This window comes from Topomyia yanbarensis, chromosome 2 (genome assembly GCF_030247195.1).
Source record: "Topomyia yanbarensis strain Yona2022 chromosome 2, ASM3024719v1, whole genome shotgun sequence".
Taxonomy (NCBI): Eukaryota; Metazoa; Arthropoda; class Insecta; order Diptera; family Culicidae; genus Topomyia; species Topomyia yanbarensis.
Window position 1 is genome coordinate 391,171,071 of NC_080671.1, and position 225,322 is coordinate 391,396,392.

At 39.5% G+C, this 225,322-nt stretch overlaps 5 protein-coding genes across 16 annotated transcripts; 2 read left to right on the plus strand and 3 right to left on the minus strand.

Annotated features, from left to right (window-relative positions):
* Positions 1–5,874: 5,874 nt before the first annotated feature.
* LOC131684796 (nucleoprotein TPR-like) lies at positions 5,875–37,378 on the plus strand. Of its 3 annotated transcripts, none has more exons than XM_058967938.1 (9): positions 5,875–6,473; positions 6,810–7,879; positions 7,941–12,494; positions 12,578–12,775; positions 13,031–13,869; positions 35,862–36,301; positions 36,364–36,575; positions 36,640–36,787; positions 36,856–37,378. In XM_058967938.1, the coding sequence occupies exons 1-9, from the start codon at positions 6,197–6,199 to the stop codon at positions 37,059–37,061; spliced, it is 7,944 nt and encodes a 2,647-aa protein (XP_058823921.1). In that variant the 5' UTR covers positions 5,875–6,196; the 3' UTR covers positions 37,062–37,378. The 3 variants fall into 3 exon arrangements, with proteins under 3 accessions (XP_058823921.1, XP_058823922.1, XP_058823923.1); XM_058967939.1 differs by having other exon boundaries at positions 13,064–13,869; XM_058967940.1 differs by lacking the exons at positions 35,862–36,301; positions 36,364–36,575; positions 36,640–36,787; positions 36,856–37,378 and adding an exon at positions 30,275–31,078.
* LOC131684797 (DNA repair protein complementing XP-C cells homolog) lies at positions 37,363–50,395 on the minus strand. The gene is made up of 5 exons (XM_058967942.1): positions 50,048–50,395; positions 48,583–49,987; positions 47,394–48,527; positions 37,802–37,970; positions 37,363–37,720 (listed from the first exon to the last, which is right to left on the minus strand). The coding sequence occupies exons 1-5, from the start codon at positions 50,260–50,262 to the stop codon at positions 37,428–37,430; spliced, it is 3,216 nt and encodes a 1,071-aa protein (XP_058823925.1). The 5' UTR covers positions 50,263–50,395; the 3' UTR covers positions 37,363–37,427.
* A 12,882-nt stretch (positions 50,396–63,277) lies between these two features.
* On the minus strand, positions 63,278–65,154 carry LOC131684798 (15-hydroxyprostaglandin dehydrogenase [NAD(+)]-like). Its single transcript, XM_058967943.1, has 4 exons — positions 64,556–65,154; positions 64,376–64,499; positions 63,883–64,312; positions 63,278–63,825 (listed from the first exon to the last, which is right to left on the minus strand). The coding sequence occupies exons 1-4, from the start codon at positions 64,646–64,648 to the stop codon at positions 63,711–63,713; spliced, it is 762 nt and encodes a 253-aa protein (XP_058823926.1). The 5' UTR covers positions 64,649–65,154; the 3' UTR covers positions 63,278–63,710.
* Positions 65,155–71,152: 5,998 nt separating this feature from the next.
* On the plus strand, positions 71,153–211,641 carry LOC131684799 (SNF-related serine/threonine-protein kinase). 10 transcript variants are annotated; one of them, XM_058967948.1, is made up of 13 exons: positions 71,153–71,643; positions 71,936–72,235; positions 95,575–95,727; positions 147,230–147,270; positions 174,952–175,307; positions 175,377–175,595; positions 175,655–175,830; positions 175,893–176,034; positions 176,095–176,304; positions 176,391–176,528; positions 185,751–185,865; positions 185,923–187,638; positions 198,886–211,641. In XM_058967948.1, exons 5-13 carry the CDS (start codon positions 175,090–175,092, stop codon positions 199,306–199,308), a joined length of 3,357 nt encoding a protein of 1,118 aa, XP_058823931.1. In that variant the 5' UTR covers positions 71,153–71,643; positions 71,936–72,235; positions 95,575–95,727; positions 147,230–147,270; positions 174,952–175,089; the 3' UTR covers positions 199,309–211,641. The 10 variants fall into 10 exon arrangements, with proteins under 10 accessions (XP_058823931.1, XP_058823928.1, XP_058823927.1 ...); XM_058967945.1 differs by having other exon boundaries at positions 71,153–71,458; positions 71,560–72,235; XM_058967944.1 differs by having other exon boundaries at positions 71,153–71,360; positions 71,493–72,235.
* A 46-nt stretch (positions 211,642–211,687) lies between these two features.
* Positions 211,688–214,438, minus strand: LOC131684801 (choline transporter-like protein 1). Its single transcript, XM_058967954.1, has 8 exons — positions 214,339–214,438; positions 213,842–213,961; positions 213,681–213,784; positions 213,162–213,615; positions 212,735–213,100; positions 212,530–212,680; positions 212,306–212,451; positions 211,688–212,002 (listed from the first exon to the last, which is right to left on the minus strand). The coding sequence occupies exons 3-8, from the start codon at positions 213,773–213,775 to the stop codon at positions 211,838–211,840; spliced, it is 1,377 nt and encodes a 458-aa protein (XP_058823937.1). The 5' UTR covers positions 213,776–213,784; positions 213,842–213,961; positions 214,339–214,438; the 3' UTR covers positions 211,688–211,837.
* Between the last annotated feature and the right edge of the window lie 10,884 nt (positions 214,439–225,322).

The following is a 225,322-nucleotide window of genomic DNA, read 5'->3' on the forward strand; positions in this document are numbered from 1 at the left end:
TTATAATTATTATGGCGCGCATTAAATATTGCACCGACTCTTGATCATTAATCTTCAAGCTTTGTTACACACAGAAAAAATATTGGTAAAAGTGTTCCGCTCTTAGCAAAAAACAACCAACACCTACTACTATTAGGTTGAAAGTAAAACTTTTAAATTAATCAAGAATAATAATCAAAATAAAAGTTTTCCTTTTAAGCTAATGAAGAATAGTAATCAAAATAAAAGTTTTATTTTCAAACTAAGAGTATGCGTTGATTATTTTTTGCTAAGGGGAAAAATCTCTTTTTTTACCAACATTTTTTTTCTGGGTGTATGAACAAGACATTTGTTGGACGATTCAGCGGTAGATTTTGTCAACACATCGCAACTGTGTCGGTGTCCTAGACGTCAAATAACTCAATACTTAATTTTGACAGTATGATAGAAACAAATTTACATGCGAAACAGCAAGAAAGGTCGAAACATTTATCAGTGCTTGCGTGCAGTTGCCTTTTTTTTAACCCTACATAAAGTTACGAGTATAAAAACTCGTTGCATCAAGCTTCGTTTGAGTTAATTGGTGATATGAATATTTTAGCTTCAGGGAATCAGACTGTAGGGGGGAGTTTGGAACTTTGAAAAAAATGCTAGGAAGGGAGAGGGAGGGTTTCAAAATCGCTCAAAAAATGTTACGTCATTTATGGATGAACCAACGACACGACTAGACACTGGCATTGCAAAACTGTATCGCAAATCTGACTACCCCTCAGTGACTCAGGTAACTGGTAATGTTAAATATGACTTTTGGTTAGAAATAGCATGAAACTAGAAACACTGATTAGTCCGTTGTTATTTTTTTCCAAATAAGCTGTTGTATTCCTTGGTTACGCAGAGAAAAACAAATTGACTTGCAAACAAATTGTTTGCTTTTCAAAATAGGTGATGGATAATGGAAAAATCTCTGAATTTGCTCACGATCGCGAAAATTTTCTCGGAAATCGTTTGCGATTAGTGTGATAATGTTTCTTCTGTTTTCAGCGATCTGGATACAACTTATTATGGACAATCCAGAGCAGCAGACTGCCGTCTCCAACATCATGAACCAGTAAACACGCTATCCGCTTCCAAACCCATAAAATAACAGTTGTACCGATCGTAAAAAAATGTGTCATGGGATTTAAGCCTGTGTTTCTCAAAAGGAGTCTGGGATTTAAATCTTCCGTGACTGAGTGCACGCTACTCTGGACATTTAGTGAAATTGATATAGGGTACCAGCGGCTGCTTGTTCAATGAGTCACTGCCGGAATTTGATCATGGAAAATGTTTCAAGTCTCTCCAAACTGTCAAAACAAAAGTTCCGCTGCTTTTGAAAAATACCAACAGTAACAAAATTGCACCGATTTTTAAACCTAAAAACACAATTTTCCCCGTTGGGAACAGTTAATATTGTTAATTGTTTTATAAACCCGTGACGTTTTCCGCGGTTGTGTTTATACTTCAGAAAAACTCATTTTTGTGTAGACTCATTTCCCGTCACGGGATTTGAGATCCCGCGCTGCATTTAAAATACAAAATAAGTAACATGTTTCCCAATCTGTAAAGTAGTGGATGAACCCTTTACACTAAATACGAAATTTGTTGTAACGGTATACAGAGCGGGCTGCAGTCGAAATAATCATGTTTGTTAATAGAGCTGTCAAAATACTAACAAAATATAGCCAACGATATAACGTTGATATAGCTTTCGTTTCGAAAATCGTAAATTTCCTTTTGAAAGCAGCATTTGTGAACCAAAATCAAACGCCAAAGGGGAACGTAACTTCAGAATGATTGTTTTATTCCGTTCAGTTATACACGAATTCGTACTTTTTCCGGTAATTTTAGAAAATTTTGACAATTTTCTAACAAATCGAGCATTGTTAAGAAAAATCGAAGAATTTACAAAAAATCTATCCAATATCAAGCAAATTTTGCTCGAATTTCGACGATTTTGATGGAACTGGCTACTCTGTATACTCAATGTTTGAATCTTTCAATAATTCTGGCAACAACATTTATGTTTTTGTTTTGATTTGGTCATGCAGTTATGCTGCTGGAAATGTTTTGTTTTGGTTTCATCGAGCACTGAAGCTGTCAAAATGTGAATTTCGAGCATTTCATTTTGTTTTTCATGACACATTTCAAACCATCTTCGGTCATTTGAAACTATTTTTTGGTAATATTGAAAATCGAACTAGCTAATGTAAATCTTTATCAATCCGTTCAGAAATATAAATTTTATGTTCATTTCATCAACAAATCAAGGAGTGTCGTTCCCCTCGGTTAGAAAAGTGTTTTTGCACCAAATGAATTTTTTTAATTACAATTTAATGGAATATTTAATAAAATTGATCCATTTAAAAAAATAAGACTGGAATTTAAAGTAAACCAACTTTCATCCCCGTGCCTTCGGTTTTCATTAAGAAATATTACGTTTTTACTGCGTATTTATTAATTTTGTTCGCGAGTTGTGTCCAGCTTTTTACGTCCCATAATGGCGGTCTAAACTGTTTAGTTCGTAATACGTTTGATTACCCTTAAGAGCAGAGTTAAACATATCCAAATTCATTAAATGAAAATTGATCATATTCAGCCGCATTCATTTTCAATATTCAGTGACGCAGCTGAAAATGTCAAACGAACAAACCGCCCATTCATCCATGCAGATTTTCATTCGGCTCCGATTATTACACGAAGCGACTGTGTAGCAACGAATCAAACGCATCAAAGTAGGCCCTGGCACAATGTAAGCGATGATAATTGTTATTTCATATGCTTTATCGACATTTGAAAACATTTTTCTAGATAATTAGTGTAATGAATATATTGTACGATATTCAACTGAATGAATAAGATGGATAGTTGAATGAATATTTTTTCTATTCACCGCGAGTCGCAACAGGTTCATTATCAGCCGTCAACAAAGAGCTTCGATTATTTTTAACTCTGCTTAAGAGTAAGTAAGAGGAAATCATCCTACGTGAAACCAATGCGTTGAATGTTTATTCAATGAACACCCGACATCCTCAACTGGGCGTTGCTGTCAAGCAGGCGTAAACAATTCCATATTAAATTTGCAAAAGGGCGAATAAGATTTGTAAACAAACTTTTATTTTGATGGTTTCTCTTGATTTACTATAATTTATAAGCAGAAAACCATTGAAATTACTTCTACGAAGGGTAAAAATTTACATTAACGAATATTTTTCATGAAATTCCACTCTGCATCAGACTAATGAGCGAAACAAGTTTGTTTACAAAAAACACTTTCGCCCTTTTGACGAATTAATATTGGTTTATTGTCAAAAAAGGGAAATGAAACGTATTATGAACTAAACAATAGGGATCTTTAAGGGTGTGCGGGTTAAGGCATATTCTGATGCAGATTAGTACCGTGAGTTAATATCTCAGTCCTTTTTCAATTTTTTGGCCCGAAACTATTGAAAAAAACATTTTTTAGTTTGTTTCCTTTTAGGACAATAACACATCCAAACCCATGCGACTTGCACGACCCTATAGGTTGCCTTATCAGATCTACCATAGTTTGCAGATGAAACTTGGGATGGCAGGTTGCTAGCGGATGGACAAAGTACCAGATCATGCTGTGTGGGGTGCTGTCCCGGTTAACAATGAGGCGAACGAGATATTTGCAGATACGTCATTTAGTAGGACAACTGTCAGTTTGCTGGTTGAGTTTAATTTGGTTTTTATAAATTTAAAAATAATAAAAGAATAATTAAGGTTTAAGAATGATATGAGTGTACTCGTAAGGACACCCGCTACCAAAACATATGAAAAACTGGCACAATTTTTCCAAATTAAAGATCCCTATTTAGATCGCCATTATGGCACGCAAAAAGCTGGATAGTGCTTGTCAAAATCAATCCAGCCTTTTATGTGCCACAATGGCGGTCTAAATTGTTTGGTTCGTAATACGTTTAATTGCTTTTTTGACAATAATCGTTTACGTCATCCGACCAGTAAGAAGTCATCCTACGTTAGTTCAATTTGTTGGATGTTTACTCAATGAACGCCCGACATCCTCAACTGAGCGTCACTGTCAAGCTGGCGTAAACGATTATTGTCAAAAAGGGTAATTAAACGTATTACGAACTAAACAATTTAGACCACCATTATGGCACGTAAAAATCTGGATATCATTTTCTTGTTTCATGCTATGAAAGAAAGGCGGCGCACGGCTATTTAAAGTTTTGCGTTCGACAGCCAACTCAGATAGAAAAATTATGCATTTACTTTAACCCATATAGTGCAACGATTCCACATATTGTTTGGATGATACCCTGAACAGGTCGTTAGGCTCTTAAATTATGCGATGTTTATTAGGGTATGCAAGAATATTGTACGTTTCCCCAGTTAAGCTCAGCCGGAAATGAACCGGAATTCCGGCTGGATCCAGTTCGTATTCCGGCTCCAGTGACACAACCGATTCTAGTTAGAATCGGTTGTGTCACTGGAGCCGGAATGCGAACTGGAACCAGCCGGAATTCCAGTTCATTTCCGGCTGAGCTTTACTGGGTCATTGTAAACGAGCCATTCTATTATTTTGAGGCGACGAATTCAATTCGGGCATTTGAAAATAAATGCTGAAAAACATCGAAAAATATGTATTATCCATGTTTAATGTGTGCTAATTATTTATTTTACTTTTACATTTTAATTAGAGCCATAGTATTCAAGTGAGAGCAAGGATGTGAAGTAAACAGTTCGGAAAACTAGAAGTGACAGGGTCATTAGAACAGGCTTAATATCGTACGGGCTTAATTTTTGTCTTCTGCTAATGAGGGTCGAGCTTAGGCAGCATAACTACGAATCACCCGAGTTCATTAGCATGTGTCCTGGTATAGATAGACGTGTCCATCTTTACCGTGGCAACCGACGGTCCTTGCTCTCATTTGAGTACTATGGCTCTAATTTTCATAACCTTCTCTACCCAGTAATCTTTAGCTAATTGAATGTCGTTGAAATGTAAAAAAATATATTTTAACTTAATTTGTCAATAAATCTGACTGAAAGCTTCGCTTCTAATGTTTCAGGTTTTCGTATGTTTTATTTACAATAAGGTTTCTACAGAAAATTGCACTACCTTTTATTAAAGTGTCATTCATTCCATAAGAAATACACGCAGAATTTTATTTGTGCATCGATATCAGATTTTTCTATATACCTCTCGTTCCTTCTGCTGTTAATTTTATGCATTGGACATATTCGGTCTATCCACTCATTGAATGCTTACTAGAAGTATATGCATGAAAATGCATAAAAATAACAGCAGAAGAAAAGAGACGGGAATAGAAAGTATGCTAACTATGCATATTTTTGTTTCTCAGTGTACGAATCTTGCTGCGACGAAAAATAATCGTCGCGTTTCCTTTTGAAAAGCACGGACAATATTGCACAGTTCCCACCAAAGTATGAAAGTGTGATGAATCAAAAGTGTGATCAAAAGTGCAACTCCTTTGACCTGACAAATTATTGACATAGAAAAGTGTCAAAATAATAAATTTCTTCTTACTTTTAGTAGGTGGAAGGTTAGCATGGCTGCCAGTATCCCGGTTTTTACAATAAATTTGATGGAAAAAGTTAATTTTTTGTCGATTTCATATCATTTCATTTGGCAACCGTGAAAAAAGTGTGATAGCGAAGTGCATCAAAAATCCAACTTTCAAAGCAATAAGCAATACTTTAAAGTAAAATATTATAGCAGCATTTTTAATGCTTTTCACGTGAGACCCCCCGTTTCTCGCGACAACCCCGTCGAAATGATTAAAACTGGTATAAAGTTCATTTTGACATGCCTGCAAAAAAGCCGCGGCAGCCATCATTCGCTAAAAGCCGACATAGCTGTAAGGTTCTTGTGCGTGCTCCGCTTTTGTTTCGTGAAATTCAATCATTTATCACGATTTCAATACCTTAAAGTGCGTGAAATATAAAGAAAAGAGTTGTGTTTCGCCATTCATCAACTTTACAAATGCGTTCCACCGAGGAATATTGATTTGTTCGGTATTTTTACTAGTGTCTCGGGAGCTTTCCCGTCATTGGCTGTGAGACGACTTACACACACACGACTTGAAAAAGCAACGAGGAACGCCACATTTTTCTGTCTGCAAAAAAATCGCAAATTCGTGTTTTGCGAGTGACCGCTGCACTGGGTGGAATGGAAGTGGACGAAAGCCCGGAGGTTCCTGCCGTGGTCAACAATGCAATCGTGGAAGAAACCGTTCCCGTCAAACTTGTCAACAATGCAACCGAGGAGGAAACCGTTCCGGTAAAACCGATAGAATCGGGTGGAGTGTTGCGGTCGATTCTTTCCACCGAAGAGCTAAACTCGATTCCTTCCGAGACGGCGAAAAGGATCGAAAGCCACTACGAACATAAGCTGGAGGAGTTCCTGACCGCAAAAGCTCTCTGTGAAACGGCAAAAACTAATGTTGGTAAGCATTTGAGTTTGGATTTTTTGGGGTTATTTAATGCTGCTGGCTCATCAGCGTCTAGGTGAAAATTCTGCCATTATTGAAAGCGAAGAAAAATGGATTGTATTTTTCTTTGAAGTTCATTACCTTGTCACTAATGAATTTAGACCAGCTACTTGGTTTGAAAGATGGTCACTAGATGGCAGAAAAATTCTTTGTTTTTGTTCATTCACTTGCCGCCCCGGTTCTATTTTGTTTTGATTCGTTCGCTCTGTTGAGTACAGTTAGGTGGTTTTGTTTGACAACAAAATACAATGATTGTAGCTAATAATGTTTTTTTCTGGTTTTGAATTGCAGAACAACTTAAAGCTGATTACGAAAAGCAAATTGAAGATCTTACGTTGAAATATCAAGATGAATCTTCAAAGTATCATTTCTCCCAACAGAGTTTTAAGGAGCTTCGATTGGAGCTCGAAGACGCTAAACAGGAATTGACGCAAGCAAAAGAAAAGGTCAAACAAAATGATATAAATACGGCTCGGTTTAGGCGCGAACGCAATGAAGCCGTTAACGAACGAGACACGCTGCTGAACGCAGTCGAACGTAAAACGTTGGAAGTTGAACGGCTCCAAGCGGATGTGATTGGTTTAGAGCAGAAGTTGAAGTCGGCAAATATAACCAAGTGCGAAGCGCTGGCTAAGCTAGAGGAGATCCAGAGTAAGGAGTTTTCACTGGATTTTAAGGAGAAACGTATGGACAAAGAAATGTCCATGCGGGATAATCAAATTCAAAAACTGACTGAGGACTTGAACCGCGCTTTGCAGGACCTTCAAAATGTTCGACGAGATCAAAACTTCAATGCGTTGACGACAGAGGCTAAACTTGCGGAGAAAACCGAAGAATTGAAAATTGCTACCGCACAGATTGCCCACTTGAGTCAGCAAAATCAGGAGTTGAGTGAGAAGGCCGAAGATCTGGCGACTAAGTTACTTCAGCAGAACGAGGAAACTCGAAAAATGATGGATCATTACCGGAAGGAACTACAGTCGCAGACTAAGTTGTGCGAACTTTACCAGGAGGACTGTGAGGATAACAAAAAACAGACGGAGGAACTCGGAACGGCCGTATCTGAACTGAAGAAACTGCTGAACGATGCTACTGACTCCTATGGTAAGTTGGAAACGCAACAGAAGTCGCAGGTGATGAAACATGAGAAGGAACTGGAGTTGAAAGATCAGATCATTCAGCAGTTGAAGGATGAGTTAAAGCATGCAAACGAATTGCTAAAGATGGCCAGAGAGGAAAGTTTGGAGCATGCCGTTGAGAAGTTGGCTCCGTCAGCAGCGGCTACTAGTCGGCTGATTAAGTCCGGAATGACACTAACTGAGCTGTACACGATGTACGTTAAGGCCGCTGAAGATTTGCAGGTTAGTAATTGATTGCGTGATTGTTCAAATGAAAGGATTTATTTGAGTTTTTTTGTTTCAGATTGAGAAAAAGGAGAACAGTAAGCTTCAGCTGCAAATTAAGAACATTGTTCAGGAGTTAGAGGAACGGGCTCCTGAGTTGACCCGTCAACAGAATGAGTACCAGAACTTGAAGGATGCGAATGAAGAAATGACTTTGCAGTTGAACAAACTCATCGAAGAGAATGCTGAGGCTCGCTCCGAGTTGGGTTCGATGCAGGATAAGGTTCGTTATTTGGACAGTGAAAATAAAAAGTTCAAGCTGGAGCGAAGCGATTTGAGTCGCCAGATTTGTCATCTACTCCGAGAAATTGAACAAATGCGAGGCGGATATGCTTCGGAGGCAGATCAATCGATTTCCTCGGATATGAGTGCTAATGAGGTGATATCGAAGAAACTGGTGACTTTCAGTGACATTCAGGAACTGCAGGAAAATAATGTCAAATTGTTGCTTGTGGTAAGAGACTTCAGTGCCAAGCTGGAGGAATTGGAAATTGCACAGAATGCAATGAGTCAGGCGACGTTTGAAGCAAAGATAGCGTCGTACAATAAGCGGCTACAGGAGATGCAGGAAACGCAAGAATATCAAACGCAAATGATGCAGCAGTGCATTCAACAGCGAGATCGATATAAGAAAATGTACCACGATGCTATGCGAAGCTACAATGCAGTCGGTGGAAAGGGTAATTTGGGTGCTAGCTTGAATGGATCACTATCCGGTGATAATGTGGATACTGCCATGGACGAGGAGCTTCCGAGCGCATCGACGGTGAGTGCCGTTTCTAGTGAAGCTGTAGCGGAAAAAGACAAGAAAATTTCCGAGTTGGAAGGTAAGGGGAAACAAATTCAACAGATGCTCACAAATCTTAAAGAAGAGTACGATAATTATCGGAAGGAAAAACTGACCAACGACAAAATGATGAACGAACAGTTTGATTCCATGCGAACGGAACTTCGAGAATTGTCATCAAAGAATATTAAGCTCGCAGCCACGGTAGAGTACAATAACGAACAGATCAAGATTCAGCAGAAAAATGTTGCCACCTATAAGAAGCAGATATCGACCCTGGAGGAACGAAACAAAAATTATGAAACCACTATCTCCAAACAGGAGGCGACGATAATGTTCCTGAAGGACGAAACGATGAGTGCTCAGTCGAAACTGGCTAGAGCTGAGGTGCAGGTGGAGAATTTGAAACATGAATGTCGCATTTTGAAAGACGCCGAATCAAGACTGCAGACGGAGCGAGAGATTCTCAACCGGGAACGCCAAAATCAGAATCTATTGTTGAACAATCTCGAAATGATTAAGGTAACCATGGAAAGATCAGAGGCAGAAGGAAGAATCCGGCTGGAAACTCGCCTGGATGAGACATCCCGTGAATGTTCAGCATTGCGACGTCGGCTGCAGGAAGAGCAGGATCGTTTCCGTGAGCTAACTACACACTTGGAACGCCAGATGCAAACGGCAAAACAACGTATGGAAGAAGAAATGGCCATTGCAGAAACCGTGCAGGCCGAGCTCAAAAATACCCGCGATGAGCTGGAGATCAAGTCCAGGAAAATTGACGACTTGAACAAAAAGCTACAGGAAACCCTTTCTCCCAACGATGAAGACAATCCGATGACCCAAGCTAATAGGAAGATTCGCGAATTGGAGCAAAAGGTTAGTGAAGCTGATATTGAGATCGAATCCCTCCGAAAGGAACTGACAACGGCTAAGGAGCACGTCAAGCAATACTGCAACATGTCTGAATCTTCCGAGAAAGAACTAAAAGATCTTAACGAACTCTACACCACATACAAAACGCAGACTGAAACAGAACTGAGCGCGTTGAAGAAGAGTGAAACCGATCTTAAAGCTCAAGTCGAAGAGCTGAAGACGGAGAATTCTCTCAAAAAGACAGGCGAACAGCTGACTTCATCAACCGACAGTGAATCGGAACTGCACAAATCTCAAGTTGAGCTGAAAGAGGCATTGGAAAAACTCAGCGAAAACAACAAGGATCTGCGAGAACTACGTGAAAAGAATAACTCCCTTCTGGAACAATTGCAACAAGCGGAACAGAAGTACGCCAATGAAATGGTACAACATTCGTCCGACATCCAGCAGCTGGCCAATCTGAAAGAGGAAGTTCAGAAAACCAAGCTTCAATTCGACGAACTGAAACAGGCACGGGATCAGGCGGTAGAACGTGTCAAAACGAGTGAAGAATGTTGGAAGAACCGGGAGGAGATAATGAGAAAGGAAATCGATCAACTGGAGGAACGGTTGGAAGACTTGAACTCACAAAATGCGGCTTTGCATGACCAAATTCAGAGCCTGAGCACAAAACTGTCGATAACGGCAGCCCAATCATTGGAGCAAAAACCAGTTGAAAAGGCGGATGAATCGATGAATGATAGTACGATCGAAGACAGCTCCATGCTGAACAAGTCTATTTCCGACGAGGAAAAACGATCGGTAGATCAACTGCTGCAGATTATCAAGTATCTCCGCAAAGAGAAAGATATCGCTGTGGCACAGTTTGATATATTGCGCTCGGAAAATGTTCGGGTTCGGTCGGAATTGATGATGTTCCAGAAGAAGTTCGACGAAGCACAAGCTGAGCTGAATACTGAAAGGGAAAAATCCGAAACCGGAGTTGTGACTACTGCCAAGCACGAAGAGATTTTAAGAAAGTTGGAAACGCTAAATGCAATCACTGACAGCAACCGAGGATTGAGAGAAGAACGGGATGCTTTGAACAAGAAGATTAAAGATTTATCTGATCGTCTGTTAAAAGCGGAAGACGAACTGTTCCCGCTTCAGGAGAAAGTTCGAGAACTTAGTGTTAAAATCGAATCGGCCACCAGTGAGAATTCTACTCTTCGCGTGGAGGCGACCCGGTGGAGACAGCGTGCTAATCTTCTGGTAGAGCGTTCAAACAAAACCAGTCCGGAAGATTGGAAACGACTGCAGACTGAACGCGAAAATCTGGCCAAGATGTTGACAAATGAGAAAGAACTGCTGAAGAAGTCTAACGAAGAACTGAACTCGATTAGGATTGAGAAGGGCAAATTGGAAGCAGAGATATCCAATATGACCAAACAGTTGGCGAGCTCGTCGGATCAGAACAAAAAGTACGCGGAAGAATTGGATGTACTGCGCCAGGCTGGCGCAAAGATGACCGTCGAGATCGGGGAGGTTAAATCAACACTAGCCAAGAGAGATGAAGAATTGAAGAAACTTACCGATGAGTTGGCGGGTAAGGAGGAACAATTGACCGATGCTAAGAGCAAGGAACAACAGATCCGGAAGATTGCCAAACGATACAAAGATTCTTATATCGAGTTGAAGAAAACCGTGGATGAGAAAGAAGGTGAAAATGGCAAGGCTGCTGGCGAGGCAGGTTCCACAGAGGCATCTGGCGAAAGTAGCAATAACGAGCAGCAAGAAAAGATCACCGAAAATAATGTATCAGAACTAAAATCGCAGATCACTTCTTCGCAGGAAGAGATTGAAAATCTCAAAACAGAAAATGAGACCCTTAAGAGTAAACTGGAGAAAGCTGAACGCAATCAGGACATTCTGAAGGACGTGAAACATAGAATTCTTAGTCTGACAGAGATGAAAAATAATGTTACTCGTGAACTGAATAACGCTAAAGCGCAAATCCAATCATTGGAGCACGTTAGAGACGAAAACGAGCTGCTCAAGTCACAGTTCGAAGGTCGTATTTCAAGGCTCACAAAAGAAAACGCTGATCAGGATAAGGAAAAGACGGACGCAATCACACGACTGACTCGTGAGAACGAACAGCTTAACATTCGTATGAATCAACTCACTCGGCAGTTGGGTTTACAGCAGGTGTCCAAACCATCAACCAGCGCTTCTGGATCATCGGAGAAAGGCTCAACGGAAAGCCCCCGCACTGCTAACGTAAAACCGATTCCAGGCCCAAGTGCTCAACAGTCGGCAACCGTAACACCACGCCGAGGAAGTGAAACACCACTGGCTAGCATTCGACCAATGTCAGTGCAAGCCAGCAGCCGAACCGCCGCCGTTTTACCAACCAGTCAAACCTCGAACAATGTTGCAATTGTCCAAGGATCTTCTTCGTCTTCGTCGTCATCCAATACTGGTACGAGTAGCAGCAGCGTAACGGCTCTTGTTCCACCACAGCAACAGGTGCACACCACAGGCGGCAGCAACAATTCCAACGAATCCATGTCCTCGTCACCGACCAGTTCTCATACGGACTACATGCCAGCAACTAGTTCTGCCAACGTAGCAGTGGCAGCTGTCCCTCCAATGGGTACGGCTTCCACTTCTTCCTCCACTGCTGAAAGCAGTTCACAGCAGGAGAACGAAAGCATTCCAGCTCAACAAGCAAACGAACCAGGCCCATCTCAGATGCACGTTTCCGCAGGTCAACCTTCACAGGCGGTTGCTCTTGTTTCGCCACACATTGAAGGCACACCACAAACTGGCAATGTCGTGGCTCAAGTAGCCCAATCATCACCGCAAATACAGCAGCCGGTTCAGGAGCAACAGAATCCAGCCCCAAGCACCAGTGGTTCATCGTCGTCCAATGTAAGTACGGTTGGAATCTACAGAACTGATGATGAATTGGGATCACTTTTATTAAAAATGTAATATGATTTCCCTCTGATCAGGCACAACAGCTCGCTCTTAGCAGCCACCATCAAGCATCAACTTCGAGCAACACTGTAACTACTTCGCAAGCTGCTGCCGGCCACAAACGACCCCGCGATATAGAAGGCGACAGCTCTACGGATACCGTTGAACAGATGACCGAGAAATCGGCTCCAGTAAACAAACGAACACGAATGCAGGGTGGAGAAACCTTCCAGGTATAATCACGAGTGTGCTAGTAGGTCAATTTGAATGATTCACATTGTTAGTGAAAATAATTGTATTTCTTTGTATTTGTTTTGTTTGCTGTGAGACACAGTTTGTAAAATATAGTTAGAAAACATCTAGAATAAATTTCGCTTTACATCAGAATTCAAAAAAGTACCATCCATAAAAACGATACAATTTCGTTGCTCCAAAATTTTGTTTACTGTGTCCACTAAATGGTAGTTTATTTCTGTTTCAACATATAGCGCCGAAATTCTGAAAAGATTCCGCCTTTGCAGGGCGTCAGCGAGTCCGGTCTCGAGGTAGAATACCAGGTGCCGACGTCATCCCAACGAGACCAGGAAGATGACATCATCGTGGTCGATTCGGAAGAAGACGAAGAAGGAATGGCAGATGATGGAACTGCCGATGAGGGTACCGCCGAAGCCGACGACGGTCCGTTTGAGGGTTACGACGGAGAAGAAGCATACGAACAGGACGAGCCAGAAATTGCTGGTAATTACGACGAAGGCGAAGGGCCCGATATCGATGAAGATAATGTGCAGTCGGCAAATAACGAGGTCGACGTAGACGATGACAATGAAGTTCCTAACCAGTCTGGTACATCGTCGACTACTTCGAGTGCTCAGGTTGCTTCGGATGTAGAAACATCCAGTACTATTGTTGGTCAAAGTAGCAACGCAGGTCCATCCACATCATCGGATGGACAGCCAACTGAGAGTAGCAGCCAGCCAACTTCAAACGAAGTTCAGCAAATCCAGAGCATCAGCAGCGGTAGTGGTGAACCATCTGGTCCATCCACTTCATCAGCCACGTCGACGGCAGCCAGTGCTGCTTCGACATCAGCTTCCACAACATCCTCTTCCACATCATCGGCGTCCTCGTCGGCAACTGCTGCCCCGGCTTCGTCTGTCACCTCTCAAGCCGTAGCGGCATCACCATCCCAAAGTCGGCGACAGGTTAATCCCTTGGCTCGACAGCAGCAGCAACAACTGGTGTTGATGCAGCAGAACTATGAGGAAAGCACAGACGATCGTATTGTTCCCAGTACACCGACTCTCTATGTGCCGCGACGGACCGATGGGTAAGGTTTTTTTTGTAAATTATTTTGTTGATGTTTGGGGATTGGTTTTTAGGGTTTGCCATTTTTATTAGTCATAGCACAAACCCTTGCAGAAATCGTAGATGGAGTTGCAGCGATGAGCCTATTCACTTCCATATCTAATTTCGCAACGGTCTGTCGACATGGCCACGTGCTCACAAATGTTTTAATTTTGTAATAGTTCTGTTAGCTACTTAACCGTGGTGTTTAACACAAAATACACCTTTAACGGGCCGACAGGGTAGCCGTGTACCCGCAAATTGCATTGAACAATATTGGAGGCTTTGAATTCTGAAAATTATCTAACATTGACCCTGTTAAAAGAAACTATTTGAGTTTATCTGGTTCCTGAAAATCCGGATTTCAAATCAACAAGCTGGCAAACATCACAGACCGTAAACGGATTGCATGTTTCAATTAACAAAGTTTCTTTTCGTCAAGTGGAGAGTGTATGGGAACTCGTGCGAAATTTTCTCAAATTCCTTCATGCTCCTGATGCGATGCTGCAGGTAACAAAATGCTTTCGCCTCGACGGTAGAATATCAAAATGGACGGATCGAACGCTCACTCCTGCCTTCATAATGGTCTTTGACTCCGTCAAAATGGCAGTGCTTCGGCGATACTTTGAAAATCATACACTGACTCTTTGTACATTGAAATTCATTTTTTCATTAGAGTATCGATACACAGTGAACGAAGTCCTGTCCATTCAAGGTTCCGGACTCTCGCGCTTCGACTGAAAATCAAACACCTAATATCATCTATGTATGTCAAGAATGATCGCGTATCAATCAATCAATCAAACTTCTACGACATATACGCTACACCCCCGTGAAAGATCTACACACTCTTCGCGCTTTGGCTGGACCCGAACCCGCTGGAAACAAGTTTTCAGTATTTTTTGACGCCAAATCTTCAGGTTTCGCCTCCTCTCAATAATCAATCCTGCTACTATGCCGCTGACGCGACTATCCAAATGTGACAAGAAACTATCTAAACAAACTCCCCATTGGACACTTAAATATTAGAGGACTAGAACCTCTTATCACTTCTTCGGACTATCAGAAAAAAAATGAAATGATCATCTCCCATAGGACCCATTCGCATTCTCAGATATAACTTTGTCCGACACTCGCTTCCATCTAAACGCGGACGCGGTACAAAAACCTGCGGAGGCGTTGGACTGTATATTTGGAAAGGAATTAAAGCTACGACCATCCTGACATCTGCATTTGCTCCCAACCTTCCTATCGCCAATCGTGTTGAGTATTTGGCAGTAAGAGCGGAACTCAACATCTGCATAGTTGCGCTTTACAACCGAACAGCCGGCAATCAACAATTCGCTCAATGCTACGAACACCCTCTGCTTGACCTGCAAGACTTCATAACTATGCATCCTTGTTCATTGCTGAAATGAGTAGATGTTTATCGTTGGCGACTTCAACATCAATGTTGCAGCAGCACAGCAGGATCCAAACTTGGTGGCTTTAAATTCAATTCATCAGGCTTTTGACTTAGCCGTGCTCCCCACATCAGCAATTCGAATTACTGAACGCAGCGGAAAGACCATAGATCTAATCCCTGATACAATCGCGACCTGTCGAACTCTCCGACCATGAAGCGATCTATCTGATTTTGAACACGAGAGTCCCTAAACCTGAACCATAAAAAGTCTACGCCGCATCGATCCTTTACGGCTTCAAGCTGATTCAATCAGCAGGGACAGAACGGACTTTTATTGCTGTAGTAACGTAGATGCTAAGGCTGATATGTTATCCACAGAGCTGCGAACATTCCTCGACAATCATGCACTGGAAAACACTATCACTGCTCGAGACAATCGTGCACCGTAGATTACAAACGAAATTAAGCAGGCCATCAAAACTAGATATCTAACCTACGCGGTGTATGTTCGAAATCCTAACAGGCTAAAGGGCGACAGTGGAGCACAGCAGAGCAGCAACCCTAATTTCTTCGTCTAAAATAAGATATGGAGCAGCAGTTGGGGAACAACCTTCGTAGGGAGGATATCCACAATAACAGCAAAACTAACATCAACGACGATCTGAAGGTCGGCGAACTAAATAAGTTTTTTGCCGAAGGACATCGCCAACTTGGAAACAATAGCGCTCCACCGGCGCAAACCCTACAGCACATCATCCATCCAAATTTAACCGCCGAACCTATCAACGTACAATCCCACTTTAGTGACGTGGATGCAAGTGAAGTTAATCGGTGTATACATTAAATAAAATCCAATGCGGTAGGCAGCGATGGAGTTCCCACATCATTCCTGAAAATGCTCTCTCCTTTCTTTTTGCCAGCGCTACTCAAGTTTTCCCCAAAAACTGGAAGAAGGCTATTGTACATCCGTTCCTCAAGAACTCACATCCAATGGAATCCCATTAGTCGACGTCTAAAATTTTGGAAAAAGTTCTTGCTCAAATTACCGATCGCCTCAATTTATTTTGTTGGCTGCAAATCAGAGTGGTTATCGCAAGCGACAGTACAATCACCGCCCTCGCCAAAGTGTTACAAGATATCCTCGATGGTGATATGTGTACGGTTATGGTCTTGGTGGTTTTCTCACTAGCTTTCAATTCAGTGATACATCCTGTACTCCATAACAAGCTGTACTGTTTACGCCGGGATCTGGCCGATACTCAAGCCCGGGAAACAGTGAAACACAAAACACAAAGCGGACGAACAGCACCCGAAACAAAATAAACTTGGCTGGCCCCGCACAGGCCAGCAAAAGGGCGTTCGTTTCCGCCTGCTTTGGACAACTTTCAGTCCGCACAACACTAAAAGTTCTTACTTACAAAATAACGTTTATTTGCACAATTTACAAGAAGTTATATTTAAATTTCACTGTTTCAAACTATTTCTAAGTCCCGGTCTGTGGGGAAGCGGTGTGCAACGTATGCACGGCGAGCGCGACGCACAGTCAGTTGCGCTGGACTGTGTTGATCGGCGATAAACTTTGTACTGCCGTACTGCCCTGCTGCTCCCACAGGACATGAGACGGCTGAAGGGGAAGATGACCCAGCCGTGTGCGATCATCTGCTCTCGGTGCTGCTACGGCGACGAATTTGCGTAGAAATCGCCGTACAGTGAAAACTTATTGTTGTCTTCTCCAGTGGCTAACATCAGCAGTCAGCTGGGCAACGATGATCGTAGCGCAGGATTTGCCTTAGGTGATTGAGGCTGGAGAATAATTTCATCTGTGCGTCGGGGGAGAAAATATTTGATTTCGCACACTATCTGCAAGTGTCGATTTTGGCGGTCAAAATCATTTTTCTGGTGCGATGTTCACTTCGGCGTGAACATTCTCCCCGCCTTGAATTATTAAAGAAATTCAACAAGTTGTTGCTTAGGCCTGTGAGATGGGTCGAACTACGATAGAGTTGGTAGCGTTGACGATTCCGCTAGTTGGTATGGACTAGCGGTGTAGCTGTGATGACGTTGTATTGTCTGTTTCTTGCGATGACGTAGTACGGGCCGGAAACTGTCCGGAGATAGTGTTGCTAGGCGATGGTGACTCGTCGACGGCGATCACAGAAAACTACTGTGCGGTCCAGTCTGCTACTGGAGTGGTGATCCCGTGACGTCACAAACGTTCGTGGTGATGAGAATAGATTTCCTACCGATATTCTGTCGGGATGATACTCGTAGAAGGTGGAGTCCGATATTCTGTCGGAATGGTGATCGCAGAGCTTCGTTGATGTAGCGATGAGTGCACCTACGATCATGATAAAACGGTCCGAAATTCTGTCCGGATGGATGTGCGTACAGACCATAGTGCGGTTAACGATCACGATGAAAACTGAAAGAATAGAAAATCTGTACGCAAACATCGTTGCTGCTGAGCGAAAAAAGGGTACTTAACTATTGTCAAGTCACAGCCGGGGGGTTCCGAGAACCCGCCCGGCGAGGCTTGTGCTCTTTACAGATGCTTCAGGAACTGCTCGATTCCCCCGAGCTTGGGCCAGGATCTCGTCTGGCGACTCTATACCCTGAGTGAGGGCCGGGATCTCGTCCGGCGGGTGTGTTTGCTGCTGTGGCTTCGTTGATGGTGGTGACAAAACCGCTTCGTCGTATCTTACTGCGTGTAGTGATGCGATGTGATCAACTTTGTGGTGCAATCCGTACATCCGTGGACGGATTACACGCAAAAAGATGGATTCCTCCGGTCCAACCACAAGGAGTGCGTTGAGGAACAGAATCCCACGGAAAGTTGATCCAGTATCGGGTGAGCTGACGAATGACGTGATAAATTTGGCGAATGTCACTTTCCGGTTGCATGATTTCTGGCGAATACGCGATCATAAATCCACCAAATCGCCCTTTGGTGGGACCAGAAAACACCAACGGTGAAATATGAAGCACTTGGTTGCTTCCCAGGTCGGAAAGTGACTCGACATCCGTGTGTAGTTGTGTGTGTGTATGAGAATCGTCCTTCGGTCGTCTTTGACGGGAAAAGTGAAGCCAATTGCTTCCAGGAAGAACGAATCGTGCGTATATGTGGGTTGACGTTGTGCGCATTTTGGCCACCAGAGATCCTTAATGTGCCTAGTGTGTGTGTACGGGGTACGATACAGCTCTAATGCCGGTAGAGCAAATCTAGTGCAGGCTTATGTAGGGAAATACGATCACGCGCCGTTTCGATTGTCTGTTGGCGACACATACGAAGAACGGCGTTCTGTGCTGCACTAGATGAAGCGGCCGTCGGTTTGCCGCGAATTGATGACGTGGGATTTGGCATCTGATGCCACAATATGGCTGGTTTCGAGTGTGAATCGGGCTGGTAGTCTTCGTCGTGAGGTGCTCACTAATATGTGATGACGTAAATGGCTCACAACGGTGCTCGTCCCGAAGAATCGCAGCGAAAGCGGGACGTGTTGTGGCCACGAATCGGTCCTGCTTGGACCTACTGTTACAGCGCGGTCGGTGTGTAACTTTCGCGAATTGTGTTTCCTCGTCAACGGCAAGAAAAAAAACTACCAGACGCACCGATTTATTCACACACTTGAATGGAACTGCACTCACCCATTTCCGTCGATGATGCGATGGAAAACGCGTCCTACAGCTGGCAGATTTGTTGCATAGCTCTCCAGGTGGCCGCCGATTATCCAAATCAGCAGCGAAAGTAATCTCGATCCGCGTCTTCGCAGTATTGGAAAATGGGTGCAGTCTCCATTGCATTTTCTCCCACAGACCGGGTAGATCGCGATGGCGCTCGCGAAAACAAAAGCACGATCGTTGCGCGCGTTTTGCAGCGGACCGCTTGGCTTGCGGTAAATGGAGCGCCATCCTGCGGACTTGAGAGTCTATCCGGCTCGAAGGACCATGTTTACGCCGGGATCTGGCCGATACTCAAGCCCGGGAAACAGTGAAACACAAAACACAAAGCGGACGAACAGCACCCGAAACAAAATAAACTTGGCTGGCCCCGCACAGGCCAGCAAAAGGGCGTTCGTTTCCGCCTGCTTTGGACAACTTTCAGTCCGCACAACACTAAAAGTTCTTACTTACAAAATAACGTTTATTTGCACAATTTACAAGAAGTTATATTTAAATTTCACTGTTTCAAACTATTTCTAAGTCCCGGTCTGTGGGGAAGCGGTGTGCAACGTATGCACGGCGAGCGCGACGCACAGTCAGTTGCGCTGGACTGTGTTGATCGGCGATAAACTTTGTACTGCCGTACTGCCCTGCTGCTCCCACAGGACATGAGACGGCTGAAGGGGAAGATGACCCAGCCGTGTGCGATCATCTGCTCTCGGTGCTGCTACGGCGACGAATTTGCGTAGAAATCGCCGTACAGTGAAAACTTATTGTTGTCTTCTCCAGTGGCTAACATCAGCAGTCAGCTGGGCAACGATGATCGTAGCGCAGGATTTGCCTTAGGTGATTGAGGCTGGAGAATAATTTCATCTGTGCGTCGGGGGAGAAAATATTTGATTTCGCACACTATCTGCAAGTGTCGATTTTGGCGGTCAAAATCATTTTTCTGGTGCGATGTTCACTTCGGCGTGAACAGTACAATGAATTTAAGTTGTCGGTAGGCGCATGCAACCTTGTGAAATCGTTCTTTAGTGATCGGAGTCAGATGGTGAAAATGGGTGACAGCCTCTCCAGCGAATAAACTCTTCTTGACGGAGCCCCATGAGGTTCGTGCCTCAGCTCCTGACTCTTCAGACTATACGTGAACAGTCTCTCTTCTATCCTTCGATGCCAACACCAGTTTTACGCAAATGATCTGCAAATCTACACTACAGGTCGTATTGATGATTCTCATCTACTCATTCCAGCAATGAACAAGGATCTTCTAGCGATTGAGCAGCGGGCTGAACATAATGGACTATTTCCCAAAACCAAAAAAAAACGCGTACCATAATTTTCAATAGAGAGGAACTTTCTCCCAGCTCGTATATAGTGTTGTGTGGCGAAGTGATTCAACTCTCAGAAGCGGTAATAACCCGAGCAGAGTTTGACAAAAAAATTAAAACTAAACTTGATGTTGTGATGTTCGGCAAATGATTGCTCATGTTGCTGTCGTTTTGGTCGTTTTAACGGTTAAAAGATCAAAATGGAGAGCAGCAAAATTTTCCTATGACATCAAATAGAAAACTAATTCTGCTATAAGAGAGAGTAAATTGAAAGCTCGTTGAGATGTTGAAATTTTTTTTGATAACAAAATATGTATTCACTTTGATGTTTCAACAAGGAAATATAAACAGAAACAAGGATAGCAAAATGAGATCAAAATTTGATGTCATGTTTAAAAAATCTAAAACTGATAGCAAAATATGATTTCAATTTGATGCTATTATCAAAATATGATTTCTACTTGTTGTAATTTTGATGCTCGACTTTGCTCGGAAAACCTATGCCTGCCATTGGACACCAAACTTAACTGGACGAAACAAGTAAACGACATTACTACAAAAGTTTTCAACACTGTGCGGGTTTCCTGGCGCTTCTCGCCATTTCTGGCTGTGGTAGCGAGAAGGAAATTGATCCAAGCAGTAGTGATACCAATCCTTACCTACGGTTATATTATTTTTTACCCTGGAATATCGACGGCGCAAAAAAACAGCTGCATTGCTTTTAAAGCGAGCATCCGTTTCGTTCACGGCCTACGACGCAGAGACTCCATGCAAAACTTCAGAAACACGATTATGGGATGTGACCTTCATCAATACTTCCACCTTCAGGTCTGACAGAAGGTGCCTCTCTGTGGAATCGTCTGTCGCTTGCAGTTAAATCGATGTTTTCAGTGAAGAGCTTCAAAAAAGCGGTTAAGAGAATAATCAACTAAATCTATACCTTTTCAACTTTTACATTTGTTGTACACCTTGTTTTCCACTGTCTGACTCCTCTATTGTTAGGATTCCATTGATGTTCAGAAATAGTATGCCAGTACTGGAACATAGCTCCAAAAATTTGGATTCCCGGAAACCATTTTATCCAACTCATTTTTATCGAATCTAATAGTGGATGATTTCTTGATTTCAAAATATTCAAAAGTGTCAAAATTGGCTAAAAATATCAGATCGAAAATCCCGGAATCGCTCGAACCAGAGAATTGTAACCCTTAAATACGTGAAACTCATTTTTCATTGGTACTCATTTTTCGGTATGGATACTGTTCTGCCATCACTGGCAGTTGCAACGTTCCATCCGTGTCGAATTCACAAATGCAACAAATGAGCTGTCATGCTGACAGATGAAGAAGTGCATCGCGAAGGTAGAAAGAGAGCGTTAGAAAAGGACTGAAGCATAGGTAAACAAACAACATAAGAGTGAAAGCAGAATAAAATAAATTTTGAAAGTGTAGATACCTAGTAAAATACGTAGGAGTAGGAAAATAGAATTTGTGAGCAAGGAGCTTAATTTTGGATGATGGATAGATTACAATGTGAGCTGTACAGAAGAAAACAAGATCCAGGAGACATACGCGGAGACACACACTGGACAAGTACGAACGGTACAGTTTGAGATTGGCAATTCCGGAATAAAAACGCAATCAATTACTATAAACAGTGATAGAGGAAGTAAAAGAGGAAGCTGTAAAGCAAAGAGAACAAACAATTGTAAGACAAAGATTATTTACGGTAAATTAAAATAAAGTATTTAGTTTGATCTGCAGTAAAGCAAGTCGGATTTTCAAAAATATTGTTTTCGTCTGCCGACCGAACAAAATCAAAAAAATTTTCTCGGATAGTGTGCAGGATAACTTCTTCTCCTTCGAAGCACGAAAAGTGTTTGTACTGCAAGCTAGCGGAATCCGGTGACATTGATTGGGTCCAATGCGAAGAATGTCAGTTTTGGGCCTATTTCTCGCACGCAGGTGTCAACCAAGAGGTAGCGAACGTTACTTGGCGTTGTCCGCGATGCTCTCCGCAAAGCGCTCGGTGTCTTAAAGTTCCAGAGACTACGGCTAAGAAGCACGGGAAGAAGTCCGCCCCGAATAGCGATACAAGGTCTGATCGTTGAGCTGGTCCATCTTAGACCTGAGCAGCAATTGGAAAGGGGAAAGCTGGTAATGGGATTCTGTCACGTTCGCCCGAATGACATTCGCCCGAAAGCCATTTACCCGAAGGACATTTGCCCGAATGTCACATAAACCCGAATGTCATTCACCCGAATGCCACGAACACCCGAAAGACATTCGCCCGAATGCAACATAAACCCAAATGCCATTCGCCCGAATTCCATATACCCGAAAAACATCGAAATGTCAATCGAAAAAATTTAATTTATTAAGATGAAATACAAATTTTATTACATTTGATGCTATGAAGAAATTAACACTAAAGCTATACCAGTCCAATAGTTAATCCAATCACCTGGTTTGTATGATTTAACTAGGGTTTCCAGTTTTAAGTCCTGTCGTGAGTTCTTTTTAGACTTTTTTGCTGTTGGCACCGCTTGTAGTGTACGTAAAACATACGTACTAGGGTTTTTCTCTTCAAGATGCAACTGCTTCAACACACCATAGAATTTACACGGCTTAACAAACCGTTCCATTTATTGTGCTAGTCTTCCACATTATTGGTGGTTCTAGGAATCTTTGTCGATACATTTTCGAAAACTGACCACGAAGCGAGGGGCAAAGAAGGGTTATCGAGAAACTTTTTGATTAGTTTCCTTCCTACCAAAAATACAATTTTTACTAATGTAATCCAAAAAATCGTCAAGAGCCTTTGGATAACTTTTCCTCAATTCTTCGAGTGCCATTGGAATACCTTGATGGGGCAAGAAAGCCAACAACTTGTTTGTAAATTAGTTGTATTCGGTGATCTTCCGAATATTTTGTCTGACGACCAAGTTGTTTTATTTTTCAGAAAAAACTTTGGTTTAGATGGAAGAATCATCCGTGAATTAGGTGGAAGAATCATCCTGTCTCGAAATCCAATATTACGTAGAGAGCTATTTGGTATATAGATTCAAGGAATTGCTCTTGTTTTGAAAGAAGGAATCAACCCTTATGTTTGAGTATACCGGGCAGACGAGTGGATCAACAGTTTCTTTGCAAACTTATTTGGCATGCAGATCCAAGGATTTGTCATGTTTGAAAGAAGCAATCAACCCCTAATTGTGGGAAAAGAGCTGCTCATGTTTAAAAGAAGGAATCAATCCCTAAGTGTGAGTAAATCGGGCAAACGAGTGGATCACTGGTTTGATTGCGAGGACTATTTGGTATACAAACTCAAAGTACTGCTCATATTTAAAGAAGGAATCAACCCCTATATTTCAGTAAACCAAGCAAACCAATGGATCACAGGTTTGCCGAGTAGGGACTTCCGCTTCGGTTCCTCGACCTCGGTAATTGTGCAAAGCCGCATCACACTAGCTTCGTAATATAACATTTATGAGCTACTATTTACTAACGGTGTTGTGCCAAATGGACCTCCACCATGCAAGATATAATTACTAATTTAATTGATTCAATTCGTTAACGGAACATCTTAATATATATTTACCTCGATCGATGGTGTTTCCGAAAGATTTCTTATTATTTTGTCCGGTTTATCCCAAGATTTCACCGCTTGAGCTGACAACTGCGTCCTATATCCATCAGTTTGCACCTGAAGAGCATTTGTGGCGTTGGCAACAGAACCTCATTGACGTCGGATAGTACACCTAAAAGCGATGTCGCATAGCCACATTGGTCAGTGTACGGTTGACTAATGTGGCTACGACACATCGCTTTCTGGTGCACTGTCCGACTTCGCTGCCGCTCAGTTTAAACTAGCTATAGCCCCTATGTTTGAATAAACCGGGCAAACAAGAGGATGACAGGTTTGCTTATAACTCCGGCGACGGGTTAATCAACGCCTCGTCCAACAGAACCTCAGCGGCTTTGCGCCGCTTCGGATCCTTGGCCTCGGATATGCGGCCAAGCCGCATCACACTAGCTCCGCTGTATCAGCTCACTTGTTATTGTTCAGTTTATCAAACTTTGGTTAAAAATTTCACATTTCCCGCTCGGATTTGGTTTATTTAGGTTAAAATACATCCTTTTGGTAAAAAAACCGCATTAAAGTTTGGACTTCTATCACTAAAGTCACTAAACTAGACAATTACCGATTTTATATTATGCTTGAGTGAATGTGGTATTCGGGTTAGTGACATTCGGGCGAGTGGTCCATTCGGGTTGATGGCATTCGGGTAAATGGTCCATTCGGGTTAATGACATTCGGGTAAATGGTCCATTCTGGTAAATAGTTTTCGGGCGAACGTCATTCGGGTAAATGACTTTCGGGCGAATGTCATTCGGGCGAATGTGATAGAACCGGTAATGGAGATGGCCTTTGCAAAGCAGATGGAGTTGCGAAAGTATAGCGTCTTGCTAAGCAGCAGGCTTGGAAGGAGAGGCGCAGCGCAACTATAGCATGAGCAAAAAACGCTTGACTGCCAATTGGCCGCAGAGTGTGAACTCTCGAAGAAGCGGGATGCTATTCGGAAACAATTCGACGACAGAATTAATAAGGTCATTGCGATGAAGGGCCAATATGGAGCAGTTGACGATGCTTCTACCTCCAAAGCGGAACAGAAGGTGCAAGACGACACTGGATTATCGCCGAGCCTATCAAAAGCAAGGATATCGGCAGACGGCAGATAAACTCGCGTGTCCGCAGAAAGTCGACACTCAGAGGCCGTTAGCTAAGTCGTTCGCTGTCGAAGCCGCCAATTCGAGCGCAGTGACGTAGATGTAGATGTAAGTTTCGGAGGTCCCGCCGAGTAGCTGCAGTCACAACAGTCTTCAAAGGAGCAGAGAAGGAAACGGACCGGGATGTTTAATTGCTCGTATCATAAGAGATCAGCTAGCTGCTGGCCGTTGTTTATCAGCAGCTTTGAGTACACGACTACAGTCTGCGGGTTCTCAAACCTCCAGTTTGAAACATTTACAGCACTATCTACAGGTTGACGCTCTTGAGGCAGTCAGGAGTCGGCTACTGTTGCCGGACTCTGTTCTGGATGTGATCAGGGATCTTTGGAATCTGTTCGGAAAACCGAAGAACGATACTGTTGAAGGGGAGGAATACGCTGTCACCGAGAGCTGATCGATAAGAGACGTTCATCAGCTTCGGGATAACTGTAAAGCAGTCATGCGACATCCTTGAAGTGTCGAGACTCTGCGACCAGCTAAACAATCCGATGCTGGTGCAGAAGTTAGTTGACAAGTTGCCACCGAGCTACAAATTGGATTAGCTCCGGTATAAGCGCGGGAAGGTGGACAGTCCGTTGCGGATGTTTACAAATTAGAACATTCCCGAAAAAAGGAATTCGTCCGTCTTAATGACGCGGAACAGATGAAATTCTAGAGACAGTAACTAAGCCGTGCTGGATCTGTAAACGAACGGATCATCTCATTAGGTGTTGTGAGGAGTTTAAGCAGATGATCATTGCCGCCAGGTTGAGAGAGGTGGAGCGACAAAACCTGTGTGGTCTTTGTTTGAACAAGCACGGAAACAGAAGTTGCACCTCGAAGATTCGATGCTTGATGCAAAACTGCCGTGGAGGCCATCATCCCCTTTTGCAAGGAGTGGGGGAATCGGTGCGGCTGCAGAAGGTAGAGTGCAATGCAACTGAAAAGGTCGACGGCTACGTTGGTAGATGACCTGGTGGCCAGGCGGCTGTAAGCAGAAGCTCCAGATGTTTAGTTCGATTACGTCTCTAGAATATTTTCTGGAAACGGGTGTCCTTAGGATGCATGCGAATCTGTGGGTATATTTTTGAGAAAATGTACCAATGCACTCGGAATCTCAATGCGGTGTCAAACAGCTCACTCTACACAACTGGTACCACAACCAGTACAGCGTTGAGGGCTAAATTCTTCTCAGATCATTTCCCGTTGGCAACGTAATACGTTTTCTGGTTGGGTCGTCTTCCTCGTTTTTTTTCCTTGCAGTAACCGAATATTTCGTATTCCTGCATGAAATTGATTTTCCGCTCGTAGTCTCGATTCAGTCGTTATTCCAGCATGTAAAATGGTTTGAGTGCTAAAGAACTACAGCTGTCCAGTTCGTCCATGTTTTCTTTGAGCAGAAATCGAACTACAAATATTCCAGTCGAATCTCGTTAATACGTAGATGCAAAATGTTCCTTACGCCGTTGTTTTTCGAATGTAGGTGAATGGGTGTTTGGAATTTCTTCAAGCTCCCAGAATGTATGCATCGAATCTTCGATAGATTGAATCGATGCCCCTCGTGAATATTGCACCGGTTAAGCCTACTGATCAAGTTAGATATGTAGTTCCTCCAACTAACCATCGAAGGTGTGATTCACGCAGCTCTGGGAGACCTGCGATTAGAGTGAGGTAGCCTGACTTCATTAGCTTTAAGAAAAGTTCTGCTCCGATCAACATATCTATGCTATGGACTCCGAAGAAGGCTGGATCGCCAAGCTGAGCCTTGAGGAATTTTTCAACCCGTGACGTTCATGTTCTTCAATGGAATCTTACCAGAGATTTTCGAGATTACTCGAAAATCGCTGCAACCAAGACGAGTAGCAGGTAGTTCATTGAGGAGTCGGGTTCCGGTGTGACCTCATCTTCGTACAATTGAGTTGTTCAAACTATGACCTTTCCTGAGGGAAGCAAACTCCAGCTGCTCTCACCCATTCCTTTCGCTGATGGCAATAGTACTTAACTTGTTGCACTGCTGGATCAGGTGGGGGCACCGCAAAAATCGTATTTTTCATTCGTCTGTTGGTTCGACATAGGAGTAGGTATATGCCCGTTTGCTAGCGAACTTCTGTTGCTAAGAAGATTTTTTTACGTTGTGTCGATGGTGCTTTTAGGTGAAAATCGTTTTTGATTTCACACCGGGACTGGCAGCTCCACATCTCTCCAAAACATGGCAATGCGACTTCAGAAACTTACTTGTTTCTTGGAATTTTGGAAGCGCTCCATGTTTCCAATGTTTTCTGGTTGATGCATTCAATGCTGCTATCAAAAAGTAAATCACAATCAGCTCAGACATACCAGGCATCTCCTGGCTCTGGTACTCCAAACTTTCCATGCATTCTGTGCACTCTTCTAGAAGATATCACAACTCGTTGTGAGATTCGGACGTCATTTTCAAACCCAATAGACCGGGAAAATGGGTTTCAATAATCACTCGTTTTCTCTTGTATTTTTCTTGTAATATCATCCAAAATTGTGCGTGGTTTTCCTGGTTTATTGTATTCGTTGATGTACCCACCAAGGCCTTGTCCAGGTGGTACAATTTGATTATGTCGGAATCTCGTGAAAGTGCCATAACATCTTAGAATCTTGCCATGCTGTGTAGTCCCCGTCGATCGTCGGAATAGGTGCCTTCGGTGGTTATTGGTGAACTAGTACTTATGTCGGGCTGGCTTAATACTGCATAATACGAGATACCACACCAGTTTATGTCGTGTTGTACAGCTGCTTAAATTGTACGTACACATTAGGGGTATTGCATCGACAGGGATAATAGCCATAATTTGATGGTTAAACTGTAGAGCTCCGAGTAAGCTACACGACGGTTGCTCAAGAACACTTCCAAATGTTGGATTCCCGATTGTCCAAGGCTTGTTGGATTCAAAGTACCTTGTTCAGTGACTGGTGTCGTTGGCGATTGATTCAACTCGTGCGGTAACTCCAGAGTCGGCTGCAATGGTACAATGATTATTACCAATTCCATTCTGTTTTTCGTTGTCGAAGCTAGAGAACTCATCTTCGGATAGTGGCGGCATATGTTCGGTCGACATTACGATTTCACCAACATCTTTTGCGGAATAATTTTGCTACCATTCACGACTTGGCTACTTTTATTGAACCATTTCTCTACCTTACACTATCAGGATGATACTAGGGAATCGTGAAATACGGTTCCAAGGACCTCTGGTGATATGGGGAAACTCACTCCCTTTCATACCAGAACCGTACACTCCGAGACGCGTGCGAACATTCAAAATTCCACACGAATATGCAACATGCTACACGGTAATATAAACGAATTTATACACACACACACACCCTCGCGATCAAACCCGTTTATATAAAATCGCTCTAGCTCTGCGCGATAATGCAATCCTGGTCACAAGGGCGAATATGTAATTGCGATTATCCACGTAAGCATACGCCCTCTATTTCACAAACGTAAAAATACATGACATACAAACACCCACGCGGTGAGGCACGGTAACATACAAATGCTTGAACCCTTCGCGATCATCTACGCACTATTCCCGCGAGCTCACAAACATGAAAATGCCCCAGTGATTAAGTGATCGTTTTAGCATTTATAAACTCGGTCTCAAACGAGAACCTACAAGCGCTCGTTCCCGCGCCATCATGCAGTGTTCATACCCCCATACCTAAACATTTATAATTTACCATTACTTCGTACAATTTTTAAGCTTGTGCATTATATCGAAGCATGCTCTGCCCCAGCGACTTCTATTTTTGGTCGCTCGAATTATAAAAACTAATGACTCACGGCGTGGAGTCAAGCTAATGCATTGAACCGTGTACTGATTTTACACGGTTCTATGCATTAGCTTGACTCCGAGCCGTGAGTCATTAAAGTTTTTATAATTTGAGCGAAAGTATAAAGAAAATATTCATATCGATCTTTAAAATGGTGTTTGAGAAATCGTGTGTTCATTCTCACCAAAAAAATCAATTTGAAACAAAATTTAATTCAAAGTTCGCTTACGGAGACTTGCCTTTAAAAGGTCTCGTCGCTAAATAGCCCTAACGTTGGTTAAAATATTATTGAATGTGTGTGATTTCAAAGTATTCATCTCTAACCGAGAAGGTGTATTAAGGGGTTATATACAAAGTTGGAACTCTAAAAATCGAAAAAAAATATTGAATATTCTGAAAGTACATACTTTTGAAACTATCTGTGCGAAATTTCATCAAGATCGGAGCACCAGATTTCAGCCGTTCGCAGCGCGCAGGTTCTTCCGCGAATGAATTTAACACAAAACTTTAAACGCAATTATCTCGGAAATAAGTTTTTTGAAAAGTATCGTTGCGGTGAACGTGATATCTCAAAAACTATTCATCCGATCTTCATAATTTTTTTTGAATTATTTGTAATTATATTCTCATGTACTTTAACGGTTCCCTTTTCGTCCAAAATTTTTCGATTCTTCGCAAAGAATTTTTGTTTAAAATTTTGAACACCAAAAAACTAAATTTTTTGGTCGAAATGTTTTTTTGTAGGAAAATTTTTTTTATTGGGAAACCGATCCCTTCAAGTACACCACGATACATTTTTCTTTAATAATCTTTTTACTTTTCTATTCCTGTTGAGCTGTTCGGCTTGGAGAGCATTCACCGTAAACCTCTGCCAACACACTTGGGGAGATAGGCCATAACTCCACCAACCAATATTTTTTTAATTCAATATGTTTTTTCGAACTTCGATAGTACTACTAACGAACTGGCTTCCGCTATTTTAAATAAAATTTGCAAAAAACGCTTTGAAAAATCACGAACTTAGCTCACTTCTCGACAAACATATGATTACGGCCTAAAAGCCAACTGTTAAAATCCACTTTGAGCGGAAATTCCGGACAAACCGTCACTAGTCGAACACAGTTCACAACAGTTTATGAAAGAGAAAACTTTTCTCTTTCGTTTACTACCAACATTTGTGATTGGCGTGTAACGGTTTGTCCGGAATTTCCATTCAAAGTGGATTTTGACAGTTGGCTTTTAGGCCGTAATCATATGTTTGTCGAGACTTTTTCTTTGTATATAACCTCTTAAAAAAGGTTTGCTTTGCCTTGTGTTTCTATCGTGTATTAATTTTGTTTATATTCGATTCTTCTTGTACTTGCATTTTCACTGTAATAAATATTTGTTTCTGTCTGCTTTCTCAACAACGCACAGGTCATAAACCATCCACCCACCAGTGCACCCCGTGCCGCCTCCTCATTCGCGACCACAAAAGCAAGTGTCGAAATGGTAGCTTATAGTTTTTCACTACTACTTACATCAATCGGTCAAGTTACAGAGCTACTGACAGTAGCAGTAGCAGCGAAGGCAAGACAACGCGATCCAGCAACGACTGAATGTGCGCGTTTATATTTTGAAATACGACATATATTTGCGCATGTGTCTGCAATGCGAAAGGATACACAACCTATTTCTTCAACCTCAAGTGACGATGATAGTACAGGCAAACGATATATATGTATTTTAACCATAATGTGCTAAGCTAACTGAATGTAGAAACCAGGTACTCCTTGCTGTGCTAGTCGAAAAATGTTTCGTCTAAAAAAAATGATTGGAATTTTGTAGAGCTATTCATTTGTACGATTCAAAGGAAACTTTTTGTGATTGATTTAAAAAATAGGCTACCATAAATATTTCGCGTTCTCGACTTCGTTTTGTCATTGTTTTGCCAGCAAGGATAGTATGAAATGTTTTGATTAGTTAGGTAAGCCGTAACTATATTTTTTTTTCTCGCAAAACAAAAAATGATATGCAAGTAACGAGATAGAGCAAAATGAAACCGTAAGACTTACAGATATCTCTAGACAGATAAAAAGTACTAAAATTAATGCTGAATGAAAGAATGAAATGTGCAAACTGTGTAACGGTTGCAGCGTATGTAGTAGATCAGCAACATTATACTCAATTAATCTTGAGAAAGAACCCTATTCAAATAAACTGTCATTACTGTCAACGGAATTTCTACAATTGTTTGATTTTATTGTTTATTTTTGCACGGTTAATGTTATGTTAGCGGTTATGTTTACATACACACATATATAGTTTGCCTGTCAGATTATCGTCATGGTTAAGAATTCAGTTTTATGGCACCTCACCTTACAATTAGATTTCAAGCACATAGATGTAGTTATTGCGATTTGGTGGCTGGCCGGATGGTACATTTATATGTGTGTATGTAATCGCCCTTCCGAAATTGATCCTTGTGTTCTGGTTGGTATGATTCAATACCTTTAACACTAACCCTCGATATCGACAGCTTCAATTCCCGTTGATCCATGGAGCTTCCTCAATTACTCAGTGAAAGGTTAAGGTCATCGTAGCTTGGCCGTGGGACTGGATACAGAGCTACATAGGTCAGATGACATTTTTCATTCATAGGACCTGGATGAAGTCGTATTTTGAATCCCGAATACAGGAACTCATCGACAATTGATATTATCGGTGGTATGTGTTGTATTTGTAAGAGCCTCTTGCTGTATGTGTTTTGCCTTTGGCGCGAATCCATCCGTTTTGCTTCAGTCGGATGTACGGCTTTACCATCGTATCGAAGTTATGTTTCACAATATCATTGTCATCGGCGAAGCCAAAATGTTTAGCATATTTCCCAAAACATCAGCTGACCGTAACCTTCTCTGATATTCAAAGGGGAAGACTTAGTATATCACTGCACAGCTCACATGGCAGTTGGTCCGTACTAGTGGCTTTATTGTTTCTCAACCTCATCTTTTGGACATTTTTAGTTTGTTTGTAACGACCATTATTCAGGTTATCTTTTGTGGCTGCGAAACACACATTTCAAATTGTCTGAATCCATTAGTTGGCAGCGAGTGGTTTTTTTTGTCCACATGTGTTGTCCCAACCGAGGTACTACATTGTTAATGTAGCTGAGGATCCGCTTGGGACAGGCATGCCATGCCTCGCAAAGCACGATGACATGCCTTCGGGAGTATCGCTTCCTTCCATTTTAGGTGGTAGTTGGCAGTAAAACCCCAAAACAGTTTATTGAAATTTGAAAAATTGTTCTGTTTGACAAAAGTGTGCCTAATATTTATTGGAAATGTTTCTTTTGCAAAAGTTATCTTCTGAGAATATTTCGTTGTAGTGAAAATTGGCGACAGGCCCAACCAATTGGCTCGGTGAGGAGGCTAGGATTACAGAGAGTAGATCACGACTAAGCGGAAAGTTGAATGGCTGACTTGCATCGTTTCAAAACTGGGAGCTAATTGGTTCATGAACCGGACATCGGTACCACCGATAAAATAATCCCGTCGCCGCGGAACTCTCAGCCGGAATAAGGTGAGTTTTCCTGCCGGGCACTATCCGAGTCGATCGCGACTACACTGGGAATTGAATGGCCCACGGAAACCGGAACTAATGGCTCGTGGTATCAGGAGCTAAATGAATCACTGAGTCGAAAGCTATATAACTCACAAAAGCGGGAAATAAACGGCTCACAGAACTAAATATCTTGCGGTAATTTACCGTTGGATAATATCCGAGTGGAGTTCGGGGCTAAATGGCTCAAGTACGCTGAGGATCTATATAGCGTAATAGATAAAGAGTATGACGGAAAGCAGAAGGAATGTCGGGAACTAAATAGATGAAAGGTAGAGCCATTTCATGGATCAAGCGAGGCTCCGTATTAGCTTCCGAATATTCGTTAGCAAAAGGCTTCTTGCTAGCCAAAATCAACGGCGTTTCCATGTGCAGCTGTTACGCACCTACACGGTCGATATTGGAGCAATTCAGACTAATGTTAGAACAGTTGATCGGCCAAAAGTCGGTAGTCATTGGTGGTGACCAGTGAAGTGGGGCAGTAGCGAATGTATCCTGCAGGAAGCACTAGTGAAGTTAGACGTATGATTGGCGATCAAGGAACGCTGTTGCAGCACGGAGAAGGATGATTGGCGAACGAACGTGGAAGATCCCTTCGACCCGACAGCAAGGACGAGAGCGTTCATGCGGCTGATCTAACATGAAAGATTGCGACGGCTTGTGGCGCCACAATGTCGCGAAAACTGGAGCCACGCAGTAGACGGCGTCCAGCTCCGGTCCGGATTGAATACTAAACGTGGCGCTGAAAGCTGTGATCCTGGTATATCTGAACATGTTCAGGACGGTGCCGGAGTGTTCAGATGATGGCAACTTCTCCGAAATGTGAATGGCACAGAAGTTGGTGATGCTGTTAAAGTCAGGGAAGTTACCGAGCAATCCCGTCTCGCATAGGCCTATATGTCTGCTGGATGTATTCAGGAAACTCGGAAAACTAATCAACAAGCGGTTGGGCTTCAACAACCATGTCGACTACGCCTGCAACAGGTCGGCGAAAGCAACGAACGGGATGGCGAGGATCATGCCAAATGCCGGTGGTCCGAGAAGCTGCACGAGATGACTGATACCTAATGTTTCGTCATCGAAGCTATGGGGTTCCGGTCTTTGGTGCTGTGCTGAAAGCCAAGCGGAACCGCGAAAATCTGTACAAGACGTTCCGGCTGATGGTCGTACGAGTCGCGAGCGTGTACAGAATAATATCATCGGAGGTAGTATGCATTATCGCCAGGATGATCCCCATCTGCCTCACCCTGGCGGAGGATATCGAGTATTACAATCAGAGAAACACCAGAAACGTGAGAATAGATTTGATGGCGAGATGGGTGCAGGAATAGGACTTAACGGAAAATGAAAGGTGGACCTACCGGCTCATTCTTAGTTTGTTTACGAGGTTCATTAGAAATCACGTAGAGATGAATTTCCACCTGGCATAGCTCCCGTCGGACCACGGCTGTATCTTCAGCAACGTGAGCAACAGTTTCGGGAGAGCAATCACCGCCGAGAAACTCGCAGAGTGCGCACTAGATATATCGCTGGGGATTAGTCGAGTAGACCGCGCCGGAGCACTGGATATGGGTCGTTGGGCACCAACGAACCGGGATCCACGCTCCACCCGCAAGAGAGAATGCAATCAAGGCCCTTAGCTCAGTCAAATCCCGGTCCAAGCTAGTGATCGCGTGCCGAACCCAAATCTAAGAACTAAGCATTGTCAACACTATCTACCTTGTCTGGGTGCCCGGACATTGCGGTATTACTGGAAATGAATGGGCTGACGAATTGGCCAGGGCAGGTTCAGCGATTGACTTCGTTGGTCCTGAGCCCACGCTGCCAATTTCGACAAGTTGGATAAGGGAAAAAATACGGTCCTGGGCTTCGTTCGAGCACCGCAATTATTGGAGAAATCTACAGGCGTTTCTAGAACAACCATGCCCAGTGGTTTCGAAAAATCTCTTACATTTTTCGAAGCTCCACTGCGGCATGCTGACCAGGGCTTTAACCGGCCACTGCGAACTCAATTATCACAAGGCAACTATTCAGCGCGCTGAGTTTTTTTCATGTGATCTTTGTGAATCCGACTACGGAACCTCATATCATCTGATATGCAACTGTCCAGCGGTAGCGCAATTGCGATTTCGAGTCTTCAGCCGTCCTTATATAGACGAAACCATGTTTGGACGACTGAAACTCAGAGACATACTAAAGTTTCTTATCCAATGTGGTAAAGAGCTTTAGGCTTATTCGCAGGCAAGTTGAACTACTTGTGAGTTTAACTTACCTGTTGTTTATTTTTGTTTTGTGCTGTTATTTTTCCCACCCTTCCAATTCTACTTCCCCACACCTCCTTGTCCTTTCCTTCCGCTCAGGAAATGATGAAAACACACGGCAAAGCACAAATCCCCGACTATGTACGACGGGAAACGTGCCATTTGAGCCAATATATTCTGATTCCTGATTCCAACCCGTCCAGCCGTTGAATGCGCTATATAAGCAAAGATTCGCTGGAGATTCAAAAATCCAGTGGAGATGGACACCCGGAGTTGTTCAACGTGCGGGTGGAAGATAAGCACATGATTCGTTCACACATCAAACAACGACGAACTCGTGCCATCTGTGACAAGCAGTCCGAGAAGCCAATCAAGAGTGATGTTAAGTTACTGTTGGACATTTTGCTGAAGACATAGAATCTGTCTAGGTCAGTGCAAGCGATGGCACCGTTGATACCTGCGTTTGCATCGGTAACAACCGCTGAATTACTGTCAACAGTTCTTGAAGTAACATCTAAGCTGTCTACACCGTTACAACTTGCAGCGCCATCCGAACCACTGAGTCTACATCATCCCCAATTTCAAGCTCTGTACCGACGCCGTCGTCATCAGAGTTATTATCCGCCAATGAAAGCCTCACAGTTCTATGGGTACCTCGCCGCTCTTCTCGTTATGGAAGTTCGCCGGTTCGGTTTGATCCCTACCAGCTGTGTTGAGGATGGTGATGGTGACGAGAACTGAACATCTATACACTACCGCTGAGACAGTGCGGCTGTCATCCGGCGTTGCTAGAATAGCCGGATACACATAAGATCTCAGTTAAGTTCAGTTCAGTTAATACACCGCGTGCAATGAGATCAGTTTAGAATGTTTTTCATTAAATCATAGCTCGTGATTTTTATATTTACTTCGAGTGTTTTATTTGTCTACAAATGTATTCTGGCTACCAACATCCGTGACTGTAACAATAACTAGCACTATTAATTCGCTACTATCACAAAAGGCGATAGCACTCAGTCTAATAACGCGGTGGCTTTAACATTTGTCCATTACTCTTCACCATGGCATCTACCATTTAATCTATTTTTAAAAATTCTATCACTCGTAAAATGCCGTGCCAAGTTAACCGACAGCATTCCACCAAGTTTCAGCGATGCCGTCAGTTCGCCACACCCACAGGTGCCGAACGCTCGCTTCACATTCATCGAAACATCCCGGGCCTCAAGCGCTGCAGCCGACGCACAGCTTCTTCCCGAGGGCATCGACGACACCCGGATGGATCTTTCCCAACTGGATGAAAGTAGTGGCGGTAGACCCACTGGGCGAAGTGTACCTACCACTCCACACCAAACTTCTCCGAACGAGCACGAGCGGGCTGTCATACACGGTGATTCGTCTTCTGTTCCAATCGACAGCAACGAGGCCGAACAGGCTGGTGAGCAACTGGCCCCATGTGGAAGCTCGGTAGAAGTAGTTCAACGTGAGTCTGAAGAACCGGTTGCCGGCCCATCTGGCATAGCTGCGAGTGTAACAAGTGGCGAATGTGAAGGACAAGTTCCGGAAATAACCGTATCAGCAGCTGAAGGTGAGTGAGACCACTTATATTACAGTTAATGGTGACTTTCAAAATCTGTTCCAAAACAACAGATGATGACGACTACAGCATCACGGATTCAACTACAGCTGATCAAACGACCAATACATCGGAAGCTACAGCCGCAGAAAGTGGAAGAAGTGATGATCGAACGGATGATGATGATTTGGATATTGACATGGATGTGGATCGTAACAGAGATGCAGAATCTGGCGATGGAGTGACATCGGAAGGCGAGAAGCATCCCGCGCCGAATACGACTCCGGTAGTCTCTGAGTTTGATTGAGATTAAGAAATTGCACATAAGACTTCGTATATTTCTATTATAGATGGATGAGGGAAGCGAAGCTGACGGGTTAGAAACCCCTAGTAGCAATACACGGTCTCGTTCAGTTCCACGTACCACCACAAGGCGCGGTAGGCGCTTTGGGCAACGTGGTAGCACAAGCAGAAATATGCCTTGGAGCGAAGGTCGACGTAAGTATTTCATTCCGCTCTGTACCAGGATTAGCTTGTTTATCATTTGAAAATTTCGCAATATCTAGAACTTAATCGATCTGGCCCATCGGCGATACAAATGCAGCAGCAGCAGCAACAACAACAGCAGCAACGTTCTCCTGTTGGTAGTCCCAATCGAGCATTCCATCATGGATCACCACACCATCATCACATGCACCAACAACTCAGCCCACCGACGCGTCGGAACACTCGTTCAACGCGCACTCGACGATCCAATATGCACTACCGCTAGGCGTGTTTCCTCGCGTCATGGGCGTGTATTATTCCACAAACATTTGCTTTCCTTACAGGTAGGATATTTATTGTAACATGTCGAAAACGGTGTCAAGCACATTAAAGACACATTTTCATGAGGTGTACAAAATTAAGTTTGTAATATGTTTCCTGGGCGTTTGATCTTCCGATCAATTCAAAGATTTATTTTAAGTTTAGTGATATTTGAACTGTTTTAGAACAGACGATTTTCAACTTACTTCTCAGTCAAGCGAAATGTATTCAATAACTTCAAAACAACTGAAAAATATACACACTGGATTCGATTCAATTGAACACGCCAGGAAGCTTTATTCAGCGATGACAACATATCGACACGAATGTTTCAACCAGACAAATTATCAAAGTTATACTTATTCTGCAGTTTCCTTCTGATCAGCAACCCTTTAATCAACTTCTTCCAGTTTCCATAAACGCGCTTTTCAAACTTCTCACGCTCCCGTTTTTCTTCCTGTTCCTGTTCCTGGTACCAGGCATCAATCACAAGATCCTTGTACTCCTCGCAGACCACAAACCCGTCGTACACTGGATGAGTGCTACCACTGTGGAAGTCAAATCCGGTAACAGCTTGAGCGCAATCGATTCCCAACTTTTTGCATATTCTGTTCAAAGCTGGCACTGTGCAGGAAGAAGAAATAATTAATTACTCTTTTTATATGGCCACTTGTTAAATATCGGTCGATTCAGCGGTATACTTACACTGCAGGTGAACGGTTTTCTTAGGTAACATGCAAGCCTTGAATAATTCCACGTTGCCGTAGGCATTGCGCGGCACTATACCGTCCTCCGCTGTCGGTGGTTCATAGTCTTGTGTTTGCCAGTAACCAAACAGTTCCAACGGTTGAGCTGGTAGCATCTGGCCTGACGCCTGCAAGGAGTGGATGTTGATTTTTGATACAATAATTGTAATACGTGGAATAGTTTGTGAACGGTGAACTTGAAAATAATGTTTCTACATAAATCTTCAAAATTGCTATAGAGAATGTAAGCTTTCGATTAAAGCACAAGGCGATAAACCACTATGGTAAAAGGCAAAAAATAGGCATATTTCGAGGATATTTCTGGGAGCATTTTTGTATTTTTTTAGCGGATTGGCTAAGGATCTCGGTTCGTCCCACGAGACAAATTTGCAAAATCGGGTGAAGCGGTGGTTGTCTGCCAAGTAATCACTGGTACTCGGAGTACAAAATTTTGCGCATGTTTGCCTCAAAGAGTGTGAAGCAACGTTCTCCTGTAGCCTGAATAACATTGAAAGGATTCATGAAATATTCCGATTTGAGAACTAATTCACAACCACGAAACCCAGATTCGAGTATGGTTTTACGGATAAGCTAACACGATTAGTCAAAGCGACGATGTCGGATGATGTGCGTTGTTCGAGTATCAGGGACACTCGAGAAGGTGTAATAAGGAGAGCGGGGATAGACACGAGTGGCACGATCTTCAGGAAGTCCGTCCAGCTTCTTGGCTTCGCCGACGACATTGACATAATGGCACGGAACTTTGAGGTGATGTCGGAAACGTACATCAGACTGAAAGCTGAAGCCAGCAGGGTTGGACTTGCCATCAACGTTTCGAAGACAAAATACATGAGAGGAAGAGGTTATAGAAACAACAATGTGAACCTCCCATCCCGAGTTCGGATTGACGGTGACGAAATTGAAATGGTCGAAGAATTCGTGTATTTGGGCTCACTGGTAACCGCCGACAATGATACCAGCACAGAAATTCAGAGACGGATCTTGGCGGGAAATCGTGCCTACTTTGGACTCCGGAGGAAGCTCCGGTGGAACAAAATTCGCCGCCGCACGAAATTGATTAGCTACAAGACGTTGATTAGGCCGGTGATCCTCTACGACCACGAGACCTGGACTATGCTCGTGGAGGACCAACGCGCCCTTGGAGTTTTATAACGAAAGGTGTTGCGTACCATCTATGGTGGCGTGCAAATGGAAGACGGAAAGTGGCGCAGGCGAATGTACCATGAGTTGCATCAGCTACTGGAAGAACCATCCATTGCGCATACCGCAAAAATAGGACGTTTGCGGTGGGCTGGAGACGTCGTAAGAATGTCGGACGACGACCTGGTGAAGAAGGTTCTTGAGGGCGACCCTACAGGAACAAGTAGACGGGGCGCCCAGCGAGCACGGTGGATCGACAAGATAGAGGTCGACCTGCGGACCCTTCGAAGACTGCGAGGCTAGCGACACGCAGCACGGGACCGAGTGGAGTGTAGACGGCTTCTGGATTCAGCAAGAGTCAACAAGGCTCTAGCCTTAACAGTAAGGTAAGTGCGAAACCCATATCGTAATCAAGATGTAATAAATCATCAATCAAATGTTCCTAAATCTGTGAATAAAATTACGAGTCAATCTTTGGTTTATGAATAATGTAGGGAACAAACGAACATCCCGAGCGATCAACCGATCGCTACCAACGACAAGTTCACTGGTAGCAATCAAGCTGTCACCAGTCAATAGAAATACAAACGCAGACACAGCAGGTGTTTTCGCGGCAACAGGAGCAAAGGTTCCGGACAACGATGTCGGCGATCAATATTCAAGGTTCGACAAATCCGGAGCAGATTATACTCGATTCGCTCGCAAGTAACACCCATGAATTCCGGTACGAGCCGGATCAAAATATTACGTGCTCTGGATGGTACGTATGCTATAAGGACTCGATGATGAAACAAAAGTGAGATTGTTACTGAGGAAATTGGGAGCGTGAGAGCACGAGGGATCTACCAGTTACATTCTGCCGAAAGTCCAATGAAGTAGAGTTTGACGACACGGTGAGTAAACATAAAAGTTTGTTTGGCAATCCAGAATGAGTAATCAGCAAACAGTACTGGTGCTTCCAAGTCGCAAAGCAAGCCCGCGGGTGAACAAACTATGTGTCGAATTCTCCCTTGGAAAGTTATCAGAAGACCAGTTCAAGTGTCTCGTCTTCGTCTGTGGGCTGAAAGCGGAAAGCAATGGAGAATAAAGAACGAGGTTACTCAGCAGGATTGAAGAGCGGAATGATATAACTCTTGAGCAGATTTCGGATGGTTGTCAACGTTTGCTTTACTTCAGTTACGACACGACAATGTTTGAGGCGGCATCGTCATCAGCACCACCAGTGTGTGCAATTAAAAAGAAGCAGTTTGGCGGGAAGCATTACAGTTCAGGAAGAAAATCGCCAATAGCAAGATCTACACATCAGAAAACTGCCGGTCTAGCAACACCTTGTTGGAATTGTGGTGCCATGCACTATTTGAAGGATCCCCCTTCTGCCAAAAATCGATGCAAGGATTGTGGTCAAGCAGGTCACAAAGACGAACGCTAAAAAAGCAAAGCAAGCGATACTCGTCGAAGCCGATGGTAACTAAAAGTTTACAGGTAAAGAACACCCGCCAGTGCGGAATATTCGTAAAAGCGAAAATCAACCGCAAGCACATTAACCTTCAACTCGACACAGCGTCAGATATCAGTGTAATTACCGAGCGTATATGAGAGGCAAATCGGAAGGCATTGAACAAAGCTTTGAAACTAGAATTTTAGTGCTCCTATGATATATAACAACGAAAGGGGAGAAACGTGAAGGTTCTACGTTGTAAAGTAGCAGCTTAATCTATTTGGATTAGATTTCATCGAATTGTTCAATCTCGGGTCGAAGCCGATGCGTCCAACAGAAATCAGCTACCTCATAGCAGGATTTCCGAAGGTTTTCAGCGCCGAACCAGAGATATGTTCCAAAGCGAAAGTAGAATCATATCTTTCTCAAAGGTCCTGGAGTTCAAGACAGTTGGAAAGAATGTGTTCAACTGTCTCTCGGGTTTGGCAGGTGGTGCATATGGAAGGCTAGGTGTTGGAAATAGTGTGAGCGTGGGAGATCTTGTTGTGTCCGGTCCAAAGTCTGGATATAACCCTTTGTTCTCTCCAGTCTTCGCGGTCGTCCTATTTTTCGAAGAGTGCTTTAATCTTCTGAAGGTGTCCCTTAGGGTGTCCCAAAATGACATCATGTTAAAAAAGTCATCGGGCTCACTTCTTAAATGAAAGGTTAGGGTATTAGGACCACTTTCTTCTTCGGAGTGATTTTGCTAAAACGCTTCCTACTGGTGGCGACTTTTGATTTTTTGAAAAATGGGCCGATTTTGGATAAAATTTTAAATTTATGCCTGTTGAAGGGGTCCTGAACTGTCTTAGATTTTTTCAGCATTTTTTTATTTTTCTGGAGATCCAAACGGAGAAGTTCGGTTAGTTAGTTTGTACAAATTTGGAATTATAAGAGCGGCATGGCCATTAAAACTTAGTAAAAAGCGAAATTTTTGGTGTTTTTCAGTATTTTTTCTTCAAAACTGGGTATTTACAAAATTTTAAAAGTACAGAAAACACTTTATATAGTTGAGCCGAATTCAGGGGCGTAATTTTGCTGAAGAAAGTGTATAGCTACGGCCAATGGGGTATAAGTTATTTACGTTTTTGTTAAATAACCTTTTGACATTTTATGATATTCATAAAAAATAACACTGTTCTACAAAATAAAACAACTTAAGTAGGCTTAGTCCGCATATTATTTTTCGGAAAATAGAAGGAAAATGATGAAAAATGGCTTTTTTCGCTTGTCTCTAGTACATCAGAATCGGTTTTTATGAGCATTTGACGATTTTTTTAAAAATATTTTCTATATTAATAGCCACCTAGCGGGTTTTAAAATCACTAAAATTAAACAAATATGTCGAGTTAATGGCAAGTTTTGGCGTATATTTGAAGGCTGAATTGACTAACGTACTTACATTTTGTATATAAAGTCTTATTTTCATGTTAGGAACTTTGAAGTGGAGAAAAATGCAGAAGAGTGAGGTGAGTGCTGAAAAACTGATATTTACTGTTTAGATCACATAATTCCGAAATAGTCAAATTTGGGGCAAATATCCTCGAAAAAGTTTTACAACAGAATACAGCGCATCTTCTGACACAATCCTTTTGTTGAAGATGCCTCCTAGAAGTAATTATGGAGAATTAACTCTTCAAAAAATAATTAGAGACTTGGCGTCATTAGCAAAGTTATTATTTTTATAATTTAAGTTACAATAAAGTCATCAGTTGCTCATTAAACCTCGTCCTGACATACTAAAGACGTACAGAAAACGTCATTATTCATAATTTTCCTTCTATTTTTCGAAAAACAATGTGTGGTCAAAGCACATTTGAACTGATTTACTTTTTGGAACAGAATTATTTTTGATAAATTGCTAAAAATGTCAAAGGTTATCTACCAAAAACTTAAATAACTCATACCCCATTAGCCATAGCTATACACTTTCTTCAGCAAAATTACGCCCCTGAATTCGGCTCAACTATATAAAGTGTTTTCTGTACTTTTAAAATTTTGTAGATACCCAGTTTTAAAGAAAAAATACTGAAAAACACCAAAACTTTCACTTTTTATTAAGTTTTAATGGCCCTGCCGCTCTTATAATTCCAAATTTGTACAAACTAACTAACCAAACTTCTCCGTTTGGATCTCCAAAAAAATAAAAAAATGCTGAAAAAAATCTAAGACAGTTCAGGACCACTTCAATAGGCATAAATTTAAAATTTTATCCAAAATCGGCCCATTTTTCAAAAAATCAAAAGTCGCCACTAGTAGGAAGCGTTTTAGCAAACTCACTCCGAAGAAGAAAGTGGTCCTAATACCCTAACCTTTCATTTAAGAAGTGAGCCCGATGACATTTTTAACATGATGTCATTTTGGGACACCCTAGTGTCCCTGCTGTGAGGTCTTCTAGCGGTTGATGAAGTTGTTGATGAGAGCTTGGGTAGAGTGTCGGATGATGTCGGTGGTTTGCACTTCTTTTGCTATGATCCTCCTGATTCTGCGGCCTACCAGGTGGTCGGCTTCTACATTTCCCCGTATGAATTAGAATATGTGATGTCTATTCAACAGATGTTAACGATGCTCTGCAACCTCATCAGTATCAACTTTCATTGCCGCAAAATATTTTCGCTAAACTGCAGTCTTCAGTCACATCGACCTGTCAGATGCATTCTTGCAAATGCACAGTGTCCAGATCGCTAATTTAGGAGGAATTTTTACTTTCTGACAAACCTGTATAATTTAGCCGTATCATGTCTTAGGATGAATTTGTGTACTTTAGAAGATGCTTCTTTTTATTGGAATAGTTATTAGGGTGGTTCTAATTTATCTAAAATACGAAAATAAACTTTTTACTGATGAAAGATAGAGCTCCACAGTCTTCCACAAAGTTGTAAAGTAACTTATTTTGAATAAATTTGTTGAACATATTAAAGCTCTATCTCTTTTAGTTTTTGTTATACAAGAAATTTAAAAAAAAAGATTAGGGTGTTCCTGAAAAAAACGTTTTTTTAGTATAACTTTCGTATCTTTTACTTTTTGTTAACACAACCTTTGGACAGCTTATTGAAAACTTCAAGCCGAGTATTTTTCTCCAAGACACCGAAGGTCTAACTTTTTTCTTTAAAAAGTTATGGACACTTTTCGTTAAAAAAATAGCCTATTTCAAGGCTCAATATCGCTGATGCGGGCACCTAAAATTGAATTCTGTTTCCACCACATGAAAGACCATACTTATTAGTATATTTGAGCAAAAATTGGCGAATACGATATTTTTTTAAAATTTGCAATTTAGATTTAAAGTTTGTAGTTTTGCAGGTTCAACGCATTAAAGCATTTACACACATATCGTTGTATTATGAAAAAAGCCACTTTCAAATATCATTCTCTCATCGCAGCAAGCTTTGCATAAGTGAAACGACTGTCAAAAAAGGTTTCTGATTTTATTCGTTTTAAATAAAACTAGTAAATATGGATATTAGTCGAAAAGAGTTGGCGAATTTGCTTATTGCTGGTAAAAAGACAGATGAACTGCTTAAGTTCATTACAAGTAGTAATCCAAATGTAAAATTGAGACTTGTTAATGTTCGAAAGAAATTTTATATTTTGTTAAAACAACCTTTGAACAGCTTTTAGAAAACTTCAATCCACGTTTTTTCATAACTCTGAAAGTCTAACTTTATACTTTCAAAAGTTATGGAAACTTTTCGCTCATAAATAGCCCTTTTTCAAATGTCATTATCTCTGATTGGGGCAAATAAAAGTAAGTTCGTATTGAACCTTAGAAAAGAACATACTTTTAAGTATATTTGAGCAAAAATTGGAAAATATTATTTTTTTTAAGCATGTAATTTTAAATTTACTAACCAAAGTTTTAAATTTTATCGCATAGCGACATAAAAGAAATTGCCTAAAGCCTTTGTATTTCCTTTTCTGTTTTGCTTACATATCAACAATACAGAATGTGTTCATTAAAAATAATTTGGCTATGACAACAATTTATGATTTATATAAGGAGAATTTATTCAATGCCAATTAATTCAAAAGTAGATGCATTGCATTTTCAGGTATATCCAGCGGTGCTCGTTGAATTCGACGTTTACATTTAAGAGAAATTATAGGATCTGATGAAACAAGAAGTCTCTTGAAAACGTCATCAAGATTGACGAGTCGATCGAATTTGCGTGCGTGGAATTCTCGGAATCTGCGAATACTTTTATTCCTGGTTTCTTGAACTTCTTCACTGCACATACCTACTGGCAGCATGTTATGTTGAATAATGCTTCCTCCATGGACCAGGAGTTTATGCACGGTTGGTGAGAGAGCGTACCAACCATACAGGCGTACATAAAGCAATCGTGTATCTTCGGCGTAACTCCGGTAAGCATCCGCGTTAATTCCCAATTTGCTGTTGATGATTGTTAATAGCACATACATACGTTCTAGCAACAGCTCAAACCGAATTTGCGTGCGCTTACTCCGAATCCACAACCTTCTAAATTCCAACATGAAGATTTTTATTTTCTTCCGAGCACTAACAAGTCTCAATTTTACATTTGGATTACTACTTGTAATGAACTTAAGCAGTTCATCTGTCTTTTTACCAGAAATAAGCAAATTCGCCAACTCTCTTCGACTAATATCCATATTTACTAGTTTTATTTAAAACGAATAAAATCAGAAACCTTTTTTGACAGTCGTTTCACTTATGCAAAGCTTGCTGCGATGAGAGAATGATATTTGAAAGTGGCTTTTTTCATAATACAACGATATGTGTGTAAATGCTTTAATGCGTTGAACCTGCAAAACTACAAACTTTAAATCTAAATTGCAAATTTTAAAAAAATATCGTATTCGCCAATTTTTGCTCAAATATACTAATAAGTATGGTCTTTCATGTGGTGGAAACAGAATTCAATTTTAGGTGCCCGCATCAGCGATATTGAGCCTTGAAATAGGCTATTTTTTAACGAAAAGTGTCCATAACTTTTTAAAGAAAAAAGTTAGACCTTCGGTGTCTTGGAGAAAAATACTCGGCTTGAAGTTTTCAATAAGCTGTTCAAAGGTTGTGTTAACAAAAAGTAAAAGATACGAAAGTTATACTAAAAAAACGTTTTTTCAGGAACACCCTAATCTTTTTTTTTTAATTTCTTGTATAACAAAAACTAAAAGAGATAGAGCTTTAATATATTCAACAAATTTATTCAAAATAAGTTACTTTACAACTTTGTGGAAGACTGTGGAGCTCTATCTTTCATCAGTAAAAAGTTTATTATCGTATTTTAGATAAATTAGAACCACCCTAATAACTATTCCAATAAAAAGAAGCATCTTCTAAAGTACACAAATTCATCCTAAGACATGATACGGCTAAATTATACAGGTTTGTCAGAAAGTAAAAATTCCTCCTAAATTAGCGATCTGGACCACTGTGAAATGGAAGTAGACGAAGGCTATCGGGACCTGCTTACGATTAACACACACCAGGGATTTTGCCGGTACAAACGGTTTCTACCAGGAGTTAAAGCAGCCTCAGGAGTTTTTCCGCTTGTAGACACGATGCTTGCTAAGCTAGGTTGTACTTCCGGTTACATTTACGATATCTTGGTTGGAAGAATCGACGAAGCTGACCATTCACGAAACCTTCAAGATGTTCTTCGTCGGATCAGCGAATTCGATTCCACCAATAATGCACATTTGACCAACATCAGATGAAGTGCTTAGGACAGCTAATTGACGAACAAGGTCAGCGTCCTAATCCACCAAAAGTCGACACAATTGCAAAATACCAGCGCCAACAGATGCATCTGGAGTTTGCTAGTTTCTAGGAGCACCCAATTATTACGGGTAGTTTATCCCGAGTATAAGAACTCTACGGTAACTGCTAGATGAGCTTCTGAAACACGACAGGCAATTTGTTTGATCAGAAGAGCGTGAGAAAGCTTCTAGCGCACTACAATCCACAGCTTGGACCACGAACTTTAAATTTCCAGATGCATGGATGAAGGTAGCTCAGCACGCTTCTAGAACTTTATTGTCCAGCGAGCAAGCCTACAGTCAACCTATTCGTGAGGGAATGGCAATCATCACCGCTGAATAGACCTACGCATCTACTGGCTTGCCCTTTGGGTAGGCTAGGTCCACCGCCAGGGACTAGATTGAGTAGATCGGGACGAAGCGGGAAGCTAAACGGTTTATGGATATGAATATTGGTATCGGTAGAAATCTACCGCCGGAGAATTCACAGTAGGGTAGATTCACTGGTGTGGACTATCCGATTATATCGTGACAAAAATGGGAGCTAGTTGGCTCATGAAACAGACAAAAAAAAATTCCACCGCCGGAGATCTTTCCGTTGGAGTAAGGTGAGTTCACCGCCGGGGCGTATCCGACTAGATCGAAATAAGGCTAGGAGCTAAATTACTCAAGAAAACAGGAGCTAAATGGCTCATGGAATTAGCAGCTAAATGTCTCACTGAAACGAGAGCTAAATGAAAAAAAAAAAAAACGAACGAGTAAGCAATGTTTTTAGTGGTTAGACATGAAAATGATTCGTGGATTCCACACTTTGCCAACACTACAGGCCAGGTGCCGATTTTGCACTCCTTCCCTGAACCAGCCAACATACCCAAGGTTTAAAGTGTCGACAACTAACAGGACCCACATCTCCACCCAAGCGAAGTGATCAAGTCACTTGTAAGTAAGAACACCAGCACCCGTCCCCAATAATTTTGTGAGCTAAGGTAACTCGTGACAAAAGCGTTATTAGAATCCAACATTTCATCTAGTCATAACCAGACGTTTTAAAATAGTTATCCCGTAGCAAACAGCTCACGGTGCTTCGATATACATTTGTATAGTTGTACAATCTACCCTTAAACAATAGATGTGATAATAAAGACGGATAAACATGCTAACCGATACTCACCCGATCATATTTAGGCCGCGCAGTCACAACTTTGTACGGTGTTTCGAACAGCTTTACCGTACGGGCCTGCTTCAACCAGAGATCCCGTGAGTGCAGTGTGTGAACACACTCCCGCGCATAAACCGGCTCGTCTCGAATGAACCCCAGTGTGGGGGCTTCCGGTGGATAAATTGCTTCGAATTTAAGCAGATGTCGTTTCAGCGCGTAAAGTGGGTGATTTTTAAACTCGCTGATAGTCGTTGGAAGAGGCTGTTCCAGCTGTGCCTGGTTCAAACAGCGATCCTCTTCAATATCTCGTGCAGTCCTTTTGCCTTTGAATTTTCCCAATGCTTTGTTCAACCAATCTTGTTCCACGCGAAGCTTCTTGGTGCTAGTGGCATAGTTCGGGCAGTATCGTGTTGTGACATCTTTTATAGTGCCATCGTTATTCCAAGCCAGGACGTAAACCAACGGTGCAGAAGCAAGTTTTACTATATGATCCAGGCAGTGAACTTTACCACTGGTAACGTCAACAGGGATCCACTGTTCTTCTTCTTCGGCGTATACTTCGATCCACAAATTTACACCGGATTTAGATTTTGGTTTTACGCCTTGGGCGTTCGTGCATTCGTCATCAGTTGATAGTACTCGACGATCCAGTCGCCGTTTCAGATGTTTGTCGACGTATTCTATTTTGACAATCCTCGGTGATTCGGATTCGAACGAAACTGAAGGTTTGGACGATTTTGGAGATTTCTTCACGGTACGAGTTGGCATTTCAGTGACTGATGTTTTTGGGTGTATTGCTTTTGGTTTAGAATCTGGAGAAATTTTATTGCTTCCAGACTGGTTTTTACTACATCCTTGAACCGCTCCATCATCTGATATATTAGCATGTTTGCCACTGTTCTTCGATAACTTTGGTTCTCTATTTGTAGATTGAACGTCAGCCTTTCGATCACCTTTATTATCCTTCAACTTGCTATGTAACTTCACATTGGAATCAGTTTTGGGCACAATACTCGACGAGGATGTTGTTGCGGAATAGGTATTAGCTTTCGATGTTTTAGATTCCGAAACTAGTTCATTTTGACGTTGCTTTCGCGTTTTTCTTGGAGAAAATAAAGATATTTCTTGTAGTTGTGATGTGGAACTCTGCAACGAATATCGAAATTACTATCATATAGCTTTTGTATTGCAAAGGCGTTACCTTTGAAGTGCTGTCGGCAGGTGATTCTTTTGTGCTTAGTGCATTTTGTGAGACATCTAGTTTGTCTTTAGCAGCAGTTAATTTGCTTCTTTTGATTGGAATATCATCATTCCCATCCATTTGTGGTATTTTTGGGTGTTCCATTCGTTTTCTTTTACTTTTAGTCTTTGCTCTATCCCTAGAAGCATTCTTTTGATCATTAGTCTTTTTGGTTTCTTTATCACCAGTTGAATCAACAGGTTTTGACGCGATGTTTTTCTGCTCCTTGACAGGTGGTTCCTTCTTTGCTACATCAGATTGGTGAAGTTCACTTTGGGGTAATTTCTTCGGAACAACAATCAATGACATGACCAAACGGCACTGAACGCCCACCGCACGAAGTAATATAATGAAAATCAGCACAAAATCACGCTTGCATATAGCCGCCTTGGTGAGCATCTGTAACCGAAGCGATGTCTCCAGTGATGGTAGTTTTTTAAAACGACTGTAAACTCGCTTATCCTTAAGATCCACGATTTGGCGATAGAATCTCACGATTTGTTCGAAATATTCCAGATCAGTGCGATCTTTAGGATAGCATTTTTGTGACGGAATCATGGTTAGGGCAAGGGACAAAAGTTTTGTGCTGTTTAAAACACTGTTCACGTAATTTCCATGCGCAATGCCCATCAAGATGTTCACCTTGTGTAGAATATACTGGTTCTCACGTTTTTCACGGTTGATGATCCTTTTAATACATGCTTCCATATATATTTCGTTGCTACGCTTCTTCTTTTGAGCTTCTCTGCTATCCAACTTGAAAGTAATTTGAAGATCTTGTTGATGACAAGCTTCATTTTTATCTTCAACTTCCTCCCAATCAGAGTCTGAGTCATTTTTGTTCCTTTTAGCTTTCTGAGATGATTTACTGCTAGACTGATCCGGTTGTTCTCCCATTGCCAGCAAAACACCAATGTCTGTAGAATTATCGGTACCAGCCTCCTTTGCATTGAAAGACGACGCGTTTGATTTAGCTTGTTCCATTTTATTGTTGAACTCATTCAGAGCGGCAAATTGAACATAACTCTGAGAGGTCTGGTTGATTCTCGCGATAAGTTTTTTGTTTGTTTCTCGCTTTGTTTTCTCATCTGTTTTGGAAAGGTCATCTTCAGAAGAATCGGTAAGCATTCCGGCATTGCAGTCAAAATTTGGAACATTTGACGGCCCTTGGCTTGCAGTTGATGCGAAAAAATCTGAATTCAAATCAAGTTTATCTGGTTCCACTAGATGCTCATCTCCACTACTTTCAGAATCATCGCATTTTGCAATCAGACTTTTATGGTCAGATTTTCTAATGGCACGGTACTTTTCATAAAGCGTCTTCCGTTCCATCATGGTGAGCTTTGTTTTCACAGGTCGTGGTTTCCTGTAACATACATATCACTGGTATAATGAAATAAATGAAAATTACAACTAATTTACATACCTTGATTCTGGTGTGGTCTTACGAAATTTATCCACTTGGCGACGTTCGTTGATATCAGATTCTTCACCACCATCGGTGAAATTTTCCTCAGATTCTGATTCAGACAAGTCAGGATCTTTGTGCGAAGGATTACTTTTTTCCGGTAACCATTCATCCTCACTTGCGGTAAAGTCCGCCTCTTCATCGTCACTATCGCTCATGAAATTAACGCTCATTGTTACGCACCAATCATACAATTTGTGAAAGTTGAAGAAAAGCGCATTTTTGTAATAATAACAAGTTTCGCAGAACGACACAAGATACAAACAAAACCTTCAAAATTTCGATGACATTTTGTGCAAAAGGAGACATGAGTTCATTCGCTACTGATGAGCCAAAGCAAAATGAACTCATGTTTGTGTACACTGAAGGAAAAAGAATTCAGAATTTCCATAATTTAGAATTTTTTATAATTTAGGCGTATTGTTCAATATTGTGATTTTTCAAGGTTATATACAAAGTTGTGGCGAAAAAGTGAGCTAAGTTTGTGATTTTTTAAAGCGTTTATTCAAATTTTATTTGAAAAAGTGAAAGACAGTTCGTTAATAGCACTATCGAAGATTGAAAAAACAAGCCGAATTAAAAAAAGATGGGTGGGTAATGTCTGCGACATAACCGGAGAGATGTAGAATACATAAGGAACACGCTCTTCAAATATGTTGATACTCATTGGAATTTTCGGACAAAAGGTGATTTGGGCGAGGAATATTTCAAATTATTCTTTACAAAAATGATGGTGGTCCTGAAAAGGACCGGTTTTGTTGGCGTTGTTGGCCTTGGTGAGGGAGATGGCTAACGATGAAATTAATTGTTAGCATGAGGAAGTCGCGTAGTACTGGCCAATGGAAGAACAGATAATAATTGATTCCTGAAAATCAATTTTTCTTTATTCATGTAAATTATACATACTTACAAATCTAACAGAAGATTCCTGATCATATTTCTGAATCATTAGTGCGAACATTGTGTAATTTGGTTAAGTACAATGAAAGTTACAAACTTTCCAAACTCGACCTTCTGTTCATTCAGAAATATTGAAATGGGGTGTCGTGGTCACAATAAAAAAAGATGGGTGGGTAATGTCTGTCACATAACCGGAGCGTCGTTATTTCAATTCGAGACGTTAATTTAAATCTAATAATATTCAACAGAATCACGTTTGAATGGGAAATTTTCAAATAATTCTCTATGGTAATAATGGTGGTTCTGAAAAGAACCTTTGGTATCGGCGTTGGTGTTGATGGTGATGCGCTGGATCGTTGGATATTTTTGGCACGATAGTTACGTGCCTGGCGAACTGTTTTGTAGCCTCGAACAAAACGACAAGACTGGCTTCTTCGGGTACCATTACGGCTGAACTTTATAAGCTTAGCTCGACTTTGAAATCCTGCACAATCTCACGAATCAGACACTGGTAGGGCCATTTTGTTTGCTACTAGCACGGAGCTGCACAAAAAATCATTTAATGCAGTTAGTTCACGGGGGCTGCCAAAAAGCTTGAATAGAAGCATGCGACTTCAACGTTTCTCTTAAACACATGCAACAACACATTCGTTTTGGTAATACTGATAATAACAGTAGAAAGTAATGGAAAAGCAGTGCACGAAACGAGCGAGAGGATAATTTAAATTTTTGTTCCGTGTGCAAGCTACTTCTTTCCACCCAACGTATTATGTTGCTTGTTGAAAATTTGCTACACACCTTAAAATAAAAGTTTCAGTTTAACTCTCACTAGAACACAATTGATTGGTCCTGAAAAGAACCGTTGCTTTTATTGTAATTTACGCCCACTCCCACAAACCGACCAAGTAGGCATCAGTGGCTTCATTACGGCTGAGTTTTGTAAGCGTAGCTCGACTTTGAAGTAATACACAACCTTACGAACCAGACGCTGGAATGTTAGCCAGCGGATTAGTTGCTCCGTTGCCCTTTAGTTGGGGCGAAATACTAGCATGGCGACAGTTCCTGATCGGTAGTTGGTTGCGATGGGCCACCAGTAGCTGGGGCACTTTTGCGGACCGTCATCATCGCCAACTGCTTTCCTCCGGTGGACTGGCTGCTTGCTAGTGCTTGAACGAATACGAATGATGAGAAAAACCGACCGACCAATATTCATATATGAAAACACAAGAAAGCACTACTATCGCTCTCCCGCTCGTTTTCGTGCCATTCCTGTGCCTTTCCTTTCCGTTCGGCTACCAATACTAGCATAACCAAAACGAATATTCTGTCTTTCCATCGCCTTCAATCTAGTGGCCAGTGCTAGCAAACTTGCATGTTCAGTTTTTCAATAACAACATTCCAACAATATTTTCAAAGAATGTTGCAGATTTGAAAAGAAGGAAAGAGAAGATTTTCACAAATTTAAATTCTTTTGTTTTATTTGTTAGCGCTGATAAAGGCTATTTAGTTTGCTACTAGCAAGGAGCTGCACAAACAAATCGATTTATGCAGTTAATCAACGGAGGCTGCCAAAAAGTTCGAATAAAAGCATGCGACTAGTGTACTTTGCATGTTCTATATTTTATCAATACTAGAGAGGATCAATAAAATAATTCAAATTGTTATAGCGACATGGAATTGTGGCAACACTGGCCATGAGATGGTGGGGGAACACGCACATTTGTTTTAGTTATGATGGTAGTAGCAGCAGAAAGGAATGGAAAAGCAGTGCACGAAAACGAGCGAGAGAAGATAATTTAAATTCTCTTTCTTTCTTTCCACACATCGTATTTCTTATATTACTTTCTGAAAATTATTTGTTATACACCATAAAATGTAAATTTCAGTTTAACTCTTATTAGAACACAATTAATTGGTCCTGTAAAGAACCGTTTATTGTTTTATTGCGGGAGCATAATTCAGACGCACTCCCCGCGGACACGGTGAGCTAGAAAGCACTATTTTGCATTCTCGAACAAATCGACCAAGTAGGCATCGTTGGCTTCTCGGGCCATCATTACGACTGAGCTTTGTAAGCGTAGCTCGACTTTGCAGTCCTGCACAATCTCACGACCCAGACGCTGGAACGATAGCCTACTCTGTTGCCCTTTAGTTGGGGCGAAATTCTTGCAGGGCGACAGTTCCGATGAGTCACCAGTAGCTGGGGCACTTTTTCCGTCCGTCGCTATTGCCAACTGCTTTCCTTCGGTGGACTGGCTGCTTGCTAGTGCTTGAACGAATACGAATGATGAGAAAAACCGAACGACCAATATTCATATACGAGAAAGCACTACTATCGCTCTCTCGCTCGTTTTCGTGCCATTCCTGCGCCTTTCCTTTCCGTTCGGCTACCAATACTAGCATAACCAAAACGAATATTCTGTCTTTCCATCGCCTTCAATCTAGTGGCCAATGCTAGCAAACTTGCATGTTCAGTTTTTCAATAACAACATTCAAACAATATTTTCAAAGAATGTTGCAGATTTGAAAAGAAGGAAGGAAAAGATTTTCACAAATTTAAATTCTTTCGTGTTATTTGTTAGCGCTGATAAAGGCTATTTAGTTTGCTACTAGCAAGGAGCTGCACAAACAAATCGATTTATGCAGTTAATCAACGGAGGCTGCCAAAAAGTTCGAATAAAAGCATGCGACTAGTGTAGGGGAATTATGGTTAAAACCGACACCTTAAGCTTAACAATTTTTCTAAGTTGCCACCAAACCAATAAAATTATAGTTTTTATGCAGAATTCTTCTTAAGAAAATTCTTAACAAGACTTAATTTTTTCAGCACTTCAAAAAATTAATTTCATTAAAAATTATTGGTTGTAAAACTTGGAAAACAAAGTGACTTTTTGTAGGCACTGCGGGTAAAACCGACACCCTATAGGGGTAAGATCGACACCCCCTTTAATTTATTTTCTCTCCACTTTTTAAAATCTTTATCTTTATTAAACATGAGATATATGCGTGAATAATAAAGTGTGAGTATGTATGATGCAAATATGTGCTTTTTATTGCTTCATCATGTAGTGAGGGGAAGAAAGTTGGAAAGCGTAGTACTATAAATAAGAGTATTTTATGCTATAGGATTATATATTGATGAGTATTTCCAAATAATCCTTGCGCACATCGTTGCAACCTCCAGTTTCATATTATTTCGTACGAGAAGATTTGCAAGCGTTCTACGTTCTGCTAATTGGATTCATTCACTTATAAGTGACACACACACACTTCTTAGTAAAACTATCTTTTTCAGATTTGATTTTTCGGACTCTGATCATCAACGATCTATTGGGGTATACATAAGATCACTGTCTCATTGTGATAAAGTTCGTCTATGACAAACGAAGAGAACACTAGAAATTCGGTTTGATGAGCTTTTTGCAGAAATAGCTACAGCTTCGATAGAATCAGATAAGCAAAAATTCCAATTTTTGATTTTTAAAGAGACTTACAAGAAATAAACACAATAAAAGTATTTCTGTGCATTTCTGTTGATACTATAGTGTTCTAACAGGCTAATTGAAGTGTCACAAAGATCCCCAGTATTTTGAAATGAATCGCAAATATACACAACCATCTTGACAGCGTGTCGGTTTTACCCTAACCATAGGGTGTCGGTTTTACCCCAACAGCGCACATTTTTTTATAAAAGCGATTAAAAATATTGAATTTCTCAAACTCGTCTTCAATGCACCTAGTTGATCATAGGACAGGCCGATAATAATAGGTACTGAAAAATGTGGTGATTTGAAAAGCTTTTGTTCGGTTAAAACCTTAAAATCTACCAACGAAATTTAACATCCAGACGAGTATGAACGCTGCTGTCGTATGTTTTGTTTATTTTTATTACATTCGGCGTACTAACGTAAATCCAATTTTTCTTCAAATGCTCTAAATAAACGTACTAATAATAATGTATCATTATGAAATGAATAAAAATTTGATTTCTAGGAAATGTTGTGGGGTGTCGGTTTTACCCACAGTGTCGGTTTTTCCCACAATTCCCCTACTTTGCACGTTCTATATTTTATCAATACTAGAGAGGATCAATAAAATAATTCAAATTGTAATAGCGACATGCAATTGTGGCAACACTGGTCATGAGATGGTGGGGGAACACGCACATTCGTTTTAGTTATGATGGTAGTAGCAGCAGAAAGGAATGGAAAAGCAGTGCACGAAAACGAGCGAGAGAAGATAATTTAAATTCTCTTTCTTTCTTTCCACACATCGTATTTCTTATATTGCTTTCTGAAAATTATTTGTTATACACCATAAAATGTAAATTTCAGTTTAACTCTTATTAGAACACAATTAATTGGTCCTGTAAAGAACCGTTTATTGTTTTATTGCGGGAGCATAATTCAGACGCACTCCCCGCGGACACGGTGAGCTAGAAAGCACTATTTTGCATTCTCGAACAAACCGACCAAGTAGGCATCGTTGGCTTCTCGGGGCATCATTACGACTGAGCTTTGTAAGCGTAGCTCGACTTTGCAGTCCTGCACAATCTCACGACCCAGACGCTGGAACGATAGCCTACTCTGTTGCCCTTTAGTTGGGGCGAAATTCTTGCAGGGCGACAATTCCTGATCGGGTTGCGATGAGTCACCAGTAGCTGGGGCACTTTTTCCGCCGTCGTCATCGCCGACTGCTTTTCTTCGGTGGACTGGCTGCTTGCTAGTGCTTGAACGAATACGAATGATGAGAAAAACCGACCGACAGATATTTATATAATCGCGCTAATATGCACTACTATCGCTTTCTCGCTCGTTCTCGTGCCGTGCATGAGCCTTTCCTTTCCGTCCGGCTTCTAATGGCCTAACCAAAGGAATATGCCGTCTTTCCCCCACCAAGTGCTCTCGTCAAGCAACCCAATGCGAATAACCATACGAACAAACATGTAATGGACCTATATATAAACTTTTCATTATTTTATTGTTCGGTTGGTCTACCATAACGACGGCTCTGTGCGGGATGGGCTGAAAATTTTCACTTTTCCGAGTCGTTTTCGAAAGATTTTTCAAAACACATTTTTTTTTTGTTATTAGTACATGTTATACATACTTCAAATTTTAATACAGCATAGAGGAACATATTTGCAACAAATTGGTCTAAAAATCAAATCATTCTGTTAAGTATGATAAAAGTTATTAACGTTCAAAATCTGACGCGGCGCCGCAGCCGATATTTTGAAACGGGACCCCTATATTGAAACCTTAAATGTATTCTACATTAAAAAATCAAAATTTCGGAGTTATGGCCAGGGATGCCAACGGTACCGATAAACTACATTTTTTTCGGTATATTTACATTTGCACAAGCCGTACAGCCCGCTACAGCGACGCATCACTACAGCTCTTGCCAGAACGGTAACCAAACCGAGTACATTTTCCCGTACAGCAGTAGAATACATTTTTGTTTTGCTGCTGTACTCCAACTGTTCGGTGAGAGTGTGGCGTAGTAAAGTTTGTTCTCTCGCTTTGTACATTTTTCTCTGCATAGTCAAAGGGAGAGGCCCGCACACGAAAGCGTTAATGCCAGCCGTGGCGTAAGTGAGCCGCATTCATTGTCGTCATTTTTGAATAAAAATATTAAAAAGATTGAAAATATTAAAAAATGTAAAATAAGGAAAGAGAAGCTGTACCGCTCGCGTCTGGTGGCTGTACTGGGGACAGTAGTTTCTTGTCATGTTACTGCTTTGCACACAGGCAGCCGTACAGCGCTGGACGTCCTGCACTAGCGGACGACAGCAGCATAAAGAGAGAAATGAGAATGTAGGCAGAAAAATTACAGCCGCAGAAAAGGTAGGCATTTTGCATCCTTGGTTATGGCTCATCCCTCGAAGCGTGTTTTTTGCAGAGGTAGGCGGTAAACGATCTTTAAGCCGAACCGCTAAACTTAAACCCAAAAACTAAAAAGATAATTGAAGAAAAAGGTATTCTGGTGTACTTGAACGAATCGATTTCCCAATAATCTTTTTTCTTACAATTGAAAAAATTGAGTTTTGCTATGTTCAAAATTTTTAACAAAAATTTATTATAAAGAATAGAAATGTTTTCGATGAAAGTGGAACCGTTCAAATACACAAGAATGTAAATACAAACAATTAAAATAATTATTGAAATCGGATGAACAGCTTTTTAAGATATCACGTTCACTGCAACGGCACTTTTCAAAAAACTTCATTCTGAGATAATTGCGTTTGAAGTTTTGTGTTAAAAATTTCGCGCTGATATTTTCCAAAGTATGTGCTTTCAGAATATTCAATTTTTTTCCCGATTTATTGAGTTCCAACCTAGGTTCCAACGTTGTATATAACCCCTTAAGCTCAGCCTACCAATTATACTGCTGCGAAACTTTGATTCGCCGAAATTTTGCAATGGGTTTAGGCTGTCAGTCAAAAATTCATGCCAAATATTAAGCATTCTGTACTTTAAAATGATACTAATTTACATACTGTTATTATTGAAACGTCTGCAGATTTCGATGTGATTTTCGTTTGATATGACCATTAACAAGGCCAAAGAACAAGCTTTGAAAATTTGCAATATCCATGTTTTAATCCATGAAAAATCCATGTTTCTCCAATGGATAGTTATACATTATAGTTATTATAGTCTAGAGTTGAAACACCGAAGAATATATTTCTTTAAGCCCCAGATAGTGAAAGTAAAAATATTATTATTCTAAATGTTTAAATTAAGTTTGGTTATTTTGACCGTTCGTAGTTTTCTTCTTATTTAAGGGGGTATTTTGGTCAAAATAATACTGAATCTCAAGCTTACACTTTTTTTATTTTAAAGTCTTTATTAAAAACCTATTTTAATCCACCTAGCGGTGCAATTGTGCCTTTCTCAATCATGAATCACGAGAATGTGTGCGTTGTTTATATTCATTAAAAGAGTTCGAGTTCTAAAATTTTGAAAAAGAAAAAACAGCCCCGGTAATATTGAACTGAAAAAAGGTGCAAAATCGGCAAAGTCCCAGAAATTTTTTTCGAGATAACATAAAATCTCGACGTTTCATGCATTTTAAAGATGTTTGGCATCAAAAATACGAATTCGATTTCTGAAATTTCATGAGGTCCCCTCTTTGAAAAAAAAATTTGAGTTCCTGCTTATATGGGAATTTCATATGTGACCGGACGGTTTAGTCTATATTTCCGGAACCATATAAGCGATCCGTACGAAATTTTATAGACATCTATGGGAATATAGCTATCATTTGGGACTAAGTTTGTGAAAATCGGCCCAACCATTTTCGGGAAACTGATGTGAGTTCGTAAATTTTGAAAGATGGCCGCTTTTCCCGGGCACTTCCGGAACCGTCTATGGTGGTCAATGTAGTCAACGAAAGTTTGGTTGGCCGTCGGTGACCTAGAACAGCAAAATTAAGTTGTTTGAGAGACATTTTAGCGAAATTTTTACCTTTTTTGCTTTCATCGGAGTATCGGTTTGAATCACAATTTGCTATGTGATCGCACGCCACAACCTGTAACTCCGGAACCGGAAGTCGGATCGGGATGAAATTAAATAGCCATTTACGGGGACGCAATACCTTTCATTTGAGGCCAAGTTTAGTCTAATCGGTCTAGCCATCTCCGAGAAACCGAAGTGACTGTTATTCTGAATTTAGATACTTCCGCCGGGGCTTCCGGAACCGATGATGGTGGCCAATGTGGCCAAATAGACTTTGAATGGATGTTAGTGACCTAATACTACAAATCGAAGCAGTTGTGGTCATATTTCGGAAAAAATTTCACCTTTATACATTCATTGCAGAATTTATTAAAATCGACATTTTCTGCGTGTTCGTACTCATCACCCTGTAATTCCGGAACCGGAAGTCGGATCCATTAGAAGCTCAATAGCAGCCTATGGGAACGTTGCACCTATCATTTAAGACTAAGTTTGTCAAAATCGGTCCAGCCATCTCTGAGAAAAATGAGTGACATTTTTGGTCACATACACACATACACACATACATACATACACACATACATACACACACAGATATTTGCCGAACTCGACGAACTGAATCGAATGGTATATGTCACTCGGCCCTCCGGGCCTCCGTTAAAAAGTCGGTTTTCAGAGCAATTGCAATACCTTTCTATTGAGAAAGGCAAAACATGCTATTATTTCTCTTAGTTAAAACATATTCGTTTATTTTGGAGATATTGCCGCGCACATTTGACATTATTTTTTCAGATGGCAACCAGAATTGCAAGAGAACAGGAACTGTGTCAAGTGGAAGTTCATCTCTCCGTGCTTTTTGTTGACCCACGTCGACTGGTTTGGGATGAGTCCAAGGATGAGTCGGTAGGTCCACCATCCTTTCTCCGTATTATCCCATTCATGCTGCCAGCTCGCCATCTTTCTCACGTTTTTGGTGTTTCTCCGATTAATGTACTCGATATCCTCCACCAGGGTGATGCAGATGGGGATCATCCCGGCGAAAGCACATACTGCGTTCAATGGTTTTGTTCTGTACGCACTCGCGACTCGTACGGCCATCAGCCGGAACGTCCTGCTCAGCTTTTCGCGGTTCTGCTTGGTCGTCAGCGCCGCACTCCAGGCAGGAACCTTATATCGCAGTATCGAAGATGGAACACTAGATAGTAGACGTCTCGTTGTGCTTCACGGACTTGCTGACCCACAACACCTCCGCCTTGTGGTGAGCTATTTAAATCTTGACCCTGTTCATCCAGCTCCGATTGCATCTATTGTCTCCGCCGCCAACATCTTCACTTCTTCAAGTGTCCCATCATCGCGAAACCCACGACTTCCACTTTCCCGGATAACCTGCTCTAGAGTTTTTGCAGTAACCCAGCTTATGTACCTTCCCATTTCGCCACTTGCCACTTCCGCAGCACCATTCTGAACATGTCCGGATATGCAAGCTTTTAGCACCAAGTTTGGTATTCCATCAGAACCGTTAGTCACTTGCCGATCGTTCGTGTTTGCTTTTTCTTCTTCGTTATACGATGTCGGTGAGCAGGTAGATTATCTTCAGCTTACCCGAGCACAGTTCGGCTGGCATCAACAGGCCCTTCATTTTCGCCATCACAACTCGGTACGCGTCGCCCCAAGGATTGGTGTCTATTTCTCGGAACAGCTCCTTATGGCAATCTAGCTTGCTAAGCTTGATCTTCCGTTTTAAAGCGGCCCTAGCTTTCCGAAACGCCGCATTGCGCTCCACTTTTTCTTTCTGATCCTGCTCTCTGAGCCCGCCTCCTGGCTTTGAGACAAGCAGCATGTAACGTACTGAGCGTCTCGTTTCTCCAGTACTGGATGCCGTCTACTGCGTGGCTCCAGTTTTTGTCGCATTGTTGCGTCACAAGCCGTAACAATCCTTCTTGTTAGATCAGCCGCATCAACGTTCTCGGCCTTGCAGCCAGTCCGAAGCACTTTCGTTTTCCACTTTCGCTCGCTGGTCGTTGTTCTCAGTGCTACAGCACTGTTCCGTTGGCCGATGTGGTAGCGAATCACCTCGTGGTCGCTATGGATATACTTCTCGCATACTCCCCAGTCCATGTTCGCCGTCAGTGGAGGGCTACAGAGTGTAACTTCGATGATAGTCTCCCTCCAGTCTCTCCGAAATGTGTTAACGGAACCTTAATTGCTCAATTGTACGTCTAACTTCGCAAGACCTTCCAGCAGGACAAACCCTCTTGTGTTGATTACTATACTGCCCCACTCCACAGCCCAGGTATTGGAGTCATCACCAATAGCTACCGGCTTTTGGCCGATCCACTGCTCGCTTAACTACGCCAGCATTAGGCTGAACTGCTCCACTGTTCACCTTAGAGGAACGTAACTGCTGCACACCAAGACGCCGTTGATTTTGGCGGTCACGAAACCTTCGAATTAGCATTCTACCTCTTCTTAAATCGGGAATCTGCCCAGAACTTGTATCGTAGCCGTTCCCGATCTATCTGTTTAACATTTTTATACAAATCCTTCAGCTCCGGATCCTCTTTGACCTTCTTGAGGAGCGCTGTATACGTTTTCGCGTCATTGGCTTTTAAAGTTTTTCTTTCCTATTCTGCTCCCCTTTACGCTCTTTCTTCCGCTTTTGCTTTTTCTCGTGTTTCTCCTTCCGCCTTCCAGCGGTATTCCAGCTTTTTCCCGGATGAGTGGCGTTCTTCTCTTCGGCAGTAAGAGCATCCTCGCGCATCTGCTTCTTGGGCCTGCCTGAACTTCCGGCTCCTGGTGTGGTTGTTGCTCTTTTGAGTTACGGAAACTGGCGTGTGCTCCACTCCAACCTGCTTCTCGTTCCCCTGCTTCAGGGGGGGATGAAAAAATAGTAGCCTTAGCCGACGCCAATGCTCGCTCAGCTACATCAACCCTCAGCGTTGCCGTGTCATCCTTCACGGCAGACAGCAACGGCTTGCGGATTCTGAGAATCATCTTCTTGATGTCCTTATGAACATTGTTTCTTGCGTCCACAAAGTCGTAAAATTACCCTACTCAAAATCTACCGGACCAATCGTTTTGAAATTTGCCCAGTTCTTATTCAGATCATTCTCCAGGAATTATTATAACTTTTTTCAAAATAATATTTTTATAATAACAGTAGTGGATAGCTTTTACCGAAAATCAGATTTTTTGTTTCAAAATCCTGAAAAATTCAAAAATTTCAAAAAAAATAAATCGTTCTTTCAGTTACCTGCAAAATTGTGTGAACGAGTACAAATTTCCAAAATGATCCAGCAGATGTGGGGAACTGTGGGTAAGATGGGCATGTTAAGGATATACTCAAATATAACATAGAAAAACATGTTTTTGTCAACATGTAATATTCTATTATGTTGTTCCATATGTTGGTTTTTGAGTACCCAGAGGGATTATGTTACAAAAATCAATAAATATATTTTTGTAAAGAAACAGAAAATCAAGAAATATCTGCATTTTTTCATACTGCGGGTGAAACGGACATATGGTGGGGGTAAGACGGACATATGGGAGATATGATGATCACAACACAAAGTAGCAGAATTTACTATTTATAACGGATGTTTTTGAAAAATATGAGCAATTCGAGACGAAAAATTACGTTTCGGTGTTCAATTGAAGCAAATGATGTATTTTCTAATATCATTTTTACCGTTGTCATAGAGTGAGCTATACAATCGCTTCCAATGATCACTTATTATACAAAACTGGTAAGTTATATATTAAAAGTGCCATTGGTTGCATCAGTTCCTCGATTGCCAGTGTGTGAGGCCCGCAGGAAGTTGTCTACCTATTCCAGGTTGTAGGGATTCCGTATATCCTCTGTCACATTCACGTACATCCTGCAGTCTACTGAATGTCAGACTTAAACTAGCTGAATGGTTCTCCACGTTTAAAGGTTAGATTTTCGTTTCTATACGCGAGGCATTTTCCTATAAGGATGAATCAATCGAATTCATCAAGACTGTCCGTCTTGCCCCACAAGTACACATATTTTTTAAACGATTGTTCACGATTTACATCACCGAAATAAAAGAAAAAATCTGCGAAAAAATGATTTGTGCAATAAACCTTAAAACCAGAGACTTGAATATTACATCCGCAAGAAGACGCACTACTGATGTTTGCTTAAATTGTACACGTTTACTAGTAGTCAAAGCGTACTGAGTGTTACATACTTAAAAGTTGACAACATTGTTAGTTTGCGATAAAAATTTAGCAAATTTTGCTCAAACGTTGCATTATTATATGGAATTTGAATGAATATACACTCTCTGTATCGCCCAACAATTTTTTGAAACGTTTCATTTTTTCCGATTTAACCTTACCCCCTTTATCGCAAAGTTGGTTAATTTTAAGTCAATGGTGCCATCGTGGAATTTTTAGAACGTTATAATCCCTTTCTTTTGATACTGATTCATCCATTAATTACTGCCACTAAAAGTGGGATCAATCAATCAATGGAAAATTTAAAAAAAATGGTGATCAAAATATTAGAACATTTCAAATCTAGTCTCACAAGAAAGAGAAGCGTCCATGTTTTCGCTTCGTGGGCGTTTTAGCGACAACTTTTCGTGACAATATTGTTCTAAGAGATTGTATTCAGTTCTAAAAAATAATTAAAGCACAAAAAGTGCCACAGGTAGGCTGAATCAATTTTACGATTAGAATTATAGTTTAAAAACTGTATCGTGGTATTCTATCAAAAAAAAATGTATCGTCTTCCAGTTCACAAAAACTTAATTAAAGTAATATTTCGTCTTATATATAATAAAAACAATATTCCTTTTTAGTTTTTCACATTTTATTTCAGCAATGATACTTATCAAAAGCGATAATGATGTTTTCACTCTTACGAGTCTAGGTGATAAATATAAATACTTCTTTTTCTGGTATGTTATAGTAATGGGTACTGCCGCAAGCGGTGTGTTTGATTTTATAAATCAATAATGTTATACAAAATTGTTTTTTTCTTCTTCTTATATTAGTGATGTTCAGTGTGGTACAAAAAGCGAGTCATTACAGAATGAATAGGAGACACAATTATTTCTGATAGTTTCTGCGATTAGGTTATCTGCTTAATGATTAATGGTAAATAAGTTTTGCTTTAATCTTTTCCGGTGAAGATGATTTCATATAGCTAATAAAGATTTATTTTATGTGTGAGAATTATTTGCTTCTTAACAAATATGGCTTCGGAGTTCGATACTGTTGCAAACTTAGATGCTGCTGTAGGCTATCTCTTTGGGCGGTTTTCCATTGCTCACTAGCCATATGGATCCAGTGGGAGCACTTTTAAGCAGCGGAATTAGTTCTCGTGCTACGTATTCCAACCTAAAAATTTGATTTAGTTTGTTAATACATATTCAAATAATAATATATTAATATTACTTCTGGAATTGAAAAGTGGACATATCCAGTTTCCATGCCTTTTCATGAGCAGGAGAACTGAATCGTTTGTTGTGAGAAAATGAATTCTCTATTGGTCCGGGACAGTACGCAAATGTTCTTATACCCGTTATGTTGTAATGGTAAGGATCCCCACAGGACTTTGTCAATCCAAGAATAGCATGCTTTGTAGCAGTGTAGATGGGTGTTGACAATTGTGGTTTTACACTGACAGCTGAGCCAATATTTACTAGCACTCCTCCTTTGCCTCCTTTATCTTTGCTCATGAACTGCTGTGCGAGTAATGTACCGCGAATAGCTCCATTGAGATTAACGTCCACCTCCAGCTCCCAGAATTTATCGTTCATAATTTCCGCATTATTAATTACAATGTCAATATCGTTGAAGATGGATTTTGTATACTGGAATGCCTCTGAGAGAGTAGAGCTGATATTAATACAACTTATGAAACACATGCGACATATTCAACCAATACCTTCGAATTGAACATAGTCGGTCACATCGCAGTGGCAAAATAAAACTCGATTGGCTCCAAATTCGTGCTCTAATTCCTTAGCCGTCAACTCACCAGCGTCGGAGTCCAGGTCACATATGGACACCTACAAATCAGTCCGTGAACGTTTCATAGAACATTTGAAGACAAGTTTTGAATTACCTTCGCCCCATACTTCAAAAGTTCTTCACAGAAGGCTCTACCAAGCCCTGTTGCTGCCCCCGTGACTAATGCTACTTTTTGCTTCAAATCCATCGTTGGCCTCACTAGTATTGCTATTTAAATAGGAATAGGTTTCACAGACGGATTTTCGTGTACTTTTACACAGCGATCGAGAGTGAATGAACTATATTGGCAAGTGCGATTTTCATTCACCTCTGCGTTGGTGTGCAATCAATAAAATTAATCCTTTATGAATCACATCCACTTTGTTTTCAATTGCGGATTTAAATGATACACAAGGTAGGAAAACTGCACTTAATGCTAAAGTAACTATAGAGAATAAATATATTTAACTTTTAGAATGCCAAAACGTTGTGTTTTTGTTAGAAACTACACTATCCAAACTTTTTTTCCTTACGCTACAATTATACGCCCATGACACCTAATCTGTCCTTGTGTATATACACTGTCTGACTGTTCTACCAGTGCCCCCCAAACACATGTACCACCCGCTGGCGCTCCAACCGAAAGCTTTCCATGCTTGCAGACATCATCAAAGGCGGAAGCAACATATTTCCACTCTCGCGTTATGGTTTTATACACGCACACACACATTGATGCTATACTGAACGGCTGGAGAAAAACTTCACCCACTCATCGTAAGGATCTGGAAGCAGCTAAAGCAAAATAAAAGGGCTATATGCTTTCGCTCCGGGAGTGTATTTTCTCTAAGAGATATTTGCATATACGAACTCAAATATGTGAGCAAGATAGGGATTTTCCGTTTGTCAGAAATGAGCTATAAGAAAAAGTACTGTAACTGAGCTAGAGTTGATTCCCCCTTATTCTGCAGGAGGTATCAGTTGTACAAAGAAGGCAGAGGCTTATTGAATGTTGCTGTTATCTTATAAAAAGTGTAAAATGATTAAAAAAAATAAGCGCCAAACATATTAACCTATCATAATCCACAGTACGAAGTTTCTTTTATGAATACAGCAGCCTCTCTTTGTTTACTTTTTCTTTCAGTGATCACCGTGCCACCATAAAACTTTCCAATTAAAAAATAAAATATTCTATTGAGAATTAGCGGTATATGAACTAAAAGCTTCTGGGCAGCTATATGTTTAAAATGTAACTTTTACCACATATCTGTGCTTTTACTTTTTAATGATTAGCAATCTTCAAAAAAGCTGGAGAAATACTTATTTGAAGAAGTGGGTTTTATAGAAATTAAAAAAAAACATTTTTCATTACTTAACGAAAAATCCGTTTATTCATAACAGTTTCAATTTTTTTTCTTCAAAAATATTTCTGATAAACAATCAATCCATTTTTTTATTTTGACCTAAGTACCAATACCTTAACATTTTTTGGTGGTATCCAACGGGGCAAACAGATCGAAATGGTGAGTGATTTTTTACATATTTGCTTCCTGCTTGACGCAGTGCGCTTAAATGTTTCATTTTGTACCACTGCGATGACATTTTGAGTCGAACATAACACTCACGGAGATTCTGTTCGACAAACAATTCAGCCACTATATGAAAGTATCTTATGATGTTGCTCCTTTTTGCTCCTTAACGGGTTATTCAAGGGGGATATTTTAAATATCTTTTTAAATCCTGCAGAGAGGAAATTACTTTTTTTCACAAAAATATGTATTTCTATTCCGCAAACAACTTTGGGAAAGATTCTAAGAACGTAGGAGAATAAATAAAAAAGTTATCATGAAAAACCAATTTTAAGGGGTCTTCTATATAAAATGTTCTACAATTTGAAATCTGTTAAAGTTAGATATAATATGGCTATATATGTTAGATATAATATGTAACATTTGCTACAACTTTTCCGACGACACAAGGTCTCTTTCTTAATTAGTATATAACTTACATATGAATTAATCACTGAACGATATATTCCTGTAGATGTGCAATCAGGTCAGAACTCCTCCGAACAACACAAGCCATCTGCCATCCAGCTCGAAAATACGGCCTGTTGTGTTTCCGTTGGTGCGGATATGGATGTATTCACCATTTCAGAATAAACGGTTCTCTCTGCAATACGGAAAACGAAACCGTCTTATGCTCCAAGACAAAGTACTGTTCTTGAAAAATGTTCCGATATTTCAGCGATCCCACTGACGCACCTTTTCAATGTGTCAATTTAGCAGCAAAAATTTTCTGATAATTGGAAGCGTTCAGTAATGTTTCCGGTACAGAATCAGGGCGACAAAAGTGACATCGAGAACTACCGGGGAATCACTTCGCTGACAGTCGAGTCAAAAATCTTCGAATCGCTTATCAACGAGGTGCTGTTTTCTGCTAGTAAACATAACATAAGCAGCACAAGTCACCACGGATTCTTACCCGATCGGTCGGTTGAGACGAATCTAGTTAGCTTCACATCGTTTTGCATAGAAAAAATATCCAAGAAACTCCAGGTTGACACGGTCTACACCGATCTAAAGGCCGCTTTCTGCACAGTTAGCCATGAGATTACTGCTAGCAAAGCTTGATAAACTAGGATGTAGCACGAGATTCTGTCACAGGCGTCGATCCTATTTTGTACACCGCGAGGTCGTCGTGCAAATTGGCGATAACGTGTCTGAATCTTTTCTAATAATTTCGGAGTTACTCAAGGTAGTACACTGGGTCCATTACTATTTTCATTGTTCGTTCCTGCGGTCTTCGTTCTAATGCGTGGAGTGAAATTGTTTTTCGCCGATGACTTGAAAATGTTTTGTCATAAGGAATGAAGCCGATTCATGGCAAAGAAACAATTTTTTTTTTATTTTGATTATAGAGGTTTTAACCTTAGGGTCATTCGCCTCTCTAACCCTATGTGCGGGGTTTGGAATCGAACCCAGGTGAGCTGCGTACAAGACAATCGATTTACCAACTACGCTATGCCCGTCCCCTAAAAAGAAACATGTTGACCCTTACTGTTGCGAAATGTATTGTCGTTAGTTTTCATCGTACAAGGGACATGCTTAATTTTAACTGCAACATTGCTTGAACTCAGCCGCAGCGTGTTGAACCAGTAAAACACCAAAAAATAACGACATTCAAACGACATGTACATCAATTCGAATGTAAACATACAAAGCTTGAATCAAAAATTTGAATGAAAATTAAGTTGAATTCGATGCATTCCATGAGAGAATCAAAAAGCATATGATTTTACACTTTCGTTCGTGTGATATTACATGTCATTTATTTTACAGCAAAATATGTTTAAAAATACATTAAAGTGTATTGGTATCCCGTTGAATGAAGCTGTTTCAATCAACGTGTAAAATTATGATAAAATTCGTTGAAGAAAGCACTAAAAGTTGTGTTTATTTGTGGTGGAACTTTATTTTACATTTATATTCATGCTTCAAATATGTGCATGAAAATAAATTTAAAATAACAAAATAATCTTTTTCTGTGTACGCTAAGAAATCTGTTTGGTTAAGGTTTGAAATTATTATTATTTATAGGGCTTTCCAATGCAGACATCCCGAATAAAAATAAATCTTACAGTTAACAGTTCAGATTCTACACTTTCCATTCCAACAATAATTATCATAAATCATAAAATTCGTTTAACACACAACAATTAAAAAAATAGAAGTATTTTACATAAAAGTGTGCAGATTATACGAATTAAAGTAAAGATTATAGCTGAATCATACTAGAAATGGTGATTGGATAATCATTTTTTACAATGTATGTAAGCTTGAAAAGGAGGGATATGTAGAACTTTATAAATGACATCCGCCTTTGTATGATAATTACTCATAGAAGAATGTTTTCAATTCTATCGATTTACGGAATCCGTTTAATTTGATTGAACATCGTCAAGCTATAATTACGAAGCTTGATCAATATAATTTGAGTGTGCCTAAAAACCCGATTTTTTTACACAAAATTTGATTATGTCGATAAAACAGTTTTATGTACACACTTAATGATATTGATCAAGCTCCATACTTATTCCGAAAACCATAGCTGAGTAATACCAGAAACGGTTATCGGTCAATCAATTTTTTGCAATGTATTCTTTAATACAAGGAATGATTCCGATTATCATAAGGCAATTAAATGATTTAAATCAGGCATAGCGATCTGTAAACAGCTTCATTTATCAGTTTAACTTGCATTTGATTATGGACTCATTCAATGTGCAAAAAATATGACGATAAACTATAAACGATTCCTTGAATCATTGCTCGAAAATTATGTTCGAGAAAAAATAAGTTTTGAATGGTAATGATACTTAACGACCTTTTCAGCTTATCGGTTGAGCTCCGAATATGGAACAAACTATCAATCATACGATTGGCGGTATCATTGGTTTATGATAGATTTTACGATACCGAAAATAATCAACTTCATCGTAACTCAAAGGCGGATCACAAAGCTTGAATCGAATATACTAGAAAGTTGCATAGTTCTATCTAAACATAAATTTCTGTAATGCAAAATAAATAAATTATAATGTGTAATCAAATTTTCACCGATTTAAAAAAAATCTCAGAAGAACTGAAGATTTATTCTCTAAATTTTAAAACTTTTATAAAATTGCTAAAATCACTCACTATATACTATACTTTTACGTGCAGAATTACAGGAGCATGTCAATTATATAAACCCGTTATGATAGAGCTGATTTTTTTTGTTCAACCATATTTTTACTAAAGTTTGCAGAAATAGATACTATGGGTTCACATGATAAACACCACTAAACATAGCAAAATTCTCACCAAAACAAAAATAATTCGTCGAAACTGAACGCTTTATCGTACAGAAACTTAACCACAATTGTTTTCTACAGTATAAGTAGCAACCATGAATCCCACATTTCACATTTGACGTTCCTCAACCGTAACAACAGACAGCTTTCAAATAATTGATCGGATTTTTGAGGTACTATTCGTATAAAAAGTCAGGTGAGAGATGCGTAATATTTATTAACAAAAATAACAATATCCAGTACACACAGAAAAAATATTGGTAAAAGTAAGAGTGTTCCGCTCTTAGCAAAAAACAACCAACGCCAACTATTTGGTTGAAAGTAAAACTTTTAAATTAATCAAGAATAATAATCAAAGTAGAAGTTTTTTTTCTTTTAAGCAAATGAAGAGTAGTACTCAAAACAAAAGTTTTATTTTTAAACTAAGAGTATGCGTTGGTTGTTTATTTCTAAGAGTGAAAACTCTTATTTTTACCAACATTTTTTTTCTGTGTGTATGAAATATTTATTGGAGAAACTCATTAAAGAACTAAAAAAATAAATTATTAAAACAAAATTATCGCAGCTGTCGATTACGCATCATGTATTTTCATTTCTGTGGCGTGGCAATCATGTATTCTTACCACACTTAAGAGAATTCGGTTATGTCTCTGATATTACCCAACCATCTTTTTTAGTTCAGTTTACTACCAAAAGAAAAAAAACAGAAGAATACATGAACTCCCTGTTTACTCTGGAGTACTTTGGGTTTCTTCCGGTGCTTGAACAACGCTAATGTATATGTATATTAATTTTATATGTAGACTTCAATAATTAAATCTGTATTTTTGTCTCATTATCTCACAAATAAAACTACCGTATTAAATTTCATTCTGCCGTTGAACATTGCTTCTACAATAATACATGAATTTTAGATTAATTTTTCATGGGTTCATATATTTTTTGATTTTAATTTTTAGTAAAGCAGGAAAATAGGCAGCGAAACGGGCAGGAGGCTGCCCAAGCACCAAAATTAGTGAGCATCACGTGAAAAAACGGTTAAATCGAATCCACAGCTCTGGCGTTTCGCGTTACTTACAGAACGAAAGAGAAATAACCAAGAAACGCGAACGAACGTGCAACATATTTCGTGTAGTTTTATTATGTTGCATGACACGTAAAAAGAAGCATCAATTTTCAAAATAGACATGTAACGGTTTCTCATCCATGACACTGGATAGAAGGTAGTGGAAAACTATGCTAATCAGCCTTATTGTTTTGATTCATTAGGAAGAATGGATGTTGCAAGCGAATGTGATTCGAGCAAACGAAACGCGTTGTCAACGCTCTAATTGATAAGGCAATTATATACAAACAAATATAGCTTGAATATAATAATCAGTTAGGACCAATATAATATTATATGCTACGTATTATTAACATTTATTAGTTGTTACTAACAAAATTTTACGCATCATCGCTACCCTTTTCTCCACTCATCTTAGAGCGATACATTCGTACATGAATGGAATGGTTGAATGAGTGGTATGCGTGAGATCAACAACACAATATAGAGCGGTCGCAGTACAGTGATTATCGAAATAGACGAATAAAGCAGTCAACATGCTGCAGATATTTTTAGAATGATTCCTCATCACTCATACTGTAGTGTACTGTTATTTATTAGTTTGGAGCAATTTCACATTGATACTTTTTCTTTGATGATGTTTCAAAATCATTCAACCATCAGAGTCCAAATGCAAACATAACAGCAACGGAATCCATGCATCACTGTAGCTCGAGAGAAACGGAGAGCGTATACGGTGAGTGCGCTTCACATACACACTATACAGTTCTGCCCGTGACACAATCGTTGTTCAATCGTCTGGTGAGAAAGATGTCGGCGGTGACGGACTCGTAGAAAAAACGCGACCTCTTCATCATCGAACGGCATTTTCAGTCGCTGCGCATCAAAAAAAAGAGGAAAAGTTCGATTACTGGTGCTTAGTTTTGTGTTGTATACCCGCGGCTATCACGATCTAAGGCGAGGCTTTCGGTTTTATGCAGCCGCCGTGTGATATTATTTTCGGTAACTCATTTCCTGGTGATTGTGTTTTGAAAAACTGTAGCTCCTGTCGACGCTATTTCTTGCGGAAGCAAAGTGAAAATGATTCTCTCTTTTTTTATGTAAGCAAAGTGTTCTGTTATGTTGCTTTCATAGGAAATGGAAGAATTTTGTTTGGCGAAATGATGAAAAGAACAATATTGTCCTTTCGATTAACGCCCAGGCGGTCAAGTTAAAATTATATAACTAATATAAAACAGCATCCAGGAGTGATAAATAATTTACAGTGGATACCGATGCAATTTCTGTAAGTGAATTTTGCTGACAATTATTGTTGTCTTCCCATTCAAAGTCTGACGAAAAATGGTTACATTTCAGTGTTATGTGTTATTTATTGAGGGTTCATAGAATGGCGCTGGTGTAAAATCCGCCAGGGCCCGTCCCGTGTAAGTGGGCTGACAACGTGCCGAATAAGGCCAAAACAAGAAATCAATTTCTACTGCTGTCACTAGTATAGGCACCAAGTTTTACTAGTGATATAAATACAAATAAATATAATATAAATATAAATATTTCTTTGGGTGGTCGATGTGAAAAAGTGAATATTTATCGGCGACTGAGGTCTGTTATTGAGCAGATGAAATAGCTAAAGCATGATACCAATCTGGATTTGGCCTTTCTAAAGCCAAAATAAGATCTGCATTCGTTTAATGAAAGTGCAAAACGCGAGTAAAGGTGTAAAATAAGTGGATTGCAGAAATAGGGTTATCTTTCGTCGTGTTCGTGTGTTCTTGTGAGAATTATACCAGCTGGAGTCGTCTCGAGGTCACAGTTGCTGGTTTTGTGTCGAGGGTGGCGTTCCAGAGCATCTTTGAGGATACTACGAAAATCTGATAAAAGTAAGTAAATAGAGCACTAAGAGTTAGTGACAAGATAGCTACCCGAGCAATGTCTGAAATAATTCATTAATTTTTTATACAGTGAAGACCCGTTTTTATCAGCCGCTTGGCGAATTTTAAGCTGATAAAAGGATGATGATGGACATTGATAAAATCGGGACATATATTTTTCTGTCTTTCTAATAAACCGAAGCTCTTAAAATATCCTTCTTGGTCCTTAGATATAGCCTCGCAACCTTTTCTGATTATTTACTTTAAGTTTCCCTTAAGGGGGTCTGACAGCGCAAAATTTAAAAAAAAATATTTCTAAATTTGCATTTTTCGGTTCTCTAAGATAAATATATGCCCAAGAAAGGAGTTACTCGAATTCAACTTGGTTCGTCTGCTAGAGCCCATCAAACTACCAACTATGAATTTTCATATGAGCCTAAAACGAAAGTTTCTGGGGTCAATATCAATATTAAAAATACATTCTACATTTGGCAGTCCCAAAAAATTGATGTTCGATAATGAACCCATATGCATATTTAACATTACGTTTTAGAAACATATGTTGGATTACGCTTAGGTCTGGGACGGATTAGAAATACCTAAGCCTTCTTCATTTCTTCCACCACCATTAAAGCTCCTGCACCTTAGGGTCCACCAGGCTGAAACGTTGAACAGCGAAAACAGACAAAGCGAAACTCGATCATGACTGAGATTAAAGTGGTCCGGTTGCTATCAGATCTCATTGCGATGTAGTCACGCGTATACATTCATTATCGTGATGTGGAGATCGATGGTGTGGTCAGCGATGCGGGTTTGACTATCAATGTTCTGTTCAGAGATAGGGTTTAATTGCTTTAGGAACCTTAACCTCCAATCAGTTGAAGTGTTAGCAGCTTTATTCGTACGAAGCCAAGGCTTTATACTTTATTCGAACGATGTCAAGGCTCTTGAAAGATACGTTAAAATGAAAAGGTCCGGAAGTCAGTCTGTTCCGGAAAGTTCTGCTATTGTGGAACGCCTAAGATACCTAATCACGCAATGGGAGGTTATGTAAGCCCCTAATGTAGCTCCTTCGTTGCACGAGCAAGCAGCATATGCGGTTTGCACGTTCACGCCTTGCAGTAAGACGAATATATAGATTTTTATTGCCTATATATAATTCTCGCATGTATTTTGGTCCTGATTCAGCGCTATTTTGTCTGTCGATATTTCGCTCAACATTGACACTACAGGAACGCGTCGGTTATTGGACAAATCATCAAGCTAGCTATTTCACGAAAGCCTGAATAGTATTCATTAATCCCCTCAACTATCGTGAACTAATTTATGATTCCTAATGTAATAGTCACGATTCAATATCCGCGCTCGTGAAATAGTTCACAAAATGTTATTCATGTATACGTAAACTGATTCCTGATTTCTAGCGAATTAGTCGCAACTCGCCATTGATAATCGTAAATTAGTTAACAAAAATCATTAACTGTCGTTCATATGTTCGTGAACTGGTTCATGATTCCAAGTATAATTTTCACGCCTGACCATTCGTGCTCGTTAAATAGTTCACAAAATCTTAACATCTTATTCATAATATATATGCGAACGGAGGTCTTAGTGGTATGCATGTAATGTTTCAAAGGCCTTCTTCCATTTTTCTTCTTATTCGTGGATTCGTGAACTGGTTCATGACTCGTAGTACATGATTCATGATCTATCTTAAGTGCTTGTGATATTTAGAAGACATCCATAATCATTTTCAATTTCATGCAACTCTGCCCATGGTCTTAAAATTTTCACGTGAACTGTTTCACAAAACTCGGGTTTTGTTAAGAAATATCATATAGTTATGTCCAGCCTACGGCGACTAGTAATAGATGATAGCGGCAGATATAAGAAAACTACTAGGACCTCGAACATCATTATTCATTTGGTAAGGTTCTATGTGATGTCTGAACAGAAAACGAAAACTGCGCTGAGAACCAAAAATGTTTTATGGAGCCATAAATCGTGTTCGTGATGTAGTTCGCAAAACAAGATACCGCGAATCAGTTACGCTCTTCTGAACCAAATCATATTATCACGTTACTCCGAGTAAAAAATCCGATAGTAATTAAACATGAACATGACTCGCATTGGTCCACGTGTCAAATTCGAACGTATGCTTAAGAATACTAACGCTAACGTGAATAAAAATTACAAAAAACTTACGCTATTTGTGACTATCACGAAAATATCACGACAACGTTAATAGAAATTACGGAAATCGGGACTGAGATCCTGAAATCATGAACATAAGTCAAAACTACTCTGCCAGAAAAATTCAACACCAAACTAGTCAATAAAATATCACGATAACGTGAATATAAATTACGAATATCGTGTTTAAAACCTTGAAATAATTGAACATAGATTATGCTTCTCTGTCAGAAAACTCCGATATTAAACTCATGAATAAAATATCACAGTAACTTGATGAGAAATTACGAAAATCGCGACTAAGGAACAAACACAGTAACCCAACCGAAAACTGCAATGTAACGCCATGTACATTTTCGCGCTAACTAGTTTTTTTTTGAAAATATGTATACATAGTTTCATGAATACGTGGTTTATGATCCATAGTTTCAGGAACTTGGTCGCGATTTTCGTAAATCGTTCAGTTCACGAAATCGCATGTATAAATACGTAAGTTGACTTCACACCGGGGCGTTTTTATTATTTAGGAATGATCGCATTTTCAACCAGGTTTGCTATTGCGAAAAAGTCCAGCGTTTTTATGTTTTTACGAACGTTCTTTTTATCGCATAGTCGTTAGTATTTCTTGTGTACTAGCGCGTTTCACGAGTAATAGGAATTATGGGCAGCTACGGTCGAGAGTGGGGGCTAATGGGTTACATAAGGAAGGAAGGACAAGACTAAGATGTCTTAAACACGGACCGCACAGAGTTTCTTTATCCGTTTGTAGTCAAGTGTGCAATTGGGTTTTCATATTCTCGATTGAGACTACATATACGTAAAAGTTAACACGTTAACTTTATCGGGGTGTTTTTGTGTTTACAAGATAATGGGTGTAGATTTGTGTAGATGAGCTTCTTTACATGTTCGCGTTCACATTTGCAACTTAGTTTGAATTATCGTGAAGGGCTCGAGCCTCTGTATGTTGTGCGCCTATAATAAAGGGTGTTTTTAATTGGCTCTCTTGAAGCAGATGTCTTCTGTTTAATTTCACGTCCCTCTTAAGAGGGTTAATTGTGACATTCCACTAAGTCACTCAAAAAGTGTTGGTTTTTGAAAATGGTTGGGTACTTTTTAATATTTTTTTTTGAGTTTATTGATGACTGAAATGACACATCAATCCATTTTTTTTAATTACAATTTTACCGCGCCGAAAATATACGCCTTAACAACATCTTCAATTTTTGGAATTCAATCAAAAATGACCGTTCGGTTGGGCAGACTTTTCGCAGTTGGGTACCGAAAAATCATCTTTTCAAACGAAGCTCATGTTTGGTGAATGGGGTATTAAATAAACAAAAGTGCATATTCTGAGTGATGACTAGCCAGAGGAGATCTAAAAGAAGACCCCATTTCATTCCAATGAAGTGACTGTGTGGTGCGGTTATGGGACCAAAATTGATATTGGAGACACGGCTGAGCGTTGATTTCTTTCAAATAATATTGCGAAAGATTTAAGACCTTTTGTTCAAATAAGATAGAGCAACAAGTCATACGGCCGTTGCAAACATCGATTTACTGAACACGATGTTCTATACAAGAATCCTATCGAAAAACGATAATTACCTCGTTCTTGCGTTTTAACATCCTTGGATTTTTTATGCATGATGTTACGGTGAGACTGATCTACACCGATAACCCGCAAGCAACTGATGAGCTAGAGGCCAACATTGAATGCTTAAATCACGAAATTTCGGCAGCACCGTTTTTTTCTTAAGAGTGGTCCAACTGGAGTTCGGAAGGTCTCTCTGACTGTAATATCGCGAAACGCTCGAGCGTTTGTATGTCGCATATGTATGTTTATTATTTTGCGTGTACTAATACGTTCTTATAACCGTGCGATCGTTTACATATTCCCGTGTGCTCTAGAGTGTCGTCGAGAAAGAAACAGCAGAAGAAGAAACAACAGATTAATTAGACATGATTTCAGTAAAGGCGTGATGCACGATTAATTCATGTACTATATTAGGGTAAAATATTAGATATTGTGACAATCATGCGCAGCGCGGCAATAATATGCAAGGTGAGAAAGACAAAACAAACAGCACTTGACAAATATTCATTAGTGCTCCGAACACCACTAGTAACTGGCTGAAATTTGGTTTGGGCAGGTGAGGGTTTGAAAAGCATGCAACATGAAAGAGGCCCAATAAGCCGTATTGCGATCAATAGCGTAAAGCAAGTTTCTGGTAGAGATCAATATGAATAGTACCCACCAAAAGTTTAGTATCGCTCCAATAAGTATTGCAAAACCTCGAAAAAATTTAACACCACCTTAAAAGGGTAAACTCAGGAGGTTATATCTGGAGATACAGCCTATCTGCAAAACTACTCTGCTCAGCAAAGTTGTTTTAATGGCCAAGGGGGTTAGCCAGGTTAACGGTTAGGATCAGAATTCTGTCACTACGTGGCGCTAGTGCTTATAAAACTTTGTGCCCGAGCACTTTCTGCACCAGTAAGTTGTATTTTCCAGTGTTCAATCTCAGAAAATATTTTCCCAAGTATATGGAAAGAAGCTGCTATAGTTCCTATTCATAAGGTTGGAAACATGTACAATGTTGAAAACTACAGAGGAATCTCGCTGCTGAACTGCCTGGCTAAAGTTCTGGAAAAGTTAGCGTACAATGCGATGTACGCTGCTTCTTCCAACATAATTGACGAACATCAACACGGATTCGTAAAGAAACGTTCCGCTACTTCGAAATTGATGACGTAGACTAAGCTTTCCAGTTCCAATTGTAGAGAAGCGTCGACAAGTGGACGCTTCATATTTTAATTTCGCGAAAGCATTCGCAAGGTGCCCCACAATATTGCTGTTTTAAAACAAGAACAACTAGGTTTTCATGGATGGGTAACCAAATATGTGCATTCTTACGTGCCTTCGTTAGAATTGGTACCACACGTTCAAGCGCATTCGAAGCGCCAACCTCAAGGAATTCACCTGGGACCTCTTAACTTTCTCTTATTCATCAAAGACCTCTGCACCCGCATCAATACTGATAAACTACTCTATGTTCATGATCTGGAAATATTTCGTTCAATTACCTCAGTACTCGAATATGCTGTGCTTCAAGACGATATAGCCAATATTGAGGAATGGCGCTAGCTAAACGGCTTGCAGATCCACATCGATAAATATAAGGTGATAAGCTTCGGACGCTTGGCAACACTAAGGCGTTGTAAATTTGCCCTTGCAGCCTGAGTCATCCAGAGGGAGGATCATATCCGTGACTTTGGAGTGTTATTCGACAGAAAACTTCGTTTCCCCTACCACATCACTGCAATAAAGGCGAAGGCTTTTGTAACATTGGGTTTTCTAAAACGGAACACAGTCGATTTTGCGAATTTCGACGCACTAGAATCTTTATACTGCGCACTGGTCTGGAGCACCTTGGGGTATGCTGTACCAGTGTTCCATACAACGCCGTTCAAAGTAATCGGCTGGAGCGCGTTCAAAAAAACTTGGACTGCTTTGGAACGACCCTATCCGTCTTCCGCCGTATTATATGTTGTCGAACAATATTGACTGTTCCATCATTCTCTCAAGGATTAATTTGTTCGTTCTTTCTCATGGTACACGAAATCGTCCGCCTCTTTGTATTCCTAGGCACCGTACAGCGCATGGCCAGAATAATCCGGTAGACAAATGTTGTAACAAAGTTAACCAAACTGCTTTATTTTATGACTTCCATACCACTAAATCTAGTTATAAGTTAGCAATTCGACATTTTAACATTGACACTAACAATAGCATTAAGTGTAATCTGTACGGTATATACCGAAGACGTCACAATAAATAAAAAACAAATCCCTAAAAGGCAATAAGCTGCATATGAAGTGCAGTGCCTAATTTAGAAGGGTGTGTATCTCAATAACGACAATCACTCATCAATAGTGATACGCGTTAGTAGCGTCTAAGTGTTACTTAGATTAAGGAAGGGGCATACTAGAATAGATCTAAATGCTGGTCGCAGTGGTTCGTCCCCCACAAAAAACTTAATCGGGACGTTCTTATATTTACGCGATTGTGGGTGTAATTTTGTGTGAATGAGTTCGTGAGCAGGCGTTCGCTTTTGTAACTTGCTTTACATTATCGCGAAATGCTCGAGTGTCTGTATGTTCACTAGGGTGGGACGAGGATGTATGATTCCCGTTATTTTGAAGCTCAATTGATGTTCACCACATCCCTGTAGAGCTGGAACTGGAACTGCTTTAGAGTGCCCCGTGAACTGAAGCTAGGTTAATTGAGTAAGCCGGGCAATATCTGTTACTATACACCAGCAAGAGTGTCTCCGGCCATAAAGCATGATTTGATTTTAACCAAAACTTTTGAACGAATCATCCAAAGATTAAGATTGGAGTAGCATCGTGAATATAACGTTAGAACATAACTTTTTTTCGAGAGTTGCCCAACTGGAGCAGTAGAGCTAGGTTCTCGGAAGGGCTCCCCGTCAGAATCACATACTACAATTTGCAGACGAGACAGGCAATGTCGCCCACTAAAACACTGCTTTAGGCCAATTGTAGCGAGCCGTGATTCTGAATGTGATATTCATTGTACGATTCAGGTGTGCGGGCGCAGGGACTCGCGATCGCGTGTATCATCGCGAAGGACTCGAGCATTTGTATGTTAACGTGTTCGATCACGTGTGCCTTTGTATGTCGCGTGTGCTAACGTGTATGTAACTTTGCGTGTATAAATTCTATTTTATAACCGTGTGCCTTTCGCATATTCGCGTGTGTTCTTGGATAATCGCGCGCGGGCCGTGAATTTAATACTTTATTTTTGGTGTACGGTTCAGATGTTGTAAGAAAGTGAGATCTTCCATATCACTAGAGTTCCTGGACATGTCGCCATGGATCGTGTTGTCTAGTGAGTACGAGCGTCATTTTTGGTTCAACGAGAGGCTGCAAGGACCGCGGTTTGACTTCCGGACGTGACCGTTTCAAGATCGCACGAGTGGTGGGTTAATGTTTGAGACCGCGATTATAAGTTTATAGGTGCTACGTTTACTTAACTACCGGAGTGTTTTAATATTGGCAAAATCGCGAACGTGTGTGTAGAGGATTGCAATTGCATGGTCGCGTTTGTGACCAGGTTCGTGTTATCGCGAAGACCACGAGCGTTTGTGCGGTTGTGCCTATATTAGTATAGATAGAGTATATTATAGAGTATACTAATAAATGGAATCATAACATGCCGAATAAAGAAAAAACGATGCAGAGATGCATTAGAAGTGCATAAATTTACCGATAGTATTTTGGTATACATTAGTAATGGAAAAGCAAACCAATAAATGTACAAAAGAACAGACTAATGAAGTAGAACAGAAAAACACATGTAACATAAAAGCAAACTACTTTAACTCATGCAAATGTTGTTTATTTATCATCAACGACAATTGCATTCTATTAGACTTTCATCATGCTATGCTGACCGAGAATGGATGATTCACGTGCGTCGGTAAATTAATTGTTCCTTGATTTATCCAATCCAACCTTCCCGAATGAATAGAATCAAGTGCACAAATAGAACACCGGAAGGATTACCCACTATTCTATCTTATACGCCAGTTCTGCATCCATTCCCTGACCCAACTATCACAAATATTCAGACGAACATATACACAGATAGGCATACGACTAGCACATAACAATTGTAAACTAGTACCAAAAACTACAACTACTACAAAACGATAACTAATAGATTTCTACTGATGTATTTATCAAATTAATTTAATTATTAAATTAATTTAATCAGTCTGTGCACGATGACGAAGTCGACCGATAAAGGACCCCCACTGCGAGCCACTCCACCAATACTGCCATTAAGCTGTGGAATAATGCCATCAAACACAGTAAAAGTCAATCCACGTCGACCCGCCAGCCGGCCATGTCAGCGCGCAGAGGCTAGTGGTTGAGCGTTAGTATGGCGCAGAGTATGAAAAGACATATAACATAAAAAAGACCCATTAGCCCTCTCGGTCTCCTCGATGCGCCACTATCGAGGCTTAATGCAATAACCATCTTAAAGCAATTGTCTGTAAGAGGTTCTGTAGCACTTATGCATGCAATATGCTTGATGGTGTTTGCAATACCGTCAAACCCCTCAACCTAGGGGAGGGTATAACGTTAGAACATAACTTTGCTAAAAGATACAATAAACGATGTTCACAACGCAGCATTTCGTCGCAAGTTAAATAACACGTCAGAAATAAAGGTTATGATCTCCCTTATTACTTTATTTGAAACTAATAATTCTACATAATAACGTTTCCGCATTACAGGCAGCAAAAAAATTAAAATTAGGAACCGAATTCATGTCTTTCAGATTGTCTATTTATGACGCTCGCATCTGAACTATAAAACCGGCTATGTTGATAGCTGCCTAATTCCGTTTATGACTAGCATATCACGGTTAGCTTGATTGAAGTATCAGCCAGAGTACCCAGTTACTGACGAGGAGATTGCGAAACACTAAAACAAAAACTATACTTTATGTAAGGTATTGTGTCCTTATGCACAAAAAAAAAATTGGAATAGTCCTAAAATTTTCCCATTTGGGAATTTGCATAATTCCAGGCGTTTGGGTCTTCAAACTATAAGACAGTTTCGGTTCATATTCCTCGTCGGCAAACAGAACTTATGTGCTTACTATCGAGACATTACTCGGTATAAACCAGTTGTTTAGTGTTCACGCAAGACGTGTGACTTTTTGGATTTTACTGTCTAACTAGTGCTAATTTGGGTGCTAGTTTAGATACATCGTCTAACTAGACACCCAGTTGGTGCTAGTTACTGACGAGAAGAATCCGAAACACTAACACAAAAACCATACAGAGTTTCCAGATAAATTCAATTTTCACCAACGATGTAGACACTTAAGCATTGTATAAAGAATAACTTTCGAACCAGAAGTCGTAGCCTATTACACTCTTCGGGGAAGCTGTACACGGTACACGTATCTACCGAAATTAGCTTAGCATATATTTTAGAATACATAAGAACCTGTCTACGAAATGTTAAATAATATGGATCGTTTGTCCATGTTGAATCACATACAAACTTTAAACCATTTGTGCCAAAATATAGTACAACCTATCAAATCAACATTTTGCATGGTTGAATGAGGTCGTATAGCGACTAGTTTTAGATCGGTTCCACTGAATTCTAAAATTTATGCCACCCTAATGTTCACGCGTGCGTTTGTATTAGTAAAACCTCATTAAAATGAAAATTACTAACGGGTGAAAATCTTCATATTGAAATAATTCAATTATTGGATCTAGTGTGGTTTGATGATGTTTACAATACCGTCATTCCCATCAACCTGCGATCGATTTCCTTCTACAGGGTATCCCATTTTCTAGAAAATATGTATTTTTGAGATACGATCTTGTCTTCACGTAAACAATACTGAAAAGCTTTTGAAGAGAATAAACCTTAATTTATTCCAATTCATCAATTTCTTTACCATCTTTTCCATCAATTCGAAAGGGAACCGAGACCCGACATTCTTCTGCTGCACTACATTTTAAATACAATTTATTCGGAGGTTTAACAAAGCAGCTCAACTCAAATTGTGCTAAAAAAACATAGTAAACGCAACACAACCTCTACTGTATACTTGTAGCTGCAGGGCACAAAACAAAACAATGTTACCCGTTTCAGAATGCCTAGGGACGAGGGAAAACAGGTCACGATAGCGTGATTAAAGCTGTCCAATAAAAAGGTGGACTGGCACTAGCTCAAGTCTATACGGTGTTGAAAGCAAATCGATATATTCTTCTTCTTTGAAATGCTTTTTCGTGCTGCTCGCAGTACCGTATTGTTCTAGGCTAATGAACTCCGGGAAAATGTGTGGCTTCACCAGCTAATCTGATGGTACACGAACCTAAGCGGGGTAAGTTGCGCCAAATCCAGTCACATGCGTCCTCAAATGTCTTCTTAACTGAATCACCTATGATTGTTTTACTCAAAAGTTTGCAGAAGTGTTCCGAATTTGGAGCTCTGCCACCAAAGCCAAGTTTACTATAGAATCCTGCTCAATCCTCGGGTTATTGATAGATTGGAAAGAGAGGGTTTGGACTATTAAAGTTATCGGGAGATTGTTTTGCGTGCATGACTGTGCTATATGATATAGGATAATCCACGGCTACCCGAGTATCGGATAGGAAATTCAGGCGCTAGCCAAATGTAAAGGTCATCAGCAGAGTAATTGGATTGATATTTGAGAAGGTCACACGAACCTTGTCGCAGTTTTTTCCCTCTTTCCTCTCATACGTTTTGCGTAGGAATTGGTCATCATTTCGACGGTATCGTAGATTCGAACCGCGTTGAATTAACAGTCAAATACAATACCATTGATGACATCAGCGAAATACACTTGAACGGGAAACTCGTTTACGAAAATATGATGCGATCACGGTCGTAAAGAAGCAACGTTGAACTTTTTGAACTCGTAAGAACAATTATTCAAAATGCTTTGCAAAAAGATTAATAGTTTTACGCTACCCATAATAAGACCCATGAATATATTGTTGTCATACCGATCAAATGCAACTTTGAAAGTTCATCCGGGTGGTCTGTTATTCCTACCGATAGATATTCTATTGATTCGCTGAAATCTATCATACAATAAGAAAGTCAAAACAACAAAAAGAATCACCAATTTGATTTCACTGCATTTCACACATCACACTTAGTCTTCTGTGAGCGACATTTACATTTTCTCGTTGCTGCCTCGTTCGTGGAACAAAGTCTCGTGTCATCGTCTGGAAGTAACATCGTATTAATACTGTTTCTAGATTCCTCCCCATGATTAATTCAGTCTGGCATGAATAACACACGTTCCTTGGGTACTTTCCTCTCCTGTTGGCCAGTTTTCCTGCAGTCTGTATAAAGCAAGCATAAGTGCTTCGATGAATCTAATAATAGCATCACTCAACGACGGGAGACTGTACTGTACTATGAAACGTTCTGGCCCAGCGAATTAATCTTATGTTCAGCAATTTTCGACCAGTTAGAAGTGAGCACAATTGGAGTGAAATCGTCTCGTTTTTTTTAAATTTTTCTATCTTGACCCGTTTTTTTATAAAAAATGAAACCTGTCAAAAGAAATACATGGTGTTTTTATATTATCCATTTATTTGCCTTAATATTATTTTTTTTTGTGCCGCAGAAATATTATCTGATATGATTTTAAATCACACAAAAAGACGCTAATGTGAGAACACTTCCAAGGAGAGACCACACACTGCCACTATTATTTCAATAATGAACGAGCAAATTTTCGTCATTGGTGTGAAACAACCAGCTGCTGATCTAGTTTATCTTATCTTTTTCGATACCGATGATGATTACCTTCGCGCCGTTGCGGTAAAAACTCGGTGACGACCTTACTGGGCTAGAAAGTGGCTCAGCGGAATACCAACAAATTTCACACGTAATGGAACCATTTGTCTGATACCAAATAGAGATAGCAGTGACTACCTGGCCGAGATTTAAAACGAATTATTTTTACTCCTACACTGCATGCCATCGTTTTAGCGTGGTACGTGTGTAAATGAGCATTGTTCCGCTGTACGTCAGCGGGTTTGATAAGATCGCTGCTGTTTGCGCTGCTGGAAGTATGAACTGCTGGAAATTGTTCTTTTGATGGTAGTGAAAATTTAAATTTAAACCAGTTCCTATAAAATAACTGTTTGAATTAATCTAACTAAAGTACACACCGAATTTTTCCCAACCTACGAGATTATTATCTTGATGAAAGATTTTCCTAATTGCTCCCTCTACAGGTTGATGGGTTTGACGTTATTCCAAACACCATCAACCATATTTCACACATCACTTCCAAAGGACCTTTAGCAGACAACTGTTTGAAGAGGGGTGGGGAGAAGGGCTGGGAGGTAAGCTTATTTCGGTAAAATAGACTCTATTGAATAGAAAACTCGTGCCGATACAGAGAGTGTTAGTATATTCTTCCAATTTCCATATAATAATGCCACAATTGTACAATATTTTCTCAAAATTTCATTGTAAAATACTGACAATTAAACGAGTGACAGTGAATCTCCGGAGGCGGCTCTTCGAAAACTTGTTTTGCGGTGTACGTCATAAGCATACTCAAAATCGACTAGACCAGTCATTCTCAACTTTGGGGTCCGTGGACCCCTAGGTCCTGTGAAGTCGTTGCTGGGGGTCTTGTTTCCTAAACTGAAAATAACATATCTACAAAATCGTTGTTTCTAAGGGGCCCTTGGTACGAAAAAGGTTGAGAACTGCTGTACTAGACTAATCGTTTTGTAATTTTGCACAGAACTTCACAATATTCTTCAGGTAATGAGGAGAGTGTTTTTTCTCGATTTTTTTATTTTTCGTGGCACTTTGAAACCAGAAAGCAGATTTTCCACAAAAAAGATAGTTAACCCGTTATTGTTAGAATAATAGTAATATTAATTTTGTAAAAAGCACCGTTAATTACCTGGGCAATGATGTGAAGAAGAACAGTGCAAAATTTCAGAACGATTGGTCCTGTAGATTTTGTGTAATGGTGTACACGGCAATTTTCCGAGGTGCCTCCTGAAGATTCACTGTCACCAATTTTCAAGATTTTGCAATCAAAATTGAGGAAAATGTTGTTCAAATGTTGGGGGGCATTCAGAATTCTACTAAGACGCTCAAAGAAAAACCATGAAGATTTTGCCATGAGGTGTGGCGGGAGGTTGCTTTTCCTTTTCGAGGATGACCGCTTTTCAGAAACGTTTTTTCGATATTTTTGTTTCTGAAAAAATACGGACCTTAACATGAAAGGTACGCTGGGTGGGCACGAAAGGTCAGCCGTTTGGGGGTACTATAGGTGACCACTATAATGTAAATTTGAATTATTTTGATAGTAAAGTTGTGCGTAATCTCGTGCGAAAAGCTCTAAACCAAGGTAAGAGGTCATAATGAACGCAATTGCATCTGTTCAAGATGGCGCCAGTATTCGATTCTGAACAATTCAAGGTTCCTTTCGAAACATTACGTGCTCGTGCGAAAGAAAAGTGCTTGTCATTAATGAAAGCGCGTCAGATATTTCTCGCGTAATTAACAATATAATTTAAGGTGTGTTGAAACAGGTAATCGAAAAAAAAGGTCGAAAAAGAGAAGGCAAAGAAATCCAAAAAATGCTCCGAAGCGCAAACTTGAGCAACCACGTGAGCCGGAATGCACAACTTCAATTCCACACTCTGGTGACGACGAGGACAGCGAAGAAGTCATTTGCAAGTACACAGCCAGACAGCTGCTGAAAACACACTTTTTTACCTTTTCTTCCGCGGTTTTAAATTTTTTTACATCATTTGCCACTTCCTCATTTTCTTATCTGATTGAAGTCAATGCATTGCATTTATTATTTGGCTTATTAATTTTTAAATAATCTGCCATACTCATAATCTTCAAACAATAGTTGAACCACTGATTTTCTAGGCGTGTACATTGTATTATTTAACTGACCTATTTAACCCAATTCCACTCTAAGTATCAGATTAACACATGGTTATAAAATCGAAATAATAACGCAGTATCAAGCGTGCAGTTACAAACGCCAGCGTTCGCGCAATGATCCGTCACGTCCGGAATCCCTATCCTCAATCATAGCAGCCTAGGTCCATGACTTCAGTTAGACCCATGAAAAAACGATGCTCATATCCACTCGACAACATTCCATGGCGACATGACCGGAAAACCGGATATGTGGGATCACTACCCGATCAGAATGAAATAACAAGATTATAACAGAATGCAATTTTCGTAACATATCTTGTTATAAATTTGGTCTCGTTAGTAGTTAAAATAACAGAAAATTATAACAAGTAACAACGGGAGATATAGTTTTGAAATATTCTTGTTATGCGTTTCTGATCGGATATTGTAACATCTGAACCACACACGATCATAAAATCTAATTAATGCACGCGAATTTACGTACACGATATCAAACGCGAAATACAAACGCCCAACCGATCGAATACGTTAACATACAAACGCTCGAGTCCTCGCGAGCAACCACGTACACCTACGTCCGCAAGCATTGTATGTGAAGCTACCGCAACACCTAGTGCTAGTGTTTGAAAATTGAAAGAGTTTGCAAAGAAATCCTCCCCGCAGTGCAAATAAATGGCGAAAGATTTCAAAATATTCGGACGAAGTATCTGACGAATATTGAAAAACCAGCTCAATACCATGCCTTACAGGATTTAAAAAGTATAGGACCTAACAGCAAAGCAAAAAACTGGAGAGTAAAAAGAGGAATGCTGGAAAATGTTCTATTTACGGATGAAAAAATCTTTACTGTCCAACAGTTACGAACAAAATAAAACCACTAAACAATTCGGCTGATTTAATGGCGACTCGTCGACCAAAAACCTGCTTTAGTCATGTTTTGGGCAGGATATACCCACGTTAGTCGAACTCCATTTGTTGTATGTTGTAAGCCAGGGTCTGTCCCAAAAAAATATGACAGCGTAGAAGCTCTCCAAAACATCTTGCAGCTGAATGGAATCAAATTTCAGAAGAACACCTGTGGGCAGTGTACAATGCGTTCTTGCATCGTCTGAAGCAGGCTGTTGCATTCAAAAGTTGAAAATTTGAATTTGGTAGATGAAATATGAAAATTGGACTGTTTTATATAAAATGAATTGAATTTAAAATGAAAAAAAAAACATTTGTTTTATTTTTACGTTATTTTCATGAGTGACTTAAATTGCCGGATGCCGTTCATGCTAGCACAGGCAACATACAAACGCCCACACTATCGAACACGTTAACATACAAACGCTCAAACCTTCTCAATGAAGCACGCAATCGTGGAGTTCATACGCCAGCACAGTTGAACCTTATACTCAATATCACATTACGATCGAGTCCTTCGCGATTATCTACTGTATCTACTATCTGTGCACCTACGTCCGCGATCTCGCAGACAGGATAACACCCCGGTGACTAAGTGAACGTTTGAGCACTTATAAATTCACAAACGTGTTCGTGTGATTATGAACCGGTTACGTCCGGAAGTCCCTATCCTCGGCGCTAGTAGCATAGGTCCAATGCCTTCAGGTGGACCATACAAAAGTGACGCTCATATCAACTAAGCAACACGTTCCATGACTTCCTGATCGGGAATTCTAGTGGTATGGGAGAAATCACTCTTTTCTAACATCCGAACCGTACACTAAAAATCAAGTATCAGATTAACGGCCGCGCAATCATCTAAAAGCACATCAATATGCGAATGGACACACATATAAATCGAACTAATACACGCGACAAACACGTTAATATAAAAATGCTTGAGCCTTCCGCGATCATCCACGCCACCTTCACCCGCGATCCCGTAAACATAACATCCCAGTGATAAGGTGAACGTTTCAGCACTTATAAATTTTCAAATGCGGTCTCAAGCTTGAACCTACAAACTCCCGCGCTCGCGCGATAATGAATCGGTTAGTTCCCGAAGACTATCCTCGGTATCAGCAGTCTAGGTCTAGCTCATATCCACTGGCCAACACGTTCCATGGCGACATGACCGGGAACTCTAGTGATTTGGGGTAACTCATTCCCTGTCAGAATGTGAACCGTGCATCGAAAACTAAATATCAGAATGACGTTAACATACGAACGCTTAAGCCCTTTGCGATCATCCACGTACACATTCGCCGGTGATCGCGTAAACTTGATAACACTCCGATGAAATGGTGAACGTTTTAGCAACTTTGGTCCATACATCCAATTGGACCAATCAAAAAATAATGCTCATATCCACTAGATAACACAACATGACAGTGATATGGTAGAACTCTTTTTCTTCCAAAAATTATGTATCAGATTCACGGTCCGCGCGCGATGATCTAAGAACACAAGCGAACATGCGAAAGGCACACGGTTATAAATAGAATTTATACGTGCGAACTCACATACATGTTAGCACACGAGACATACAAACGTACACGCGATCGAACACGCTAACGTACAAACGCTCCAGCCCTTCGCGATGATATACGCGATTGCGAAGCCCCTACATCCGCATATAGCTGAACCGTACAATGAATATCACATTCAGAATCACGGCTCGCTGCAATTGGTCTTAAGCAGTGTTTAGTGGGTCCCGTGGTTCCCGTCTCGTCTACAATTGTAGTGAGTGATTCTGACAGGGAGCTCTTCCGAGAACCTAGCTCTAGAGCTCTAGTAAGACAACTCTCGAAAAAAAGCAAATAAATAATAAAGAATTTTAATGTTTTACAAACCTGCGCCCGGAATTTCCCCTTAACCTTCCGGAAGTCGCGCTAGTGCGCATAGTGCTCAGAAAATCTAGCGAAATCGTCTTAAGGCACCAGGTTTCATTTATTACTGCATCGGAATGTTCCACAATTATGAAGTTTTTCTGCTGAAGAATTTTGAGTCTTATTTATTTCTTTGTGTTAAGTTAGAGTAGAGGCAATCTATTTTCTATGCCATATTAATGCTTGATGTCGCTTTCGTCCGTACTATCGGTCGCTACCTGCTTGTTACAGAAGCTCTGAATTTACTTTCGTTTTCATTCGTCTATATATTGTAACTTTGGGTATTGTATTTGTTTATTTATGGGTTTTAACCGTTAGGTCATTCGCCCGTAAGCTTTAGGTGTTGAAGTTTTGATGTTTGTTTTGATTGTAGTTTTCTTTGTCGTGAGGATTTCCGCACACACGGTTTTCCACAGTGTGCAGATTGTTCACAGAACTGACACGTCTTCGAGCATGACACGAAGTGATGTGCATAGGGGCTACCAGCAGCCAGGGTCACGAAGAAAGATATCGAGCGGTTTAGCTGCATTACTTGAACACCATTTGAGGGGATAAATAAAAGAGTCATCTTTAACGGAACGCATTATCCTCCATATACACTAGAATCTTAAACTTAACTTTAAGGTTCTATAATCTGTTTCATGTTGTTCTTGTCGATATATTCATTATATCAATTACGTACATGTAGGAGCTGAATAAGGGTAGCTCCATTTCTCGTACGGGCAGACGAATTATGGAGGTTTTGAAGTCAATAACCACTGTGAAACAACATATCAATCTGTATTCAGACTGAGATATATTGATCCACAAAATGCTCACTACAATAATAACGGTACGTTGTATAGGATCTCTACAGCGCAGCGCTCAAGAACGAAAAGCGTCGGGAACTGTTCATTATTTGCTTTGGTTGCCGCTTGTTTTCAACGCTTGTTGTCATCAGCGTCGATGATGCTTGGAAGCAGACTGTAATGTAAAAATTCTGTTTCTGATTACAAATAGTATTGAGCGACACCTATTACCTATTACTCGAACAATACAGAATCGATCTCTACCTATTAACGAAGTTCCAATAAAATTAGTGATAGTTTAATATCGCATGAACCGCAATTGCGGTCTTCATATTGATTGTAGTGAAAGCTCATTTAAACACCAAGTACGTTGATCCGATTGCTGGACTTAACTGGCTGGCACTAGAAATCAACCAACATTTTAAAATTGCCCATTTATATAGGGCATCCATCGAAGATTGATCCAGTAATATGTGTTGAAGTAATAAAACCAAATTCATTGATCATTCTTGCTAGGCTAAATTATTCTCGACCATCTCAACAACGTCCATCCGTTCCAAACTGCTTAGCGTTACCCGTCGAGAAACCCCATCATAATGTTCCCACATTCATATATTGGGGCCTGCTGAGAAAATCGATGAACCGAATCTAATAATAAGTTCCGCTTGCCATCGTTTGCACGGATCGGGGTGAACCTTTTTTTTATTATTATTATTAAGCCATGTCCTCCCCATGGGTGTACGCTACCTGTATCTACTCTATTTCCGAATCATCTTTTTCTGTTGCGCGTAATCAAAGGAGCGCAAATGATGACGGAATCCCGGATTTGAATTCCAACTCGATGAATGTGGCGTGCAAATCCGGGAACCAATTGGCATACTGTGTCAGGACTAGCGTGATTGGCTGGTTCGTTTCTACATCTAAACAGCCAGTCGTTCCCGTGAGTTTACAGGAAACGACTTCCCATTTAGGTGGTGTGTACTACTGATGCCAGAGCGAGTTATGTATATGCAGCGCAGAATGGTGCTACCATTTGAGAACATCGTGACCCTTGCTATTAATAGATACTAGAATAGCTCTAATTAGCTGGGCTCTTTGCACATCTGAAATTCAATTATTTCCAACAGTGGTTGAACCCTTTGTGGTCTCATCTTCGGGGACTATTTCGAGAGTTGTTTCCTGTGGAAGGATTTGATGGGACATTTTACCATTCTCAGTACAGTATTTTTTTCTCTGTTGGTCAATAATTAAAAGGCGTGCTCGCGAAAAATAGCCCGCCCCAATTGGTTTGTATTTTTTCAACTGCGCGAGTATATTGGTCATTCCACGTTCGATTTACAACCAAAATTTGAATCCCTTCCGAATTTTTTCTTGCATTCTTTAGCTAAAAATAATTGACTCGTATTTTTTGTGTTTAATTTTTTTTCGAGTTATGAGTTTTTGAACTTTTGAAGTTAATAAAATACAACATTTCTCAATCACTGATAACTCGAAAACTATTCGATGCATGGAAAAAAATTAAATAAAAAAAGTTGCATTTTCGCATGACCTTACCGAAAGTATTGTTTATTATATAACTAATGTATTCTGTAATTTTTAAAAATAAATTGAATTTTTTTTTTAAATTGGACCAATTCTTTTGCGTTTACTTTTTTTTTAATATTAAAAATCATGGAGTTGATATCAAAATCCTTCGCTAGATATTAAAATTATAACATTAAAATTGACGCAATTTTATGCTAAACGCCCAGCATTAGACCTATTATAATTGAAATACCTCGTGAAGTACTTCAAAATTCATTCTGAAATTTTTACACCATCTTCTCAATATAATTATAATAATTCCATTTTTTGAAGGGGTCATGTAAAAACGCAACTTTGATTATTTCATTTCTTTTCCATGCATCTAATACTTTTCGTGTTATAAGTAATTTAAAAATGTTCAATTTTATGATACTTAAAAGTTAAAAATCAATTAAAATTTTGGTTGTAAATCCGTTGTAGAAGGACACCCGTATTTTGCAAATGTTAGGAACAAATTAAATATATTTTCAGTTGGTCTAAAATTGTTCTTTTATATTTTTTGGAAATATGTATAATGATATTGAGAAGATCGTGTAAAAATTTTAGAATGAATTTCGAAGCACTTGACGAGATATTTCAATTATAATAGGCCAAGTATTGGGTGTTTATTGTAAAATTGCGTTTTTTTTAAATGTTATAATTGTAGATATAGATGCAATTTGTTTTGATATTCACTCCAAAATTTTTACACAATCTTTTTAGCATGATTGTTAATAGAAATATTTGTTTTTTTTGTGAATTTCAGTCAACGTTTCCGCCATGTCATTGGCAAATCGATTTTCTGTACGTGAACTTTTTCACAACTTCGTGAACATTATTGATAAAACCAAAGGTTGACTCATGATGTTATTCATATATTTAGAAACATTAGATCACAAAAATCAAAACATACTGGATATTTTCTCGTCAACTATTTCACGAAACTCAGAACGGAATTTTATTCACGAATCTATTCAGTCCTCGCGAACTAATTCATGATTCCTAATCTGTTAGTATCGATCCAATATCCGTGCTCGTAAAATAGTTCACGAATAGTTCATGAAATATTCATGTATTCGTGAACTGGTTTATGATACCTAGTATAATAGTCACGACTGACCAATCGTGCTCGTGAAATAAATCGTAAAATATTAAAATATTCATGTATTCGTGAGTCCTAGTATAATAGTCACGTCTTACCATTCGTGCTCGTCAAGTAGTTCACAAAATCATGAAATATTATTAATGGATTCGTGAACTGGTTCATAATTCTATGATTTATGATCTATTTTGGGTATTTGTAATATTTAGAACATATCCCTAATCATTTTCAGTAATCAGTAATGAAATTTTCACGTGAACTTTTTGACAAAATTTGGAGTATTGATCGTGGAATCATTTTTGTTCCATGCACTTTTTCATGAAATGTCCAGCTGCTAGCGACCAAGCCGTGTAGTGTCTGGCAGGCTAAAAATTTGTTGCTCTATTTCAGCCAAGAATAGAACCACTGGAAACCTGCTCCCATGTCGTAAGAGGTGACTAAGAACATGCTAGGAGTTCCTAGGTCAAGCTATTGATCCGTACCGAAGACTTAACATGGACGGACCTTAAGTTTTTGCATCATAGCCTTTATTCATTCTATATTGAGTAAATTACTAACATATAGTCACCTTTTTTGATTCACTACTCCCGATTATGTACCAACGTCTAAGGTATCTTCTGGCGGTTGTACAATAGCCGTAAAGGATGAAGTCTAATTCTACATTAAGTAAGAGCATGTATTAATATAGCGGCTCTTTTGCACCGAGGTATAACATTCAAATCGTATTTAAAAAAAGCAAACTTTCAAGTAGGATTTTTTTGAATTGGTCTAAGATGAAGCTCAAAGTACCCAAAAAATGTTTTTTTGTGTGGCAAGCGATCTGTAGATGCGTCAAAATAAGCCAGCTTTTTGTAAAATCTGGTACCGTCTTCTGACAAATCTACATTGACGAATACCTCCGAAGTGACTTCTTGAGGTCTCATGGAAGGTCTAACACTAGCTTTGTACTACTTTTGCTTTTCTAAACAGTGTTAAACATTTGAACACTTCACAACTTCCTTCTGTCAGAAAATGTAGAGTAATCGGAAGCTAAAACATCGTAAAATCGCACTCCTGGTTCTGTCTTCAAAATCATCCAGTGTAGTACTCTGCGTCACTCTTTCTAGTTTGAACCGCTCATATGGTAGTTGGTCTTTGTCAGTATTGCTCTTCTGCAATACATTCGTCGATGGATCAAAAGCCCTTGCCGTTGTGTTTATTATATTGATTACGCATATCGTTTGCAATTTGGCATCTAACCCAATTATGGGAACATGTCTGATAGGGAGAGTGGAGATGTCAACTTGTCATTGACATTTCGTAATGAAATTTCACATTCATTTTGGATATCTTTTTTGTTGTTTGTACACTTGCTTTGTACTGCAAACTTTGGAAATAATCATAGAAGTGATAATAAGAAGCCATACTCCCAATGGCCGTCTATTCGGATTTCAAATTGCTCGTTTCGAATTATCGGAAATTGATCGCGAGCGACTTTCGTACATATTGCTAAGATCATATTGATGATGAATGATATGATAGATACCTCTAACATATTCTACGCGGCTTTATCCTGTTATGTAACGCCCCGCGGAATAATAATTCTTAAAGTGCCTACTCGGCATTCATATTTCTACTGGAAATCGCACTCCTGAAAACTCTGATCTAAAATGAAAACACAAAGCGCGTGAGTGCTTAGCGAAATCAAAATATCTACCAAGATATATCCTGTTTAATTTCCCTACCTACTAACACCAATGCTTGCCTGCGACACTTGTGGATGATGCAGAGAATTCCTCGGTCATAATAATCATAAGTGTTGAACTATGAAACAGAAATTACAAAAATCGTGACTAAGATGAAATCATGAACATAAATCATATAACTCGATATAAAAGTATCAAAAATCGTGACTGAGATCCTCAGATCATGAATATAAATAAACATAAATCTATGTTAACGACTAAAATATCGCGATAACATAAACCGAAATTGTAATTAAAATATCAAAAACCGTGACTAAGATTCTGATCATGAACATAAATCACTACTCATGACTAAAATAATACAATAACGTCAATAAAAATTACGAAAATTGGGATTAAGATCCTGAAATCATGAACATAAATCCCGCTAGTCTTACAGAAAAATCCGATGGGAAACTCATGAATAAAATAGCACGGTAACGTGATGCCGACGGTGTTTTCCCAAATTATGAACAAGAATCATAACAAAAACTAAACATGGCCAGGAAACCACAACAGTAACCCAACCAAACATTCGAATACAACGCCATGTATATATTCGGGGCAAACTAGTTTTTTGAAAACAAAAAATAGTGTCATGAATACGAGGTTCACTATTCATAATTTCAGAAACTTGGTAACGGTTTTCGTAAATCGTTCAGTGATCTTTGTTTCATGAATGTATGAACGGATTTTTTTCCGTGCACGTTGTTGCTTACCAAATATTTTTGCATCATTATGGATGGTGGAATATACGTCTAGATCGACTTTCGTCACCGCTATGGTTACCAAATATACCGTTTCAGAGCATATTAGAAAGAAGACAATTCTGAAATTCGTATTTCTGATCGGGTGCGGGTGTGGTTAGATAACCAATGGAACAATTAACTTGCCTCTGCACTCGAAAGGTGTTGTATTGGTAAGAAGCCAGCAACGGGATGGATGGAACCCATCAAATTCACCACCGTCTCTCCCGTTTAATTGTGTTAGTTATTTTAAAAACAGCCTTTCGTAAGCATACTTACCATATTGAAAGTGAATTTCAGTTGAAGAAAGTTTCGATGAATACGATAAAAACTGGAATATTGAATGTACTCAACATTAATGGATGGAAAGAAGAGAAAGGGGGTATTAGGACAAAAGGGGAAAATTAGGGATTAAATTATGCAAACCATAACTCAATTCTAATTCTTCATATGCTTTTTTTATTTCGATTATAGGTTTTAACATTAATGTTATTCACCTCTTTTCGGGTTAGAGAAATCTCTTTTGGAAAAATCTCTAACGCTATGTGCGGTGTTGGGACTCGAACCAAGTGAGCTGCGTACAACATACAACGTACAATCATACTTTTATCCTTCTTATCCTTAATGCGTTAAGCGAATTCGATAAAAGGTGAAATTTCGGCGCATATACAATCGTCTGTCTGCTATTATTTTTAGAATATAGTCTTTATACGCCAGATTTATTCATTCGGCCATTCATTACAACCGTAATTTTTGGCTCAACTTTCCCAATCTTTGAAAAACTGATTTATTTTTATATCTTCTATTACCACAAACGTCATAAAACCAAAATTACTCACCTTTTTTCCATTTCTCCATTTGCTCTTTTTCAGGGTAGGTTGTAGTAAGCCGCACACGGGAAATGCCACAGTGTTATTGCAGCTTTCCATCTCGCAAAAAAGGTCTTCACTCTGCAGTCAGTCGTCGTGGAGAGCACCGGAATCGCACTAGAGAAAACACTCGCATTTAGCAGTACATATGCTACAGTAGGTATCTAATCTACCCATGGCATGCAAACATGTGCATGGGACAGGGTGAAGGCAATCGGCAGTTTTCGCCGGTAACCTCGCTCCACTCGCCTATTCCTCCGGTCCGTAGTAGCAGTTCTCTTGTTTACACGGATGTGAAAATGTTGAAGGGAAAATAAAGCATAAAGGCACGGGGCGCATGGAGATGTTTTCCAATACAATATATAGTTTCTGCAAGTTGTTGCAGCCATAAACATACTTTGTTTGTTTTATTTCTTAGGAATTTGTCTAAAAAAGTTGTATTTGATAATTAACTGAAACTGAAGTGCAGTTGTAAGTTTTCTTCATTTTTTTCTATTGGGAATAAAACCGGCTGCAGTGAACTGTTCTCCAAGTACGAGTTTGTATCTGCTTGCTAAAAGATTACATTACGTAAATGAGCTCATTTGAATACTCAACTATTACTACCAAAGCACCCTAATGTATCATTACAGAAAAGTATAGACTTGTTTTAAGCGAACATCAAACTTTAGGAATGTGTTTGAACCATGCACATTGCATATCTCGAGTGTTTGGCTTAGAATGAGAAATGTACAAGGATATTTCCACCAGCGTATATCTATCTATGCATGATAGTTTATACGAGAAACCAATTGACATTGGGCATATCAGATAAGTAAATACACACACAGACACGAATTATAACCTGATAACGGGATATCTCTAATGTTTTGCTAAGTACTTTATGGTTATGCCATGTGAGGGTAAAATTAATGAATGAGCCACCGCCGGTTGCCGTCGCTCGGGTCCAGCGGAGACGTGCATGTAAGCTGCGGGGATCGTACGACGGAACGAACGAATGAACGTAGTCAATGAGGCAGCGAAGGCTTCAAGCATGAATGAATGGATCGATAAATTTCTCCCTCGGTTAGGTAATGAGGCGGCCACTTGTTTCATTCAACTGGAGGGGTTATGCGCATCAAATTAGGCGTTGTTTCTGCTCGCCCGAAGGCATCCTTTACCAACAACGTTTGCGACTAGTATTACCACCTTCGCCACTGACCTTATTATTTTAGCGTAAAGCCATAAGAAGAAAAATACCACTTAAAGGGAAACCCTTCCCGACATGCACGACTTACGAGAAAGACTGGAACTTTTGCATTAACTATGGTATATCGGATCCAGATGCACGTGGGAATGATATAAGATATTATAACTCCTTAGATCAAGTTCGCGAAGAAGAATATGGATATTCAAACTTTAAACTTTCTTCCAGTCCAGATTATAAATAATATTTTGATAGCCTACAAAATCGACATTATTTCGTTGATTTTGAAGGGGTCCGTGATTCAAGAAAGATTCAAAACCACTGGTCTAGAGTAACATCTTACTCTATGCTATTGCAGGCCCCTTGCCAGGATTTTGCTTCGGGATGGGCTTAATTTTTTTGCATAAATGTATTAATTCTGATGATTTTAGAGAGTCACCGGAAACTGAACGTAATTTTGAAAAGTTCTATGTGAAAAAAGTTCCAAAACTAAGACAATAGGCACTAAAAATCCTAAAAATAGTTGATCTGTTACAAGACGAATCGACGAATTATTGATTTTGAATTAAATTTTTATTAGTGATGTACAAGTTACAATTTTGTCCAGTTACAAAGACCAGTATTCAAGAGATTAAACTATATAAGGGTGCTATGAAATGCAAGGTATTCTACAGTTATCCCTGATGGTACAAGGTACACTAAAGTTTTGGTATTCCAAATGACCTCAGACATCGATATTTGGTGTCTACTCGCCAAACCTGAACCGGAAGTCACCATCTTGGTTTTCGAAATGGCCGCAGATATTAATATCTGGCGTCTATTCGTCAAGCCCGTTCCAAAAATACCCATATTGAATGGGTTTTAGACAATTCCACTGAACCGGAAGTCGTCATCTTGGTTTCCAAAATGGGCTCAAACATCAATATCTAACGTGTACACATCAATTTCGTTCCAAAAATACGTATATTTATTGGGTTTTAGAGAATTATAAAAACAATAAAACGAGTTTTAATGGTCGTCCGGTAGAACTCACGCAAGTGCTTAGCCATTGCACGTGGATATCTGTTAACGAGGCTGGGTACTATTTCTTCCTCTTCAACTGCGTATTGAGGTTCATTCATTTCTATTTCGGTATTGTACACTTATGTGTCCTCATCGTGGATGCTGCCCTTATGTGCGCGAACATCTGATTTCTTCCTTGCTTCTTGCCCTTACGAGTGTGAACTTCCTCAATGATGGTCATGGCTGTAGATTTTGAGGTACTTCAGGCAGATTTGGCCAATATTACCTGACCGGCGCACAGAGGAGTAACTGGGGTCGAATCCTGGCCAAAACTATTTATTGCGGCTATTGCTGTTATTATGCCTTAATATCTATCCACCTACCAGTGCAGAGGTCAATTTTCTAGATCCTTCCGAATACTAGTATTTTCGAGGTGATCTTTGTGAATACATTTGTTTTTCCCGCTGCATGAACAGTTGGTCAGTGGAAAAGGAAGAAGAAAAGGGATGCCTGTGCACATATTCATAAAGATTCACTTTGCCAAACATAGTATTTGACCCTACAGCATTTTGGCGTACCTCAAATTAGTAAAAATATCAATATTTTCAAATCACTTGGAATTTGTGGATCGGAAAAGATCGGAAGAGATTGAATGTTTTTTTGGATAGCCGGAATATTGTTTTGTAATGTTGTTTCAGCAACATTGCCGGATCTTGCCGTATAATGTAACTTTTTTATCATTCAAATTTGGAATAAATTTTTTTAAAAAGGTGTTTTTAAAGCTGGTCCAATTCACAGCAACACTACTATTTTCGGTTATTTTTAAGCGGAGGTTATATAAATAGTTGTGTTCAATTACGTTTGTTATAATATTGTCTTATTTAATATAGTCATCATCATTTGAAAGCGATTTTGCGGGATATATAATAAACATGATTAAAAACCCTTAAAATATCACTCTTTTCCATCCATGCAAAAATTATTTAGCAATTTTTCACATACTCGTTATTTTGCCACAACATGCAGTATGCTTTTAGGTATCTAAAAAATATAAACTAAATAAAAAATCAAAAAAAAATTTTTTTTTGGTTATTGGCCAAGAATTTGTTCTAGTTCCTCCTCTGTGCAGCGGTTTCTGAGCAGGGTAGACCGTAATATGCCATTTTTTCCACAGAACTGGCACGTATTAGTTTGTCCTTTATATGTGCAAAGAATTCTTTCTGTAACGGCCATATCGCATTATGTTTTATACTTCAAGGCTACGTAGGAGAGAATGGATCAGTCCGCCGACCGACATTCTCATTATAAGAACAATGTTGGAAACACTGCGAAGTCCCTCTCGCAGGTTGATGGGATTGACGGTATTGTAAACATCATCAAGCCACAATATATTCAATAGAGTTATCTAAATATAAGGACCTTCGCTCTTTTTAGTTTTTATTTGCACCAAGTTCTACTACTAGAGGTTAATTAGTTCTCATGTTAATATTCCACCAAACATTATGACTACTGAGGATTTGATTTATATAAGAAGCCCGCTTCAAGATGTTGATTACAATACGTCTCGATAGTGGTGTGTCGGGGAGGCCGGGAGGGCTGATATGAGCCTTTTGTCTGTTCTATACCTTTCCTCTATTCACCAGCTCATAACCAACAATCAACCAGTAACAAATAGATAATTGAGAAAGGATGTGCTATGTGTGGTGATTAGCTATTCAAGTATTAGTAGTGTTTGAAGTACTAATGTATGTCTCATGTGATGATCATAACTTCAGCTGTATCTTGTACCTATCTAATCTATTACGTCTCTCATATATTGTCTTTTATTTCTTCTTTTCGAGTCCTATACTGCCATTCTACACCCGCCTTCAGCTGGGTCAACAAAGATGGTGATAGTGAACGTCTTAACACTCACACATTCTCAAACGCGGTCTCAGCGGGAACCTACAAAAATGCCATCGTGCACGCGATTACGAATCGGTCATGTCCGAAAGTCTATCCTTGATCCTAGAAGCCTAGGTCCATGCCTTCAGCTGGACCATTTAAGAAAATACGCCCATACCTATTAGACAACACGTCTCATGGCGACATGACCGGGAACCCTATCGATATAAACGATCCCACTCTCTGCCAGAATTCAAACCGCGCACTGAAAATTTAATATCAGACTCACGGTTCGCGCAACCATTCAAGAACATACGTTACAAAATCACGTCAGCGCACAAACGTTAGAGCCCCTCGCGATTTTCCAAGCAACATACGAACTCGCAAACATGATTACACCCCGGTGATAAGGTGAAAATCTCAGCACTCATAAACTTACCAACACGATCTCAAGTGTCAACCTACAAACTCCCGCGCTCGCGCCATCATGAATCGGGATCGTCCGGAAGTATCTATCCTCGGTACAAACAATCTAGGTCCTTGTTAATTATTAAAAAAATAATAAAATTGAAAAATAACTACCATATCCACTAGACAAAACGTTCCATGGCGACATGACCGGAAACTCTAGTGATATGGGGTAACTCTCCCTGTCAGAATGTGATCCGTACACCGAAAACTAAAGATCAGAATGACGGTCCGCGAATATATGAATCGCCGCAGGGTTTCAAAATCGAATTTATACATGCGAAGTCACATACACGCGACAAACACGTCAACATACGAACGCTTAAGCCCTTCGCGATCATCTACGCACACCTATGCCCGCGATCGCGTAAACTTGATAACACTGCGGCAATTGTGTGAACGTTTTAGTACTTACGAAGTTACAAACGCGATCTCAAACGCCAACCCGCAAATGCGCGATCATGAATCGGTCACGTCCGGAAATCTTTAACCTTCATTCTAGAAATTTAGGTCTATACATTCAGTTGGACCAATAAAAAAAAAATAAAGCTCATATCCACTAGACCACGCGTTCTACGACGACATGATTGGGAACTCTAATGATATGGAAGAACCCACTTCCTTCTGGAATCTGAACCGAACACAAAAAATTAAGTATCAGATTCACGGTCCGCGCGCGATTATTCTAGAACACACGCGAATATGCGAAAGGCACACGGTTATGAAATAGAATTTATGCACGCGAAGTTACACGTTAGCACACGCGACATACAAACGCACACGCGATCGAGCACATTAACGTACAAATGTTCGAGCCCTTCGCGATGATACACGCGACTCCCTACGCCCGCACATGCCTGAACCGTACAATGAATATCACATTCAGAATCACGGCCCGCTACAATTGGCCTATTGCAGTGTTTTATTGGGCGACATTGCCTGTCTCGTCTGCAAATTGTAGTATGTGATTCTGACGGGGAGCCCTTCCGAGAACCTAGCTCTACAGCTCCAGTAGGACAACTCTCGAAAAAAAAAAAATGTTGGAAACACTGCGAAGTCGTTTCTACATGTGTCCTTCGGAATGTATTCCATTTCTCTCAAATGCGACAGGACGCCGAACATTGATTTACTCTTCGATTATATACAGTGAGGACCCGTTTTTATAAGCCCCTTGGTGAATTTTAAACTGATAAAATGGGGACAAAATCGGGACATATATTTTTCTTTCTTTTTAAAAAACCGAAGCTCTTAAAATATTCTTCTTTAGTCCCTAGATATAGCCTCATAACCTTTCCTGATTATTTAGCTTAAATTTAATGGACAGTGCAAAATCTATTTTTTTTGCATATTTCGGATCTCTAAAATAAGAAAAATACGCTCAAGAAAGAATTTACTCGAATTCAACTTGGTTCGTCTGTTAGAACCCATCAAACTATCACCCATCATTTTTCATAAGATAAAATCGGGTCAAAAGCTGATAAAATCTGGGGTAGATAAAATCGGGGGCTGATAAAATCGGGTGCTGATAAAATCGAGTCTTCACTCTATAAAGGTATCTTAATTATAGCATTGTCACACACACAGCCATGTGTTTTAAGTTATTTAAAATTAATGGTTCTGCCTGGGTGAATTTGTTGAACGCTATGAACACTAAATGCCTGACATGTTGGAACTCGATAAAGATGATGTCCATAAGTCTAACCACAATTTTTACCTTCAGAAAATGTTCCTCATCATGAATGCTCGTTTTTTGCGAGCCATCAATAATCACCGTATCTGGCCGGAGCCCCACTTCTTGCAAATATATGGCAAAAATTATAGTAACAGCTTCTTTTGTTATTCAGAAATAGGAATCAGGAATCAGAAAATACGGATGTTCCCCGTATGTTGCCGGTGATTTGTGCCTTGCCGTTTGTTTTCATCATTTCCTTGAGCGGAAGGAAAGGAGAAGGAGGTGTGGGAAAATGGAATTGAAAGAGTGGGAAACATAACAGCACAAAAACAAACAGAAGGTCGGTTAAACTCGCAAGTAGTTCAACTCGCCTGCGAATAAGTCTAAAGCTGTTTACCACATTTGATAGGAAAGTTTAGTATGTCTCTGAGTTTCAGTCGTCCAAACATGGTGTCGTCTACAAATGGACGGCCGAAAACTCGAAATCGCAATTGCGCTACTGCTGGACAGTTGCATATCAGATGATATGAGGTTCCGTAGTCAGATTCACAAAGATCACATAAAAAAGACTCAGCGTGCTGAATAGTTGCCATGTGTTAATTGAATTTGCAGTGGCCGGTTAAAGCCCTGGTCAGCATGCCGCAGTGGAGCTTTGGAAAATGTAGGAGATTTTTCGAAATCACTGGGCACGGTTCTAGAAACGCCTTTGTTTGTCGACACGTTTGTAGATTTCTCTGATAAATGCGGTGCTTGGACAAAGCCCAGGACCGTATTTTTTCCCTTATCCAACTTGTCGAAATTGGCAGGACGGGCTTAGGACCAACGAAGTTAATCGCTGAACCAGCCCTGGCCAATTCGACAGCCCATTCATTTCCAGTAATACCGGAAGGTCCAGGCACCCAAACAAGGTAGATAGTGTTGACAATGCTTAGTTCTTCGATTTGGGTTTGGCACGCGATCACTAGCTTGGACCGTGATTTGTCTGAGCTAAGGGCCTTGATTGCAGCCTCATTATCGGAGCAGAATTTTATAACTTTGCCGGACATGCTCTGTTGAAGGGACGATTGTATCCCTCACATAATCGCGAAGATTTCTGCTTGGAATACGGTACAGTATCTACCTAGAGAGTGAGATTGTTCCAATCTCATTTCACGACAGTAGACACCAACACGTCCCTCCATCAACGAACCGTCAGTGTAAAAGACCACTTGCGTTTGTTGTTGTCTTTCCGTATAGCCAGACAACCACTCCTCTCGAGAGGGAATCTTCACATGGAATGTTCTGTAAGGAAAACTACATGTGAGTGTAATATCTCTGGGCGCAAGAATATCTTCACCCCATGTAACCATTTGTGACCACAATTGTGTATGACTGGTAGCAAGAACAACATGGTTATGGCTGCAGTCTGTATGCAAATGATAGTGCATCTTGTTTAAGGTGTATGTGTAATGGTTTGATGTTTAGAAGTGCCTCAAGAGCAGCAGTCGGAGTTGTGGTGAATGTACCAGTCAACGCCATGAGCGTCATTCTTTGCATATGGTTTACCTTTCACTGGACTGTCATCACCTCTCCCCTCTCTGCCACCACACAAGGCATCTGTATGACAGTATTGGACGTATAATTGTCGTCTAAATCCAATAGATATATTTGGGTTTGAGACCCCAGGTCTTCCCAAAAGTTCGTCTGCACTGCCCGAAGGCCATTGACTCTGAACTCAATGTGAGCAGACTAATTCTGTTTGGAAACCAATATAACTCCAACGTATATACTCAACTTCCGTATCTCAACCTGTCGCAGTGACGAGCAAAGAATGCGGTTACTAAGCAGTGCGTTTATCCAACCCGAGTCACATGCAGATATCCCATGACCGCGCGTCACTTCTAGATTGGACTGGAAGGACACATTATCAAAACCTCCCTCAATATCTAGGAATATACCTAAGCTAGATTGTTTGAGCGAGAAGGCGAGGTGTTGGCGCCCTCTGTGCGGCCACAGGTGGAACTAAAATTTTCTAAACAAAACATAACTCGTATTATGTACTACAATTCTTTTGAACATACTGCTGAGCTAAATCTAACCATTATTTCACAAAAATGTTTAGTTCATGCGAATCGAGTACTGATACACAACCATGCACTGCTAGGCCCCATGCAAAATTGACATCACTTCGCTAAAACTTTAATAACTTCTTTAAGCAAAGCCGGATTGACTAGCAGTCTTCAAAAAAGTTGTAGACAATTGAGTTATCTTTCTTATTTTCACTTACAGCGATAATACAAAATATACAGTGCCACCTAGCGTAAATTGTCGAAAAATCCCATACAAACTTCAGGCACGTTGGTCCGGTAGCTAGACTTGTCCGATTTGCTTCAAATTTGGTGCACTTACTCCTGGTGGGACTATGAATCGACTCAGGGGTGGGCCGATTGAGTTTTCAAAAATTCATTAGTGTTCATAGTTCACATGGGAAACTTTGTTTGTTTGGAAATCCAAAATTCAAGATAGTTTTCTTTTTTATATTGTAACGACATATAATTAGCAAGGGACTGGAAGGTGAAGTATTTTTCAAATATTAAGAGCCACAGTACTCAAGGGAGAGCAAGGATTTGAAGTAAGAAAGTTTAGAAAAGCGTGGAGTAGGGTCAATGAACAAGCTTAGAGTTTCCCGGTTACTTAGCTTTTTGTCTTCTGCAGCGCAGTAGTCAGGATCTTTTGGCATTAAATGCGAATCACCTGAGTCTGCGGCATGTCCGGACAAGCGTAAAGTCAATTTAATGACCTATGCTGTCGGAGCCGACAAAAAGTTAAGTCACGGAAAACTTCCACCCTAAGCATTGTGCGACGATGAAACTCATTGAATGAGTTAGTTTTTGCCCTCACTAATTGCCATGCCGGGGTGTTTTATTTCATCGACTCTTGTGTCTGCCTCAACAAGTTGTGCATATAGTCACTGTGTGTTGATTGAACACGGCGTCGGCAGCTTTCACCCAAAGCTGCTGGATGGATCCCCATCGCGGTACATTTTTTCCTTTTTTATTAACGACTTATAGTGAGTCAATCTTTTTCCTTTTTTATATTGTAACGACATATAATTAGCAAGGGAAAAAAAAGAAAAAAAAACAAGATGGTTTTCTAAATCTTGAAAACTTTCTTGAATTTTGGATACGGTACGGATACGCTTTTCATGGAACATCTTTTAGCTTCAGGGAATTCCTATTAGTTTTAATGAAATCCTGCTAATTTCACGGAAATTTTGGGAAATTCAGAGATATCCTATGAGATTCAGGGAAATCTTAAGAAAAGCAAAATGCAATGCAAAAATTCTAATGGCTTTCGGAAAATTACGACACGAAATTTTTACAAATTCAAGAAGCCCAATTTTAAAGACTTTCCATATATTTTTTTGGAATATGCATGGAAATATGTACACTGTGAAACAAAACAAATGAAAAAAAACAAAACAGACCTACAAACACTGCACACAGTGGATATAAAGAAAGAACTACAAACACTGTATACAGTGGGTATAAAGTAAGATTTGCTTATTTTGTAGTATCAGCAGGAATCCGCGCATAAAGATTGAATTTTTACGACCGTAAAATATAACAACGGTTTTAAGCAGTAGACACGCTTATTTTGCCAGAAATACCGCTCTTTTTGTGCCAGAATACCGGAACAGAATTAAATCTCTTGTCACAAATGCCAAAATAAACATCTGCTACTGGTATTTTCGGTACCATGCATTTTTTTTATGAAAAACCTCTAATCCTTCAAAATATCTGCTTCAAAATATCAGCCAGGAAGTGCTGTCTACGCTCATAGTATTGTTCACTTCCACGTCTTCATCGGTACTGCTTTCTTCTGTTCACACTCTAATCGGATGTTCGTGTTGGTTTCTCATTATTATGAGTCGCAATTGTGTACCCGCCTTCATCGGTGCTGGTTGTTGATTTGGAGACACTGGGCGCATTCGTTGTTGAGTGAATATCTCTTACTGCCTAATCTACTGATGTCTGTTTTACAGCAGATTGTGGTTTACCTTAAGATGACTGTATGTTGGTTTTGGTTGTATTAGTCGGATTACTTAACAATTTCTGCACAAGGTTTTCCGAGGAGCAGCGTCTTTCCGCGAAAGTGGCACGTGGGGGTTTGCCCTGGGTGCGTGACCAGCGTCGTATGATCTTATGGGACATCTTCGGTTGCGATGCTGCCATGGTTATGTCGGACGAATTCTCACCACATGAACACCATTAGAAACACCCGGGAAGAATCTTCTCAAAGTATTATTTGTAACAGCGTCCATTTCTTCGTATCTTTACATGCATCTTTTAATCACGTAATAAAAAAAATGTCTGGCTTCTTCTAGAAGGGTTCTAGTTAGATACTTCCATGCGCTTTGCCTCGCTAGCTGGACGAAATAGAACTTTAAAAAGTCCTGTCCTGCGGAGTCACTTTTGAATTGTGTGGATCGCATTGGCCATATAACCTACAACTACAGCTCATCCAGAGATTTTTTTCACATAATTGATTTCGCTTAACTCATCATTTCGATGTGTTCCCCGGATGGATACCTCCAAATAATCTTAAACTTAAATATCTGGGGACATGCCTCCATGCTGTGATCAGATCAAACTTTTGTTCAATAACCCAAATCGCATGAAAACATCACCCACTGTAGGAATAACAAGTTTCACATTTTTTGTTATATTTCGAATTGATGATTGGCCATGTAACCTACAACTACAGCTCATCCAAGCACAAGAGCTTTTGCAGTATGGCAGTTTATTTTTACTTTTTCCAGAATGCGCATCTGACGAATCGACATCAATTGAAGTGCAATTTTTCGGTCGCATGACGATTGGAACCATGCTCAATAGGGTCGCCGCAAGATGTCAATTAATTCGCTGCATCCATCACTGACATTGTCAAATTGGTAACACTGAACAAAACAAAGGATTACTTTTCCGCTGTGCACCTGTGTGGCATGTGTTTATGTTCCGCCGAGGCACAATCAAGTGATCTAGTCTGCTTGTTTTGTAAGCGAAAGTAGAGTCTTTTTTACGGCCAATAGACGCACGTGCTCTAACAACAACAAAATCGACTTGCACTTATTGCATGCACGACCGACCGTTGCAGATGCCTCAAGCGGGAATAAACTGCGTTCGTTGTGCGGCAGGTACATATTCACCGGAGTTGATATGCTAGTGCAGCGGCAACTGTACGGAACGTTTCCATGGGTACTGGTACGGCGTATGTGCGATATTATCATGTCAGCATTTGTCTACATGACGTGATTGATGAGCGTTTCAGTTTTTTTGCCGCTTTCGGTCATCTTCAGCGAACGATGTGCCTCCGTATCTCATCATTGGATGGTTTAGAAAGTTTTGGAAGGTGTGCACCACGCTTCCTCCGTTCGATTGCGTTGTAATACCATACCGTTGCTGCGCCATTCATTACACTGATGGATGTCACGGGTCATGGAAACTGCCCTTGAAGGCCAAAGGAAAATTTAAGATTTGTCTATGTGTGGTTAGTGAGTGAAATAGGACGCGATATTTTTTTTAATTATGTACAGAGACAAAAATTGAAATATATATGGCACAAAAATTCAAACAAGCGAATTACAATTAGTGACATAACACCTAATGGCATCTTTGCGAGTTAAGATTTGTTGTAAAGCAATCACTTAGATGAATTTTAATAAAAATCCAAAATGACATTGCAACCTAATCAATCATATTCCGTTTTAGCTGCCATTGAAATTATATGACTGCAAACATGCTCCTAATTCGACAAAAACACATTCGATGCAATCGCAGCCGTCTCACCCGGCAGCACACGTAGTCGGTTTTTGTTAATTTTTCTCGTTTTCCTTTTCGAGTGAAGAAATTTTAAAAATAAATCTAGCAGAATAATTAAATTATAACGAGACTGGTTAAGAGGAGAAATTGAAAAATTAATGCTCGCAAGTCCAAGTTGCGGTGGTACGCCTATGCCTTGGTTGTTGATGTATATACATATGTATACCCAAGCAAAACAGCAACACGCAACCGTACGGATACGCACTTGCACACATAGCAAACTTACAGCCGGGCTGACAGTGGATGCCGCACTATCCTTAAGTGTCCATCTGCTGAGAGCTTAGGAAAGACAAACTTAAGCCACGCACACTTAGGGTTGAGAGCCAACTAAAAACAATCGACGCGGAAATACCAAATGAACGATGGATAGGTACACACGTGTAGAGTAAAGTGGGGTAATGTAGTTCAGGGGAAAAGGCAGCGTACTGGCTATACGGGTCTCATATGTCTGTGATGTGATTATTGGCTTTCGGGTATTATAGTAAATTCGGTTAAAGGGAAATGTTTGCTTCGTACTACATAGCTATGAATATATGTTGAGATCGGTAAAAAAAAACAAATTATTGATTCTTTTATTTTAAAATATGAATTTTTAAGAATGTTATCCCAAATTTTTATCGAGATCGAAACAGTAGACGCAAAGTTACAGTGATTTTGATCTTACTCCTCTGCGGGCGTGGTTTAAGCATGGAGCTTGAAGCGAATATCTCGAAGTTACGTTTTCCAAAAACGTCTTTATGGTGACTACGATTGCCGAAAAAGTTTTCAACAGATTTCAATTTTTTATATTATTTGTAATTTAACTCCCATGTTCTTGAACGATTCCATGTTTTTCGTCATTTTAATATCAATGTTATGAATTCTGGGTGAAAATAGTGCTATGCTATATTTCACCCTAATGAGGAAAATTGGGTAAACACCAAAATTTATCACCAGTGCAAAAAAATTTTTCGTAAAACCAGCCTACACTTGAAGGGCAGAAATCCTTGCTTATTACATGGGTGCGTTTCGGCTTCGCCTCATCAGAAACCGACACTAACTTTTTGTCGGAATAGACTAGTCGGAAAATAGTGGCTTGTTTGGAAGAATCGTCCCCTTTTGCAACAAAAAAATGTTTTCAGCGAATCGTTTAAAGATACCACAAGTCCCTATACCAATGAAATTCAGTCTGACTTACGCAGCTTTGAATCCGTTGTTTGCTGGTGAAGGAAAGTTTGGTTTTGAGTCCGCAGCCAGAAAGTCTTTGCCAAATCATCATCCAGATAAATTTCCTTTTTTTTTGGTTTTTGACGTAAGTACCAACACCTTATTAACTGCGGTTATGTGTGATCTCGTTTTAGAGGCAAGGTACGATGTTCTGTCTGGGACGTCATCATATGAATAGTATAAGGGTTTTTTTCATTAGGCCGGAGTCCCAAGGATTGCAGGTTCGAATCCTGCCTCTGGGGAGATTTTTTTCACATAATTGATTTCGCTTAACTCATCATTTCGATGTGTTCCCCGGATGGATACCTCCAAATAATCTTAAACTTAAATATCTGGGGACATGCCTCCATGCTGTGATCAGATCAAACTTTTGTTCAAGAACCCAAATCGCATGAAAACATCACCCACTGTAGGAATAACAAGTTTCACATTTTTTGTTATATTTCGAATTGATAACGTCGTGTCTTTCGATATGAATACACAGAATCAATTTCTTTTCTCGTCTTTCAGCTAATAAAACTTTTTTAGTACTGTTGGTAACGAGACGAAATGTTTTCCACTGAAACCAGCGCAAAGTGAAGAACAGCTCGCACCAGCGCAAAGTGAACGACAAAAACAGTTACTTTTATCTTGTGTGCATTGTCCGAAGAACAAAGGTAACCGTTACTTTTGTTCTTGCCGTGGTGATTATCGAGATGAGTGAGTCTCAGCCACAAATTGTGGTGTTTCAGCCGAACATGATGGGCATGACTTCCAGTCATCCCGCATAAGATTGAGTATTCGTGATGGTGAATATTTGCTGAAAGTCAAAATGGAGCTTAGATTTAGTCATCTTTATCCAATTCAATCATGTCAGATATATTGCAGATAATAGTCAACAAATTGGTCCAGGTGAAAAGATTTTTTATTATAGAAGTTTTATCCTTAGGATCATTCCTTAGGAAAAATCTCTTTTGATAAAACTAACCCTATGTGCGAGTTTGGGAATCGTACTGTGTACAAGACAATCGATTTACCAACTACGCTATTTCGGCCTCTAATGCGAAAAGATTCTTTTAGCATTACAACTTAAAGCAACTGTATGTGTTTGACAATGCTAAAATCAAGTTCCTTATATATGTGGATGATGGGAATACCAAGATCAAGCTACATGATCTGGTACAACTTGCTTTCAATGTCCATTACAGGATTCATACCGTTTCGGAGAAGTGGAATTCATTACGAAGTACACATAGAGGAACTACTTACCAGGTATTTCAGATGGTGTTTTGAGGTGAGGATTCGAGTAAACCGATACATTCCCTCCAATCTGACCCAGCGGTACAATTCACAATACTGTAGTACCAATACACAGAGAACTTTGCGCATACCAAGGACAAATTAATACGTGCCAGTCTGTGAGCAGTCGACACCTCACGGACAATCCTGCTCAGAACGCGCCAAGGAAAGCTCATCTACGGAAAAAAAATCCAACACAACTAGTTGCCGAATTTGTGGCTGCTGTTCAATTGCAAAAACTGCGTAACTGAAACATAACATCAGTGAGGGAGCTAGTATCAAGGACGGAGAGTTCTCAAATGTGACCTACGAACATGAAGGCAGTAATAACGGTGATACGGATATGTACGACAATGAGAGAGACATGAATGAAGGACCAAGATGCAGCTGGCGAAGTAACACATATTTCCAAGACATAAAATGGTCTTCGTACGTCTTTATCATTCGCAGTCCACGCGCGATCATTCAAGAATATACGTCAAATGATTATAAAATCGAAATAATACACGCGAAATCACATACACGTAACAAACACGTTAACATACAAATGCTTGAGTCCTTCGCGACCATCCTCGGGACCTATACACGCGATCTCGGAAACATGATAACATCCCGGTGATGATGTGAATGTCTCAGCATTTATAAATTTTCAAACGCAGTCTCAAGCGAGAACCTATAAGCTCCCACGCTCCCACGATCATGTATCGATCACTTCCGCATGTTTCTATCCGGTACAATTGGACCAATTAAAAAAAGCTCTCATATCCACTGTACAACACGTTCCATGGCGACATGACCGGGAACTCTAGTGATATGGGGTAACTCATTCCTCAACTCAATTCAGAATCTGAATTGTGCACCGAAAACTAAATATCAGAATGACGGTCCATGTGACCATCTATGAACGCACACGAATCCAAAATCGAGTTTTGAACATGCGAAGTTACATGCACACGAGTACACGCGACAAATCCGTTAACATACGCACGCTTAAGCTCTTCACGATCTACAATGCACAACTACGACGATCGCGCAAACTTGATAACACCCCGGTAAAAAGGTGAATGTTTTAGCACTTACGAAGTTTCAAACGCAGTCTCAAACGCGAACCCACAAACGTCCGTGTTCGCGCGATCATGAATCGGTCACGTCCGGAAATCATTATCCTCCGTCCTAGCAACTTAGGTCTATACATTCAGTTGGACCGATCAAAAAATAAAGCTCATATCTACTAGACAACACCTTCCATGGCGACATGACCGGGAACTGTAGTGATATGGAAGACTTATTTTTAGCATCTGAACCGTACACCGAAAATTAAGTATGAGATTCACGGTCCACGTCCGATCATCCGAGAACACGCAAATATGCAAACGGCACACAGTTATAAAATAGAATTTATACACGCGAAGTTACGTACACGTTAGCACACGCGGCACACGCGATCGAACACATTGTCGTACAAACGCTCGAGCCCTTCGCGATGATACACGCGCTCCGAAATCTCCACGCTCGCACATATCTGAACCGTACAGTGAATATTCCATTTAGAATCATGGCCCGCTGCAATTGGCCTTAAGCAGTGTTTTAGTGGGCGACATTGCCTGTCTCGTCTGCTATTGTAGTGTGTGATTTTGACGGGAAGCCCTTCCGAGAACCTAGCTCTACAGCTCCAGTTGTACAAATGACGACGAATTCATTTTCCTGGGAACACTGGTGACATCTGATAACGATGTTAGCCACGAGGTAAAAAGGCGTGTTGCGGTTGCAAATAGAACTTTCTTTGGTTTTCGTGGTCAGCTTAAGTCCCGTAGTCTACACACACTAAACACGGCAGACTACAGTGAACTAGACATAAAGCACGAATACCGAAAGGGAGAGGAGTCAAGCTAGAGTTATGTACCGCTGAGAACCTGGAAGAGGTCGTCTACCGCGGAGCAGACCCGCACTCGCTAACTGTATGCAATCGGGGAATATTCACGTGCGGCGGGCGCCGAAGGAGCCTGACGAATGGCGGCGTAAGATCGAGTACGACTGAAATAGATTCGGTCATGATTCGGAGCACCCGCATTTCGGATTTTGTTGTCATATATTTTTTCTCAGTGTATTTTATTGATAGGACCATTTAATATCTAACAACACGTTGACATTTAGGTCAAAAGAAAATAGGTTTCAATCATAATTTTTAAAGTTAGTTTTTTATTGACTGCCGTTTTAAAAACTAGACATTGCATGAAATAATATTTTAGTAAAAAGGCATCAGGGTAGCAACTAAAGCAATTTTCAAAGCCATGTTTATTCGCTATTTGCCTTAAAATTGCTGTAAATTATTTTCTCAAGGCATACTTAATCATCCTAATCGGTTTGGAAAATACGACCGAACGAGCACCCCCCGCTACTCTATAGTCAAAGATGGAAGCGGTGGTAGTGAAAATGGTTGTTTATATAAATAATACACACCATACTCTCCGATCCGGCATAATACAGAGGACGGATAGCAAACAGGTGAAGAAACGAATTAGCGGAGAAAAAAGTTGTTTCAGAAATGACTTAATATGTCTACATCGTTTGTACACCGTTCACGGGGCGCCATGCATGCCAATTTAGTGAGACAGAACCAACGAGATTTCGAGAAATAATATCTCTAAAGTTTTTGTTCCGTCCAAAGTCTGACGCGATTTGGGTATATCATCGATATGATAAAACAGTTTTGCACTTTTCAATCATACGCCGAAACCAAGTGTTTGCGTTAATGTTAAACCGAACGACACTCGTTGAATCTGACCTGTTAGTCTCGATGTAAAAATAAATCAGCGCCTCTGAAATGTTTATCAGATGATTTAGATGCTTCAATTTATTGCAATTCCCTTGTCCCGGTACGTCTTTCAATTGACCGCACACGATTATGTATTGTAATCGTTGACGCAGCCGTAGGTACGTATTCCGAATTGATGGGAGTCTTGTGAAAACTATTTTGTTTAACTTATTCAACACGCTGCTTAGGTACCCATCGCACACAACAAACGCTAGAAATACAACCCACGTTGCAACTTCTGTATAGATAGAGAGAGACGTATGAGACGTTGTAAATGCGGTGCACTAGAGCTGAGAATGCATGTTGATGGGGCGTCCTCGCGGTCACGGCTTGCGATCACGTTTTACAGAGCGCTCCGCGCGGACGAGATCACATGTTTCTGTCCGATCATTTAGAATCGTTTGCATTGTAGGGGTAGTCCGTATCGTATGGTGGGGAACGAACACCGAGAAGGTCCTCACGGATCTCTTATTTTATGGACATGTACTTGGGAAAATCGATTCTTTTTTAGAGCATGGATGAGTTTTATAATTTAGCTTCGAAGCAGGAAAATATGAACGTAATTTGTAGTGGATACTCAGAGGTATTTAACGTCATTAATGTGTACTAAAATTAGTACTGTAATAACAATGTACATCTTTCGATTGTGTTAATGCTCACAGATGTATAGTTAGTGGCAGCTCTCGTAAAAACCGTGATAACATCAATTCGCTTTCAACTAGCTCGTGCATATCGTGAGCGCAAGTGCAAATTACTGGGGCGTTAGACTTATCTGAAAAAAATCCCTGCTACATTGAGTAATAGCCTTTGGGGTAGTGGCCGTATTCAAAAGATGCCTAGCCTGATACTTCGATCTTCCATCGATCAATTATTCTTATCCGTAATTTGCTTTCAAGTAATGATACATGAATAATAATACAACACTCCAGCTCAGACGAATAAAGGACAACTTCAATGGATTCAAATGCATTAATTTTTGTCAAGCAGATTTAGACTAGAAAAATGATTTTACAATGTTGACTTATATGTTATTAATTATTTGTGCGGCTCAAAAATAATTTTCATTAGTTTTTGCACATAGTAAGGTCAATTCTCAATTTTCCTTTTATTGATCTATCCTTCGATTGATCGGGCCGTTTTATGCTTATTTTGTGTTATTAAGTGTTTCTAAAAATGATTTACGAGTTCCTACATGACGGCTCGTTGCAATAAATTTTATTTGCGAAAGTAATGATGAAGTGGTACACGGTGGGAAATAATGTCGTTAAAAAGATCATTCATTGCAAATTAGTGGCTTTCTTTAAGTGTTCTAATGTTAATGATCATGCAGCGTGCCCCATATGATGGAAGAGGTAATGCGATCCAATTGAGCTTAAAATGGAGTGTAAGAGATATTATTTTTGGACTGATTCAATGCGTTCTTCGAGCAGGAAAATGTATGGATACTACGCTGCAATATTCCAGAACTGGTCTGTATAATCGTAGAGATAGGCGAATGAATCGCGAATCGATAAAAAATGGACTCTTCAAAAAGAGCTAATGAATCGCGATTCTTTTTAAAGAACTGCGATTCACTGAAGGAGTGACAATTTATTATAAACTCAACGAGAACCGAATGAGTTTGCCATGATTATGAATCAATACAATAAACAAACACATGAGCTCTGTTTGTCTACACGGAATAAAATATTAACTCATAACATTTACATTTAATAATAATTGTAATTTCGAGTGAGAAACCAATCTTGAAAATGGCGGAATTTTTCGTGAAAAATGGCAATTTTTATTTCAAATGAGAAAAAAACTCCCTTAATTAAAAAATTATCTCGAAAACTCAACGTAGGTGTTAGGTAGCTCATACATAAAATGTGTATGCAAAGCTCGAAAGATGTCGGTTAAGTAGTTTTTGAATGATATTTAACACCACAAATCGTGTTTTTCCAGAAACATTCTACAATAGCTTCGTCACAGAGTCGCTTGTCGATATTTTTGCATATACAAATTACATAATGTTATTGAAATGATACATTATAATGTACAAAATGATATGATACATTATAATGTACAAAAGTTTTGATCAATTCGCTTCTCCCAAATTGCTACAAAAAATCGCAAAAAAAGTGTTCTTTTCACGCTGAAACCCTTAACCACACGGACACGATTCCCTCTCCAAACTGAATCGTTTTGCCCATCTCTCTGTGTATCATCGCGAAACGCGTTTGTGCGTTAACGTGTTCGATCACGTGGGTGTTTGAATGTCGCGTTTATCAGCATGAATGTAGCATCGCGTGCATAATGTCGATTTTATAACCGCTTGTCCATTCGCATATTTGCGTGTATTCTTGGATGATTCACGCGCGGACCCTGAATTCGATACCAAATTTTCGGTGTACAGTTCATATGCAAGAAGAGAGTGAGTTCTTCCACATCACTAGAGTTTCCGGGCATGTCGCCATGGAACGTGTTATCTAGTGGATATGAGCGTCATTCTTATCTATTGGTTCATCTGAAGGCATGGACCTGGGCTGCTAGGGCCGAGAGTAGGCTCTTTCGTTTTACTTAGTCATCAGGATCCTATTTGCGAGATCGCGGGCGTAGTTGTGCGTGGTTGATCGCGATGGGCTCGAGCTTGTGTACATTAACGTGTTTGTCGCTGGCGCTAGTGTGCATGTAACTTTGCGTACATAAATTCGATTTTATAACCGTATGGCCATTCGCATATTCGCGTGTATTGAATAATCGCGCGGACCGTGAATATCAAGCTTAATTTTTAATGTATCGTTCAGAAACTAGAAGAAAGTTCCCCTACATCACTAGAGTTCCGGTCATGTCGTCATGGAACGTGTTTTCAAGTGAATATGAGTGTCATTTTTGATTGGTCCACCTGAAGGCATGAGTCTAGGCTTCTAGGACCGAAGGTAGAGATGTTCGGACATGACCGATTCATGATCGCGCGAGCGGTGGGTTAATGCGTGAGATAGCGTTTGTAAATTTATAGGTCTTAAAACGTTCACTTTATTACCGGGATGTTTTAATGTTGGTTAGATAGCGGGCGTAAGTATGTGGGGATGATTGCAATTACATGTTCGCATTTGTGACCATGTTTGTGTTGTCACGGTCACGAAGGCCACGAGCGTTTGTACGTTTGGAATGGAAGCGATTGTGAGTGTTTATGAGAGAATATGCAGTTGACTGTGCTAGCGAGTGTTAGTGTGGATCTAACTCAAGATATAGTAGTGGAAGGAAACATAATGCCGAATAAAAAAAGATGCAAAGAGATGAATTAGTAGTGTATAAATAGACCGGTATTATTTTTGGTATACATGAGTAATGGGAAATCAAACTAATAGAAGTACAACAAAAACAGACTAATGGAATAGAAGAAAAGAACACATGTAACATGCAATCAAGCTACTTGAACTCATCTAATGCAAATGATATTTATTTACCATTAACGCCAATTTCATTCTGTTAGAATATTATCACCCTTGTGAATGAGAATTTTATCAATTTTATGACCGGGATTGGGTGATTCACGTGCGTCGGTAACTTAACCGTATCTTAATTGATCCAATCCGGTCTACCCAAATGAATCGAATCAAATGCATGAATTGAACACCAGCAAAAAGTGACCAACGATTCCTACATTCGACACACAATTACCCCCACTACGAGCCGTGTCCACCAATACCGCCATTAAACGGTGGAACAATGTTTGCTAACACGGACCACAGCAAAAACCAGTCCATGTCGTGCACAAGCTAGTGGTTAATCGTTAGTTTGGGCTGGTGCAGAGTATGATAAAACACAAAACATAAAAAAGGCCCATGAACACTTTCGGTCTCCTCAATGCACCATTATCGGGGCGTAATGCAATAACCATCAAAAAGCATTTTTTAAAAACTGATGGACGAAATATGCTTGAGGGTGTTTGCAATACCGTCAAACCCATCATCCTCTAGGGGAGGGATATTATATTCTTTATAATTAAATAAAAATTATATACTTCGTCGTTCACATTTCTTTCTATACTTATTATATTTAGCCAACTTATTGAGTCTAGTTTTCGTTTGACTGACGACTATTTTGCACCACCTATCTAAATCAAAGCGGTAAAAAATGAAATTTGAAAACACTGTCAAATAGCCCCGGTTTCCCGTATGTTGGGAAAAATATAGACAACCGTTAATGTGGCACTAAGGTAGGGGATCTGTGCCTAAGACGGACACCATAAGAGCTTAAGTACAGCGGTTCATCGATTGATGCACTGCTCGTAAACTGTACGTAAACCGTGATTTGAGATTATATTCTATCAATATAGGAACTTAAGCTAATAAAATTTCAAACAGAAAAATGTTTGAAATTGTTGTGCAAAAAGGCACAAAATCTTCATTTCAAAACTGGGATGGGAAAGACGGACACCTAGAATGGCATGATGAGATGGACAGGCGGCATTGTAAACACAGGACAAGGGTAGACAGAGACGCTTCTCGACCAATATTTTTTTTTTCATTCGGTACATCACAATGATGCGATAATTAAAAAACAGCCCAAGGGCATGCATTTCAACGGCTTTCTGCATTGTATTCGCGTAAGCAATATGTCCATCTTTCCATACCCTGCTGTGTCCGTCATACTAAACATGATGCTAAATTTGAAAAATGACCCTAAATTATGAACGACTCATTAAAATCTTTGCTTTTTCACCAGTCAAGTGCTAAATATCCAGGACATCATGCCGAGCTAAAAACATTTCCCATGATCAACGGTTTTCAGGTTTATATTGTTATTTTCTGGTGTCAAAAAAATATATCTATCTTAAAATGATACAGTATTAGTACATTTTAACTAAATTTTTCCAGTTTTGTGAGAAACGCAAGGTCCCATCTTACCCACAGTCTACGTTTTAGGCTACCTTCCCATACACATCACAATGATTGTCAGATCGACTCACAGGCTCTTTTGTATTATCGAGTAACATACTAATATCAACATAGTACTACCTGTCAAACTTCAGACACTCATACCTGTCAAAATTTCGACACACTCACACAACAAATCCAAGCAATTGAGTACCCAAGACTAGCATAAAAGCCATCCGTTCCCCGTCCCATCCGATTAGGATTCACAATGATGCTTATGTAAAAGGTCTGACTTGAGGTCGAGCCGGACTCGTCATTTGATCACAATTGCAACGAGTTCGTGTGTTCCTTCGAGAAATGATATCAAACTGCTCTGAGTGATCCTAATCAACATCCATATTACGATATTTCCTACTGACCGTCTTTGCTAGAAACATTTGACCACCACTTACGCGCACACAGTATAATAGAAGAAAGCCTACGATAACTGGATCAACGATCAGTCACAATTAAGATCAATCATCATGATCGATGCATTGTTACACTGAGTAGAGTACATATAATTAAGTTGACTTGTGTAAGAAACAACAAAGATCAATGCCACCATCCCATCAACGCAACATCCACCGTAATTAATCAATCAACCCACCATGCATTGTAGACCCTGCCGGTGCAGTGTGGTTGTTACTTGATCAATTGAGTCATTATTATTGGAGCGGATGGCGAATTTTTGTTTCGCTTTTCTCCGGTGCGCCGGGCCGTTTCTTTCTGCGACACCCTCAACTATATGTGGAGCACAACTCTTGCTCTTGGCAAACGAGCGAAACTGATTGTATCGCCAAAGCAGTAATGAGGTGCTGCTCATATATGTATTCAATGACCCACTAATAAAGCGTAGAAATAGAAACAGAGAGTAGAAAAAACAAGTAACTCACAAGAAACAAAATAACTTAGTGCTCGAAGTGTGACTGCAATAGAATGACGTGACAACGGTTGTCACGTGAAGTCAATAAACGGAATGGTCAATTTTTTCCCCATAACAATCCGTAATAGGGTGGTTTTAAATTTAATATTATTACGGTTATTCGTTTAAAAATGTCATTCTAATATGATATTTATTTCTATGTTTATGGTACGAGGTTGTCGAAGAGTTCATATATATTTTAGAGCTTTAGTGATATGTGATGACAATATTAGTCGTCAGGTAGTATCTGCGAATTGGTCTCTGTACGGTTTGCATGGTCAGTCGAAATCCTTACGCTACCGACGAGAATTTATTCTTTACAATTCACTGATACTCTTAATTACTCTGTACGACAATAGATCGTAGACATTCGCAGACTATTGAGAGCTCGGTTTGAAGGAAGAATTCTGCGCTTAATACTTGGTTGCACTATAGAAAATAGAGAAAGGTGCAGACGTATGAACCACGAGCTGTACCGAGTATACAAACATATTGACATCGAAAGGTTGATAAAGTGCTACATATTACTTTAGGCTGGCCATATAGCGCGAATGCTAGAAGACAGAGACAAGCTAAAGTATTGTTTAGTAGAGAATCTGGAAGAAAGACCTCGCACTCGGCAGCTATGAGCAAGCAAGAAAGACGCACATGCAACGGTTGTACAAAAACACTTGGGAGTCACGATCCAAGATCGAGCAATGTGAAAATCTGCAAAAACTTTTAGTAATGATTAGAAACACCCGGATTTGTCGGTCATTATTAACACATCGACAATGATCTGCGACAGAATCTGCGTGAGCTTCGACCTTACCAATTAGATACTTTCCAACAAAGCGACCCTCAATATACTTCGTCCTTTAGTCAGGGTTTTCATTTCCATATCTAACAAACAACAGCGATTATTCTAAGGTGGCAGACGTCTGTGCAAGGACGCCAAATAATAGAATTGGCTACCATCACCGGAACACACAAGTCGAATATACGAGCCCCGCATGCAGTAGAGATCAATAAATTCCTTGGCCATTGTTACAATGAAACCAGTCACATAAGGGACCATTATTTGCACCTCATAGTAGAGACAAAATAGCATCTACTTTGTTATGATGTGGAAATGGCAAACAGTAATCTCTAAATCCAACTGAATACAAAAGGATTCGGATCGCTGCTGATTCTTTCGAACGGCACCCTATTGATAATGTAATTTCATTTGACTGGGATTCCTTTGCCTGTGAACGAAATCAAAGAGCATTTGGAGACATTGGCAGTCAGTAAGCTACGAGAACACTGATTATATAAGGTATCTAGCTGTTTCTGTAGCTCAATACAAACCGTTGTAAATCGTATAATGAGAATCAATTTGATGCCATTGGTGTAAATGAATATATAACTAGCGCACAATGAGATGAATTCGCTCGAAAGTTGGTAAACTTGAATGTTTAAGTATTAATGAAAATGTGTGTCAGTGGTAAACATAGCCTGTTGAAACCATTTTTAGTAAATTCAAAATCTACCAGTTTATTGCATTAGGGCGACCAAAAAATTATGTAAACGATTTGCTATAAAAATTCAATCAATGGCCTCCTGAAATAGATGTGCCATTAAATTAATTTTAAAAACAAAAACTTTTCAATAGAATGACTCAAACATATGATTACCGTGATTTCTTACTGTGGTGCAATGGGTATCTGTGGTCATTTTTGCCGGCTTATTTGATATGTGAATTATACGGTCCAACCAGTGGAATTATTCTCAACTTTGCTAAAGATACCATTAGCTATATATTTATACGAGCCATATCCCTCCCATAGGCTAAATGGATTGACACATTGCAAACATTTTCAAGCAATGTTACATGTATCAGTTTGAATATCTTTAGTTTACGCCATCCCTCGGTGATATGCATTAGAATGTCAAATAAGAAGGAATGCTTGGGACCGGCATATAGTATTAGTACATTTTAACTGGAAAATGATAAATCGACTACTTTGTACGAAACTCCCTGGGCGCGATTCTCAGGAGATTTTTCTAGCACGAAAAAAGGCGAATGATCCTATGCTTAAAACCTCTATAATCATAATTTTAAAAAAATTGGTAGGTTTAGTCACCATTGTGAGAATGCGAACGCCATTGGGAATACCGGTGAAAAAATTTCTCCAAGTATCATTCGTCATAGATTCCACTTCTCTGTATTGCGACATATTACGTTTGATGTAATCTGTTATAGTGCGCGGTACTAGGTCGCGTATCCGAACATCTACCATATCATTGTCGGGGGTACTGGTTCTGATGTTTATAATATTCGAACAATTCTCCGCAATGAAGTTTTCATCCGGGGCTTAACTTTTATAGCTTATCAAAGCACAATTTTAACGTGGTGCAGCTGAACGTAGATCACATCCATGAGATGAAGCTTCATTTGAACTTTTATTAGTTCTTCGAATTCCAGAACTGTGGATCGAATGCGAATTTCTAAAATTCATTTGAAATTGTGTTATCCCGTAGTACATGTACTTTTGTTTCCTGACTCATTCCACTGCGTAGTCAGGGGCGTACATTACTCTTACTGCACTGGGAATCAAATAAAACGCTTGTTTACTTCACTGATATCTATAGCACAGCGATTTTTTTGATACTGTTTTGTGAGAGATGGGCAGATAGACTGATGAAATCGCATTAGTACGCGCGAAATGAAAAGCGTGCCAGCGTCGCCCAACATATAAACACCCAGGCGATCACAAGTACGCACATAATAACGTATAAACACTCGTATACTTCGCGGTAATACAAACCCGGTCATAAACTCGATCATTCACGTATAACTATGTCCACGATCTCGCGAGCATAAAGATGTCCCGGCGATTAAGTCAAGGTGTTAGCACCTTTAAACGCGGTCTTAAGTGCCACAAATACCTGCTCTCGTGCGATCATCAATCGTACTCGTCCGGGAGCTCCCACTGTAAATTAGGAGACTTATATTCACTAAACAACAAGTCTCAGAGCGCCATAGTTGGAAGCTCTAATGGAAAGATATCTTTCGGAACCATACACTCAAAATCAAACTTAAGAATGACGTCCAGTGCAAAAATTAAAAAGCCCACATGAATGGTAAACGGCTACACGATTATGTAAACGAATCCAAACACGCTACTTTATCCACACGCTACCATAAGCGACATAAAACGACCACGCGATAAAAACATTAACATAGAAACGCTCGTACCTTCGCGATAATACAAATCTGATCACGTACGTAAATATAATTTGGCTATCATCCGCTCAACTTACGCTGGCAATCGCGCATACATTAAAACTCAACTCAAATGATCAATCAACTCAATATGTTAGTACTAACGAATTCATAAACGCGGTATCAATTGCGATTATGCCAACATCCATTCCTCGTGCGATCATGAATCGGTCACGTCCAGAAGCCCCTCCTTTGGTCCTAGTGGTCAAGGTAAGACTCATATACACTAGAAGTTTCGGGGCGTCATGGCCGCACACTCTAGTGATATGCGGGAACTCACTCATTTCTAGATCTGAACCGTACAACTCTAAACCGCGATCTCACAGACATACGCCCCTACGTTCCTACGTGATCGTCAGTCCGTCACATCCGGATGCCCTTACGCTCGGTCCTAGCAGCCTAGGTACATGCCTTCAGTTAGACCATACTCAAAAACGGACGCTCATGTACACTAGACAAAATGTTTCAGGACGACATTGTCGGGAACTAAAGTGATATAAGGGAACTTACTCTCTTCTGGCATCAGAACCGTTCACTCGAAATTAAACATCAGACTCGTGGCCCGCGCAGACGTTCTCACTTCGGTTAATTTTTAGAGGGATAGTATGTCACTTAAGAAGAGGAATATTTACTTACAACAACCAATTCTTCGTGTATCGATGCCTTATTCTGTTGAAATTTTAATCTTGCAGAGTGGAAACGTTGAATGTAGGTCTTGAGATGTTTTTCGAGCACTGCCCGATAATCGTCACTGTTTATTTTGTGAGATTTGAAGGATAAGCCTGCATTACTGCAACCGCTGTATACTATCTAAACCCTTTTGAGCTCGTTGAGACGTTTTTCGAGCACTGCCTGATAGTCGTCCCTGTTTATTTTGTGAGATTTGAAGGATAAGCCTATATTACCGCAACCGCTGTATGCTACCCAAACCATTTCGAGCTCATTATAGGCACATAATGAATCGCCGGCTCATGTGTAATGCTGTCGGAGCAGAGAGTTACATCTAACATCTGTTCTCTTACAACAATAGATCTAAATGCTGATCGCAGTGGTCCGTCTCTAGCAAAAAAAACATCTGTTCCCTTTCACATCGTGGTAATGTTAAAAAAAATTTCTGTTCTAAGTGTATATAGATTCGTGTGACTGGAATATTTCATCAATTCACAGCATCTCAAATACATATTTTAGTTGCCAAAAATGACGTTATGGGTATTAACAAAACTGTCGATCGTGAGTGGAATTTCTGTCACTGCATAATACAACCCTTTTGAAATCATCAGAAAGTTATGATCCGGAAATATGCTTAACAACACACGTATTTATCAACACTCCTACAAAAATATTCTTTATGTACCATGTGGTCTTTCTATATTTGTTTTTACCGCGAAATACAGTGTCTACACCACTTTAGAATTTAAAACAAAATCGAAGTTTAAAATGTGCTTTAGGATGTTAAAAATGATATCCCAATATATAAATGTACAAATTTTCAATTCTGCCGCAACGCCTCTTATACGTACTCCGAGTGTACTGAAAACTTTAAACGCTTTTCTCGGTAGCATTTTTTAAGCTGGCCGGAAATGTAACTCGAAGGAATGATTTTGGATCATTTCGAAATTTTCGCAGTATATTCGAAATTGATTGTTTCGTATGATTTTTTTTATTGCTTAACATTTACAGCGTTTTTTCAATATATTGTGTAATTCATTACATATTTTATGAATCCCGTTTACAAGATCTCGATTCATCTCTTTATAGCGTCGTGCTCTACAGTGGTATAACCCCTTAAATGCTATCCAATGTTAAACGAGAATAACTAGTCTTAACGCATTATCCCTCCCCTAGGCTGACGGGTTTGACGGTATTGCAAACATCATCAAGCATATTGCGTGCATCTGTGCTAAAGAACTTGTGACAGACAATTGCTTTAAGATGGTTATTGAATTACGCCTCGATAGGGGTGCATCGAGGAGACCAAGAGGGCTTAATGGCTTTTTGTGTTTTTTCTTACACTGCACCAGCCTTAACCAAAGCTCAACCATTAGCCTGTGTTCGCTGGCGTGGCAGCCAGGCGGGTTGTGGGCTGTGTTTGCAAATATTGTTCCAAAGTATAATGGCATTGTTGGTGGACAGGGCTCACAGTGGGGTTGATTGTATGTCCATTTTTCGGTCGACTTCGTCATCGTACACAGGTTAATTAAATTACTTTAATAAATGTATAAGTAGAAACCTGTTAGTGGTCGTTTTGTAATGATTGTAGATTTTAGTACTACTGCACAATCGTTATGTGCTAGTCGTATGTCTATGTATGTGTTCGTCTGAGTATTTGTGACAGCTGGGTCAGAGAATGCAGAACTGACGTATATGATAGAATAGTGGGTAATCCCTCCGGTGTTCAATTTGTACAAACGATTCTACTTATTCCGGAAGATAGGATTGGATAAATTAAGATAATTTATGTACCGACCCACATGAATCATCCATTCCCGGTCAGCATAGCATATTGAAATTCTAACTTAATTGTAAATAAATATCATTTGCTGGCATTTAGACGAGTTAAAGTAGTTTGATTGGATGTTGTATTCTTTTCGTCTACATTAGTCTGTTTTGTTGTACTTCTATTAGTTTGCTTTTCCACTACTCATGTATACCAACAATAATATCGATCAATTTATACGCTTCTAATTAATCTCTTTCCATCTTTTTTTCTTTATTCGGCAGCACCTTGATTCCTTTTATTACTATATCCTAAATTAGATTGATACTAACACTCACTAACACAATCCATTGCATATTCTCCCCATATACACTCACAATCTCTCCCATTTCAAACGTACAAACGCTCGTATCTCTAGCGATGACAAACCTAATCACAAACGCGAATATGCAATTGCAATCATGTACACATATCTACGCCCGCGATCTCGAAAACATAACAGCACCCCGGTAGTTAAGTGAACCTTGTAGTTGTAGCACCTATAAAATTACAAGCGCGGTCTCAAGCATAAACCCACGGCTCGCGCTATCATGAATCGGTCACGGCCGGAAGTCTCCACCCTCGGTCCTAGCAGCCCAGACTCATGGCTTCAGTTGGACCAATAAAAAATGATGCTCATAATCACTAGACAACAGGTTCCATGGCGACATGACTGGGAACTCTCTTCTAGTACCTGAGCCGTATACCGAATATTAAGCATTAGACTCACGGGCCGCGTGATCATCTAAGAACACATGCGAATGTGCGAATGGCCTCAGGGTTATAAAATCCTTTTTTCCACGCGCAGTTACATACACGCCAGCAGACACGACTAACACGTTAACATACAAACGCTTGAGCTTCGTCCACGCACAACTACGCCCGCGATCTCACAAACATAACAATACCTCGGTGATTGAGTGAACGTTTTAACACTTATAACCTTTAAATCTTATAAACGCGGTCTCAAGCGCGGACCTACAAACACATGTGTTTGCGCGATCATAATTCGGTCATGTCCACTTACCCTCGGCCCTAGTACCATAGGTCTGTTGCTTTAGTTGGACCAATCGAAAAAATGGCACTTATATCCACTATACAGCACATTTCATGGCGACATGACCGGGGCCTTTGATGATATGAGGAATTCCACTCTTTTAGCATTCAGCACGTCAACATACAAACGCTCAAGACCTTCGCGATCATCCACGCACACCAAAGCCCACGGTCTCACAAACATGCTATCACACCGGTGATTAAGTGAATGTTTTAGCACTAATAAACTTATAAAGGCAATCTATTCCTTCGGTCTTAGAATCTTGCCTTCATTTGGACCAAAAAAAATGACGATCATACCCACCAAACAACACGGTCCATGGCGACAAGACTGGGAACTTTAGTATTATACTCTTCTCTATCATCCAAGAATACATGCAAATATGCAAATGGACACACGGTTGTAAAATCGAATTAATACTTGCGAAGATACACTGTAGCACATGCGACATACAAACGACCACGCGATCGAACACGTTAACACTCAAACGCTCGAGCCTTTCGCTATGATACACCCAATCGGGAATCAGAATCACGACCCACTGCAAATGGCCTTAAGCAGTGTTTTAGTGGGTGACATTTCCCGCCTCGTTTGCAATTGTAGCAGTGATAGATTCATACGGGGAGCCCTTCCGAGACCTTAGCTCTACAGCTCCAGCAGGACAACTGACGAAAAAAAAATTGAGTAACCAACGCAATAAAACTGAAAATGGTTAACAAGATTATCGAAAATAGTAACGTGCTAGGATTATTTATAAAAATTGTATTACGAAATTAAGATAGAAGGTTAAAATGATTTGCGCATACACATGCATTCGGACACTTTATGTTAAAAGAATGGCCAAGGACAAACTTAAGTATAATTCACGTTTTAATAATTTATTAATTTATTGAAGTGCTTGGTTATTTTATAAGATAGGCATTAGTAATCAATTGATAATCTGGCTTTTTTAAACACTTTTTATTTAGTTTATCATTGATTTTCCGGATTTTTGAGATTTCTTGCATGATTATTGTCCCGTGCCACTTTTCCGCAACTGTTTTATACAGCACAAACCATTACAATATTTCGAGCTTGTTAGACACACGCTAAATCGCCAACTCATGTCTATAACTGTCGGAGCACAGAGTTATTTCTAATATCTCGCTCAGATTGTGGAAATGTTTAGCAATATCCTGCATTGTATATATGTAAATTCGTGTTCCTTAAACACTTCACCAATTCATAGGCCTTTCAAATTGCTATGTGAGTTGCCAAAAAATGACGAGAAAGACATTTGCATGAGTGAGACCCATTTTTGCCACTGTATAATACAGTCATTTTGAAATCATCAGAAGGTCATGATCATAACTTGCACAATACGCCTAACAACAGACATATTTATTAACAGTCAAACATACATTAACAATAACCTTTTTTGTGTACCATCACATGGTCTATCTATATTCGTTTTTATTGCGAAATTTGTTTAAATGCAATCCAAGATTAAATACAAATTTTAAAGAACTGGACTCAACACGTTAAATCAGAGAATGTTGAGTCGTAGTTTTATTTATTGATATTTGATAGACGCCCAGAGACTTCTTTCACTAGCTGGGATCTTTTTCCTCCGTACTGACACTACTCTATTACTAGTAGCAGCTAGTGTTGAACTAACATTCCTTTCCATCCCAAGTTGACGTCCATTGGCGTTATTGATCACATTATATTTGAAACCAGTTTAAGTTAAAAGTTGAGCGTCATCCAACTGAACATTTTGCAAGTTTCAGGCACTTGCTTTTATGTATAATTTTAACTGGTTTTGATCGATCAAGACAGTCTCGTGGCCGGTCAACTAAGCTAAGCATAGATTAAGCTAGCGTCGTTGTAATTCATTGTGTTACACAGGAATTTATAGAACTAGCATCAATATTGTTACAAACTTCGTTCCCTAAATCAGTAGAAATAAACGAAGGCCCGTTGTTGTACGTTTGATCAGGTGTATAGCTGGCTGCCCTCGATTTTACTTTTTCACTTGTCCGTTATACCGCAACTTTTTCTACCGAATTCCACACACTGATGGTGGAAGAAATTGAAGGTCATAACTATCTTTCATTACCTAGCTTCACTGAGTTAACTGTTTCAAAACACAAACCCATTGAAGTTTTTGTTTCTGACCGAATATCTGCGCCCGCTGCTTTCAACCTCCAGTGACCGCACTGTGGTAAGTTTATAAACGCCGAACCGCCGAAGGAGGTAGGAGAGAATCAGTAGGAAAATAGCACCCAGCGCGTGAATCACGTAATTTCTTCTTCCACGCGAAAGCGCCAAAATTCGAGGTAGGTGAAGCGGAATTTGAAACTGTCCCGAGCAGAAATGTATATCTTAAATGTATCAAAAAAGTGTTGGATACAACAAGGTCGTATTCAATTTAATTGGATATACTTTCTTTTCTCACTTGGATACATTTTATTTACATTATTAGCTTCAAGTATGCAGCACCTAATATGCGTGGAGTTGTTTTACTGTCAATTGTTTCATGCTTGTAACGCGCCATGAAGCAATTTTAGGAGTTTATAATAACTTGAATTTTGCATGGCGTCTGTTCTGACGCTATGTTAATAAAATTTTAAATCTTTTGAAATAAGCGCAATAAGCGGAGATATCTTTGGTTGATTATAAACGAACCGATCGTTCCTGTTCGCCAAGGATCCAATACATCGTATATGTTGTAAATGAGCAATTCCCGCGCAAAGGGCCATCTTCAGTACAAAATTTAGCCACTTATCTGAAAATTTTCAACGGATTTATTTATAATATCCTAAAAATAGGTTAGATAGAGCCAAATTAATACTTAGCAGTACACTGTGGGGTACAATTGGTCAAATTTTCTAGGTAAACATTAGAAGCATCTCACCTGCAACGAGTAGCATCCAGCTTTCCAGCTTTAACCTCATGATTTTTTTGTTCTACATGTTCTTGATGCTAAATGGTTACGAAGTTTATAATTTTTACCAGTGCAATCTAATATCCATGAAATTTGGAAACAAATATCAATAGAGAGCGTGCGTGCAGCGTGTAATGGTTTCGAGAAACGTTTGAGGTTAGTAAAGGAAATCAAAGAAGTTATTCCAAAATATGCTCACTTTTGTAATGGATTTTCCTGAGAATGAATTATTTATTTTAAGCCAGTTTTTACAGTGGTTTGTCCTAAATCGACTTGAACATTCCAATAACATTTAAACGAGAAATAGTGCACAACTATTTTCGCACAGAAACTTTTTGTATTCGAATGGTACTACATAAACAAAATTATATGCTTAAAGCAAAAAACGATTTTTTTTTCTTTATCTCGATCTGGTTTTCTGATCGGGATAGTAAATTATGCGCCTGTGGTAGTGAAATATATCAACCACGCGGTTGTGTTTCGCTTTAAATCACTTCATTTTTTCTCGCAATGATACAATATAATCGAATGGACTAAGCGAGATCCAGGCATAGAATTGAGGCCGAAACTGTTATTAAGCTGCTAAAATTATTGGCTGCCATCCTGATTGCTAGCATATTGTTCGAGAATTTTTATTTGCCGATTATGTAGTTTGGTGCTAATTTATAGAATAATCAGTATATACTTGGCTTCAATCAAAGCAATGGGTGGGTTAATATATCTTCCAATTTTTCTAAACGACTTTTAAAAGGACAAAGTGAACACAAAACAAAAGATACTAAGATGCTTTGCCGCGATTTTTTTTGCACTTATATATTAACCTACGAAAAGCAGCGTTCCTAAATCAATTTCAATTCCGTTAAATACAGGAAAATTAAATCGTGTTCTTTTTCGCGCTTCACTCTTCTATCTATATTCGGCAAGGCTAAGCGCGTTTTTATATCAAACATCATCGGGGAAATGGAGATTCAAATTGTAATACATCGCGTGGTTTGCGTTCGAAAGTGGCCACACGCTGGGTCGAACAATTTTCGGAAACGTTATACTGGTGGTGGCCCAGTTCGGGCGGCCACAGTGCATAGCGAAGGCGCTCTTCTGATAATATAGATCAAACCATCGAGAGGAAATGATACATTTTTTTGGCGCATCAGTGATTTACAGAGGAAATTGGGCTGGAGATGAAAAAAAACATGAAAAAGAAGAAAAAACATGAACTACTTAATATTTGAAGATAGAGTTGTGGAATCATGAATTAACATTTGAATAGTTTTTAAGAGTGGAAGAAAAATTTGGTCAGTTTTCTTGGTAAGTTGGGAACTCATGCAGCGTGAATTGTCTATGCAAATTTGCTACAAAAATCAGGGAGACACGTAACATTGGTAAATTAGATTTTTTGTTGCTTTGAATTTATCTTCAGTAGCTAGCACAAACTTGGGGTCAGCTAGACGATGAATACAAACTAGTACCAAATTTGCATCGGACACTAAACTTGTGTGACGCCTATAACAACCGGCTGGTTCCGAGTGTTATCTCGGGAAGATTGCATCAGCTCAATCAGACATGATAAAGGGTTCGCCAAAAAAAATGCAAAAAAAAACTGCTGAGAAAAAACACAGGACTCTTCGAATATTCAAAAATCGAATTCGTGATGCTAAAAGTTCTAGAATGTCATGAAACGTCAAGGTCTAGTGACACGACTAAAAAATTTTATATATTGTTTTTATGGGATTTGGAAACTTTTAGAAATGACTTGGGGCTTGGACTTGGAAAGTCAGCTTTTAACTTCTTTTCGAGGCCAAATGTTTTAGAAATGTATGATACGTCAGATCTTGCATCTGGTTGTTTTTTTGCTTTTGAAAAAAAAATTGCCTATCTGACCCTAGTAAAAATTGTGGCTTTATGGTACTTTTGAAGATCTTCTTAAAACTTAGAATGTACTTGTAGTGTGCTATGAAACTAGAATTGCTACTTGGGGATACTTTTAATTTTGAAATCAATGTTATTTTTTTTCGAATTTACGCTAATTTTCGACATTTTATGATTTCTAATACATTAAAAAAACTGAAAGCTGCATTTCGATGTGCTATATTGCCCTTTAAAGCATAAGAGTCCCACATTGAAAACCAGCAAGCCGAGAAATAAGCTGTTCAAGATTTATATTTTCATTCACCCTTATGGATAGGACAACCAGTTTTGGTTATTTTTCTTAATATTGTTTAAACAAACTTGGAAGTCTTTTTGGTGCATTGTGAACTACAGGTGATTCAGAATACAATCCAACAGATAACACATTTTTAATGATTAATTACCGTTAAGGAAGATACTCGGAGGAACTTCTTCCCGAATCTTCGCAACGACGTGCGTGTGGTGAGAATGCGTCCAACAAAACCTATCCCCTCCTACCTGACCTTCCAATGCAAATCATTCCAAGTTGTCACATATAGCCAGCCACGTATCCAGGGCGGATTTCTACGTGCCAATTCTGTGATCAGTCGCTACACTACCGAAAACCTTGCGCAGAGGCTGCTAAGGAAATTCCATCTGATACAGCAAGACCGATACACAGTTGTCGTATGCTAAATTAACGACTGCGGATCGGGCACTTGCAAACAATAAATCAATAATGATCGTACTCAGTACCAGTAAACCAACTGCTTTAACCAAAAACGAAGAACAACGATTGCATCAAACACCTCCAAACCAACAACCAACACCACCAAGTGACAAACAAACTCCGATAAAGACGGATTATCAACAGCGACCCGTGAGAACAAGAAACAAACTAGAACAATGAACAGTATGAAAGCAGTATTGATGACGGCATGGACGTGAACGAAAACGCGAGAGACACGGCGGACGGACTGACCCACAAATTGCAGAGGATAACACAACTAATGCATCACCGTCAAGAAAAATGATCTCAACACGAAGCAACAAGCTGCGTAAACAAGACCCGACTGAGAGGCAATAAATTAGTTTTTTTTTTATTTTTACGTGTTGTAATAATATGGAAGATCCACAGATTAGTTGTGCTAACACATTGAGGCATATCAAATAAATTAGAAAAAAAAAATCGCGAGTTTAAAAAAATCGATCTTGCGCATGTCGAATGAAAATAAATACTTACACTACCATGGTTTTACGTGAGTCTTGCCTAGTTCTTCTCAATTTTAGTGTCAAAGGAAAGCTACTGCATGACTGCTATTAAATTCCATTGAAATCGAAATTCTGGTTCCTCCGTTACGAGTTGAAGTAAGCGGTTACTTGCGAAATTCCCATACAAACCGTTATAATCATTATATCTAAATAATGCAAAAAATAATTGAAATGAGTTTTAAATTGATTGAAACTGTTGGTCCAGATCACTAATTGCGAATCAATGTTTTTTTGACCACATTGAGAACGGTTGAGGACTCCAGAAGATCCGAGGAAATTTCCTGGTCCCGAAAAGAAAAAAGAGATTCACACCTTTTTCTCATATATTGCTGACTCGATTTTCACGATCTTAAGTCTTAAATGAAGAATTAGTATTCACATTTATTACTACAGAATTTAATTTGAACGAAGTAATGGTTCCGGAGTTATGAATAAAAGAATCCGATCACACGTAATTTTCCCATATAAACCATTTTGTCAATCTCCTATAGAAAGGTTGTGCAATCACACACGACTTTTTAACAGAGGTTCGGATGGCTGAAATTTTTATACCATTCGACTCACTTCGTTGAGTTCGGCAAATATGTGTGCATGTATATGACCACCAATCGCAAATCGTTTATTGGGAGATTACTGATCCAATTTTTCCAAACTCCCTAAGTCTCAAATGAAAGACACAAGTTGCTATTGAATTTAATTTTTAACCAACATCCGGGTTTGGAATTATTGGATAGGAAGTGCTGTGATACAGTAAGACACATAAGACGGTCTTGAAGCCCCGGAGAACATGCTAATTTCAAAGTTCACCAGGCATACCACAATAAGTTAGCAAGAAGGCGCAATTGGATTAAAGGTGATTAAGCTAATCAAGTATGATATATTTTTGTTTCAAGTGTTTCATCGTCGACACGTAGCTCATCAAGTTCGTGGATGGTGAGCCATTGTATACATTCAGGTTTTTACGCGGTTTTTCCAATTAACGCGGCTTTCGCAAAAATATTCTACGTTCTTTTGAATACAAAAGACTTACACTTTTCTTTCTGAAAAAATATCGTCCTAAAATAAAATTTTTTTTTTTGAAAAATATTCTTTTAAATGCAAAGAACCTAAAAGGATGTTGGTGGTTTTGCACGGATTTCGAATGGTCACGGTCCTTTTTAATGCACATGATTTAAAAAACTTTCGGAAAGATGGAAGAGACGGAAGACTCCTTATGGCCCGCGCCTCAACAATATGGGTATTTTCGGAATGGTGCCAGAAATTGATGTTTGACATCATTTTGAAATCCAAGATGGTGACTTCCGTTTTAGCAAACTTCTCTATAACCCAAGCAATATGAGTATTTCCGGAATGGTCTTGACCAGGGCTGGAAGAAGTCATTTCAATTGGCATTTTTATGCGAAAGTTCGGTAAAAATCAACACGACAGCTCCGGTGCAAGTTTGACTACGGCTGTTGTGCATGTGCACGAGCGAGAGAAGAGCAAAAACGTTCGTGCGTGCCTGTTAAATGTTCGTGAAAGTTCGTTTGTTCGGCTTGGTGCCGTAGTTTGGTTGGATTCGCTAACAGTTGCAAATGTATATTCTTTTTTCATAATCCACCATTATATTTTGGAATACTTCCAAAAAATAGTGGAAATGGAAGTGGCAGCACTGGCGAATCGCGCGGACGTGTTGTCGTTAACGTCCAATATTTTTCAAAGTTTTCCTGTTATATAAAGTATATTCATCAGGAAAATGAAGTCAATCCTTTAGTAGGTCGTTTTTCCTGTTGAGTTATGTGTTAGTAGTTTGAAATGTCGCGAGAAAAGTGTGATTTTGCATAGCGATTTATCGTCACAACTTTGCCTTTGAAGTATGTGAAGTAAGCCGCCAATAAAATACGCCCGTTCGTTCCTCTTAGCGCCTACAGCGCCATCTGGACATGGGTAGGTGATGCAACAATTTCACGGATGGAGGAGAATTCTTCACAGAAATCTCATGAATTTATTTATTTAGAGCTGGTGAGATCGTTTGATGTCATTTTTCAATGCTTGTCTACCTTCATAAATATTTTCCGTTTTTGTAAAAACGTGCCAGAGGCAAAAATATTTTCCATTCTAAAAGTGCGAATATATTGCAAATATCCAATTGATACGTGGACGTGGAAACTGAATTTTGTTTCAATGCTAGCTCTGAGAGGGATTATTGAGCAAAAGTGCATCAGATATAGATTACGATCAGTTATGCTGGAAAATGTAGAAGATGCCAGCTTCCACTTTCAAATTTTCCACAAAATGACAAATGAATGCTTTGGTTGGTGAAGGAATTTATATTTCCTCTGCACTCAAGTATTCGATTCTGCATGAAATTTCAGTCAGTAGAAAAGTTAATAAATGAAGGAGGCGGTGAATCTGAATGTTGGTTTCGGTAAATACAAGCAGAAATATGTAACTGATTTCGCAGCACTGCTTGATACTATTCAATCAAGCGATTAGGTTTTACAGCAACTAACTTACTCCGCTAAATGTGTCGGATGAACTTCGTTTGACAATTCTCGCTGGTTTGTTTACATGGGAGTTACGTGAGATCAAATGTAACAGATGAGCACCCGTTGCTCTCGCACTCACGCAAATGACAAAGTAAACAAACTACCGAGAATAGTCAAACATGAACTTTATTCATCACGAGTTCATTCGTGTCGTCATCTTGTAGAACTCAATTGGCGCTTGTCACAATCGTGTTTCGTTATACAGTGAATTTTCAATTTCATCAGCATCTAAATTTGTCTGTCCCCGATTTTGTCCACCCACGATTTTGTCAGCTTTTTGATCCGATTTTGACAACTTCATTTAAAAATCGTTCGAAAATGTTGCACTGTAAAGAGCAGCACACAAATGACGTAGCTTTTTTCAGCAATTTTCTACTCCTCCCTTCCCCCTCGTAGCATTTTGCCACAAAATTCTAACCACCCCATGTAAATAACGTAACATTTTCCAAGTTTGTATAATTCACAGTACATGATATTACGGTATTTTTGACAGCTTCTATCAACATTTTCATTATATCAGTAAATCGCGATTTTTTATTACACGGATTTTCGAATTACCGCAATTTTCTTAATTATATTAAACTTAACCAGCCATAGAATCATAGTTTAGAGAAATGTGAAAAGCACTATTGCACTACTAGGTGTATTAAAACAGGTTTTAACATTAATTTTTGATGTATTTTTTCACCAAGAAGGATTAATTCACTGCAACTCATTTTGTTTTGCTGTAAAAATGACGGTACTCAAATATGTTTTAAAAGTAGTGTATGTAAAAACTCGCATACCCTTTTAAAAAATTGGTCTCGAGTCTAAATGGTCTGATTGGCAATGTAATATATGAAGATTTATAGATCGAACACACCCATAACTGCATAGCTGCGTTCAAATCGGGGAAGGTTCATGGTCAGCTGGTTTCTCATGCTTCATTATGAACGAGTATGGGAGAGGCGTACTAGTTGACTCCCAAGTAGTTGGCGAATATCCAAACTTTTTTTTGCTAGTTGAATAGACTTATCCAGCTGCATTGGTATATTCCCATTTCGTTTTTTTAAGAAGAGAAATCGTTTACATAGGATTAATTAGGAGGCGAACAAAAAGCTTCTGGGCTCAAGGGAAAAGTGATACAGTTAAAATGCGTGTTCCTAGTGTGCGAATTTCAATTTAATCAATCTCTGAAAAGCGTCACAAATGTTTTTTACTATTTTCGTGATTTGTCAGGAATGTTTTATCAAATTGCATTACGCTTCTTTTGAAATAGGCCAATTTTTAAGAAACCTTGGATTATTCTCATTGCATACCTTCAAAGAAATACGAATCCTCGACTTGTCAAAACATTTTACTGCCGAACGTGAGTGAAAGAAACACCTTTATGATTGTCTTTTTCCGAATTGGGACCCCTGTTTGTCGGTACTATTTGCAATTTAGTGACTACATAGCAAATTGAGGCCCAGCAATCACTAAGCTCTTGTTTTCTACGAAAGTTTTTTGTTTCTTCTGTGGAAGTTTCGTTCTTGAATCAGAAGGAATCTTGTTTCGTAATATGCTGTATGGTTAAATCAAGCAAACTCAACGATTTTGAAGCATTTCTGTGAACCTTTTCATCTAGTATTACTTTATGAAAGCTTCCGCAGTAATGCTTCAAAATCATGCTAGTTCCGCTTCGGGCTCAAAAAGTGTTTCGTGGTGTTACCAAGAAACACAAAAGATTCGTGCATGTGCCAATGATGATTCAACTGCGCCCATGCGTCATTCTTACAACTACTCCCAGTCTGCACGTCAGTAGCGAGTATGCCACTTTAAAGGATAACATTTCATGATTGATTTCTCGTTGGTTCATTACCGAACCGCAGCACACCAGCTATTCTAACCCTGTTACAGACACTCACGGACGTCATTTGTACTATATAAACGGGAACGTCGGAACAAAACTCGCCAAAAGAACGTCCACGGTTTTATCTTTCTCATATATAGTGAAGTGTTACAAAATCGAACGAAAGTTGTCCTTACGCATAATATAGGATATTTAGTAATAGAACTGCCATCACAAAAATATAAAGTCGCATCGTTTCTTATGAGAATAATTATTAAATGCATTTATTTAAAGTCCGTCATAAGTCCACGATATGCCACTGAATGCTCATCAGTTTCTAATAATTTTTCGAAAACCATGGTATTCGCAAGAATGACTAGAAATAACGAATATTTTATACTCTCTGATTTGCACGTTAGTAACATTGTGCTACGATGGGTACTATTCTGACCTCTCTCCGTTCGATGGGAGAAAGCTTCCCCCTCACTGCTTAGTGTATGGTGGGACAGTTTTTGTGAATGAACGAAGATTTTTGTTCGATTTTCCCTCATTTTTCCACGAAAGCGCGAAGCGTCGGCTGCTCTATAGGCGTAAATAGCGGCTGTTTTTGTTTTCACATTTTAAAATTAGCCCCGACCCTTCACCGTGTACACGGGGACTTGACCGAGGTGGGCGAACCGAGGTGCCTAAAAATAACCCTGACAGTGGCACACTACTTCCCTCACGGCCATGCTTGGGTGGGATGTTAGACAGAAGGTGAGATCGACTCATCACAACACTCTAGATGTTTGTGGCTGTGTACTTACTCGGCATGGTAACAGAAGCGGGAAAAGAAACAGTAATTTAGGGGACGCTCGGAAACTTACCCTTCGTATTTAAAACCCGTTTTTGTGTAGCCTATCTGACATTGACGATTGAAAATTATGTAAACTATCTGTGAGGAAGTGCCAGGTACAGATTGCACTTTTCACTCGAATGCATCTGTAAGAATGTAGGGTAACTGTCTGTACCTTCGGGCTGAGTATTTCTTTGCCGAACTAACCGAGGTTATTGTAAAGCCTCGAACGAAAGGTGGAAGAAAGGAGTACATTCCGTGTTTGAGTTCCAACAAATGTTGGATCAAAAATAACCACATGCCCTGCCACAGAACAAAAAGTCAAACACCCCCGCGGGAATGATACCACCCGCATCGTTTTCTTTGTGTTCTTATAATAAATTACAAAACCCATACATTTTGCAACGCCTATTGACACACAACTGAACCAACGCTGCCGATGGTTGTTTTGCATATCCGGTGTGGTTCTTTGTAGAGCTGTTGAATGAATCGTTACGTACAACTTTACTACGGCACGTCGGCGGCGGTTTACGTAGGTTTGTTCGACGCAACCTGGTTCACGTTGGTGGGACAATGTATCCGCCTATTACCTTATGTTCGGACATCTGGAATGCGTTTGGAACATGTTTCTAGAATAAGGAATACTGCTACTTCGGTCTACCTTTATAATAGAGAACATGTCATCTTGCAGCCTTAGCCCAAGATAACTACGATCATGCGTACATTGTGTCATGTTCGCAGTTTCTCTTTTAACATTACCCATCAAATTACCAACGTGTTGCACTCATTGTGTAAACAACAAAATTTACATGTGGATCCTTAAAATTGAAAATCGCAAGGGTACACTCTGCTTCGTAGTACTATTGTAATTCTATTGGAGTGTAATAGTTGGCTGAGAACATCGGACGAAGGACTTACAGCATAAGAGTAGAACCGGCAGAATAGAAACAGAATGGCGACTGAAGAAATAGTCGCGTTCTGTTGGGTGATACAACTATATACGAGTGGTTTTTTATACTACCGGTTTTACTAGACCAACTTTTTCGTGTCGATTTTGGGCCGAAAGATCTATCCTCAATGTGCATATTTCGGGAATTCACAACTTCGAAATGCCAATAAAAATGCCGGCCACATCCCTACACTCATTGGAGAAGGAAAGAAATGTTATTGTGACAAACATTGTTATGGAGACCGTATATACCTCTACATATTCACGTTTGGTACGAGAAGTACTTGTTTTTCAGAGGGATGGGGTAAATTGTATATAAATCTGAAATCATCTTGATTAGCGATACGATGTATGAAACTCTCAGAAGCGTTACTTGGTGTTCATTGCTCTAGGCAGCTGGCTGCCAAAAAATTATGATAGATTTATCGTTTGTTGAAATTCTTTGTTTATCCAAAATCAACTTCAACTCCTGACCAGTGGTGCAAATTTTCATTTTCAAATGCCAACTTTCAGCTCAATCAAACCCAACCATGATTCAAATTCAAAGCCTCCCTTAATCATTCATTTTCAAGTTGGCGGGATTTTCATAACTAAACCGTACGTCTTCATTTCAAATTGATGCTTTTTCATTCACCAACCAAAATTGTCATTTGCTCTGTAGAGCCCAGTTTATGTTAAATGTTGACATATTTTGCGTTTTCAAGTTTATATGAACAGTAAGAAATATTTCAGAGTAGTTTTACTTGAAAAACGCTTTTAATCCACCTAACAGTGTGATGAGACATTTCTTATAACTCTTATCACTCTCTTCGGATATTATATCGTTTGAGAACATTTAGAACTTGATGCTTCGCGATGTTTTTGATAACACATACTACATGGGATAGTGACAGGACTCAGAGAATCGTTCAAATCAGCATATGACAGCATCAGTGCTAGAAATCTCAAACCAAATCAATGGGAAAGCGAAAAAGTGGCCCATAAAATAGACATACAAACGAATTATTGCTAATGCTCTGTTAATAAAATATCTAAATTCCTCAATCAATGCATTGTGGTGGGAAAACTGAATTTTCCTAAAGGGGTTATGTATATTGTACTGAGCCAAAAAATCGAATTTTTTTTTTTAATCGGAATGAAGTTTATACTTTACTCAAATTTTCAACGCGACTGAGACCTAAATATCAACGCTTTTTCTGGAAAAAAAGCGATACTAGCAGTGACACCATTCAAAGAAAATCAACAGTGAATATTTCCAGACTTGGTTTTATTTCCTATTTAAGAAATATTGTGTTTTTTACATCCTAGATTGCATGATTCAGTGATCGAAACCCAAAACTTCATGAAGTATTTGAAATTATTAAATTAAAATTTGTGTTTGCTATTGAAATTGACAAAATGATAGTATCGCCCCTTTGACGATTGTTTACTTTTTCGGTCCCACCTATCAGCATTGAAGTATCACCCTTACATTTTGTTTACAATACCAATTTTACAATTGGTGGGGGTTTGGTGAAAATCGATCTTACTGTCCAAACGGCATAATTCCGAAACCGTAATTTTTGAAGTTTTAAAATTATGCAGAATTAATTTTTCAAAAAATAGTAACAGAGTTCGTGTTTTTAGCGAATTTGTTGAGACTTTATTGTAGTCATGAATATTAACCTGAGAAAATTCACCATAAATACTTCTTGGACGATATACCGTCAAAATTATTTTATCAAATGATGCGCTGTTTAACGTTTGTAAAACTCATCGAAGATACTAACCCTCCGAAATTGGCGGTTTCAAAATGATGTTATCTTGACCTTAAATTACTGTTTTTGAACATTTGACCTATACATATAATTGGTCATACAACAAAAATCAAATTCTCATCAAAATCGATCAGAACTTGCTAGAGTCGAATGGAAATCGTAATTTTTCATAAATTTCTCTCTACATTCGGAAAGTGTTATCCTCGATATTAATCATATTACGTTTTCGTCTCAACTCGACGCATTCCCAAAATGAAAACCTGTTTTAATCCACCTAGTGGTGCAATTGTGCTTTTCTCATTTGTCCAGACTACGATTCCATGGCTGGTTATGTTCAATACAATTATTGGAATTAAATATTACATATTCAGTTCGATTTGCACATACGTACAATGGATCGACAGCCACGATCTTGAGATACTGACCGCCGCTGGTTTCAAGCGATGTTTCAGTATCACATAGTAAGATCCGGGAGGTTCGGGTCCTGCCGAAAATTTTCAACTTTTTAAGAAATTTTAAACTAGTTTTAATTTTAAAGTAGCAACCACTTACTGCATACTCCCTCCGGGCCGGTATGATTGACGATTTTTAGAGTGATTGGATAACCTTTCTATATGAGAAAGGCAAAAATGTCCCAAAAAAATCAATTTTTGTCAAACATTATTTTTTTCGAGTTTACATAAAATCTCGATGTTTCATGCATTATAAAGTCAATTGGCATCAAAAATACAAATTTGATTTTGAAAATTTTTCATTTCAGTTTATATGGGAATTTGCTGTGTGATTGCACTCTTCAACTCGTAACTCCGGAACCGGAAGTCCAATCAATAAAAAAATCAATTGCAGCCGATGGGAAGGTTGTACCTTTCATTTGAGACAAACTTTGTACAAATCGATCCAGCCATCTCTGATTAACAGAGGTCACATTTTTTTCCACATACACACAGACATTTTCCGATCTCGACGAACTGAGTCGATTGGCATATGACACTCGGCCCTCCCGGTCGGGATTAGATTGACGAATTTTAGAGTGAATGAGAAAGGCAAAAACGTTTTAGCAAATGTTGAAAGTTATGCATTTTTTTTGTGAGCTGTTCTATGTTTCATAGACATTAAATCAATTTTAACTTCGCTTCCTATTAAATAAAGACCCTTATTACAGTACATCTCTACAAAAACGAGCTCAATTTGAAAAGAAATCTGAGGATTATGATTGATTACAGAACTCTGGAATTTTCTATTGGAATGTTTTCAGGCAGGATTTTGATATTGATGCAATTAGACAACTGTGAAATCAAGACCAATAGATCAGTTACATATCAGGACCCCATTCCGACAATTTATCAAAAGTCCTCATGATGTTTACAACAACAGGATATCAATGTACGGATCAGATAATTGTTATTGTAATATTGAATTGAATCAGTCTGCATCAATAAATTTTCAACTTCAATCCATTTTTTTTGGGTGTGGTGGGGGGGGGGCGTTGTATGGTGTTAAACCCCAAAACCTTCTCTTGGCAACGCCATTGCTTGGAGTTATTTATTTCGCTTTTCATTTTCCGATATGTTTCAGATCGATCCGATGGTCATGAGTTAGAAAAATTGCAGTCAGAAGGTTCGCACAAATGAACATTTTTGCACTGATAAGTTATCAAGTTCCTTCCAGACAACTTGGAAGTGTTCGGTGATTATTTCTAGCGGTTGTAGATAGAAAAATGAAATACAAAATTCGTTTTATCGAAATAATGTTTGGCTTATTTCAATGGATTATTACTATATTGAACAATAAATAGGCGACAAAGAGTAATCCACAAACAACAAGCCATAACTTTTAAAGTATTCAAAATAGATATTTGAAGTCTTCAGTAAAGTTATTCGCAAAAGTAAGAGCTACAAATTTGCTGAAGGCATCATTTCGATATAATCACTTCCAAGAAAATTTGTGAAAATATCTCACTCATAGGAGGATTAATCAGCAAAAGCACAATACTAAAAGAAAGGGCATATTGCCTCCATTAAATTCGACGAAGATACTATTGACCTAAAATAAGCCGTTTTGGCGTTAAAAATAGATTACATGTTTTTGGTCATATTTCTGGCAATGGGAAATGATAAAAATCTTTCGTCCGCATTTAATGTTAAATATCTCTTTTGATAATAGTCCGATTTCAACAATCTATAGCTTGTTCGAAAGGTATTTGTTAAAGCTATCTAAAAAAATATAAATTGTTAATCTATATTGTCAACTTCGGCAAATAATTCCAAGAAACTGCAAAAAACGCCATTTTTACACATTCAAACATTCATATCTTGGAAACTAAACATCAGAATCAAAAACAAATTAATAGCGTTCATACTGTTTTTTAGTTCTTTCATTTAAAATTGGTTTGGATAAGATCGGTTCAGCCATTGCTGAGAAACACGAATGAGAATTTGTCCGTTACATACACACACACACACAGACACACACACACACACACAGACATTGTCCCAAATCGTCGAGCTGAGTCGATTGGTATATAAGACTCGGCCCTCCGGGCCTCGGAAAAAATCTTGAAAGTTTGAGCGAATTCTATACATTTCTTTTATAAGAAATGTAAAACCTAGTCAATATCACAGTACAGATATATTCACAGGGTCAATGAAATCGAAAATGAATGGAAAATGATTGAGCAGCTCGACTGTTTGAATGAATGATGCCAACGAAACACAACGAATTGAACATAGTAGGGCATGATTTGAGATTTGTTCTTCTTTCAAGTTCAAAACAACCTTGTGAAAATTTGCAGCTCTGCTCCTGACAGCCGATTATCCGGAGCATAACTTATGTCTAATTGAGTCAAATATTTTTTGAACAATATGCGAACAAATTTATTATCCTCTGTGATTTTTATTATGTGTTATTACGCTAACTAGGGTGAATTTTGAATGGCAGAAAAAAAAGAATTGCTTAAGTACCTGAAACGACGAAAAGTGCGCGTAATTTTTTGCTAATTTCTAGAACTAAAAGCAAACAAGGTATACAAGAAGAACGAAATGAAACTAGTTTGCTAATTTTTGCTACTGCTAGAAAAAGCAAGAAATGAAGAAGAGACTCATGCTATAATAAGCACATGTTGAACTGCTCAAAATGATACGTTACTTAGTATACAATAAAAACAATAAATATAATGAACATGATTTAATGGACTAAAAGAGCAAATTTATATGGCAATAAAACATTGGCTCTTCGCGCTGATATTACTGCTGCAAATTCCTAATTGATTGCCGATGCTTCTCGCGAATTGTCAAGTCGCACAACCTTCATTCCACTCAGACAAATCCATGCGTATTCACCAAGCACAAGTGCCCTATGGATTGGATTCCTTGTTGACTAAATAATCTATAGACAATTAAAGAAATTAATTTGCTGAGTTGAGAAATATGTTAGCTGGATCGGCTACAACCGGCAGATTTTTCAGTTCCTGCTTATATGGAATATTTTTTTTAATTTTTTTTTTGATTATAGGGGTTTTAACCTGAGGGTCATTCGCCTCTTTGTCGAGTTAGAGAAATCTCTTTAGAAAAATCTTTGACCCTATGTACGGGGTTGGGAATTGAACCCAGGTGAGCTGCGTACAAGGCAATCGATTTACCAACTACGCTATCTCCACCCACTATATGGAATCAAGAATGTCAAATGTGCTCAAAGCGACTTTGATTAGTCATTATTGATCTAGACTGGCAAATTCAAGTAGTTTTGCACCCATTTTAATAAGTTTTGTATCATTTTTATTTCATGGTGGTCCAGTTTATATGTAAATTTGCTGTGAGTGATCGTACTCTTGAACCCGTGACTCCGGAACCGGAACTCCGATCAAGAATTAAGTCAATAGCGACCAATGGGAAGGCTGTACCTCACATTTGAGACTAAGTTTGTGCAAATCGGTCCAGCCATCTCTAAGAAAAATGTGTGAGATTGCTTGACATATACACGCATACATACATACATACACACACACATACAGACATTTTCCGATCTCGGCGAACTGAGTCGAATGGTATAAGACTTGACCTTGCGGGCCTCGGTAAAAAATTGAAATTCCGACCGATTGCATAACCTTTCTATATGAGAAAGACAAAAAATTAGTCATGCATGCTATGAAGTCAACAATGGAAAGTGATTGCTGGCTCTTGATTTGGAGGTGCCGGGAGCATTTTTGCGGTTATGCAGTAGACAATATTGTCTGAACAGCAACCAAAAATTTAACATCCGCATGTGGTGACAGTATTGAACACCGGAGATGAGTTGGTTTTAGCGACCTCCCGATTTTGCCATTTTCCATATGCATAAGAATTTTGATTGAAATGACGTCATGCTCAACGGCGTCATATAAGTTGTATGAAATACTTTTATTTGTATGAGCCAATCTGTTGAACGTTATCAGTACTAATGTGGTGGAAGTGGATAAAGGTGACTTCCGTAAACCGAAGCTTTGTTTTCACATTCGGCAATTGTTCCACCTATCCAGTGCTCAGTACACCTAAAATGAATCATTCGGAGCGAGATGCTCCCAAATGATTCGTTAGTTACTAACCAGCCCCATACTTGTGAAATACAATATCGATCCCTATAGCTACACCTTGTTGGCTACACAGTATGAAGATAATTTGAGTAACACGTACCAACGTCTCCAGGCTGTCTTACCTGTGATCGCCGCTGCAATAGCGAGAAGTTCATATAGTTCATTCGAAGTAATGATAATCATCTATCGTTATGGGCTAGGGTGTAAAAGTTGTTTTTACGAGTAGATGTATATCGGTTCTAGTCCTAATGCTATCCGTCAATATTTTTTTTCTAGTCAGGCTTAGTTTCCAATAAATATATACAAACAGAGATGCAGAGGGGTCGTGAAGTAGTTACCAAGGGCCCGTGAAGATGATTTTTTATCCCGGAAGGAGGTTTTTTGTAACAGACTGTAAATAATATTTAGATAGTACACAAAATGGATGTAAGGCCATGGGGGACGATTACGAAGGGATCCGTGGGACAAGAAAGTTAGAGAACAGCTGGTAAATTGATTGAAAACCACATACTAACAAAGCCTTTTTGTATGTGAGGCAATTTTCTTTTCCAGAGCGTTGCGCTCACCTCAAACTGTGCGCGAATGGTGTTGTAAAAATGATTGCGTTTGGACATAAGATTGTGAGCTCAAAAACAGAAAATGTGAGCGCGGGGTGATTTAGGATGTACAATGTACAATACGATAATACCTAAAATCAATAGCCACGTTATTTGACCGGAGCTTCAATTTTTCCTTTTGAGATTCACACGCTTCGATATAAACTATCATCACGGCAAGAATAAAAGTTACAGTTTCCTCAACGTACACTAGCTAATAAAAAGTGGCGTATTTTGTCATTCGCTTCGTGCTGTCTCGGGCAGATGTAGCAAAGACAGGGCGCGGGCAAGGCGTATTGTTAAATCGGTAAACGCAGCTCAACTGGTTTCGATAGCATCGTCGTTGAAATCCACTTAAATAAACAATGTTACATGTATTATTTTATTCTGCTTCATTAGTCTGTTTTTATTGTTCTTCTTTTAGTTTGCTTTTCTACTACTCATGTATACTAAAAATAATATTGGTCAATTTATACATTTCTAATTAATCTCTTTGCATTTCTTTTTATTCGGCATGTTATATTTCCTTCTATTACTACGTATTACATTAGATTCATACTAACACTCACTAACACAATCAATTGCATATTCTCTCTTATATACTCACAATCTCCCATTCCAAACGTAGAGACGTTCGTGGCATTCACGATAATACAAACCTGGTCACAAAAATGAACATGCAATTGCAATTATCTACACATCCTTACGCCCGCGATCTCGCCAACATTAAAACGCCTAGGTTATTAACAGAACATTTTAGCACCTACAAATTTACAAATGCGGTCTCAAACATTAATCCACCGCTCGCGCGATCATGAGTCGGTCACGTCCGGAAGTCTCTACCCTCGATCCTAGCGTCCTAGACTCATGCTTTCAGTTGGTTCTACAATAAAATGATGCTCATATTCACTAGACAACACGTTCCATGGCGACATGACCAAAAACTCTAGTGATATGGAGTACTTTCTTTTTTAGTATCTGAATCATACACTGAAAATTAAGCATTAGATTCACGGTCCACGAAATCATTCAAGAACATAAGCTAATATGTGAATGGTTACACGGTTATAAAATTGAATTTATGCACGCGAAGTTATATACTACTATATACGCTAGCAGATGTGACAAACACGTTAACATACAAATGCTTGAGCTTCGTCCATGCACTACGCCCATGATCTCGCCAATATAAAAACACCCCGATGATTGACTAAACGTTCTAGCAAGCGAAAAAATGACGCTCATATGCACTAAACAACATGACTGGGAACTATAGTTATATGGCAAATTTCACTCTCTTCTAGCAACACGTTAACATACAAACGCTTAAGACCTTTGCGATCATCCACGCACACTAAAGCCCGTAGTCTCGTGTAAATAAGTGAACGGTTTAGCACTCTCGGTAAATAAGTGAACGGTTTAGCACTTTTAAATTTGCAAACGCAGCCCCAAGAGTAAACTTTCTTCTCTTCTAGTATCTGTGCCATACACCGAAAATAAAGTATCAGGTACACGGTCCGCGGTCCGATCATTCAAAATTACACGCGGATATGAATGAACACACGGTTATAAAATCGAATTTATACATGCGAAGTTACATACACGCTAGCACACGCGACACGGTCCACTGCAATTGGTCTTAAGCAGTGTTTTATTGGTTGACATTTCCCATCTCATCTGCAATTGCCGCGACCCTAGCTCTATAGCTGTAGTAGGACAGCTCTCGAAAATAAATACCTTACTTTGGTTCGAATTCAATGTTGTTGGGATAAAAAACAGGAACAAGTGTAGGTTATAAATTTCGGTATGGGCACGTAAATTTTATCTTCAATATTAAATAATTATTTTTATATTTAGGTAACCTATAGCCAGTGATGCAAATTTTCATTTTCAAATGCAAACTTTCAGTTCAATTCACCCCAACCATGATTCAAATTCAAAGCCTCCCTTAATCATTCACTTTCAAGTTGGCGGGATTTTCATCACTAAACCGTACGCCTTCATTTCAAATTGATACTTTTTCATTCACCAACCAAAAATGTCATCTGCTCTGTAGATACTAGTTTCCCGATCAGAAACACATAACAAAAATATTTCAAAACTATATCTCCCGTTGTTTCTTGTTATAATTTTCTGTTATTTTAACTACTAACGAGACCAAATTCATAGCACAATACGTTACGAAAATTGAGTTCTGTTATAATCTTGTTATTTCATTCTGATCGGGTTAGCTTAAATGTTGACATGTCTTGCGTTTTTAAGCTTTCATGAACAGTAAGAAGTATGTACAGAGTAGTTTTGCTTGAAAAACCTAATCAATACCTTAGTAGCAGGATATTCACAGGGTCAATGAAATTGAAAATGAATGAAAAATGATTGAACAGATCGGCTGTTTGAATGAATGATACAAAAGAAAAACTACGAATTGAACATAGTAGGACATGATTTGAGATTTGTTCCACCTTCAAGTTCAAAACAATCTGTTGAAAATTTGCAGCTCTGCCTATAGCACCTTATGAAAATTAATGCATCTTATTTTTTTCTCTCTAACCATAGGTAATGTCCCGAGGCCAACCCATCACATCTAATTAATTATAGTGAGTATTATAATCATTCGTTACGATTATTTTTCAACGTATCATAATGCTGAAATGTTTACTAGCTAGGTCACTTGAACGGGTTCCGCGGTAGTTATTTATCCTGTCATCAAACTATCAACTATTGTTATCATCGCTAAACAGGAAACGCATCACTATGGCTTGTAGTCATTGAGCTCGTCTGTTCATTCATATTTATTAATGGTGTGATAAAAGAAGCAGGGCCACCGTAGAAAGAACACCCTCTTCTGTCACTGGTAGGAGATGCTGGGGAATTATAAATAACGTCAATATTATTCTACTGTGAAAGATCATTTCTCGACAAACATATGATTGCGGCTTAAAAGCCAACTGTCAAAATTCTCTTTAAAGGAAAATCCCGGACAAACCGTTACTGTTCAAACACAGTTCGCAGTACTAAATGCTAGAGAAAACTTTTCTCTTTTGTTTACTACCAACATCTGTGACTCCTGTGTGACCGTTTGTCCGGAATTTTCGTTCAAAGTGAATTTTGACAGTTGGTTTTTAAGCCATAATCATATGTTTGTCGATATTTTATGATATTTTAATAGTTGTAAAATTTGGCGCACACCGTATTTATGATCTTTATGAACATATATATATATGAATTTGATCGGGAAGGCAGTGATCAAAAAAATATCGTGATAAACTCAGTAGCTCTCAGGCGGATTTATTTATCCGGTGATATTGCGCATTTTATTTGTACGGAATGATAACGTTTCATGTGAAAATCGTGAAGCCGCGATGTAAAAGTATACCACAAATACCAATTCAAACATTGACAATTTACCGATATTTATGCTACCTATTCACGTATGAAAAATCACACCAAGTTCTCAACTCCACACTCTCCTTTACTATGAGGAATCATTGTGCACCAGCAACTGCGCCAGACGTTTATGTACTAGCTAGCGTCGACCTTTTCTGCTTGATACCGTATCGGGAAGAGAGGTAAATTTGTTCATACCTTCTCAAGGTGATGATGATGTTGATCTTGCTACGTATCACCTCCCCCGTGATGTGTTTGTGACGTCATGTGTAGTTATCGACCAAACTTTCGCGGGCATACGCGAACGACCGTGACTAGTGCAAGTAGCAGCACGTGCTAATGATATAGAGAAACAAGTTATAAATTACGATGCCGGTATGAAAATTGAACAATATCCCCTTCAAAATTTATTTCTTGACGAAAACGATGTTCCATTTAATAGAGTGCATTCGTTTTCTTTTGGCTGCCGGTAATATAATTACGATTTTGCCTGATGATCTGTTGAAAGGTAGAACCGGTGGAGTTTATAGCAAAACATCATCACCATATTCATTGAACTGTACTGACCATGGTCAACGAACGCACCGTCTTTATGTGTTGTCGTTTGAAGATGACTCTCGCTTGGTGCTGATCATTTTTCCTGGGGCAATAACTTATTTTTGTCTATATGCTAGAAAGGCTAAACGAATGAAATGAATACACCCTTCCGTATGCATATTTTTCTTAACTTTGTATGATCCTCATTTCGTCGAAAGTTATAATGTTTATGATAAGAAAAATTGGAGGTCCAGTAAAGCTGGGCTAAATCTGATCTGACAGATGCGCATAATTCATATTCATTGTCTCGCCCATTCGCCCAAGAAGACAGACTTTCTTGCTTCGAACGACTGTTAAGCACTAGATGCTAGGCTTTCCGGTGGTAGAAACCGTATGCCACCCGGTAATTCGTAATACTAGCCGACAGAGCAGGGTCACAGATGATGATGATTGACGAGACTTAGTTACTTCCCCCTTGGCCAATACGACGATGCGTTACGTTTCCTTTCCATCTGCGGTTCAATGAACCGCACTTTCGTCATGCCGTAGCCGAAACAACGCTTTTGCTCAAATCTTAAAAATAAACCCGAACGGGGCACTGCTGACTGGTTCCACTCGAGGTGTCACCCGTATCTGGGTTCGAGGCGTTTAGTGTGGAGTGCAAACAAGTTTGGGTTACGCTAGCCAGCCGGTCGGGTCTAATTGTGTTCATATATAGATACATGTTTGCGCGTCATGCATGCGTACCTAATTGCATAATGTGGGATAATTGATATAGTATAAACTGGGCACGCTAAGTTAGAACATGGTTGGGATGAATATGGAATTCATTTGTAATTTTCATTTTACTTTTCCCTAATAGGCGATCAGTAAAAGATGTATATTTTATGACCCAGATCCTTCAGATGAAGAAATTTACACTCGCATACTGGTATACTGGCATATTTTGGCACTGTCTTAATCTGAAGTGACATCACACCAGTAAGGGGGTTTATTCCATTCTGACGACGTTACTTTCATCTAATAACATTGCGTTGTGACATCCACATACTTTTTTGATATGAAGCAGTTGTGAGGCGCTCTTGTTATTGTTGACACCAGTCACAAAACTGAGAAAAACACGGTCGCTCATATGAATGCACCAGGTTTTTAGTTCTTATTCGACAATCTAGAAAGCTGAAAAAGATGTTCTGTGTGTAAACTTGTTGGCAAAAGGAAAACAATTTGCCCTCTAAATGAGAAATTTAGATAAAACCAATTTATGCATTAGGACACAATGCCTAATTTAGATAAACGTGAATTTTGGTGTTTCGAATTCATCTCATCAGTAACTAGCACCAACTTGGGGATATCAATCAAAGACTTTGATTTGACGAGAAAGCGGGCTTGGGAAACAAACCCCTGGTAATGTGTAAAATTTAGTCCCTAAATGGAAAATAATTGAATTAGGATAAATTGGCTCAAATGCCACGTTCCTCATGTGTAGTCGGAAATGTCCGCATTGTGTCTTTTATTTGATTGGAAGGAGGCAAGTAACCATAAGCATTAAGCACAATATTGGCTATATATTAGCACTAATGTTGTATTGAAACTCCATTGTTGCATTAACAATGCAATCAAGCTCTATATTAGCGTCATAAATGCATACATACATAGCCGAAATATAGCATTATCGCTTGCTCTGTATACATATATAAAGCTGATATAACGCGTACAATTATTACTTACTATAATTCTTCTGAACATACTACTGACCTAAACCTAACGATTATTTCACAAAAATGCTTAGTTCGTGTGAATGGAGTACTGATACACAACCATGCTCTGATAGGCCCCATGCATAACTGACGCAGACATCACTTCGTTAAAAGTTTAATAACTTCTTTTAACAAAGCCGGATTTACTAGCAGTCTTCGACAAAGTTGTAGACAATTAAATTATCTTTCTTATTTTCACTTACAGTGATAATACGATGCATACAGTGCCACCTAGCGGCAAAAATGCGAGTTAGTGAGTTTTTTTCGTGTAAATTGTCGTAAAATCCCATGCAAACTTCATGCACATTGGTCCGGTAGCTAGACTGGTCCGATTTGCTTCAAATTTGTAGCAAGTACTCCTGTTGGGACTAGGAATCGACTCAGGGGTGGGCCGATAGAGGTCATTTTTTCCTGTCACTCTAGCGTACATGCTTCAAGGATCTTTACAACATGTATGCTTAACATGTGCCCTTAGTGCCATTATAGAGCAAATATAAAGCCGATATGATGCTATCGTAATGCTGTGGGTTTATTCGTTATGCAACTCCTCTTGAAAATTATATTCGTCATATTTCAATTCCTTCGAACATATGCAATATAGCTCATGCAGAAAAAGCAGCGTACTTACTGTGAAGGATAAGACTAGGTTACTAGAGATAAATTTCATAAAACATTCATATCGTGTCAGAGCGAAATTCTGTTAACCTTCCGGCAGTCGCGCTAGTGCACTGAGTGCATACTGCTCTGAAAATCTAACGAAATCGTCTTAGGGAAGTTGCGGCTGCTCGTTCAGTAAGCCATTTGCGTGACTTCCGGAGGGTTAAGGATATACATTACTATCCATTAAAAGTCAATAACGGTTTTAAACAGTATTTTAATATGACAGCCAATTGAAGCTTTCTAATTGCATGAGTAGTGCCAATATTAGGCATCCAAATTTGGCATTGAAATGCTAGTGCTATACAATAGCATTAGTAACGCAAAAAGGATTGTCAATCTCTGTACAGTAATAGCATAATATTGCGCCTTTTCTGGTATAATACCAGCATTATATCAGAATATATGACTTAACGGCTCTTTAAGGCAGCCCTATTAGGCTACGTTATAATGCTTATTAGTTACGTGGGGAGGAGGCAAGGTAATAGAAGTGGAATGGTAGGAAAATGACGGAATAAAAACAAACAGCAGGTAATTCAATCTCACGAACCGCATACGAGAAAGTTTAAAGCTCTATGGCACACTGGATTAGAAAATTAAAACAGCAAAACATTTTTTTTGTGCAGGAGATTTTAGCGTTTCGGGCTCTCCTCATCAGTAATTAGTAACATCTTGGTACCAGCTGGATGATAAATCTAAACTAGCACCAAAATGGGCACTAATTAAAATTTCCAGTTAGATAATCGATCCAAATTAGCAACAGATTTATTATCTAACTGGTATCAAGATGGTGCTAGTTGCATATGAGGAGAATCAGGAGCGCTCAACACTAATTGTAAAGTAGATATTGTGTCCTGCAGCACAATTGTGTTTGCATAGTGCCAGGCGTTTTTGATTGCAAACCAAAAAACTACTTCGGATTCCTCTTTCTCATCAGCAAATCAGATGAATGAAATTTTCCAAAAAAAAAATCACCCTATTAATGATAATCTTTCCTATCACTAGGTACTTAATTTTAGAAAGTTGTGGTTTCCATCAACCAGAATGGTTGAAAATGGCATGTGAAACATTTCCTCGATCTTGTATAATTCCTTGGTATATTTAGTATTTTTCGGAGGTTCTAAGAATATCTCCGAAATTTGGAAAAAAAGGTTTAAAAAGCAATAAGACTTCTTCGATATTGTATCTCTGTGATTTTCAATTTTCGAACATTGCCATGAGCATTAGGATTTTTGTGCGATTTTCTTGAATTTCGCAGGATTTCTTTGAAGTTCTATACTGACGTTATAAGCTTGTCCCATGTTCTATGGGATTTCATATATACATGGGACAATTATGTTTAGAACGGCAGTATAATTATCATAATTTTCTTAAATTCGTGGAATTTGCTTAAAATACACTAAGGTTTTTTTACACGGTTTTTACACTGCTTTTTACACGGTTAAGTCGATTTCTCAACAATTTTTTGCACAGATTTCGCAGAATGTTCTAAGTCCTTTTGAAGGCAAAAGACAGACGATTTCTCACAAAGTTTTTTTTCACAGATTTCCCAATTAACACGGTTTTAGCAAAAATATTCTCTTGAAGGCAAAAGATTTTTGATCAAGTTTTCCATGTCCATGTCTGAAGCTATTTGGAAAATCAAGATGGCGACTTCCGGTTCAGTGGAATTCTTTTAAACCCCATCAATATGGGTATTTTTGGAACGGGATTGATGAGTGGACGTCAGATATCGATGTTTAGGGCTATTTTCAAAACCAAAACGGCGACTTCCGGTTCAGTGGAATTCTCTAAAACCCGATCAATATGGCCATTTTTTGCAACAGGCTTGACGAATAGACGCCAAATATCAATGTCTGAGGCCATTTAAAATACCAAGATGGCGACTTGCGGTCTAACGGAATTCTCTATAACCCAATAAGTTTGCATATTTTCAGAGCAGGCCTAATGAGCGCTTGATAGAGATCAATGTCGGAGGCCATTTTGAAAACCAAAATGGCGACTTCCGGTTCAGTGGAATTCGTTAATGCGACATCAATATGGGTATTTTTGGAACGGGATTCACGAGTAGATGTCAAATACCGATGTCGGAGGTCATTTCGAAAACCAAGATAGGCAGTTCGGTTTAGTATAACTTTCAATTACCAAAAAGATGTGAGAATTTTTGGAATAGCGTTGATGAATAAATACCGGATGTCAATTCCGTAAGTCATGTTTTAATCTAAGATGGTGACTTCTAGTTTAGGGGACTTCTCATTCATCTTAATAATACAACGAAGACCTGATTTTATTATTCCCCCTGATTTTGCCAGTTTTTTTATTCGATTATGAGCTTCGAAAATACGCTCGATGAGCTCTAGCATACGATTCAGCTCATATTCGAGTAAATCCATTCATGAGCACATTTTTCACGGTACGTATCCCCCGTGTAAAAAAAACCATAGTGTATCAAAATTTCCTCAAGTTTTTTTGCAATTTTGGATATTTTTGATTTGTCTTGCAGAAAGGGTGTTTTTAGTATATTGTATTCGTGTGAAAATAACAGTACAATTTATCAAACTATTGAAAGAAACATGTAAACCAAAACTTGGTGGCTTGAAAAATGTGCTGGATCTACCCAGCCAATGAATATGTTCCGATCCCATTTTACACGCCCTAAATACATCAGAGCTGTCACGCCAATGTCGGTTCCAAGTTCTTCTCACTTCCTTCTTCAGTCGTTCAAGCGCAGCCCTCCACTAAGGGGTTTGTCGTATCCACGGCATCATCCAAGTAGTCTAGTCGATCAAGAAAATTTAGTCACCAAATCTTTCATAAAGTTTTAAGATTTTTTGGGATAACGATATGCCACGACATGTACGGTAACATCAAGATGATCGAAATAAATACAATTCATTTATGATCATACTAGCTAATACCCATCGCGCGTTGCTGCGACTTTAAACAAAATTGGAGGAAAACACAATTTGTTCCGAACATAACAAATTCCTACTATGTATAATTTTTTACGGCAATCGGTTAAGCCGTTTGGGAGTCCATAATACATATACATACAGACTTATATTTCTTTATATATATATATATATATATATATATATATATATATATATATATATATATATATATATATATATATATATATATATATATATATATATATATATATATATATATATATATATATATATATATATATATATATATATATATATATATATATATATATATATATATATATATATATATATATATATATATATATATATATATATATATATATATATATATATATATATATATATATATATATATATATATATATATATATATATATATATATATATATATATATATATATATATATATATATATATATATATATATAACTTTTCTCATCGTGAATAAGTGCTGTGTATCAGATCACTTCAATCACCTAATTCGATTAAGTGTAGGTACACTAAAGCTTACTTGAATCGTAGTATCTGCATAAATTAATTCAGCCGAATCGATTAATATATGGTCGGTGTTAGGTCAGACCGGACTAAGTGACAGTGCATTGATTTCGAGAAAAACGCGTTTAAAGTTTGAATCGCAGCATCCATTACATTATAATTAGAAAATAATTTTAACCATAATTCTTGTTTATTGTTTCATATTTCAAATCTGGTAAAAGTGGAACGTAGATGAAGAAATTCTTTATCCAGTGCTATCATTAACTCATTTTTTGATGTTTTGCGACTTGGTCCGGTCTGACTTAACACCGACCATATGGAACCTGATCCCATTTAAGATCTATTATTATTTAGTGATACGTAATGGGAAAAAGTAGACCAAAGTAACATAGGCTTTTGGAATACCCCCTCCCTTTCATACCAAACGTGCTCTTTTACTAGAACCTCCCCCTACCCACGCCCATCACCATGCGCATGGGGATTTCAAAGATTTATTTTTGATAGCGTAACCCTTAAAGGCGCAAAGCAATTTTTTTCAAATTTTCTGAAAATTGTCTAACAGTTTTAATACGTTGCTATAATAATTTTGAGATGGTTTTCGCAATGTTGTTTTAAAACAACATTGCTCATTTAAGGGTTAAAAATAAATCCATTAGTAATGCATATGTTAACGCTACATAGCCAAACAAATGACGTCAAAAATTTAAAAACTTCCTACACTCGTTGAGTGTTGAGGTGTATAACATACTCATCCTACTGACATTCGATACTGATTTCCTGTAATAAAACATATTAATCCGGCTCTCCTTGCAGATGCCACTCCACTTGGCACTCTGCCAAGAGATAGTTACTATGGTTAACACTGGTGCTGATAATTATGTGCAATAAGCATGGATTGCAAATTATCGACAAGCTGATACTGATAGGATTTGGTACGAACCGGTGCTGGGCACGTTTTTTGTACTACTCAAAGTCATCGGAGTGTCTGCCCGTCACCCAGAACAGACAATTTGCTGATAAGTGGACGTTTCGACACGATCGCTGACGCTATGTCTGCGATAGCCGTTTCAGGTATACAATGTATTTTGATGACCATATTCTTTCTTAATGCATTATAATCCAATATTGAATGTACAGTACAAATTTGGTATAAATCTTATCATCGTCAAATAGATAAAGTAAAGGTATTTCTAAAGCTTCGGATCAAATCCGAATAGGTTTACAAACAAACGCAGATATTGGGATAAGAAAGTGCATTAGAAATTAAAGTGAATGCATGATATAAATTTATGTCTAATGAAAGAAAATCGCGGTCTGGTGGACAAGATGTACAAGCAACATTGGTTTTAGCATTAATAGGATCGTTGCAATAGTTGCAAATATCATGTACGTAGAAAATCGGGTGCGATGTCTGCCGAAATTCCACAATGGAATTATAGGAATTGTGATAGTCTCACAAAGAAGATTGGATGCTATCAGTTACTCAACAATAATATTGAAAAATGCGTGTTGCTATTACATTTTTTTTCTTTGAGAACCCCTGGGGAAGACACATGTAGACCCAGGTAAACTATGATGTCGATAAATCGCCATGCAAGACTGCATATGCTTTTCAGACAAGTTTAGCAAAAAATTGTTTAGAATCCGTGAAGAGCACGCTGGCGCAGATTTTTTGAGAGATCATTAATAGACACTGTATCAAATATCCCAGAACACTGATGCTATCTGCTCTTTGTTAGCATGTTGAATTCCGTTCGTCTCTTTACCTTTGCGAAAGCCAAATTATGTGTCTGACTGCAAGCCATTTTTTTCTACCCGTTTGTTGAGATGGATTTGGATAATTTTCTCGAACAACTTAAATTGGCCTATACGAGTTGTGAGCGGAAGCTTGCTTCACTTGACTCCAATCATAAGGGACAATGTTATCCTCAATGAACTTGTTGAATAAACTCAAAAGGCACCTTTTCGCGGAGTCTGACCGATTTTTCAACAAGTCGAATTTGATTCTGTCTAACCGTAGGGTATTATTGTTGCAATATAAGAGAGCATTCGAGAACTCCAACATCGAAAATAGTGATTCGTTCGCGATATCGTGGGGAGACACGAAGCGATATCCGATCAAACGATAATCTCATAATATTCTCATGTTCATGGTCCAAATTCACTCCAACTGCATGGTGTTTTGATAGTGTTTGAAATGGGTTCAGTGTATAGTTTTTGCGCCCATGTAAATTGGCTGCTGGAACAAAATCTGGCAGACACTTGACGAAATCGAATATACAGCTGTTAGAATATTCCACACCTTCACTCCGCTAGCGAATGACGGATCTCAATAGTGGCATGTCTGTAATAATATACGTACATGGAACTATTGAGAACCAGAGCTACAGGTCCAAAGCCCTGGTAAAGGAGGATGGTTGTGATGATCTGGGCCGAGGTCACCACGTAAAGCAAGGTAGGTCATAACCCCAATTCCAAGGCGTGAAGCGACCCGTGCCGAGGGATGAGTGATCGAGGGGGTGAAAAAGATGCTCGATCGTTAACGGAGCCTGTGGGGTACCTGGGCAAACCCCACAGTAAGTGTCCCTTACCACGTTAATGCGGAGCTCTGGCGTGGCGGACATTTATTTTCGCGCTACTCGTGGGATCAAACATGGAGTCAACAAAAAACAAAAATAAACAGTCGGAGGTGCCAAACCCCTTTGCTAGAGGTGGTTTGGCGAGGTCTCCCCCCCGCACCATGGGCCACAAATCGATTTTTTTGGTCGAAAATCCAGAACTTATAAACCGTTAGTACTAGACTTTCAGTGTCTTTGGAACAAATTCTCTACAATAAGTGCTCTTTATTTTAGGGAAAACAAAATTAGGGTGGCCCTCTCGATTTTTGAAATAAAAAAATTATCTCCTGAATGAAAAAAGATAGGAGAATATGACCTTCCAAAGAAATGTAGAGAACTCAATTTTGAGTAACTTTGCTGAAGACGTCGAAACTCTATCTTCATCAATTTTTATTTTACAGCGATTTCCCTTGTTCCGTTTAGGGTGGCTCTTAAAAATTCAGTTTTTTAATATATCTTCTTTGATGTTGATTTCTCGTAAATGTCGACTTCAGACAAAAGTTAGCTCTCACAAATGCGCATATTTCTTCTTCAGAGGCCAACTCATTAACTTTTATATAAACAGAGTTATTGACGATTTTATGCTCAAAATTCGACATTTTCTAAGCTAAATAACTTCGAAGGTGGCAAAAAGTGGCAATCAATATTATTATCATCTGATAGTACTTTAAAAACACTATAAAATAAGGGGTACATGGTTTGTCTCCTAGCGACTATTCATGTGAAATGTTTGCTTATAAACTACCTCTGTTATAGAGAATGTATGCGGAATTCATCTAAATTCGTACTTAAAATATATATTAATCATATTCGCCGTTCTTATATACACATATCCGGATCTCCGATGCAAATCAAATTTAATGGTACTCTCGAAAAATGTTATTCTAAACTTGTTTCGTGGAGTGAAATTGTACATAAAACATGTGGTTTTCGGACAACGGTTTATAAAATGAATGTTTGGAGTATTTGCATGTCATACGTTTTATTCGCATGGCAAAAAAGAAATTATTATCAAAGTATTACAATATATTGAAAGCTCAGCTCAGATTTACCGTAAAGGAAGAACCCTTTGTTTAGCATTAATGATTTATTTGTCTTTTATTAATTATATTACCTCCTCTGTTTCAGCTCACTGTAATTTGCTCTAATAGTTTCCCAAAATACAATTTTTGTCTTTGGATAGTAACAAAAAAAATTCCACGTGAATGTACGTTGGGGGACAAGCTGTTCAGCTCTCATTATTAGTATTTTTTACTATTATCAAACGGATAGATTGACAGCCTCCTACTTCGGAGTTATTTTCCATACGCGGCAAAAAAACTTTATCAATGATGTCAATATAAATTCCGTATTTTCGGAAGTGATTCGAGCTGTCAATTGTGGGTACTTTTCTGCTTCTAACAATGAGTACTTCTAATCCATTTCATAATAACTCGATGAGGTTATATCGATGGATTTATTGATGCTAATAATGGGTGCTTTGTGAATTACTTCAAGCGAGATAACCTACATATTAAAAACGGAAGTTTAGACTACTAAGGATGGTGCAAATATGCGATAATTCAACAATTTCGACTGCTCTGGAAGATTCAGGGATTCTGTCAAGTGACAGTTTTTATGTTGATTTTAGGCTTTTAGGATAGAGATTCTATCAGGAATCTTAAACTTTTCACCGAGGGAAATAATGTAAAACTGGTGTTGTATAATATAAATTTTCAGTATTTTTCATTCTGGGACGATTTTCAATGGGTATTTTTTACGTATTTCGTTGTAAGTTTTCCACAAGAAACAATAGGTAAAACGTAACCAGGTTGACGTACAAGCTCTTTACCCATTAAGTGGGTTATTCCACTTTTATTCAAAATGGGCAGTTTTCTATGCATTAAAAGGTATTTTAATTTATCAGAGTAGAAATTGTTGAAACGCGCAGAAAAAAATTTAACGCTAAGAAAATCAGTATAGGGACGATCCATAAATGACGTAGAATTTTTTAGTGATTTCTAACACCCCCCTCCCCCATCGTAGCATTTCGTCACAAACCTCTAAATACCCCCTGGTAATTACGTAGCTTGGCGGTAATTCTCCCCCCCCCCTTGTCCACGAAAAATATAAAAATGAAAAACGATGTTAGTTAGTCCCCTTTGAAAAAACATACGCAGCACGACGTGACCCCCTACCCCTCTGTAGTCACACATCATCGCAAAATACAATACTCCCCCTCCCCCATATAATGGTGAGTCATTTATGGATGATCCCATATTAGTTTTTTAAACTAATAAGTTGGTCTCCAAAGAAAAAATAGGCACTTATCAGAACGAAATTTCAAAATTTTTGGAAAATTGACTTCAAAAGTATTTTACTGAAACACTATTTTTTTAAAGGTCAAGCTAAACCAAATAATGGAAAATGCCATAAAATAAATGCCTCTGACGATATTACTTAAACATGATTATTTTTTAATTTTCAGTAGGTCTTATACTTCTATTGTTATTATTCAGGAGAAATTATTTTCATTCCAAAAAGCAAGAAAACCACATGTTTTTACACCGAAATAAAGCGCACTTATTGTGAAGAAATTCTTTTGAAGACACTGAATGTCTAGCACTTACGGGATATAAGAACTGGATTTTCAACAAAAAAACGATTTTTGGCTCATGGAACAGAGGTAGTTTATAAGCAAACATTTCACATGAATAGTCACTAGGAGACAAACCATGTACCCCTTATTTTGTAGTGTTTTTAAAGTACTATCAGATGGTAACAACATTGATTGCCACTTTTTGCCACCTTCGAAGTTATTTAGCTTAGAAAATGTCGAATTTTGAGCATAAAATCGTCAATAACTCTGTTTATATAAAAGTTAATGAGTTGGCCTCTGAAGAAGAAATATGCGCATTTGTGAGAGCTAACTTTTGTCTGAAGTCGACATTTACGAGAAATCAACATCAAAGAAGATATATTAAAAAAACTGAATTTTTAAGAGCCACCCTAAGCGGAACAAGGGAAATCGCTGTAAAATAAAAAATCGATGAAGATAGAGTTTCGACGTCTTCAGCAAAGTTACTCAAAATTGAGTTCTCTACATTTCTTTGGAAGGTCATATTCTCCTATCTTTTTTCATTCAGGAGATAATTTTTTTATTTCAAAAATCGAGAGGGCCACCCTAATTTTGTTTTCCCTAAAATACAGAGCACTTATTGTACAGAAATTGTTCCAAAGACACTGAAAGTCTAGTACTAACGGTTTATAAGTTCTGGATTTTCGACCAAAAAAATCGATTTGTGGCCCATGGTGCCCCGTGGGGAGAGTAGTGGAGCGATGAGTGCTGCATCTGAAAGCACCAGTGACCCCCCAGCAGCGGTAGGAAATAGCCCTACCAACGCACCGGACATCTGCGATGCGCAAAGTGGTGAGCAGCTCGATTCAATAATCGAGTACACTAGCGCAAAGCAAAACATAAGCAAGGAGTTAAAACAGAGTCTCCTGAAACTCCGAAAAACTGTTCGTGTCGCAAGACAGAAACAGCAGGCTTATGCCAAGAGGGTGGAATGTCGGGAGAAGTCTGACAGAGAAACCCAGACAGTGGCCTCCAAGAGGGAGGGAAAAGAGAAGGTCGATACGGGCACTCAGACAGTGGCCTTCACCTTCTATGGAGCAGCCACGTCGCTCGAAGCGGCGGCCGAGTTCCCCTCGAAGGGAAATGGCAAGGGCAATCGCAAGACGTCGTCGAACGCGAAGCGCCCTAGGAAGTCGCCAGGCGAGGGTGCAAAAACCGACACCACACGGCGTGCAACCGTTAAGGCCAAACGCCGTCTGGCTGAGGTAAGCGAGGGCGAGAGTGACCTCGCTGAGCAGAGCGTTGGTACCAGCAACCCGGCGCGACCGGGGCAGGGGGGCCCAAACCCCTGGACGCTGGTCACCAAGAAGAAGCCGGCACCGACACCGGAGGTACCGCGGCCCGCGAAGAAGACCAAGGACAGAGGCGAGGCCTTGTGGTTAAAAACCGACAAGGACAAATACGCCGATGTCCTAAAGTCGATGAAGGCGGCCGAAAGCTTTTCGGCCCTTGGGCAAGATGTGCGTAGCGTGAGACGCACCAACACGGGTGAAATGCTTCTGGTGCTGAAGCGAGGCTGAAGAGGTCCTTGGTGAAGGCGCCCAAGTCAGGTCGCTAGGGGCGGAAATGACTCTCCAGTGCAAGCATCTGGACGAGTTCACGACCGCAGAAGATGTCGTCGCAGCCGTTAAGGAACAATGCGACGTCACAATCGAGCGGGCCTCTGTGCGATTTAGAGATGGACCCTCTGACACCCAGGTAGCCTACCTCAGGCTACTGAAGGCGGATGCCAAAAAGGTAACCGAGAAAGGGAAGCTGAAGATCGGCTGGTCGGTATGCCCTATTAGCATACCCCAGCCGCCTTCAGTAGATAGGTGCTATCGGTGCCTTGAGTCCGGCCACAAAGCCTACGAGTGCAAGGGCATAGATAGGAGCAAACTATGTCGTCGCTGCGGCGAGGAGGGACATAAAGAGCGGGGTTGCACTAAGGCACACAAGTGCCTTATCTGCACCGCTAAGAAGCAAGCCCATAAACATGCTATGGGCGGGCCTTCGTGTCCCTTCGGTGAGTTAAATAAGAAGAAGCCGTGAACGTCACACAGCTAAATCTTAATCATTGTGCAGCAGCCCAACAGCTGCTGTGGCAGTCGATCTCGGAGTCGAGGACAGATGTCGCCCTCTTACCAGACCCGTACCGCATCCCTGCCGGCAACGGCAATTGGGTGTCGGACGGGTTTGGAATGGTGGCAATCTGTACAACGGGACGGTTCCCGGTTCAAGAGGTAATACACTCCTCCGCCGAGGGTGTGGCGATTGCCAAGATCAATGGTGTATTCTATTGCAGCCGCTACGCCCCACCAAGGTGGCCAATAGAACAGTTCAACCAGATGATCGACAGGCTCTCGTCGGACCTAGTGGGCCGGAGACCGGTAGTCATAGCGGGAGACTTTAACGCTTGGGCAGTGGAGTGGGGCAGCCGCTGTACAAATAGCAGGGGTCAAGCGCTAATGGAGGCGCTTGCGAAACTCGATACTGTGCTAGCTAATAATGGCTCCGCTAGTACATTCCGTAGAAACGAAGTGGAGGCGTGGCGTTGACGTAACATTTGCCAGCCCGAGTCTGGCTCCAGGCATGGAATGGAGGGTAGACGAAGGCTACACCCATAGCGATCATTTAGCAATCCGCTTTAGGATCAACTATGGTGTGCAGCATCCGAGGGAGGGAGATCCCTGTCAGGTACGCGGGTGGAAGTCCAATCACTTCATATAGAAGTTGTTGCAAAGCTCATGGTGTGGTACATCGGTTGTCTCGAAGACAACCCCATGCCGTATCGTGGGAGTTGAAATCATCTAAAACTAGCCTCGGCGCGGGTTAGAATGAGTGATGCCACGAACAAACTGCCGCATGATCGAGATTCCGGAAAATCGTCTGGACCAAGACGAATGTTACGTTCTGTTTTGGCCTGAATTGTAATCCTGCCATTACCCAAAAAAGATCAATGTCGTCGGGAAACGTATTTTATGATTTTGAAGAATGGTGAATGTAAACTAATATACCATGAACAATGAAACAGTTCACGAGGTGTGAACGAATCCATGAAAAATATTTCGAGTTTCGGGAATTAGTTCACGCGCAATAAATAGCATAATATGTGATATTCCGCATGTCGCATACACATAATATTAAGGGGGTCCTCTTATATAATTGTGCTAAAAGTACCTAATGATTGATTTTTTTTTTGAAAAGGTAAAATGACTTAGACATGTGCCGTATCCTGCAAAATGTTTATTAATGTTTTATCTATAAAATAAAAAAAATATGAAGTTACCCATCTTGGGCTTAGTAGTCACCCGTCTAAGGCTTAGTTGAATGTTTTACCCGTCACTGGGCTTAATATGAATAAATGTATGGATCGTCGAAATAAGTGTTTTGCTTCCCTGGAGTGGTTCCCGAAATTTATTGCCAATGAAACTAGTCGGTCTCTATGCCCGATTAAAACCGTACCTGGAGAACACAACGTAGTGCAGGTACCTGACGAAACACTACTAATTAACTATAACTGTAAAATCAAGAAATTTGATACCCATTTTTCATATATTTAGTTATGTATTATTTTCCAAACACTTCCTCTAGCACATCTGCATGCATCAAAATGGTTGACATGGCCAGTGATACTATTTATGACTACAAGTGATACGGGTTCACGAAAACAAATAATCTGGTATCCATATCGGTAGTGCAAAACACGTATTTTTTCAACGCGGTCCTGTGTTCGTAACGTAAAAACCTGATTGTTCTTGAATTCATGGCAAATTTTTCACGAGTTTGGGAACTTTTTTTTAATGAGTATAGAATCTTATAACAGAAGTCTGTGGCGTAAAATCTCAAATTCAGTAGGCTACATACATTTATCAACATCAGCATCTCAACGCCTCCCTGATTCATTTCACTTAAAAGCTGAGTGAAGTTTCACATGGAGTCGAATGCCTTCAATTGCAGGAAATATAAATTTTTTACCAACATATTTGTCAAATGCGGACAAATTGAAGGAAATTCCACTCTGAGACATGGAAACAAACTTCACTATGCAACTGAGGTTGAATTTGAACCAAAAATAACTAAATGAATGCGCTGCACCGAATGAATGAAGGACAAGTCAAACAACAAGTCAAACAACTAGCGCATTTCTTTCAGCGCGCAGGCATGAATTGGATTACGTTTCTCTTTCATACTCACCCGGGATGTCAATATTTCAAAACGCAGAATTTAAATGGAAGGCCCGATAATTCGAGTACAATCAATTTATTGAATTTAAATATAATAATGTTATTTTTGTTACCGCTGGAGAACTTTCCAATCCTGTTCTCTAGTCTTTGGTCGGAGAATATTCGAATGGCATAGCCGAGAGTGTTTCGCTATCAGAGCCGACTCAAATCGCACAACCATACAGATCTTCGCGTCGGTAGCTGGTAAATTCTCCGTCGAGTAGGTTTTGTCAAAAGACGAAGCTAACCGAGTAAGTGTTATGGTATGAGTGCTCGAGTTGTAGAACCAAGTGTTGGACTCCTTTACGACATGTGCCATCCGAACAGTTGGACTTTCCAAGAAGTAATGGTTGTGTCATAGCTATTGATGAAGATGTAATATAATACAGCAGATGCTTCCCGAAATAATACAGTTTGCAATTCCAAGCTAGGAGAACATGAGGTGTTCTAGCATCTTAGTGTCCCGCACATTATGAGTTGTGCTGACTTGGCGATTTCACTTCCTACCAAAAAATGCAGATTTACACACAAACACACTTCCTGGCCTGAGATAGACACTCATGTATTGGAGTGATTGCGTAGTCTTTTTTCATATCTATTGCACTAATTCAACATTCAAGATATGTACGACACAACTGAGGAATGCAGACAAGTTTTTCTTTCCCTGTGCACATTTGAGTCGGCCATATCGGAGGACAGTCGTCAATTATCCTTCGGCCGTGATCACTAAAATTAACGATTACTACCACCAGAAGCATCTGTTGCCAGCCGGGCACCGTATGTCAAGCTGTAGTAAGTCAAGCACAACAATTAAATTAGAAATAATTGATCTTGACGTCAAATATAAACAGCCATCAGATCGATGTCTGATGACGGGCATTAGCTTTATATTTATTCGAGGCAATCGTACAGTTGGCAGTACGAACAGTACATACAATGAAATTTCAAATACGCTAAATTAACAAAAATGTTCAAACGTCACTGATTTGGAGTGATAGAATAACACAATTTCCATCGGATAGTATAAATCATTTCCTGTAAATTAGGTATTTAAGGAAGCATAAGCTCAACGACTGTGCGGTAAGTGATTTACGAAAATGGCATCTCCAACCTAAAAGCGTTAAATTTTTGGTGCTATTTCTGTGCCGCCGCACTATGAAGCCGAACCGGATAATTCTTCCTAAATTTTGGATTTTTCATAACTATTGTTTATTGGTTTTTATGCAAGGTGAATAGAGTTTTCTCTGAATATTAGATAATACTCATACTCAAAGTTGAATTACATGAGAAATTCTCATTGTTGTGCAAATGTTTAAAGTAATTATTAGGGTCAAATTGCTTTCATTATGAAGATTATTCATTGGAATTAGTAATGTTGTACAATATATTCAGTACGAGCCTTTCTAAAAGTTCTAATGTTCGAAAAAAATACTTAATTATTGATTTTTCAAGACTAATTTCTTTTCCGCACTTTTTATCTCGAGTTGTTATAAATTATCAGGTTTCGTAATGCAATTTACGGGTGTATTTTCAAATTATCAACAACTAAAAAACATCAAATTAAAAACACTTGCGGTTTTGTCCACCTGCTACATTGAGGATGATCACTGTTCGCCGGTTTTCTATTTTACACCCGCGAACGGCAGAACGGATTTATAAAACGAATTAACCGAACTGATGTCGCTTGTTTGACGTCAATACTGGTGCTAGGTTGAATGAGGACAGTCCACCACCATTCAGAGTTTTGTTCCAAACATCATCTGCGCGTGGTGTCGATTTATGTCTAAACATATTAAATTTGGATATATTATGGCTGCAGCCCGAGATTTCGGGGCCCTCCCCTGATTAATTACTGGTGTGAAATTTCTAATTTACTTAGCTTCTTGTTTCATGTGACAATACTGAGTTGTTGTTGTTGTTGTTTATTTATTACGGCTTTAACCTCGAGGGTCATTCGCCTTTTTGAAAATAATGTACATTTCAAAAATTACAAATTCAAAATTTCATTCAAAATAGATATCAAAATATATATAAACCATCGAACATTATTTTTGTCGACTATCCTGGGTGCACTGCTTTCCGTTTCTTGTGTTGACTTTCTTTCTCGGTGGTGAGCGATGGTCGGGTGTACCTTCTGCTGCTTGCTGATCAGTCTGTCTGCCTTCCCCCTCGCTTGTGTTTGTGTCCATATCGTCATCACTAGAATGGTTGTCGCTGTTAGATTTTTGGTGCTTTTTGTGTTTTCGAGTGACTTTGATATAGCCGTCTTCTTTCTTGTTTATTTCATCCCTGCGTACGGTGAGTATTGGCTTTGGGATGCCGTGGAATATTGTTGGTCCGGCATTCATTTGTTGGCCGGCTGTTTGTTGTGTATCAGCAAATGTTGAAGGCTGTTTGGTAGTGGTGGTTGAAGATGAGTTTTCTTTAGTTGTTTTGGCGCATGGCTTACCGTAGTGTGCAGTCTGATTACAGAACTGACACGTGGGCACCTGCCCAGGGTATGTGCATAGGGTTCTTTGTATGTAGTTAACACCTTGAGATGATCTGCCCTCGAAAGTCAAGTAAGATGGTATAGGTTGGTACAGCCGCATTCGCACAACCCGAACACCGTTGAGAATGCCAGGGAAAAAGTTTCTCCAAGTGTCGTTAGAGACGGATTCCACTTCTCCATACTTCGACATGAATCTTTTAATATAATCCGTGCTAGAACGAGGTGCCAGATCATGGAGGCGAATTTCCGTTAGATCAAGGTCCATATACACGGGGATCTTGGTTTTGACGTTTTCATATTCGACGTCATGTTGCATGTTGTTCTTTGCTACGAACCTTTCTGCCTCGGCTAAGGAGTTGAACGTTATTAGTACTACATTCCTGGTGTGGTGAAGCTGGACGTGTGATATCTCTGTAAGATCAAGTTCCATTTTCACCTTGACCAATTGTTCCACCTCGCGCACTGAAGGTCTAAGACGGGTTTGCGAAAAATCAATCGCGATTGTGTTCTCCCGTAATGGGCGAAATTTATTTTGTTGTTCACTCATTTCACTCGCAGTTAGCTGCAACGGAACTTTCCTGTGTCTATATGCTACACGTACACGTTAGAGCGGCGCGGCGCGGGTAGTATTTTTTGTTTGTGTGCTGTTCGCAAGCAGGTCGCTTTTTGGCTTCTGATCTGTACGAGATGAGGAAGCAGACTGAATACTGAGTTGTTGAATGATGCAGAATACGGAAATGGTCTTTGCGTATGTATTAAATTCACATAAATATTTAAAGCCTATTATTAGTTAGTTGCTTGATCCGCTAGTGGAAATTATTTAAATAATATCAACTACATCAAGCTGTGTCTGTGAGTGTCCTAAGCGCATATTTTGACGAACGATTGCAAAAACTAGTGTTAAAATATATTTTATATCAATAGTAATTTCAATCAAGTCCGTGACTTTGTTTGTAACATTAATATTTAGAATACAAAATAAACATCAGTTTAATAATTTCACAATACTTTGTCACTCCCATATCCCATAATCACGGACAAAGAATAAATGAATCTCAATAATATTCATTTAATTTCGACGTATGTTTGCACCTACAGCAGTATTACAAGCCTGATGCAGTGAGAAATGTCTAGAAACTTGTAGTACACAACTGTACCCACACTTGACACAAGAAACCCATTCATTTTTTTTGCTGACAAACAATTGATTGCCTCGCGCATCGTAGCTCGACACACGTAACGCGGTTAGTGCTTCCTTCGGGTACTTGACAAGAAACAATTTTGCTGTCGCTAGCATTTTAGACGTTCAGTAGGTATGCGGTGTAGGAGATGGAAGGGCATGATCAGCACTCCAAAAACATGTTTGAGAAATGGTTCAAAGTGTTATAAATTTAAAATAAATTTTAAACACTTGCTTTTGACTAGCAGGAGCTGATAACGGATTCGTGTCTTGTTGAATCGTTTCATCCTTTTTCTCAAAATATTAGTCTTTTGATGTTTAAACTTTTTCTAGTGGCATGTAGGGTTCCAGCAACATTTGCCCTTCAGAATGTTGGGTTCTAGAATCACGAAACATCTTGACCTAGCTCTCACTTGAGTACTAATAGTTGTACAAAATTTAGTACTAGTAGTACTAAATTTTGTACAACTATTTATTAGTTTCGAACAAATGTGTAGGCACAAATCCCCGACTACATACGGGGAACGTGCCATTTGAGCCAATATATTCTGATTCCCGATTGTGCTTTTTTTACTATATGGGTACATTTTTAGTGTTTAAAATGAGCTATCCACAATTCCTAGAATGAATAGACGCGTCGCATTTTGTGGTGATTCGAATAGATCGGGGAAAACTGGCAACATTTCTAGCTCGTACCAATAAATTACTCTACAATGAAGTTCTTTTTACGCGGTTTGCGCGCGGATTTTTGAATAAACGCGGTGTTTTACACGAACCTATCCCCCTTAAAACCTGGGTGTATTTGGTTTTGAAATTGAAAGTTAACAATGCACTGTTCGGTGACTCTTTCGCCCTTTAGCTTACTATTCCCGCTTACTATACCTTACCGGTAGGTACAAGATCCACCGCTGACACAACACCGACCACCCATTCATTGCCATAATTGACTCGATTGCCTCCGAGTGTGATATGAAAAATGCATACTTAGACTAGAGGTACACTTGGTGTACACATCCAGTTTCCAGTGCTCTTTTCAAGTTAGGTTTTCTAGTTCAGTCAGTTTGTGACATTCCATTCAGTGTACAATACCATTCATTAATTCATTCATTCTTTACTCCATTCTCTACTGTATTTGACAAATAATGGCAGTAGTGGCATATCAAGCCGGGAGTTTCACTGGATGACTAATATATTGTCGTTTTATTACCAGAAAAAAACTAACAATACGAAACGAAATGATTTAGTAGAACGACGACTTCTTCCAAAATTAGTATGTGGGTGGTTCGTTATTGATGCGATTTTTTGTTCTCACCTAGAACACCAATGACCTAATTTATTCTGCTCGTCGGTTACTGTCGGCCGGCTCAATGTAGGACATATTAGGCGGTCATTCTATTGGAGAATTATGTTATATATTTTGAGCAGTCAATTGAATCAAAATTGAAGAGTGACATAATTCAATTTGAGTAGCTTTGTTGTATGGGACACTAGTTTTAAAACGCATTTAATAATTTTATTTGATTATATTTGTTAGTTTACACTATCTTTTAAATTCAATAAATTAACCCCTTCATGACCATTGCCTATGTTCAATATAAACGTTTTAAAACAGTTGTAAATTATGTTTAGGCAAAAATTGCTCATAAACACCGGAAAAGCCTTTCATTTGAGATCTAACAGTTATAAGTACTATTCCTACAACTGAAGTTATTGCAATTAATTTGAACAAGGACAATGTCCGTGTGTGTGTCTGTGTGTGTGTATGTAACGGACAAATTCTCATTCGTGTTTCTCAGCAATGGCTTAACCGATCTTATCCAAACCAATTTTAAATGAAAGAACTAAAAACAGTAAAAACGCTATTAATTTGTTTTTGATTCTGATTTTTATTTTCCAAGATATGAATGTTTGAATGCGTAAAAATGGGTTTTTTTGCAGTTTTTTTTTCGATTATCTGCCGAAATTGACAATATAGATTAACAATTTATATGTTTTTAGCCAGCTTTAACGAATACCTTTCGAACAAGCTATAGATTGTTGAAATCGGACTATTATCAAAAGAGATATTTAACATTAAATGCGGACGAAAGATTTTTATAATTTCCCATTGCCAGAAATATGACCAAAAACATGTAATCTATTATTAACGCCAAAACGGCTTATTTTAGGTCAATAGTATCTTCGGAGAATATAATGGAGGCAATATGCCCTTTCTTTTGGTATTGTGCTTTTGCTGATTAATCCCCCTATGAGTGAGATATTTTCACAAATTTTCTTGAAAGTGATTATATCGAAATGATGCCTTCAGCGAATTTGTAGCTCTTACTTTTGCGAATAACTTTACTGAAGACTTCAAATATCTATTTTGAATACTTTAAAAGTTATGGCTTGTTGTTTGTGGATTACTCTTTGTCGCCTATTTATTGTTCAATATAGTAATAATCCATTGAAATAAGCCAAACATTATTTCGATAAATCGAATTTTGTATTTCATTTTTCTATCTACCACCGCTAGAAATAATCACCGAACACTTCCAAGTTGTCTGAAAGGAACTTAATAACTTATCAGTGCAAAAATGTTCATTTGTGCGAACCTTCTGACTGCAATTTTTCTAACTTATGGCCATCGGATCGATCTGAAACATATCGGAAAATGAAAAGCGAAATAAATAACTCCAAGCAACGGCGTAGCCAAGAGAAGGTTTTGGGGTTTAACACCATACAACCCCCGCCCCCACCACACCCAAACAAAATATTGGATTGAAGTTGAAAATTTATTAATGCAGGCTGATTTAATTCAATATTACAATAACAATTATCTGATCCGTAGATTGATAACCTGTTGTTGTAAACATCATGATGACTTTTGATAAATTGTCGGAATGGGGTCCTGATATGTAACTGATCTATTGGTATTGATTTCACAGTTGTCTAATTGTATCAATATCAAATTCCTGCCTGAAAACATTCCAATAGAAAATTCCAGAGTTCTGTAATCAATCATAATCCTCAGATTTATTTTCAAATTGATCTCGTTTTTGTAGAGATGTACTGTAATAAGGGTCTTTATTTAATAGGAAGCGAAGTTAAAATTGATTTAATGTCTATGAAACATAAAACTGCTCACCAAAAAAAATGCATAACTTTCAACATTTGCTAAAAATGTTTTTACCTTTCTCATTCACTCTAAAATTCTTCAATCTAATCCCGACCCGGAGGGCCGAGTGTCATATGCCAATCGACTGAGGTCGTCGAGACCGGAAAATGTCTGTGTGTGTAGGTTTGTATGTGGGAAAAAATGTGACCTCTGTTTCTCAGAGATGGCTGGACCGATTTGCACAAAGTTAGTCTCAAATGAAAGGTACAACCTTCCCATCAGCTGCTATTGATTTTTTTATTGATTGGACTTCCGGTTCCGGAGTTACGAGTTGAAGAGTGCAATCACACAGCAAATTCCCATATAAACTGAAATGAAAAATTTTCAAAATCAAATTTGTATTTTTGATGCCAAATGACTTTAAAATGCATGAAACAAAAATTGACTTTTTTGGACATTGGTACATTTTTGCCTTTCTCATATAGAAAGATTTTGCAATCACTCTAATATCGTCATTCGTCACAAAAATCTAACCCTCCCCTTGGAAACAACATAACTTTTCAAAAGACGTCCATTGCCGATAACAACATTCAAACATTTTTGAATCAGGGTCTCCTCATCAGTCAGCTTGAAAATCGCTTCTTTGCTTCAATCGTTATAATGATTATCAGAGAATATTCTTGCAAAGTTTCAGAGTAGAGGTAATTAACATCGCATGCCTGTAACTTCCCTTTAATGTGATTCATGACATTGAAAATGTCTTACTGCACTATCTGGGGCAGGGTGTTGTTCTAAAATCAAACGATGTCACGTTTTTACGTCACTGTTTTGAACGCTAATAACTTTGTTATTTATGAACGGATTTCCGTCTTATTAGCACCAAACAATTCGAAATTAACTGTTTATTATATGTGGTTATATGTGTCGAATAAACGAATAAAGTCAGGGACTTGATTGAAATAACTACTAGTTTTACAATCGTTCGTCAAAATATGCGCTTAGGACACTCACAAACATAGCTTGATGTAGTTGATATTATTTAAATCATTTCCGTTGATGAAGAAATGTTCTATTGCTATAGTGTTTTTGTATTTCAATAGCACACTATTGAAAAACAAGCGAAAATGAATAGATCTCGGAAAACATGAAAACTCCCATACATCAGTCAATCTATCCCCGGCAGAGCCGTCAATAGGGAGCACCTTGGTGACTCAAACGAACACGAAAAGTTATAAATAAATGAGCCGCGTGTCTATTTGAATCAGTTGTTGCTCTTTTGTCAGATAAGTAATATCGTGCCTATAGCGTCTCGTACGGCAGATTTGAGCACCCAGAACCAGCACCGTTGGATTCCAGGGTTTCAAATTTGAAATTCTCGGGCTCGGGTCGGGTCCGGGTTTTTTAAATTTTGAACTTTCGGGCTCGGGTCGGGTTTGGGTTTTTTAAATTAGAAATTATCGGGGTCTAGTCGGGTTCGGGTTTTGAACATAACAACCCAACCATTCCTTGACGATGTTTGCGTCTGTACACAAAACCCAGTCTATTTTTGTGTTAGTGAATTATACTTCTTGATACGAATGGATGTCACATATAACCGTACTAAATGTTAGCACCTTTTAATTACTAGAATTCATTTTATTTTCTGGTGCTTAAATATTGTATTTTTTCATTCTTGTATAAAATTTCCTCTCTACAGATTCGCAAACTGCCTGAAATATTTTATTTTTTTAAACGAACATTCATGAGAGAGCATTTAACAATACGTGTTTCATATCTTAAATCTCTTTGCGATTTATTTTTCATGATAATTAGTAATAAACCATGTCAACAGGAATTTATCGAAAAATATTGGTTCAACTTTCTATTATGGAATATAAATTTCGATAGGTACTTTAAAACCGATAATTAGGTCGCGGTCGGAGTAAACGCGTGAAACTCGGCTAAAGCGTACAGCAAAGCCAGTAGAAACCTACGGGAAGTAGAGACGATAAAAAACTATCTATTGATCCGCTCCAGATTCGTCGTTTTAACAGTCGCGAGAAATCATAAAATGTACTGAATAATAGTACTTTTTGCTACATATTGAATTATTATTAACAGAAACATGAATTAAAATGATGAATAAATTTCAATGCAGCACGATTTTTACATTCTTGGCATATTTGCGATCCAAGAGATGCTTTTCAACCATTGACTACAAAATCCGTTGCAGCCCAAGGACGATCTGACAATGCCCATATATTGAACTCACAAATTTGGCGGTACTTTAGTGGCATATTGGCGGATCAAATTTAAAAAAGGCACATCGTCATTTATTTTTTTAAAAGCAGATAGTTTGAGCAAAATTTATTTTTTAGAGACTGGCTTTGTTCCATCAGACCTAAACAGAAAACATAGTAAACTTCCGTCAGGTTTCGTTGTTCACGACACTCATATGATGATGGTTATATTAACGCCACTATCAAATCAGTGGTACATATATGAAACAAGTACTTTCTGCTAGATTGTCCCCGGGCTGGGCTGTTGCATGATCTGGATTCCTTCATGAAAATATATTAATTTCCACGAATTGATCGCAAAAATCTTGTGTGTTCTGTTGAAGCTATTGACGGATTTTTTGAAGTTGGGGTCGTTCCGCGAGCATGAAGTGACATGTGACATAAAGAACACGCCAGAGAATCTTGTTTGCCATCCATCGATACAAGTTTGACCGTACCAACCAGTAACGTGGGCGAATTGTCATAGCGTTATTTAATACATGTAATAAATTAAACAAACCGGCCTTACAAGAATGGTTTTCGATTAAAAAAAATAGAAATCTTGGTTAAGTACGACGGGCAAGGTTGTTTGAAACTGTAACCATTAAGCTTTTTGTTTCCCCATGAGTTAGCCGCCAATTTATCCTAATTTCCGGTTAAGATATCGATGATTTATAAATTTCTCAGCACGTTACAAATTCGATGGTCAATAATAGTAAATATAAATGTAGATTCTATTCGCCAGCGCTTCGTTTTGCCATAAGCAGATATAACTCAACGCGTATGGTGCTACTTCAGATTCGAGTGATTCTACTATTCTTAGATGAGCTTATAGTCCAGCTCGGGTGCCTAAAATTAAAAATCCTCGAGATCTTTGGTTGATTCTCCGTATTATCAAGTTGGGTTCGGATCGGGTTTCTCAAATTTTAAATTTCCGGGTTCGGGTCGGGTTTTCAAATTTTAAAATTCTCGGGGTCGGGTTTTACAAAATTTTCATTCCCGGGTACGGACGGGTCGGGTTCGGGTTCGAAAAAATTAAAACCCGACCATCTATAGTCTAGGCATCCAGCGACCAAGCGCTCGTGATGTCTCCTTTCCATGGCTCTGATTGGCTGTATTGATTTTGCCGATGACGTAATCCTCGGATATATAACTTTCAGCATTGCTCGGGCGAGCTCATTCTCTGGTCGAACGTCGGAGCGGAGACGATAGCAGTAGCCGACAGATATATTTAACCCATTATAAGGCCCTAATTTTATGTTTCATTTAGTTTTAAAATTTTGTAGACCCAGTTTTGAATTGCACTTGCCAAGAATTGCACTTTCTAATGGATCTGCCGCTCTTATAATCCAAAAATTGTACAAACTAACTTGCCGAACTTCTCCATTGAGATCTCCAGAAAAATAAAAAAAGCTGAAAAAAATCTGAAACAGTTCAACAGACATAAAATTTAAATTATACTCAAAATCGCCCCATTTAAAAAAAATGGAGCCTTTTAGCAAATTCACTCCGAATAAGAATGTGGTCTTAATACCCTAACCTTTCATTTAAGAAGTGAGTCCGATTACTTTTTGAACATGATGTCATTTTGGAACACCAGCTTTGAAGATTTATTTTTATATTTTTGAAACTAATACACTAACTAATACTTAATCGGTCATACAACACTGAATATGGTAGTAACACATGTCGAACAGAGCAAGTGGATTTGTATACAGGCCCAACCCCACGGTTACGTCTGTCGATGTTCCTAATTTATTTCATAGTGTGAATGAAAAATAAACTATTAGTGCAAACGGAACCGTATTGACGAACCTACACCCTTGATAATGGGAACACATGACGTTGAGTCATATTAACATTTTTGAAGCTTTGAATAAATAATGTCCTTCCCTAAAATATCATTGCTTCCGTAACCTGGTAATAGTACACCACTACATGCCTATCATATCGATTTTCAGTATCAATACGTACACCATACTAATTAATTTTGATTATTTGTTGTCTATATTTTTTCCGCAGAATGGCTCCAACCGTACGATAATCGTGGAACTATCTTGTCCACTGAGGGCCATAAGTGGCTAGCGAATAAACAGCGCCAACGATAAGTTTTCGCACTCCTCAGCAAAAAAAACACAACCACAACAGGGAGCCGCAACGATGCAGCGGGCGTTCGCACTATCAGCCGCTAACCGAGCTGGAGTTTACGATGGTAAGATAGCTGGACTATACGACCTCGAGGAGACGCTAGGCTCTGGGCACTTTGCTGTGGTGAAATTGGCCCGCCACGTTTTCACCGGCGAAAAGGTGGCCGTGAAGGTGATAGAGAAAACCAAACTCGACGACATTTCACGGGCTCATTTGTTTCAAGAAGTGCGGTACGTTTGATTGTTGTTCAACCGTGTCCGAGCTAAATTAATTAAAATAATTGCAATTTGTTTTTTTAGATGCATGAAATTGGTTCAACACCCGAACGTGGTTCGACTGTACGAGGTAATAGATACACAGACTAAGCTGTATCTAATATTGGAACTAGGCGATGGAGGCGATTTGTACGATTATATCATGCGCCACGATAAGGGTCTCTCGGAAAATGTGGCCCGTGAGTACTTCCGTCAAATAGTACGGGCCATTTCCTACTGCCACCAGTTGCATGTCGTACACAGGTTGCTTATCAAATATACCATAGAGAAGATTTCGATTTGTCATAGTTTTCTTTTTACAGGGATTTGAAACCAGAAAATGTAGTATTTTTCGAGAAGTTGGGTGTAGTTAAGCTGACTGATTTTGGATTCAGTAACAAGTTCTGCCCCGGTCAAAAGTTGGAAACATCGTGTGGAAGCCTGGCGTATTCAGCGCCGGAAATCTTACTTGGTGATTCGTACGATGCACCTGCAGTCGGTTAGTGTATTATGTTAGTGTCAAAAGCAACATTTGCCTAATACTGACTTTATTCCGTATAGACGTGTGGTCCCTTGGTGTCATACTGTTTATGCTTGTCTGCGGGCATCCACCATTCCAGGAGGCAAATGACTCCGAAACGCTCACGATGATCATGGATTGTAAATACACAATGCCGGATCATGTCTCGGGAGGCTGTCGAAGGTGCTTCTGATTATTCCCTGTAATTTATTACCAATTGTTTAATACATGTTTTTCTCTTAGGCTCATCAGTACAATGCTGGTCCGAGAACCGGACAAACGAGCCACACTTCAGAAGATTGCTCAGGATTGTTGGTTACTCGAAGGAAGTACAGATGAAACACCCGAGTATCTTCCCCTGGTCAGTCGGGAGCAAGTAAGCGAAGAGGATCATTCGTTAATCATCCAGAAAATGATCAACGGGAAAATCGCAACCAAAGAGGAAATTTTAGAGTAAGCTTCTATACCGCCTACTTATCAGATTGAAAAAGTATGTTGGCTAACCGTGTTGAATTTTTTCTTCCCACACTTTACTACAGGGCTTTAGATCGTAACGAGTATAATCATATAACGGCGACCTACTTCTTGCTGGCCGAGCGAAAATTACGCTCACATCGACAGGAAGAGGCGCAAAAACGGAAACCGGAGCTCACTTTGCCGGTGTCCAATTCTACAAGGTAAGAGCTCCCCAATGTGGGAGCTGTGTTTTTCATCTGTCATCTGTGGTGTAGTGCAATCGATAGAAACAATACGTGAAAAATGCATGCTTTTTGGTTGCTGCACAGGATACTAAACATAATCTCTATCTAAAGGATGTGGCGGTAATGGTTGAATTTACTTTTTGGTTTCAGTATGTAGGCTTCGAACGCATGCTTTTAGGTTTGATTGAAAAACTTGTTTTTGTTGCATCACTAGGATTTAACTTCAAAACTCATTATTTAGAATGCTAGCCAGATGTACATTGCATTGGAGTCTTTTCTAGAGGGCTCCAGTCCAGTCTCCCTTCAATCCGCGTTAGTTTTTTTTGAACATCCTTCTACTACGATAACTCGTGATTGTAATTTCGAGTTGGTGTCGATGGTAATACATTACGTTTTAGTTTGTAGATCTTTAGTGTTGTATATGTACGACCTCAAGAGCTATTTGCTGTGAACGCGATATGGTCGTCTGCCACATGATTCCATTCCATATAGTTACGAATTTACAATAGGCGTCGTTGTGCTTTCTGATCCTTTAAGTGGACATGTGCTTTGTGTCAACGTCGTTTTCAACGCAAATTATGTACGTTGGAATTTGAATACCAACCGAAAGGCGCACACTAGCGCCACCATATCAAGGTATCCCAAACTAGAGCTATAATCATTTTGGATTTTGATATTTTATTCATTTATACCTTAGTCTAGCGGTTCAGAGGAAGGTTGAGGAGCTATTTAGACGAGTATTCGTTCTGAACGGAAGTTCAAAGCAAGCTGGAGCAGAATATTTATTGCTTATTTTACTTCTCGGTACAACGACGTCGCGCTTCGCCAGAAATATGTTTTAACAGCAGCTACAGCTGCTCCTTCTTCGTAATTGCCCGCTCCTCAGAGACGGAACGACCGACCTTGACTGAGGCTTCCGCATACCAATGCCCGTTTTGTCCAGATATTTCTTCATCTTTTGGTTGGTTGCTCTGACCTCCCGGTCCAAGTAACCACCTTGCACTCGGTCTTTATCTTCAGTTTCTGCTACATTTTACGATCGCGCAGTAAACGCCGAATCGGCTATATCCGGTAGACAGGATGTGCCTCGAGATGTTCTACTTCTTCGCTCTGTGGTAGAGCTGGCAGTACGAAAAAGTCATCGAGCGTAGTTGCTTGACTGTTTTCGCCATAGTTGTTGCCAATCAGGCGATAACTCTGTACATTTTTATTGTACACAACAAGTTTGCTACGACAGGCGATGCATTGGTGGATTCATCACCAGGTGGCAGTATAATCGAATGAAACATCGCTAAAATCGGCCCAGTTTTGCATGCATACGATAGTTAAAGCACGTCCTGATGCCACACAGTATCAGACAGTCCAGGAAAGGTTTCTGATCAGCTGATTACTGCCGTGATACGCATAACAGTCCCACCTGCATAGGAAACCCATAGCAAATTGGACTGTTATGCGGATCACGGCAGATTATTTCTTGTTTATCTCTTCTGATGTTACTGGGGTGAGTGCGACATCCGACAAAATCGTCGATTCGATCCAATATCAAATCAATCGGATCAATACAAGAAATGACCTCCCACGAAATCGGCGTCCTCTTCTTGACTCCCTGCTTAATATTGTTTTCGCAATTCTTTCTTCCGACATTCGTACCATATGACCAGCCCATGGCAATCTGCCGTATTTTATCTATTTAACAACATCCATAGTTTTGTATACTTGGTACAACTCATGATTCATGCGTCTGCGCCACACTCTATTTTCGCATATCCCGCCGAATAGTCACACAGCTCGAAAAAAGCAATTCTGCGATAATTCAGCATTGTCAGTGGGCTAGCTGGAACAGCTACCGGCATAACCGGGCAACTAAGCGATTGCATCATGACAACTAGCGGTGGGCGGTGCTTATCGACGTGCAGAAGGGGGGACACGGACTTCTCGACCGAAATGTTGTGGTCCATCGAGCAGAAAACTAGATCAATGACCCGTCCGACCTGATTGATATGTACATGAAACTGGTTAGGATTTAAGAATACAATCCCTTAATTATTGCGGAACTAGTCGGCGGTAACTGGGCAGCATTTTGAACTTGAATGACGTTGTCATGTGATAACCTATTCATGCGTGGTTGATTGTAATCTCCGCAAACCAAGACAGTGTCCTCAATTGATCCCTTGGCACAAAGCTCACGCACTGATGCAATATGTGACTCACTGTTTTCTGGTGGAATATATATACACAAAGAAAAAGTCTACGTCCATTGATGGATGCTCATACGCAAACTTGTTCCAAATTTATCCCGTGTGTAATGTTCACACGTGAACTAAAATGTTGCTATGCACTGTTGTTTTTGTTCGTAGCGCGACGGAATACATTACTGGAACTTTAAGTTGAATAGACTCGATCCAACCATCAAGACCAGCTTCTGTCAGAATAAGAACATCGAAGTTGCAATCACGTACAACAAGAGAAGCAGCATCAATTTTGGCTCGCAAGCCACATACGTTCTGGTAATAAAGCCAGGTAACGTTAAGGTGATCATGTGAAACATTGGGAGATTGTGTCTGCAAATGAGTAAACTCTTTCAGAGTGTGTCTAGCTTCGGGAAGACATAAACGCTCTTTATTTTTTTTACTTTATTTTCCCTTAGTGTCGGTGCCTAAAACAAGATGGTAAACCGGATTCTTTCCGTTGCTCGTTTACATACTTCCAGAATGACTTGGGTTTTCAGTTGACACTCGACGTTTCGCTGGTGTCTGAAACAGGCGCGTCTGCTATGCTGTTTGAGTTCGTGGTTGAGTTGAAAGTAGTGGTTTCGTGATGCTATTGTCTTATGCTTCGAGAATTTTTTAAAAGCAACTCGTTTGGCAGTTTTTAATCGTCTATGGATGGTTGATTACCAGGGAGTGTGATGATTGGTTCGTTTTGGCACATGACGTTCGGTTAGGTATCTAGGAATATTAGAAAACGTCATCGCTGACCACTATAATTATGTCGTCGGCGTATACAAAAATATAAACTCCCTTCGGGAGTACTTCGAACAGCGTATTCATTCCGATCAGGAACAGCGTCACAGCGAGCACAGATCCTTGTGGAACGCCGTTGTCTTCATTGAACTCGTCAGAGATGCTTCCACCAATTCCCACTCTAAATTGTCGATTGCTCAGGAATTCCTTCAAAAATCTTCCCATTTTACCGCAGATACTCCAGTTATTAAGCTGACGGAGTATCTCCTCTCTCCAGGTCGTATTGTAGGCCTTCGCGATATCCAATATCGCTATTTTGGTGTGCATTCCTTCCTGGACTGCTTTTTGGAGAACCTCTCCGAGCGACCCCAAGTAGCTTCCCGGTCCGAGACCTTTTCTGAAGGCGAACTGTCTTTAGTCTAAGAGTACTTTGTATCCAGAATCATACAGACGGTCAGGATCGACGTTGTTTTCGATAAATTCCTCCTAGGCGGACCAGTCAGCTCGGTCGTAGAGCCATCGTTTTCTTCTTGTCGTCGTAGGCGCTTTTTCCATGGTGGATCACTATGGGGAAGTGATCGCTGCCGCAGGTATCCGGGTATATGGACAATAAAAATAACTTAGCTATTGAGTTCGAACAAATCGTTAGGTCAATAGCTGATTGGGCTCGGTTCCGAACAAAAGTTGAATTGCCGTCGTTTATTACCACTGCATTAATCTCTTCGACAACCTCCATCATTGCGTTACCTCTTTTGCAGTACCGGGGTGATCCCCAAGCAACATGATGGGCGTTGAAGTCGCCCATCAGTATGTAGGGTTCACTTAGTTTCTTAACTTGTTACCAATGTCGGTCATTCCGTTGGATATGTATAACGATGCTATCGTGCACTGCTTGGGTTAGTTGATCTTTTTTGCTACTACTATTAGGTCGTGAGCGGGACAGGCTCCGCCGCTATGTCCGCCCGAATTCCGATGCCAACTGTTTGGTAGATGTTGGTGCCTCCACTCCTGTCCCATACGTAGCGATTCTTGAACCATTTGGACGGATCTGTCTTCTTGTTCAGGTGCGTCTCCTGTAACGCGATACATATTGGATCTCCTTCTGATATCAGCCTTTGTAGGTCGCCCAGGTTGGACCTCATTCCATTGGCGTTCCATTGCACTGCGAACCATTCGCTACTTTCATTTCCTCGACTGTCTGTTTCATTGATTCCGTTCTCAGGCGATTCCGAACTTTGATAATTAGGGCTTCTTGCTTGAGGGTTGATGTGGCTGGTATTTTCGGCAGATTGGTGGTCGTCTGTGAATGATTTTGAGACAGTTATCTGGTCGGAGCTGAGTTGATAATGTTGATGACTTAGCCAGGTGGTTACTGGGCCCCTGCACTGGCAGCTGCCGGAGGCTCATCGTCGACAGGCGGAATGTCTCCGGACAGGGCCAATGCAGGGGAAAATGCTTGTTCCCCGAGAAGCTTTCTTCGTGTAGTGAGCAGAATTGACTCCAGATCGTCCTGGCGTGCAATTGGTGGTGTTTCTGTCGCTGTGCTGAGGCTGATGTTTAATGAGGGGGCCGCTGGGATGGCTTCTGTCCAGTTTTCTACGAGGATCCCTCTTTCACGTATTGTGTCATATGTGTCTCCTAACGTTGGTTTACTGTTGTTTGTTGGCGTTGGATCGGTTGAGGTTGAGGCGCCACATAAATGTTCTTGGTGTGAAGACATATATAAACTTACCCGGGGGGAACCAGGGCCCCCTGTGCCGGCAATCGTTGAGGGCTCATCGGCATGACCTTGTACATCCTAAAACGAGGCCAGCACAGGGGAAGCGGGGTTTTCCATAATCCGGAACGACTCAGTGCGTCGTTGTGGTTTAGTTGGGTCCATTATTTTAAGTGAATTGACGCTCTCTTCGAAGTTGGTGATGTTAGCTATCGATGCCTGTTCTTGGTTTCTCATGGTGTTGCTCGAATTTACTGTTTTGTTACACGGCTGTATTGGTGGGTCTTTCCGGATACGAAATCGGGGTGGATGCCAGGAACAGCCAGCAATCGGGCTGAGGTTTCGGCGTGTGCAGGTTGGTGGTGTTGTGCTAACTTTACGGCGAGTGGAAGTGGGTGGTCTAGCTGTGTGTGTAGTTGTTCCAGTCGGCTGACCCGGCAGGGTTGATCGGTGAGTAGTTTTTGGGTTGTTATGTGGATTGTTTGTGGAGACTTTATTGATCTTTTTGGCGGTAGGAGATATAAAATTGGCGGACGATTTGTCACCGTTTTTATGCTGTCGAATTTTCCTTATATTGTTGTTAACTGTTGCCCTGTTGTTATAGTGTTTTATTTATTCCGAAACAATGAACTGGCTTCATTGGTCCATTAGGATATTGGCTGAAGTTGGTAACGGGTGGCGATGAACTGGACTGCGAAAAGGATTGTTGACCTTCCTGGTCCATGGTTAGCTGGTTTCTGTCGTTATTTTTGGTTCGAGGACTTCGAGATTTGTCTTCACGTGAGAGGGTGTTCTCTCGCTCTTTCTTGCGATTGTATCTCTTGAGCTCGACCTGGCTGATTGTGCCGTTGGTCGCTTTGGTTGGTGGAATTGGTTCGGCGAATTTACCCCGTTTGGGTTTGGTTGCGGTGGTGTTGGTATCGACTGATGGTGTGTGATCTGTAGGGGCTGTTTTGTTCATTTCAAGGAGTATCTGTCTCATGTTTTTTATCTCAATCGTAGCTGCCTGTAGCTGTCTTTGGAGTTTCACTCACTGTTCACCTACTGCTCTGAGCAGCAAAGTTTGCTGGTCGATCACGTCTCCTGAGCTCATATAGCTGGGGAGCGATCGACTGTTGGGGGGGTCCCCGCCCCTGTGGGGCGGGAAAGGGAGTGGCATTTTGGTGATAATAGTACTGTTTTTGTGAGACAGATCAACTTAATTTGAAGCAACCTTGCTCACCACGCTCCTATCTGGTTGAATTTCGGCTTCTTTTTTGTTCGTTTTGTCGGGCGGCAACTTCCCTGCTACCTGCTGCTGAAAGTAGCTTGGGCAGAGAGTTTGCACTTCAGTATCAGAACGGCTCTCCGAACTTCTCGCAAATGCACACAATCGTATCGAAGGGTTTATTCGCTCGCCTGGTAATTATATATATTTGATCGCCTTTTGGTTTTTGTCACTAATACAAGTGCCGCAGGTGCTACTGATCGGCTATTGAGATGGCCGCCGGTATCGCTGATTTTGCTGTGTAGGCCTGCCCGGCGAGGCTTTTAGCCTGGGTGGCACCGGCACGCGCGGAAAAATCGTTATTATCACGCACTTATGTGGAGATTTTTGGTTAAACATTCGAAAAAGCTATTTCGCCTTCCGGCGGGTGCGATCGGTTCGCGCACAAACTGGGAGAAAAAAGGTATCAATAGAGCGCTGTCTACGAATCGTACTGTTCTACATGTTTGTTTGAGTCGAACAAGTTCGTATAAATGATCAAAGACGACGTACTTATGATCAGATATCGATGGTTCAACCTCATTTGATATGATCAATTTTTCCAACTCATGCATAACGTAATGCCGTCAAAGCAGAGAATTACATCTAACACTTCTCCAACATCTCGTGCAAATGTTGGGCGATTTCCTACATTAAGTATGTGTAGATTTGTACTACTAAAGTATACCATCAATACTGTGCCTCTCGAATTGATATCTGATATAAGACATGCCATTTTTTTTGAAAGCTACGAAGACGGGGTTAGGTAGCTTTCCAACATAGAAGTTTCCTTTATGAAAATACGGTTCTTGAGGAAGCTTTTCCTTATAGCACATGGCGGAATAGATTCATAGTTGTTGTACGTTTATGCTGAAGATTCATTTGTGCTGCTCTAACCAACTCGATCACAGCACTACACATTTCATTATCAGTACTTGTACGGTAAATCAAAGGTTCCTAACACGTTGGCTTATAATCGATTATAGCGAACCCCGAAATTGGTATTAAGGACATGGTCATCATTTGAATCCCACGATTTGCGAAAAAATAAACTGGCCACTGTGTCCGAGATTCGTGTAACACAGCAAGGGTAAGACCCTCAACACTCTGTGCGCGACTGGCTTGTTTTAGTCCTCGGCACGGAGAAACACCTTGACTTGAGGACCCAGTGGATCAATTCTTGGTTGAGATACTTTAACCCACAGGATGCCACGCACCTTCTAGGCTGGGTTTGTTCGAAGAAAGGTAATAGAACTGTTATCATCTTCCATAGTTTTTAATCGTTTAAGGACGGTTAATTAGGTGGTTATGAATTTAAGCCACCAACATTCTGGTAGTAAACCTCGATGTTACTGGAGGACGGATCAGGTTCAGGAGAAAGCGAAGACAAGTCCTTTCGTCAATGCCACCAATAGTATCGCAACGGCTGACGGTCGCTTGGTCGACTGTGGTGGGGGATTAGAGGCATCCCAAATCAACAGCGTTGCACCTCAGAATATGACGATCGTGGTCGGCGGGAGAATTGGTTGACATCTGGTGGTAAATTACTGGAAGTGAAGCATACATCAGCGTTTGAAATATTACGAGTAGATGTATACTTACCATTTGTGGCAGGTTGGAAGACCCTTTCAGCCATCCCACACACGGGACCGGGACGACTGATGATCGCAGGCTGCAATTGATCGACTGTGGCGGAGGAATCAAGGGCTTCCATAATACCAACTGCGGTGGGTCCCAGTGTGTATTGAACCCTGATGGTGCGATGCGGAGCGTAGGAACGGAACGGTAGTAGCTTCCACTGAGAAACAGACGATGAGCTAGAAGTGTGAAACGATTCAACCATCGTATTGTTACAATTTGTGCAATACATGCCGAGAATGGCGGTTAAGAAAACCCGTTCTTCAGCTACGCTCACACTGACGACTGCTGAACGCTGGCGACAAGGGCTCGATTATGGCAGAGTGATCGAGGGTTTCCATTGTACTAACTGCGTTGCGTCCCAGTATGCCCTTACTCCCGGTGTAGCTTGGTATATCGGCATTGCCAATCGTTGCGGAGTCCTCTGCAGGGTCGTTGATAGACCGGGTTGCATTAGTGGAGTGCATGCTTCTTCTAATAGCAGAGGAAAAGCAGTCAGAGGGCACCAAATGTTCAGGGTACGACAGGGGACGATTCTCAAATTTCCATAACAGTATGCTTTGCGGCCATGTGTCAGGGTTAAGAGCTGTACTGCCCATGATCGCATATTTGTCTCGTTTTCTATAGGATTTCCTATCATTATGGACTGATTTGTGATCATGGGCAGTGTATCACGGTACTTTGGGCGAGCTCCAACTTCAAAGGATATAAAGTTCAAAGTGCTGACGAATAAGCGGAATAACTTATCTCGTTGCAATTAGGTCCTTCTTTGGAATTTTTTCAACAGTCTCCATGCTAACGCTGAAACTGTCGAAAAATGATAAGAATGGGAAACAACTGATGGATCAGGGACGGTTCGAAGGTGGTCGAGAGGTACCGGGATTTGGCCGGACTGTGCTGCCTATAATCGCAAGTCAGTCCCATGTAGATAGGGAATCTCATAGAACATGGGACTGACTTGCGATTATGGGCAGTGTAGTAGCTGTAGAAACCTTTCTAGTGACAACTTGGCCTTTAGTTCAGCACAGACGTCATCCGTTTTCTCAAAGATAGCGGTGATAGCACTGGGCGAAGAAACGGTGTCACGAAAACAAGCAAATTTCATCAGCTTGACACATTCGTTGCTCATCCAAAATAAATCTCCGCAAGAATTCTCAAGAACGTCTTGTTAGATTATTATAGTGTGACTATTAGCATGGTACCTGAAAAAGTTGGTTATATACCTAGTTGTTTTATTCCGAACGGACGACGAATCATCCAGTAAATAAGAGTTCATTTTCATACATAATATAACCACATCAGTTAATTTGTTCACACCGCTCACTTAAACAAGACGATAATCTTCTTCCAGGAGCCTCCAAATTTTGGAATCGTAATGCACTTCAAACCACCAAAAATCTTGACGACAGATAGAGTGTCATCATCTGCAACTATGTTCTTGAGTCTAGATTTTCGTTCACCAAAAAACTAATACCACCTTGTTAATTTATTATAATTTTATACTTATCGTAGATTTTTATGTTATAAATTTATTAAAATATGTAAAAAGTAGCAATAATACTAGTGCTAAACATTCAAAGAAAAATAAATGAATATTACCGATCAAAAAACCTCGACCCCTTTCATTATTGCAGACTGCAAGCTTTTAAGAAAGATTCTGAGGACGATTTTAAGGACGACAGTATGCTGCCATCGAAGCTCGGAATGCACCTTAGTGTGCCTAGGACGCCTTGTGCCGAAACAGGACAGGTAACAAACATGAACCTTAGCTAGATAATGGACATGTAACAACTTTTATTCTTGCAGACCGGCCGAAACAGGAAGTGCAGTATTGTACAGGAGGAGGAAGACGACGAGGATGATGTTACTGGTGCTGGTCACGAGGAGTTATCCATGCCGTTGAACCGTCGAGGTTCCCGATCCGAGGGTCGCATCAACATTACCGTCCAGGATCGAATAGCGGAGTCGGAGCGGGTGAAGTTGGAGGCGAAAAAACAAGCGGAAGTAAAGGAGAAAGAGCAACTACAGCTGCGACAACAGCAGCAACAGGAAGAACAATCGGAAGCAAAAGAAAATTCGGCTGCACTGTTAGGCGGATTTGGTGGGATTGGAAATGTTACGTTAATAACGAGTGAAAACAGCTGTACCAAAGATAGACTTGGAATTGCAGGTGGCGGGCTACATCGGAAGGTTCCGGAAATCAAACGAGCTGGTGGTAACTTCACCAAAAAGACTTCCATACTCAAGCCAAATTTAGCGAAAATAGTTGACAGTAACATTAGAGCTAACTCGTTCGATAGATGTATTGCTAGTATCAAGGATGTGGAGCTGGTGAATACGAAAATTCTTACTGACAGTTCAACGATAACTATTCCAATTCCAAGTTTGAGCATTGTGACCACTTCGAATATACCCAAGTACAAGACGATGCCGTCGCCAACTCGAACAAACACTATACTAAGCACGACCACAAACTGTTTAAATGAAATTTTCGAGGAAGGTACAGATGTCGGAAGTTCAGATAGTACAACAACAACCCCCCGACCAGCCGTAAGAAATCAGTTCAACGCTCGGAATCAGAACCAAGGTGGCACTGGTAATAACGTTCACCGGCGGGCAAAGTTCAACAAATCTCGAACTGCATCCTGCAGTAGCTCTGACGCTTCCGACGACGATTCCGAGAACAGGAAAAAACGGGCTCACAAAATTGTTGACTCAACCGTCAAACCGCTTACGCAGAGGAGAGACTCCCATGATGATTCCAGTGATTCGCAGGACCCGGGAAACGCAGCTGCGCCGTCCGGTGCACAAACGGGCGCCTGTGTAAGATCCATCATTAGCGTAGCGAGTAGTAGTACTACCAGTGACGGAAGCAGTAATCAACCTTCTTCGGAGAAGCGAAATAGCAGTGGAAATCGACAGAAGTCTTCCCAACAGGTCGACTTCCGGCGACACCGTGGCCGAAGAAGACCCGTAGAAACTCGTCTTCGTGAAAGTCAATCCTTGAACCGAATTACTGAAGTGCAGGAGTCGGAAACTTCTCACTCGGCTGCTGCCGCGGCCGCTGGTGCCATATCATCTACCGTGCCAAGTGACATTTCCGTTGAGGAAAGACCAAGCCAAAATACAGCAATTAGCCGCTACGAAGAAGAAACTTCAACGGATAAATCTAGCAATAATCAGCCCGCAGAAGACGTCATCGATTGTGGGAATAGTCATACTCATTTGAATACCACCAGCAATAGCAATACGAACATCGGCAGCGGGAGTAGCGGGAGCTGCACCAATCCTACCAAACCAAAGGGCTTTAGCGCTCGAATATTCCACCCCTTCAAAAAGCAGCACCAGCAGCATCCGTCCTCGAACACTTCCACGCCGAGCGTGGACGGGCCTGCAGATAGTAAAAACGGCACGGCAGGAGATGACATTGAGATTGTCGTGGAGCTGGCTAAGGCGCTGAACGGTTCCGAAAGTAACAGTAAGAGTACGAAGAAAATTAAGATACTTGGACGGTATTTTCAGGTGAGTGATATAAACTTTTTTTTCTGTTTAATAAGAATGTTTCATATATAAAGCGTAAACTTATTAAAACTAGGAAAAATGTCATTTATTAATAAGCGGTTTGCGATGCGCAGCCAATCTGGCCACACTGCTTCAGCCAATAAAAGGGAAAAGGCTTATCGAAACCACACAAGCCGTTCGAAAAGTTCAGAAACCATCCTTCGGTTACCGCAGTTTACTGAACAAGCTGATGAGGTTACATGGCACAATAAGGACGCCGGTTTGGAGGGATTGCGTAAACAGAATTCTGTGCTTTTGAACGAAATGGCTGCATTCCGTTGAGAGCGAAGCAGATTTCGCAACAGGAGTTCCAGCCGACAGCAAGTAACTCGAAGCGGATCCCTAGAAATCACCCGCGCTGTTTCTACCACAAGAAATTCTGTGCTCAAGCGAAAAATTGTCGAGAGCCCCGTCAGTTCAAATTTCAAAACACTGCAGAACAGTAACGTCCAATACAGACTCGTAGGCGATTATAGGTGTTTAAATGATTACACTATCGCAGATCGGTATCCCTTGCCACACATTTATGTTTATGTTTATTACCTTCACCAACAAGCCTCTTGGCCCCAATGGTGGTTGCTTAAACTAATTACATTTTAAAATTGACAACATTTTCGCTTTTATAGCATTCCGCGTCCGGTTGAAGTCAAAGGCCGTCGCCACACTGTTAAAAATTCGTTGGAGTCCGGTTACAGCGCTCTGGCAACCATAGTTGGTTCTCCTGAACGGAACTCGCAGAAGGGAGTTATTACGTAGAGCTCGAACGCGAGCTTGAAGATCCAGACGTCCGAGGATTGTAGGGCAATCCACTCTGGCAGAGAGTAAGTCCGAGACGAACAGGGCTCGAGAGCAGTCCCTCCGAATGCTGAGTGTATCGAGGTGTATAAGCTGGCAACGGTTTTCATAGCTCGGCAGCTGAAATCTGTTTCGCCATGGGAGATGACGAAGGGCGAAGCGTATGAACCTGCGTTGGACAGCCTCGATTCTGTCAATCCCGTTCTGGTAGTACGGATTCCAAACAGCTGAACAATATTCTAACGTTGAGCGGACCAACGCGCAGTAAAGCGATTTAAGACAATATACGTCCCTGAAGTTTTTCGCTATTCGGAAGATGAACCCAAGCTGTCGTGATGCCTTATCCACGATGTATGACGTATGTGGTTTGAATGTTAATGCCGAATCCATGATGACTCCGAGATCTTTGATGTGAGAGTGTCTTGGAATGCTCGAGCCGAAGAAATGGTAGTTAAACTGAGTCGGTTGGCGTTTCCGCGTGAACGTAACGATTGAGCATTTGCTCGGGTTTAAAACCATTCTGTTTTGATCACACCACGTGCTAAAGCTGTCCAGATCCCTCTGAAGAAGCTCGGCATCGGTTTTATCCCGTATTTGTTAAAAATTTTTCATGTCGTCGGCGAAAGAAAGGCGGGGTCCTTGTAATGTGAAATTGACGTCATTAAAGTAGAGGAGGAATATTACTGGACCGAGATGGCTTCCTTGTGGTATGCCGGATGTAGCGAAGAATGGTGCAGATAGACAGTCCTTAATGCTGATTCAGAGTTGCCTTCCATCGAGGTAGGAACGAAACCAGCGCAGAAGTTGTCCATGAATGCCGAGTTTGTCCAGCTTCGCTATTGCGATATCATGGTTGATTTTGTCGAAGGCCGCAGATAGATCCATATAAATAGCATCAGTTTGCAATCCGTCAGCGAATCCATCCATTACATATGTTGTGAACGAGAGCAGGTTTGTCGTTGTCGATCGTTTAGGCATGAAACCGTGTTGGTCATCTGCAATGTAGTGTTTGCAGTGAAAGAAAATAGGATCTAACACAACCAGCTCGAACAGTTTTGATACAGCACTTAAACACGAGATTCCCCGATAATTGTCAATGTTCGATTTGTTTCCTTTTTTATGAACTGGAAACATGTGCGCTGCTTTCCAGCAGGAAGGGAATGTACCAGTAGTGAGTGATAGCTCGAAGACTCGCCGAAGTAGTTCAAGAAGCCCGCTGATGCACTTTTTGACAAAAATCGAGGGAACACCATCTGGACCTGGGGAACAAGATGCTTTCAGTTTGGAATTTGCTGCAAGAATGGCAGCATTATCGACACAAATTCGGTTGATGGTTCGTCCTAGAGAAGGAGTTAAATTAGCGGCGGCAGCGACTTGTTGTGGTGGCAAGCGCTCGTTGGAAAAAACGCTTGAAAATTTGTCGGAGAACAGTTGGCAAATTTCCTTAGTGTCGGTGCCTAAAACTCCATTAAACGACATACAAGATGGCAAACCGGATTCCTTTCGCTGCTCGTTAACATACTTCCAGAACGACTTGGGCTTGGATTTCAGTTGACGCTCGACGTTTCGCTGGTGTCTAAAAAAGGCGCGTCTGCTTTGTTGTTTGTATTCGTGGTTGAGTTGAAAGTAGTGATTTCGTAATGCAAGTGTCTTATGCTTCGAGAATTTTTTAAATGCAGCTCGTTTGGCAGATTTTAAACGTCTTAGGACGGTTGATTGCCAGGGAGGGTGTTCATCGGTACTAATTGTTCGTTTTGGTACATGGCGGTCGATAAGGTAGTTAAGAATACTAGAAAACGTCATCGCTGCTTCGTTCGCGTCGTCATTGTTAATATTTTCGTCCCAGTTTATATCCAACAGCGTGCTAACGATGCTGTCGTAGTCAGCGTTTTTAAAATCGTAGACGATAGAGCTTGAGACGTCTTCAAAATTTACTCCTAAGTTACCAGCGAATACAAGATGTAGTGGGGGATGATGACGCACCTGCTTGACTAAAGGAGTCGGTGCAGTGCAGCAGTACGGAGCGCAGTCCCGGGCACTTACAAAGCAGAGGTCCAATGTACGTCCATTCTCGTTGGTGACATTATTAATTTGCCGAAGAGTTGCGCTGCTGTAGTTGTCCAAAATACAACTGGCATTGTTAATAAGCGCAGATTTTTCGATATCCAATCGTAGAAAACCATTACTTGCTTGGCACCACGTCAAGCCAGGTAAGTTGAAGTCGCCCAGTATAACGATATCATCAGACGGGGCGGCGATCGAGGCGATAAAAGAAACGGAGGAAAGATGTACATCGATCAGGCTGGAATCACGAATTCTGTCAGGTGGAAAATACACAACACACAGGAACAGATTGCGATCGGCAAGTTTCACTGATATCCACACTTGCTCGGAGCTCGCCCACCGGTCATCGTTGATCACTCGGGCTTTTATACCACGCCGAACGGCGATAAGCACACCACCGCCTGATGTCTTGTGGCTGTTGAGGGCATTGCGGTCACAGCGGTAGACATCGAATGTTGAACCAAAGACCTGGCGAGACAGAGTACGGTTGTCGAGCCACGTCTCGGTCAAGGCGATAACGTCGTAACAGCAACCCGTGGTCGCGAGCAAATAGCTGTCCGTTGATGAATTTAGGCCACCAACATTCTGGTAGTAAACCTCGATGTTGTTGGAGGACGGATCAGGTACAGCAGAGAGCGAAGCCATGTTGCCGTGTAGGAAGATCCTTTGGTCAATCTCACGAACAGTATCGGAACGGTTCACGGTCGCCTGGTCGACTGTGGTGAGGGATTCGAGGCATCCCGAATCAACTGCGTCGCGTCCCAAAATACGACTATCGTCGTCGTCGAGAGAAATGGTTGGCATCTGATAACAAGATGTCGGAGCAAAAGGCAAACAACTGGAAGCGAAGAATACATCAGCGCTTGAAGTGTTCGGAACAGATGTATACTTGCCATTTGCGGCAGGTTGCAAGACCCTTTCACCCATCCCACACACAGGACCGGGACGACTGATGATCGCTGGCTGCAAGTGCTCGACTGTGGCGGGGGGATCGAAGGCTTCCATAGTGCCAACTGCGGTGCGTCCCAGTATGCGTTGGAACCCGATGGCGGAATGGGGAGAGCAGGAACGGGGTGGTAGCAGCTTGCGGCGAGATTCGTACGATGAGCTAGAAGCGTGAATCGGTTCAACCGTTGTATCGTTACAATTTTTATTATACTTGCCGAGAAAGGCGGCTTGGAAGACCCTTTCCCCACCCACACATACAGGACCGGGACGACTGATGAACGCTGGCGGCAAGGGCTCGACTGTAGCGGGGGGATCGAGGGCTTCCATAGTACCAACTGCGTTGCATCCCAGTATGCGATCGGCATCGATACTCCTTCACAAGGGCGGTGTGGCTTGGTATAGTGGCATGGCCAATCGTTGCGGAGTCCTCTGCAGGACCATTGATGGGCCGGGTTGCATTAGAGAGGTACATGCTTCTTCTGGAGGCGGTGGAAAATCAGTCGGCGGACTCCAAATGTTCTGGGTACGGCTGTCTTCAAATTCCTTGAACAGTATGCCTTGCGGCCATGTGTCAGGATTAAGAGCTGCATCACGGTACTTTGGGTGAACTCCAACTTTGAAGGATATGAAGTTCAAAGTACTGACGTCTATGCCTTTTTTAACAAGCGGAATAACCTTTATCTCCTCGTTACAATTTAGTCCTTCTTTAGACATTTTTTCGACAGTCTCTTTGCTAACGCTAGGATGAAAGCGCGAAAGATACATCCAGAGCAACGGCGCGGGAGGTGGAACCGTAAAAATGTTGCTATTATCGACTAGCTTTCGACTACCAACAAGAATATTGCTCGGATCAGGGCCATCCTCGCGACGACGTTTCTGAGGTGGTCGAGAGGTGCCGGAGTTTGGCCGGACTGGAGTAGCTGTTGAAACCTTTCTAGCCAGGCGCGAAATTTGCTGGTTATTTTTGGATAACTCGGCCTTTAGCTCAGCACAGACGTCATCCGTTTTCCCAGCGATAGCAGCGATAACACATCCAAGTGAAGAAACGGTGTCGCGAAAGTGAGCAAACTTCATCAGCTTGACACATTCATTGCACATCCAAAATAAGTTTGGGTTTTCCGCAAGTTTTTTCAAAAACGGCTTGTTAAGTTGTTTCCCACATTGCATATGTACCACATTTTTGCAAAAACCCATGCATTCAATAAAGTCGTTATCCGATTTGACGGTTTTCGCGCAGTGATCACATGCACTTGCCATAATGCGTGCCGATCTGAGAATGCGAACAATGAAATATAGATGGCGCTGCGGTCGGTGGAAAGTTTGGTGGTTAAGTCACAGAAGTTCACTCAATTACGTTCTTCGCTGATTTTTTCGCAACACAAAAGCAAACAGGAGACACTTTCACACTGCACAATAGCAATGTTAAAAACAAAATACTGAGTCGATTAACACGACAAACAACGATAAAAACTTCACAAATTTCGTCAAAAAGTAAAAATAGTTGGAGCAACAACTAATCGGTAGGAATACACTGAACCAAAAAAAAGCGATTTACGATATCTGTCAGACCCTACGTGGTTTTAGGAATCAGTAACGTCTGGCTCAAATGGTACGTTCCCTATGTTCATCGGAGGTTTGTGCCTTGCCAAGAATCGTCTTTTCGTCATTTCCTGATGGGAATAATTGGGGAAGTGGTAAGGTTAGGGGTAAGGAAAAAACGACACAGAATAATTAAACCAGAGCATTCTGAGCCCTCTGAACGATCTGCAGGTGCTACAATAGCAGGAATTAAACTTCCAACCCACAGAGGGATTTAGAATTTATTTAAACAGTGAGCAGATATATCAACAACCCCAAGAGAATATTGAGATAACAGAACGACAACACCCCCGACGAGAGATTGTCATTCAAATTCGGCTAAAACTATAGCTCTTTACCACACTGGGTTAGGAACAATAGTATATCCTTCAGTTTCAGCTCTCTGTACATAGGTTTATCTATGTATGGAGAACCAAAAATCCGGATACGTAATGATATGATGTTCCGTAATCGGATTCACAAAGATCATATGAATAATACTAAGCGTGCTGAATAGTAGCCATGTAATAAATGAGTTTCCAATGTCCAGTCAGTACCCTGACTAGAATACTGCAGTTATGCTTGGAAAAATGCAACGAATTCTTTGACATTTTCGTATTCACATCCGAAAGAGTGTTTGTTTGTTTGAAGGCAAGTATGCAAGCTACGCCAATGGTTGGCAAGTTCGGATGCAGCCCAAGAGCGAATCTTGTGCTTTATCCAACTTATCGATAGTGGTAGAACTGGTTCTGGACCAACGATGTCAGTCGCAGCGCCAGCTCTAGCCAATTCACTTCTAGTAATACCGAAATGACCGGGTACCTATAGAAGGAAAATAGCATTTGAAATGCTAAGTTCCTCGATTTGAGTTTGACATGCGATTACTAATATCGATATCGAATCTGCCGAACTGTTTTCAGGGCAGCCTGGCTGTTACAGCAAAAATAGAATCTTTTACCGAAAATTCTCTGTTGAAGGGTTGATTGTACGCCACACAGAATCGCAAAGATTTCTGCTTGGAATACGGTACAGTATCTACCAAGTGAATGAGATTGATTTACGGCCCTGTTCTGCGCGGCGTGTGACATGAGACGACTAATCTCACCCCACTCTACGTGACTTTTCTCACCCAATTCTGAAGAGTCACTTCGGGTGACGTGAGACGCCCATTTAACCGCAATGGGGAATCTCACCTCACCCGAGTCGACTCTCAGAATCGGGTGAGAAAAGTCACTTAAAGTGAGATGAGTTTAGTCGTCTCACGTCACACGCCGCGCAGAATAGGGCCGTTATCTCATTTCATGACAATAGACACCAGCACAGGCTCGGCCCTCCAACAAAAAACCGTCAATATAACAAACTACGTATTCTTCAAGTTATCGCTCCATCCAGCCAGACAGTCATTCCTCGCGAAAAGGAATTCTCACATTGAAAGTTTTAAAAGAAAAACTACATGTGAGTGTAAGGTCACTGGGAGTAAGTGTATACTCATCCCAAGTAATTATTTGGGGCCACAGTCTTGTATGGCTAGTTGCACGATCTATTGAGTTACTGCTCCAGAGCCCAGTAACCTTAAGACGGTATGCACAAGAAAGTACTTCAAGACGGTATACACAAGACGGTATACACAAGAAAGTGCGCTGTCCAATTAAGTTTTGAGTCAAGAATTACCCCAACGTACTCAACTTGATCTGCGAAAATAATTTCAGAGTCAAAGAGCTGCAGCGGACGAGCTCCGGTTGTAATCCTTCGTTGCTTGAAAAGCACCATTGACGTTTTATTTGAATTAACTGATAATCCAACTTGAAGACACCATTGCCCAACAACACATGAGGCTTGTTGCATCAAATCAACAAGTGTGTTAATGCAAATACCGGTGATCATTATATGATAATCATCGGCGAAACCATATGTCGGAAACCCAAGCTCATTAAGTTTGCTCAACAAGCCATAGGCGACAAGGTTCCATAGATAGAAGCACACCACCTTGAGGGCATCCGCGGATACTCAGTTTTCTGATCTCTACTTGTCTTAACGATGCGCGTAGATGTCGGTTACTATGCATCGCGTGCATCCAGTTCGTGATATATGAAGGTTTCCCATGACCTCGTGTTGCTTTCAAAATGGATTCGAAAGACACGTTGTCAAAAGCACCTTTAATATCGAGAAAAACTCCTAAACTTGATTGCCAATTAAACATTCCACTGATTTGAGAAGAAAGGAGGTCAGACTAATCGGTCTAAAGCTCTTTACCTCCTCATAAGTGACGCGGCCTCCTTTGGGAATGAATTTGACAGTTATTTCCCACCACGCTGATGGAATGCATCCTATCGCAAGACTACAAGTAAGAACCTTTTTCAAAATATGCTTGATGTGTTCATATCCTTTTTGTAGTAGAACTGGAATGATTCCATCCTTTCCCGGAGACTTATTCGAAGCAAAACTTTCAATCGCCCATTTGATCGATTCGGTTGTCACAATTCTACGAGCAAAAGCCCAAGAATCAGAACTACCTGGAAAGAACTCAGGGGCAGTCGTCAGTGGAGCCATCACAGCCTGGAAAATGTTTGTCAAAAAGACAGTTGAGTACTACATCTTCGTCAGACCATATTCACCATTAGCAGTTGTAATTAAACTGACATGAAAGTAACTTATTTAATCTACTAGTCTCGTTGAAACTTGTGACATTTGTGCAGAGGTTTTTCCCACCACTTCGCTCAGAGGATCGAAAGGCATTTCTGTATGCTTTGCGAGCCAACTTAAGTGCTTCCGATCCGTCCCTGCGTCTGCGATTCCAAGCTCTTCTACATAACATTTTGAGTCGAACAAGTTTGGTATTCCAGCAAGGTGTTCCTCTAGAGACACGCATAACTCGACGCGGACAAGCCTCTTGGTATGCTGCTACTGTGAGTGTGCTTGTTTTATCCACTACCACATCCAAGTCACTTGGAGATTCAATCTTCGGAAGATACCCATGAAACCTAGTCGCCAAGCCCTCGTCGTAGAGGTCCAAGTTCGTAGATTTGGGATTACGATATATGACGATATCTAGTGAGACGTTTAAATGATCAAAGATGATATACTTATGACCAGATAACAACGGTTCGAGCTCCTTTGGTACGAGCCAGTTTGCCAACTTATGCGTAATACCGTTAGAACAGAGAGTTACATCTAACACCTGTTCTCTACAAGCTCGTGAAAATGTTGGGCGGTTTCCTGCATTAAGAATGTACAGATTTGTACTACTTAAGTACTCCATTAATTCGATGCCTCTAAAATTGATACCGTAAACCGGGGTGACTTTGATCATCGGGGTGACTTTGATCATACGAAACTTTTTTCGTAGATCTCTTATTAAACCATAATAGTCTACCGAACCATTTTACCTTATTTTTGCGAGGCTTCGTAAAGTGTCTGTTTGTTTTTAAACAAATAAATCTCAGATTTGAGCAAGAGTAATAAATTACAAGCGAGTTTTTGTTTTCCTTTAGAGGGGGATGTGCCAAATTTATTTTTAAGAGTTTGCTTATTTTAAATACATTTTTTTGTGAAACTAGTTGGCAATTATTTCAAATTATTTTAAGCTAAAATTCGCACTATTTTTTATTGTTCAATAGTCCAACGTGGTAACATGGATGAAACTTTTTGTACATTGATAAAGCACTGAAATAAAACAATTTTAGCAGTTTTAAAGGTTTTCAGAATCTTTTATTCTAGTTGAACACAAATTATACGAATTTTGGTTACTCGAAGTTTACAGTATATTGAAATACTTTGTATAATACCAATTTACATCTATTTAACAATTAGTATCTTTCCAGAATTAGTTTAAACAAACATTTGAACGAAAAACATTGTGATCAATAACTTAATGTGGGTGAACATGCAGGTTATCAAAGTCACCCCGGAATACGAAAACGGACTTCTATCTGAAATCATTTTTGGAAAAATAGCTGGAAGCGGAGAATTTTAGATAAAACCATCCAATCTTGTTCTCCACACATCAGTACATGGTTTAAAAATATTAAACTTGAAAAAAATGTGTTGCGTCTAAAAATGTGTAATGATTACTTCGAAAAGTGATCAATGTCACCCCGGTTTACGGTATCTGAGCTGCCCCAAATTATGTGGTGGGCACTTGCATCACTGCCGATTATGAATGGAAACCCATTTCTGCCACAGTATGATACAACCCTATTGAAATCATCAGAAGGTGATGGTTGATTATGCGGCAAATATGCCGAACAATAGAAGTATTTCTTGTTTACGTTGTTAAGTCATTGACACCGTAAACAAGAAATTACTGTGACAGCTCAAATATCGCAAGTTGTGAGGTCGGATATGATATGCGCCTATAGCACTATTCGCAAGTGTACATGCACGAGGCATTTCACGTGGATTTGTCATTCCATTTTTGTTAAAAGCTACAAAGACGGGGTTAAGTAGCTTTCCAACATAGAAGTTTCCTTTCTGGAAATACGGTTCTTGAACCAAAGCTATTGAAGCTTTTCCTTCCTGCACAAGGCGGGATAGATTCATTGTTGCTGTACGTTTATACTGAAGATTAATTTGTGCTACTCTAACCATACTCGATTACAGCACTACACACATTTCATTATCAGCACTTGTTGTACAGCAACTAGAGGATACCAAACACATTGGCTTATAATCACCTATAGCAAATCCCGAAATGGGTATTAGGGACATGACCATCATTTGAATCCCACGAAATTTGCTTTTGAATATACTGCCGTGATCCGTATAACAGTCTCATTTGCTATGGGTGTCCTATGCAGGTGGGACTGTTATACGTATCACGGCAGTATAGGCATGGGAACCCGGACCATCCCTAGGTCGCATTACGGCTAAAGTTGAGTAAGGGCCCTAGCATCAGTTACGCAATGACTGCGCAAATACATTTTGAATGATATGTAAATCTTCGTAAATACAATTTATAGTAATCCGAATATTGTCATTGTCTTTTCTCAGTCCACACCCTGGCAGACGTTCATCCGCCCATCTAGACTCTGTCAATATGAGGACCTACAAAGCCTAACTGTTCGTATGTGCTAGTTCGTATAGCACACCAGTTTCTTACACAAGCAGGCGCCGGCTGTTAACCAGTCCCACAAGTTTCAGATACATTACATAGAATATAGACGGAGGCAGAAAATGAAGAGATAGAGATTTTTGTTTGCTGAAACGAGACAAGAAAAGCAAATAATTGTGATTAGTATCGTAGTTATAATAAATAAGTAAACGATTTCTCGTCTGTTGTTTGTTTCCTTGTTCGTAGTCCTCCTTCCTGTTCCTGATCTGTTTGGGCTATTGGCTTTCCATTTCCTTGACCGTCACGTTCTCTTGCACCGAGTATGCATATGAAACAAATGAAAAGACAAAAAATGAAAATAAATGCGAAATGCTCTCCTTCCAGAACCCTTACTTTCCCTTTGCATATCATTTTGGTACCAGCCGGGAAGCACTTGGCCTTGTACCCACTGCTCTTCCACCATCCTTGTGGTTTTCTCCATTTATCACTGGCGTCACATATGATATTTGGGTACGGAAAATGATTTCCTGACCAGACAATCAAATAAAAGATTGCCAGGTAATTAGTGCACTTTCTGCACCAGGTATCATATTAAGTGTATCTACTATACGATATGATGGCCAGAAGGATTGATAAGCAACCCAAGCTCCCCAAATTTTGAATATGTAAATCTTCGTAAATACAATTTAAAGTAATCCGAATATTTAAAGAAATTTAGATTTAAGCAATCATAATATAAAAAAATTTTAACCCATCTTTTCTATCCTCCTTAGGTGCACAAAAAGATCTACGTTCCACTCTCGGGTCTGTTCCAGCGAGGACGTCTGTATAAGGCTCAATCTTGCGGTTCGATAGTACGCGACAAGGTAAATGTGAATCCAAACGGCGCCGGTGCTATTGGGCGAGGATCATCCAACTCCAACGCTCGTCATTCGACCATCTTCAATGAAAAGAACCGGTTCATTAAAAACTGCTTGAGCGGTTCACGGTTGCTCGGCAGTGATGGCGACATCAATCATAACGGTAACAGTTTCTTAACATTGTCATCCGGAACTGCTACCGGTACGACGATGGCTAATGGGAGTGTATCACCGACGGAATTGGTAGTGTCAACTGGCGGTGCTACTGCCAGTCCGTGTGGAATGACAGAGTGTCCAACCGGAACGCCCACATCAGTGCCAATCAAGACCGCGTAAGAATTAGAGATTAGAATGTGTAGTGGAGTACAACACTGTTGACTATTGACTAGCAACAACTTACCACGGCTTTTATTTCACGCTCTTAGCAGCGTTTTCATTCAACGGATTTGTTTTTTTTTAACACTTTCATATAGGCTGAATGTTCCTTATGAGGGAGCGTCATGATCATAAATATTTACTTCCACATCTAGCAAGGGCTCCGTGTGTGCACTAAACTAAATATAAATCACGGATACAGCTAAATGCGCCAAAGAGATCTCAAAAGTTGAACTCGAATATCAGAAAAGGATGGCTTGATCCGTCCAGGTTTTATCTTCCCTTTTTTGACTGCACCCCCACCAACGTAAAACTGGTAGAGCTGATGCTGAAAGCGTACAACGTGTTGATCAATTTAGAATCTATGTGCAATAATTAAGAGCTTAGTTTTCTGTGGGTTTAGAGAGAGCAAATTAATCAGTTCTGACAAATATTATTAAACCTGTGTTTTTGTTTTATTCGTAGCATCGAACGTTTTTGTTTTAAGGAATAGCAATGTTGTCCAAAGCTAAATTTGAATAAATTGTAACATTTTCTCGTGAAGGTTTGTAAACCCTCGTAAAATTTTGAAATAACAACTAATTACACACCGGAATAAGCTACAGACTACCTACTTTGTATGTGCTGTGCACAGGTTTTTTTTTGTCGATGAATGGAAGGAAAATACGCGGCAGCATCATACACAATGCAAATCTAATATAAGTTCTTGTTTGTTTTCTCCTTTACAATTGGATACAAAAATGAGAAAAGATCACCTTTCACCGCTTTTTATCTGTAATCTCCCGAATAAGTATCTAGTTAACAGAATCTAACTAAAAAGGTGAAGCTGTTCCAGAACAACAAAGTTACTAGAACGGGTGCATACATTGTAATATTTTATCCTGTAACTATTTACGCTAGGAAACAGAACATTGAAACCGTCAGAATCCTCGGTTAACATATCGCACGATTAGTTCAATTGTTGAGAAGTAAACTATTTTTAAATTTTTGAAAAAGTATCAGAGATAATCGCGCAAACGATAAGTGGCTTAGTAAAACAGCGCAGAATGATTTAAACTGTTATGCATTAGCTAGCATTATAGTTTTAGAATAGCTCAAGCGTGAAACAATTTTACTGTCTGTTTTTACTAGACGTAATACGACTTATAATTTTCAGATATTTAGCGTGCAAGATATATCTGTTCCTCTAATAATCGCTAAAATGACATCTATCTTCCAATTGTTTGCCGTATTCATCGATATTAGTCAGAGCGAACTCAAATTATTGAGCTTCTCTGGCTGCTACTCCTTTATCGATCTGGACTACCTGAAGTTTCACAGGGAATCAGTAGATAATTATGCTCGGGAGTTGCGAAACATCTTTCAATGTGCAACTCCTGATAATCCTAAAGGGCTTATTGATTAAAACCGGCGCCGGCCAGGCCCGAACGTAGATCGCGGAAGGAAAAGGAAGGGATGTTAGTCTGATACTTGCTGTATATGCTACTGCGCAAGTATCACGGGAGGATATTTGTTAGTAAGTATAGGGGTAAGATTCTTATTCATATTCAATTTTCCCATCAGCCTATGTCCGCTACGAGGCCAAAGACCGACACCCGAGAGGTGACTCGATTATCTGGACTTCAACTTATCTCAACTTATGGACCGGGGACCAATGGCTTTACTTCCCTTCCGAAGGCAGACGAGACCACAGATTTTTTCACCTCAGAAAAATCTCAACGGCCTCGGTTGGGATTGAACACAGATCAACTGGGATGGGTGGCGGTCACGCTTACCACTCAACCACCGGTGTCGTCCAGATAGATTTCAAATTGTTGATTTTCGATAAACTATTCATCTCTACGGTAGGGTTTTGATGCCCAAATATTCTGATTTTGTAGCTATTGCATGAGGTGGAGGGCACAAGACCGGTATTATACTATTAATGCTGGTTTCGGTAAACACACGCAGAAATAGCCAACAGAATTTGAGATTTCGCATTTCCAGTTTTACATTTTTTTTATTTATTTTTGCCTTTGTCCTATATTTTTTATTATAGAGGCTTTAACCTTAGGGGCCATGCATAAATGACGTAGCATTTTGGGGGGTAGGGAGGGTATACCAAATTTGTGACGAAGTGTGACGAGGGGGAGGGTAGGGTCAGAAGTTGTGCGACGTAGCATTAAGTTTAAACCCATTGTTTAGAGAAAACAATGTAATGATCCTCCATTTTCAAGAGAAATAAATTTAAATTCAAACAAGTTACTTTTGATGCGGTTTTTCATGAGATAAATTTTACGATTCGCGGAATTACAAGTTCGCAAAAATACGAAAAGATTTTGTATGCGGATTTAACTTGCTACATTAGTTAGCTAATGTTGCTAACTAGTAGACTTAGTTTGGAAGCTGCATTAAATTTTCACTTCGGATTCAACCAAATAAAATTTAGTAATTTGGATGAACGTATGCTTCTTAGAATCATTGGCAGCTGCAGGATTGTGAACTGAGAGAACTTCTCTTCATGCTACCCTTGACATATAAAATTCAAAACAAAGCTATCAACACTATATTTGTCATGAAATGGGCTTATTTTACACGCGATTTGCTGTTATAATGAAAATGCTGATAAAAGTTGTCAAACATTTTGAAAGGACATGTATTTAAAATAATTGAAAAACATTTGTAATTTTTTTTCATCCCCCGATCGCTCTGCATAGGACAAGGGGTAGGGGGTAGGTAAATGCTACGTTATTTATGAGGGGGAGGTTAGAATTTTGTGATCAAATGCTACGAAGGGGGAGGGAGGGGTCAAAAATCGCCGAAAAAAAGCTACGTCATTTGTGTACGGCCCCTTAGGGTTATTTGCCTCTCTTCGGGTTAGAACAATTTCTTTTGGCAAAATGTCTAACCCTATGTGCGGGCTTGTGAATCGAACCGAGGTGGGCTGCGTACAAGGCAATCGATTTACCAAATACGCTATACCCGTCCCCCGCATATCTAGTTATAACGCATTAAAAAAGCAAAAATCGATGCCAACGAACCAAAATTAATTTTCTTCCTTACTGTTCTCCTAGCGTAAACCATCATTCTCACATAAGCACCCACAATTATGTAGCCAACAGCACTTTGCAGCTTTTTTTATTCTTACGGAAATAACACTACACTGTAGCAAACCACTCGAGCAGTTTCTGTATTTTTTATATGAAATGAAGTAAGGATGTATGTATATTCTAGAGAAATCACAAGATATTGATAACTCACAGTAATTGGAAATATGTAATAACTAATAAAATAACAAGGGAAGAACTAAAAACAAGCTGGACTTGTAAAGAAGTTATATATTTAAATAGATACGATGAAGAAGAAAAAATCATTAGTTCAATATTTAACTTTATATTTCGCGCATTTTACTTTTTAAGATGAATTTACACATTGATATAAAATTGCAATGTAAGGGAATCTAGAAAACAAACATGCTAGTGAAATTGTACTCGTATTTCTCGACCGAAACAGAACAGATCTACTGAATAACTCAACCCTACTTATACGATATAAACCATCCGAATGATCTTGTAACGGTTATTTTTTTTAATCAAACCATACCATACTGCAGCCGGCTAAGACAAACATGCGCGTGTTCGTTATCCAAATATCTACTATCAGCAAAATACAGCTAAACTAAATGCCTACTTGCGCAAAAAACTACCCTATCTACTTAAACTATCTCCCAAATCACATTCTCTCACATACGAAATCAAAAATAAACTAGACACATAACGTTACGAGGAAAATCACCTTGCGTAAATCAATTTGTAATGTGTAATTGTAATATGAATGGTTTTCTCCGCTAGAAGTTCGTTATAGAATTGGGAATAAACTCGCGGCAGATAAGTGAATGTTCCCAGCTAACGGCAGTTTTTGCAGGAATTAAGCATATGAGTCGCCTTGTATGCTTACTTAAGTGGATGTTACCATCGAGGAGGCATGTAAAATACACTAAATTCGATAATTTTCAAATATAATATTTTTGTTAACGACGTAATAAGATTGTAGCGTAAATTTCGGTTTAATTTATAAAAAGAAACAGAATCCAACATGATGGTTCAAGATTCAATTAGTTAATCAGTCGATCTGCACGAAGCGCGATAGCTTTTCAAGTCTATCCGATGCCTGTTCGATTGCTTATGGTCTGGCGTTCTGCATTAGATTTGAAATTTTTATGTAAATTAGTATGGAAACCAACTTTTTTGGCATCTCATTTCTAGAGATCAGTTTTTCCTTATATATAGTTCCGGTGATCGCGTATTTTGCGGGCTGGTAAAACTGCAGCGTATAGCTTAGGGGATCTCGGTCCGTCCCACGGGACAAAAATTTGCAAAATCTGATGTAGTGGCTGTCTGCCAAGTAAACACCGGTCCTCGGGAGGACTAAATTTTGCACCCGCTTGTCTCGAAGTTTGTAACGTCAAGCCCTCGATTTTGTCTATTTATTTATTTCATCTTTGCGACAAGCGCATACAGATTACAACTTAAAACATAGAACTCAAACTTAATATTATTTAACAAAGGCGCACAAAACAAACAATATATAACGGTTAACTCTACGGAATAGTTTACAAAATTGGTAATTTCATATCACATTTGTTTTAACGTACATCGTTCGGACTCCACACTCCATATTGATCGTGAAATTCGCGAAAACAAATTCCCGTGGCCAGGTTGATGGGCGTAGTGCGGTTTGTTTTAGTTTAGCGTCTATTCCCACTTTGAACGAAATAAAAGGCATCAAAGTTTCATTCTTCCAATCTGGCACTAACTTTTTCACTACTACTGCGGTAGGTCCAAGTGCGGCAGCAACCATATTGGAGATATCTGTTTCGCTCGTAGAATTTTTGACTCTTGTAAAGAACAACCAACATAAAGAAGGACTTGACATTGATGAGTGGCCATAGTTAGATCCATTTCCAGTGCCTTGCAGCAGTCTCGTCGAAGATAAAGGAGATGATTGAACGGAAAAAGAGTCCTCTCGTGTGCGTAGATCAGTGTGCGAGCGGGAAATTACAGCTACAGTTTGTTAAATATCTTCAATTTGCTTTTTCAATTTACAAACCTCCTCGAGCAATGCTGAATCTTCCGTCTGGGATTGTGCATGAAAAGCAATAGAAGGGGCACGAATAGGAATAATCGCAGCAGCGTTGGACAGCAGCTCACGCTTATCACGAAACGCTTGGATATGACAAACATCACTCAAAATATCGGTACATGGTGTGCACATCCAGTGAATATTACGATGCTTATTACAACTCGTCACTTCTGAGATACTTAACGCGACACATTCAGCATGGTATCGGTCTGAGCAGAAACCACCACACGCAATACTGTGCTCGACCGGTGTAATACATACGGCGCATTTTCTGCAAATCATCTCGGCGGCTTTGGTAGAGAGAAGTGGTTCGTTACTATTGTCTATAATAGGCTAGTTTTACGTTGAAAAGATCTCTACAAAACAACTTCTCGCAACTGATAATTTAACAATATTTCCCGAATGACTTATGACTTCACTTCGATCACTTAATATGTACGTATTAGCGCAAATTACACAATTTTGAAGGCACGGCGAAAAAACACATCAGTCTCGTACAGGAGTCGACTAGCCTGTATAGTCTGTATCATACTCCTAACAACGCGTGCTAAGTCGTCAGTTATGAGGATTCCATGAGAAACCGGCCGACCGCAAAATATGACCATCGTCGATTCGAACGAAACTTTACATTTGTGTTCGGTTTATGAATCTCCATGATTTTTTCTGGCAATTTCAATATTCTGATACAAGAGGAATTTTTCAAAAGGGCGTAGAAGTTTCTACGTGCAATAATTAAAAAAATTTGTTCGATTACACTATTTTATACAGTAAAACTATCTGAGAACGAAATACAGGTAATGAATACTTCTGCGCGAAAAAAATATATACTGAAAAAAAATTTGTGTCATTTTTTACAAAAACAAAAATTTATGATGAAAAGTTAAATTACAAAGAAACCCATTTTTTTAATTTTGTCAACAAAAATCTAAAGAGAAAGGAAACATTTTGAATGTAGTTTCATGATGGAGAAATTGTCAGCAAAAAAGTGTTTCTAACAGTAACTTTTTACATGTTTTTAAATTTCATACTATACATATGTTTTTGGTGGAAAAAAATTCCAAATATCTCGAAAACTATCGCATTTTGGAAGAAATTTGTTAAATGCATTTTGATTTAAAATGATACTTAGAATTATATTCTGTAATAAAATTGTTTTGTATGTCAATTAGTATGAAATGAAATTAGAAAAAAATGGGTTTTTTGTAATTTAAATTTTTATCATGATTTTTTGTTTTTGTGAAAAATGACAACATTTTTTTCAGTGCATATTTTTTTCTGGAAGAAGTATTCATTACCTGTAACTCGTTCTCAGATAGTTTTACTGTATAAAATAGTGTAATAGAAAAAAATTGAAATTATTGCACGTAGAAAAGTTTACGCCTTACCCAGAGACCTTAATCGCACTGCTCTGTCGTCTATGCTACCTGATATTCGTTGTGGAATATTGTTTGTTTGTGGACCATTCATAGACAATGTTTCGCAGAAAAAATACTATATACACTTCCCGTCGAAGCACATTGCAAATTGTTGGTTTTATTATCCCCGCTCCACTAACAAGTCTCAAATTAATTTTTAGTTTGTATCTCGGTAATTTATGTTACGTCACGCTTTTCCCCAACTGTCAATACGCGACATCATTTATGAACGACTCCTTGGTGATATGTTTAGAGCAGACAACACAATGAAAAATAGGTTAGACAGGGTTTTAGTGCGCTTTAAGCACCTTGTGTCACATCTTTATGTTTGTTATACATAATAAGAATGCCAAATCATGTGGTGTATTGACCGGAAGATTAGAGAAGAACACCCCCCCCCCTCCCTTCTCTCCAAGGATTAATTTTACAATAAAAATAGTTTTATCTGTCATAAGTACTAACAGGTTATCGTACCCAATAAAATTACAAATTAATATGCAATTTGAAAACATGTAAGTTATTTTTTTCCAAAACGTTTATTTGACACGGCATTTGCGACAGCTTTTTACGTCGAAGTTTTTTTCTTTACAAAGCACGTTACAAAAAGTTTTTTTTTCTGTTCTTTTAGCTATTCCCAACTATTAGTGATTAGTTTTTCTTAGATTCTTGTATTTTATAATGATCTAAAGCCGTGTGGTGTCCGGCGGGCTGAAATCTTTTTGCACTATTTCAACCAAGAATAGAACCTCTGGGAACTGCTCCCATGTCGTAAGAGGCGACTAACAACATGCTAGGAGTTCCTAGGCCGAGGTTTTGTTCCGTACCGAAGACTTAATCTGGGCGGACCTTAAGGTTTTCCATATTACCCTCTTTCCAGTCTGTATTTAGTGAATCACTGACATATACCTTTTCTGATTCGCCTTTCTTGATTGTGTACCAACGTTTTAAGTTTCTTCTGGCGGTTGTATATTAGCCGTAAATGACGAAATCTAATTCTACATTGTTCCAAAGCTTTGGCTTAAAAACCGTTTTTAAAAAATGGAAACTTTCATGCAGGAAATTTATTGAATTGGCCTAAGATGGAGCTGTCGAATTTCACAAAAAGCTTTTTATGTTGCAAGTGATCTGTAGTTGTGTTAAATTAGGTATTTTCCTATTATATTTGGAACCGTCTACCGACAAATCTACATTTACGAATACCTCCAAAAGTGACTTCTTGAGGTCGCATGAAGGCCTGACACTAGCTTTATGATACTTTTGCTTTTCTAAACAGTAATAAAAATCTCAACATTCAAGAACTTCACTTTGTCAGAAAATGTAGGGCCATCGGAAGCTAAAACTTCGTAAAATCGCACTCCTGGTCCTTTTTTCAGTGCAGTACTCTACGTCACTCGTTCAAATTTGCACCGCTCTTATGGTAGTCGGTATTTGCTAGTATTACTGTTCTCCCATCCATTCTGGTAGTCAAACGGTGGGATAGCAAAATTCTTACAAGTTTCCTATCTCATGCCTCCACGCGATTCTAAGTCTATTGATGACATTTGGTCCTTAGACCGCAGAATGAGAGGGTGCGAACAGAATGAGAGGGTGCGAACAGATCTAGTCGAGAAAACATTGCCGTAAAAATGAATAGTTGATCGGAAATTAGCCCCAATACGACTAATCTGACTAGTATCTATGAACACGGCTCAATACGTATTGAAAATTCGCCGCGTCTGTTTTTATGAACCTAATTTAATGCTCCGTTATTGCTAACAAGCCCGTGCATCAGATTAACAATCCTTTATATTTCCCTTCAGTGTTCGGTATTATCGCTCGTATACTTGTATTCCACAAACAATCCGATATGGAAAATAAGAAATACTTTCCTTGATTTATAACATCTCGCGCTATTTTTGCCAGTATAATATGCTGTCACTTGGTAGTTTTCAAGCCAATAAATATATCGTAGAGAAGAAGTAGCGAGTTCTGTCCAAATACTGTTGCAATAAATAGTGATCCGGCCCATTACGCAGATTACGATCGGCTGTGTGGAGTTCAAATTGTTTTTGTTTAGGGAACATAGTATACTCTCGGTAGCCGGCTGCCCAGAGTTTAAAAATAACCAAAAACTAAACAAGATCATCTCTTTTTCGAGTGATCGTGCACTCGAAGACTAACTAAACAACTACCTAATAAAATATGCTTTACAGGTCGCATCGTTTGCTTGGAGCGAATCCTAGACCTGATACCCTTCCAAACCACCAACTCCGCGACACCTATGGAAGAGTCTGATGAATCGTCGTCCTTCCGTTAAGTAGGTGGAGCATCAACACTTCCTGTCTACCTTATCCTTTATCCTTCCCCGTGAACGATGGAGATGGGGGCGGCCGGCAATGATGGCTATCATGCTGTTGAGGTTTTAATATGGGTCGGATTGGTATGAATTCCTACTTACCACTTCCTAAGCAACTCTTATTAGATAATCAGCAGTCAAACATGATGAAGTCAGTGTGCAATCCGCCAAAATCATCGTCACAACGCAACGCAACGCAACGCAACGATTCTTGTATTTCATAATGATCTAATATTTTGAGTGCATTTATTTATATTTTTTCTGCTATTGTGTGAATTAAAAACAAAATTGAAAAATCTAGGACACCTATAAATTGATGAATGATAAGCCTAAGATGAATCTAATTAAATTTTGACAGGAACTGTTTTCAAAAATTATCGATAAGTTCCATGTACAGAGGATCGCGGTAACCCAGAATGTCTCTAACAGGAACATGGATTGGTCTTCCTCGGACTTGTAAAGAATCTACTAATTTGGATCAGGTTTCACGATATTCAGTGCACGACCAAACAACATGGTCAATGTCGTGGTAATACTCTCCAAAAGCACAATGATTACACTCTGCGAGCCCAACACGGCGACGATGCGCATCTAAAGTATAATGATTGGACATGAACAGTAGGACATTCCAAAGGCCCCCTCCCTTCTCATATTGTGACAAATGTCAAAGTAAACTCAGATGACAATTTCACATCATTGGGACAATTATAAATTAGCGCCCACTTCGCTTGAAATTTTTGAAATTAGTACTATGGGAAAAAATACAGGAAAATGCTATAACTTTTGAAGTGGCACTCATAAAATTACAATTTATAACTCATCTTAAAGTAGATAGCCTTAGTACTTGAATGGAAATATTTCTGTATTTCGAAAAATACGGGAAAGTGGGATACTCGGTCAGTTTGTTCACAAAATCATCTATTTTTAATAATTTGTCCGCTCCGTGATGCAAATCATACATATTTTGCAGTTTTTCTAATGTGAAAAAATCTCAGAAATCGAACGGAACCTTTTTGATCTTTGTCCAAATGCGAGAAGTTGGGGTTATAGGGCTTTTTGTCATTCATATTAAATTTTATCATTTTCTCTATTATTCTTCATTCAATAAACTTTTAATAAACTGTACTCAACTCCACTTTTAATAAACTGAACCTTGTTGAACGTGGAAAATCCTCAGGAACACAATAAAAATAGATTCGTTACCGCAACAATTCGTTTGCCTTGTACGCAGCGCACCTGGCTTCGAGTCCCGACCCCGCACATATGGTTAGAAATTTTTCATAAGAGATTTTTCTAACTCGAAGAGGCGAATGACTTTAAGGTTAAAACCTCTATAATCGAAATATAAAAAAAACGTAACAATTCATAAACATCAAATTTTCTGACATTTAGCCTCGATCTCATATTTTTATCATTAAATCGCACATAATAACTCCATTTAACAACAAATTCTTATTTGATATACTAGTTTTAGTGTAAAATGCTCTTAGGGATCACATGACAAAAGGCCCTATAACCCCAAATTCTCGTATTCGGACAAAGGTCAGTAAGGTTCCGTTCGATTTCAGTGATTTTTCCACATCAGAAAAACTGCAAAATATGTACGATTTGCATCACGGAGCAGAAAAAATATTAAAAATAGGGGATTTTGGAGACAACCTGACCCAGTACCCTACTTTCCCGTCTTTTTCGAGCGACATTAAAAAATTTCCAATCGACGTGGGCGGGGGTCTAGAATTGTCCAAATGATATGAAATTTGGCATCTGAGCTTACAGTGACATTTGTCAGAATATGAGAAAAAATCTTTTTTTTTAAAATGATGCATGCTATGCTCTTTGAAAAAATAGCTCTGGAGTCAAAATGATCTACTTGATTGTGGAAAACGTTTAGTTTTTTAGACAGGTGAAACGTGTGAACGGTAACGATTTTAAAGATTTAAAGGACGAATCTTATGTTGTAATATTGAAAGAAAGGCTAGTTGACCCAAACACGAAAGGCGAAGTAAAATGCAAGATATATTAGATATTTAGATATTTTTAAGTGGGAGATATTTGTGCAGACTTACCACTCAACCGCCGTGACTTCCTCGCGTTGCTTTCATGGATACAGGGGCTCCGATGTTCGGCCAGAACACATAATCATCTGCCACTTCCCAAACGATAATTATCTGCCTCTTTAGTGTTGAGCTTCCTCTATTGCCGATTCATTAGAACTTGCGAACACCGCTGTAAAAGTGTGAATCTGATCGAATTTTGCAGGAACAAAAACGTTCCTCCTCGTTCATGTTGGGTACGTCTGTACTTCACCGACTCAGAAAACTTCTGACCCATTCGGTTTTGGTTTGACAACTCCAGTGCTGCCGTCATCCCGCGACTGACAACCCATCGCGGGTGGGATGCGTTCACGCTCTCCTGTCTTTTTTTACTGCGTGCTACACACTCCCGTCTAACACGTCATTATTGTACTTATGATTAACCTTTACCCACTTTAAACATAACAATGTATTCATACATGGAGCCACAAGCATCTGAATTACAAATAAAAAAAGCTATACTGCAAATTCCTGAGCGTTTTTTTTTGACAATTGTATTACATTATTTGTCTTAATACGCAAATAAACTTCAATTAGCTTTTTGTTTAGTCAGCTCCAATTCCTGTTATAACGCATCAAAGACAAAGACCAAAATGATTTCCGCAAGATGATTTGTAGACAAGCGTTATTCAGCCAAATTTACTAATCATACAATTTTTTACACAACGGGAAAAATTCTAATTGAAAACGAAGAAGTGGTCATGCAGTGGAATATAGATAACTAGTTCTAGGCTACACAACCAACACGATTGATGTTTTAATTGGGTAGTGAATAGGCTGTAATCCACAAAAGTGTTTAGTGATACAAATACAAGTCAATGATGCCACCAACAACCAGTCGTAAACACAACCACAACACATACACCCCAGTAAAATTCTTTGCTCGCACGCGTCGATTGTAATGAAAAGCAACACGAAGAAACATCCTTGCAAGTAGGTAATACATGGTAGCAGTGACGAGTTCGGGGCGGCACAAATACCCTAGTGACGGTGATGATGAATATTTAGTAAAGTTGGATGCCATGGTGCGGTGCCGTCAATCCTAAAAGTGGTACGTAGCGAACTTTGACGTGAACAGATATGCAATCAATTGAACTGAAGCATAGTGACCATTATGAAGCAAAACAAAAACCGTTACCATACAATATTTAAACATAAACTGAACAAAATCGAATAGCTCGGTGTTCTTGAGATGTGCTAATTCAGCCCAACTAACGATACAGTTGTGCTACAAAACAATGGAAACATTAACTGAAAAGGTAGAAGCCGATAACAGCCACGAAAATATCTATTCAAAAGAGATAAAAATATTACCCTGTTGAAAAAATCATCTAGCATTACTTACATTATTCCGAACATCCTCCAAAACACTCGAACACTGGTTGCAAAACACTCAAGTATATAAAAAAGGATGTTGTGATTTACAGCACCATGAAATTTGTTCATATTGATCGGTATTACGCATGGGAAAGCTTCTCTTTTCTATGTAAGTATAATAACGCCTTCGAGCCATTCTGCCGTGTCTTCTAAGGTTGCTGCGAAGTACCCGCCTTGTTTTCTCGTAGTGTATTAATTTCCGCTTTGTTGTTAACAAATTTCCTCAGATTTCGAGACATGTAGTAAGGCCTGTCGATGCCGTTGTTCAACTCAATATCCTTACAGAAGCAGAGGAAGATTGTATCGATTGCCATCTGCAAAATTTGCAAAAACTGTTATATGTATTAGAGGTTGGTTTAACTAAGAAAGCCTCAGAAAGCGGTCGTCTTTGAAAACGAAAAAAAGTTTTTTCGCTACTCTTTACACAATCGTCGTGAAAATCAATCAATGTATTCTGTATATGAATATTATTGAAAGATTTTTATAGCGATTTCGTCAACAGCGTGCAAAAAACTGCTTATTTCGTTTTTCAGAGATGGCCGCTTTGAGAGGTTTCTCTAGTCATTCTGCTTGATACGGTTTAATTTATTATCTCAAGCCAGTTGCTGGATCCTCACCTCATACATTGTCAAGAAGCAATGTGCAATCAGGTACACAGTGACACCCACCAGGATCAGCACAACATAGGGGTGGTACAGTTCGCGCTTCTGTTGCATCCAATCAACGCCAACAAAACCAACCAGTACAAGAACGAACAGTTTAGCTAGGATAAGAACAATACCGCTGACTAAATGTACTGCAGCAAACTTTGTAGCATTTGCCGATAGTATAATCATCGCACCTTTTCCAGCTCTGCAGAACGGTTGACCCTGTAAGGCTGTTACGATATAGGCACTTCTTTGGATCGGGTCCAACCATGAGACACAACAATTCAGACAGAAAAGACAACAAACTGAGCAGCACCGAGCACGGCTACTTAAGCGTCTCATACACTGTAAATTTAAAATTATGATCAAATATAAACTATACAACGACTATTCACTCACCCATGCGATTTTCAGACCCAGACGAATCAAGCGAGTGGTTGCTATAAGAAAAGATCCTAACGCTACGGTGCCTAGATGATATCGTAGTAGTAAAACGAAGCTTCTTTTCTCGGCATTGCCAAGCCTGGATTTGTCTACGGTGAAGTACCATGCCGTAATAGATCCGGCCGTCACCATGCGCTGGCAGTCGAACAGAAACTGACAAAACCAAACGATCGCAAATATGTTGTACCATCGTGTTACCAAAACCAGATTATCTTTTTCGTATACCACACTCTTTGCTACTAGCACGGGTTTTCCGGCGCTTTCGATAATCAAAATAAAATACACCGCTACGACAAACGACATCGTTAAGGTGGCAACTGTCTGGAACGAGGAATACTTCAAACTAAATTTTAATTTACATTGTGTGCTTAAAAATACCTACCAAAACAGGAACAACGAGCAGAAATAGCATCTTCCGGATAGCATTACCGGCTTCGTATAGCAGTTCTATAACCAGCGTAATCTTTCTCCACAACAAGAAAACCAATAGGAAAATTACTGCACTCGTCACGCTGGCTCCAACTGCATACCACAAATAGTTTCCCGAATAGTGATCCGATTCTCTTTCCAAGGTCCATCGACACCATAACCAAAATGTTCCGATCGAACAAGTCAGTACGGTTCCCACCAATGCCGTCCAGATTACCAGCCTTGGGGCACACCACAGAAACACTAGCATCAGTAATGAGCAAAACAACGCTAGCAGACAAAGCAAACATAGATCCAAATGGCAAGATTCCAAGTCCTGCCAGATTTCGTCGAGAATGCTCTGCGGCAGTCGGTTGGGATCAGACCGATTCAGGCGGAACCGTACACATCGGTTGAAGAACAGTTTACTACGGGTGACAATCGGATACGAAGCATGACTACAACAGCCACAGAAATGTTCGAAACAACTTACAATCCCTCATACTCAGGACACTCTGCTTCGCAGCTTCTTAACACTTGAGACGAGGACGATACAGCTGTTAACATTAAATACTTTTTGGTGGTCATATTTTCACCCTTGAAATGTTCCGATGAGATATACGGGGCAGGTTTTCAAGATAGAAATTAACTTACGGAGCAAAGGAGATTGATGTTTCGTGTGTTACTTCGTCCGCATACGTTCCCACAATCATCGTATCCATTTATAATACGGAACACGTCAGATTGTGTCAGACACAGGGATACTAAAATGAACTTAAAAAGGAGGTTTTAATTATGTGCCACTTATATTGTTGAATTTTTAATCCTGAATAAAGTATATCACGTGCAATCGGTTAATTTGCTGAACCTTCAAATGACATCAAAATCGAGAATACTGTTAGGTTTGTTGATGATCCAAGACAAAAATCTCATTAATATTGGGCATAATCGTAAAGCTAAACTAGGTACGTTACGGGGGATATCACTGTTTCTCATAGCGTTTTTGACTTGGCATAGCATCAGTTTTAGGTCGTTCTTTGCGGAGATAACTTAGCTTAATAACTTGTTATAGGCAAAAAGCTAATTATTTTTGAACAGAACTTTTCTGTTTTTTTTTAAACTGTCATTAGCTACCTATTTCGAACACTTACCAGACCAATAACGTACACTAATTTAACTATCAGAAAAACTACATCTGTGCATTTCCTATCTTTTCTAAAAGTGCTATCTTCATTTGTATTAAACTTCTTTCTTGGCTCTGAAACATACGACATAGGTATGTACTATATGAAAATTCTGAACAAAATCAAGCTTTATTACCAACATACAAAGGCATCTCGCAAAAAAGAACTATTGACGGGTTCCTCAGAGATAACCGTGCTGACTAGATTGCAGATATTATGTGTAGGTTATTGAATTATTGCTTGCAGTTTCGCCGCAATCAACATGAGTAAAAATACTTTACTTCGATTTGTTACTAGCAGAACAAAAATGGAAAACAGCGAAAACATGAACGACTTGATTCCTGTTTGCTCCAGTGAACTTAGTTTTTCCTGGTACTGAAACAAACCAAATATCTTATAGTCCTGTGACTATGTTAGTGTCAGATTCTGATGATACAGAGTCAAAACGTAAATTCCATAACTAATTTAGTTATAGGTTTTGCTCTCTTCACGCTCGCAAAGATGGTTTTAAACAATTTTCTCCTTAATGAACATAGTTTTTACCTATTTTTTCTCCACTATGAAGAAATTAAGTATAGTGCATATTGCGGTGGCTTGCTACGCCAAACCAATTTTCGATTTCATTAATTCTCATCAGCCTAATCAGAGCTCCTGGATCATCAACTTCGCAGTGCAATATCCAACACGTTAGCCCAAGCTGAACTATTCGTTATGCAGAATAACTTAAAACACGTGGTTAAAAATGACAATGTTGGAATCATGATTCCCGTGTATATAGAAAATGGCTATATAGATGTAAGGTTACATGGCTTATTACCGCGTACCCTTCCTGAGCGAATAGCAAAATGTATGTCGCAGTACGGAGAAGTACTTGGAGAAACTTCCTGGATATTTATAATGGTGTTCTTGTGGTGAGGATGCGGGTCGGAAGACCTATTCCCCCCTACTTGATTATAAACTCAAAACTCTCGGAACTAATATTGAACAAACTACGCTATGCACCCGTGAAGGGCAAATTCCTAAGTGCGAGTGCTCGGTGTAATCGGTCAGCACACCATGGAAAACTTTGCACGGAAGATGCAGAGGAGAATGCCACCTGTATCTTCCGCGATTGCCAACTCATCTACGGAAAACCAAACCAAAAAAGGAATTTTCAATGCCAATACCTGAACCACAAACGGAGGCCAGACTTGTGTCAGCTGTTTAAGCCATAATGACAACCGCAAAAGAAGCATCCAGAACCCCAACATCAATCGTAAGCAACAACGGTGAGGAAGTTAATAACAATGATGACGGATTTACACTGGCCACCGGTAAGTGCAAGAAGCAGGGGAGAATGTCTGATTACGAGCACCGAGCCAGCTTTAACGATGATGACACGGTAAACCATTGCATTAAAGTGTTTAACATCACTTTCCTGACAGTTCATAGAGCAAGCTCATGTAAACAAGCTCGCTGAACTGTCATTTTTTCAAGCATTTTTACTCGAATGACGTCATCTTACAATGTTCCGTAGGTAAGCTGACACACGTTTCCCCGCCGCAAAAGAAGGTCTCCGCGCGCAATAAAAAGGCGCCAACGAGATTCAACGTATTGCGAATCTTTTCTTAAAAGTTAAATCCACATTTCGACTTTTCAGCCATGCGCCACCGGGCCGTGCGTTGAATTACGCGCCCATTTAATTTGCATTAGTGCGAGTGAGAAAACATTTTGACGTTTGTTTTTGTTTCGAGCTCACTTGAGTGTTTCCCATATAGCAACAACTCGACGAAATGCTAGATTATCTTGAGATAGACAATATAATCAATAATATTTGTTTTAATTTATATTTCTCCTATAGACAGGCTATGCACCCGAGCAGAGTCTGACAACAAATTAAAAACTAAACTTGATATTGTGATGTTCGGAAAATGATTACTCATGTTTTTGTTGTTTTAGTCATTCTAACGGTTAAAAGATCAAAATTGAGAGCAGCAAAATTGTCCTATAACATTAAACAGAAAACTAATTCTGCTATCAGTGAGAGTAAATTGAAAGCTCATTGAGATGTTGAAAATTTTTTATGACAAAATTTGTATTCACTTTGATGTAAGAAATATAAACATAGAAAATTCTTCTAAGAAACAAAGATAGCAAAATGAGATCAAAATTTGATGTCATATTTAAAAAATCAAAAACTGATAGCAATCGGTTACATCGGTTATTCGGAGATGGCCGAACCGATTTTATCGAACTTGGTCTCAAATGAAAGGCATAACGTTCCCAAAGCTGCTGTTGAATTTCATTTAAATTCGACTTCAGGTTCCGGAGCTATGGGTTGAAGAGTGTGGTCACACATTAAATTCCCATATAAGTCGGAATTAAATGTGTTTTCAATTGTTTGGATTTATAGTTTCAGCTCACTGAGGCCCAATCAAACCGACGCAGGACAAAATCTCATTTTTTTTTGGATTTTTCATGATTTCACATTTTTTTTAATTGTAAACATTGAATAGAGTCTTCTAAAAATATTAGTCTTGAGGACGAAAGATAGATTTTTTTACAGAACTTCAAAGGTGAAATAGATCATCAATTCTGAAAAAAAAACTATATTTGAACCGGTTATTCAAATAAATATATCTATTTAGTTAAGATTCCGATTAGGATCGAACTGGTTTCATTTGAAAGCTTATTCTCTGGACTTATACTTGCCATCCGATTTAACCGATGCAAACCTTTCTTCTCGCTCAGACATGAATAATGAATAATAAATCGTGGATTAAATTAAAAATGTAACGTCCCAAGTGACTGTAATTTTTTGAAATAGTTCGGAAAGACCGCTTGTAGTCAATGACAGTTGAAAATTAATGTACTTTCCCAAAATGCCAAACGGCTGAACCGATTTCCGTCAAAATTTACACGTAGTGGACATTTGTTATGGAGCGTGTTTGTGTTGCTGTTGGTTTGGGGATTATCTGCCCGCCAGATGGCGCTACGGAACAAATTATGTTTTACTCCTATTTCGTAGAAAGTCGCAGAAACGTGCGACGGGTTTTAGCTAGTAATTTATAAATGTCTCTCCGTATTATCAACAATTGAAACAATGTTTATTATGCTAAAAATTCACACCATTTTTTTAATGAATTTTCAGATATAATGCACGTTATATTCGTAAATGTTGAATTTTTGAGCCACCCTAAGTGCCAAAATTTTAAAGTACAAAAATAAAAAATTAACATCAAATACAAATTCAGCACCACAAAATTACCCCAATGTGAAATTTTCATCAAATTCGGGCTACTTTTGAGGTTTTTTCCGACTTTAGTATGGAAGGGGATCACTGTGAAAAATTATGCAATCGCACTGAAAATCGATTACTTAACAGAGGCCCAAAGGGCCGAAACTCATACCATGTGTGTGTGTGCTTATGAGTGTGCATGTGTGTATATATTTTACCAACAATTGCACATCTGTTACTTGAAGATAATCGAATCGATTTTCTAAAACTTAGTCTCAAATGAAAGGCATATGTTGCTATTGAATTTATTACTGATACGACATCTGGTTCCGGAGTTACTTAATTAGACGTGCGGTAATAAAGTAAATCCCCATATAAACTGGAACCACCATGATACCTGGATGATGCAAAATTTATTAAAATTGGTGTTAAATTACATAGATTTGCAGGCCAGAAGACACATTGGCCACGTAGGACGGTCTTGATCCCCTGGAGAACTTGCCAAAGTTCACCGTTAATTTCGCGCCTATTCCTCATAAAATTCTTCACCGATGTCTATCATCTTCCAAATTTGTTATGATTGATGCAATGCTTCAATTGGCTGCTGTTGAATTTCTTCCCGATCTGACATTAGTTAATTAGTTATGAATTCCCCATATACCTCTCCATCATAATACTTGAACGGTTAAAAATCACAAAATGTGATTATTGCAACCACGACAAATAAATTAATTTCGACCCAAGTTCTCGCAACTATGCCCACTCGGACATTCAAATGAATTTTATTTAGTTTTGGTTTCGAGTTATTAGTGAATGCGCGAAAGAATCTCGATTACAAAGTATGTTCGTTCTGCTGCTATAATACGGAGCTGAATCCTGATGCATCCTTAAACATGTCACATCTTAAACATCCACATCTTTAAACATGTCAGATCGAAAATGATCTGAGATTTTCTTCAGATTCCGCAATTTCTGTCCCTACCTTAGACTTCTTCACCAGCACCAATGACCGACAAATTTCTACCTATTGAATACATCTGATCATATTTCGTCGCTGTTGTGCTATCTTCCCGATCAGAAACACATAACAAAAATATTTCAAAACTATATCTCGCGTTGTTACTTGTTATAATTTTCTGTTATTTTAATTACTAACGAGACCAAATTTATAACACAATCTGTTACGAAAATTTTATTGTGTTATAATCTTGTTATTTCATTTTGATCGGGTTATGACAAGCACCATTGAGCACATTTCGAGAAAAACGATTTTTAACGTTTGAGATTGAATATCTTGAAACTTATTAATAATACAAACAATTCAAAGAAGATAATTGATGCTTCTATCTATTCTGTATTAATCTCTCAAATATTATGAAGATCGGTTGACTATGTTGCGAGTATTTACTAAAAATGTTAACAAAAGTCGCACTCACACGTGTCATAGATGTGCATTGATGACAAAATTTGTATGGCATGTCATAATCATGCATGGAAATTTTTCCACAGAAAGCATCAATTTTTAACTTTTATTAATCTCTTTGACTTATAAACAATCATTAAGATGCATTTTGAAGGAAATTAGTCAGAGAATCTAGAAAAAATAGTTATTTTTGTTTACAGTGTTGCCAAATATGCTATATTTCCAGTCTAAAACCAAAACTGCAGGTTTCTTACAATTCGTGTATTTTAGTTTTAAAAATTATTATTCCATTGTGTTTCTCAGATAGTTTTACACATAAAAACGTATCATGATAATTTAGGCCAATCCCCAGCCATTTGAAGCAAAAAATTGAAAATTTCGCAGCACGTTTCTCGTTATATCTCAGTAACCAAGCAGAGTGTCAAAATTCTGGAAACGCCACTTTGTAGAGATTTTTCAAACAAGTAATATGACATATCTAACTCAGTTTACCCCAAAATGGCGTTTGTCATAAGATAACAAAACAGCGACGATTTAATACATCGAAATATTTAATTTAGTAACACCCAACTATGTATAAGAAAATATGTTACAATTTTGAACAATTTATGTCTTGAGACATAAATTATGCAATCGCTCCAAACACCAACTTTTTAACTGAGTCCTGGATAGTTGACTCAGTTCGACAAGATTGGAACATGTTTGTGTGTGTATGTGTCTAAGTGGCAAATAATATTGCCTCTGTTTTTGATAGATGGTTGGACCGATTTGCACAAACTTACTCTTGAATGAAAGGTACAACCTTCCCATCGGCAGCTTTCGATTTCGGTTCGATCGGGATTGCGGTGCCGGAGTTACGGATTGAAAAGGGCGGCTACACAGCAATTTTTCATTTAAGCTGGTACCACTATCACCACTATTAAAATTGGTGCAAATTAAAGTTTTTTTTTTGTTTCAAATGTTTCACCGTCGACGTGTAGCTCATCAAGTTCGGGGATGGCGAGCCATTGTGTTTAAGTGCAAAGTGTTCTAGTAATGTAATAGTCCTTTCTACAATTATATTGAATATAACCAGCCATGGAGTCATAGTTTGGAGAAATGAGAAAGGCACAATGTCACCACTAGGTGGAGTAAAACAGGTTTTTTAAAGAACTTGAAATTCACTTTAATTTGATATCAATATTATGAAAATAGCCGTTCTCTTTCAATCCGGCACGCCAACTAAAAAAAATATGTCGACTTTGTGAGCTTATATCTCCCAAATGAACCAATATAAAATAACGATTTTTTTTACATATTTATAATAGTCTTCAAAATAAACAAAAGGTTTAAGCATTTAACATGGAAACTTTTTTTGAACCTTGCGCTTAAGTTCAGTATGATTTTGACCGTTATATGATACAACCTTAAGGCCCAAATAAGTCCGAATTTGATATAAATTCCATAGTTGTAAAAATATCATGTTCCAGTATCAAAAAAATATATTGATTTCTATATATTTCTCACTTTCAAACGTTGAATTTGAATGCATTATTGATATCAAAGCAATCTTTCCGATGCCGAAAATAATAATAACATAACATGACTATCACAATACCGCATGGTGTGTGATGGATTTACTCGCATTCATTTTATTCCAGACAAATTAAAACCTTTTCCCGCCATCAATGCAGTTCGTATTGGCAAAAACGTTTCCATGCTAACCCGTATGTTCCCGGCGGCACACCTACACAGTTCTGTAACTGTGTCACAGCGCACGGCAGAAAATAGTTCAGGATAAAATTGGAATATGATATAGCTATCCTTGCAGTGGGTGGTGGTAGTAAAAACGGAGAAAATTGCAATAAACAAGACAAACTACGGCATTGGCTGGGTTAGTAGAAGTTGAATGACCCCGATGGGTAGTTATTTCTTGGACAAGTGAATGCTAAAGCTATAAATAGAATCGATAGTTATTGTGCTCCAATCGTTTTTCGTGTTTAGCGACTTTTAATTATTAATTGGAATGCATATTTTACATGACGTACATCCTCGATTAAGTAATATTTTTAGGCCCAGTGAAGTTTATTCAGTTATTATAAATTGGTTGAACAGAGATTCTAGCAATGTATTGAATTTGTAGCTCCGTACATGGCAAAAGTAATCAAAATAACTCGGGATCAAAAACAAGGATAATCGCGGATTGGTGCTGACGAAGAAAACAGTCTGCAAGATTTAACAAATTCAACCATTGGAAGATGAGAAAATTCGGCCTATATCGGACCGGTATCATACATCTAGATGAAAATAGGAAAGTTGATGCTAGTTTTGACGGAAAGGTGGACCGTGAAGTAATCAAGATGTTTGCTGATTGCACAATACCTATATCAACACAATTGGCGTCACCATAATCCAATATGATGCAAAATATCGATAAACCTATAATTCAATATTAATTCTTCAAAAGGGCTAAAGAGATTTTTGTAAACAAACTTATTTCGCTAATTACTCCGCTGCCGAGTTGGATTTCATGAAAAATACGCTGTAATCAATATCTTTACCCTTCGTAGAATCAATTTCAAATGTTTTCTGAGTTGAAATTAAAAAAAAAATTGACAGAAATCAACAAAACAAACGTTTGTCTACAAATCTTATTAGCCCTATTCAAAAGTTAATATGGAATTTTAAATTTTTTTTCTCTTAGACTTTCTGTATCGCCAGAAATAATAATAAAAATGTGTCGTTTTTAACGAATTTAACTTATGCGGTGGGCTTTACGAAAGCCACATAATTTTTAAAACGTTTTTGTAAGAGCGGGGTTCTAATCGTACACACAGGTTGTGCGTTATTTTTGGATTTAGTGTATGTATTACCACAGATAACAGACATTTAGGCTAGAACAAAATTTCTTAAAAAACCTGTGTAAACTTTCAAATTGATAAACGTTGGAAAACCGTTTTTCATTATTGCCATCTACGAAGCTGTTTGCTACACATGTAGGGTTCGCAGTACCGAACCTTTTTGGCGAGAGCCGGTACTACGATACTAAAGCCCTTAGTACCGGTACTCGAATTTTTTTTTTTAAATTCGAGAATAGCTTGAATGTGAAATTGAATGCTCAAACTGATGATCTTATTCTCAGATGATTGATTTGTGCTGACCTTTATGTCGTTTGCCTACTATTCTCTAATGCATACCAAGGCTCCTTGCTTTCATATAAACTATGGAGTTTTGCTGAATTTTCCGATCACCAATAATTACAAATCGCCCCATTTGAAGCAGTTCACCAAGTCTAAAATTGTTAGCTACTAATTCGCCTTTCGTTCTTTTATAGATAAAGGTTTAAGAGTAAACCAAATACAGACATGACTTAGACCATAGTCTTATTACGCGTCACTCAGTGAATAATGGAAACCAATCAGAATGTTCTTAATAAAAAAACATGACAAATTTTTACGTCTCTTACGCTAGATGTGCATATTTTGAAATCTAGTGCAAGATCGTTAAAATTTAATTTCGACAATATAGTGCAGGAATTTAAACATACCATTCAGTACAACGGAAGCTAGTAATGTTTAACTTTTAGAATTATTATGATGACCTCATTCCCCCACAAAGGCGTTAACTCAACGATTTATCTAGAAGCTAATTAATATAATTATAAGTCATCTTGCAGACCGATATTTTGAAACAGGTCCCCCTAGAGAGTCTACATATTTTTCATAAAAAAGCATGGTACCGAAAATACCGGTAGGGGAGAGTGAGGACACTTGATCCTTGGGGATATTTGATTCCCTGGTCATATCTCATAATCTATACGCATAAAGTTATCACAATATTAAAAGAAAATGAAATATTCGGTCGTTTATGATGTTTAAAAAAACAATCTGATGTATCACATTTGGTTTGGAAAAGTTATATAATATTTCAGAAAATATGTGTTCAAATCCATCTCGAAGATCTTTTTACAAATTTTTTGAACGATTGTATGTGATCGTCGAACCCATTATGTACGAATATTTTCAAGTATGTTTACTTTCTAAGGGCTTTTGTCTAGGAAAACATGTTTTTTCGAATAAAAAGTTTTACAACACGTACAAAAATATGTAAATTTTGTTCACCCTATACAATAGGTATCTTTGATCCCTGTAACACTGAGTATTCTTGATCCCTATCATTAGTTACACTTTTGAAATGCATAGAAATAGAAAAAAACATTTTCATAAAGTATCTGGAACCATTGATTGATCTAAAATGTTTTTTTCCGTGAACAAATATGGTATAAGTTATTGAAGATTGGAAAAGCCAGTTAAGGTTCAAGTTACCTTTTTTGAGCATGTATTAGTTTTGAACGCTGGGTAGTATGGGTAGGAAAAATTGTGTTCAGCTTTGCCACCGGATTATACATTTAAACCTTTTCAAAACTCTAATAGAAGAATATCAGCCGATTTATCAGATCACAACGATTCAAATCATACAAAATAGCTGCTGGAAAAACTATCGGTTTCGCTAAATGGTGCTTTTGAAAAAGTGGCTGTGATTTTTTGTCACACTACCACACCGTGCTGGGGCATGCAACACAACAGCGCAATGAAAAAACCACAGCCACATTTTCAAAAGCACCATTCAGCTAAGCCGATGGCTTTTCCGGCAGGTATTTTGCATGAATTGAATCGTGTTGATCTAATAAATCGACTGATATTCTTCTTTTAGAGCTTTGAAAAGATTTAAATGGATAATTTGGTGGCAAAGCTGAGCACAATTTTTCTTACGCACACTACCAAGCCTTGAGGTAACTTGAGCCTTAAACAGCACTGATTTACCGCAAATAATTGTCTTGACTTTCTACTGTGGTTAAAGTTTGTCGTGCATCTAAAAAGATAATTTTATTAATTAATTTGTCCGGATAGGTGCTTAGCTGAATTTTCGTGCCTATAAGTCATAGTGTGCTTTGTTTCTTTAGCCCTAGTACGCGGGAGATCAAGTTACCACACGTTTTTACAAAAACCTCGTTTTGACATGATTTTCAAAACTGTGTATATTACAGACAGGACACAGTATTCGGTTTTAAACATTATTCATAGTTCTTGCAATACGAACTGACTACAAGCTGGCGAACTTTGCAATTAAAATTTTTATTTCATTGAAAAGCTATGAGAAAAAAACAAAAGTGGGACCAAGTGTACCCACTCTCCCCTACTGGCTTTGGTTCAGTACCGGTATAACGGTACCAAAAATGGGTCGGTATTCCCGGGATTTTCTGTACCGGTATTACCGGTACCACAATCCTATATACATGTTTGACAGCTCTACTCCAACTGCATCGCGTCGATCACTGCGCCACCTACAAACGTTCCAGAGTCTGATTTACTCGAAATTTCAGTAGCGGGTATTTAAACACGTTTCGAGTCGAGCCTAAACGTCTGTTATCCGTAGTATTACTAACGGGCTAACTCGGTCTGTTAGCTACTGATGAGAGGAATTCCAGACAGAAAGCCCAACATATTAATGTTAGATATCGTGTCCTTTATGCACATATTTGGTTCAATTCAATTTGCTTTGCGGCTATTTGTCTATTTTATCATATGTTAATAGTTCAATCTCAAAGGCGGTGACTATTGATTTCGTGGCCACATTTTCAAAGATATATCTTTTGCTGCACTGCATGGATTTAATCTATTTCTTCGCCATTTTGACGAAAATATGTTCAGCAAAGTTGTTTTAAATTTTAGAGTATGTATGGCATGCATTAACAACGAAAAACTGTTTTGAAAAACCTTTCGAAAACTACTCGGATATAATGAAAATTTACAGCTCATTTCCGTCAGAGCTGTCAATATGGTGCACTAATCGAGCATTTAAATGTTGAAACGTTTTAAATACAGATCGACTACAGATTTATTTTAGTATAATTCGTGTTGAGCTGTTCAGGTGTACACGGCGTCTCATCAAAGAGCTGTACAATACCGAGAAGGCAATATTTGTGTGCTGTACACGGATGGATCAGTTTGTGTCAGAGGCAATTATTTTCATTTCTGATGATTAGAAAGTTGCATATACAACGAAAAAAGGATATTAAAACACCCGACCGAAGCCAGCTCGTGATTGGTTACCGGTAATTTCATGCACCGAGATGCAAATCTTGAACAAAAAGAATTGTGATTTTAGTCGGTTTCTATTAGTCAACCTTGTTGGTTGGCCGGAGATTACAATTCAACATCGGGAGAGAAAGTGATTATTAGGATTCAGGCTGCTCCTTGGACTGACTGTAATAAATAGATTGTACAGCTGCGTGCTAGTAACGGGATCTAATTGGAGCAAATATCTTCCAC

Excerpts from the sequence above, each read along its gene's own strand:
- LOC131684796 (XM_058967938.1), top strand. The coding sequence starts at position 6,197 with ATGGAAGTGGACGAAAGCCCGGAGGTTCCTGCCGTGGTCAACAATGCA. Across the intron at positions 12,776-13,030 it reads AGGGTGGAGAAACCTTCCAG|CGCCGAAATTCTGAAAAGAT; the intron begins GTATAATCACGA and ends TTCAACATATAG. Across the intron at positions 36,788-36,855 it reads GCCTTGGAGCGAAGGTCGAC|AACTTAATCGATCTGGCCCA; the intron begins GTAAGTATTTCA and ends CGCAATATCTAG.
- LOC131684797 (XM_058967942.1), bottom strand. The coding sequence starts at position 50,262 with ATGAGCGTTAATTTCATGAGCGATAGTGACGATGAAGAGGCGGACTTT. Across the intron at positions 49,988-50,047 it reads AAGACCACACCAGAATCAAG|GAAACCACGACCTGTGAAAA; the intron begins GTATGTAAATTA and ends TGTATGTTACAG. Across the intron at positions 37,971-47,393 it reads CGCGGCCTAAATATGATCGG|GCGTCAGGCCAGATGCTACC; the intron begins GTGAGTATCGGT and ends CACTCCTTGCAG.
- LOC131684798 (XM_058967943.1), bottom strand. The coding sequence starts at position 64,648 with ATGGATTTGAAGCAAAAAGTAGCATTAGTCACGGGGGCAGCAACAGGG. Across the intron at positions 64,313-64,375 it reads CGACTATGTTCAATTCGAAG|AGGCATTCCAGTATACAAAA; the intron begins GTATTGGTTGAA and ends CTACTCTCTCAG. Across the intron at positions 63,826-63,882 it reads TCCACTTTTCAATTCCAGAA|GTTGGAATACGTAGCACGAG; the intron begins GTAATATTAATA and ends TCAAATTTTTAG.
- LOC131684799 (XM_058967948.1), top strand. The coding sequence starts at position 175,090 with ATGCAGCGGGCGTTCGCACTATCAGCCGCTAACCGAGCTGGAGTTTAC. Across the intron at positions 175,308-175,376 it reads CATTTGTTTCAAGAAGTGCG|ATGCATGAAATTGGTTCAAC; the intron begins GTACGTTTGATT and ends TTGTTTTTTTAG. Across the intron at positions 185,866-185,922 it reads CTTGTGCCGAAACAGGACAG|ACCGGCCGAAACAGGAAGTG; the intron begins GTAACAAACATG and ends TTATTCTTGCAG.
- LOC131684801 (XM_058967954.1), bottom strand. The coding sequence starts at position 213,775 with ATGACCACCAAAAAGTATTTAATGTTAACAGCTGTATCGTCCTCGTCT. Across the intron at positions 213,101-213,161 it reads TGCTCGTTGTTCCTGTTTTG|ACAGTTGCCACCTTAACGAT; the intron begins GTAGGTATTTTT and ends TCCTCGTTCCAG. Across the intron at positions 212,681-212,734 it reads TGGGTCTGAAAATCGCATGG|TGTATGAGACGCTTAAGTAG; the intron begins GTGAGTGAATAG and ends TTAAATTTACAG.